Source organism: Pituophis catenifer, unplaced genomic scaffold (assembly GCF_029215685.1).
Source record: "Pituophis catenifer annectens isolate HBS135680 unplaced genomic scaffold, rPitCat1.0.hap2 SCAF_3, whole genome shotgun sequence".
NCBI lineage: Eukaryota > Metazoa > Chordata > Lepidosauria > Squamata > Colubridae > Pituophis > Pituophis catenifer.
The window spans coordinates 183,234,663-183,523,020 of NW_027256883.1; the positions used below are offsets into that span (position 1 = coordinate 183,234,663).

The window sequence follows — 288,358 nt, forward strand, 5'->3', positions numbered from 1 at the left end:
CTGAAAGCATGTTTAATTGCTGTTATGTTTTCCAAATTTTCCAAACCAAATTTGGAAGGATAGATTATGAAGTTTTATAAATCAGGAAGAAAAACTGAGAATATCCACTGAGAACAGAATTACCGAGAACAGTATCAGAAACCGTCAATATAATGTGAAAAAAGGCAGATTGAGATTTATGAAAGAGAGATGTATTTAATGTATTGTTTTAAGCCTGAAATATAGCCCTATCTAGAACATCCCCAGATTTATGTATGTAATTGGTTATAGACGTTTTGAGTAGACTCATGATTAAGAAATTATTTCATTATATTAAGAAATTATCTTTGGAACAATTTGAAATAACTAATGCTGACTCTAAAATAATACATATATAAATCAAGCCAAAGCAAAATGTACTTATATATATTTGAATAGACATTTTATTCATCCTTACACACAGAAAACTCAAGATTAATTTAATCTTCACATTATTGCTTCATCATGGATAGACTGTATATGATTTGTCAAGATATACTATTATGATGTGCCTTCAATACTAATAAGGTGCTTTATTGCACATTTTATTAGGCAGTGTTTCAGGAATGAATCTTTTAAGTGGGCACAAAGAGGAAAGAAAGCATGTAAATTACCTGATATAACTGATTTACTTAATTTAACAATCCAGGAGTATTTAAGAAATTGTAAAGAAATATTTTAATAGCCCATAATTAGGCAAGTTTGTTGATCCAGTAGCACAGTTGCGTGCGTTTACAAAAGAGCTATTGTGTATATGTTCAGTGAAAGAATCTTTGTTAATGGAAAAAATTGAGATTATTCTCAGCCATCCCTGCTAACATCTACCATCTCAGTTTACTTCATTTTTGAGTAAGTGGTCACAATTCAAAGCAAATCAGGATGGATGGGAGGGAGGGAGAGAGGGAGGGAGGAAGGAAGGACAACATTTGCAATGTGCAACTCCCATGTAATTTTTATTTCAATAAACTTGTTTCAATAATTTGAGCAGAGAATGGCTCTCAGTGCCAAGGGACTGTGGGTATGGGCATATTAGTGCCGCGGTACACCCTAAAATTAGTACTCTAATGTGGACATTTAATGTCCTGGAAATCATATGTATATCCTTGTCCTACGCTGTAAATGTAGGAAGGTACAGAATCCCTTTGATCAATGGGATTGGTATGAGATGTTATATGCTCCTAGCTGTGGGAACATCCTAGAGGTGTTGGAAATTTGGAGGTTTTCAAAATTACCAGGCAGCAATTCATTTCTCAAATTCATAACTTGTTCTGTGAATTTGGGCATTAAAGTCCCATCACTACTACATGGCACCAAACTCCAAAAGGCAAGGAAATTCTCACTGGTAATTCCAAAATTCCATGAGTAATATTTGAGATTAGCAGAAGAAAAACAGAAAATATTTTTTGGATTGTAGCTGCATATATGTACTAGATACAGTCCAGAGTATTCTGTAAAGTATATTAAACTGTTCAGAAAATAAAGTGACGAAACAATTAAGTATCTTTAGTACATGAAAAGGTAAAGCAATTGTAGCCTTCAACTATAAAAAAATAAAAGGCACAATAAAAGAGTAAGGTTTGTAAATGCATACATTGCAAAGAAGTCTTACAGAATTCATAATGTTCTGTAGATAGATAAATCATTCCACATACACAAATATACACATGCATCATTGTTGTCATCAGCTGAAAATGTTTTGGCAATCCTGCTCTCTTTTTTTTTCTAGTTTGGCTAAGATAGCTTTAAAAGCATATTCATGGCCATTTCTTGTAGAATGTGCTTATCATCTGGTTTTAACCATAAATGGAAGGGTTGTTTTTGCTTCAGAGAGGCATGCTTTCACAGAAGATGTGGTTGGAAAAGGATCGCATAATGAAATAAAGCCACAGGCATCTGCACAAGAGGAAAGTAAAAAAAAGTATACTGTGGTACAATTCCCTGCTCCCACCCCAGCCTGTGAGTGATGTGACACAAGTACAAAATGGCAAAGGTTGAATAATGATATCATAGCACACATTTCATATTGGCATATTGAGCTTAGGATCAGATGACTACATTTAAGCAGTGGTGGGTTGCCCCCGGTTCAGACCGGTTCTATAGAACCGGTAGTAAAACTGGCGGGAGGCTCCGCCCACTGACCCTGACATCATGAGAAGCGATCTGTGCATGTGCAGAAGCAAGGTGTGTGCGTGAGCAAAGTGAGCGATCCCGTTGCGAACCGGTAGTAAAGTAGAACCCACCCCTGCATTTAAGCCATTGTTATCTGCACGCTGTCTAATTTAGCAGCATCTAGATCACCAGGTCAGAATAAGATGTCATAATAGCTTCATCCCTGATCTGATCCAGAAAGCTCCTTCCCATAATTATTGAAATAGGTAATCCACTATGCTGAACAAAATGCTTAATACTATAAGAATACTTGGGGTTTCAGCATTATCTGGAATCAATTTGCATTTATAATACAGCAAAATCCAGACAGCCTCTGGATTGCTACCTGAGCCCCTCTTCTGTCTGTCCGGTGAATTTGCTTTTGCTAAATGAAAAAGAGGTGCGAGGAAACTTTTAAAAACCTTTATCCACCACAAAGTCAAAATCACTTAATACCATATCCTGTTTGTACCACAGTGTGGCGTCTGAAGTCCATCTTGAGGGAACCTTTATGGCTTTTGTTTGTTTAATAATTATTTCTCTTTCTTACTGAGTGTGTGCTTAATTTCCATATATCTTGATAGCTCAAACAAAAGCCAAAATGACATCCGACTAAATAAAGAATTGCTTTCAGCATCTAAAACTTGACATTGTAAAATGTAGAACTTAACTGGCAGTAGACTACTTATTTAGAATCTGACTGGAAAAAGTTAAAATGTTTAGAAGTTGAAATATTACTAATTTTATAACAATCTCTCTCTCTCTCTCTCTCTCTCTCTCTCTCTCTCTCTCTCTCTCTCTCTCTCTCTCTCTCTCTGTGTGTGTGTGTGTGTGTGTGTGTGTGTGTGTGTGTATTTCATTTAGAAAGATTTCTACAGGAAGAAACCAATGCATTTTTTAAAATCCAGTAGCATGAAAAATCACTACCTTTTTTCAATATAAAACAGGGAGCCTAATTAAAACTCTAAGCAGGATATCACCTTTGAAGCATGCATTCTCATTTCATTTTAAAAGCTTTTGTTGCTATTTGAGATCTTTCAGAAATCTCAGCCTGATCAAAACTATAGAGTTTCAATGAACTGTTGGCTTCATTTCATCAATAAACAGAAACCCTCTTAAACATACATTTGTTAATGACTTAATTTCCTGATTGCTAAATATTCATTACTGTTGTTAATTAGTAGAATTTCAGTAGAGGCTAGAGACCACTCAAAGAAATTTAAACTTTCTATAGTTTTAATTTGCAGATGAAGAAAGATGTTAGCAGATTGTGATTAAACTTTTTGTCCTAGTAATCTCACATTGTGAACTTCAGCACAGCAAAGTTTAAAAAGAAGGGCAACTCTGGAATACTCTGTTCACAATGTGTTCACTGTTTGTCCCTTTGTTCTCTTAATAAATATGTGAGCAATTTAATGATTATTGTTACTATGATATATTTATTTATTTTATTTATTTAATTTGTATACTGCCCTTCTCCAACAGGACTCAGGGCGATGAACAGCCATGGTAAAACATAACATATAAAATTTAAAAGCAGTTTAAAAACATTAAATAATTTTGGCTATCCATTTAAAACAACCCAGATTAAAATCAATTACAAATTACAAATTAAATTTAAATAATAAAAGTTAATATTTATCAGGCCTGTATAATATAGCTCAGCAACTTTACTGACAAGCTAAGATTGCATATCCTGTTAATCTGTAGTTTGTTTAATATGACTTGTAGACTAAGCCATATCTGGTTAACACATTTCACTAAGTCCAAACCATGGCTTCCAATCCACAATGAATAAATTCACATGAGGCAACCCAGTCCAAAAATGGCTCAATGCAATATGCTAATCCACTATGCACTAATCTGGATCCTTATTTTCTTTTAGGATAACAGAACTTCTTATGATGTTTTTTACTTTCTTAACTAAAGGCATTTCCGTCAGCTGATTTTTGTCGATTTCATTGTTTTAAAGATCATGAGACATTCACTTGTGATTAACTGAATTACCGGTAAGTCAGTTGTCTGGATTCATACAATTCATTGAACCCTAAAATAACCTCAAGGGCTAGATGGATTTGTATAAACATTAAGCCACAATCAGCCAAATTTTAATCTATCATACTTTGACTCATTTGATAATCAATAGTGCTACCAATTCTGGACTGCAAAAGTCCGGATGATCAGTAGATGAAAGAAAAGAGATAAAACAAATTCTAAATCTCTGCTGCCATTTAAAGATCATCTAGAAGTTTGTTGCCTAGATTTAGCAGTCCTAGAATAAATAATTAAATCAGGATATTAAAAAAAATATCCTTCATTTATGGTAACTGAAAATGTGATTATCCTTGGAACTGTGGAGTATGTCCTACTGAACAACTGATTATCAGAATTTATTACACATTTCTGAAAAATTTATGTTGCCACCTGCCTGATTCAGATTTAAGGAATAAATAACATCTCTTTTGATTACATAAATATTAGATTCCAGTAAAGCATATTTGACATTCTTTGTTGATTAGATATTTATCTTAGAGGTACTCCAGCTTTTTTCAAGAAATTCTTTTCAAATTGTGCTGGGTAGTCAGAATTCAGAAAACAGTCTTTGATATGCTTATTATTTATATAAAAAATTAGCAGCCTGAGATAAACATATAACCAGGTGCAGGTTGTTTTTTTTTTGAGCAACGCTAAATTCAACACAAGTCAAAATAGTGTTTACTGACATTCTTTCATGAAATGCAATTTACTATAGTCCTAGAAATTAAGTACTTCAAAAACTGTCCTTCTTTATAATATCCTGATTATAGGAACTGGGAAATTCCTTTTAAAAGCATTTCTCTCAATGTGGAATCTAACTAGAATCTTGAAATATCAGATTCTAGTTCCCCAAATTTCTTAGATGCTACACTGCCTAGGGATTTTGGAAATTGGGGTCCAAAAACCTGTGGCACCAGATTGTATTTTATTTTATACAATATTTTAAATATATATTTTAACTGTTTTCAGCATTCAGAGAATGGAAAGTCCTTGGACTATTGAATGAATGAATGAATGAATGAATGAATGAATGAATGAATGAATGATTTCAAAGTACTTCTTTTCTGCCATAGTAGCTCTAATTATTTCCATTGGCAGGACATCCTCCCTTACTGTTGTCAAGCCTTTCCTGCTGTGCCACATTTTCAGGTGTGCTAAAACAGGTCATCTGCCCAGGAGTGTTTGAGCAGTTCTTCAAGGCCCATTTGCTTCACTCAGTCCATGGGAGACACTTCAACATAATGCAGCCTATTCCTCTAGTCAAGAGTTGACTCGGGGCTTCCGGTTTGGTTTCCGCCGCCGCCGGACGGTCTTTCGGGACCGCCAGCCTCTCTGCCTGTAAAGAGCCGTCTCTACAGCTGAGAGACAGCTCGAAAAACTCCGTCTCCTTAGGAGACGTGAGTTAGAGCCGTCGAGGACAGGTAGAGCCCTCTGCGAACTCCCCAGAGTTTTTTTTTACTCTTGGGGAGGAAGCAGAATGTGGCTCCCTATACAGCTCGCTGTTGCTCCGGGCGTCGGGGGAACTCTGCTTCTTGCAGAGCCAGGCGATGGGACCAAGCCAATTAATGAAATCTAACAGATTGTCTGAACAAATAGGATGAAATCCGGACTTGGGACCCTAAATCGCAAGTATTTCTAACAATCCTATGAGTGATTTTAAAAGTAAAGAAAGAAAGCTTTTAAAATGGTGACTGGCTGAGGCTTGAGAAGAAGAAAGCTGAAAGCGAAAGTCCTTCCGTTTGAATAGCTTAATATGCTACAAAGTATCTGAAGCAATAGCGCTGGCTAGAATTGAAGAGAAAAATTTCTATTTTAAGTTTCTTCCTTCTTAGAGACTTGATATTGATATTGTTGGAGGAAAGTCCTTTAAAAAAAAAAGAGAGAGTTTGTCTGTGTGGCAGGATGGCGTTACAACAGATAAAGCCAGACAACCAAGCTGGGGGGGGGGGTTCCCCCATTTACAAATCATATGAGCAAGTTTTGAGCTTGCAGATTCAGAAGAATGGCTCTAAAGACCTAAAGGAATTTGTTTTGGAGGAGATGGCAAGACATGATGAGATTGTGAACCAGAATCTTGAAAAATTCAGCCAGGAAATTAAAGAGTTGGTACAACGAAAATATGATAATCTGAAACAACAGATTGTAACAGCTTTGAAAACTTTTTCACAAATAGTTATAAAGATGGATAAAGATACCAATTTATTAGAGTCTAAAATGAAGGAAGCTGATGATAAGACTTATAATTTGGACAATAAAATACAAAGAATTGAAAATGATTTGATAAATATTCAAGAAAATAGCCAGAAGTAAAGCCTAAAATAAAGAAAGCTGACCACAAGACTTACAATGCAGATAATATAAAACAAAGGATTGAAAGAGAAGTCACAATGATGCAATATAGGTCCATGGAATTTGCGGTCAGAATGAGGGAAATACAGGAAAATAACAGAGAGGACTTGAGAAAGATGTCTGCTGAAGTTCTGGCTGCGATCTTAAAGGTTAGTCCTGAAGAGGTATCCTGTAAGATTGATAAGGTCTACAGAATAAATTCTTGGGTTGCAAAGCAAAGGCAGTTGCCTAGAGATGTGGTGATTTACTTTACTGATAAAGGAATAAGAAATGATATTGTGCAAAAGTCTTTTAACTCCACTCTAGAAATGAATGGAAGGAAGATTTGGATATATAAAGAGCTGCCGTCCAAGATGTTAAAAGATAGAAAGGAATTTGGATTTTTGGTGACTGAGCTAAAAAAACAAAACATCCCATTTAGGTGGGATGCTCCAGTTGGTATAATATTGAGATACCAAGGAGAAAGATATCAATTAAATACTGTTGAAAAAGCGGAAGAATTCTACTACAAGGTTTTTAAAATGGATCCAACATCTCCACGTATGCCATCAGTGTTAGGAACACAGGAGGGGAATAAAGAAAAGCAAAATGAACAAGAGATTGAAACTTAGGCTAAGCAGATGGAGATGGAGGTTATGGAAAAACAACAAGTTACAGAGGCCTTTTTGGATGAGCCGCTTTTGGATTCTCCTTCAGAGGTTATAGCTGGATTACCTATAAATATATGTATGTATGGGGGAGGAAATAGGTAGATTATGAGTTGAGTAAATGTCAAATTAGGATTTATTATATAGTTTTATAGTTGAAGGTTGCTTTGAAATGTATAGTATAGGGGGGATATAATAACAATGTTAGAAAGAAAAGGTTAGCATGTGGGGGGTGGTGTAAAAGGATGGAAAAGTATTCTATAATTTGATATCAATCTGGATTTTATTTTTGGAGAAGCCATGGCGGGTGGGGAGGGTGAGGGGGGGTTAGGGAGGAGGAGGGGAAAAAAGGGGGAAAAATCTGTATTTGAAAAACTTTTTCAATAAAAAAAAAGAGTTGACTCACTATAAAAGAGTTTCTTGGATCAACTTACGTTGCAAGTTAAGTATTCCAAACTGAAATTGACCACTTATCCTCTGAGCGCTTACAAAAATGTTTTGACCAATGAATTCAAGGGATTTGAGGACACCTCATAGCTGCATGGTCAGTTCCCAGAGGGAGATGAAAAGAAGCTGGACATAGATAGAATTAAATACTGTTTTTCCTCTGCAAAAGATGAGATGAGTAACTATTGAAGTATAGACATCAACAACTTAAAGCTGTTAGTAGCTTTGTTATAAAAACAATGACAAAAATATCTTAAAGTCAATTATTTATCCAGATTATATTTTAGAATTAAGAGAACTGGGTTGAAATGTCTAGATTACCACCAAATGGCAGCAAAGAGTTAAACTGATTTGTCATATTGGAACAGCAATGTTCCAATATCTAAGGGGCTGCCACAAAGAAGAGGAAGTCAACTTTTTTTTCCAAAGCACCAAAAGGCAAGACAAGAAACGATGGATGGAAACTGATAAAGGAGAGAGCCAACCTAGAATTTAGGTGAAATTTCCTAACAGTGAGAACAATTAACCAGTAGAACAACTTGCCTTCAGAAGTTGTGGGTGTTCTAACACTGGAGGTTTTTAAGGAGATTGGAAAATCATTGTCTGAAATGGTATATAGAGTTTCCTGCTGAGTAGAGGGTTGGACTAGAAGACCTCCAAGGTCCCTTCCAATTCTGTTATTCTATCATTCTATCATCTGGATGTTTGCAGTCCAGATATGGCATCCATGCAATCTAGGCATGCAGAAATGAATAGGCCTAATTCCATAATTAATAATAATTCATCAAATTGATATGCTGCCTGATTCCCAGTGACTCCGGACAGCATATCAATTTAATAATGTTATTAATTTCTTTTATTTTTATTATTTATTATTAAATTTACTAGTCTACGTATGACCAAACAAAATGGGGTGTGTAACCTGAACCCTCAAAGCTGTTTGTTGCTGCCAGACCTACTTCCAAATTGTTGAAAATGGGAACGTAACATCCTAGCAACTCTGGTATAAGTTCTAAATAAGTTTAACTTTGTTAGGAAAAGGGTGGGATGGGGAATCATAAAACCTAGCATAAAACCTAGGTATTAACAGGGGTTTTGATAGGTCAAACTTTTTGTTTGATACAGCTTATTTTGTATCATATTCCTATGTCTTTGTTCAACCCCCAAAAGGATATAGGTACCCCCACAGTTCCCAAAAAGATATTTTCAATATCTGAATTTCACTTCTTCTAACTGTTCCAAGTAGGGTCCCAAATCAATAGTAGTAGTGTGAATTATAATAGTTAAAGCAAATATACACAGATTCTATACCACTGCTTAAGATGCCTACATGCCTTATTTGTCAGAGAACTAGCAAATGTACAACTGACACCTTAATGCCAATCTAACATGAATTGTTTACTTTTAGCTTGATGTACAGTATATGTATACCAGGGGTAGGTTCTACTTATCTTTACTACCGGTCAGTGGTGGGTAGCCCCCAGTTCAGACCGGTTCTCAAGAACCGGTAGTAAAACCGGTGGGAGGCGAGGTTCGCAGATCGCTGATGATGACATCTGGGGCGGTGGGCAGGGCCTCCCACCAGTTTTACTACCAGTTCTTGCAAACCGGTTCGAACTGGGGGCAACCCACCACTGGTGTATACCCATCAATTGTGATATACTGTATAAACGATGAGTTATATCTTAGCCTTAGCTATGGTTACTATGAGCTATTCAACAAATATGGTAAAACAAGCGATAGTACAGGGTGGAATAAACCTAGACCATAGATAGTTCTGAGTAGGAAAAATAAGGAGAGTCATGAGTCAATGCAACTAAAGATATCCCTTTTCCAGGAAAAATATCACCTATGTACCTTTCTTAATACTTTTCATGGGACAGATATACATACCAAGGGTGGGATGAAATCCCTTAAAATTTTTCAGGTTTACAGAAATAAATGGCTTTGCTGTTGTTGTTATTTTAACAGACTTCCTACACTGTATTGTGTTGGCTGATAGGTCAATCTGTACACTGCACTGAGGCTTCATCTATTTGTTTCAAATATTTACTGAGGAGCCTTTGTGATTATGGTGAAAAATAGCTTGTGATCATTCTTAGCAAAGGTGACTAATCGTTCTTTTAAAAACTAAAAAGGACACATTTGACTGCTGAATCTCCTCACTACCTAGAAACAGAAAAAAGACTGTATATTGACTGAAAATCATATCAATGTCTTACAATAGTGTCATAAAATTTTGAGTCCTGATGGATCTCCCCAGCATCTGTTTTTCCTTTTTGATATTTCCTGGGAGATCTGTTTCTCTCTGAAATATTATAACTGCAATCCTCACGGAGATGTTAAAGAGGATTCAGCTAAGTAGCAAGGAATACTCAGTTTGGGCTAGAAATCCAATTTAAAGATTTAACAGTGATCTTGTTTTTCTTATGAAAGCATTAAGAAACACAAATGTGTATTCACAGAGACATTGCTCTTAAGCAAACATTTGGAAGAGATATGGTTTTTTTACTGGAAAAACCACCCTTAACCAAGGCCTTAGGTTGCTCCTTCTTTGATGCCACAATCTTTTCTTGAAGAGATGTTTTTTTTTTTAAAGGAGGGCGATGTGAAAACAATTTGTATATATTTTCCAATAAAAACTATGTCACGTGTTCTAGATTGGGATCAACGTTTGAAAATGATCTGAAGCTCTAGAGGCTTAATTATAGAATCCCAATAATGCCAACAAATAGGTTGCATTTCCACAAACTGCTCCATATGCAGGACAAAGAAAATGGATATAAAACCAGCAGGATATAGGCAGTTCAATTTTTTATATCCATTACATTCATTTTTTCCCCATCACTCTCTGGGTTCCTGGTATTTTACAGCAACATTATAGAATGCAAAAAGCTGATATTTCTTTCTTTTTTTTTTTTTTTGGTGGATGAAAACAGTGTCTTGAATCCTGTCTTGAACAAATGGGCATTTGTAGTTTCCTGTTTGACCTAAGATTCAGGAAATAATTCTACTAATGCAGGATAAGAAAGAACTTTTTATTGTGTTCCTGCTCCCCTGCAGCTTTGGTGCAGATGCCCCCCCCCCCCCCACAACCTTTGGGAAGAGATTTCAGGGGAGCAAAGGTTTCCAGGGAGAAGATGATTAAAGTTGTTTTCCCCACACCCCATCCCCCTTCTTGCAGGAGCAAATTTAGAATCTCAGCTAGTATTTATCAGAATTATTTTTAAGGTGTTTTCCGCTCTCAACTCTGGCACAGCACAGAAAGCAGATGGCTCAAAAACAATGCCTGTTATTTGTAAGTCTGTTGATGATTTTGTGAAACAGAGCATGACTGTAGCCTTTCCCCAATCTAATACCTTCCTAATGTGCTGGAGATTAACTGCTAAAATATGTGTGGAGGTGGTGGGAGCTGAAGTCCAACATATCTCACTGGCTTTCATGGAAGGACTGGGTTCAAACAGCAGATTAATCTAAAATGTAACTAGCTAGTTCATGGCTCAGCATGTTATGGCATTGTTTAATTCAGTAAGCATTGGTTCAGTTAATCATGTATGTGGACTGAATTTAGTTTCATTGTGTTAGAGATAAGAAATTTCTGCCATATCTATACTGATACTGGAGCACTGTAAAGATCGAAATTGTGATATAAAATGAAGAAAACTGTTTAATAAAAACTTTTTTTAAAAAAAAAAACCAAGAAATTTCTGCCATATCTAATGTCCTCTTAATAACTTAAAATTACTCTTTCAAACGAACAGTTTTTTAAAGCCAGATAAATGAAGCAGGAGGTAGAAGGATTGCTGAAAATCAGTGTAGTGATTGCTAGTTAAAAATAATTTGCAAGTTAAAAGGAAATGTAATCAAAGATAATTCCCTAAGGGCTTATTGATGCATGCAGAATCTCCAAATAAAAGTACAGTATTTTTTTTTCTGAACCAATTTTAAGGAAGATCACCCACTGCAATTGAATTGATTCCCACAGTCAATTCAGTCTGCTGACTGAACTGGAAACATACAAAACACAAAGCTGTAAATTGGGATTTATAGATCATTATCGCTATATTTGGCTCAGCTAAAAAAAAAAATCAAGCAGTACTGAGCCTTAGTACAATGTGTGCATGCAATCAGTATATCAATAATTAGCACTATGTTCTACAACAATATTCCCCCTACCCTGAGATTAGATTGGCCACAACATCACTAGCTTTTCACAAGGCTTATAAACATGGTTTTGCATTGAACTGAGGGATCTGAATGTGTGGCAGAACCCGTGCAGTGGTTGTGTTAATTTGGTGATACTTTTGACTTTAGCAGCTGATTGTATTTGTCAGATGTAAATGCCTTATTCTATAATGTGTAAATAGTATATGAACGGGGTATCAGGGGTTAATTTATTCTTCACTTCTTAATGTATTCATAATTCACCACTCCCATAACTAGCTCCACCCATTGTATATATAAGGAGCTGTTTGCACCCTTTTTCCTTGCTTCTATCTGTGAATATTCAGTGAATATAGAATGCCTAATGTAAATAAAAGGAGATATATTTAAACCTTTAACTCTTACTAAATTTATTGAGTCTGATCCTGAAAATATTGCAACAAGCTGGTAGCAGAGGATGGTTAATTGACTCAATAAAAACTTAAAAATGTCTAAGAAAGATAGGCCCAACACCAGGGCATACAGCAAAGAAATGGAAACAGAACAAGAAATAATCAACGAATCCACAAACGCGATTTCGAGAGAATCCGAAGAATACACCACTGAAGACGAAGAAATAATAGATGAAAATGATGACCAGGAGGAAATCGAAATAGAGAATAACGAACTCAGGTCAGAGATATTAAAACTATTGAAGAGCCAGAAGAATGATGAAAGCCTCATCGCGAACCTCCAAGATATGCTGAAGAACAGCGGAGCAGCGAGAGAGAAGCACATCACTAATGAAAAATCAAAAGACCCAAAAATAGTGAGTGATATGACTGCAGAAAAAATTATTGTGAAGAAGAAAAACGGTGAGCCGCGCGAAATTTTGAATGGCAGCCATCTTGGTTTCAACAGACCTCCAGGGTGAGCGAAGCAGAGCCAATCAGAAAGCTCAATTCAAAATTTCTGGCGCGAAAAACATTATCAGACAACGAAAACGAAAAAGAAGATTCAAACACCTCAGAAGAATCAGAATCAGAAAGTGAAGGTGATTCAACAAACAATCAAATAAAATCAGCAATGAAAACGCTTTTTGCTGCATTTGGACCAAAACTAAAAATTACTAAAAAGCTAACGAAGAAGCGAGCGAGCAAGCCAATACCTCAAGACCTGCCCGCTCCCATCCTGACTACGAGAGTGCCGACGCCCGAACCCAGAGAGCCCTGCCGATACCGCCCCACGCCACAGACCGAAGCAAGCACCAACGCCCTCAAAAGAAGAGGAAGAACAGCCACCATCGTCAGGACTCCCAAAATCGAGCCAGAGACCGATTCGTCTGAGGAGGAGCAGAACGAGCGAGCCGCAACGAGGAGAACCTCTCACGACGACTCCATGGAAGAAATGAACAACGCGCATGCGCAAGACTACGCAGACGGTCCGGGAAGACATGAATTGACGAGGAGACCGTGCAGGCTCGTTGCGAGCATCCCCACGCCGTTTTGTAACTTTCTGCATTTACGAGACCACGGACTACCTCAGGTTGTAAGTAATGGACCTAATAATGTCGGAAATTTACCCAGTGACTTCCCAAAGCTAAGGATAGATGGCATTAATTTGCAAGAATGGTATCAGCAGCTCCAGGTTGTCTTTATGAAGGAAAACTTACTGTTTTTTATCACTAGTCCCCCAAAAAGACCTTGGACTCTAAAAATAGACTGTTTACACCATAGAGCATTTTTCTTATTAATATCTAGTGTGTCTCCTGCAATGTATCATAGCATTAAGCAAAATCTGACTATTTCAGAAATTATTCAATGCATGTTCAATTTGTTTCACAGTGACAGTGTAGCTACCACCACAAGGATGTCTAAAGATTTCTTTTCATCTAGGATAAAACCAGGGGTTTCCATAAGTGAGCATTTAATATCTTTAAACAAAATAAGAGCTGAGCTGCATTTAAGGGGGGAGGTGATTTCAGACCAAACAATGAAAAGTGTTATTATCAACTCACTTAATCCATCATGGGACAATTATATGTCACATTTAGACACAATCAATCTAGGATACTTATCCATAGAAAGTCTATCCAATAAATTAATAGCAGAAGACAATTCAAGAAGGAATCGTTCTAACAATCACATAGAACACAAACCATATAGGAAAGTAGCTTTCCAAGAAAAATATAATGAAACATTTAAATGTCACAACTGTGGATCCAGGGAACACAATAGAAGAGATTGCCCCAAAATTTCAAAAGAAAGACATAGGTCAGAATATAGAAACAAATACAATTATAGACAGTCTTCCATGGATAGACATAGATACAGAAGCCCACCAAATTACAAAGACAATAGAGGGGGCAGAGATAATTCAAAGGATAGAAAATCTGGTTCACTGAATGGATTAAATAAACAAGACAACACTAACACACAGCAGAATGAGAACAGTAATTGGCTTATTGATTCTGGAGCAACTAATCACACCACTAATAACAAAGATATAATGTCTTCATTTGTAGAAGATAAATTTGTAATAAAGGTAGCTAACCAAGAAAATATTCAAGTGTTAGGTAGAGGGAATGTAACCTTGCCTGGTCTAGGAAAAATAGAGGGGGTATTGCTAATACCTGAAATACCTCATAACATACTAAGTGCCATAAAACTAAGTAGAGATTCTGATATTAACATTGTTTTTTCTAAAGGAAAAGCGACTTTGGAGAAAAATAAAATAGATATAGGCACTGTAATGATTAAAGGAGGCCTACCTTATCTAATAACAAAGGAAAAATGGTTGCACAACATTGATTCAAATATGGAAGATTGTATTGAAGTAGATGATGGAAACATTAGCAACAGTGACAATGATGAATGTAAAATATCTCATGATCACAAAGATGTACACAATGAAAAAAAACCAAAAATAGGTAAGCCAATTCATGATGAGTGTGCTCACATCTTACATAGGAAGTTAGGACATGCCAGTTTTCCTGTAGTACAAAAAATGACTGAACACGCAGAAGGTGTCAAAATAAAAAATTGTGAAAACTATTTGGAATGCTCAGTATGTAAATCTACAAAACTAAAGACTAGCCCCAGGCCAAGAAAATCTACTAGATCAACCAACAAAATTTTTGATTTAGTACACATGGACTTAGTTGGTCCACTAACTCCATCAATCACTTATAGAAAACGTTACTTCTTGACGATAGTAGACGATTATAGCCGCTATGGATTTGTTTATACATTAAAACACAAAGATGAAACCTTTCAAAAATTTAAAGAATTTTATAAACGCATAGAAACACAACACAATATCAAAATAAAACAAATCATGACAGATAGGGGATGTGAATTCATGTCTAAAGAATTCTCCCAATGGTTAAAGGACAAAGGAATGTTACATTACACGTCTAGTCCATTTTCTGCGTTCCAGAACGGGATTGTAGAGAGGAAGAACTCAACATTACAAACCATGATTAAATGCACATTGGAAGATGCTGGCTTAAGCAAACAATTCTGGTCAGAAGCCTTACATTATTCCAATTACACACAGAATAGAACCTGGTCCAGCATCGTAAATAAGACACCATATGAAGTAATGTATAATAGGAAACCAAAATTGGCACACATGCACATATTTGGAGTCACTGCAGACGTACACATACCTAAGCAACTAAGAAGAAAGGGAGAAAACGTGTCCAGAAGACTCAGATTTATGGGATATGAGACAGGCACTAAAGGGTACAGATTCATTGATAGTAATAACAAATTTATAGTCTCCAGAACAGCTGTGTTCCATGAACAGGCCAACTGGTCTAAAATACATCTTAATGAAATATTTCCAAGTAACAACAAAGATACAAAATCTCAAGAGAAAGGGACTATAGAAAAGCAAAATATCAACAAATATAAAAACAAAACCAAAACATGGACAAATAGCCAACACAAAATAAAGACAGACACACTAACAAAAAAGGAAGCAAGATATTTGCATGATAACAATAGTAAACCTGAAAAAACAATTAGAAACACCAGAAATCAGATGCCAAATAAATACAAGGATTATATAATGCATATGGATGGTGAGTCAACGACACCTAATACATATGAGGAAGTGTTAAAACTCCCTTGTAAAGAAAAAGAAAAATGGGAATTAGCAATGAAAAAAGAGATGGAAAGCTTACAAGGATTAAATGTATTTACACCTGCAATTGCACCAAAGGATAAAACAATTATTGGTACCAGGTGGATATATAAAATTAAGAACTTAGAGGGAGGCAATACCCTATACAAAGCTAGACTAGTTGCACAAGGTTATGCACAGAAATATCCGGAGGACTATACTGACACGTATTCCCCCACAGTAAGAACCGAGAGTGTCAAAACAGCTCTAGTGGTAGCATCAGCACTTAATCTCGATGTATTCCAATATGACATACAGACTGCGTATCTACACGCAAAACTAGATAAGGAAATATATGTAAGAGCACCTCACAGTCAATACACAAACAAGAATGAGACTTGGTTGTTAAACAAGAGTTTATACGGGTTAAAACAATCTGGTAAACGATGGTATGATTGTTTAGTAAAAGTACTTAAAACCATGGACTTCAATGCCACCACTGCTGATAACTGTTTCTTCATCAAAAAGGGTGATGATTACATAGAATTTGTATTGATCTATGTGGATGACATTTTATACATAGGAAAACATAAAGAGAGAAGAGAAACTTTTGTAACTAAGCTAAATGAACATTTCTCATTGAAATCTTTAGGCAAAGTAAACAAATATCTTGGTGTTCAAATTAATAAGACTAAAAGAGGATTCAAACTTACTCAGAGAGATAAGATCATAGAGCTCTTAAACAAATGCAATCTAAGTAATGCCAAACCTTGTGATACTCCTATGCAGACTGACTTTCTAAGAAATACTGATGAATCATCCCCTGAATTCAAAGATAACACATTTTATAGATCAGTCATAGGTTCACTTCTTTATATATCTAATTGGACAAGACCAGATATCGCTTTACCCCTCAATTTATTATCCAGACATGTCAGCAAGCCAACAATGTACCACTGGGAAGCTGTTAAAAGAATATTAAGATATCTGAAAAGTACACTAGACTTTTGTTTAATGTTGGAACCTAACGATAATAAAGAACCAAAGCTTACATGTTACGCAGATGCGGACTGGGCTGGAGACACCTCATGTAGAAAAAGTACATCTGGTTATATATTCCTCTTAAATGACTGTCCAGTTTACTGGTACACTGGTAAACAAGAATTAGTGGCCACTTCAACAACAGAAGCAGAATATGTTTGTTTATCTAAAGCTGCAAATAACCTTGTATGGTTTAATGATTTGATTTCAGATGTTTGGAAAAAACCTGCTTTGCCTTTTGTTATGCATGAAGATAATAAAGCAGCTATTGAAATATCTAGATCTGACGCCATTGGACAAAGGTCCAGACACATAGATATAAAATTTAAACATGTGAGACAATTATCTCAGGATGGATTTATTAAAGCAGTGCATTGTGAAACTTCAGAACAATTAGCTGACATATTGACAAAACCTTTACCTGCTAAGCAGCATAAATACTTAACTTCTAAGTTGTATGTTTTGTACTGTCCTGAATCTGAATGTAATTGGTGTTGCATAACGAATCGGCATTTAGAGGGGGATTTGTCAGATGTAAATGCCTTATTCTATAATGTGTAAATAGTATATGAACGGGGTATCAGGGGTTAATTTATTCTTCACTTCTTCTTTTTTAATAAAAAAGTTTTTATTTTCTGATCAAACAAGTATACAATATAAACAATCATTCAAACTATCATCAGAAAAAAAGAAAAAAAAATCAATTTGGTAAACTCAATCTTCAACCCCTCCTCACCACCCCCCACCCCCGACTTCCCAGAACAAAAACAGGGCATAGATTTCACCAAACATTCGCTAAAATAAACTAGCTAACTGCAAGATTTAATAACTCCCAAGACCCCTTAACTCCCCTTTTACAATTTCATCAACCTCCCTTTATATAAACACAAAGTAACATGTAATCCAATAACTCTAAGAATTTTAAAACCATTAACAAATCTTAAACATTCAAACCTAAAAACATTTTTCCCCCTCCTACTTTTCTCAAAGTTCAGATATTTTGAAATCTCATAACAAAAAATAAACCTTAGATATTCACTAATTAAATTTCTACATTTTTATAATTAACCATTAGTACATTAACTAGAAAACCAAAAAAGATTAATCAACCATTAATACATCATATTTAAAAATCAATATTCAACTTTATACTTTTTCCCCCTCAGTAGTTATAACACCTAAAACATAATCAATTTAAACCATGAGTAGAACAACTGCAAAGCCAAAAAAAAAAATTAATCTTCCATTCTTGATTTCTTATTTTGAAATCTCATAACAAAAAATAAACCTTAGATATTCACTAATTAAATTTCTACATTTTTTAAGTTTCTAAATTTCCCCCCTTCATTATTCCTCCCTCCAACTTTTAAAATTTGAAAGATAATCAACAACATAATTAACCATTAATACATAAACTAAAAAACCAAAAAGGATTAATCAACCATTAGTACATCATATTTAAAAATCAATATTTAACTTTATACTTTTTCCCCCCTCAGTAGTTATAATACCTACAACATAATCATTTTTAACCATGAGTAGAACAACTACAAAGCCAAAAGAAAAGGTTAATCTTCCATTCTTGCTTTCTTTTTATATTTTTTCCAATCTTTCTGCATCCCTCCTACTTCTATTTTGAGGAGGTTTTTCATTTTAATTTGAGGTTGATATAACTGCAAAGATTGTCCCCTTTTTAAGAAAGTTTCCTCTGATTTAGAGCCCCCAAATCGCCTCTTCATGCTTATATAAATCAGTTCATTCCTTCGTCTGTAAAACCAAACTTTGTCAAGAGTTTGTGAAGAAAAGTTCAATTGTTTCTTTTCTATTAAATGTATAGATGCCACTGACAAGTCTCCTTCATCTTCTGAAACTTCGAAAGTCTGGTCATTTACTACTTTTTTCCAAACCAAGTCATAATTTTGAAAGATTCTATCAATTTTTCCGAAAAGAGCAGAGAGTAAGCTCGAAAATTCTTGAGAAAATTCTTCCACCCTCTCTGCTGCAATATCTCCTGAGTTGTCATCATGCTCCGTAGTTGTTTTGGTTTCCTCAGTCATTTCTGTTGTTATCCCTTTAAGAATTGCTATTTGGTTACTTATAGCTGCAGTATGATTATTCATGGCTTCTTTTATAAATTCTGTAAGTTCTGCATCAAAATCCTTACAACTCTGTAAATCAGACAACTGTTTCGTTTCTGACACCTCCAAATAGCATCCAGCACTTTCAAGATCTCCTTTCTTAGAAGCCATTTTATTTTAAAGAAATTTTCTTTCTTCCCACAACCATAAAATCATAAAGTCAGAGCCATCCTTTTGAGCAGCATTCAGCAATTTCTTTATAAACAATCTTTTCCCAAACAGCTCTTCAAAATCTATTCCTGCAACTTAAAGCCAGTCTCTGAGCACGAGTCTATTAGCAAAAACTTTTTCTAACTTTCCCTTTTAAAATCGCAACAAAGAAACGCCATCTTAACTTCCAGCTCAGAAAATCCAATTAGAAACATTGTATCCCCGGAGTTAAGTGTTATACTTGCAAAAAGCTTGTCCTCCTGCTTCTGTTCCGCCTGCTTTTTTGAAATCATTTAATCTTCTGTTTGACAGCAGAAATTGGACGCAACGCCTAGCTCTGTACAAAAAAACAGAGTCCCCCCGGATCCGGAGCTTCAGTGGGCTGAACGGGGAGCTCTCACCCTCCTAACCCCTGGAATTAATCCAGGGGTTTTCAGGGAGCTCTACCCTCACCCACCTGCTCTCCTCCCCTTCTTTTCCCGAAGGGGAGATTTTCAAGCCGTTTGACAGCTGATTAACGCTGTCAGAACGGCTCAACGGAATCACGGGGGCGGCGGTCTAAAAAGACCGTCAATGGCGCTGCGGAGCCAACCCGGAAGTCCCTATTCTTCACTTCTTAATGTATTCATAATTCACCACTCCCATAACTAGCTCCACCCATTGTATATATAAGGAGCTGTTTGCACCCTTTTTCCTTGCTTCTATCTGTGAATATTCAGTGAATATAGAATGCCTAATGTAAATAAAAGGAGATATATTTAAACCTTTAACTCTTACTAAATTTATTGAGTCTGATCCTGAAAATATTGCAACAGTATTTGTGTGGTTTTTATATATAGATCTATGTATTCATTTTTTGCTGGCCAGAATCATGGATTTGGGATGGGCAGTCACAATAAACAAACAAACCAGGGGTGAAATCCAGCAGGTTCTGACAGATTCTGGAGAACCGGTAGTGGAAATTTTGAGTAGTTCGGAGAACCGGTAAATACCACCTCTAGCTGGCCCCCGAGTGGGTTGGGAATGGAGATTTTGCAGTAACCTTCCCCTGGAATGGGGTGGGAATGGAGATTTTGCAGTATCCTTCCCCTGCCACGCCCACCAAGCCACGCCCACCAAGCCATACCATGCTCACTAAGCCACTCCCACAGAACAGTTAGTAAAAAAATTTGGATTTCACTACTGAAAGCAACCAACCAACCAACAAATAGGTTTTGAAAAAGAAAATGGTCCTTTTTCATATTGTTTAAATTCACACATGCTAAAAAAAATTTTCAAGATGCACCCACTCTCTTAATACATAGAAATTAGTTATTCTTAACTCTGACAGAGAAGTCACCCATGCATATAAATAGTGCTGAGGTTACAGTGACCATGTTAGCACAAAATGCTAAGCCCTAATGTTCTTTGTTTGCTTGTTTATTTGTGACTCGATAGAAACCTCAGTGAGAGTCAGAAATCAATAAGGCAATGGGCTAGAAAGTGTGAAACTGAGTTCTAGGCCTTAGGCCTTAGCATTAAACCAACTGAGAGGCTTTGGACCAGTCACTCTCTCTAGCCCTAAGATGGAGGCAATGGCAAGCCATTTCCAAACTCTTGCCAAGAAAACTGCATGGACTTGTCACACACACACACACACACACACACACACACACACACACACACACACACGCATGTGCGCACACACACATACACACTAACCCTAATAATGATGGTTATTAATTGTAATACATTGTTTGGCAGGAAAATGCTAGGAATAAAAAAAAATGCATACTATGCAATTCCGGCCAACTATATTTTAGACAATAAATGATGGTTATGCAAACAGTAGCATAATTTGTTGTGTGTACACAGCTAATGGTGGCTCATGTATTGCATTTAGCCATAAAGAATGGTCATAATGATTGAATTGGCTCAATATACTGAGGAACATTGTCATGGGTTCCAGAGTGTCCTCAGGTCCTTTCTTTGATGTTCATCGGATTCTCTGTCTTTGTATTTTTTTTTAAAGAGCATTGAAAAAAATAAAAAAGTAGATATTAAACTGACATACCATAGAGTGAAGAACCAGAATTTGGTATCAGATTTAGTTGCAATAATTTGCAGAGACAGCCTTTTGATAAATGGGCATTTTGTGACTAGAAACCATTTTATGGAAATATCAGCCCTCCATGATGTCCATTGTGTGAACATGCTTCTGCCTACCTCAAACTAAATCTAGCATGGTTTGCTAGCCATAATGTAGGATCTGAGTTCATTGAACATTTCTTTATGACTTAGTGCAATGTCTGACCTCAGTTAACACGGGAATACAACTCATTATAGGTTTTCCTATAACGTTAAGTCAAATAATATTTTAATGTGAATTATGAATCCAGCCTTAATATACCTAGACTTCTTTGAAAACCTGGGTCTTATGTTCTACCTGGGTCTTATGTAACTATATCTGGAAAAAGCGAATATTAGAGATGTGTACAGTCTACATCTATTCTTCAAGTCCTTTTAATACCTATATTTTGGTTTATCAGCATCAATACCCAAAGTAATTCAGGAAGCAAGTAAACCCACAGTTCAAAATATTGTGTTTTCTGCAATTATTTACCTTGGAAGGTTGGTAGAAACATAGATTTGCTTACCTACAATTATCTGGGCATGCAACCCCTTCATTAAGATATAATACGATTTATTTTATATATAACAGTAAGAACAGATGATAAAGGAAGCTTGAGACTCATTGGTGAGAAATTGCCTCCAGGTAAGAGCCACCAATCATGCAGTTATTGAGGATGGGGTATTCAAGAATAAATATCTTAAGAATGTGAAATCTGCTGAATCACAATGGCATCTCAGTCTTTTCTTTTCTATAGTATTCATAATACTTAATTTGCCATACTGTTACTTCACTACAGTAACAGTAACAGAGTTGGAAGGGACCTTGGAGGTCATCTAATCCAAGCCCCTGCTCACACAAGAGACCTTGTACTAGGGATTCGAACCACCGAACTACATTTTAATTCATCTATGAAAAGTGTGCATAGAAGGAATAACCAAGGGCTGAATCTGTATTCCAGAATTATATGAAATTGGGTATGTTGTGACTTTGTGCAAGAACAGCATCACCAAACTCTAAGAGAAAAGAAGGCAGGAGGGTTCTGATAAGAAAATTAATCTACATAATAAAGGATAAGGACAATGATGGATTGTGAAAGACAAGTGAGGAGGACTTTTGGGAGAATCTTCAAGTGAATTGGTACAAGGAAACTCCTCTACAAAGCAGAGCAAGCCATTTCAAATAAAGGTACATTTTTTTTTTCTTCTTCTAGTCAAGCTTGGCTTCTGGTGACTTCATCGATATCTCCATATAGTTGTCTTGACAACAATATGAAAATGGTTTACTGCTGTCTACTTCCAGTACTTTTTTTAATTTCTCAGTCTAGCTTTCAACTCCAATATTCTCTGGAAATCTCCCATTCAAATATTAATAAACTTAGCTTTCAAAACGAATCAAAGTCAGTTAGATACTGCCACCTAGATGGGCGACCATGAAGAATGGAGGTCAGTAGGACCTTTTTTTTTTTAAAGATAGAATTTAGTATATACTTTCTTAGCTTCTTGAATTTTGAAACTTCCTTATAACTTTCCTAGATGTTCATCTTTATTTTCATTATGGTGTTAGTTACAAAATTTGATTTGTATTAGGTAAACTCAGCTAACACTGTAATGGAAATTTGGTTTAGGCATCACACTAAGCCAAAACCAAATGAATCTCTTGGATGGTGCAGGAACCAAGCAAAAGATAATAAAATCTGATAGCTAGTTTTGTATGAACATTTGCCTTCCAAGAATACTGGACAACTATGGAGATACAGATTTCATCTCACTTATCAATGAGCATTGAACTTACATTGTTCAAAAATTATCTTAATATCCAGGATACGTTTTACTGATCAAAAGAGACAGGCAAGAGATTTTTTTGATTCACACAAGAGTAGAAATGCAAATCTTCTCCGTTCACAGATGCAAGTTCCTTCAGATGAGGAGGCTAATAAAGATGGTAAAATGATAATAAATGATAAGGTAAAAAGAAGCTGTGGCGTAGCTGGTTCAGGCAGCTGTCAATTCCTGGTAAATCTCTCTTTTTTTTAAAAAAAAGATACTTTTTTATTAAAAAAAATCTTTACAGAATAAAGACATTTAAAAGAAAAAGAAAGTTAAAAGTTGCCCCCAGACTTGCAACTCACTTTTAGTATCAGAGAAGCATATGGTTACAGGAATTAACGTAAACTGGGCAATCTATATTAGGCTGAAAGATTGGAGGATCTGAGGTAACGCACAGAGGGGCATTTAGGTGCAGAATACCTCTTGGGGAAAAAACCTGAAAGTGGCATTTGACCTGTAAACAGCATGCCAGGATAATATCTTCCAAAAAGTGAACACAACATAGCACAAAGCAACACTCATTATTTTATGTCCCCTTTCTTTTGCTAGGCATTGTTCCAGAAGTTTCTTGCTGTCTCTAGTGCCACATTGATAAAAGATGGGTAAAAATGTTGTAATTTCACAGTGAATTGGTAAAGAAGGGAATGGTTTCATATTCATTCATTGAAGCATTTGAAAAATGACAATTCAATGTGTTGATGCTGTGTTGTTATTTTTTTCTTGAGTTTTCAAGGTATTGGAACTATTTTTGGATTAGATCATTCTTCACTGATTCTCTCTTCATTTTGATTTTCTCTTTGCAAAGGTCCTTCCTTCTTCAGAGCCAAGGATGCCAGGACTCTGGTACCTGGTTTTGATCTCCTTTCTCTTTAAAAGCCGAGGCAGCAGAATGGATTCAATCAGCAAGGTAGAACAGGAAGTCAGTCTGCTTGGAAATACAGCCCATGTATTCGATGGTCAAGGGGAGAGGTCCATCAGAGCTGCCAAGAGTCAAGGTGGTTCAGCTTCAAGTAGAGCATTTTGTGCCTCTGTCACTATTGGCATCGGTGATACCACATTAAATGCCTGTAAGTAAATAGCACAACACATAGTACAATACTTCACACAGTACAGAGTAATTACTTGGAACAGTTCTATCAGAAAGACTCTTAGAGGGGTAGGAAATGGAAGAAAACCATTCTAGGAAATCATTTTCTCCCCATACATTTCTTTATAACAAAAGCTTCTTTTTTTAAAAAAAATCCTAAATGTAGTCTTTGTAGTCAGCATGTATAAAGCTCACACAAATTGTTTCAATGGAACAAACTAATGTTCACTTAGTCCTGCTTTCTGACAGCATTATATGGCCATAAAAAAGGCATGTGAGTGAAATACTTTTGTTTGTAGTTGTTTTCTTCTAGTGTTCCAGATAAACTTTTATTTTATAGATGAAAGTTGCAGTTAATAACCATTGATAGATTTTATTTAATCCTATTTCAGTTCACCTAAATCAATGTCTACCATCATTAAATTTTTCATTGCCAAATTCAATAAATGACTGGGATAAGCAGTTCTCTGTGATTACTGCTAATCCAGCTGATTATATAACTATAACTTCACAGGTTTAACTCTTTAGGACTAGCTGCACTAGATGAAATATAAGTCCAGATAACACAGCATTCTCTTTATATGCTGGTCACGATAATAACTAATATGGCAACACATTCTGGTTCCCAAACTAGAAGTAATATTTAATCATAATAGCCTATGTGTTTGTTTTAGTTGCTTGTTTTATTTTAAGACATTTCAAAAATCTTATTTTAAGAATCATTTGGAGCAAGGTCCCATTTGTTCATCTCCCATGCAGGACAACTGGACCAAATCAGGATGTGAACAAAATAAATTTCTTCACCCTAATGCTCACCTAATAGAAATAGTATTTTCTTTGAGTTTTTTTCTTCTTCTGCTACATAAATATCCCGGGAGGGGGGGGGAATGTCATCAACTCTAATTCCCTGTATTCTGTAAGATCTTCCTGCCTCAGAGCACTGTCTTTCAGAACCGATTAGGTTTGGGCAGAATGGAGATAGTGATTCTTTCAAGCCTTCCAGTTCTCATAGCTGTTCTTTTGCAATTCTGCTGCACATACCAACTGTTGTTTGGGTTGCTTGGACTTCAGAGTTAGGAGTCTGCTGGACTAGCACCAAACCCATATCCTAAAGGATTGCTGACAGAGAAAGTGGACAAATCTGGCACAAATGTTTTGCATGGGTATGGTCAAAGGGGATCCAATAATCAAGTGATATCAGGTGAACACTCAGTTTCTTATGGTCATTAATTTAGAATTGTTCCAAGAAAAACTAGTGTCAAATCAGCAACTTTTGCCAGCAGGGTATAGCTGCCATTCTAGACATCTGTCAAAACTCACTTCTTTCCCAACTCTACTTCCATTCCACATTGAAGACGCATTATTGATGGATGTTGTTTTCCTGTTGGCTAATGGTCTTTTGTAGAATAGGAGAGATAAAGCCAGGAGACACCACCCTCATGTTTGTTTACATGCCCTGTTCGCTATAAAAAGGACAAGACCTTTTACTGACATTGTGACTTTAGTGGGCCAGAGATTGCCAACAGAAAGAATACATATGTAATTTTCTGCCAACACGAAGACTGGTAGGTACTACTTCACCTCTGCTATGGAAAGAAAGTGCTTCTTCTCAATTCATATTAGTATAATTCTTTCTTCCCATGTGTTATCGTTTTAATAAAAAATGCAGAAGAGAATACCCTTTTTTAACATATTAATTATCTCCACTATCCTAGATTTTGGATCTAGGTTCTTTTGCCAAAAGACTGAGCAGGTATTTCTCCTCTATTCTGACAGCTTTTTGACAATAATGGTGCTGGGGAAAACATTAAGTACACAAGCTGCTCATCTCCTGCTTTATCCACACACACCCTATTTAGAAAGAGACTTTGTTTAAGAAAAGTAACAGATGCCTCAAATCACATTCAGCTGTTTCTTTGGAAGTGTGTCAGCTTATTAACTTTGATGAATCATAGCACTGAGTCTTTGAAAGAACCGATCTTGGGCATGTTGTCTGATTTCCTTATTTTTAATACATCACCCATTTTTAGATATCCAAGACTTACTGTCAGAGGTAATCAAGCAACTGTTGCCACTGGACTTAATGAAGTCTCTACCTAAGACAATCAAAGGCATAAACAAGCTTTTAAAAAGCAGAGAAGACCCACATATAATTGGACACTTGGAAAACAAGGTTGACAACAATGATATGCTCAAACTGACGCAAAGTATGACACGGTAAGTATATCCATCATGAGACTGCTCACATGTAAAGCTTGGAAGAGCATAGCATGATTTTAACTAATGCTAATGTCCATGGTTATTACCACACATGTTACTAAATTAGCTAGGTCTTCAACTGACCAAGTTAAGTATGTTGCATTTTTGCATGATCCTGGCCTTTCCAACTTTTTTTGTAATAGTGTTGCATTTCTGGAACAACTGTGCCCAACTTGTATTATTTAGTTCTACTACACTACAACATTCCTCATCCCATCATTAAGGTCAAAATTTTGTAAGTTTTGTATTAACATAAGAATGTTAATAACAAATGAAACCAACTGATATAACAATGGACAATAGTTTGCATTTCAGATTGTAAAGAATTAACCAATTCTTAAATTTACTTTTTTTTATAATAGGAAAACCCAGCGGAGATTTTTGTTAGAAAAAAATCTGCACATTTCCCTCTTTTCACTCTTTCTCTCGCCTTTTTCTCCCAGTTTGGCTATTGAAAAAATTATATTTCTTCCAACGTTGATGAGATTTTCACCTGATGATGTGGTCTATCTTTCTCTCCCAGTTGAAATTGGCATAGAAGGTAAAAGGTAATTAGCCAAGGATCGTGCATAGACAAAAAGAAAGGCACAGATTACCCTAGGCTACCATCAAGGACATTTTCCCATCCATTTTGAACAGTCTGTTTGGACAATATGGTTCTGTCAGCAGCAGAATTTAATCTCTTAGTAGGAGTACTTTGTGTCTCATCTCTATAGATGAGTGTTTCTCATTCTTGGCCAATTTAACAGAGGTGGACTTCAACTCTCAGAATTCACCAGCCAGTTTGCCAGATCTAGATGAAGCTTTCCTTTGGTTAAGCTCTTCCATCTGTAACTTAAATGTATTGACTCAATGAATTCAGTGCAACAAATTCCCAACAACTGATTTCTATCCACAGAGTAAATATCTGTTTTCTAATAAGAGCAAATGCACCTAAACAATTAAGAGATGTCCATGTTTCCAGGGGGACAATCAATCCAAGATAACTATGTTGATTTCCAATAAAACTATAATTTGATTAAATGTTCAATTGTCATAAATCTTCAACTTTTATCTAGGACAGGGGTCCCCAGCCTGTGGGCCGTGGGCTGCTACTTGGCCATGGCCTATTCATAATTGAGCCATGTGAATGGTGGGCTGGTATGACGCACGCATATGTGCATGCAGCCGTACTCGTATGGGCGGTGGCCGCCAGTGCTCACAGCCCCACAAATGAAGATGTGCACATGGACATGCATGTGCACCTGTCTCTCACACAAAATCATCCCCTCTGCCCCCCCATGCCAGGCTGCAAACCTGGAAAGGTTGGGGAATACTGAACTAGGAGTAAGGGCCACTGAAATCAATGGGTTTATCAATGGGACTTTATTTTTGGAAAATGAGCATAGTATTGTGGTCCAAATGTGCACAAATCTCATAAAACTAAAATTTAGTTCATCCCCATTTTTTTTTTTTTTGCCATTTATTGACTGTCCTACATTTTTTTTTCAAATGTCGTAACACAATATCCAGAAATAAATAGCCATAAACATACAGTACTTTTTGTTAACGTGTATTTTGAGACATATATTTTGATTAATATAATACTTTGAGACAAAGTACACCTTTAAATATGCATATAAATGACAAATATAGATGTGGAACAATAGAATTATAGATTGAAACATTTGACTTGGATCAGACATACACGGAGTTTTCCATGGTCTGGAAATTTGGCTGTGATGCAGACCTAATTATACTAAAATGACCCCACCCACCCCCATAATATTATTAACATCAGGAAAGAGATTGTGATGGCTTTTAGAATGACACAGGTGCATTCAGTGACAAGTTCATTTTCTGCCAAAATCCACAATTCCTGTAGCTGATATTTGTTTCCTTTCTTGGGGTTTAGCACTGGGAATGGTTTATTTGGAGCATCAGTGAAAGTCAAGGTAGATGTTATATCTAAGCTTCTATGGGATCCTTCCAAAGAACAAATATTCACCGCTGAAGTTTCCAAAATTTCCATGAATGAAATTCAAATCAAACCACAGAAAAGGTGAGTAATTATTATTATTCATAGGCTACTTGACAAAGATATATGTCCAAAAAATTCTGCTTCCAGATAAGGATATTAGCAATAGCAGTAGCACTGAGACTTATAGTGCTTTACACCACTCTCTGAGCAGTTTACAGTATCAGCATCTTTCCTCCAACAATCTGGGTCCTCATTTTACTGCCCATGGAAGAATGGAAGGCTAAGTCAACCTTGAGCCGGTCAGGATCAAACTCCAGATTGGAGGTAGAGTTAGCCTGAACTAACATTCTAACCACTGTGCCATCAGGGCTTAAAATTAATGAAGCTAATGATGGAAATATGGAGCTATATTAGTGGCCTAATCATGGCTCTTTTCTAAAGTTGTAAGGAGTGAGGACATATGTAAGCTCTACTGCTCTATTGCCAAAGTGACAAGAGGGAAAATATATGTTAAATCTATGACAGCCAGATAGTATTAATAAGCAGGTCAGACACTTCCCTAATTCACAAGAGTATGAAAGAGGAGGAAATTCAGCATAATTAGACTTGCAAGATTCTATAGTTACAGCCAATCTCATTAGTTTTAGCTTTGAGGTCCAAGTTATTTCTATCAGGATAGATTGTTTACAGTTAGGAGAACCTTTGATTAAACCTATGACACAGTCAAAGGGATAAAAGAGATGACAATGCATAGACCAGTGGTTTTCAGCCTGTGGCCTGCAGACTCCTGGGGGGGGGTGTCCAATGTCATCCCAAGTGGTCTGTGAAGGCTTATGATTTTATGTTATGATTTAATTCTTGAATTAAATCTTGGTGGTCCATGGTCATGGTCTGTGGCTGCAAAAGGTCCATGGGGTCCATGGTGAAGAAAATGTTGAGAACCATTTGCCTGGACAATTCTAGTTCTCATCCTAATCCTATTTAGTCAATGTAGGTTTAAGACCAAGATTACAATATAAAGTAGAGACTGAACATTTATTTTAACATTAAAGGTCTTACATGCATAATAACACAATCAAAATAACGGCAAAAATAATTTATCTTACTCAGTCTAGCTGATCCAGTTAAAAAGAACATGCAGTTTATGCTCGGGACAATTTTGATTGATGTGGTAAGTTGGCCAATGTACTGCCACGTAAAGTACACACAAATATTAACAATTTTGCTTTAATGAAAGTGATAAGTAGTACCTCAGTATAGGTTGAAAGCTAGGCAATATATATTGAATGCATAACATATCTTACTACCTTCAGTTTATACTAGCTTTCCCCATCTGGTGTGGTCATGAGGTGCTCTACCCCACCATGCTGGATAGCAGTATCAAGAGTAGTATTCCCAAAACATCTGGATGATACCCTACTAGAGAATGCCAATTTATATTAAACTAAAAGAGTAAGTTTCAATTGATAGATATATGTAGAGTACTTAAATGAGATTTAATCACTCCAAAATTGAAAAGCAATACAAGGGAGGAGATTAGTAATGACTTGCAATACTGTGTCATTTAGATACATGATGGGTTTTTCCCCCTTGCTTTTGATTTACAAGTGCAGAATAGTTACAGAGGTTTTCATATGATAAACACCTTTCCTTGATTTTCAAGTATATTTTGAATATAATTCAAATTTATTTTATTTTTATCCTGTCTTTCTCTTTAAGATCCATCAGTGCACTCAACTGGTGGCTGATCTTCTTAACGTCTCATTTACGAGTATGCTCAATTGTAAGTTGCAGATGATATATACTAAACATCAGTCTTTATCATGGTTCCGAGGAAGAAAAATATTCTGGAGAACAGCACCGAGGGGCTAATTGAAAAACATATCTGGGAAGGAAAATCAACTGATTATCCAAATACTCTACTCTCCAAGGAGGACAGCTGGTGTTCAGTTTCACAGAGTTTTATTAAAGATAACTCAAAACAGTATTTGTTCTGGAACATCCACTGCTTCTAGGAATTGCTTCTACACAAATCTTGGAGCAGCATAGTTTTCAATAACAAATAGCAATTAATTGCCTTATTGCATGAAAAAAAAATGGCCCATATTTCATTACCTACATGCAAATTGGATACTTATCTCACTTCACAGAGGGCAGTCATTTGTTTCAAGACATCCTGAATTTGAAGGGCTGGTCCAGTTTACTGTAAATCATACTTTAAAATAGAGTTACAAGAAAGTGGAGCAGAGCTGGTGAATTTGTTTGACATCAATTAGCCTCTAATCAGCAGATGGTATAGGTATAGGTATATAGCTGACTGCAATGTCCTACTCCAGGGTGGAATGCAGTGTATTAGCCCTTAGTAAAAGAGCTCTATATTTCTCTCTATAAAAATTAATGTGAGCAGTTTTTGCAGAAATTTGTCTCAATTATTGAAATTGGCACTTGGAAATGCATAAGTAGCCATTTCCCATGAATTGATAAGATTGTAGATCATGGTTTTTAGCCTTAGGAATTCTAAGATGTGTGAACTTTAATTGGCTGGGGAATTCTGGGAGCTGAAGTCCATACATCTTAGAGATGTCAAGGTTGAGAAGCACTATTATAGGCAGTCATACTTAAGTGAACGATTTCTTTTAATGTTTTTGCAGCTGCAGCTCCAGTTGGGGCATTTGAGGCCATCCAGTATGATCTAACAGGTTCCCCCACGGTAACTGCAAAACATTTCCTGGTCCCATATCAGGCAGGTATTACTTTTGACTTTTGGTTCAGAATCTGATAAGAACTGGCTGTGTTATGAAATTACTGTTAATCCTCAAGTCTTGAATTTCAATAAGCTTCTTTTCTGCCTTTATTATTAAGGAGGTCTGCTATTTAAAGATAAGTTTGATAACCTTTTAGATTCCATTTCTGCATATATATATCAAAAGGGCTGAATTTATGTTTAAAGTGCAGGCTGCAAAAAGACCAGAAAAAAGAAATTCAAAACATTCTACCTTAATAAACTAGGGTTGGAGATTGCTATAGGTGTCCTCAAGATTTTATACTTCCAATTCCTGCATTGAAACTATCAATTGATTCTTACTCTCTTGCATTACATGCATCCTTAATTCTTTTTTGTTTTCAATAAGGCCCTTTCTCCTTTATCGGTTTTTCAAAGACCCACCTTCTCAAAAGTGCTCCAACTCCTCTAAGGTGCATGTTTCAGAGTTTTGCTCCAATCCCATTTTGAATAGTGGGATCAAAACAAATAGTTTCCCATCAAAGATGGATCAACAGAAACCTGAAGGAGAGAGCTTGGCTTTCTTCCTATCCTTCAGATGTGTTTTATCTAAAAACAAAATAGTTTCAACACATGTAAGCCCACATATAGGTCTAAAATCATGCCCTACTGTCTACAAGCTTATTGATCTCAAAACGAATGAAAGACAAGGAGGTAGACTTAGCTTTTCAGTGTTAAAAGCCAAAAGATGGGGAAGAAAGGCTCAACTTTTATCAGAACCATCTACAGACTCAATTAAAATTATAGGGAGATGGTAGCACCACTGATCCTGCCTTTAAAGGTTAATGAATACTTCTGTATTTTCATGTAATTCTCATCAGGCAACATTCAAGGTTTCTCTACCAGGAAGACCACCCACAACCACACCATTCCTTGTGATGCCACATTCTGGAACTAACCTGCACATGGTCTTCAGCAAGGATTTTATCAGCTATGGGATTGCTGCTATGACAGGTGGAAGCAGTGCCACACTTAACAAAGAAGCAGGGGTGAGGTCATAATTGCAACTGCCATTGAGCTTCCATGTTAGAATAGAATAACAGAGTTGGAAGGGGCCTTGGAGGTCTTCTAGTCCAACCACTACTTAGGCAGCAAACCCTACACCACTTCAGACAAATGGTTATCCAGCATCTTCTTAAAAACTTCCAGTGTTGGAGTATTCATAACTTCTGGAGGCAAGTTGTTCCACTGATTAATTGTTCTAACTGTCAGGAAAGTTTATTTTATTTATTTATTTTATTTAATTAAATTTCTATACCGCCCTTCTCCAATAGGACTCAGGGCGGTGCACAGCCTAAGTAAAAACAAAGCATACAAAATTTAAAAACAGTATTAAAATAATTAAATATTTTGGCCATAATTAAAACAACCCAATTTAAAATCAATTTAAAATTTAGCTCAAGCCAGCCCAGCTAGTTGAAATAAATAAGTTTTCAGGGCCCGACGAAAAATCCGGAGGTCTGTTATTATCCGTAACTCTGGGGGAAGGTTGTTCCAGAGGGTGGGCGCTGTCACAGAGAAGGCTCTCCCCCTGGGGGTCGCCAGCCGACATTGTCTGGCGGACGGCACCCTGAGAAGGCCCACTCTGTGCGAGCGTACTGGCCGGTGGGAGGCTATTGGTGGCAGAAGGCGGTCTCGTAAATACCCTTAAGTTCTCCTTAATTCTAAGTTGCTTCTCTCCTTGATTAGTTTCCACCCATTGCTTCTTGTTCTGCCCTCAGGTGCTTTGGAAAATAGCTTGACTCCCTCTTCTTTGTGCAGCCCCTGAGATATTGGAACACTGCTATCATGTTTCCCCTAGTCCAGAGGTCAGAAACCTGTGGCTTTGGAGCCACATGTGGCTCTTTCACTGCTCTGCTGCGGCTCTCTGTCACTCAAAATGTCACAACCGCCAAGGTTGCAGACCCCTGCCCTAGCCCTTCTTTTCATTAAACATATCCAGTTCCTGCAACCATTCATATGTTTTAGACTCCAGTCCCCTAATCATTGTTATTCAAAGACACAAGACTAATGATTGAATAGATTATGCAATTCTGTGTTTCAGGACTAGTTAATGCACCAACTGTTATGTAGCAAAGAATTTCATATATTGTATTACTTGTGATTTTCTTAAGATTGTCTTTTTGGCCACTCTGGAAAATAGACCACATGGATTTTGGATTCTTACCTCACTTTTGGATCTATTGTTCCCATTTGTCTGGGTATTAAAATCAACAGCAGCTGAAAGAGAAACTGACTTTAGGCAAATCCATGAAAGCATTTCAGAAATTAAGCCAGTGACAGATGTTCAAATTTAATTTACTTATCAATACTTTTTGACAGGAGAAATGGCTCATGACAACTGCATTAGCAAATGCAATTCCTAAGGTCAGTGAATTTCCTTTTTGGGCCATTGTTTTATGCAGTCTAAATCAATTGCTTTATATTCACTATGTAATAGTGTATTTTTACATTTAGTAGTTAAATTCCAGTGAATTGGATGGGGCTTAAAGATCTTTCTAAGATTGGAAAGTTGAACTTCTTTGAGTCCAACATCTCAAAACTGAGTTTTGTTTGCTTATAAGAAAATAAAGCTATCATCATCCACTGGCTATTACTACATATTCATTTTAAATTATTACTTTTTATGTGCACTGACATATTTGAACTTGCATTAACATGTTGCATGTCTGCAAATTCACTTGTCAGATTTGAATTCTGTTGAATATGAATTATTCATAATCACAGTTCTTTTGTTAGTCCCAACAACGACTGAGCCTGCACTCAAAACCTCATGCTATAAGAATTTTGTTAGGTTTATTATATATTTTTGGAAAAATATAAACCTGATCCTGTTATTATAAGTAAAATGAAGCAATATAATCCAATAATTTGCTTAATTGTAGAGAGGTGAAATAAAGAAATTAATTCTCAAAGACAAATTCATACAGCCATTACAAAGCCTTCAAAACATTGGTAGAATGACATGGTGTACAATTATGATAACGCAAGCAATTCACCATTGCAAAATATGATTGGTTTACCATAGCCAAAATGACTGTAATTTGATTCTAAATCCATTGTAATTCTTTCTTAACTATGAACAAGTCTATATAAAAATCTTTTTATATAATCTCTCTAAAAATTACAGAATCTATAAAATACAAAGTAGTAGGTCAGAATTTGTTTATTTATTTACATCACACAAATGCTTATGTAATAAAAGACACTAGAAACACAAAATAAAACTTGTATCTCACTAGTTGCAAGAAATACAATAGATTTATTATCCTGGTGAAGTAGAAATCCTTTATATAAGCGAACTCATGTTTTGTTTCCAGATATCCAAGTGTTTTCCAGCTCCACAGCCTGTGGTAATACAGACAAGAGGCTCAACATTCCCGCTTGTTTCTATGGATAATCAGAACATTAAAGTGGAACAAGGTCTTTTCACTGAGGTGCTTGTACGTGGTCAGTCTGTTCTACACTTGGAAGTTGTAAGTACATAACTTGATTTCTACCAGTCACAATCTCTACCAATGGCCCAATTACTTGTGAAGCCCTCACCACATTCCTTTGATCCTAAGTTCATTACTGGCTCCACTGCAATTATTTAGTACCAAGGTTTACTATTTTCCTGGGGATTTTGACTTGAATGATCCTACTTCAAACAATATTAGCCACTAGACTGTTTATGTACCTATGTTAGTGTTGACTTTTGAATGAATTTAGTTCACCTTAATTAATTTTCCAACGTACATCTTTGATACATGGGTGTATATATACCAGGGGTGAAATGCTCCCGGTTCGGACCGGATCACCCGATCCGGTAGTGATGTCGGCGGGTGGTTCGGAGAACCGGTAGCAAAAATCCCTGCACGCCCTCTCCCCCCCAATGCCCAGCTGAGCCACGCAATCATCAGAGGCTGTCTTTTTTACTTTTAAAAGCATTTTTTTCTACAACTTCTTCAGCCGAAAAAATGCTTTTAAAAGTAAAAAAAAAAAAAGCCTCTGATGATCGCATGGCTCAGCTGGGATCGTCAGAGGCTTTTCAAAGCATTTTTTCCTGCAACCTCTTCAGCCGAAGAGGTTGTAGGAAAAAAAAATGCCTTTAAAAGCCTCTGGCGATCCCAGCTGACTTGCCTGATCGTCAGAGGCTTCTAAAAGCATTTTTTTCTTAAGGTTGTAGAAAAAATGCTTTTAAAAGTAAAAAAAAAAGTTGACAATGCCCACCCAGTCACATTACCTTCCCCACCAAGCCACGCCCACAGAACTGATAGTAACACATTTTAGATTTCACCCTGATATATACTCATAATATATTAATATGTATGAGTATATAATATATTTGGGGTTACAGCCAATAGATATCTGTCTACTGATCCAAAGCCTGACTACTGAAATTCTTGTATCTACTGATACAAGAATTTCAATAAGTGAAATAAGAGTGAGAAAATTAAACCGATAGTTAAACTATGATGCCATCAGATAGGGTAATGGTGAACACTTTTTTAAGGCACTCAATAATTATGGAAAACTAGATAAAACAAGGGATGTGGTGGTGTCTGAGTGGCTAAGACACTGAGTTTGTCGATCAAAAGGTTGGCAGTTCAGCGGTTCGAATCCCTAGTGCCGCATAATGGGGTGAACTCCCGTTACTTGTCCCAGCTTCTGCCAACCTAGCAGTTTGAAAGCATGTAAAAATTGCAAGTAGAAAAATAGGGACCACCTTTGGTGGGAAGGTAACAGTTTTCCGTGCACCTTTGGTGTTTAGTCATGCTGGCCACATGACCATGGAGACGTCTTCGGACAGCGCTGGCTCTTCGGCTTTGAAACAGAGATGAGCACCGCCCCCTAGAGTCAGGAATGACTAGCACATACATGCGAGGGGAACCTTTACCTTTACCTTTAGATAAAACTGGTTATCAATCTCGATATATGCTTACTACTTACACAGTCTTACATACCAATTCCTGGAAGTGGGAGAGGACCACAATGTCCCCTACTATCCATGGTAGCAGGGTGCTTCCCAAATGCAATTATTTGGCCACTGAGTGACACAGAATGGATCAGAGAGGCTCTTCACCAGTGGCTTCTATTCTTATGAAGAGAGTTTTTGGAAATTTTTATTCTTCCTTACAGGACCCTGTGCTATTTTTCCCTGTTAGTTTGAAAAACACTCCAAAGCTCTAGAATAGTTTTAGGGAAGCTGCAAGAGGATTTTCCTTATCCTGTTAATGAGAGCTTTTGTTGGATGCAAGAATTTTAAGGAATTTCTTATTGAGATGACTACCTATAACTCATTGGCTAGATTTTTTTGACGAGAAGAACTGGCTCTATGTGATATTGAGGCAGTTTGGTATAGTGGCTAAGGTGCTGGTCTAAAAACTAGGAGACTGTGAGTTCTAGTCCTACCTTAGGCAGGAAAGCTGGCTGGGTGACTTTTGGCCAGTCACTCTCTCAGCCCAACCCACTTTACAGGGTTATTGTGGGGAAAATAATCACCCAGTTGGGACAAAGGAGTATTATGTGCGTATGCTGTCTTGAGTTATTTACAAAAATAATAAAGCTGGGATAAAAAAACAAATAAATAAACAAACAAACAAACAAACAAATATTATTTGATTTCATGTGCCTAAACATTGATTTGGTCATCTTATAAACTGACTTTTTCACTGAAACATAGATTAATGGTGGCAGCAAATTGTAGATTTTCTTTCATGGTAATATCTTATTATAAGATGCACCACCAAATTAATGCTATCATTAAAAATACAGCATTTCAAACTGTGAAATGATTTCCCCTTTTTTCATTGTAGAGCATAACCTTCCAAGCAAAGCTTTCAGCTTCTAATGGCAAATTATTCATTATATTGTCACAAAACAGGTATGGATATTTCTTCTAGTTTTCCCTTCTTTTAATATCAAGGAAATATGCGTTGGAATAATAAGATATTATAAATCCCTGGCAATGGTAAATGTTAGAACTAGAAAATATAGTTTGCTTTTTAGAATCAATGGGAGTTAATTTAAGCATTCTTTAATCTTATTTGGGAATATAAGGGAGATTTCCTCTTTAACTCCTCTTCTTCCTTGTCCCAAAGGTGCTTTTCAAAACTACTTTCTTGGTTTTTTTCCTTGAAAATGCTTTGCTTCTCATCCAAGAAGGTTCTTATCCAAGAATTTTTTTCAGTTCTGACTGAATGATAGAGAATGGAAGAATTTGTGTATATTCCTTAACAGACATCTGGCAGTGGTGGTATTCAGCCGGTTCTATCCGATTCAGGCAAACCAGTAGTGGGGCGGCAGCCAGAGGCTCCACCCACTCACCCGGACATAATCACGTCCCATTTTTGACAATCTGCACATGTGGATTGGTTGGGCTAAAACTTGCCAGAACTTTTTTCCAAACCAGGGTTATAATAACTGTCAGAGGATCAATAGCGTTATTTACACCGAAATAATCCATGGCCTGCTGGGTCATCATTTCACAGACATTTTCTTACCCAATCAGAGAAACAGAAGGGCCACAGATGGGCAAAAAACAGTGGGAATGGGAGTGGCTTCTGACTTTCTGCTGGCTTCCCCATTGTGGAAAGCTGACATGAAGCTTCCTTCCTTCCTTCCTTCCTTCCTTCCTTCCTTCCTTCCTTCCTTCCTTCCTTCCTTCCTTCCTTCCCTCCCTCCCTCCCTCCCTCCCTCCCTCCCTCAAATTCTTGCTGACTTCCCCATTTACTTGGCTTGTGGGAAGCCTGGAGGGAGAAAGTCAGTGGGGAAACCAGCAGGATGCAGCAAGTTCAAGGCCAGATAAATGACTGCTGCTGAGTGGGGGAGGGAGTAAGAAGGTACACAGGGGTGCAGATAAAGAATATGTGGGGTGCATCAGAGATGCCATGCTGGTCGGGAATGGTACATAGAAGATGGTATGAATCGGGGAGGGTGCATGGGGTTGTGCAGGACATTCTGTGCAGTTCAGGGAATGAAGATAGGCCTTGTGGATTGGGAAAGGTCCATGCAAAAGGTGCCACGTGGGTCACAGAAGGTGTGTGGAGATGCACAAGTGGTGCTGCATGAGTCAGGGAAGATGTGCGGTGGGACAGCATAGGTTGGTGGACCACATGGGTAGGAGGTTAGCATGGATCAGGAATGATGCATGGGGGTTCCTTCCTCCCTTTTTTTCTCCATCCCTCCCTCCCCTTTTCAGCAGGCAGGTAAATGGCTGTGTTCTGACCTAGGCTTCCCAAGAGCATGAAGCAGACTCCTTGTCCTGACAAAAAACCCTTTTTATTAAGTTAATGTGAATTCCTCTCATTCACATACAGCAAAGTCTTTCAAGGGAGAATTTACAGTCACAAACTTTATCTGGCTTGGAGAACTGCCAGGCCGATATCTTCAAAACTTGGCAAGAAATCTCTGAGAGTCACGAACCAATTAAGTGAACTAATTGTCTCCTGCAAACTCCACTCCCCTTTTGTTCCTCTTTTATTCCTTCTGGGAGGGGCCATTCATTGTGCCCCTGTGGCCCAGGGGTGGGTTCTAATTTTTTTTACTACCGGTTCTTTGGGTGTGGCTTATTTTGTGGGCGTGGTTTGATGGTCATGTGACAATTCTTTAGGATTTAGCAGAGGTACTGGTCTATCAGGCTTTTAACTGCAGAGCTGTACCAGTCTACCCATTTGTTTTTGGAGGCACTAGTCTACCCATTTATTTTTGGAGGCACCAGTCTACTCATTTGTTTTTGGAGGCACCGGTCCACCACCACACTGCCTTTTAACACTGCTCAGCTGTAGGGCGGCCCTTTGAAGCCCCGCGGCAAGAGTTTAAACAGTTTTTTTCCTTCTAGCTGATCAGCTGGGGCTCAGAAGGCAGCAAATAGATTGGGGGTGGGGCCAAATAAAAGATAAGAATAACACGGTGGCGGGCAGCTCCCGAACAAAGAGAACCGGTTCAGTGAAGTCATATCATCACTGCTACCGGCTTGGCCAAACTGGGCCGAACTGGGAGAAACCCACCACTGCTGTGGCCTTACTCTCAAGTTGACCCTTGTTCTTTAGCTGTTCCCTTCTTCCGGCAACTCTGTGCATGCGCACATTGGGAATAGGCTCCAGCTGTCCGTCTGCCTCACTGATGTCTGACTCTGAAGGCAACTGATAACTGGCATATGGCCCTGGCCCCCTCTCTGCCTCCAACGCAGAGCCCTCATCAGAGCCTTCCCCAGACTCCAGGACTGACCCATGTTCCTCCTCAACCTCCTCACTGTCTGAATCTGCTGCCAGCTCCACTGGTGGGCCACAACAGGCTGCTGCTGGGTGAGGGAGAGAATAAAGGATGGAGAAACTGGCTAGAAAACTCATGGAATGTTGAAAATGATGGCTAAGTGACCATAGCAATAGCCTAGCTGTGCAGCAGCAGCAGCCAGTAGTTCTGAAGCAGCCACAACTCACCCAAATCTCATTCCCTCAGGAGTCATGGGTCCTGGATTTTGGATTCATTCTGTAAGTTAGCTCATTTGAGGTACCTTGGTTCAAAAAGTGTTTCCCTATGAAGCACCTTTTCACCAGTTAAAGGTCATAACAATGAGAGTTTTAATAGTACACAGATGTCAGGGGAGTTGTTGGAGTAGAGCTGCAAGAAGGCAGTAAATTAGTCAGAAGTAGGAAACTACATGGGTAAGCAGTTGTAGAAGTTAATAATGTAGGAAATAATAAAGGTCTAAAATAGGGTGACTGCTTAGAAGCTGAATTAATTCTTTATGTCTGATGGGAGTTGATCCAAACATAAGGGAACCAGATTGCTTTAATCTTTTTTTAGAACTTTAGACACAGACTAAAACATTTGTGAAAGATAAAGTTTTCAAATTTATATATTCATTTAATATATCAAATTTGCTATGGCTACCCACTCCATTAGACTCTGGGAGGTTTACAAAATCCAAATATTAAAAATATATTACATATATTACCTTCAATTTCTTCAGTAGTATCTCTTAACGGAAATAGCTGGGGAAAAGAATGGATTTGAGTCTGTATGAATGGATCACTTGATTAGTCACTGTGGACAGAATTCTCAGACTAGATAGGATTTTAATCTGATTATCACGGTTTTTCTTATGATCTTCCACACTGGAGCTGGAAAGGAAAGTTAGAGTATCATTTCCAATTAAGAAGATGGCACAAGGCCACAATATTGTCACACATAAGTAATGCAAATTTGGCTGGGTTGGAGTTCTTTTCATCTTCCTTCCCTATTTATTTTTTTAAACATGTAGGAGTATATATGTGATACAGTCTGGAAAGCAGGATAGAAAAAAACCCAATCTAGAATGGTCTGTAAACTTCTTTACTATCTAATCAATTGGTAGTCTATTTCCAGACTCAGTCATAATTATGTGTTTGGCCTTTACAGGCATAAAATGGTTTAGCTCCAGGCTAAGTAGCAACTTATCCAGTGTGTACCTACCTGGAGTTTAAGATCATTTAATGAGAGCATCTCCCAAAGAGGTTCAACCACACTAGCAGCATTTTGGTACCATGTGAAGACTTTTCTTTTTCCCCATGATTTCTAACTGGCTTTTAATTGTATTTCAATTGCATTTTAATTCATATTGTTTTAGTTTTGCAATGATGGCCTTGCATCTGCTTAGTTTTATATAATGATTACATTTTATGTCTATGTGTTCCTATTCAAATTGTATATTTTGGTGTATTATTGTAATTTCCCAGGTTGTGTCAGCTATTTGGCTGTTTAAAAACTTAAATTAATAAATAAAACTTAAATTAAAAAAAAAACTCTGGATAGGAAAAACACACTCTTTCTCTATATATTTAAGGAAGTAATAAAACATCTGGTTGTCCTCCAGATGTTGCTGAATTGACTGATAAGGCTGCTGGGAATTGTGTTTCAGAAATTCTGGAGAACAATGCCCCTATATTTAGCAGATGGACTCAAAATAAAAGACTTGTCAATTTCGTGTCTGAAATAGTCTGACAGTCTGGAAAATTGGTGCAGCTACCAAGCTACTTCTCTTTTCCACTTTCACTCAATTCATAGTATGCTTCCTCCCACTAATTAGATGCACCTGGTTTTTTTCTTTACAGTTTTGACATTCTTCAAGCATCTTCTTCTGTTGGCCCTACCAATGTAAGTTTCCTTGAGTTATGTCACAGGCAAATCAAATAGTTTTACATTAAACTTTATTCATGGTATAATGAACCCTGCATGGCATCCTAATACCATAGTAACACTTAGATCATGGAAATTGAGAATTTGATGAAAAAGCCCTGGGTACACTGACTGCAATTTTTATACTCAGTTACTAAAACTCTCCTCACTACCTTGGTTCCACTAAATTATTTTGGGGCTGCCAATACTATGTTGACAGAACATTGGGGTTCCAACACAATTGCAGGACATTAGGGTGTGGCAGATTGCCCTAGATGAAGAACTCTTCATCTCTATATTTACATGCCTTCTTATTCCCATGATTGTGTATGTATTTATTTCTATCTGGTTCAGAAACAGCATTATGGTTTTAATTCAAGAACTAAAACTGAATGCATTTAGACATTATATAAACAGTAATCAATGTGTGAATTGACTCCTGGTCATCACAGGTATATTGTTTTCTGAGCAGTAATATAGAAATGATTTGCCACCACCTTTTCCTATCTCAGTGTAGTCTACAACCCTGGGATTTCTTACTTGTTGGCCATCCAAGTATTTCTGATATCCTCCAAGGTTGCTTGGAAGATATTCAAGCTTACAGTAGCACACAAAAGAGGCTACCACCTACTGTAGATTCTTATATAGTTTCTCTTAAATATGGGATTCCTTTCTCTTTCTGATTCTAATTAGAAACTATCATACATTCCAGATGCAGAAGCTCTATGACTACATCAATGATGTTTACACAAACAGGTTTCTACCAGTTATGAATGGTAAGGACAGTCTACAGAAAAATAGGACTTCATTTGAGAAAGCTCTCATTAATGTTTATATTACAGAGAAATATGTTCAGAAAAAAGCCCCAACTGTTGCATATATGTTATTTCTTAGCCTGTTCCAGTTGCTTTATTCTGTCTCGGGTTATTAGGATGGTGATTAGGTTTTCTATAGGGCTGAACAGACTATCAAAGGAATCCTTTCTAGACATGCCCCTCTCCCTTAAAAAACACCAGTACTTCTTGTCAAAGGACCAATTTGGAGAAGTCATAATGTAGCCTTCAGTGCAGCTGATAAAAGGGCTTTTGCACCAGAGGTGGTATTCAGCAGGTTCTGACCAGTTCTGGAGAACCGGTAGTGGAGATTTGGAGTAGTTCAGAGAACCGGTAAATGCCACCTCTGACTGGCCCCACCCCCATTTATTCTCTGCCTCCCAAGTTCCAGCTGATCAGGAGGAAATGAGGATTTTGCAGTAACCTTCCCCTGGAGTGGGGTGGGAATGGAGATTTTATAGTATCCTTCCCCTGCACGCCCACCAAGCCATGCCCACCAAGCCATGCCATGCCATGCCATGCCATACCACGCCCACCAAGCCACACCCACAGAACCAGTAGTAAAAAAAAATTGAATCCCACCACTGTTTTGTACATATGGCTTTTTGCCATGGACCAGAGTAGCTCATCCATTCAGGTGTGATATAGTATTTAATTGTTGGAATAGAACAGGAAGCTCCAGGTGACATTAAAAGGAGCCCCCAACTGGGCATCCCCCCAGGTGATGTCACTGTTCAAACATTTCAACCCAGAAGCACTTCAGTGCTTCTAACATGACTGTAGTAGTACTGGTCAGAGAGGCAATATTGGGCAATTTATTTAATACACTGTAGAAAATGGACTAAAAAAAATCAATCTATTTATAGATTAGAAGAAAGATTTATCTACCACCTCATACACTTTTCCCATATGCCTCCTGACATGCTCTACAAGATTAATCATGACTACTCATTTTATACTGTATGACTTTCCAATATGAATAAATAAAAATAAAATCAGGAGATTTATATAAGTTTCAGTTTAAGAAAATAATATTTGTTGTTGTTAGTTGCAAAGTCATGTCCGACCCATCGCGACCCCATGGACAACATTCCTCCAGGCCTTCCTGTCCTCTACCATCCTCTGGAGTCCATTTAAGCTCACACCTACTGTTTCAGTGACTGAAGCATGAATTTTCTTCATCACTTCAGTGATGAAGAAAATAATATGTCTCATCCTAATTTGGTTTAACATCCCCAATCATCTGGAGGATTTCAATATAATTTTAGCATATTTCGAACTGGTTAGCAAAGTAATACCCAGTTAATTCTGAAAATTGGTTATTTTATCTTTTAGGAATGCTTCGCAGAGGGATTATATTGCCTTCTGTTCTAAACATCAAATGGACAAAACTCAATATTGCCCTTTCTGAGGTAAGCACAGACGTACACATCCATTCTCCATTGACACAGAAGTAGTCATCTTGGTGTTGCAGATATAACACATTTCTAAGAGGAGGAAGTTATTGTTCTTGACAGACATTATGTATGTCATACTTCCTCCTGTTAATCAAATTCCATGTATGCCATTAGGCTGAAACATGGTATGCCACAAAATTGCACATTTACTTATGACTTTTCTTTTGTAGGGTGGCCTGGTAATATCAATGTGATCAATCCAATGAAACTGCAATATCTACAGCATCCAGTAATCAGAAAACATTAAAAGAGATCAAAATTCATGTTGATAATAGTAACTCTTAACACATCGTCATTTTTCAGCTTCTAATCTTTAGAAAGTGAAGGCTCTTAATGCAGACTGTTGTAATTGCATATCCAGTATACCGTAATAGATTGTTCATGTGATTCCCAAATATGCAAAAATTGAGAACTTCACCTCTTGGTGGGAGAGTCGTCTTTAAAATATCTTGTTGCTTGTATGAAATGTAATTTTATCATTGAAGTTTTGTATGTAGCGAAACAAGCCAAGTAGGCAATGTACAAAAATTCATACCAAACTGAATACTGAAAATTACACAGTCAGGTTTAAATTAGTGGTCTGAATGTTGTTGGAGTATATCCATCTAGGGATGGCTATACTTTAACCATATTACCAGGTTTATGGCAACATGAAACTGGTAGGTTGAAAACATCCATGATTGTGTGATGCAATGTAAGTTCACCCAGTTTCGTTGTTCCTGTTTGAGTTGGAAACTTTCATATTCCCTTTTTCTATACATGCATCTGTATGAATACACTTGCATATGAAATACTGTTTTTATTCTGAATTATAGCAGTGATGATGATTGACAATGATCCAGTAGCCTCTAATTATAAATCTAAAAGCAAAGTCTGTTGTTATTATTACTAGATTTTAATATCTATCTATCTATCTATCTATCTATCTATCTATCTATCTATCTATCTAGCTAGCTAGCTAGCTAGCTAGCTATCATCTATCTGTCCCAAGGTGGCAAACCTATCTACTACTCCTACCCACAACAACAGTGAAGTGGATCAGGCTGAGAGAAACAATGACTGACCCCCAGCTGACCTTCTTGCCTAAAGGAGGCCTAGAATTCATAGCTTCCTGGTTTCATGGCTGGTATCTCAACCATTATACCAAACTGGCTCTCAAATCTCAATTCTGTTGCTACATATGCATAATCTCACCAACTCCCTCTGCGTTGGGAATTTGAACTCAAGATTCTGTTTCTCTAATGCTTCGATAGTGCCAGGGTTTAATGGCAGTGCATTACCCAGTTTCCAGAGTTGTTTGACTTCACCATAAATCAGTAACCCAGATTGATAAGCAGTGTGACATGTGTTGCTTATTAAACATGCCAAATATTTTCCCCATCATCTCTGAATTGACATTTTACCCTAATGCTATGCTGAGAGTAAGAAGGGAGTAGCTCCCTGTACTCTAAGGTGAAGGCTTGGTTTATTTATTATTCAAAGGACATAACAAGATTTGTAGAGTGAGAGATAAGTGTCAAGCTCACAACACAGAGAAGCAGTAAGACTTTCTTTACTTTGGTTTCCTCCCTCTCCCTGCTGTGAGCATCTGTGCACTAATTTTATTTGGCTGTAGAGTCAGAAACCAGAGATTTAAAGAAAGAGATATGTAGATTTATGCAAACATAATGCTAATAAAGACTCAAAGGAGCAGTTGCAAAGGAATTAGCTAAATCACCAGATAAGGAAGCAGTCCATCATATGAAATCCATGGTCTACTGAAATAATAATGCCGGGTACTGTTAATACTCTAGTTATACAAATGGTAAACCTATAGGAAGGATGTTTACCTATGGATAGCCCTAACTTATTAATTAGCTGAATTGCCTGGGTTTGCCCAAGATATTGAACTATAAAACAATGATGGGTTCATAGAACACAATAGGCTGAAATGTGGTTCCCTAGGTTGTAATTCAATGTATAATGGAAGCGGAGCTGCTATGCTCAAAGAAAGGGACCATTAAATGGGATGCTGAGTGAGTTTATCAATATATTTGTGTTGAGAAAGGATTAGTAGTTAGCACTCCTCTTTGTAAGTCAATTAACTCATGGTTATTTGATTCCAACAGAATAATTATTAATATTCTTTCTCTAAAAGATTGATGCATTATAAGGTGCAGTCGACATTCACAAGAAGCAATAGTGAGACTTTACTGCTCTATTCAGAATTATTACAGAAATTGGATGTCTGACCCAGAACCCTTCCCAGAATCCTTGACAATCAAACAGGAGGAGAGGGGCAGGGTCTAGAAGATTCTATGGGTGAGTGGGGAGTGGCTTTTCTTTGCAGTCATACTCACACGAACATTTCTCTGACATCATAGCTTTTGACACACTCTGGGAAATGGAAATCAGTGGAAGACCCAAGATCATTTCTAAAACAATGATTTAGTTACTGGATTCTTTTAGGTATGTGTTGAGCTAACTATGAATTGAGGTTCCTGAACTGTAGTGGGAATGCGAACATTACTGACTGAGTGTCAGTAATGATAAGCCTCCTGAGGGCTTTCAGTGTGATTGCAGGGACTGGAAAATCAGGATCCTCAACTATATAGAGAACAAAGTGGACAAAGTTCTTCATCTTGGTTTTTGTTATTCATATACATGGGTTATGAGCCACACAGAACTCTATTGGAATCTTCTGGAACGTACAGGATTACTTTGTGAGGGGACCCTGTCTCTTTTCCCCCTCCCCCCTCATGGTTACCAAATGACAAGGCATAATCTTGCTAAGCCCTTTCCATTTATTTTGGGACAGTATATTAGTGCATTTGTCTTTGAAATGGCTGTGTTTTGCTTTATGACAATACCTTATTTTATTAATCTTCACTCGTCTTTTTGAAAGATGAACTCCAAAGTTTCTTCCACCTGGAATTCTGAGTTTAAAAAAAATCAGAATCTAAGCTTTCATGTGTGTTGCTAGATTGCTGTCAGTTTATCAACATAAATTCATTTTCTTGCAGCAATTTTCAAATTCAATGTGGGTTGATTTTACTTGCAATAGAAAAATAAGTCCCTTTCCTCAGTTGGCACGTGAATTCTGGAAAGATATAGGGATGTGTTGATAACTGGACAACCTGCTTCTGACTTTGTGTATAGCACTTGAGAGCTTAAGGATGAAGCATTGTTTGGCTGCCTTATCTCATGAAGAATGACTGTGCAGCTGCATCCTAGTCTAACCAGGCAGATCCCAGAGGACAGATGATAGATGTTAATTTAATAGCCATTGATTTTTCTACCTGTCTTAGAACCAGGACACAGAACAGACAAGGCATCTCCTAAAAAGATAAAGCTTGGGTGATATTTAATTGCAAACATTAGTGCTACTAAGTTGTAGAACAACAGATTCACTATGGTTGAAAAGAAAAATCATTTGTCAATGAGAGAATGCTTCAAGGCCAAATAGAAGGGAATATTCTTTTCTATTTCCCTAGTAAATTTTGCATAATGTATTAATGGTATATTGTAATCTGCTTTGTAAAACAATCTTTTGTAAAAGTCTTCAATTCTCCTACCTAATCCCAGGATATTGAAGAACATTTTTTTGACTTACTTGTGGTGGAGATTTGTAATTTATTGTTATTGGAGCTGTTGGAGAGTGCTGCTATTGTTCCCTAAAGGGAGAAAATGTGTCACAATAATTTTTCTTGGATTTAATTAGTGCGTGGGAAATCCGATAGGTGAACACAGTTTGAAGGATGTTTGCCCACAGAAACATAAAGCTCTATTAACACAATAGACAGCATCTATTCAATTCATTATCTATTCAAACTATCTTAAATATTGAAAATTGGTTGGAATGAAAATGTTTAGTGCAGATCTTAAGAAATCAAATGTTTGCCCATCTCTCTTTTTGACCCCTATAGAGAAAAGCAATATGTTTTCAAGAGAAATAGTTTACAAAAATTAAAACAGAAGAACAACCCTCAAGCACATCAGCCTTTATTACAGAATAGGAAACAGTATTTTTTTGGGAAGAAATTTCATTAGACTTTCTCTAGCTGTTATTTTCACATGAAGAAATTTAGGAAGATTAATCAGAAGGAACAGATTACAATTTAGCCAGTCTATAAAAGGAATACAGAATTGTTTATTAAGAGACAAGGAAAGTGGAGGATACAACTGTATTTTGATTACCAATTACATATGCACAAAAATAAGGTTAAATAATCAGGACTTTATTATTTTTACAAAGCTGTTTTATGTCCTTGAATTGCAACTTATTTTGTTTGAAAATGAACAATTTTCCCATACTTACAGAAGAAACACTCATAAAATATAAAACCATTTACAAATGGCACAGCATCCAAGTACCATTTCTGAGAAGGCAATTTCTTCCTTTTTTTAAGATAGCATGCAAATTTCTTATTTTTAGCTCCATTTTATTTATAATAAATATATATAATAAACTATTTATAATAGTACAGGCGGTGCTCGATTGCACATTACAAAGATCAGGCAGTCTGAGATCATGAACGTATTCCACAAAATTAATCTCTTTCCCAACTTTACCTACAAATTAAAATTTAAAGAAGGTGCTGGATATTTTGTTGGAGGCTCATAACTTTCATCTCAAAAAGCTACAGTTCTTAGAAAAGGGAATAAATCGAAATAGTTTTAATCTGTGCAAGACTCCTTGCTTGTCAAATTCTTACCATCTGTTTATTCCTTCAAATTTATATTCCATGTTATATTTCTTTAAATTTCCAATTTCATATATCTCAGCTAATATTTGGTATACTTTTGCTGGCAAAAATATGTAACGTAATATTATTCTGCTTAACATGCTCAGTCAGACTGTAAAATGAAAGCATTCCTACATTCTGCCTACATTTGTGTTCATTATAATTGCTTTTGTTTTTATTTTATTTATTAAATTTATTCACCACCCATTTCCCCAATGAGACTCTGGGAGAGAGATCATAAAAAGATAAATAGAAAAGTATTCTAAGATTTTAATATTATGCCAATTAAAACTTTTAAAACTATGAAAAAAAAAAACACCCAGGAACCAAAAGGAGTTGCTTTTAAAGATAAAATGGAAAATGGAAAAGATTTCAACTAATAGGCTAGAATTCACATCTGGATTGCAAAACTTCCAGACTAACACTGCACCAAAGGATCTAACTTCAAACATCATTACTGAAACTTATTGTCTGTTTTGCTTCTGAATTCATACACATTTCTAAATTCAAATTCAAATTCTGAATTTTGAAACTTGTGTAAACCCAACTATAGCATCTAGAATTCAAATCTGGTAAGAGATCTGGAAAAATTCAAATTCCAGACAGGATTATTTAGGCTCTATATTAACTGATAGGTTCATTTCTAATGAAATTCAATGATGTGGGAAGCAGATCCTGCTATATCTTCTTCTGATGCCAAAAACACATAATGATGTATGCCCAGTAAAAGACTTCTTCCTTCAGCCTTTACAATTACCATGCCCAAATGTTCTAAGTTTGTTCACCAGCACTTGTGGCCAAAATTGTTGCATCACTATCATAATTTAGGGATAGTCTCTTCTTATAGTCAAAAGGGCAAGTAGGGCTATAATAAAGGTCTGAATAAAAAGAGCTATAATACAAGTCTGTATGTTAGAATGAAAGGAGGGTGTAAGTCATGTTCAAGAAAGATGACAAGGCCATCTTGTTTGCACGTCTGCAGAAGAAAGGAAGCATTCCACACTTATACAGAAAAAGAAAACAACATTGCAGAAGTTAGGATGAGAATGGGCACCTCTGGAAGGCAGGCTGTATTGGAAAGATGGTGCTTGATCCATCACATGCTGGTCGCATTGAGATAATATTATGGGGCGCTTTCAGTTATTATTCATAATCCACCAGGAAGCTAAGCAAAGAAATGAAAACATTTACAAACTTTAAAGAGGCAAACTAGATTAAACAAATGTTGTAAAAAATGATTCTTGACCTCATAATTTACAGATTTTAGACTTAACGTAAGCCTTATTCCACATAGGCATAATTATGTTTTACAATCTGGCTGTATTTTTATTTGGTTATTACATTTATTATTTTGCCCATCTCACCAAAGGTGTAAAATTGCACAATTGTGACCATAGCCTGACCAGTTGCTAATTCTTAAAATATGGGTATGAAACTGAGAACGGTCACAGTGTCGAAACTTGTGTTTTGCTCACCAGAAGAAACAGAAAATCAGATGTCTATTAAGCATTTCATGGAGAAAATCTATCTATGTGGTTGCTAAGAGTTGACATGGACTTGATGGCACATAATCAATCACTAAGCATTATCTTACCCGGGAACAGCATAGTGGTCAAAAGCTCTGGAGCATCCAAAAGATCAGTAATGGCATGCTGGAACTTCTTACTATTATCTGATTGTAGATGGCTAGAAACAAACAAACAAAAAAAGGAAAAAAGAAAGAAAAATTAGAACAGAGTGACTCAGGCACTCTCTTCAACTAAGGACAACAAGTAGCAGTTTTTATATATTTGAATGTCTGAACTTTGCTAAACCTAACAGGAATCTTTCACATGCACATCCCCTATTTTGCTCATAAAAATGCAAATCACTTTTGTGGAATTGTACTTTTAGCCTTGATATAAGTTGTTGATAATTTTTAGGACTCACCTTCTCCAAGATACTACATCTTGCCATAATTCATAGAGGATGAAGGAGGTATTACTCGCCAGTTTATGGGCAGACACACTGTAAGCAAAAAAAGGGAAGATATTAGGAAAAATATTATTACTATATATCATAAACCATGCTGTGTATATACATAGGATGCCAGTGTCTACAATCAGCTGGCTCTTTCATCATAACACCTCCTCCTAAATGATTCATGAATGAATTTCTTCTACCGCCCTCAAAGTTGTCCTCACTGCAGTTGCCTTTGGAACATTGAACTCCAAGTCTTCTGCTTGAAAACTCACACTGGAGCAGTTTCTCTTTTGCCATAACTGAACCAGAAAGAAATTGGCATGGGATGGCATGGCATGGAATCATGGGGGCATGAAACTGATACAGAGGTGTGTCTATGGAGATACTCAGTCATCCAGGTCATGATACAAAGGTGTGATAAGCAACAGAATCTGAAGTTTTAATCTGAAAGGCTGCCCTTCACTTGGTCTCTAAGAAAATGAATAGATATAATAATATTCTTCATTATGAGTAATCTATTATTCTGAAGCTTAACTTAGTATGACCCATTAAACAAATGGATCACAGAATTACTATATTTGTCCCAAGACTATTGCTAAAAATGCTACCCATCACATTGTCCCCATCGCCCCCCCGTCTCCTGATAATGTTTATCCATTTTTCTTATATTGTCCTAGAGATGGGCAGAGAGTGATTTGGAGAAATGCATACTTTGATGTCCCCAGGAGACTGGCAAATGTACCTAACATGGGAAAAGATTGAGGGGACAGAATATGATACTGCGCTGGTGTTTTGTGCAGTAGTTTAATGTTGAGTGCAGATGTAACTTCTACTGTAGAAGTTATACATTTTATTTATTTATTCAGTTTGAGTTCTGCTTCATTCCAGCTGTCTCTGGGTGGCTCACAGCATATACAAAATGAATCAAAAACAAGCACAGAAAACGCTCAAAATAATCATAAGATAGCAGCCCAACAACAAAGCAAACATCATGCATAATAAATTTTATTTTTATTCACCATTTCCATACTGAGTGAAATTCAACATTTAATTTAGTTTCTTCAGAATGCGTAGAGACTCTTGAGTTCCAGAATTTATTTTGTCCTACAGTTGCTAACTGTAGTCTGAACATTTGAATAAACTATAAAGATAGGGTAATATTCTAGTTTGAAATCAGATTATTTTTCTTCATATCAATGTGTGTGTGTGTGTTTTAAGGTAAAGGTAAAGGTTCCCCTCACACATATGTGCTAGTCGTTCCTGACTCTAGGGGGTGGTGCTCATCTCCGTTTCAAAGCCGAAGAGTAGCGCTGTCCGAAGACGTCTCCGTGGTCATGTGGCCAGCATGACTAAATGCCAAAGGCGCACGGAACGCTGTTACCTTCCCACCAAAGGTGGTCCCTATTTTTCTACTTGCATTTTTTACGTGCTTTCAAACAGCTAGGTTGGCAGAAGCTGGGACAAGTAACGGGAGCTCACCCTGTTATGCAGCACTAGGGATTTGAACTGCTGAACTGCCGACCTTTCGATCGACAAGCTCAGCGTCTTAGCCACTGAGCCTCCGTATCCCTTGTGTGTGTGTTTAAATGGTACTAAATGAAGCATTAATTAAGGTTGATTCTTTCTTGCTTTTTTTTTTTTTTTTTTTTTTTTTGGTAAGGTCACACTCTATTTGCAGCTACATTTCAGGCAGTTAGTAGCATGTTTCAATTACCAAGAATACTCCTGAGCAGCTCTTATAATGATGGGCACTGAGAAGGACAGGATGGGACTGAACTCAAAGCCACCCTTATGAACCATATATTTTCCGAGTTTTTATTTCAACTATATAGAAGAAGCAAGAGTCCATCTTTTAAAGAGTCTGCCTCTTGTATTTCAGTATCCATCTACTTTATGGAGCTGTTTGCTGGAAAGTGAACTTCATGATATCGGGGTTAGCATATAAAACAACAACATTATTTATAAACATAAATAATTTCCTTCAATTACTGAGAGAAAAGTAAGGTTCATAATGCTGAAGTAAGGGAGCTTTGCTATCTCATCCAAACAACCTATAAAAAAAATCAGTGTCTTGGCGACTTACTGTAGGCAACTGCTCTGTCCAGCTGTGGTTTCTGTGTAGGTTTGGAGAATTTGGCAAAATGCCACTAATCCACTTTCTGCCACTGAGATCTGTCTCTGTGCCACCAAGATGTGCTGCCAAAATGGGAAATGGGAATGAGCCAAAGGAGGGGAAAATTGCAATTTCTATTAATATGGATTTAGAAATGATATGCAAGTCAGAGATAACGTTAAAGGTACACCCACTAAAAGCATGTATTCTTGACCCATATCCAGCCTCACAATCATATTTTATTAGTAGCATCTCTGGCTGCCAATTGGCCAGCTATCCCACCCTCTCCTCAGAATTCCAATGGAAGACTCAAAAAAGTGGAATCACACTTAGAATTCTCCCCTTTGCCCAATCTACTGGACTACCTCAAAGGGGTGGGGGAATAGACTATATCCACACTGGATATATCAGAACTATTAATAGAATTGATCAGGAAAGTTGGTGGGGGAGAGAACTAAGGCAGCTAGAGCTTCTATTTCTGGAGAGAGGGAAGAAATGGCAGGAGTAGCACATAGGACAAGGTGGAAATTCTAGCCAATTGCCAGCCATATGTTCTGCACTTCCAAAGCCAATGCAGTGGAAAAGGCATTAGGGTCAGGAGTCAGGACTCGTGGACAAAATACTTAAGAGTTTTGAAAGTTGGGATAGAATGCATACACATTTCCCCATCTTTGTCAAACTGCTATAAAACAAGCTTCAGCTTTCAAAATTCTTGCACTTTGGTGAATTAATCTATAGTAGCCTTTCTTTTATTCTCAAAGGTTGCTGATTTTTTTTCCTTTATAGCCACCAATATATGAATTATTTTAATTACCTAACATCCATCCATCCATCCATCCATCCATCCATCCATCCATCCATCCATCTATCTATCTATCTATCTATCTATCTATCTATCTATCTATCTATCATCTAATCTATCTATCATCATTTCTACCATTATTTCTACTAATACAGATCTAATATATGAATTGGCTTGTTTCTAGTGCTGCCACCACAATACACAATCAAATAAACACAAAGCACAGTCCAGAAACTCACAGAATCTGTTCCTTTGCAGACCATATTATATTTCAGAGGTTCCAGCCTTGGATCCTAAGTGTACAGAAATGCAGAATTATTATGAAAGGAAATATGTTACAGAGTGATTGAGATATATAATTGATTTCACATAACTATCCTCTTCACTAGGAATTCACAATCATTTCATTATTCCTTCTTTCACACTGAATACACTGTACAGTTTATACATTACTACTGACAAAGAACTGCATAAATAATTCTCTACTCTGCAAGCAACATTTCTTCATCTGTGGACAATTCTGGCAATTGAAAAAAAAGCTATTTTGATACAACCTGATTTTAAAATTTCACTCCCAGTTCTCCTTAAAACATACAGTACTCCACCTGACAGATGGGCATTCTTTATGTACGGTATATCTCTTGCATATCTCAGAAATTATGTCTGAACATATTAGACATACACAGATGTTTGAAACTTCCCTGGTTAATTTTTGTTGCTTATGAGCCTATTTGAAAACTTAAGTTCATGAACATTTCTTTGTAATCTTTTTGCAGCATTGAAGGTAATTCTTAAAAGTTGATCGAAATAGGACATTAAATTCTAGTCAAGAATAGAATCTTAGCATGAGAACTAATAAAACTGTCAAGCATCTCTGAGGACTTTTTAAGTTTCACAATAGTGAGAAAATTTATAACATAAAACTAGGCAAGTGTCATTAGAGACAATCTTACTATATTTGATGCTCAAAGGCCCCTTTGGTATATCAAGAGAAAATCAGGACTCGGAAATATGAGAGATGTGCATGTTAACTATGTTATGAGTTATTGAGCTTGTTTAGATCCAGTTCCAAACACTTTAAACAATAATAAGTGTCATGGGAAAATGCTTCAAGATAAAGTTTCCATTTTATCAGTTTTATTTGCCGGCCCACCTTACATTCCAGTTTGCCGATGAGTTGTTGAAGCTGGGTAAATTCAGAGGGCCATTGGCTATCAGTTTCCACACAAACACCTGAATATTAATGCCAAGAGAAAGATGACTCAGCCAAAATCATAGACAAGTAGCTTTCCCAGCCAAGTGACATATAGAAAAAAACATTCTAGTAGGATTGAGTCAATTTTTGTACAGTATAGTGGTTAAGGCATCAGGCTAGGAACTAGAAGGCTTTGAGTTATAATTTTGATTTAGGAATGAAACCATATAGTTAATCTCAGCTGAGTACTTTCTCTCAGTCCTAGGAAGGAGGATATGGCAAACCATTTCCGAAAAATCTTGCCAAGAAAGCTGCAGGGACTCCAGTCAGTCTCCAAGAGTCAACATGATTGAATTAAAAGAAAAAGGACTGAGAGCTAAATATCAGACGTGACAAACTGTCATTCTTTTTGTCACAGACATATCTATATCTTACTCCTCTTCAACTCCCTGCCCACTCTATTCCACAAAGGAACATGATACTACATTTTCTTTGATACTTTCCTTAAAAAAAATATTAAATAATTTCCTGCTTTACATAACAGAAACCAAAACCTAGATTGGAAAGTGCTCAACCATTATAGGGATTATATTATCATTAGTGAGCATCCTTTCCCATGCCACTCTTGTGATGAAAATGGTAACATGGGAAAGCCTTGGCATGTTGCTTATTCACAAATCAGAAATGCTGCTCTTTCAACCTGTTCTCAAGAACCTAGTTACACCTAACTGTCTAGTTAGATGTGATGTGGAACAAATGATTAATCAGCTCTCCCTCAGTGTGTTCCTTGATAAAGGACATCTCATTTGTTTACTTAAAAAATCATCCCAAACATTTTTAGAAGTAAAAGTCTAAGGGGCCTTACATAACTACAGCTTTGCAGAAATTTAAGAAAACATTTCCTTCAATAAAGCCTTAGTAAAAGGGATCCCTCAAAGTGTTGAAGTGTGGCAGTCCTTCACTACATAGAGTAAAGTTGAATCAATTTTACAGTTTCAGTATCAGTGACTCAATGGAATGGGAAAACTTTCTGGAAGTGAATCACTTCCAATTTACATACCACAAAATGTAATAAAGTCCTTTATAACAAGATAACAATCAAATCAAGCCACTCGAGTCAACAGCTAAAAGCATTGTAGTTCAAACATTGGGCAGCTGAAAACCAGGAGGAAGAAATCAGCAGGAGTTAAGACTGATTTGAATGCATGCATGCATAAATAAAAGTGTATGGGAGAAGAAAGAAAACCAATAAGCACCTCAAAAATATCTAGGGGAACATTCCAGAGTTCAGGTCAACCACAGAGAAGGCCTGGCAACTATTAACCACAAGATGGCACTCAGGCAATCTTCAGACGTGCAGCAGGACCTTCCCTGATGAACTTGATCAAGTGGTGAGGATAATCTGTCAAGTAACCTGGTCCTAAGTTACTTAGAGTCTTCTATGTCATAAGCAAAACTCTTCAGCTGATGGCAGCCAATGCAACTGCTTCTTCAATGGTGCTACAGGGTTATGACCAGGTACCCCACTCTACTAGTTCCAGTTCTCAGATGAAGCACAAGGGCAGCTCCACCCTGAGCACAGTAGACCATTACAAGCTCCCTTTAGCCTTCAAATGATGGCTGTCCTGTGAAGCTTATCTGTAAACTAGCTATGATGATGATTGAATAATTTGTGTAAGACATTAGGTTACTGTTTTCTCTATTCAAACATTGTTGAGCCTTTTTTTTTTTTACAGTTAATGCTCTGTAGCAAAGCATGCTTATATTAATGCAAATCTGGGAATCAGAATGACGAAAGCTGCCAATACCTGTTGTCAGCATCCCAGAATAAGGATCTGTAGGGGAATAGCAGATGTTCTTCTGAATTCTTCGGCCACATCTTTTTGTAGAGTGTTGACCAATTAAAGCTTCTGATTTGTTCATTTTATTCCTAAGAAACATAACATCAAGACAATACATACGCTAAGAATAATCACTAGCTTGTCATCTCTGATTCTGCTTGCACGATTCCTCATTTTTCATGCTAATACAAATTGAGAAATAAAAGGCATGATCTAAATATACATGTGAGCTAAAATATGTGGGGCTTTCATTCATCTTCCTTTGTTTTTAACTGTTTAATTCTCCAGTAATGCAAAACATTACTGCAGAAATATTGCCAGCTGAGGTTTTACTTAAGGGAGATTGATCAGGGATACTAAGGTCCAATTCTAATGATATTCTACTTACCTGTTTCTCCCCAGCTACAATTAACAAGTTGTACAAATAACAAGGTAGGATTCCTACTGGTGATTTACAGCATCTTCTAGTACAGTGATGGTTAACCTTTTTGGTGCCAAGTGACCAAAACACGTGAATGCATGCATGTGTGTCTGGGCCCCCAGAATGCAATGCAAGCATGCCCCCCCATGCATGAGCCCTGTCTCCATGCATGTGCCCTACCCCCTGTGCCCCATTTTGGCTTCCAGATTGGTGAAGGAGGCTTTCTAGGCCCAAAACAGGGCACGGGGGGGGCGCCCACAAACTCCCAAAATGCAATGCGAGAGCCCCCCACGCATGCACCCCACCACCCGGGCATGTGTGAAAGAGACCCAAAGACCAGCTGGCCAGCGGGAGGCATGCGCCCATGCTCAGTGGAGCTGGGCTGGGGCGATGGCTGGCGTGCCAGGCAACATGGCTCTACGTGCCACTTTGGCCATGCGTGCCATAGGTTCGCCATCACGGTTCTAGTGTATTCCAACATTATTGAGTCAATACAACTATAATGAGGACAAGCTTTACATCTTCAACAGTGTACTTATCTGGAGAATGCTTATCTTGTGAATAGTAAAAAATCCCACACAAATAAGCAAACAAGGAGAGAAAAAAACCCACCCTAAAATTGTAGCTATGGTAGAACTAACCTTTGTAGATTAGATGAGGAGTCTTAGAAAATGATAGAAATGAGTTCAACCCCACTCTTAATTCTTTGGCTTCCCTTTTGCATTTGCTATACTGCCCAGATGGTTGTTTTACCTTTCTCGGCCACTCTGTTCTTCAATAGTATCTGTTGCACACTCTAGGGAGACTTGCAGAGACTGTATCTGGTTCATCGTCTCTCTCAGAAGGAAACGGGTCACAAACTGTTCCATCTTGGAGGAACTCTCATACGCCTGTAGGAGTTAAAGAGGCAGCTGAGTACTAATAGAATACTAATTTCTCCCAGGGCTGCCAGAGTAGGGAAAGAGAATATTTTTAGGTCATTTTATTCCACTCAACAAAGGACCAACAGTTACTCTAAAAGTACTACACTTTTTGTTAGCTTTGTTGCAAAAGACTCTACCTTTGACGTTTTTTGAAAGAAATTTACATGCAGATTTCGTGTGCTATAAACTGAGCTCATATTATAAAGTACCTAAATATCATTTGGCAATTTGTTATATTGACTTCTTCTGAAGTTTTCTACTGCAATGAGATAATGCGCACAAAGGTACTTAACACTGAGCTATGCTATAAGCAAAGAGCCATTACTTTCATGAAGATTGAAACAAAAGATCTTTTTAAACAACACAACCACAACCTAGGCAATAATATACAGGAATTGTGGAAAGCTTTTCTGCTGCCCCGCTTTTCTCCACTATGAATCAGCAACAGGGATGATCTATATAAAACAGTTACTTCAATTTTCATCCATCCAGATAAATTACTACCGTATCATGAGCCTAGACATAATAGACTGGCCTCATTGTATAACTATGGATTAATTTATCTAGCATTACTATTTCTGTCCTGAAATCATCTGTGCAATCTAGCTATATGTTTAATAAAATATAACAATATAAACCTTTTGTTAATGGAAGATGCAAATTAACATATTGCTAAGGTCTGCTTTAGAACAACTCATAATGTTAAGCAAAGTTTAAAATATGATTATATATCCATACTTGGCCCAAAATCTGGGGATACGTAGAGTACAAAGTACAAAGTCTCAGTTTTGATAAAATGAGAAGGTGCTTTATTAAAGATTGGTGTAATTGTAGTGAAAAGGCTCAGATTTTCACATACAGGTAAAAACCACCTTTGAAGTTTAGTAGTAGTAGTAGTAGTAGAAGAAGAAGAAGTAGTAGTATCACTACTACTATTTTGTAACATGTTATAAAAATATTTACATTGGCCTGCTTTCAATTTGCTTTCCCACTCCCCCCCACATTTGCAAAACAAGTAAAAGAAAATACACACAATTTAATACTAGTTGCCAATTACTAAAAACTAAATTATTTTTTGCCACTTTTGAAGGACATGCAAATTTGTTCAAAGTTCAATAAACCAAAAGTACCTCTCATTCTTAGAAGAAAAAAAATATCTAGAACATTTAGAATAGTGTTTCCTATCCCAGGAATCTTCAGATTTGTTGAAGTCTTATCTGTCTATTTATCTGATTGACTACACTCAGGTTAAAACTTTCCAAAACAGCAAAAATAGAATATAGCATATACAAGGTCAATCTCATTCAAAGCCAGTCAAAATCTTATTTGCAACTTCCATAATTCCCAGTCAGGTTGGAGAATCCTAATTATGGAAACTAAAACACCCAAAATAAACAGATGTCCTTTTAATATATTCTTGGAACTTTTTTTAAATTAAAATGAATAACATTAGTTGATTAATCTAGAGATTGTTTACATTTCTAATTTAGGAATCTAATTCATCAATAAATCTTTTGATGTTTTATCTTCCCTAATTCATGGATGTTATAATAGTAATAAATAGACAACAATATACCCAACTATATTTTTCCTACATGATTAAACTTTTATTTGCCATTTTCTATTCATGAAGATATAACATGAATCCTAATGTCTAATTAAATAGGAATAGCAATTGTTTTCAGTTATTAAATGGAATACATATTAATGTAATAGAAATTTGCCATATGCTCTGAATTTTAAAGAGTTATATTATGTAAGTCACAGAACATGGGAAAAACCATAAATCACAGGATGGGCTCTTAACAAATAAATGAATTCATCTAAACAAGACCACAATGCATTCATCTCCTAAACTGATATTAATAACTGTGTTCTGGAAAAAGATACTGAGATAATAATGAGATATTACAAGTCAGTTCAGAAAGAATGAGACTGTCATCCAGGAGACTTAGTTTTCAATTTTATCTCTGCCAAAGTATATATTTTTCTTTGGATTAATCATGAACTATGAGGCAGATTCTGCATTTGTAATTTGGTCAGCATCCATAAAGCTACTTAGTTTCTATAACAAAATTGCAAAATGGCTGTTGCTTGCACTTACGGTAAGTCAACCTATACAGTAATAACAGTAAGGATTGATAGTAATGAATAAAAAGAATAATAGAAAAAAAAGGAATAGTCCATTATGGCATCTTTACAGAGGATATTATTATTACTGTTGCTAATTTTCATCACTGAAATAAAAGGAGGGGGGAAAACGTCCAATCAATGAACATAGCATATTAAGGAAATTAATGTCCATGAATCATGTTTTCCATCCAAGAAGTGATGTTGACAGGCTCTGCTTTGCAGAAATAAAAGAGAAGGGGATTACTTTGAGTAAACCAATATGAAGAAGAAGAGAAATATAGATTGAATTATTATATCAGACACAGTAAGGAATCACTGCTGGTTCATGTTTGCAAAAAAAAATAATAATAAAGAATCAAGAGTTTACAAAACAGAAGCAACTGAAAACTGAATCAATGCCAGAAACTCAGACCAAAATGTACATATGGAAAAGTACCTAGAACCCTGCTAAATAGACTAATATCCAATGGTTAGTATTTAACTGGGTGAAAAATAGTATAATATAACCTAGGCTGGCAGAGGAGAGCATTTTGAGTCACAGTGTGAAGTGACTAATACTGTGATTGTGACGTGCAAACTGAGATGGGAAAGAGGGACTAAAGTTGCTGAATTTTGGGAGAAAATGTTCCTCCAACAGATAGAAGCAGCAACAGAGGAAGCATATTTCTTGAGTTTTCATCAAGACTTTTAACCACTATACTACACTGCTCAAATAAATAAAGAGAACACAAGCAGAAGACATCCGAGATCTGAATGAATGAAATAGCCTTATTAAATACTTTGTTCATTACATACAGTAGTTTTGTGTTCCCTTTAGTTGTTTGAGCAGTGTATAAACTGCTGTATGTAACGAACAAAGTATTTAATAAGGCTATTTCATTCATTCAGATCTCGGATGTCTTCTGCTTGTGTTCCCTTTATTTTTTTGAGCAGTATATTTCAGCTCTCAATGGCAGACTGAGACTAAAATATATTGATCATGCCATCAGCCTATGCAAATGTCTAGAGTAAAAGTAGTTGGCTATGTAAACTGGCTGCCCTCTAATTTCATGGCTGCCACTCAAGATTAATGATCAGGATCTTTAGAAAATACCACAGTTGAGGATGATAATGATAAAATAGAAATAACAGTTGGACCTAATAAAAACTAAGGAGGTTCCAAATGCTTCCACATAACTGTGAGTGAGGAAGAAAAAAAACTCCATGATTTTATTTGTGCAACATAGCAATTCTACCATTGACGTATTTCTTTTTGCCACAATAACCATTCTTAATTTTTTAAGATGCTATAAACCAAGAGCATTACTATATATTAACTTTAAGAATAAATAAGTGGCAAGACAGCAACAATGAATGTAATATAGACTGTGCACTGTAATTAGAATTAAACATTCCCTATAAATCAGCCACCTAGTCAAAGTTTTAGAATACTTGTTTGAAAATATTTAATTAATTATAAGCAAGCTCAAGACCTGAAACCAAATCTAAATCAAGTCAGTCAGTCAGTCAGTCAGTCAGTCAGTCAGTCAGTCAGTCTGTCTGTCTGTCTGTCTGTCTGTCTGTCTATCTATCTATCTATCTATCTATCTATCTATCTATCTATCTATCTATCTATCTATCTATTTATCATCTGTTTGTATTCCATCTTTATTACTTTTACAAATAACTCAAGGGATGAACAGATTCAACACACCTTCCTCCTTCCTGTTACATTGTGCTGACAGAGAGTGACTGGCCCAAGGTAACTCAGCTGGCTTTCATGGGTAATGAAGGACTTGAACTCATGGTCTCTTTTTTTATTCTGTGTACTGAAAACAAATGTTGATTGACAGGAAGTCCAAACATAAGAAGTAGCATACCTGCATGAAAGGTGTGTGTGTGTGTGTGTGTGTGTGTGTGTGTGTGTTTGTGTATAAATATGAATATGAATAAAGAAGATAAGGACCAGATGAATTATGAGATATCAAAAAGTATTCTGAGTTAAGGAATGGAGAAAATGTCAAAGTGCTCACAATGAATTTCAAGAAGAAAAAAGGGAGGCATTTCCACAAAGAAATTTTGCCCCATGTAATTTCTTTGAAGATCTTCATCAATCATTAGCATTTACATGTTAATTGTTCTGAACTCCTTTATATTCAGTGGAAAAAGAGAGCTAGAAGAGGAAGATGTCTCTTGATTTATTTAAAGGCAATGCACTGCCAAGCAGCAAACGGCTAGCTCCAGCAAACTTCAACTGTGACCACAGGAGCTTTCCGTCCTGCTATTTTTAGCCTTATAAATATGCTAATTGATCCTTTCTTCCACCTTCTCTCTGCTTTCAGAATTCTATTTGTTGGAAATGGGATAAACATACATTCCAGCAATGGATACATAACAATCCTAAAGCATTTATGAAATTGCTTCTTATTTTTCTCATTGCTGGTGGTAAAGAAATGGAGAAGGCCAGGGAAGTTAATGAAAAATAAAAAAACACAAAAATGGTATGTGAATACATATGACAGAATGTGATTGTCTGGAAATGTGGCATTTGACTTGGATATTTATTATGCTGGGGGTGGGTGCTGCTGTGGGCAGACATCATGGAGTACAGGCTGGCAAAATAAAACCAGTGGAAGCAGGAGCAATTTCCAACTTCCTTGTGGTTTTCCAATTGGCTTTGCTTTATTGAAAATCACAATCACGTGACCTCATCTCACTGTGATATAATTGCGAACCAGGCACCACATGCCAAGATCATAATCATGTGATGGCTGGAATTCCAAGCCTGATCATAAATTCCCTCCCCTATGAACAACTGGTCATAAATCCCCTATGAAAAACTGGTCATAACCCAAGGACAATCGGCACTATATATTTTGGTAGGCTGTGTATAGTATCCTAAATCAACTTTTTAAATTTTAACACACAGTTTTGTATGGTGAGTACCACTGAAAAATGAAAATTAAAGACAGATGTCTAAAAATTTCACTTTTAAATACTTGACAGGCCAAAAGCCCCATTTGGAGATGTCAAGGTGCCATGTTACAAAACTATATCACTAAAATGCAAGATATAAACACTTTGCACGTCTGTGCATGTATGTGTGTATTAGTCCCTAACACTCCTTAATAATGGCCAGGTTGACTGGAATGGCTAAGAACGGAAATGTTGCAATATCTTTAGGTTTATAGCTTATCCATTTCTAGTGTATGTGATTCATAACATTAAGCCCAGAACTGATACTCTCTCTTAGAAATGGACTTATTGGAAGAGACCTATAACTGTGCACTAAAAAGAACTCCAGTTTTCTGTTATTAGCTATAATTAGCTATTGATTAGTTATAATTAGACTACTAGATCAATTGTTTTATTTGTGAATGTATCTATTAAGGCATTAGATTTATTAACCACTACACAACCTATGACTATTGGGTAATGCTTTTAGAGCTATTTTCTTGCTAGATTCTTCAGTGCCTTCAAACAATGACAGAACTTCTAATTTACTGCATTTACTGGAAAAGTTAGGATACATTCAGAGATATATCTACCATGAATATAGCTTGTGTTGCACAGCATAGCACAGTCAAACATTAACACAGGAAAAGTTTTATGACATTTTGTATTATGTTATAAACTGGTTTATGATAACTTTTATGTCAAACAATGTTTTTTAATGTAAAAATTGCCAAAATTTCAATTCCAGGAGCTATGGGTTCCAGATTTTGGACTCATTCTGTAAGTTGGCCCATTTTAGGTACCTTGGTTCAATTTTGCTCTAAACTATCCAACTTTTTGCTGCTGTTCAACAAAAAGGAACTTTCCCCAGCCTCCAGATATGTTGGGACACTAATCAAGACCATCATGTTGAGAAGGCCATTTAGTATAGTTTAGCTATAGTTTAGCTGTGAGCCACAGTAGCACAGTGGTTAGAGTGCAGTACTGCAGGCTACTTCTGCTGACTGCTGGCTGCCTGCAATTTGGCAGTTCAAATTTCACCAGGCTCAAGGTTGACTCAGCCTTCCATCCTTCCGAGGTGAGTAAAATGAGGACCCAAGTTGTTGGGGGCAATATGCTGAGTCTGTAAACTGTTTAGAGAGGGCTGTAAAACATTGTAAGCTGTATATAAGTCTATTTGCTATTGCTATGATTACAGCCTTAAAGGGCTTGATAATATACACCTCAACCATTGTAAGATCATCTAGTGAAGTTGCATGACATCATAATTGTTCCTGGTGTTAGAGGATCTGGTTCAGATAGAGCTGGTAGCAACATTGCTGCAACTGCTTCCCAAGGAGGAAAGACCACTAATTTGGTGGTATGATGGGAAATAACACCTCCCACAGGAATGTTAAAAGAACTAAGCCTGAAAAGAACATAGACCAAGAAAAAAACAAAGAAAAAAGAGGGCTTCTTGTTATCCTTAAAAAAGACAAGGCCACTGTAAGTACTAGCTGACCTATTTATTTAGGGTTCTTTTGACTTGTTAATTCTAGTTTTCCATAGCTTCCTCACAAGTCAGCCTTTACCTGTATGCCCTACATTTCAACTCCCAGAATTCACCAACCAAGATGTCTGTACTGAGAATTCTGAAAGGTTAAGTCTTTATTTCTAGTCATGCACCTTGGGAAAGCATTGTAACATTGGCCTAATCAGAGCAGAGAATTATCACTGCTGTTGGAGGTGATGTGGGTGGGTACCGTGGCTGAGAACTTCTTAGTGATGACCAAATATCTCCATCAGACATATACTTAGTTGCATAGGAAAGTACATTTTTCCAAGCTATTTAGACTATGCCTACAAGATTTGGGCCTATGACCAACTGATCCAACAGAAATACAGAAAACTCTATGCTGCCATTTAGCCACTGTCCAGAATGTTGCAGCCCATGTTTTGTGACCCTAGTCTGGATTGATTTTTAATCTTTCTAATTGTTTGCACTTGGCTTGCAAGTTTTGTTGCCTTTTGCATTTCATGCCTCTTATCTATATTTAATTTTTTGAGACTAAGCTTTCCCTTGGAAGTTTCAGTGGAATAGAATATGCAAAATAAATAATTAAGATGTGTATTTGTGTTGTTCAGAAAATGAGATAAGCCCAGATCATGTTTTACTTAACAAAGCATCTATACTGTAACCTCTGCAAAAAAAATTATCTTTGTCTTGATCAAGGCACTTGTGATGTGGAAGCCATACAATTCACCTTTCCTAAGGCAAGGAGGCATAAGATTGAACAAAGAAGCAATATTGTTGCTTATGTTACCTTTACACCATGCCTGACATTTCCAATAATTGGAAGTAACAGAAGATTCTTCTCTGCTTTTATAAGCACATATGGAGAAGTCTCTTTGGGTTACTGGAACTGCTAGAGAAAGCCGCCAAGCGAAGCAGTGTGGCCACTTTGCTTTTAAACAAAGAAGCACATTGCTTTTGAAACATCTTCAAAATGGAGGGTTTAGCCTGAGCAATGCAGCATATTTTACAATGCAAGCCTTCCCCACGTGCAGCAAGTTTATTCCTTTAATGAAGGCCCAAAAAGAAACACTGTAGTAGCACAGAAGGGCCTTTCAACACTGAGCATTCTCTTTTGCCTCTTTTCCCTTCCAACAGGTAAAAAAAATGGCAGTTTCTAAATATCGTGTTTCCCTGAAAATAAGACCCTGTCTTATATTTTTTGAACCCTGAATAAGCGCTTGGACTTATTGCCATGCGCTCAAAACCCCGATTGGGCTTATAATCAGGCGATATCTTACTTTGGGGGAAAACAGGGTAGCAGTTGTTAATAATATATTTCAATGTTCAATATCACTTTAGTTGTAAGCATTACCTAACATTTCATACTCTGCCCCCAAAACATAAAACAAAACTTTTATAAATCAGAAGTAAAAAGAACAAACTTTGAAACAGCATCATTAGTACATCATGTAGCAAAGGAATAGCTATCAATTTGAATATTTAAAAATTATGAAACACAATCTAGACAAGATTAAGTAAGAACGAAAATACTGAAGATGAAAAAAATATTGATTATTGGAAGGCAAGACAGAATGAAGCAGCTGTATTTATTCAGAAGATATATAGAAAAATAGTATTTAGGAATGAATTTAAAAGGTGAATTGACCTAAAGAAGTAGGCAACAGTGTTTCTGGCTTGCCAAGACTAGAATTGCAGAAAATACAATGCTTAACCTACTTAAAACATTACAATTAACACGGCAGGACTTTCACATTTCTTGTTCACTGGCACACAGTCTGTTTGCATGAATAGTGAAGGGATCAAATGATCTTACAAAAATAGCTGCAAAGTTTCTGGCAGGAGCAAAGTAAAGTGTGTGAAAGACTACAATATTCTAAAATCAATGGCGGCTCAGCAAACAATATACAACATAAACTATATCTGTAACATGATATCGTTAAGATGTATATTTCATATATATCGACAAAACCAAAGATGCATGAAAGGCCACGTGGTATAGTAATCAAAAGAGGGTGAAACACTATTCAGTTGTTTGTTTTTTCTGCACAAAATTTAAATCATTTCTTAATTTGTCTGATTTTAATTGTTATTTCTGTTTCTATAAAGAAGCTGCCTTTTTCTGTTCACCAATAAGGTGGAGAAAGTTGAGCTCAAGTGCTCCACTCTTACATCAATCTTTCATACTTTGCCTGATTTTGTCAATTTCATACGCAAATGAATAATCTTAATAGAAAACTCTCCAATTTGATTCAATATACATATTTCTGTAGAAGTTTCCCAAATGATAGAATTGCTCAGAATACCCCAAAATCACAAACACGTTTCCTGACAGTCATAATAAAAGTAAGAAAGGAGACAAGTAGAGGTTGAATAGAAAATACTGTCTGGAGAACAGGCTAAAACATGAGTTCTGTTCTATAGGTGCAACTCTTTAATATTTATTTATTTATTTATTAGTTCGATTTATATGCTGCCTTTCTCCGGAGACTCAGGGCGGTTTACAATGCATTAAGCAATAGCCTTCATACTCTTGTATATACCTGCTTAGTAGGGCTTTCGGCCCCCTCTAAGCGGTGTTCTTTTTTTATACAAAGTCAGCTTATTGCCCCCACAATCCGGGTCCTCATTTTACCTACCTCGAAAGGATGGAAAGCTGAGTCAACCTTGAGCCTGGTGAGATTTGAATTTGCAGTAATTGCAGGCAGCTGGCAGCTAAGTACTACTTTAACAGCACTTAGTCCACTGTGCCACCCAAGGCTCATATAATATAATGTCCATCTAGACCTTTATCTATAGGAACAGTTAAATGACATCTTAATACGTCATACTCATTCTATGGAGACCTAAAAGAATAGGTTAGGGATAGATTATATATCTATCCATCCATCCCTCCATCTACCCATCCATTGGTTAGGTCAAGTGGTTAAGGCATCTGGCTAGAAAACAGGAGACTATGAGTTCAAGTTCTTCCTTAGCACGAAAGCCTGCTGGGTGGCTTTGGACCAGTCATTCTCTCTCAGCCCAACCCACTCCAAAAGGTTGTTGTTGGAAAAATATGAGGAGGAAGGTATTTTGATTATGTCTGCTGCCTTGAGTTATTTGTAAAAATAAGAAAGATGAGTAAAAATAAAATAAACTAAATAAAATAGAAATTTGCTAGGAATTGAAAACTTCATGGCATATAATCAGTCAAACTCATGCTATCAAATCACATCTTACCAATTGCTTAAACCTGTTTTCTTGTATTACATTCCTGTTTTCCTGCAATAGAGATCTAGAGGCTCTTTACCGAGACTCCCCATTCCAACAAAAAGTTTGTCCAGATTTGCATTACAGATTCTGTCATCCTACATCTGCACTGCTTTATTCTTCCTATGCATTATTTCACTCTTTCTTTATAAAGCTATTCTAAACATTTTCCATAAATTCCTCACCTCAACACTCCCTAAATTTCTCTGAATCACAGCAGGTGGTAGCATTTAGCTTATCTTAGTTAATTCCCAAAAAGTTAAATAGGGCTGGATCTGGATTACAGAGATTACATGGAAATCCTATGGCTACAAACTAATTGGGAAGTAAAAAATATCCAAGAAAAAGCAATGATAAATCATTTCCATAAATTTAACAAGAAAACCGTCTGGATGAAACACCAAGTCACCAAGATTAAAGCTCAATTTAAGGAATCCTTATCTTTTTACAGTATGTGTGACCAGTAACTGGAACTAAATTACTGGTCTAAAAAAATGCCAGATGAGATGTAAAAATGCCTACCAATTTCTAGGATCAGATTATAGTGCAAACTAGTAAAGAAGGAATTAAATATTATATGGAATTTCATACAGCAGAAACAATTTATTTCACCAAGTCATCTTCTGGAGATGAGCCATGTATATGCATAAATCCACATCTGTGATCCTGCCGATTACAGATTAATCTCATGCATGTGTAAATAAAGGTCTGTTGGTAAAACAACCAGAATTCAGACTGTAGATTATAATCTACCTTCTGCCTACCTCTGTCCTAAATCTTCTAGTTATTTCCGGCAGATGTTAATCAGAGCAATCAGATGTTAATCAGAGTATCCCCCCCCAAAAAAAAAATGTGAAAGTAGCATGTTAGAAAAAAACCAGGTTGGATCGGTGTGTGTGTGTCAAACTTGATTTCATTGAAGGCTGCATCAGGGTTGTGTTTGAGTGTTTGTGTTGGGTGGCTGGGTGGGCATGGCCAGCTCAATGTCACTTGTGTCCTGGGCACCTGTGGTACTCTGAGCGCTCTGCCAGTGAAAATGGACTCCCGAGCTCTGTTTTCAGCTGTGATGGCTTTCTACAACCCTCTGCCAGTGAAAACGGAGCTTGGGAGGGCCGCCCGCAGCTCTCCCAAACTCAGTTTTCACTTGCAGAGGGACTGCGGGCCAGTCTTTCGCTGTCTCCAGGGCAGCCCCACGGGCTAGATCTAAGCACCCTGCAGGCTGGATCCGGCCCACAGCCTTGAGTTTGACACCCCTGGGTTAGACTCTACCTAGTGCAAAAAAAGTGCCCAATCTTAGCTGTAGCGCAGGATCAGAGAGAGGCTCAATACATCTGGGAAAAGAAGGCCACCATTTATTAGGAAGATTCTGTTTTGCTTACAGGTCAAGGTAGTGCTGCTGCCTCCTCTTGGAAAACTGTCTCATGGTTCAAAAGTCCTCCCCCTGTTCTCCTTTCCCCTGGGAAACAGGGTAAATATTTACAGCCGACCAGAGCTGAGGGGCTGCCGTGGAGACAAAACCAGCCCCTCATTGCCATTTCCCTCAGCAGCACGACGAGGAGGAGGAGACTGTGAAATGCGGAAGATGCAGAGACTACTCACTTTGTTTTTCTTGCTTGAGGCGGAAAAATCAACCGCGGATGGAGATTCGGCGATTGCCAAGAATAAAATCAAACATTGGTACACCATACATCCAATAGGCATGAGGGGACAACCTGGCCTGTGAATGAACATCTGATGTTGCCAAATCAATGGCTGGAAATGAAAACCTCCAAAACATGGGAAGGCAATAAACCATCTTGAGCAGCCTTGTCGTATTTTGTATGGATTTAAAGGGGTACATAGGTAAAAAAAAATTATGCATAGATTTTTTCCCCCTCACATGCATAAATTCCTGTATTTTGTTGACAGTTAATAGTAAAGTGACATAACATTCATTGTGATCATTGTGATCAAGAAGGCATTTGATCGACTGAATTGGCAATTTTTGTTTAAAATAATTGAAAAAATGCACTTTGGGGAGCACTTTATACAATCAATTAGAGCAATATACCAAGAGCAAACAGCACAAATAATAGTTAACGGAGGTTTAACAGAGACTTTTAAAATTGAGAAAGGAACAAGGCAGGGTTGTCCTCTATCTCCACTGTTGTTTATATTGACTGTGGAAGTGTTGTTGAATAAGATACGTGATTCTAATAAATTGAAGGGAATTGTAATTAGGCAGCAACATTACAGATTAAGAGCGTTTGCAGATGACTTGGTTGTTACTTTATCTCAACCTATAGAGTCGGTTCCACATATATTGGATATAATAGCTCAATATGGAAAGGTATCAGGATTTAAAGTTAACCAACATAAGACAAAGATAATAACTAAAAATGTGTCTGTATCTCAAAGAGAAGACTTAGGAAGATTAACGGGGTTTGAAATAGTTAAAAAGGTTAAATATTTAGGAGTATATATTGCAGCCTCAAATACAAAATTATATAAGAATAACTATGAAGTTCTTTGGCAAAAAGTGCAGAAAGAAATGGAGAATTGGAAAAAGTTACAATTATGTCTACTAGGAAGAATAGCAGCAATTAAAATAAATGTGTTACCTAGGTTTTTATTTTTGTTCCAAATGATACCAGTGCTTAAGAAAGATGGGAACTTGAAAAAATGGCAGAAAGGGGTTAATACTTTTATTTGGGCTGGGAAAACATTCATTGTGGTCACTGATGCACTACAATATAACAAACAAAAACTGAAAGGGGAGAAAACTGAATCTCTTATTGCAACTACGTAGTCATATATTAGAGATATTAAAGATGCTAAAGGTTAAATTGATAGAGTACTGATTGAGGTTATGGTTCAAGGGCTTCAGTTCAGTTAACACTCTTAGAGGTAAACAGTAGGTGACAAAAGGTGGAAAATTCTTGAGAATTTTATTTCCTTTAGGTCCCTTCATATTGGATTTTATATTGTGTGGTCCTTGGTGCTCTCTGAGCTTGGTTGTTTTCTTGCAGGTATTTTATTATCAAACTAGGTAGCATCATCAGTGTTAGAAAGGAGAGGGATTTGCTCTCATATACTAGTGGCTTGTCCTGTTACTGTTGGTGGGAGTGGTCTTAATGGTTCTTTGTTAGTCTATTGTTTACTATTAGCTTGTTTGTCTGCATTGGTAGCTTTTTGGTTGAGGTATTTACTTCTTGATTGTTGCTCTAATGTTAATCGCAGTGTTTGGTCTTCTTGTTCCTTTTTTTTGGCTTTTTAATTTCCTCTTTTGAAATTACTAAGCTCAGAGAGCACTGAGGACCGTACAATTCAACCCTGAGCTACAAATATTCTCTTCTACCAGATTTTATATCATCTCATGGGACAATCAACTATTAGTGATTTCAAAGGCAGGGTGAGGAGGATCAACAAATAGAGGTTCACTGTCTTTGGAGATGTGGCTGCACAAACCATTGGATATTTCAAAATATGTAGGCATTATTTATGAAGTCTCTTTTTGATTTGTTAAGATAGCTATGCTTTTTTCCTGGCTCCTGTGTTTGGGAAAAATTCGGAAAGAAATGAGTGAATATACACAAACAAGCCTAAAGATAGCTGCAAGACTGCCTACTCCAACTAGTACTGTTCTGACCACTTACATCAGATATAGAGAAACTATTACTGATTTGGGGGGATTTGGGGGGTAGAGGGATTAAAGCAAGGAGGCTCTGCTTTTCCGTGGCAACACTGGGCAGTGGAACAGCTTCCCGTCTGAAATCAGAGTACCTTCCTACTTGTTGATATTTCAGAAACTTTTAAAGATGGAGTTGTTCCAGAGAGTTCCTCCTGATTTTATTACGCCATCTATTTTTGTTCACAGTTTTCTGCTTAGATGGCAGTGTTTTATTGTTTACACAATTGCATTATATATGTTTTATTTAGTTTTATACCTTAAACTGCTGAAAGCCTCTGGATTGAAGCAGGATAGAAATAGTTAGGACCTTCTGAGTCATTTACATGAGCCTACCAAAAGATGCAGATGCTTTAATAATACATGAGGACCTTCATGTGTACCAGAGTATGTTTTGAACCACTTCATCTGAAGGTACAGGCCTATTGTTGAGACACTATAGGACTTCCTGCAGATTCCATATAAGAATCCTGTATAGAGTATCATAGCTTCCTTGTGGCCCATTAATTTTCAACGAATTCCAGTGATCACAGCTTCCTAGTTCTAGCATACACTTAGATTAACTTTTTTATATCCCTGTGGGATTCTGGGAGTTGAAGTCCACCCATCTTCAAGCTTCCAAGGTTGAGAAACACTGATCTAGACTATTACATTAATTGAAACACAATCCACCTGATTAGAAATTGAATACAAGTAATAGAAGTAGTTCTCCACTTACAACAGTTCATTTAGTGACTGTTCAAAGTTACAATAGCACTGAAAAAAGTGACTCATGACCATTTTTCACACTTATGACCATTGCAGCATCCCCATGGTCACATGATTTATATTCGGATGCTTGACAATTGATTCATATTTATGACGGTTGCAATGTCCTGGGATTCTGGGATCATCTTTTGCAACCTTCTGAAAGCAAAGTCAATGGGGAATCCACATTCACTTAACAACCATGTTACTAATTTAACAACGGCAGTGGTTCACTTAAAAAAATGTGACAAAAGTTGTAAAATGGGGCAAAACTCACTTAACAAATTTCTCACTTAACAACATAATTTTTGGGCTCAATTGTGCTCGTAAGTCAAGGACTACTTGTACAAAATCTAATATTTCAATAAATTATCTAAACTACCTAACACACAAATTCACATTTCAACCCACTGTGACTGGAGGATTCTTACATTTTATTTCAGTTTTTGTCAAAACAAAAGGCAATTTGAAATTGATTTGTAAATTTATATATTGTGGATCAATGGTGGGTTCCTCCCGGTTCTACCTGGTTCCGCCGAGCTGGTAGCGGTGATGATATGACGTCACCGAACTGGTTCTGCACCCCCCGCACCCTCCGCGTTATTCTTACCTTTTATTTGGCCCCACCCCCAATCTATTGCTGCCTCCTGAGTCCCAGCTGATCTGCTAGAAGGAAAAAAGCTGTTTAAACTCTTGCTGCGGGGCTTCAAAGGGCCGCCCTACAGCTGATCAGTGTTAAAAGGCAGTGTGCTGGTAGACCAGTGCCTCCAAAAACAAATGAGTAGACCAGTGCCTGCAAAAATAAATGGGTAGACCGGTACAGCTCTGCAAGCAGTTAAAAGCCTGGTAGACCAGTACCTCTGCTAAATCCTAAAGAATTGTCACATGACCATCAAGCCATGACCATAAAATAAGCCACACTCACAGAACCGGTAGTAAAAAATTTTAGAACCCACCCCTCTTCTGGATGTTGTTGTTAGGGACGAAGAACAGCTGATGATTAAAAGGTTGTGCTTTACTTGACATTTTGGAATCTAAAGCATTTTATATTCAGCTGGATTAATCTATTTCAGGTATATTAAGTCTCAAGCACAATTCTTTTACAACAGTTCTTACATAAAGCTCTTAATTTTATACAGTAGGAGGTGAATCTGAAGATGCCAGTGTGTGTTTTATGATCTAGACCCTGAGCAGAGAATTGGATTAGAAGACCTCCAAGGTCCCTTCCGACTTAATTATATCATTACTACCACTGAGAGATTTTTTAAAAAAATAAGACCGTGGCCTAAACAATAGCCAATAGATTCCATCAATTGACGGGGGTCTTTTTTTTGGTTAAGGTTCAGCCAAGACATTTTGCTGTCTGAGGCACAGTAGAAAATGTTATCTTATTCTCCCCCAAGTTAAGATGGTCATTATCCTAAATTAGGCACACATGGGGACCCTACCTCAAAATATAACTTTTTATTTCTATCAGCAAAAACCCAGAGCCAAAAAAATATTGTAGATAACAATTTTTTGTCCTTCCATGATATTCAATATCTGCCTTCTAGGCAACTGCCTCACTCACTTACAGGTAATTGTAACATCAGGCCTGATCAATTCATGGCCTTCTCTATTCATTTTTAACTGTTTTTAAATCTAATGCCAATTTTACAAGCACCGCACATTTTTTCTAGAAATCTCCTCACATCTACAGTGAAAGGACAGACCAGAAATAATGATTGTGAGGAAACCATTCTGCAGAAATGATTTGGCAAAGAGAAGACAGGGGGGAAATTGTTTATACACGCATGTACTTATCTATGTGCATTTTTGTGCAAAAGAGGGAAAGATAGGCATGTATATGCTGAGGGAAAAAGACATCAGTATCTCTTCCAGAATATATATTTCAAAACTGCAATGCATATATGCGTAATATATATATATAAAGGATAATAGTATATTTGCCTGACTCAATGTACTGCTGAACCTATTTGTGCCTTCCTTTTTTCCCCATACATTTTATTAGCCAACCACAAACAAGGCTCCTCAGCCAAAAAAATATGCCTACCTATCAGAGGTAGTATTCAGTAGGTTCTGACCAGTTCTGGAGAACCGGTAGAGGAAATTTTGAGTAGTTCGGAGAACCGGCAAATACCATCTCTGACTGGCCCCAGAGTTGGGTGGGAATGGAGATTTTGCAATATCCTTCACCCAGAAGTGGGGAGGGAATGGAGATTTTACAGTATCCTTCCCCTGGAGTGGGGTGGGAATGGAGATTTTACAGTATCCTTCCCCTGGAATGGGGTGGGAATGGAGATTTTACAGTATCCTTCCCCTATCATGCCCACCAAGCCACACCCACCAAGCCATGCCACGCCCACCAAACCACGCCCACAGAACCAGTAGTAAAAAAATTTGAATCCCACCACTGCAGTATCTATGCCATAAAATTCTCAAGACTCATGGCTACAGCTGCAATGTACTTTGATCTCACCTGGGCCTTGGCAAGAACTGGTACATGGAGGCTGGGCCACTAAAATTTGTCACAAGCCTTTGATGATATTTTTGTGTGGATAAAATGAGCTAAAGAGTACTGTGGTCCAGAATATTTGTAAGTGTTTGAATAATTGTGCTTGTTAAAGATGTGCATCATCTTAGAACGAAGTATCAATTGAAGTCTTGCAGGGCTCCAATGTCAGCCTGTGCTAGTCAACAAGTTTATAAATTATAAAGATAGAATGGGATGGGATGGGATGGAATGGAATGGAATGGAATGGATACTTATTATATTTGCAGTTGATATTGGTGGTGCACCACCAAGAGCCTTGGTGGTGCAGCAGACTAAAGTGCTGTTAAGTAGCACTTAGCTGCCAGCTGCCTGCAATTACTGTGAGTTCAAATCTCACCAGGCTCAAGGTTGACTCAACCTTCCATCCTTCCGAGGTAGGTAAAATGAGGACCTGGATTGTGGGGGCAATAACTGACTTTGTATAAAAAAAAGAACACTGCTTAGGGTGGGCCGAAAGCCCTACTAAGCAGGTACCGTATTTTCCGGTGTATAAGACGATTTTTTAACACATGAAAATCTTCTCAAAAGTCGGGGGTCGTCTTATACGCCGGGTGTCATTCTCCTGTAACCAGGCAGACCAGCCCGAAAGGCTCTGATGAGCCTTAAATGGCTCTGGCGATCCAAGCTCTGACGATCTGCTAATCAGGCAATGCAGCTGGGATTGCCAGAACCATGGAGAAGGAAAAAACTTTTCTTCTTTCACATGGCTCTGGCGATCCAAGATCTGATGATCTGCTAATCAGGCAACTCAGCTGGGATCGCCAGAGCCATGGAGAAGAAAAAAAGTTTTCCCCCTCCAGCTTGCTTGCCTTGCTTCGCTTGCCTTGCTTTGCTTGCCTGAATCCATTCCATCAGCAAGCAACTCCCTGCCTGCAATCAAGCAGGTAGGGAGTTGTGGACTTCAACACCCAGAATTCCTCAGCCAGCAAAACAAAGCTGGCTGAGGAATTCTAGGAGTTGAAGTCTACAAGTCTTAAAGTTGCCAAGGTTGGAGACCCCTGTTCTATTGGGTAAGTTTTTTCCCCCTTTGGGATCTTTAAAAAAAATAGTAAAGTTTAGGAAGTTTTAAATTTAGCTTTCATATAAAAATAAAAATAAAATAAATTAAAATAATATTTGTGCAGCTTTCTGAGATTAGTGTGTTTCTGTAGTGTTTCACTCTAACTACACAAACACACAAAATCTCACAAAACTGTATGTGGAATTTTGTATGTGTAAAGTGTGAAAGTTGAGTTTTTGGGCTTTTTGTGACTGTGTGAAGTTCCTGCTTGTTGAAGGGGCCATTTTGGGTCTAGCACAGCTGCTTTTACATTGAGCCAGTTGTGTTGTGTTGTGTTGTGTGTGTGTAAAGTGTGAAAGTTGTTTTTTGGGCTTTTTGTGGCTGTGTGAGGTTCCTGCTTGTTTCAGGGGCCATTTTGGGTCTAGCACAGCTGCTTTTACATTGTGGGTGAGCCAGTTGATGTTTTTTAATTTTTATTTGGTGTGCATTGGAAGAGGGGTAGTCCTATACGGCGAGTATAGCCCAAACCCTATATTTTAACAGGAAAATTCGGGGGTCGTCTTATACGCCGGAAAATACGGTATATACAAAAGTATGAAGGCTATTGCTTAACGCATTGTAAGCCGCCCTGAGTCCCCGGAGAAGGGCGGCATTTAAATCGAAATAAAACAATAAATAAATAAATATTAAAGCAAGGTGATCAGCTAGCAATTTAGAGGGCAAAATCTTGATTTCAAATGATTCTGGCAGGCTTGAATGCTGGACCAAATCCACCAGGATGATGTTCAATGGTGACAATATAATCTCTTGACCTATAAGATTCCCTTCCAACTCATACATCTCCCTCCCTCCCTCTCTCCTGCCCTGCCTCCCCCTCTCTCTAACACAATTTTCAAGCTTTTTCTTCTGACTGAAGTTCACTGCATTATGGGCTGCTCCTATACAATTTATAAGTAGATGGAAATAAATAAGAAAGTAGTGGGGGCCAGTTTGTGCCAACTATGACACATGGAAGTAACCAGTTTTCATGTTATTATCTAGATCATACTGATAATATTGCCACTGTTTCAATTTACAATATGATTGAATATATTATACCTGGCTTTTTAAAAATAAAAAATCTGACTATTCATTATGAAATATTAAGATTGGAACTAAAAATTGGATTTATTTTATATCCAGGCTTTCCATTAAGAGCTCAACTTTGCATAGGTATCAGACTCCTGAATTTTTCCCACAAGAAGTCGTCTGTAGAATAAGTTGGACTGAGATAGAGAAACTGGCCAAGAATTCACTCACTGAATCCTTGACTGAAGATGAATTTGAATCTAGATCTCCCCTGTCCTAGTCTAGTTACTACATCACTTGGGTCTTGCTCTTGCTAGTTTTTGAATAGGAGTCTACCTGGAAATCCCAAGAAAAATGTTCTTTGTGGAGAAAAGATGGGGAGCAAACTAGTTGGATAAAAATAACAAACACTTTTGAGTCAGATATCAAACAGGACTAATACTTTTGAAATATGTATGAAGAGAGGGGATAGAAGGCATTATAGAATCTGATGACATCATAAAAGTGGATTCTTCTTGGGGGGAAAAAAATCAGTGGAATCTAAGAATTCCTAGCGAGCTTGAATATCTTCATCCATCAACTACTGATTCTCAGTTTGGCCAGCATATCTCCTAAGGTTCTTTTACCTAGAGCTTTCCAGAAGTGTTGTTAAAGATTAGTGAGCAGATTTCATGGGTCAGAACAGATTCCATCCCTTATCAATCACTACATTATAAATGCTGTGAAAATAGTTGGGGACTTGAATATTAAAAGATAATAATATTAACAATATTAAGAGAAAGAATGAGAGTAACGAGGTCGGCTGAGAGTGCAAATATATAAATCTATTCAAACAAGGATGCTCTAGAAAGATACAATAAAACTCTGTTCATGTATCAAAGGTATAATACAATACAACAGGTATAAACAAGTTTTGTGGAATCTCTGTAAGAAATTAAGGCTGAGAGTTCTGGAGGTCAGGTAGGATGAAAAATTGTTTCCAAAAATCCTAGTTGCCTGTTATATCTACTTGTATATTCCAGTGGTTAAATCTCTCCTAAACTTAGACCAGGGGTGGGTTCTACTTACCTTTACTACCGGTCCGCAACGGGGTCGCGCAGACACACTTGCTTTGCTCACATACTCTTCTGCACTAGCGCAGAAGCTTCTGCACATGTGCAGAAGCATTCTGATGATGTCAGGGTCGGTGGGCAGAGCCTCCCACCAGTTTTACTACTGGTTCTATAGAACTGGTGCGAACCGGGGGCAACCCACCACTGACTTAGATGCTACTCATCAGTCCTTCCCTGGCTTGAAGAAGGTATCAGTTCCAAACAATCTGGCCTCATAATCTAGATCTCCTGAACTGTTCAACTTGCCCCTCCTCCAGTAACCTCCATGTGGATTTAGCAACTGAGGTAAGATTTCTTTAAGCCCCATGCTAAAACCAGGACCTAAGAATAAGAGGCCTCATAGACTCCACTTTCTCAGATTCTGATTGTGACAGAACTGTACAAATAAGATGGCATGCTGTTACACTGCCATAGGGCACTTTAATTTTCCACAAATAATACAAGAGTTGCTTACCTCACAAAAATATCTGGATGGAAATTCAGGATGCAAGACATATAAGCAAGATGCAATCTGCATTTTTGCAAATCTCCTGGGCATCTGAGAAGTAGTAGGCAGGATTCTTGGCATAGGTTTCCCTACATATTCTCTGCAAACCATAATACTTTCTAAGAGTATTAAGGACTATGTCATGGAGTACAGTGATATTATATCATGAATATAAAATGAGAGCACATTTCTCTGGATTCCTTGCAGTGTTAGAAATGTTTCTGTGACATGTCCCTCACTCATATAGTATTAGGTGTTGTATCAGTAATTTATATAAAAAATGTATTACAGCTGTAATTTACTCCAAATGTAAATTCACTTGAGAACTTGAAATATGAACTATATTTTCAACCAGTAATTTGAATGAACATCCTATTTTGTCAAAAAACCTAATATAAAGGACCAAAAAACCCACATAATTTTGCTAAGAATTATCAATGTCTAAACTGTGATAGGAAGATTACACATTATGAACAATGCTGACAAATTTTATGTCAGTTAATGTTTCTTTGCTCTATAAAGAAACATATCACTTTACATTAAAAAAACTTTCTATGCTATTATATTTGGTCCTGGAATGACATGCTTTACTGTTCTTTTATTTATATCATTTCTACCTTACTTTCCAGCAAAAGTATTTCCAAAGCAGGTTCTTCTTTGTTTATCTAACCACACATAAAAACAGTCCCAATGAGGTGAGGGAGGGGGAGGCTAGAAACAAGTTCCCCCTTTTTCGTCAATGTTGAATGTTGAGTATTTCTTTTGTAGGATTGATCAGATATACTTAGTCTCTTTCTCAAATAGTGAATAAAAGCAGTTGCCAGACAATAAGTGCATTTTTATTTGAGACAATAAGTGCATTTTTAAAAGTTTGGCTTCTTTTCCCTTTCTTTTATTTCCCAGTTATTTTCTCATCTCGGAAATCAAAGAGGCATAGTGCAAGATTATGGAGAAAATTGCGCTTGTAGTAGACAATGGCAGCAGTTTCTGTCGATCAGGCTTTGCAGGCGAGGAAAAGCCAAGAATTGTGATGAAAACGGCATCTCTTCCTCCTATCTATCATCCTATCTGTTCTCTCAGTGGTGAAAAATTGCAGACTCAGCCACTAAAGCATGGCATTATAATAGATTGGCAAGCCATGGAGAACTTATGGAGCCATCTCTTTTACTGTGGGTTGCAAGTTTCCACTGAGGACCATCCCATATTGACAAGTGATTCCCCTTCCTGTCCGACCACAAACAGAGAGAAGATGGCAGAGGTATTTTTTGAAGGGTTTAGTGTCCCAGCTTTGTATGTGGCCAATACAGGGTTCCTATCACTCTGTTACTGTGGTAGAATTACTGGACTGGCTGTAGAAGCTGGGGCAGGGATTTCCCATGTTACTCCGATATACTCTGGACAAACATGCATGGAAGGTATCTATCGCTTGGATGTGGCTGGAAATGGTCTCTGCAAATACATGCATAACTTGCTGCTCAATAATTCTAATAATATATATCTTCTTAGCACCTTGAACAAAAAGATGGTTACACAATTTAAGAAAAACTACTGCTATGTGTCCATGGACTACAAAAGGGATCTGCAAGAGAAAACGTGCCATAAACCTGTGAGCATTGAGACCCCTGATGGGCACTTGTTAACTATAGACAAAGAACGCTTTTGCTGCCCAGAGCCATTGTTCAAACCCCATCTGCTCAGCCAAAGCTCTCCAGGGCTTCATCATTTGGTTTTCCAAAGTCTGCAGAAGATTCCAGATGAGTTCAAAGGAGAAATCATTAACAATGTCATGTTGTCAGGAGGTTCCTCATTGTTTCCTGGTTTTCCAGAGAGGATGTGCTTGGAATTGAATGCTTTATTCCATGGGAGAGAGTATTTTATTAAAATTCTGGCTTCCCCCAAAAGAAGTACAGCAGTATGGCTTGGGGGTTCCTTGGCAGCTTCACTCAGCTCTTTCCAAAGCTTGTGGATGAGAAAACAAGACTATCAAGAGCATGGAGCAGCATATGTGCACAAGAAATTTAAATAGGTTAAGATACGTTCAGTGATAGTCAGACTATCATCCCATTCATTAAAATGGAGCTATAGCAAGACATTAATGCGGAAGAGAAAAAGACCAGAGTTTGTTTTCTACTTGTGGTTGTTTTTTCTATTCAACCAACTTTCTTTCATATTTAGATTGTAATTCTAAATATGAAGTTGAGAAGAGAGAAATCTGTGGACAAAAATAACTTCTATCCTATTAATATTCAGAGAAGTACAATTTATTACAATATTACTGTATTAATATATTCTAAAGTCAAGGTAAAGGCGTACATTATATTTTTATAACTGTTTTCTGAAAGCTGAAAAAGATGTATCCTGCAAGAAATGAACTATGAACCCAAAAGCTACCTAAATACACTGATCTTTCGTAAAAGCAAGGAAGATCTATATTCCTTGCAAAAGAAAACTCTTAGCTAGCTCCATATTTGAATGGAAGTTCCTCAGATACAAAAGTGTAAATACAAAAACTTAAAGCACATTCTCATTATTTCAAAAAGAAAAAAATCAATACAATTTTGTGAAATCATACATTGATATAGAACTAATGTAAACTAATATAGGATATAGATTTAGCTTAGTTTAAATATTTCTTATTATATGGTAGTTTAAATTCCAGAACAGCAATATCGGCTACTGCAATCCAGATATGTTGGATTACAATTCTCACAATATCTAGCAATTCTTTAGGCCACTAAATAGCAGAGTTTGGGAAACACTGTTTTATCCTTTAGTCTTTCTGAATCATTCTGTTTGCAGTCTATTCAAAAGATTGTTTTCAGAACAACAGGATATTTTCATACATAATCAGGTCAAATAAATGATTATCCTACTCAAATAGGAAAGACTTTATTCAGACATGACTTTTGCATCATGCCTATTTTATAAAGGAATTTCATCAGAAGAAACATCAGGAATCTGTTATTCTTTCTTCTCCAATTTATTTTGAGCCTATGTGAAACAATATTATTGGAATTGTTTCATCTTCCTTTTGAGTTTATCTGTGATCCAGAGAAGAGGAGGAATGTTAAACAATCGAATAATCAGATCAGATAATCTTCCACCAAAGTTTGAATTTATATCACTGTCATTTTTGGAACAGAATACAATTGTTATTTAATTGGTCCTTTAAAGCAGGCCCAACACAGCTTTTTTTCAATTCCCAGAAGCTTCTCTAAGAAGACAGCTTCTGAATTCTTAAGATGCCTGGGAAAATAGAAACCTAGAAAATTCAGACTTTGGCCCCTTCTTTGGAAACACAAACTTCAGCTTGCTGTGTAAAACCTAGTGTGATCCATTACCAACAAATGCAATGTATGTAAATTATGAACATTTTTCCTACTCCATTTACCAAATAAAACTGCTGCTGGCAATGGATAAAAAGAGAAGTATTTCATATTCTACAGTTTTCTTTTTTCTCTCTCTCATTATGATTGATTTCTGTTTTTGTGGTCAAGACTGCATTTGGACTTTGAATCATGTGTCAGTATCTGCAGCAAAAATATGGTAAGGCCCAAGAAAAAAAGATGTGTAGGACCAAAACCTAAAACTGACTTAATTTAAATAGAATCAGTACAACTGAAAGCTGCCAATGTAATTGCTATTTATTTATGTAACAATTTCATTTTTTCATTACATTATAAATTATGACTAGGTAGAAACATTTAGAGGAATTATGGAATTTGTATCAACAGGTTTAGTAACCACATAGAGTTCTGAATTCATAGGTGGTACATTCCTTCTTCCAGGTCCATCTGAAAGATCAAATTTGTGGAAAGCTAACATTCTACAATAACTTTCCATTTGGAGTCCATAACTATACAGTATGTGTTATTGCTGTCTTATTGAGCCAGGTTATTTTTTTCATTGAATAGAAACTATCTGGAACCCACACACCTATCTTTTTCTATCATTAGGTAACTCTCTACAAGCATTCTGAAAGCCATTCTCTCTCTTCTGCTGTCCAATTCATGTTTCTGAAATAAGCCTATACTTTAATAGTTGTGTTTAGGATTACAAAAAGAAACCTGGGCCTTATGTGTATGAGAGCAATTTAAAATAGAAAAATGATCCATTTTATATACTTTTGGGACTTTGAATATTATAAATGACCCAAAGGCACTTAGCGAATTGCCTCTGTGAAGCCCTGTCCCAGGCTGGAACTGATTAAACTAATTTTCCCCTTAATTGATCTCTGAAATACACATTCCCATGAACGCAATAAAGGCTTGGAATATACCTTACTTTGATGTCCATTACGTTGCACCAAGTATATTCAAAAGAAGGTAAAGGAAGCTAATTAAAGCCATCCATAAGAATAATATTGGAAATGAACTCACACTTACCAGTTTGGTTTTATCCATAGCTGATAAGACAGCGATGTTGAGTTGTTCCAGTGCAGACAAAACATGTCTGTATTCTCCAAGATGTTCTGTGAAATAATCTGCAGCAGAAAAAAGGAAAATGCTTTGATTACAGTATTCTGCCACACAACCTCCCATTCCACTTGCAAGTCCTTCTCAAAATATTTTAAATACAACCTACAATTTTCTTACTCCATCCTCCCAGTTCAGCAAAATTTGGAGCTTTCAGGGAGCACCTTCAGGCAAGCAATCAGTGCAATGCTGAATTTAGCCAATAACTGAGCACTGAGAAATGACAGCCAAGGCTCCCTTGTGAGATTTTCCCAGAGTCCTGTGCATTAACAAACTATCCATCTCTTATCATGAAAAAATAAAGTAAAAAGTTTTCTCTTCAGCATAGCACAAATTTAGCACACTCTATGACAGTGATAGTTGAGGGACACAGTGGCTCAGTGGCTAAGACGCTGAGCTTGTCGATCAAAAGGTCGGCAGTTCAGCAGTTTGAATCCCTAGTGCTGCGTAACGGGGTGAGCTCCTGTTACTTGTCCCAGCTTCTGCCAACATAGCAGTTCGAAAGCAAATAAAAAATTCAAGTAGAAAAATAGGGACCACCTTTGGTGGGAAAGTAACAGCGTTCTGTGCGCCTTTGGCGTTTAGTCATGCCAGCCACATGACCACAGAGACATCTTCAAACAGTGCTGGCTCTTCGGCTTTGAAACGGAGATGAGCACCGCCCCCTAGAGTCAGGAACAACTAGCACATATGTGCAAGGGGAACCTTTACCTTTACCTATGATAGTGTTGGTCAACCTTTTCGGTACCAAGTGCTGAAATGGGAGCGCGTGCACAGGGGAGCACCTGAAACAGGAAGAGCAATTCCCTGGCTGAGCTGCTGGTTTCCGGCATGTGCATGCACTCTGGTCACCTGGTCTTCTGCTTCTGGCATGCATGTACGCATGAAGACCAGCTGTCCAGCATGCATGAACATGCCGGAAACCAGAAGCTCAGCTTCCCGGCGTGCACATGCGCGTCAGGGAACTGCTCTTCCGGTTTCCGACGCTCCCGTGCACACAAAGACCAGCTGGTCAGTGCACATGTGCGCACTGGAACCCAGAAGAGCAACGGGCGACGGCTGGCATGTCCAGAGAGATGGCTCTGTGTGCCACTTCCGGCACGCGTGACATAGGTTTGTCATCACAGCTCTATGAAATATGTTTGCCCAACAAATCCTGATAGTACTACAGATGCATTTAAAGGCTTCTTTTTTTAAGCTGTGCTGAGTGAAACACAGCTAGGAGGCAAACTATCTGTAGTTCATCCTGTGAGAAAGCAGAATCTGAATAACACTGGGTGAACCTGGTTAGAATGAAGGTTTCATCAGGGATTAAAGTACCGAGGGAAAAATATATCTGGTTTTCACAGTATGGTAAGGGGGGGAGTGTTTCAGATTTTGCAGTGCATTACCCCTGGTTGGCTGTCAACAGTTTACAACCGGCAGAGCCTGTTTAATAAAATGATCATGTAGAAAGGCTCCTTAATTCGAAAACAGCCTGCCATTTTATCCTCATGGCTTTAAAGCAATTTTAAATAGCAACGTAGCATCTATAGGTAGTCCTTGATTTATGCCCACAATCAAGCCCAACATTTCTATTGTTAAATAAGACATCTGTTAAGTGAGTTTTGCCCTATTTTACGGCCTTTCTTGCCACAGTTGTTAAGTGAATTACTGCAGTTGTCACTTAGTAACAAGCTTGTGAAGTGAATCTGTCTTCCTCATTGACTTTGCTTGTCAGAAGATCACATGATCCTGGCACACTGCAACCCTCCTAAATGTGAACCAGTTGCCAAGCATCTAAATTTTGGTCATGCTGAAACAGTAAGTAGGTGTGAAAAATGGTCATAACTCATTTTTTTTTCAGTATCATTGTAACTTCTTTTTTAAAAAAACAAGTTTTATTGGTTTTTTCACCTCTTCCACATTCACACACATCTTTTTTTTTTTGAACAAAGTTTTGACCGTTTTTTATCTTATACAATTAATCAAATTCAAATACTTTTTACTCAATTACATCTTTTTCCAAAATCGTCTTCCCCCCCTTTTCTTATTCTTTCTCCCCTTTTTTTCTTAAAAAAACCTATCTCAATATTTCTATACCTGCATACATAAACATCATCTTCATTTATCACTAAATTCTTACTTTACTATTTATTCACATTTATTCTCTTTTATTCTTAAACAATTCATTCTTTATCTTAATATATTTATATTTGTTGATTCAGAGTTGCCTTTCTTCCACTTCATCCTTTTTATTGTACAGCAATCTTTCTCCTCAAACCCATCCTTTCCCTCTTCTCTATCCCTTCCTACTTTCTTCCCCACCTTCTTATCATTGTAACTTCAAACGGTCACTAAATGAAGTGTTGTAAGTCAAGGACTACCTGTATTGCATTCCTGGGTATCTTATGGCCTACAGGCCACATTCTTCAGCTGTCCCACATGTTGTCTGTCCCACAATATTGGCATTGGTATTGGCAGGGGGTAGGATGTTGGAGGCAGGGCTATGGTAGCAGCCCTCCATAACAGTCCCAGTTTCTCATGTGGCCCCTTGGGAAAATCAATTGCCCACTCCTGCTCTATTATTCGATAATCTGTGTTTCGTGACCACAATCAATTTCTGTGGCATTAGAGAATAGTACAGGGCAGGATCATAAATATGGCACTTTTTGAATGTCTAGAATAGGGGTGTTAAACTCGCGTCGTCATGATGGCTCATGTGATATATCACAACTTTTTCCCCCTTCACTAAACTGGGCATGGGCGTGGCCACCGCGTGATGCATGTGGCCCATGGGCTGCGAGTTTGACACCCTTGATCTAAACCAGTGTTTCTCAACCTTGGTAGCTTGAAGATGGTGGACTTCAACTCCCAGAAACCCCCAGCCAGCGCTGCTGGCTGCAGGATTCTGGGAGTTGAAGTCCACCCATCTTCAAGCTTCCAAGGTTGGGAAACACTGGTCTAGAATAACTTTGGGAATTTTGGCAGAAATGATCCAAGTACATCTTTAGGGCACCATATTGGAGGAAAGAACAAGCTTTTGTCCAATTTGGTATTCTGGGAAGAAAAATAGATCACATCTAAGAAGGGGGCAAAAAACATCCCACCCCCAAATATATAAAGGGAAGTTAGAAGTATATATTCCACAGCAAGAGTAGTTATTGAGTACTTACCACACAACTTCTCCGTCTCTAAATTGCTGTAGAAACACACATAAAAAAGGAAAAATATTTGTATGAGATGATTAATAAGAGCTTGAAGCAGACAATTGCAGAAAGAAGCAAACTGGAAACTGACAATTAAAGTTGCTGACTTATCTTCGTTTCAAGGTTATAGAAACCAGCCTTATTTGAGGCCTTTCAAAATATGTCATATGGTAGGCTTAGGTATCATTCTGTTTAAATCTATAAGAATCTGCAATATATAATTTTAAACATTGGTCGTATGGAGGTTCTATTCAGACAATGTATCTTGCAATTACAATGCTGTACTACAAAATATGATAAGTCTGAATGGGGCATGGGGAAGCCCTGTTGTTATGTTATCTGATTCAACATTGTCTCTGCCAATCAGAGTTGTGGTCCAGAGTTCTGAGAGGAGAAGTGACAGGGGAACACATGGGCAGAGGTCCTGCTTCTAGAATGGAGAGGGGCAGTTTAAAAAAATGAGATGAGAAAGAGAAGGAGGGAGGGAGGGAGGGGGAGAGAGATGATAGATAGTAGAAGCGGAGCATCTGCAGGCATTGCTTGGCACACAGTCTTTAGGCCATTTTACTCTAATGTTAATGATTTTCCATCACCAGTGAGTGACCAGATCCTAATATTTCTGTGCAAATAAGATGGGATCAGTAGATAGAGGAGAGATAGGAAGGAAGCCGAACAAATGAGGCTGACTGTCATGTTGAAATTCCCTTTTCTAAAGACATAAGGCAGGTTTTTCTCCGCCTTCTCATGATAGGGAAACTTTGCCTGTAAAACACACGTGCTCTGTTGGGGAACTATTTACTCAAAAGAAAGTTCATTGAGTTCTCTGAGGTTGTTTTTTTTTGGCTAGGTAAGTAAATAGAGGATTCCATACGATACTCTTTTTTTCTTATTTTGCATACTGTTTCAGAGTTCTCTAAGTTTTCAGTGGCCACATTGTAAGTTTCCCACAGTGTCACATTTGGCTTTCTGTCCCAGTAATAACCCTGTGCCATCTGTTTCACAGAAAATAGATGTTTCTTTTGTTTTTAAAAAATGGTGAAAAAAGAATATGAGAGAGGAATTATATTTCAGTGCCTTTGGCAAAAACAACTAGAAATAATGGACAAACCAAGACGGCAACTACTTCTGGCTCAACCCGACACCCCAAAATACATACAAGACCAAGAAAAGAACCCAGATCAGCCCCCTACAACATTACTGGAACCTAACTTGAAATCTAATAAGGTACAAAAACAGATGAGAGTCGACTCTTACTTCCCTACCATAGAAGCAACTAAAATGTGAGCAAAGGATCCACAGTCCCAGGAACCCTTTCACCTCCAAAGACACTAATAATGCAGCACCCAGCACCCATATATTCAAATACATTTCTCCTCAACTCTGCCCAAATCATCCCCTGGAACAGGGAGATAACCTCCTGGAGCAAGCTCCTGGTGTCCACCCCCCCTAATAATTATATCACTAAAGCTTCCCAGGAGGATTGCCTTCTGCCTGCAGAAATGTTATTTTTTATATTATAATAATTAAATGAAATTGCAGCCAAGGTAGAGAGCCTCCAGCAAGCCTTGGATCTACAAATCCCCCACAGCAATCTGGGGATTAATATGACACGGGGATGTCATGATGAAGTCAGCCACGTCAGCACTCGACAAGCCATATCTCCAGATATCTGGAAACAGTTAATTTAATTAATAGCAATAGCACTTAGATTTATATAGCGCTTCATAGTGCTTTCCAGCCCTCTCTAAGCAGTTTACAGAGTCAGCATATGGCCCCCAACAATCTGGGTCCTCATTTTATCCACCTCGGAAGGATGGAAGGCTGAGTCAACCTTGAGCCTGGTGAGATTCGATTTGGTGAGATTAATCACCATTGTGTGCTCCAACCACAATTGTACCCTAATATACAGTCTATATGATATACACTGAAAATAGGTTAATTGCAGGCCATGGTACAACCTAATGCACAGTCACCTGAGAGTAAGTTCCCTTGAATACTGTAGTTACTACAAAGAAGGTTCAATTCAGTGGTGGGTTGCTCCTGGTTCACACCAGTTCGCAAGAACCGGTAGTAAAAATTTGTAGTAGTTCGGAGAACCGGTAATAACTTTGGCTGGCCACACCCCCAAACTGGTCCCCAGCCCGGTCGCTGCTCGCTTACCCGACCCACCTCATCAGAGGCTTTTTTTTTAACTTTTAAAAACATTTTTTCTACAACCTCTTCGGCTGAAAAAATGCTTTTAAAAGTTAAAAAAAAAGCCTCTGATGACCACGCGGCTCAGCTGGGAGCGTCAGAGGCTTCTAAAAGCATTTTTTTCTGCAACCTCTTTGGCCGAAGAGGTTGTAGGAAAAAAATGCCTTTAAAAGCCTCTGGCGATCCCAGCTGAGTTGCCTGATCATCAGAGGCTTCTAAAAGCATTTTTTTCTGCAACCTCTTAAGGTTGTAGAAAAAATGCTTTTAAAAGTAAAAAAAAAAAAGTTGGCCACGCCCACCCAGTCACATTACCTCCCCCACCAAGCCATGCCCACAAAATAAGCCACGCCCACAGAACCGGTAGTAAAAAAATTTTAGAACCCACCCCTGGTTCAATTCAGTTGTGCTGTTATGCTTAGTTTGATTGCATCAAAACATGGAAAGTCACTATGATTAAGGAAATTAGCTGCTTTAAAGCAGATAGTGGTAGACAGAGACTGAAGTGGATCTAGTAATTAATCAGTTTCCGGATGGTTTTTCATATGGTTTTTGAATACACTATTAGTTTTTTAACATTAGATGCTAGGCTTTCAGGATTTATGACACCATTTTAATAAAAGCAATTAAGGTATTTGATGGCTTCTTTACAGCTAAAGATCTGTATGTGTGTGAATGACCACACTGCATGAAAACATATTGCTTCCTGTCTCTGCAAGGAAGCCAACTGCATTTTTGTACTTACTGAGCCCTTTTTATCTTCTGAATTTGTAACAAACATTAACCAATTAATAATTAAAATGCTGAATAATTTATTGCTAAGACAAACCTCAAGAAAACACAAGCTGCTAAGATGCTGTAAAACAGAATGCTGACTGAGTAGATTGCAGAACAGAAATATTATGCTTTAATTGTTCTTTGAGTAATAAATTACAGCAGTACCTTGTTTGTACAAAGTGGTTTATGGTATATTAATTCTCCTCAACCAAATTTTCTATGGACAACTCTAGGAGCAAATACAAAAAAGAATGTAATGGCATTTTCAAGTTGTTTTGCCAACATCAAATTGTGCTTCTTTTATTGATGTTAATGGTTCTTCCATAATAAAAACCAGGTCGTTTGCAAAGGCTTATAGCTTGTATTGTTCCTTTCGAATTTTCATATCTTTTATCTCCTTTTCTTCTCTAATATTTCTATTTAAGACTTCCAATGTCAATATAAACAATAGTGGGGACAGTGGACATCCTTGTCTATTTTTCTATTTCAATAAATTCGGACAATTGTGCTTCTTTTAACCTCTTGAAGACATGGCAGTATACAGTGGGATAATGGTACTAATCATCATTGTGATGCTTATAATGATTTAGCATCCATACAAAATAGTACTGAAAATTCTTCAAGAAAATGTTATTCTTTGCTTTTTATTCTTGCATTTCCAATGAAAGGCTGTAAGACTGAATAACGTTGACTGGATAAGATCACTGTGAACTGGGGTAAGATGTGAATCATGGACCTTCTGATTTGTAGGATTAGCAGCAATATATTTACCCCCTGCCATCTGCCCCTATACCAGGTGTCTTCAACCTGCAGCTCTGGAGCCGCATGTGGCTCTTTCGTCCCCCTGTTGTGGCTCCCTGTCCGCTGAACCCACCACTGGCTGGCCCCGCCCCTCACCCTCCCCTCCCAGTTAGTCCTCGCTTGGCCTAAGAAGGTAAGGGCGATTACTAAGGCAGTGATGGCTAACCTTTTTACCATCACGTGCCAGGAAAGGCGTGGGTGGGGGAGGTTCGTGCACGCGTATGCCCACACCCATAATTCTATGCACCCCCTCTGCGCATGCACATGCAACCCCCCCCTCCTGGCACATGATGGCCTGGTAGACCCATTTTTCTTTCTTACCTGCCTCCAGATCCTCTCTTTGCATCTGGGAAAGGCGAAAACAGCCTATCCCACTCTCTCGGAGACCTGAAAGGGCCCATTTCCCAACTCCCGGTGGGACAGGAAGTGACGTTTTTTGCTGTCCCCAGCCTCCAGAGACTCCTAGAGAGGCTCCTAGAGAGGCTCTGGAGGCTGGGGACAGCAAAAAATGTCACTTCCGGTCCCACTGGGAGTTGGGAAATGGGCCGTTTCAGGCCTCCAGAGGGCCTCTGAGGGAGTGGGAAAGGCTGTTTTCACCCTCCACAGATGCATAGAGAGGATCTGGAGCCAGGTAACAAAGAAAAACAGGCCTTCCCCACACACTCCCCAGGCCCTCCGGAGGCAGGAAACAGCCTGTTTTCCTACTTCTGGTGGGCCCAGAATTCCCGAAAATCAGCTGGCTGGCATGCACAGGCACCCCAGAGCTGAGCTGGCATACCCACTGATATGGCTACGTGTGCCACTTGTGGCACACATGCCATAGGTTCGCCATCAGGGACCTAAAGTAACACCAGGAGGCACAAAACCTGGGTAAGCATGGCTGGAAGGGTTTCATGTGACTGAGTGGGAGTGAGTGATGTCGAGTTGGCCATGCCTACCCAGGCTTTGTGGGTCCCGGTGATTTCTTTTCTGTGGGAAACGGGTCCAAATGGCTCTTTGAGTGTTTAAGGTTGCAGACCCCTGCCCTATACCATCAGGGGCCCTGGAAGGATTCCAGAACTGAGACAAGAGGCAAGCAAAAGTAACACCCACATCAGTCCACAACAGTCCTGGCCCTTGTTTGTGTAGGTTTTTTTTCCCCCTGCTTTGTTTTTTTATAGGAAAGCTGGCAAGTCAGGCACAAGGGAATGGGCACAACTTCCCATGAAGTTAAATGGTCTTTTGAGCTGAGGTTTGCAGAAATACTTTTTAGTGTTTAAAGGTAATTTGGAACATTTTCCAAAGAAATTTAACAATCCTTTCATTACGTGTTCCAATAGATGTATTTATTTTTGTAGACTACAGAGAGATAATGAGAAAAAGAGAGCAGGATTAAGAAATTCAATTAGTTTATTCTGAGCATTTGTGCATTGAATTAGTAACACATGAATCTTTGTTGTATTGATTTCATTTATCTCTGAGGCTCTCACCTCTATGGAACTCTGCACCAGCGTGCCTACCGCCCTGTCCTAATATTCTTTTTAATTTTTAGCCTTACTCTTTTCATGTATTCAAATTATGTTTATACTTTTACCTGTTATCTTATATATGCTTGACAAATAAAATAAATAAATAAAATAAATGAAGAAGGTATAATTGTTTCTCCCTGCAGTTTACCTTCTCACTTAGCATAGGATAATGAGAACGTATACTGTAAATAATCTCAGAAAGTAGTTACCACGGTATAGAAGCATCTTATTCATGAATTAGAATGGTGTCTGTGGCTAGCTACAAAACATATATTTACCAACATATTGCCTGAAAGACAGAGATCTAATTACTGGTCAAGTGGAAACATTTCTAAAAGAAAATATTGTTTAAACGAATGCTTATAAAACACAAGTGAGCCCTAGAGATTCTAATAAAGAAAAATGATGCTAGAAGCTGATATTTTGCTCTGCAGGATGCCTTCTTCTTATATATTTATTTTTAATTAAAATCACTTAAAAATTAAGAGGCGAGAAAATATATATATATATTTTTATTGAAAAGTTTTACAGAAAAAAAAATTCCCCCCATATTCCCCCCACCCTTTCCCTCCCTTCATCCCACCCTCCCCCCCCCAGACTTCCCAGAGCAAAATTCAAGGTATTTCATTCAATAATCATAAAATAGATTAACCTACCTATTCTCAGACTACTAATTCCCCCCCGAAACCTTAACTCCACTATAGATAACATAATACTTCTAATATTTAACGTTCATTCATAAGCTATTTGATATTTTCTTGTCTGATACTTATTTTGAATATAATCAATCCATCTTCTCCATTCCGATACGTATCTTTCTTGTGTATAGTCCTTCAAATACGCTGAGATTTTCGCCATTTCTGCTAAATTCGTTACTTTCAGTATCCACTCTTCAATAGTAGGCAAAGAGTCCTTCTTCCAATTTTGCGCTACCAACAGCCTAGCTGCTGATATTAAGTTCAAAATCAATTTAGTCTCTAATACTGTACAATCCGTCATTATACCCAGTAGGAACAATTGAGGAGTAAATTTCAACCTTCTTTTCAAAATGTTCTGCATCACCCACCAAATTTTTATCCAAAATGCCATCATCCACTTTCTCTGTTTTGGTCATGACATCTCCCATTTTGCTTTCCAAATTTAAATTGGCTTCATTAATTTCTTCCACTTTCCCATCCAACTGGATAACAAGTTTTGACAATCCTGATACAGCATAAACAATATCATCTCTTATTTCATCGTGTTTTATTGCAACCACTTCTTTAATTGACTTTATATCCTCCTCAACTTTGTTTAATTTCCCTTCCACAAGTACTGTTAGGTTATTCATTGCTGTGGCTTGATTATTCATAGCTTCTTTCATTGCTGTTGCTTGACTGTTCATGGCTTCTTTCATAAATTCTTTAAAATCATTAAGAGCAGCCTCCTGACTCTGTGAATCAGCCGGAAGCTGTGCTTTCTGTGTCACCACTGACACAACTGGAGAACCTCCCCCTCCTTTAACAACTCCTGGTTTAACTTGTTTAGAAGCCATTTTTTTTTACCTTTTAAAAAGATCTTTTTTTTTTCAAAGCCACAAAATCCCTTGAACAACTTTAAAATGCTTGTAATTTATAGTCTCTAATTTATCAGGCAAAATAGTCTTTTCTCCACAAGCTCTCAATTCCCAGCAGCTTTAATCCACTCTCCCAGCGCAAAGTTCTCAATAAGCACTTTCATTTCTGACTTTCACTTCCAAAACCATAACAAAGACACCATCTTCAGCCTCCAGCTCAATGAAATTCAGTTTGAAACAAAGTAACTCCGGAGTTACGCTCTGTTACTTTTAAGGCTTGTTCTCCTGTTTCCGCTCTGCCTGTGCTTGTAATCAATCAGACTCACTTTTGACAGCAGGATTGGATCGCAGCTTCTCGCTCTGCTTACACAGAGTCATCCCGGCTTCAGAGCTTCCTGGGGGCTGACTAGAGAGCTCTCACCCTCCAAGCCTCTGGAAATATTCCAGAGGACTTTCGGGGAGTTCTACTCTCGCCCACCAGCTCTCCTCTCCTTCTTTTCCTGAAGGGGAGGTTTTTCAGCCACCAGACAGCCGATTTACGCTGTCAAACGGCTTTTACGAAGTCACAGGGCTGGCGGTCTAAGGAGACCGTCCACGAAGCCTGCGGTGCCAACCGGAAGTCCAAGAGGCGAGAAAATATTAATGATGACTCAGTGGGCTTTCAGGGAGAGCTTGGGATATTTCCTGAGGATCTAATGGGCAGTTCAGCTGAGGGGTTAGTCACTGCCTAGAATTGGTAGATTGGTAGAGCCTTGGTTCATATTGCCCTTGTATGTGTGTGGATTAGGGCATTGGCAGGTTGCTCCCGGTTCTGTCCAGTTCTACAGAACCAGTAGTAAAAGTGGTGGGACGATTTGCCCACCCGCCTGGATGTCATAATTGACGATCTGCGCATGCGCACATGTGCTCCTGTTGCGAACCGGTAGTAAAGGTAAGTAGAACCCACCCTGGATTAGGGGCACCATTTTATGATGCTTATCTTCCTTTCTATAGGGCTGGTTTTTAGTTGGTGTTGGTTGAGGGGTAGGTAGTTCCCTAGGCCCCTCCTCTGTGGGTGCTGCGTCATTCTACTCTGTCTCCCAAATTTTCAACTTCTACAATAAATCATTGGATGAAGTTATCTGCTGGTTTGATGATACTCAGTTATATATTTCTACAGTGGGCTGGCCAAGTTACACTAGTGCCTGGAGCCTGTGTGGCTTTGGACGGGAAGGAATCATCTCCAGCTCAATCCTAACAAAACTGAATGGCTCAAAAATGAACAAAAATGAACAACTTAATCTGGTACATCGGTTGCTCCCTCTCTTAGATGGAGGGGCCTTTCAGACAGAATGTTCATGTAACACCTCTACTTTGCAAGCTGTACTAGTTGCCAGTTTCTGAGTGTGATTCAAGGTTTAGATATTACTTATAAAGCCCTACATGACATATGGCTGGGTTATTTGAGGGATATCCTATTTCCTGTAGCATCTGAGTAATTTGATCCTGCAATGATTAATCTGCATACAGACAGGAGGTTGAACAACTAGCCTCGTGGTGCAACCAGAACAATCTGGAACTGAACACACTCAAAACTATAGAAATGGTGGTGGACTTTAAGAGAAACCCTCCCATACTATCACCTCTTGCCATACTAGACAACACAGTAATCAACATAGAGACCTTCAAATTTCTAGGTTCTACCATATCTCAAAACCTAAAATGGACACCTAATATCAAAAACGTCATCAAAAAAGCACAACAAAGAATGTTCTTTCTGCACCAACTCAGAAAGTTCAAACTGCCCAAGGAGCTGCTGATAGAGTTCTACAGAAGAATTACTGAGTCTGTCACCTGCACCTCTATAACTGTCTGGTTTGGTTCTGCAAGCCAACAAGACAGACACAGACTTCAGAGGATAATTAGAACTGCAGAAAAAACAATTGCTACCAACCTGCCTTCCATTGAGGACTGTATACTGCCAAAAAGAGGGCTGTAAAAATATTTACAGACCCCTCGCATCCTGGACATAAACTATTTCAACTCCTACCCTCAAACGACACTATAGAGCACTGCACACCAGAACAACTAGACACAAGAACAGTTTTTTCCCGAATGCCATCACTCTGCTAAACAAATAATTCCTCAACACTGTCAAACTAGTTACTAAGTCTGCATTACTATTAATCCTATCACCCATCTCCTCCCACTTATGACTGTATGACTGCAACCTTGTTGCTGGTATCCTTAAGATTTATATTGACTGTTTCCTAATATGATTTGATTGCTTATTGTTCCCTATGACTATCATTAAGTGTTGTATCTTATGATTCTTGATGAATGTATCTTTTCTTTTATGTACACTGAGAGCGTATGCACCAAGACAAATTCCTTGTGTGTGCAATCACATTTGGCCAATAAAGAATTCTATTCTATTCTATTCTAAACTTGGCACATTCTGTTATGTATTACAACCCTGGAAACATGCCATTCCTGTAGCAGTGCCTCCCCTCTCAAATAATGTTTCACCTGATGATTGGATGTTCCCCATCCTGCTGTTTGAAAGCCTGGCTCTTCACCCAGTCCTTTGGTAAGGAGAGTGAAATCCCTTTGCTTTCTTCTTGTCAGGTGTGTTGTTCTTATCATAAATTATTATTTAAATCTGGGTATTATTGTATTTTCATTGTTTCAGTTATGGGGGCAGCTCAAAACTATTGGAATTTCATCAGCTCAAAAATTAGATTTAATAACAACAATAACAATAATAACAATAGCAGCAGCAGCAGCAACAACAACAACAACAATAATAATAATGGATAGTGGATGTGGCAGTGCCTGGAGACAGCAGAATAGAAGAGAAAGAACTGGAGAAGCTAGCAAAATACAAAGACCTACAAATAGAAATAGAATGACTATGGCAAAGGCAAGCAAGGGCAGTACCAATAGTAATAGGCACCTTGGGTGGAATCCCAGAACAACTGGAACACCACTTGAAAGCCATAGGCATTGACAAATTTGCCATCAGACAATTGCAGAAGGCAGCTTTACTTGGAACAGCTTCCATCCTGCGACAATATCTGTAACACCGTCAAACATCCAGATTTGCCTATTCCAGATCCTTGGTACGGACTCGATAGGCAGACAAAAATGCCAAACCAGTCTGAACATCTGGCTGACTGTGTAGTGATTAACAACAACAACAACAACAACAACAACAACAACAACAACAACAACAACAGGAAATTATGCATACACACATTGGTGGCCTTGGTATCATGTTTTACTATTGAGTAGAACTAAAGAGCTCTTCGGCTCTAGTCTAATGCAATAACTGCTAAAGAATTCAGATTTTTAAGGTGCTCAAGGGCATGCTTTCTAGGACATGCTTTAACAACAAATAGAATCAGAAATATATTCTGGGGGCAGATTCAGAATATAAATTGGCATATTTTTCTACTTGATAAAATCTATTTACTTAGAATATTCAGTCAGCAATCATCACTGTGGGATTAAAGCAAAGATGGAAGGTGTGTGTCTCTGCGGGGGCGTGAATGGAAGGAAATATTATGAATAGGCAGTCTAAAATATTTATCTTCCCAGATGTCAGCCTTTTCCCCAAAGGATTGGAGACACACTGGAAAATATGAGACTCAGCCTTTCCATAATAATCTCAATGTCGCTATTTACTCTTTGCGTCCCATTGTTTAGCCAACGTTCTTGCTATGTCTCAAAACAAATCAGCAGTTGGCATTTCTTGAAAACCAATCTCCTAGCGAAAATGAAACCAGCATGCTATTTTTCTTATTTTTCATTCATATTACAAACCTCATACTAAATTAGAATGTATTCTATTTGGAGGCTCTGCTCTTATTTGTCAAATTTATATGGTCACCTATTTTACCAGATGTGACTTTGGCTGGTGTACAACAATCAAATAAAACAACAATATAACAGTCATAAAAACAATAAAATATGCATAATCGTTATTAAAACTTAAAATATTATTTAAAAAATTAGAATACTGTATGAAAACTACAAATTGAGAGAGTAAGCATAGCAATCACTATAGAGGAGCCATCTTCAAATATAATTGGTTCCCTGGGATTCCCAGGCCTGGTGACATAACCAGATCTTGAGGGACTTCCTGAATGTTAACAGAGATGGAACTAACTTTTGGAGGGAGAGGGTGACAAGTGCCATGAAAATCAGGAGATCCAGACAGTTCAAATAGGTATAAAGATTTATTATAAGCTTGAGTTCTCTACAAGAATTTGAACTCCTTGCAGTCAAGGAAAATCAGCAGAAGATAAGAGTAGAAGGAATTCAAGGTGGGCTGAACCTAGATCTTTGTGGGTGCAAAGGAACTCATGACTGATGATGTGTTTGACCCCTCCCTCAGACTCAGCCTGGCCATTTTTTACAGAGGGTCACAAACTGTCTCATCAGGTAGGTGTCATGGTGGAAAAGAATCACCTCTTGGGACCCATCATTCACATATGATATGTAGCATAGCATGCTTTCTTTGCCAGATCTTTTTGAGTTAAAATCATTTTCTTAATATGAGAAATGAGGCATAAGTTATATACCTACTCTATCTGTTAAATCTGGACACAAAAAGAGAGGCAGGACAATCGTAGTGAAGTTAAACAACCATTTATTTCAGGCAACAGGAACAACAACAAAAATAACTACGAACTGAGAACTGCCCGAGGCTGCAGCTCCTTTTACAAGGAGCTGTCCAGCCTGTCAGCCACTGACGCTTGTTCATTTTCCCGCTGGGGAAAATGAACCAATGAGTGAAGGCTGATATAAGACTCACTCCTACTTGCATATTCAACACTATCCTTTTGGGGGGTAAGCTATGTGACGTAGAATACAGAAAAGGGATGAGAAACAAATAAGCAAAGAAATGGAAGCAATGAAATGAGACAATCATCTCTAAAGTCTCACTTCTCTTGTTCAGGATTTCATCAATTCCATTCAGTCATGACTTTCTCAGTCTTACACTTCCTCTCAGCCTATTCATTCTCCCTTTTATATCCACAGCTTATAGTACGCTTGGTGTTGAACGCTTAGCTATGCTTTTCACTTATTCTGATGCATGCTTTACATCATCATGAGCCGAGGTGTCGCAGTAATTAGAGTGCAGCACTGCAGGCTACTTCAACTGACTGCTAGCTGCAGTTTGGCAGTTCAAATCTCACCGGCTCAAGGTTGACTCAGCCTTCCATCTTTCCGAGGTCGGTAAAACGAGGACTCAGGTTGATGGGGGCAATATGCTGATTCTATAAACCACAGAGAGGGCTGTAAAAGCACTATGAAATGGTATATAAGTCTAAGTGCTATTGCTATCATAAACAGCTATCACTTCTAGCAATTAACCTTCAAGACTATATTTATACAAAATATTCCATAATGCAAGCCTATTGGTTTCATAATATGCGTTATCCGTATCAAGTATTATACAGTAAACATGTACATGTTCAGTGTCTAGCAAAAGAGCAACAATTTGGTCTGTACATCCTTGCCCGGCATAAAGCTGGCACGCACTTCCCAAACTCTATTTCCACCAAACTCTATTTCCACCTCTTATACCTTTTCAGTTAGAATTCAGTTCCTAATCACTGGATAAAGCTGTCTTGAGTCTTTCAGTCATCTGGAGAATTAAGAGGCTCTTGAAAATAGATATATCAGCAGGAGCATAGATTTGAATGCTCAGGAATTGTATGCATATGCTCATATATTCATACACACAATATCCAATATTAATATCCAAGGTGAGACAGCAGCTCCCAATTCTAGACATGACTATCTAGTCAGGAAAGTGACACCTTTCATTCTGCTTTGTTCACCTCTCCATAGCCAACAACAGTAAACAGTCACTCAGTCACAGTAGCTTGTTTTTCTAGGGACATCAGCAGCCTGTCAGTACCAATCATTCATTGGGAACAATCTTATTATGCTAATATAATTGAATACGCTTTAACTCTCAGACTGGCTGCAACGACTCTAACCTGGAGTTGGCATATATCTTTATTTGTTTTTCAGATGACCACTACTTGTTGCCAGAGATGGAGGTTAATCAATGGAGAAATCAATTTTTTTTTACTACCGGGTCTCTGGGCATGGCTTGGGGGGCATGGTGTGGCTTGGTGGGGTGACAGGGAAGGATACTGCAAAATCTCCACTCCCATCCCACTCCAGGGGAAGGATATGGCAAAATCCCCATTCCCTCCCCACTCCTGGGAGAAGGATATTGCAAAATCTCCATTCCCCCCCCACTCCCCCCCCAGAGGTGGTATTTGCCGGTTCTCTGAACTGCTCAAAATTTCCGCTACCGGTTCTCCAGAACCTGTCAGAACCTGCTGGATTTCACCCCTGGGTTAACTTAATCACTTTTGTAGAAATTGCTTCAAGCCAAGATTAAGGAATCATTAAGGGGAAGCTATGCTACTGCTCCGTGGGATGTGATGTTTCAGAAGATATTGGAGTTGACACCATTGACAGAGAAATCCAGCTCTCAGTATGCATGGAACATATACTGTTTTGAAAAGCCCACATCCCTATGAGCTATTAAATAGATGCTGAATTTTTAGAGATGTCTATTTCCTTTTTCTATTCACCTGAAAAAGTACATTGCTCCTAGGTGCTGTTATGCCACCTAAATTTGGATCTGTATTATGACAGGCAGTGATATTTTTGCCCCATCATTCAGATTCTCTCAAGTTCCTCTGTCATTCCTTTTTATCTTTTGTTTTTTTTTACCTTTCTGAGGTCAGGATATCCTAGGGTGCTTCCAGATGGTTTTTTTTTTTAAGGGAGAGGGGCACAGATGTGTTATCTTTGACCTATAATAATAATGGGGTTTTTTTTAAAAAAAATATTTCTTCTTATCACATATACATTCAAAAGCCATCAGAAAGAGAAAGATGCAATAGCTGCAAAATTATTTCTGAGTGTAATCTTATAAATTGTCTTGCTATTAAACAGAAATGATGTCTTCGCACAATGCTGTATGTGTTATGGGAGGAGGGTGGCAGATGACACAAGCTAAGGTTCAGATACTTTTTTTTAAAAAGGTCCTGAAGTGTGTTAAGTTAAGCTTTTTTTGGAATTTGTTATAGAATTTATAGCTTTCCCAATTCAAAGTGGTAGGAAACTATGTTATCAAATTTTGGAAATCATGCAGATAAAATTTTGTGGTCCAATTGGTGGAGGTTCTGGGGTCACAAAAACGGAATGGGGAGCTGCATTTAACCAGAGGTTACAAGCTGCTTCTCCCTGGCTTGAAGATGTTGGCTTTTATGGTACGCAGCGTTCCTGTTCATATTTCATCATCCAAGATACTCCATTTCCTTTCTTTTCCTATCTAGTTTTTTTATTACAATTCCCATCAGTAGATTGGCATTAGAGGTAACTATGTAGCATTAAAACAGGGATTTTTATGAACCCCCTCTCTTTTTAGTACATCTTAAAGCATTCAGGTTCTTGCACACCTGTTGATATCTCCATCTTGAGCATGTATAATGCCATATAATCTTTCTTTATGCACAGAATAGAATATGCTATTCTTATAAGATATCAGGACTACATAATTTCACATCTCCTCATCTTATTCTATGTCAATTATTTCAATGTTAATTTCAATATTCAATAACCCTGTCAATTATTTCAATATTATTTTCATAAGCTGATTCAGGTAATTCTTCTGGTAATTTCTTTCACATTACTCAGATTCTTTAAATGCTCTTTCTCAATAGGAACCTCAATAAAATCTAGGTTTAAACAAAAAAACCCTACAGGAATCATAAAAGATGAAAACACTGAAAAGATGAAAAAGATGGTGATGTAGAGCTATCTAAAAACAATGTGATTTACATCTGACACCCAGGAAAGTAGCCGTTCTTTCTAATGACTTTCCTGCTAATTGTTGCATGATTGAAATAGAGAGTGAATATTTGCTAAGCTGACTTGCCAGGGCCTGCCTGTTTGTTATCAGAGTAGAGATGGTTTGAAATCCCTTGAGAGCCACCTCCCTTGTATTTCTGGCTAAGGATGATAGGACTTCTACAGCACAAGAGTGCTTGAATCCTTAATTCAGACTGAATTCAGACATGACATGCATGGTTCATTTCTGAAATAACAGAACAAAATTTTTCAAAGAGCAAACTTAGAGAGTTCTCAAACTTAGAGAGCTTTCATGTTACCAACATTCTAAAAGACTAAAATAGTGTCTGTAATTCACTAATTCAGCAGATTTTAAAGCATTGCAATATCTTTTGATTATTTATTTTCCACATTTCACACACTTTAGTATCTAAACATTGCTCCCCTAAACATGAATGGTCTATAAAACCACATATGATATAACCTCCTCCTAATGTTTCATTTTCTTTAAAAATAACAGCAAGGGAAGCAAACAATAATGCATCAAACATCACTATAAGTTGTTTGTAGGTCATCTGTTTAAATATACTGCAGATGGCCAATGCCATCTTAAAAGAGGCATTCCTTTAAGTGAGAAACCAAGAATGCATCTTTTCTCATACTCTTAGTCAAACAGCCACAAATATATTTAACTTTTTTGTTTTGGAAAACAAAACTGTTCCTTCACATATACAAATATCTGCCTGCAGTTGACACATGGATCAACCAATCATTGAAATTCCACTACGTTAGAACTATTCAATTAACCGATGAACATATATTTAATGGAAGAAAAGTGCTGCTATGCAGTGGTGGGTTGCCCTCTGTTCGAACCGGTTCACAAGAACTGGTAGTAAAACCAGTGGGAGGCTCTGCCCACTGACCCAGATGTCATCAGGAAGTTTCTGCGCCTGTGTGGTCCCGTTGCGAACCGGTAGTAAAGATAAATAGGACCCACCCCTGCTGGTATGTTTTCTAGAAATGACTCCTTGATAAGCTACCAGAACGGAACTGCTCTAATTCTCGTGATCATTGTGATCATCTGGATTTTTGCAGCCTGAATCTACTAGCCCTACCACTTAATAAAGAGAAAAGTTACTGGAACTTAGAGACAGAATTCCAGCCTTAATGTTACAATTTGAAATTAAGTTCCTAAACACAGGTGTGCTGCTGCCAGCCAGTATAGATAAGACTGTATTGGACTTTCAATGCCTACTAATCATAATGGCTTAATATGTCCTCTGAGATAAGAGTCATGTTGCTGGGAATATAAATATATAAAGGAGAATTCTAATGTTCTGGTTTTCTACAGATGAGCATCTGGCTAGCCATGCAGTTACAGGACTTTATTGGCCTGATTCAATATGGTTTTCCTTATTTGATATTGACATGGGATAGGCAATGTTTATTGATTCTTACTTCCCAGCTGAGTTTTAGTATGATTCAGTGAAAAAGGATAAATAAATTTTCTGGTGTGAATTGAATAAAGGCAACTCAAAAAAACAAACAAAAAACTTCTGTTCCCTGAGTCAAAAGCAGAATTTCCATTCCAGGCTTAAATTGCAAGTCTTTATGTTTATAGGCATTAGTTAAGGTCATATATGATTGTTCAGCAAAACAACTGCTCTCTTCAGAACTACTACCGGTAGCAATTTTTGCTCCCAAGGCAGTAACAACTAACCGACTGATTCCAAATAATGTTTGCAATGTATAGGCACCAAAATTAAACGAGTCAGTTCTGTGGATGGCCTTTCCACAACAACAGATACCCAAGACACAAAATTGCTTGTTATTATAGTATAGCAGCCACTAATGTTGATATCAAGGAGATGGCTGAATTCACACTGAATCTGAGAATTTACCAGTACCTGAAACCTATAGGGAGATATATATGGAGACAGCAGCATACCCTACTCCTCTAAAGGCCAGCTTTACATTAACTCTGCAGGATGTAATAATTGAAGTTTCACCCGACGACATTTTGGAGAAGCTATTTGATAAGTGATAAAATTAAAAAAAAACATTTTTTGAGTTGTGCACCTTAAAAATCCAATGAATAAATAAAATGTGAGAGGGGAAGGGGGGAAAAACTTCTTTAGATATTCGAAACAGTCTTTTGTATTTTAGTCAGGCTGTAATTTTTCAGATCTTTGAATTTGAGACCTCTCTGATTTTGGTAATTATACACATCTTTTTTTTTCTTTCTTTGCAGACAGAAGGCTTTGAAAGCTTTAAAAAAATCTACAATCGATCAGATCAGAGACAACAAAAGCGTGCAGTTGCAGCCTGAGAGTTTTTGTAAAAATAACAGAATAAAATGGAATAGAATATTTAAGGTTATTCTAAAGCAGTTTTTTTCAACCTTCTCTCAACTCACCCAATTCCCCAAAGGGTATGGCCAGCTGGGGAATTCTGGGAGTTGAAGTTCACATAAAAAGTGGCCAAGGTTGAGAAACATTGCCCTAAACCAACCTGTGCTCTCCAGCTTTGTTGGATTAAAGGCCCATCATTCCCAACAATTTTATAACAGGCCATGAGAAGGAGTGGGAGTGGGGCAAGCATCTCTCTCACCCATGCAAAAAAGATGAGAAGGCATGGTTTTTCACTTTGTTTCAGTACTAACAAATGGGAAGATTGCCATATCATCAACCTAATGTATAATCTGGCTGTGAACTGCTCCACTAGTATGAGATGCAAATTTGGTACAGCAACTGCTTTTGTTTTGAAATGAGGATGCTTGGTAATATATCCAATCATAAATGAACCAGACCAAAGAAACAGCAAGAAAAAAAAGGAAAAGAGAGAAGCATACAAGACAAGCAATGCCCTTGTTGAGACCTTGACTGTTTCTTTATTAATTATGTAGATATACATTTCATATTGAAAGTGTGTTTTTCCCTCCAAAATGTGGCTATTGTTTTGCTGCCTTGGGCATCCTACTTCCTTTTTCTTTCTTTATTGATGATAAAGAAAGAGGCAACTGGACTTTCTGGTTTTTTTCTTTTGAAGATCTTTTGCTTCTCATCCAAGAAGCTTCTTCAGCTCTGACAGGATAGTGGGGAATGGAAAGATTCCTTGCACAGCTGGTCATTTGCATCCTTTTAAAGGTTGCTGAAGCGCTCGGAGGTTTATCTGTGTGCTCAGAGTCACCTGAGTAGTGCTCTTGGTTCTTGGAGTCTCCAATTTTTCCTCTGGAAATCCATTCCTACTGGGAATTCTAATACCAAGTTAAAGCTAAACTATAATCTATCTATAGCAGTGTTGGTGAACCTTTTCAGCACCAAGTGCCAAAACGGGAGGGTGTGCGCACATGCAGGGGAACACCAGAAACCGAAAGAGCAGCTCCCTGGTGCACATGCATGCACCGGGAAGCTGAGCTTCCGGTTTCCAGCGTGCACATGCAAAGATCAGCTGGCCAGCGCGCATTGCATGCCAGAACCTAGAAGAGCAACAGGTGATGGTTGGCATGCCTGGAGAGATGGCTCAGCATGCCACATCCAGCACACATGCCATAGGTTCACCATCACAGATCTATAGAGTTTGGGGTGGGAAAACAGATTCTATTTCTTTCCCCCTTCCTGTCTATTAAGCATACTCGGTTATTTGCAGAGGATTATTTGCATACAGGTTACCCAGGTAAATAACTGCATTGTTAGTTGTTGCATATAATACTCAACCAACAGAAGCTCCTATTATTTTCCATTTGGCCTTGCAAACATAAGATGCTGCTTAATGCAGGCCTTTGATCTATGTGGCTGAGTATTGTTGACTTCATGCTGACTGACAAAAGCTTTCCTATTTCCTTTTCTGATATATGTCAAAAAGATCTTCTGAGTGTACATCAAATTTTAAAAGATAAAAATAGGAATACATTGCCAAAATAAAATTGAAATAAAAAAACAGGAAAATTGTCCAGAAAAGAATAAAGAGACTAGATAGAATGCATAGATGGAGAAACAACGCATAAGAAAACAATCACCATTAAGAAGGATCCAAACACAATTTTAAAAAAAACAACTGTAAGAATGGGTTAATTTGCCTTCAATCTCTTGATCTGCCAGAGAAATATGTTTAAATTTCTCAATTATTGTCTACAATAAAAGTAAATATATATTGCTGGAAAGACTAGTGGCTAGGCAACTGTGAATTAGATAGGTCTTAATTCAGGTCTTCCTTCTGCTGTGAACTCAGTAGCTGTTACAGGCAATCAATTTTATCTTAAAACCCTCATATGAGATATGGGACATACTGAGGTTGATTAAATCATTTGTTATGCTATAGCTGTGATAGGCAGAATTACATTGCTTGCATATCCCATAGATAATTTACATATTATTTTAATATGCCCTTGGACAAAAATAGCAAATCTGATTTTGATTCATGGAATTCAGGCATACTGCTGTGAAGTTAACATGCTATTTTACTTATGATCAGCCTGGACTATTCTTAAAACAACGTGAATTTCCAGGTCCACCTTCCTCAAAATCAGTAGTGCTTCTCTTTTCACATAAAACAGCCATATGAATTCTTTAGACAAAAATGTATTGCAGGTTTACTGAATTATTAAATTGTACCATTATAAATCTGATGGAAAGAGAAGGTCATTGAGCATAAAACTTGAGTCTAAACCAAAAGCGGTTTCTTCAGCATATTTTGATGAATATATACTGTATTTTGGAATTTAAAAAAGGCAAGATGAAATAAAACTATACCAACTAAAATACAATGAAAACATTGTGTGAAGCATGAGATGCAAAATCGTCCAGCTCATCATAAAATGCTTGTATTTCTGCTAACTACATACCATTGTTTGCTTAAGGATTTTTCTAGCAACTGAAAGCAAACCAGGGAAAAATACTATCCACCAAATTTACATCCTCTTTCCTTTTCGTAAATGGCAGCTGCTTTTTAGAATTTCAAATAGGTATCTTTGCAATCCTTCTGGGAATGCAAATGATTAAGCCAAGAACTTTTTGCATGAAAAATCTGTGATCTGCTATAAAGCTATGGCTGTTTCCAAGAAGGGGTTTGGTTAAGTACACATTTCATTTTTTTAAGCTTCTAGATTATCCATCCCACTACTTACCCAGAATGATGCCTGTCAATATCATTGAACAGTTTCCACAATTCCTCAGAGTTGAGGATGCCATCAGCACAACACTTCTTAAACTCTTCAAATGACAGCTTCCCGTCATCTACATTTAAATAAAGACATGGAATAATTATATTTTTCCGAAAAGAGAACAGGATGACCTCTCTACCTAGTATGCTATATATGATTTAATACAACATATTCTATGGCAGGAAAACATTATGAAACCCCAGATCAGGTAAGAATTAATAGGCCTCTATTTAGCAATATTCTGCCTCAGTGTGGAAGGGATTGCCACTCTCGAATTGGCTTTTTTAGTCATACTAGATGCTGTTTTAGGACCTCTTTCCAGAGCACGATACCATAGTCTCTTGAGACTGAAGGATGCCAATGATGATTTAGCAACAATGATTGGGGCAAAGTATCTTCCCTTCAGGGTGACTGAGAGGTCCCAAGTCAAACTGCAGATCACATCGTGACTGGCAATAAGCTGAGGACATATATCAGTTCAGTATCTGATTTCTTTTAATTTTTTTTTATTATTCAATTTGTATCCCACCCTTCTCCTAGTGGACTCAGGGTGGTGCACAGCCAGAACTAAAACACATACCAATACAAAATTTAAATTTTTTAAAAGAATTATATAACTTTGGCCCTTTTAATACAGGTAGTCCTCAATTTATGACCACAATTGAGCCCAAAATTTCTGTTGCTAAGTGAGACATTTGTTAAGTGAGTCTTGCCCCATTCTACAATCTTTCTTGTAACAGTTGTTAAGTAAATCACTCCAGTTATTAATTTAGTAACCCAATTGTTAAGTGAATCTAGTTTCTCCATTGACTTTGCTTGTCAAAAAGTCACAAAAGGAGATCAAATGACCCCAAGATACTGTGATGGTCATAAATATGAGCCAGTTGTTCAGCATCCAAATTTTGATCACATGACCATGTGGACACTGCAACAGTCGTAAGTGTGAAAAAAGTTCATAAATTACTTCAGTGATGTTGTAACTCTGAATGATCACTAAATGAAGTGCTCTAAATCAAGGACTACATGTATAAGTAATGCTGCACTTCAGCAATTAGATGGCATACCAAGACATTGGTATTTGAACATAGATCTTTTTAACATTTATATTTTTTTAGGTTCTACTGATCTAGTTGAAATGGTAATATATATTGCTAGCCCATGTATGATATGCTATACACTAAATAAATAATAAATAGCAGCAAAGATCCATTTGGAAATGTCAGTGATTTGGGATTATCCACAAGTCATAGCTTCTACATCATAATGTATGAGTGTGGAAATCATTCATACCAGGGCTGTCAATCTTACGCCCCGTGGGCCGGATGCATCATATGCTGGCCACACCCATACCCGGTTTAATGAAGGGGGAAAAAAGTCATGATATGTCATGTGACGCCGCCATGACACCACCAGTTTGACAACCCTGATTCATACCAACAGTGGCAGTAGCACATGTAGGTGATTCAGGGCCAAAAGGAAGAGCAAAATGTTTTATCAGTTAGATTACTATTCTGAAGCACTACTTTGGCAAGAGTCTAGAATTGGGAGAAAAAATCATTTGGTTTATGCTTTGGGACTACTCCATGAACCTGAGCATAGCTGTGGTTCTCTTTCAATGTTTACATTTCTGAAAATGTTGATGCATTGCTTACAACAAATGCAGATAAAATGTAAGTGTATGCTACTATCTGCTATAATCTACTATTATACAAAGATAAAGGTTTCCCTGTCCAGTTATATCTGACTCCAGGGTGCGGTGCTCATCTCCGTTTCTTGGCAGAGAGGGAGCCAGCGTTACCTGAAGAAATTTTCTGTGGTCATGTGGTCCACATGGCTATACATCAAAGGCACAAGGAATCCTGTTACCTTCCCACTGAAGTGGTACCTATTAATCTACTTGAGCCATGGTGGTGCAGTGGTCAGAGTGCAGTACTGCAGGCTACTTCTGCTGACTGCTGGCTGCCTGCAATCTTGGAGTTCAAATCTCACCAGGCTCAAGGTTGGCTCAGCCTTCCATCTTTCTGAGGTGGGTAAAATGAGGACTCAAATTGTTGGGGGCAATAGGCTGACTCTGTATACCGCTTAGAGAGGGCTATAAAGCACTGTAAAGTGGTATATAAGTCTAAGTGCTATTGATATTGCTACTTGCATTTTCATGCTTTCAAACTGCCAGGTGGGCAAATGCAAAAATAAAAAAAAATAATATAAAATCAGTGTAAACACTACTTTTTAAAAATACATCTTGGTAACATAGCTGATTACAGTACAGCCAGAGGTGTCTATAGAATTGGGCAAATGATATGTACATCATGATATCATCACACCAGTCATGTGACTTATGTATTTGCATCAGACATCATGTCACATGTACTAAGTGGTATTATTTGCATTATGATGTCATGATGTGTTGTCATTTTGAGGTCCTTGTAGCTTGTTACTGATTTCCTTGAGTTGGTCTGTTTTCTTCTTAAAATGGAACTTTCTGTTAATTAAACAAATTGGTGCAAACATAGGATTGTGAAGCTTAGGTTAAAATTCACTCCTGAACATGTTAAATAAGATTGGTTTCAGTTTTCCAATTAAAAATTGGAGCTGTCATGACAAGTGTTGCGTGGAACAAAATAGAAAAGCAAAATATATTTAAAATGAAGCAAACATGAGTTGTGAAATGGATTTCATCAAAACCAACTTTGCATAAAACAACATATAAATCATAAAGTTCTGAGCAATTTCTTGGGAGAGAGAGGGATGGAAATATAGGGAACCTAAAGGCTAGAGAAGTAACCTAATGCCAGCAGAGGATAAACGTAATGAGTGGACTGACTGAAGTGGAAAGAATGATTGACAGGCAAGACATCATATTCTTATGAATAAGGGATATGATATGACCAAGTGTCATTGTGATAAGCGGTGGAGAAATGCATGAAAAAACATCTAGGAATTAAAAGTCCACCACGGGTTACAAAGTAGGCTGCTAAGGCTATAGGTATGCTATATCATCCCATAGGCTGGAGTTTGTTTATCATTATAAATTTAGGCACTGGTGAAACTTAGTTATCATATATGACGAAGTTTCTAGCCTTTAACACTGGAGAGAAAACTTTGGAAGCTGTAAGGGTTAGTATAGGATATAATTCTGGGATCTGAAAAAAAGGAATATTCAGATCCCCATAAAACTGAGATAGTCCTATGACCATTTGTTTAATGACTGTTCAAAGTTACGACAACACTGGAAAAAAGGGACTTATGAGTGCTTCTCGCACTGACCCATATGGTCACATGTATCAAAATTCAGGTGCTTGGTATTTACAAGAGATGCAGCATCCCAAAGTCATGTGATCATCATTTGCGACCTTCCCAGAGGCCTTCCCACAAGTCAATGGGGAAAGCCTGATCTGCTTAATGACCACATGATTCACTTAACAACCATGGCAAAAAGTTCACAAAATTGGCCGTGACTCATTTAATGACTGCATTGCTTAGTGATCAAAGTTGCATTCCCAATTGTGATCGTAAATCAAGGACCATTACCCGTATTACATTTTCGGGATCATTTTCAGCCGGTTACTGTCTCTCGGCTTAATCTTGTGATGAGAAAAAATTGGGGTGTGTGGGAGAATTGTATCTGTCAGCTTGAGTTTCTTAGAAGAGAGTTAAAATAGAAATGTGGTTTTTTTCCCCTATTCTGTTTTTAAAAGGATATTTTAGAGAACCCAGGATTCTATTAGATGACTTGATTGCCCATCTCCAGTCTTTGAAATAGGAAAGGCTGCATCATGGAGTCCCTGGGGCTCTCTGAGCTTAGTTGTTTGCTTGCTGACATTTCATTACTTATCCTCACCAACACCCCCCTGCATCCCCACCGATACTGGCAGTGCAAGTTACCTATATAAATAGGGGGCAAACCCAGCACTCATAGCACTTGTTGGGTAATAAAACTTCTGCAAGCCAATAACCAAGCTCAGAGAGCACAAATACTTTTCCTGAGCTATGCATATTATCTTCTATTCAAAAAGCTGTATAAACAAGTGGCATTGCTTAAAAAACAGTCACACACACATTCACTTACCGTTCTTGTCAGCTCTTCGAAAAATCTGAAAAGAAAAACATGTTTTCAAAACAAGCTTTATGGGTAATCCTTCTTTCGTATATGCATGTCTATGAATCAAAACCCATCCATATTCAAGATAAAACCCATCCATATTCAAGATAAAATAGCATTTGCAGAGTAAACCAATTCCATCAATGTGAATAGTACATATAAAGCCAGGAGACTGTGTCCTTTTTAAAAAGACATCCCCCTGCTCTGTAGATTAAGAACAGTCTAATCCAAATCTAGTTTAGAAGTAAGATCTAGAAGTTGCCCATTAGTGCTTAGCCAACAGAACTGAAAACACGCATATCATCTCATCACAGTCTTTCCTGTTTCTTTGATTTTCTTTGATGAGTTTGGCACCTAAATATCTCCAGATTAAATTTCCCTAACAAGACCATTTAGAAGGCTTAATTTCAAGGAGTGGATAATTCTGAATTGGATATCTTCGTGAAAAGAAATGGAGCATTATTTGTTGGCTCACAACCCCAGATGTACATCAAAGATCTCATATTTTTATTACATTTCATTTAATATAATACGTAACAGTTTTACATTTGTACTCAAAATCTCAAAGTCATTAAAATGAAAGTGTACATGAAGAAATGCTGAACGTACAAAAAGTGCTTTTGTCATCTCTTATAATCCATGGATTACTGCAATTAATTTTACACAGCTCAGCCCTCGATACCATTTGTAATTTACAGTTGGTCCAAATTGCAACAATTTGATTAGTACCAGATTCAGTTTGGCTTGCCCCTGTGACACTAATACTTTATAAGTTTTTGTGGCTTAAGACCTGGGTATTTCCAAGACCAACTTCTCCAAGTAGAACTTGCCTGTCTAGTTAGAGCTAGCAAGAAAATGGATCCTGAACCCTTGGGAAACCTGCTACCAAGTAGCCCAAAGATGAACCTTTTCTGGGGCAGATCCCTCCTTCAGAATAGCATATACACAGAATTCAAGGCAGCCCATTCTTGCTTGTGTCTCACAGTGGTTAAGATCTTGTACTTCTGGAGGGCTTTTCCAGATGATGGAAATTTTTGAATCACTGCTGAAAAGTAGCACTAGATTATTGAATTTATGATAAGGAATATCTTTTGTCTTGGTCATGTTATGTTATGTTTTGGATTACTATTGTAGTTTAATCTAATTACAGGACTGTAATGTGGAGTATAAGGCACTCAGAATCAGTTTCAACTGGAATGGCAGATAAATCCTAGTAAATAAACAAACAAGTCATTGGAAGGCCTATCTGATCTCAATGGATATATCATTCTACAAAGTAGGAGCTACAACAGAGAATTCCAAATTATGTAGAACAGTTGAATATTCACTACATGAACCTGTGGTCCATATACTACATTAGATCAGGATTTCCTATACTGTACTGTTTGTTACACAATGATCTTTCTCATACCAAATTCAACGTGCTATTCACAAGTCCTGGAGCTGGCAAAACCTATTTTGGTATAAAATTTGCTACTCCCTTCTGGCAATCCCTATCGTGCTAAGCAGGGGTGGGTTCTACTTATCTTTACTACCGGTTCGCAACGGGGCCGCCATGCACGCTTGCTTTGCTTGTGCATGTGCAGAAGCATTTTGGTGACGTCGGGGTCGGTGGGCAGGGCCTCCTACTGGTTTTACTACCAGTTCTATTGAATCGGTGCAAACTGGGGGCAACCCATCACTGGTGCTAAGATATAATAACAATAACATGGTGCTATCTCTATTTATCCACATTAAGGTGGATTTCCCTGGCTTTGTTTCCCTTCTATCAGACTAAATATCAGCAGCTGATAGAATATATCACAAATCACTTTCCTTGACATGGATTGGAGAAGGACTGGGATGGAAGAGATTTTGTCGTATAGCTACACTATATAGCCACCTATGCAAACTCAGTCTGATTTTACACAAATATTTTACTGAGTTCAAATTCTAAATAACTTTAAACAAAGAAGATATGGTTTCAAATATACCATAATAAAAGTTGACCTACACTAACAGCTGTATTTTTCTACCAACTGGGGAAAAAAATCCTTGAATCTGGCAGTAGAAATGCAATTTCACTTCTACATAAATTCCTTGACCAGAAATAAATCAGGAAAACCTTCATATCCCATTTTAAAGATCAACAATTCTATGGTGGCATAGTTTTGCAGAGAGATCTGCAGAGGTGTGTCAAAAAACTTGCCAAGATGGCATCTCCAATTATACAGTTATGGCCACCCTCGTGACTTTTTATGATATCCCTTTGTGGAAATACCTACAGGTTTTTTTTCCCAGATGAAAAAAGAGGCAAGCTTCTAACACCCACATTTTCACAATAGAAAGTCAATGCCAAACACTGAATTTTCTCTGCAATTACCTGTTCTCTGTTACCAAGAACCAAATTCTTCTGAGTAAAGATACTACATATTTGAAATATATACAGTACTGGCAATGCAATTGTTACAGAGTTAATCTCACCAGTATGCAAAAGGATTAGGGTTATAATCTCTGGCACCATAGTGTTCATGAATGTGTGTTTCATTGCATGGAAGCTAGCAATACTTTTAATTCAGTACAGCACAGGATTGTCTTCGGGAAATTAAGGGAAGCTGAGTGCTGTTAACAGTTAAGCATGATATAAATACTTAAGTTACATTTATACATAGCCATCATGCATACACTTTTCTGCACAAACAGTGGCATGTACAATGAAGACAGGGAATAAGAAATAGCAAAACAAGAATATGAAATACATGATATAAGAAAAGGCAAGAAAATATTGGTAAATCAAGTTCCTACCAATCCCATTCACAATGCCTTTCCATGCTTTTCTATCCCTGCAAATCATCCTTGGAAATATCCATATATGCCATATATTTTGGAGTATAAAACCCACCAGAGTATAAGACGCACCTTAGTTTTTGGGGAGGGAAATAAGAAAAAAACTGATTGGCAGGTGGATCGGCCTTCAGGAATACCCAGAGGTGAATCAGCTGTTCCCAGAGGTGAATTTTAGCAACAGATTCCTTGGTTGTGAGCTCTGTGCCTTGCTTTTTTTTTTTTTTTTGCTTTTTTTTTCTGCCTCTGAAACTTCTGAAACTCTGTTTCAGAAAAAACTTTTTCCTGCCTCTGAAAGCCTCCAAAACAGCTTTAGAAAAAAAGCCTCTGAAGCTCTGTTTGGGGGCTTCTTTTCTGAAGCTTCATTTCTGATGCTTTTTTCAGCCTCTGAAACCTCAATTTGAGAAGCTAGGCGGGGCTACATTCAGAGTATAAGACACACCCAGATTTTCACCTTCTTTTTTGGGGGAAAAAGGTGCATCTTATACTCTGAAAAATACAGTACCACTTCTCACCTCTTTCTTTTGGAGAATAGTTTAGCTCTCTTGTATAACCTACTTCATCCACTTCAAAAATGCTTTATTTCTTTTTTTCATTTTTCATGCTTTACTTCTTTATTCCATATTTGCATTTTCTTTGTCTCTTTTAACAGTTCCTTGCTATCTTTGGTTACATTCCTTGCCGCAATCTTTTTATCTGTATAAGCATTACACAATGCCTTTTTCTCTTTTTCATTTCTGGAACAGTCGCTTTTTTACATACATTATCCAGAGCCTTTTTCATTTCAGTGTTCTACAAAAATCAGATTTCATACTTCCCATGAGTGCAACTTTGCACACTTCTGTGCATAATTCTTTCAATCTGGTGCAAGCAGTTTTCCTAACTTCTTTCCATACATCCACTTTCCACTCATTCTTTTGAGCAATTAATCTATTTTTATGCTGTTCCATATAAAACTCCTATTTTCTATTTCTGTGTGGTTATATTTTAATTTCTTTCCGTTTTTCCCCTTTTTTCTGCATCATTGCTGCCCAAATCCACCCTTTCTACTACCCAAACATGATTTGCCCCACATTCAAAGTTCTTACATTCTCAAGTTTTGCTTCCTTTAATGTTTGTACTTATGAATAAATTAATACTCCAATTATATATTTGAAACAAATAATCCTTTTTCTAAGCAAACAATTCACCAAACAATTACCATTCTCATTCACTGTTCAGCCTCCAAATGGCCAAATATTTTTTCATTATTCTCTCAACTTGACCCATACATACCAGGGGTGGGTTCTACTTATCTTTACTACCAGTTCGCATGGTGCCTGTGCTTCTGCGCATGCGCAGATCACTTCTGATGACGCCTGGGTCAGTGGGTGGAGCCTCCCACTGGTTTTGCTACCAGTTCTTGCGAACCGGTCCGAACTGGGAGCAACCCACCAATGATACATACCATATAACAGAATATTCTTTCTTCTTCTCTGGACCCCATAAATTCAGTAAATTGCATATTTTTTTTCTTCAAAACCCATATCTGGTTCTTCTATTATCACTATTCATCAGAATATATCACACAGGTATCAATAACCTATGAATCCTACTTTCATATACGCTCACAATAAATTAGAGGACATCAACCGAGATACCGCATATAGACAAGCATTCCACAGGAATACAATATTTACCATAGATCCGGCATGATCATTTTTAAAATGGAAATAATAGTGGGTCCTTGGTGCTCTCTGAGCTTGGTTGTTTTCATGCAATCATTTCATTACCCAAACTTGGTAACATTATCAGTGTCTTGGAAGAGAAGCAAAATGTTTTCTTCTTCTTCCTCAAAACAAAAGCAAAAACAAAAAACAAACACCAGTCCAGTTGTCTTTTGAAGAAAAAAACACCTTTGAGACAACTATGACCTGGATGATTGAGAATCTCCACAGACATTATCAGTGTTAGTAAGAAGTGGAGTTTATTCTCAGTTTATATTCTAGTGGCTTGCCCTATCAGTGCTGGTGGGAGTGGTCTTAGAGATACTTTGGTTGGACTGTTTATTGTTGGCTTTTTGGCCATTCCTTGATTGGGATATTGTTTACTTCTTGACAGTTGGTCTGACATTAATCTTGGAGTTAATCTATGCTTATCTGGGTGCTGATTGCTGGTGGGGAAGTGCTTTGGTCTTTTTGTTCCCTTTTTCAACCCTGAGCTACAAATAGACTCTTTTGCTGGAAGTAATGGCTACTACTGAATAATATATGAATATGGTAATCTTAACAGGTAGGGGAAAACAAATAATCCTTTCTTCTTCTGCTTATTGCTACAGACCCCAGGAGGGGAGAAAAAGTTAATTTTTCCATCCCTGCCTACCAAATAAGATTTTGTATGTTTTATTCAATATGCATACTTACTCCAACCAACCCTGGAGGGCTCACAAAAGTATATAATATAAACACAACATTAACCCAAACAGTGCACAAAACCCTACAATATAATCACATAATGGCAACCCAATAACAAAGCAAACATATAATGTAAAAATTCCCACAGAGGAATTATTGAGTCTGTCATCTGCACCACTATAACTGTCTGGTTTGGTTCTGCAACCCAACAAGACAGACACAGACTTCAGAGGATAATTAGAACTGCAGAAAAAACAATTGCTACCAACCTGCCTTCCATTGAGGACCTGTATACTGCACAAGTCAAAAAGAGGGCTGTGAAAATATTTACAGACCCCTCACATCCTGGACATAAACTTTTTCAACTCCTACCCTCAAAATGACGCTATAGAGCACTGCACACCAGAACAACTAGATACAAGAACAGTTTTTTTCCCGAACGCCATCACTCTGCTAAACAAATAATTCCTCAACACTGTCAAACTATTTACTAAGTCTGCACTACTATTAATCTTCTCATTGTTCCCATCACCCATCTCCTCCCACTTATGACTGTATGACTGTACCCTTGTTGCTGGTATCCTTATGATTTATATTGATATTGTTTCCTGATTGTTTATTTGTAACCTATGACTATCATTAAGTGTTGTACCTTATGATTCTTGATGAATGTATCTTTTCTTTTATGTATTCTGAGAGCATATGCACCAAGACAAGTTCCTTCTGTGTCCAATCACACTTGGCCAATAAAAATTCTATTCTATTCTATTCTATTCTATTCTATTCTATTCTATTCTATTCTATTCTATTCTATTCTATTCTATTCTATGCCATGAATTCAAGAATTACCCTGGATTCAATATCACCAGGTGACAACAAATTGAAGTTTCCAAGCACAGAAATCAGCTCATGCAAATTGTACTGTTTTTTTTTAATGTGCAAAAAAAAAAAAAAAAAGCCATAGATAATTTTAGGTTGGAATGGGAGGTCAAAGTGTTCCCAAAATTTTACCTCCCTTCATCCAATCCTATAACATAATGACTGTTTCTGATACAGAGGAACAATAGTTACACATGAAACTGCCTTGGCCTCCCTAAGGTTGATTTGTTCATTTATTTGTTTCAGATATATTGTCACAATGAATGCACTTGAAAAATGCTCATCATTGAATATCTTCTGTTTTGGCATCTCTGACTTATAGAGTTCATGGGCAATTACAAAATTTCCCACTGAAACAGAACACCTCTGTGTAATTGCTAGAGTTGCTGCAAGAAATTAATCTAGTTGTTTTACTAATACAAGGTTATGGGTAACTGTAGGAGCAGACTGTAAATCATGCAACAATATTTTATCATAGTATTAAAATGTAATTGTGCATTTTTGAAATGTCAATTAGAAAGAGTTCAGAAAGTTCTACATTTAATTAAAGAATCATCAATTGAGAGTTTTTTTAGGTTAAGTCAAAATCTCCCTCACCACAGAAAGGAGTTCCTAATATTCTTCCCCTAACACTGTTCCCTCCCCCCCCATAATACTTCCTTCTTGAGAAATATTGTGGTATGCCGTATTTCCTTGTTACCTGACCTCATAACATCACTGTCAGAATCGAACTCTCTCAGTCAACAGTGAGTTAGCCTGCAATACTGCATTCTAACCATTGTGCAATCACGGCTCCTATACAATGTGTATAATGTATAAAGATAGATAGATGAGAGACAGATAGGTAGAAAGGGAGCAGCTGCAGGTATTGCCGATATTGCTTGGCACACAGTCTTTAGGCCATCTTGCTCTAATATTAATGATTTCCCATCACCAGATCCTAGTATTTCTGTGTAAATAATATGTGATCAGTAGAGAGATATACCTATGTTGCTATTGGCAAAAATCTGGAGTTGGAATAAGTTCCTTGAAACATAGCAAAGGGATTTTAAAAAGGCAACACCTGAGGAATTTATTTTACTTTGTCCTTTCTTTTTTTCCCTCTTGCCTTCCTTCCATCCATTCATATGGCTGCCCATCTCTCAACAGCAACTCTGAGTGGCTTACAATATTTAGAAACAATACAAAACCTAATAAACACAGCAATATAAAGCAGCAGCTGTATTAGGAGAAGGAGCCCAGGGACTTACAGTTTAAGAAAATTGCTTCACTCCATCCAATAGAAAGACAGTGAGCTTAAACTTCTGAGTAAATTAAAAGAGCATAAAAACATCAGAAGAACATAACAGGGCTGTTAGATTAGATAACCATCTGATCTAGCCATTCTAAGCTGCAAAATTTAGGAAGCTCACAAACAGTATTTGAGGGCAATAAACATAGTCCACTGCTGCTTCCTAGCAAATGGCATTTGAGATAAGTTGCTTGTGATAGAATATAGCCATCAAGGGTAGATATATCATTTTCAATGAAACCGTTTACTCCTTTTTGAAACCCAATTAAATCAGAGGCCACAAGCAGCACATAAATTAGTGCTCTTGATACTGTGTGATATATAGTGCTTAAATTTTATTCTTTGAAATGTTTCATGGTTCTATTTCTATTTATGATGGAGTATTTCAGTAGTAGATTTCCTTTCCATTACAAAAAAATGAGTGTTTTTTCATGCCCATTCAGAATGGCTATGCCTTAGTTCCTCGGGTTTATCATTATGTTGTTACACAGCATGACTCTCGAGGGGATGAAATCTTTTTTTCATTGTTAATTAATCTTGATAAACACTATGTCCAAACAACAGCTCTATACACGTGCTAGTAAAAAATGGATGATGCAAGGAATCATCTTCTCTTCTTTTCTCATTCCTGGCAATCAACCCAACCTATAGCGATCTCCAACCTTGTGCTTCTTCTCCAGGTTCATTTCCATTCTGCACACCAGCACCTAGCAATGCATTTAACAGCCATTTTTATACTCGCTTTAAACAATGCAGTATTGAAAGGATGATAGCATTGCTCATAGGTACCCTGTTTATTTCTGTGAACAAAAGAATTATAGTGGATTTTTGTCTTTTCTCCTGTTAAGCTTGAGATAAATGGAAACAGCTCTTACATTAAAAAAAAATGAGACTGTGCAAAGCAGGGGTAAGAGAATAACATGGATACAGCACAGGTTCTTCTCATTGAGTTTGATCTTTTCAAAACATTCCTCCCTTTGGTGAAAAGCTATGTAAAGACTCAGCTGTGCTTTGCCGTTTCACATGTGCCTGGTGTGTGTGTGTGAGTGAGTGGGTAGATGATAAATGTGTCTACTAACAATTGCATAGCTTTTAAGGTTATTGTTTGCCTGGGAATTTCTAACTGAAATTCTAACCCTACCAACTGAAAATGTTAATGTCAACCAACATCTTCCCCAATGTTCATGTTCCTTACATTTTTATACTCTCTTACATACCCACATTCATTTAAATATATTTTATATTCTTCTAAAATTGCCTGTTGGGTAGCATCTTTTTCTGGTCTATTAACTATTTCCTGCTTAGCTTGTATTGATCTAAATGCAATTTATATAGCCAAATGTTTCTGTGTATTCATGTATATATAACTAATTCCATGAGAAGAACGATGTCTTCTATATTAGTCAATTGTAACAAATATAGAAAAACTAGCTGGTAAATAGTTAGATAAATTATGGACAATTTCACAGTACCTGTCTGTAAATAGCTGTTAGTGTTGTTTTGTATTTTGCTTCCCAAGAGAAATATTGGATTGATTATAAATGTATAGAATTATTAAAGCATCTCTGCAGTACAGAATATTTCTTCAGAGTAAGTCCCTGAAAACAGAAAAGATTCTCATGGCACCTTAAAACAAATAAATTTATTTTCCCATTAGCCTGTATGGATCCCTCTTATTTAAATAATCCACAAACCCTCATATGAAAATAAGTATGCTAGTGTCTAAAGTTCTGCAAGAATCTTATCAGGTATAATATGAAAACATGGCTTGATATCCTTTGAGAGTCTTTTTTTACAATCTTAGCAAATTAGGTTAATTTCAGACTCTGACATTAGTGGCCTTACAATAAGCTCTTCTTTCAATTCTAATATTGTTTCATTGCTTTCAAGTGGAACCTGCTCATATATGATACATTATGCTAAATGGGTATTCTGGAGTTCTATCCTAATGCTTGCAGTGAATGTGTCAGTTTTTACAATTGTTGGAAGCCAACTAAAACCACTGATGCATGGTTATCTTATACAGACCATATAGTATGGCTGTTTATTAGGAGATAAACCCCTACAGGCTACAGTGGGCCTTAATCCCGCTTTAGGATACACATTCAAAACTGCAGTCTTAGAAATCACCCAACACCCTTTTAATAAGCTCTTATATTATTGAGTACTCACTGATCATGTTTTCCCCTTGCTGACATATTTCTACAAGGTAGGAAGTTGAAGTGACCCAAAGTTCAAGGTAATGTAATTGAAGGGCTCTTTAGAAAGACATCTCCAAACCCAGAAATTCAGTGACTCAATACAATGAGACTTCTATGCTGCCAGCAAAAAATATATAATAGAGTCCCACATGATAGAAAACAGGAGACAAGGAAAGAACAATAATTATTCCTGACAAAAATGTTTCAGGTTCTTGCATTTTTGTTTTCTTGCGATGCACAATTACTGCTCATCTTTTTTTTCCTCTCCCCTGCAAGAACAGCTGTTGGTAGGTCTATAATAGCATCTCACAGTGTGCTGGCATTTTGAGTCCCCACTGTGGGGACAGGTAGGGTGTCAAGCTGCAGGGGGGATGTATTTGTCCCTCCTTTTCTAACAAAAACTTCAGTATTGTACATTGTCTCATCTAGCTGCAATGATTTAGAGCTAGACTGCTACACAAAAAGGATGCCTTGCAAATTGTCTGCACCAGACAATTTTCCTAACAAATGTTCATCTGTCCCGTACAGACACATTATTTTATAATATTTTATTAAACATGAATTGGTTTGACAATTGTTCTTTCTTCTGATCTACAGTCTTCAAAATAGTGAGGCTATAAATTATGTTCCATAATCATCATCTGAATATCTCATGTCAAGAGCCTAGGTGACTTTCTCTTCTACTTCTGAAAAATCATGGCCTATCTAACTACAGGGATTCTAATTCTTCCACAAAGAGGCTATACAGAGAATGATTCTGATATTCATTCATAGGTTGCAAAGAACAAAGGAAAAGGAAATGAGTAAGGGACTAAAAGCTAGTTTTCCTATCTAAGGAAAACTGGATTCATACATTTCACTAAGCATAATGTCATTTCTTCGGTTTCAGCCTAGTATGATATGTGAATCTGTTTTGTGGTTTGCAATGCATGATTTATGGCTTTACATCAATGGTGGGTTGCCCCCGGTTTGCACAGGTTCTATAGAACCGGTAGTAAAACCGGCGGGAACCTCCACCCACCGACCCGACGTCATCAGAACGCTTCGCCGCATGTGCGTGGCCCTATTGTGAACTAGTAGTGAAGGTAAGTAGAACCCACCCCTGCTTTACATGTATAAATCAAACCAACTTGGTTTGTTCAGATTAAGTTTAAAAGAAGGATGTGTACCTACATTGTGTTTGTTTCAGTTATATTTAACCTTAAATAATGTAAGTAGTCTTAAATCATCTATTCTACATGTTGTTTTTTTATCACATTAACTTATTTGGTAAAAACCTATGGAGAGCTTTGATGACCATAGCTAAGGCTAATGGGGATGGGAGGATGGGATAAAAGTATGCAGTCGTGGGGCCAGAAAAAAACAACAACTATGGCCTGGCACATAAACGGGCAGCCTTTTTGCTGCCAAGATTTCTTTCTGAATCAGAAATTTAGTTCTTCTGGATAAAGAAGGCAACTCTAGAATCAGAGGCATTTCAGGGAACCAGTGATATCTAGGGCACAGGTGGGTTTCAGCAGGTTCTGACCAGTTCTGGAGAACCAGTAGTGGAAATTTTGAGTAGTTCGGAGAACTGGTAAATACCACCTCTGACTGGCCCCGCCCCCATCTATTTTCTGCCTCCTGAGTCCCAGCTGATCGGGAGGAAATGGGAATTTTGCAGTAACCTTTCCCTAGAGTGGGGAGGGAATGGAGATTTTACAGTATCCTTCCCCTGTCACACCCATCAAGCCATGCCCACCAAACCATGCCACGCCCATCAAGCCTACAGAACCGGTAGTAAAAAAATTTGAATCCCACTACTGATCTAGGGCTAGGTGAAATATCCTGACTCTTTCATGGAAGGAGGCTGGTGTGGCAGTGGTGGGTTGCTACTGGTTCACACTGGATTGGGCGAACTGGTACGAAAGCGGCGGGAGGATCTGCCCATCCGCCGAGACACTTTTGCGCATGTGCAGATGTGCAAGCACACGCACGAGCAAATCGGTAGTGACGGGATTTGGAACCCGCCCCTGTAGTGTGGCATTCAAACATGTTGCGATAAGTGGCCCAACTGGTCCTAAACAAAAGGAAGATGGAGTTTTGTTATATTTTTGGAACTGTGATCAAGAGCCAGAATCTTAGGGGGTGGGGGAATTAGCATGTCAATGCTGCCATTTTATTGCTACTGTATAAGAGCTGGGGCTGAGTTCAGCAGAAGCGGAACATAAACTTTCTAGACCCCCCAAGAATCATCTTTAGAACCACAAATACTTAGTGGATGCACATTACTGCCTGCTGAGCTTCATTAGTCCACAAACAATGAGATGTGCGGGATTCTTTCTTTGTTACTTTCCTTCTGACTGATTTTCAGTAGATAACGGACTGAATGTCACAAGGCGGTAGAAAAATCAACAAGGAAGCTGTCATTGCACTTCTTAATAGAGGCATAAATTCTGACTAGAAAATTATAACTTGCCATTCTACTACCTCCCTTAGAACAAAGTCTGCTTAATAATAGTTATCTCAACTAGAATTGATGTGTAAGAATGGATCACTAAATTGGTCATTAAGTGACAGCTGAAATCCTCCCTTTAGGAATCAGTATATGTCCCCCAGCTAAACAATTGAGTATTTGCAGAGAGTGGCAATATCTGTTAAGAATCAAGTTTTTACAGAACATTTTTTAAATTATTCTGCATAAAGCTGCAAGTCTTTCTCATAAAAATTAAGTTACATTTTTGGGACTTTTTAATTTTCTATTCTAAATTTAAATATGAATGACATGGAGAAAAAGCAAAAATTAATTACCGATATTCACAATTATGTGAAAGTCTGCATAGTCATCTCCAAGATCAGCCTTTCCATGTTTAAAGAATTTGAAGAAAGAAGAAATTGGCATGGAAAGTTTTTGTTAAACACTAAAGCAGTATAAATAAAATCTGTATACGGAATGCAGCCAGAATAATCTCTTATTTCTTTGTTATACGTATCCTCCAACTTCTTGGATTTTGTGAGATAAACATAATTGACTGAGATAGGGATGAGAATGGAAGTGGAGAGAGGAAGGGGAGAGGAAGACAGAGAGGGAGAGAAAGAAAAAAAAGAGAGTGTGAGAGAGAAAGAGAAAGATCCCTTACACACACTACTAGCTAGCACGCACCAGCCATAATGCTTCTGGTAAAAATGGAAATTCTTTTCCATTTTCCCCAACTGTGTACAAGAGCTTTGCAATTTAATTTGTTCAGTGCAGCTAAAGTGCATTTATCTTTGGCCAAACAACTTTTTGAGTTTCTGTAGTGGCAGGGTTGAACCTGTAGTGTGAAAAATAAGAGTGGGGGGTCTCAAGCATCCTATCCCACAAGTCTAGGTCTTCCTTTTTCTTGCAGTGTTCTAATCTTTTAATTAGAGGATCAGAAACAATATCACGTTAGTGCCTTTTCTGACCCCAGTCTCCATTTGGATTTTAAAAGGTAAAAAAAAAAAATGATCTCCATAAGGGGAAGGGCAGGAGCATCTTTGGCCACATCATTAATACATACTTAATCAAGAAGATTCGGCTTGAGAAAGAAGTTTGTTGATTTCATGTCTAGGAAATAGCGACCAATCTTATTTTTGCTGGAGGAGGGGATGTCATAGCTTTATTAATAATGGAGTCCCACTGGTTGGGAAAGGAGGGTGCATAGAGGTGCTGCACAGGTTGGGAAGGATGCATTGGGGTACATGAGAGGTGCTTCACACAGGTAATGGAGAACATGCATTGATGCAGCAGGAATCAAGAATGGGATGCGCCTTGAGGCATGAGAGGTGCTGTAGAGTTAGGGAAGAAGGTGTTCAAAAGGTGCAGGACTGGTTGGGGAGGTCAGTTGCAAGTGCAGCGCAGATCAGGAATGCAGATCAGGAGTGCGTGAGTGGCTATGCAGCATGGTTCTGTAGGTGTGGTGTGGTTTGGTGGGCGTGGCTTGGCTTGGCTTGGTGGGCATGGTAGGGGAAGGAAACTACAAAATCTCCATTCCCACTCCACTCTAGGGAAAGGATACTGCAAAATCCCCATTTCCACCCCACTCTGGGGCCAGCCAGAGGTGGTATTTGCTGGTTCTCTGAACTGCTCAAAATTTCCGCTACCAGTTCTCCAGAACCTGTCAGAACCTGCTGGATCTCACCCCTGGAGCAGAGGGGCTGGGAAGTGTTGCACGAGTAAGAGAGAATTACCTGAGTAATTTGCAACCTTCTCTCCCAGCTTTCCCATTGCCAATGCTTCCTGCCAGCTTCCCACAAACCAAGGCTTGGCTTGTGGGAAGCTGGCAGAGAGCATCAGCAACCACAAATAAGTTTATATTTCTTGCCAGCTTCCCCATTGACTTATTTCTGCTTATTGAGTTATTAAGCTCTCAGGGACAATTGGAAATGACAATCACATGACCGTAGCTAGTCACAGCCATGTGATGGTGCTGATTCAGCTACAACTTCTTCAAATTTCATTCTTGCATTTGAGATACCTTGGTTCAAAATTTGTTACTCCCATAACACACCGTTTTGCTCAATTGAAGGTTATAAACAAGCAAACATATTGTTTTAGTAATATATGGCTACAGATTCCTCTTCTCACTGCAATACTGAAAACATCTCTTCCTTTATTAGCACATAATTGTAAATATGATGAGCTGAAGACAGTATATAAATGGACAGTAAATGGACAGCTTACATGTTGAAGGCTAAAATTTGTGTATGGGGTAAAATGGGGGAATGACACCCCCCCCCCATGCAGCATAGAATTCATTTGCCTACCAAAGATTCCACTTTAAAACTACAGAGAGAATTGGAAGGGTTTTTTGCCTGAAACATTGGAAAGTTCATATCAAAATGCAGTGGTGAAATCCAATTTTTTTTACTACTGGTTCTGTGGGCGTGGCTTGGTGGGCATGGCTTGGTGGGCATGGCAGGGAAAGGATACTGCAAAATATCCATTCCCACCCCACTCCAGGGGAAGAATACTGCAAAATCCCCATTTCCTCCCCACTCCGGGGCCAGCCAGAGTGGTATTTGCTGATTCTCTGAACTACTCAAAATTTTCACTACTGGTTCTCCAGAACCGGTCAGAACCTGCTGGATTTCACCCCTGTCAAAATGTATATATGTTGCTGGGCTAAATCAGGAGTAGCCCATCTTTTGGTGATTGCTTAACTTTTGGGGAAACAAGCAGTGGTGGGTTGTCCCCGGTTCGGTCCGGTTCGCAAGTAAAACCGGTGGGAGGCTCCGTCCACTGACCCAGACGTCATCATAGGTGATCTGCGCATGCGCAGAAGAGCGCGTGTGCATGGGCGCGATGCAAACCGGTAGTAAAGGTAAGTAGAACCCACCCCTGGGAACAAGGGTAATATGGAAGAAGCAATTATACCGAATGACTGAGCTTTTATCAAGAACATGAGAAGAGCCAGATTTTTATACTTTTTTCTGGGATTGGGGAAAACAGAAAGTGGCTTTCTTTCTTTGTAAATGTTAAGCCTACCAATTTTCCATACCCAAATGTTAAGAAACTGTTCTGTCAATTTTCAACGATTGTGCCACTGAATTTTAGCAGCAGAGGGTAGGGTGTCTAAAAGATAAAAGTTCATGAGTCAAGGATCTTATATTGACCACTCCTGGTTTAGATGGACCACTGTCCATGTTTCTAAGAGCAGGGAAATACAGTTTGTAGGAAATGAATCCAGTAATGATGACTCCAGCAATTAAATTCAATGTTTGTCAAATGGACTCAGTAGTGCTGGTCCCATTTTAATTTTCCCATAATGAGTTACATAAGAGCTTGAGACACTTCCTAATTCTTCCTAGAATTACTTCTGTTCATTAGTAGTAAGAGCCCATCAGTCTTAATAAAGAAGAAAAGAATTAGCTTAACCAGATGATAGGGTTTTGCCTCATCACATCAAAATGACCTCTCCTCCTAAAACAATTCAAGATAAAAAATTTATTCTTGCTTTGTTACATTATGAGGAAGAAAGCAATTATTTTCTTCAGCAGACCCTCATTGGTGGAAGCCTCTGCAAAATGGATGTTCTTAAAGTCAAAGGAACAGAATAAATATAAGAAGTTGCTTTGCAGTAAAATAGCTGGTCCAAACAATTTTGCTTGAGACTCTATAGCAACAGTTTTTCAAGTGTTCAGACAGGATTTCTTCTCAGCCATATTGAAAGTAGCAGGGATTAAATTTGCAACCTTCTGTGTGCTGAAGGCTCCACCACTGGGTTCCTGCTTTCTTTTTAAAAAACAGAATATTTGAGGAGAGAAGTAGCAAGGAGAAGGAGTACTGAACTGTTTTCCCTGGTGGATATTTTTCTACTCCAACATTTTCTTCAAACTGTTTTGACCCATCAGGATTTTACATTGTGAATCTGCTTCAAACATACATCTAGAACTTCAGGAAGCAATTGATATGAACAATTTGAAGGAACAACAGAAAAGCAGAAGCAAGACTTAAGCATTTCTTTTGCTGCTGCTTCTGCATTTAAAAAGCGCTTTTGTTGTCACTGCCTGAGCATGAATAGATGTTTTAGAAGATGATATTATTTTAATTTGTTGCTATATTTTAGAATGCCTGTGTTTTCCCAGGGCTAATCTTTTGCTCATGGGTTAAGGAGGACAGCTTGACATGCCTGCAAAAGTGATTCTCGTTTAGCCTTCTCTTGGCCTCCATCCATCCTTTCCTTCCCCATGGAGCCAACACATCTCTGTGATGATGAACAGGATTTTATTCAAGAACTTTCATCACCACTAGAGTAGCTCAAAAGGCAGAATTATTGTTTCAGATAATACTGGGTGAGTCAGCATCAACCTAGCATGACTCTTGGTTCCTAGCCTGAACTTGCCAGCAAGACAAACTCTATATACTGTGGCCTTATCACCACAGAGATGGGGGGACGGCCGGGGAACCTTAGGAGCATGAGGTACAAAGTGGCATAAACTTGAACCATTGAGGAAAAGAACAGTGTTTCCAGAGAACACTTTCTGAGGAACAGAAAGAAGTTCCTCAGAAACTTTTGAGTGATTTTGGATCAGTCACTTTCTCTCATCCCTAAAAAGAAGGCAATGGTAAACTATTTCTAAAATTGTTGCTGAGAAAACTGCAGGGAGTAGTTCAGGAAGCCACCAAGGGACAAGACTGATCCAAAATCATATCTGCCTACCTGCCTGCCTGCCCGCCTGATCTATCTATCTATCTATCTATCTATCTATCTATCTATCTATCTATCTATCTATCATCTACCTACCTATTTTCTATGTTGTCTGTCTGGTTGCCTGTCCATCCAGCTATCCAGTTATCCCTTCCTATCTCCTGAAAAGTATTATAGTATTTCAAAAGTTGTTAAGTTGAATAATGTGATTGGTTTCTGGTCAGATATATGTAAGATGATATTATAGCAGTCTAACACAATAACTAAACTTAAGGTTTTTTTTTTAAAAAAAAGATTCACTTGTAGTGATAGCTTATACAAAGGGCAGTGTTACTTTCACAGTATCATCATCAATTTAAAAAAAAAAGATTATCTCAACTAAATAGCTAAACCTGCTCATGAGGCATCACTGAGACTGATCCTGTTGTCAGTTTCATGGATATCCTCCACAGACTTTTTAATTCCTAACCAAAGTTCCGTAAGTACCAAGTCTCCTATGAGCAATTCTTATTTCTTAAATATTCATTTATATTCACAGAAATCAAGGCAAAGACAAATAAAAATAAATGAGAACGGTTGCTTGCAAAAAACATAAAGCTATCTAGAAATGTCCAAGATCAGTGTGCATGAAATAAACTGCCAACCTAATTTATTGGTCTCCAAGCAAGAAACAAATATAAATACCTCTTTTTTCCCCTAAGGTTTGGACATGTTAGATGAAAATTACATGAATATTATCAGACAGTTTCTCAGACTCAGGGATTTTTTTCTATACTCATTAATTTTCCTAAATCTGTCCATTTGGGACAGATGATTCTGGATAGGGAATGAAGGCATACACATTGGTCAAAGGGTTTGAAGCTCTATTTGGTTCACCTTCTCAGCCCCCAAGGTCCTGCCTTAGCTATAAAACCCATTTTACTTGATTGAAATTTTCAGAAATCCAAATTCTTGTATCAGATTCATAATGCCAATTTTACTGCTTCCCTAACTCAATCATAGAATAAGCACAAAACGGCCCTATACAATATATTTTCCAGTCATCCAGTCCAACCAAAATTCAACAGTGCAGCTCCATTCTCTATTGCTGAAAGAGATTTATTTCCATTTTTATTTTCAGTTATAAATCTCTGCCTGCAGTTCAAAACACTTCAGAAAAATCTAAAAGCCTTAAGAGAAAGTGGCAGTGTAATCATTCTAATGGAAATGCTCATATCTTTATAGTGCAAATTCAAGGTGTTCAGAGCTTCAAAGCAAAGTCCATGAACATCTAAGACTGACCTTACAATGTAACAATGATTAGAATATCAATTCTATGCAAAATCATATACCCAACATTGTTCCTCTTAAGTTCCTGCCCCAGATTTAAAGTGACAGCTTGAGAAATTTCAGCATTCTTACACAAAATTGTATGATCCTCAGGAGCAAGATCCCGAGATCTCATAGGATTGCTTGACATTATGTTTGAACCTCAACCATGAAAAAGAGGGTAAAGCATGAAATCAGAAATCTTACACTCCTACATGTTCCTCATTTCCTCACCAATTGAATGCTTTTAGTATTTATGTTCCATCTGCACCAGCAAAAAAAAAAGGTTAAAGCTCTACCATTTTTAAAAATCTGTTTAGCACTTGGATAGGAAAGCTCCTGGGAAAGCAAGAGTTCTAGATTAAACTGAGAAACCTCAACAACATCCCAGAAGGCAACCACACAGCACTTCTGAGTTGTTACTAGGATATTGAACTTAATTTGAAGCAGGCTTTGCTTTATGTATTTCGTTAATGACCCAGCTAATACCCAAATTGAGTAATGTTGGTAAGGCAAATATCATGGGAAAATAAGACATACAACCATCTTGGAAACTAATGACAAATTGCCCTGTGTTGTGAATCTATCAAATTCAAACAACAGGCCAATTCATTATGAAGTTAGATTGCTAAAATCTGGAATTAATTCATTTCATTCTTGGCACTTGATGTCTGGTGTGAATACTGACTTCTCATGTAATGTTGCAATTCTTATTTTAGACTTTTAATATTTTTAATTAAAACTACACTTTATATTATAGGATCGATAGAGACCATCTTAAGTGCCACAGATGTTATAAGATTCATTGGCACTATGATAATGATCCCCACTCTATAACTTGGACTTCTATAACTGTCTCCATATTCTGGTTTCAATAAAAAAAATAAGCTTCCTCTCTCTTCTCCCATCCCTAGTAGGTTTCCATTTCCTACAATGTCTATTTATACCATCTTTCAATTTTTGTGCCCTTTAACAGCAAAGCCTCTGAACTCTGCATAATTCAATTGCTAAATAGAACGTGTTCATTGTATAATGGCATACAGGTTTTTACCAAAACATCAACGTCAAACTACCAGATTAAATCAACTGTGTCTCATTGTTATGAAGAACAGGAAGTTCTGACTTCTGATTTTTTTTTCCTGATAGTACATTTTAAGAGCAGAAGATGAAACTGTAAAAACAAGTAACTCCTCTATAGAACAGTCTCTTGTAACATCTGATTTACCTGTCCCCAACCTACCCCCATTCATTACATAAAGAACAGGATGCATTTTATATTCTGGTAATAATAGGAATAGGAACATCAGACAGAACAGGTCTGCCAATTCCTTTATCCCCTGGCAACCCTACTACCTCCTCTAAAACTTCCTGCTGCTTAGCAATAACACCTGCTGCCTGCTATAAGCCTGTTTTCTTTTGCAATGTTCGTAGTTCTTTGCAAAGAAACAAAATACATCTAGAGATAACAAATATGTCCTTCTGGGCACAGTAAGCATCATGTTCACAGTTACGGGAAAGAGTAGAAGAAGTTGCCATAGAAGTAGCCAGGTCACATAGGTTCAAGGATCTGCAAAGGGAAAAAAAAGCGACACTGGCACATTTCACCACTTTATAGATGAAGAGGTCTGTCTATGTGCAAGTGTGCATGTGAGTTTCTTCTATACAAATCTTCTTGGCAGATCTTAAAAATAAACACTGTGCCAGCTCTATTGCTGGTCTGCCAAGTTATGAATGAAAAGAATTAATTTTTAGTTATTAACTTATTAATGAATAGAAGGACTAGGTGTGACATGATATCAGTGTTCCAATATCTCAGGGACTGCAACAAAGAAGCAGGAGACAAACTATTCTCCAAAACACATGAGGGCAGGACAAGAAGCAATGGGTGGAAACTAATCCAGAAGAGAAGCAACCTAGAACTACAGAGAAATTTCCTGACAGTTAAAACAATGAATCAGTGGGATGACTTTCCTCCAGAAGTTGTGGGTGCCCCAACACTGGAGATTTTTAAGAAGAGAGTGGGCAACCAATTGTCTGAAATGGTACAGGATTTCCTGCTTGAGTAGAGGGTTGAACTAGAATATCTCCAAGGTCCCTTCCATCTCTGTTATTCTGGTAGAGTATATGTTTTCAGTGTCAAATATTCTATATTTAATCTATGACATCTCCAGATACAGCTGGGAAAATGCAGCTGAAATCTTTGATAGTCACCAACAGTCACTTGATAAGGCCAGGATAGAGGGATCAGCATTGACTTGATATATGGAAGCTTGATATATGGAATATGTTCTAAAAAAATCTGAAAGGTATTAAAGTCTAGCATTTGTTTGAATTTGTATCTGTTAAGCAGTATTTCTGAGTGAGGCAGAGAAGAAAAGAGGGGTATTGATAAAACTACAGATTAATTTAGATGATATTTTAGGCAAGAAAGGCCAATCTGGAAGGGGCTTCTGAAGATCTGGTTCTTCTAAAAGTTTTGAATTTCCAACTTCCTTAAATTTTTACTCTTTTTTTTTTAAAAAAGATGTCCATATTGCATAACCACAACTAGATGCCTTGAATGCAGATACAGTTCAAAATCAAGTCACTTTCAATAATCTGGAATCTTCCAGTATCTAATGTAATGAGAATAGGTCTGCATCTGGAAGTTCTTGAAAATTTGAGATGATTTTATTTGAATATGGCAGCTCAATTTCTTACCAGGTCATAATGTCCTAATCACATTAAACACATGCAACAAGAGTTTAGTTATTTCTCAGCAAGGCTGGCTGAACCTTTGGTAGAGTGAGGTAACTGTCTCAGGTAATTGATCTGGATATTTTGAGAAGTCAAATGATTATTTATTTTTTGGAACTTCTGCTGTGAGATTTTTCTCTCAATGCGCTCAGTAATTTGGCTGACTTCGGCTACAGAGCACTCTGCCTTAGATTGGTAAGAAGTTCCTTCTGCTCTTCTACCTTAACTAAAAAAATGTTTTGCTCTGGCTCTGATTTCCAGGGCCCTTCTGGGGGAAAAAAAACCATGGTTCTTTGGACTTTTAAATAGCTTAGTGAAACAACAGTTGTGAGATTAATTCTTTTATGTGAATCTTTTCAGGGCTAACAGCATGTGTTTCCAACATTTTTGAGCTGGTGGGTACAGTTAAAATTTTAAGAATATGTTATAGGTCTGTGACGGCTAATCTATGGCACGGGTGCCAGAGGTGGAACACAGAGCAGAGGTGGGTTGCAGCAGATTCTGACCAGTTCTGGAGAACTAGTAGTGGAAATTTTGAGTAGTTCGGAGAACTGGTAGTAAAACTGGTCCCGCCCCCATCTATTCTCTACCTCCCGAGTCCCAGCTGATAGGGAGGAAACCTTCCCCTGGAGTGGGGAGGGAATGGAGATTTTACAGTATCCTTCCCCTGCCATGCCCACCAAACCATGCCCACCAAGCCATGCCACACATCAAGCCACGCCCACAGAACCGGTAGTAAAAAATTTTGAAATCCACCACTGACACAGAGCCCTCTCTGCTGACACGTGCATCATGGCCCCAGGTCAGATCTCCATGGTGTTTCTTTCATGAGCTTCTGTTTCTCTGGAAAACAACAAAACAGAAGCTCACGAAAGAAAAAAATCTTACCTCTTGCTGCGCCGCCAGTGTTGAGATACCCTTCCTCCTGCCGGCCAGTTGGTCTTCGGGTCTCTGCAGTGCATGCGTGCATATCCTTGCATGCACGCATATCCGTGCATGCTCATGCACATGTCCGTGCACGCATGCGCCCATGCATGTCCATGCATGAACACATTTACACACGCATGCACCTTTCAGTTTGGGCATGCATGTGCACGCAGTTTGGGCACTGGGTGTCTAAAATGTTCGCCATCACCGTTATAGGTTATGTTCAATTCCCCCACCATCCTTTTGGCTAGCGAGTTGTTTTCTTTCAAGGCAAGTTATCTTTATTTTTTCTTTCTTTTGTTTGTTTGCTTTGGGGAGGGAGGGCAGGTGGGCCCATTTTTAAATTTTCAATCGTTTTAAAACCATTATCTAAAAATGGTTAAGTGCTTCTTAAGAACATATCAGAATTCCTATTTCACAAGGTCTGTTTTCAGGAAAAGAATGAAAATGGTATATTAAGCTGGTATGCAGAAAATGTATGATTTATTTTTCTGTGCAAGTATTATTTTTAAGGTAAGTACCATGTATCTAAATAATACTATTTGAATCAATAATTGTCACAATAATTGTTTTTCTCCTCTACCCAAACTGTCTTTGCAGACTTTTGAAGCAATACAAAAAGCCCACTTTACTTATCACTTATGAGAATTGATATGAGCATTACAAATAGCTACATTTCTTTCAAATCAGACTCAGCTATATAACTATTATTTGTATTCTTCCATTTCAGTATACCATAAATGTGGTATCACATTAGCATACATAAAATAGATGCAAATTTGGTATCTATCATTACTATAGATTGAATCAAACGTAAATACCGTAATAGCAAAAATTGGAAAATTCTATTTTCATGTTAGTTTCCTGACCGTTCTACTAGAGTCTTCTGAAGGACTGATTTACTGCCCCACATTAAGAATTTCATGAATACAGTAGTAGGCAAAGGGCTTCATTCATTCCAGAACCTTAGTGGAGCTCTTTGGCTTTGATATTGGGCAGAGGTACTCTTGCAACTGAAATTTATTTTAACAGTTACATATTTTTTTGTTATAAAGTACTTCATATAGCAAAATCATACCATTAAGTATGAGATATGTGTGTCTGATGTGTGTATGTATGTATACACATGTACATAAACATGTACACATGCATGTATATTTGTATGTTTGCATGTGTGCAATAGGTTGGGTATGACCTTTCCTCATCTTCATTTAATCTAAAAAGCAGAGTTTACTTTTCTAGAATCTACCTGCTTAAGAAACAAATATAATTTGCATTATAGCGGGGATGTTAGCCAAAATTCAAGATGTTCAGCGCTAATTAGTAAGATTGTCATGTAGACTGATTAATTGCAACGAAGTAATGTGCTTCCTTTGTACAAGCTTCATTAACTAAGCCAGAGTCAAGCTGATGCACACTGGTGCAATTGGACAGCACTCGCATTCATCTTCCTGTCAACTCTTCCACCTTTTCCTCTCCTGCTTCACCTAGACTTGCCGTGCCAATGTCCCGTTGTATCATGTGCTGTGCAATATGGGCAAACAGGTCATTCCCTTAAAGTTGGCACTTACTCAATGATCACCTGCCCCCTTTTCTTTTATCCCTCCCCCCCATCTAGATTATTCTTAACAGATAAAAGTCAAGTTGAGCGCTGATAGCAAAGGCCATGGTAGAATCATGCTGGCCTGTCTTGGAAGAAAGTGCACAGAACCATTAAGTTTATAGCTCCTTTTTCCTACAAACCCCATAGGATTATTCCTTTGCCAGCTTCAACTCTACTACCTTTAGCATTTCCTCCTATTCACAGGTATATATATGTGAGCCGCGGTGGTGCAGTGGTTAGAGTGCAGTAATGCAGGCTACTTCTGCTGACTGCCATCTGCTTGCAATTTGGAAGTTCAAATCTCACCAGGCTCAAGGTTGACTCAGCCTTCCATCCTTCCGAGGTGGTTAAAATGAGGACCCAAATTGTTGGGAGCAATATGCTGACTCCGTAAACTGCTTAGAGAGGACTGTAAAGCGTTATATAAATCTAAGTGAGTGCTATTGCTATAGAGCTAGATATTACCTGTAACCTGAGAGCCATGCTCCTTATGAAAAAAAGAGCATTTAAAGGGAAGATGATATGGGCTACAACTTCACAATAATTTCTTTCCAAAATCTGCTCTCATGAGCTACTGTTGGCTTCACATTTGTGGTTTCCAATAAACATTTGAGTGTCTTTCTGTACGAGACAAGTTCCCAGATTACATTATATTCTTGATCAGGACTTTGTAGCTGTCCTTTTATATAAAACATTAAGAATGTGACTTGGAACACATTTTAAAAGAAAAAGAGATGCATGCATTAAAGCATATGGCCAATATGTTTATGTTAAACAAAATACGGTCCCAAACTTACTGTCACAGAGCACTCAATTGATGAAGGTTACATTCTATGTAACCTTCCATGTAAAACTATTGGACCTAAGTTTAAAAATAAGTCTGCCCTGCCCTCATTCTGAGTCTGTAAAAGGAAAGTAAAAAGGTACAGGTGACTATCTGTATTCTAAAAGACAAGAGCTGTACATTGTGCAAGGAGTATTATCCTCTAATCTTGATTTTGGATGATATTTTAAAATATTCTTTCAGCAATGGTTTATTTGGGTTGAATATGTGTCCATGACAGGGTCCTGAGCCTACCAGATCATCTTCCTCAGTATAAGTGAGCATGCATTAATTTGATCAAAAGTGAAATATTTAGTTAATGGGTCGGTCAAGTACCTCTAGCTAATACTGTTCTCCCCAACACTGACATGATTATTCTAGCGCATTATTTGGGTGGATTGAAGCCAGTCAATCTGTGCTGCAATTTGCTGTGAGTTCTATAACTGCAGTCACTCAAGTCCAGCAATTTGGACGATCATCCACTGATTCTCTTTGGGCAAATCCATCTTCTTAGACAAATAGAAATGGATGCCCCAGAGATCAAAGCTCTGTTTTCTATTTTCTTCCAGCTTCCCAGAGAAAGATGCCACAAAAACGCCCTTCTATGGAAGCCTTAATAGTTTCCCAGACTGCACAGAGCCATATAGTGCTCCAAGAAGCTGATTGAACAGGATCCTTCGGAAAACTAATCTTTTGAACCTTCTCTTCTATCTCTAGAGAAATGTGTGCCTCTGAAGCTTCCCTATGCATTCAGAGCAATTTCCTTGTCAAGTAGGAGTGCATGCATTTTATTTCTTTTTATCTGTTGTTGACTCTTTCTCTCCAATTGTTGTATACAGGAAATAAATCTTCAAGGTCTTCAAGAATCCCTTTAGAGCTCTTTCTCCACTTTAATTTAAAAACCTTTTGTGTTCCCACATCCACTTTGCACAAATCCATTCTTTATCTAGCAAATTCTTCTCATGATAGCTATGCAAAACAAATTTTAAAAACCCCCACTAAAAACACAAGAACCCTAGCCAGGGCTTAAATGTTTTCTTCTGTTTGTCTTTTGTACTTCTAATTTCTACAGTGTGATTTTACTTGTTATTCTAACATGTCTTCTTGATCTTTCCAATTTAAAAGAAAATAGAAATCGTTTCCTAAATAAATTACTTGAATATATTTGTTCAATATGCTAAAATCATAATTTTCTTATTTTGAATATAATAATTAAATAATTATATAATATATAATATAATAAATAATAATAAATAATTTTATTATTTTGAATATATCCAACACACCTCCCTCCCCATATTTTTCCCCACAACAACAACCCTGTAAGGTTCAGAGAGAGTGACTAGCCCAAGGTCACTCAGCTGGCTTTCATAGCTAAAGCAAAACCTGAATTCATTCACTCCTGCTTTCTAGCCTGGTGCCTTAACCACTAGACCAAAGTGGTTCTGTTTTATATTATAATCTTTTTAACTATTGATAAATGGCTAAAATAGATTAATAAAACCATATTAGGAGAGGCTGTCATCTTTGAAGAATATTCCCATCTACTTTGTAGCATCTAACTAATCTCAGTAAATGACCCTAAAATTAAGTGTGCTTGGACTTGTTTTGAACTTAGATAATCACTATAAGAAATTTCAGAGCTATAGATTAGAATTAAGAAGACATCCTGGAAGGAAGCACACTGTATCTGTCTTACTGCCAAGAAAACATCATGGAAATGGATATGAATTCGGCAGCATTTGAATTTTCCATGTGATAACATACAACATGATAACATGAAATAGTTTCTGGACCTTTCCAAAAACAAATTGTCCACAAAAAAAAGTTTTCCCATTCCAAGGAAAATTCACATATACAGCTAGTAAATTTCCCTTCTCCATAACTTCTACGTAGGAGAGTGCAAACATTTGGAAACACACCTCTTATAAGCCCTAAGATCATCATAAACTCTGCTATTCTATTAATTTTCATCCCGCTTACACTTTTGCCTCAACAAAGGATCTATGTATAACCCCATTATCATTAATTATCTTGTTATCTTACAAACATCACCATGGAGAGAATGGATTAATTAGTCCTAATCCAAGAGACAATATCCCTCTGGTAGCCATTACTATCTCTTCAGTTTTAGATAATAAAATAGCCTAACTCTCTGTTGATATACTGTATTGGACTGAAACTGCCAAAAGACCCAACCCAAAATAAATCTCATTATTGCTTAGTACAATGCATTCTCACAGTCACTATGACAAGAAAAGTTAAAAGGCTGGTTAACCTATTTTCTTGCCCATCTCTAGGCATCCTAATGTAAATCCTTCATTGGTCTAGCTACTCTGTTTCTGATTAAGTGAACTGCAGCTCATTAAAAAGAAAGAGAAAGAAAAAAAGAAAAAAGAAAGAAAAGAAAAAACTTTTTAAATAACATTTGTTGGTCTGAAATGGTACAATGAGACTCCTTCAGTTTTTTTAGCCACCATAGACTTACATGGCTCCCCTTCCATTATGTCAATGAAGATAATTCTTTCTCATAGATAATTTAAAGAGCTTTCTATAGAAATTGTCTTCCATTTTAAAAAAAATACTCAGTTATTTCCATTTGACTCAACAGCATACCTTTATTCATCATTGATGTTTCAGTGTGTTTTGTTAATTTTATTTATTAATGGTTTGTTATTGTTTTAATTTGTATATGAACTTTTTGTTAGTTTATTTATATTATGTTTTTGCAAGATCTTTCTATACCATAGAAAATATAACTTTGAGATATTGAAATTTTTGTATTTGAGCTAATACTTAAATTACTTTAATTTTTAGATGCCATATATTTTTAAATTCCTTTAAATCTTTTTAAATACCTTCTGTTCCTAAATGCTACATCAACTACTATATTAACTGCTACTAATAACCACTACTTTACTTCTGCTTCTAGCCAAGTAAGATAATTTAATGTATTTTACAGGAATATGTCTATGTATTCAGATAACTTACTTCTATTTACATTTGTATAGAATTATACGCTCATTTTCCAATCCTGACATTTCTAGAATATGAAACTGCTCAATAGGGACCATCTGCTATACATCTAAAAATGTTTAACTTAAATTTTGTTGCAATCGGATACTGCTTGGTGAAATAATAATTATTTATTAAGTAGCTTATTGTACTGTTGCCTCTTTTATCTGTGGATGCATATAGTTCCTAATAGTTTGTTATTATGCTTCCTTAAAATTATTTTCTTTTTAAAATTGAGCCATTTCTTAAGTTCTTTCCAATAGATATTGCCCAGTATTTATGGTCATAGGCAACTTTTAAATCACTTATATGAAAGAAGAAACTATTCTATGCACTTTCTCAAAGAGAAATCTGTGTTTAATTTTTTCCAAATATCAAAATCTGATAAACTTGCTTCAATGGGTAGCAACATTTTTGCAACTGATACCTCTTGATTATAAAGTTAAACCAGTTTCTAAAAGAGAGAGATTCTAAAATAAAACTGGCAATTCTTCACAGCATTGATGCAACTAGAGTAAAATGTCTGACTTTTACCGGCTTTGCTTTTATGTAGTTATAGACAAGGCTTTAAGCTATTACCTGTACCATGGAATCAAACACAAAAAACTGATTCCCGCTTGTACTCACAAGTAGGGAAGATACTGTACTAACAAAAGTTTGGAACTGTCAGAATCACTACATTCTTGTAATTCTTAAAAGTATAATGCTAGAACTTTTCCCTTGGAAAGCAATTCTGGTTGTATACAGGAAGCGTAACTCCAAGATAAATATGCACCAAATTTCAAGCCTACATTTATTTATATAAAAAAAAATGTCTTAAGTGTTTGAAACATAATAATTTAACAATGCAGTGATAAATTGAACAACTTAGCTGCAAATGTATTTGTCAAATGTTCACCATATTTTTTAAAAAAATATGAGCGCAGAAGAATTTTAAAGCTTACATCGTTTATCTTACTTTATTAGGAGCTTAAAATTAAACACCTAGCAAAAAGTATTTTTTTCACCCTAGGAAAAGCTCACAGGCGTCCAACTAATAATTATCACTAACTGATGAAAGAATGAGCTCTTATTTTAACATGTTAACTCCCATCTAAAATTACATTATGGCATATTAAACGAAGAGAAAATGGAGGGTGCCACCATGTTCTTCTCATCCAATTTGTGATACTTCCCCATTAAAGTTCTCTGGTGAAATTTTTACCAGCTTTGGCTAAACATCCACATTACAGAATTCTGATTCTGGATGGAATTGTAAATGAATTCATGCAAATTTTAATAAAAGTTGATCTTTTCAGAAATGTCTACTCGATCATGAATGTCAAGGATAAAACAGGCTAGGAGAAAAGTTTGGGGAAATACAGGCAGACTCTTCTATATCTGGGCTAGGAAAAGAAGCCATCCTTACACTATTATGGAGCAAATGTATCAACTGCATAAAAGCCTTTTACATCATTATTCATTTTATCATACATGACATCTACAGGTAGTCCTCAATTTACAACCACAATTGAGCCCAAGACAGTTGTTAAGTGGGTTTCGCCCCATTTTATGACCTTTCTTGTCACAGTTAAGTGAATTACTGCAGTTATTAAGTTAAATACATGCCAGTTGCCATGTGTCCAAATTTTGATCACATGACTAGTGATGCTGCAATGGTCGTAAGTATGAAAAATGGTCATAAGTAAAGGTGGTATTCAGCAGGTTCTGACCAGTTCTGGAGAACCAGTAGTGGAAATTTTGAGTAGTTCGGAGAACCGGTAAGTACCACCTCTGACTGCCCCCACCTCCATCTATTCTCTGCCTCCCGAGTTCCAGCTGATCAGGAAGAAATGGGGATTTTGCAGTAACCTCCCCCTGCCACGCCCACCAAGCCATGCCCACCAAGCCACGCCCACAGAACCAGTAGTAAAAAAATTTGAATCCCACCACTGGTGTAAGTCACTTTCTTCAGTGCCATTTTAACTTTGAATGGTCACTAAATGAATGGTTGTAAATTGAGGATTACCTGTATTATTTCTGTATGTATCTTACAGTTTTGTAACCTGCAGATTCTGGGCAACACACAAGCATAGAAACATCATCGATGATGATGATGATGATGATGATGATGATGATGATGATGATATAAAGAGTACATAACTAAAACACATTACATTATTTTCCCAAATAGTATTTCAGACTTGAAAGCATCGTACAGAACAACAATTGCTATTACTTCGTGATTTGTAGTTGTTCAGTTTTTACGTTTATCGTAATGAACATTTTTATTCTTTCCAAACTATTGGAATTAAATTGTGTAAAAGAGGTTGTCCATCTGTCTGCCGTCACAGGAGTTAAGCCAGCAAAAGAAAGACAGTCTCTGAAAATGGCAAGGGAAGGGGGATGGGAATCTGGTTGGCAGCTGTGAGAAAAACATTCTTCTGCATTCTTTGGGAGTGGGGCTGCATCTTAAGATTGCTGCTGCTATTTCTCCTCTTCCTCTTAGTCACATGATCTAGATTGGGGTGTCCAACCTTGGCCACTTTAAGACTTGTGGACTTCAACTCCCAGATATCCCCACTCAGCCTCTGTAAATGCCATCATCTTCATGCTAAATTTGTCATCTTGTGGACCTCAATTCCCAAAATTCCCTAGCCACCCTTGTCATGCCATGCCATGCTGGCTGAGGAATTCTGGGAATTGAAGTCCACAGATCTTAAAGTGGCCGAGATTAGACAGCCTTGATCTAGAGTAAAGTGTAGACAACCTGCTCTGTCCTTCCCAGTGCACACCTACCCACAGCGTGCACAGATACAGTATATGAATAGAGTAAAAACATAAACTCTCATATATTCTAACACTTTGTATGATCACTGCAGGTAAAGATGTTGGAAAGAATTCAGAAGCCATACTTTGCAGGCTTTCCCTAGCTCAGTATTATAAACCTAGATTAGCATTTGTAACCAAAAAGTGATTTACAAATATTAGGCATACAGCATCTTGGTTATTTATCACATAAAGCACTTTGAACATTTGGAAAGCTTTACAAAGTCTTTATTGCCTTTTCTGTGCCAGCAGTTCTAGGGATGAAAGAGCTCACAGAAATGATCATAAAATGGGCAGAAAAAAAAACTGGGCAACATCTGAGATGGAACCTCAAGGCAACACAGATTTGTGTGCCAGAAACTTCCAGAACGAAAGGAATTTTAATGTATTAATTATCTGCAGTGGTTGAGGTAATTCTAGTCTTGAAAATTAAACCTTATAGGCCCTTCTCTCCCTTAAATGGTCTAAAATTTGGAATGTGAAAAGCCATTCTTTCACTGACAATGAAATGTGTTTTATTCTTAAATGAAGACAGGAAACTTTGTGAAGTGGCACCTTGCACCTTTGTCGTAAGCTCCCTGCCTTGCTCACTTCTGATACAGTCTGAATCCTACTAGTCTCTTTCTTCATCCTTCATTCATATAACATATGATTTAGTCCTTGGGTACATTCAGTGACTCCCCAATACACAAACACAATTTGCTACTGATAATTGTATAATTTTATAGTAATTAGTGCTTCCTCTTCTTGTTTATCTCCTGAAAAAAAAGTTCTCATTTAGCTGATTAAAAACTACTAGGTTAAAAAAAAATACATCTCAATCTATTGCAGTTTATATCAGGTGTTAACAAGTGCATGTTTTTATTATATCCAGACAAATATTAACATTCTTCAAAATGCTTCAAAATTCTTTGCTGCAACATGGCTATGCCTACAAGGAGTCATGCCATGATTTCTTTGGATCTACATCGCCTATAATGCTGATACCTGGTGGAAAGCTAATATCCTTGATAGATTTTGGACTTCAACTTACCATCTCCAGCCAACAGATGTTGGGAGTTCTCTAAAACATCTGGATTTTCTAACTTTTGTATAAGCAGATATAATGCTTTATTAATTTACATATTTTGGTTGCTGTAATTGCAATCCCACTTGTCAAAAATGAAACCTGAATACTTCATGACTTTCTATCAACGTCTATCCATTTTCTCTTATTAATCACATTTATTAATACTGGGCTACAGCATAAAAGAAAATGCATAAATTTGATTTTATTTAGCATTTCTATTTTAAAACTAGGGTCAGAAAGAAATATAAATTAGTTTCAGGACAATGAGGGGCAAAAATGAATGGATCTGAAATATTTCAGGACAGACCTAAAAGACACAGTGCACTCACAGTCCCATTTTAGGAAGGAAAGCCCTCCTATCAACCACCAGTTACTCAAAATCATATACTATATTTATAGGGAAGATGGGAACTAAGTTCTTTTACCTCCCTTTTTTAACATTCAATTTCTGACTTTCCTGGCTTGTAATCTCTGCGCTGTGTATACAGATACACATTCTATACACAAGTATAGAATGGAGAGTTTCTAAACAGAAATGTAAGAGTTTTGTTTGCTTTCTTTCTTGATGCTTAATAAGTTCTTTAAAAAAAATTGGAGTTTTATGCTACAACATTTCAGAAAACTCGAATGGGAACTACTGGGGAGAAGAACGTCAGGTCAAATATACATATATACAGATATTGTTGACAGCCCAAGCTAAAACCACTCTATGAACAAAATATAGAAAGCATGCACTATGCAACTACTTACATCGTGAAAAATTGCTAATCCCTTGTCATAGTGCTGCGGGGTCTCTGTAGCTTTCATGTGGTAAGCATGTTTGGCAGAGAGCAAACACATTGTCAGCATCTCTGTACATGCCATCATCTTCGTGCTACAGATTTGTCAACTCTTTCACACCGACACTGATCTTTCTGATCTCTCTCCTCCTCCAGAAAGTTGCCTGGCCCCACTGGTTGCCCTGGATTCAGTGATGGTTAGCCGCTGAAGCTGCTGTGCAAGAGCTGGAAACAGCAACTAACTGAACACTGAAGAGATGCTCTTGCCAGCCTCCAGGCAACTTTCAGCGTATGCTTAAAACTCCTCCCCTAGATTGTGCTGATTGGTCAGGATTTCTGACGGGCAAGTTTCCTCTTAGAATCTCATCATCACTCTGGAGCAGCAGACTCGGCAAGAGATTCCTCCTTAGAGAGAGGAGGATTTAGTGTAAGGATTTACAGGCTGAGCTTCTGTTTGCTGCAATGGACCTATGCCCATATACACCAATCAGCTGGAAAAGTATTGAAGAGGAAAAGATTAGGAGAAGAACAATTTATGCAGCAGATATAAATACACCAGATAAAAGAGGAAAGACTGAATAAGCTGAGCATGAAAGAAAATTAAGGGTGCTGCACCAAGAGATTCATAGACACAAAAGGATGACGAAGGCAAGAAGTGGGAAGGGAGAAATAACAGATGTGCAACCAACTTGTGTTGATGATGCTAATTACTATGTCCTGAACAGATACTTCCTAATATGTCTGATAAGGCTATTTGTGCAAAGATCAATTTATGCAGCTGGATAATGTGTCCTATTGGCCAAAGTGTGGCAAACTTGAGACAGGGAATGCCACATGGGGCATATCTAGGACTAATGCAGGTAACCTAAATATATCTTTTCTATCCAACAAAGCATTATGTGAACTCTTCGACTGACTAAACCCATGAAGAGCAATGGGGTATGCATGTGTTCAATATTGATATCCATCTGATGTTTTTCTTTTCTTCTATCTCATAAGTTAAATTTTGTTAGTTTATTATAGTTTTATTTCTTTTTTATTGTTTCCTGTCGTTGTTTTTACCCTGAATAAAAAGAACCACGTTATGAATAGTAATGTGTATACACACATACACACATCCTATTTTAATCATAAAAATAGTAAGAAAGGGATTTCCTACTCACGGAATAACCCACAAATGGTTAAACTATCTTGGAACATTCCCAAGATCAGTACTATAGATAAAATAAAAACAGTCCTTCAAGTCTGCTTAGAAGTATGAAATCCTTTTATTTTGCATTATACAGTATAGTCCTTCTGGGATAAACTGTACCTAACGGAAAGAAAGGAAGACAAAATGCTTTACTAGATGGACATATTTTTTTTTTTACTGTATAGCAGAGACTCTGCATCAACACTTCACACTTTTCACAGTTCTTCCAGTACATTTTGTCACTACAGCAAGTCTATGGACTGGGTTCAGACATTCATGGGGATGGTTTCCCTAATGCCATGATGGTGAACCTATGGCACATGTGCCAGAGGTGGCACACAGAGCCCTCTCTGTAGGCATGCACGCCATCGCAGCTACTCTTCTGGTTTCTGGTGTGCACATGTGTGCCAGCCAGCTGATCTTCGCGCATGCTGGAGCCCCAGAAACCAGAAGACCAGGTGATTGGTGGGCACATGCACATGGCCAGCTGGTTTTCGGATTTCTGGGGCTCCGGCATGCACGAAGACCAGTTGGCCGGGTCACATGTGCATGCCAGAAACCAGAAGACAAGCTCTTTGAGCTTTTTGGGTTCTGGCGCATGCACGTTCTGGTTTGGGCACTCACTGCCGAAAAGGTTCGCCATCACTGCCCTAATGTGTACCTGCTTTATCTCACACCCAGAATAAATGCCTTGTTTTTAACATGTTTTTATGACCATAGTCCCAACTCTACCCAGTCACTTACTCAGTCCTGTCAATCTTTGAAGGGTTAGTAAATATCACTTAGCACAGAATTTGTCAAACTTCACTTTCTATTGCAGAGATAAGGCCATTTAATCAATAATGCCAGAAGAAAAACAGCCTAAAAAATTATATCCTGTGGAAGATGCAAAAACCTTAGGGACTATGAGCATCTGTGTTTGCCAGGAAGTTGCCCTTATAAGCAAACATTTGCTTTTGGGTGAGCTTTGAAGTTCATTCTTGGAGACAATTCCTTCTGAAATTCAGTCCAAGTTCTTTTGGTCATCTAAGAGTATGAGATAAGTGTGCTGTTTTTATATTCTTTCATTGCTGAGACTGCCAATAATATATCAAACCAACATGGCATGTCTGAGTGAGCGGGAGTTTTGTTCTTTCTCCAGATTCGTAGCTGAGAATAAATATTTTTATTACATAAAATCGGGATAGCAGTCAGTAACGATCAAGAATGCAGATGTGATTCCAGTGAACTGTAAATGGAATTCCAGAGTTGAACCAAGTTCCTAGTGAGATGGCGTGCTGCCCAATGAAAAGTGTAGGCTTAATAACCATGCATAAGGACTACTTTATTTTGATTCCTTTATGGAAACAAGGGTTGGACTCAATTATATGACCTCTTCCAACTGCATGATTCTGTGATGCTACAGTTACCTTTAAGAAATTCCTATCTTAAGTCAAGATGGCAAACGCATATAATACTCCTTTCTCATCCTCTTTTTCCGCACAACAGCCGGTGCAGTGCTTGGGATAAGAGAGACTGACTGGCCCAAAGTCACCCAGCCAGCTTTTATGCCTAAGGTGGGAATAGATTCACGGTCACCTGGTTCTAGGCTAGCACCAGTGGTGGGTTGCTCCTGGTTCGGTCCGGTTCTATAGAACTGGTAGTAAAACCGGCAGGAGGTTCCACCCACCCACCACGACGTCATCATGGGTGATCTGCACATGCACTCCCACTGGGAACTGGTAGTAAAGGTAAGTGGAACCCACCCCTAGCTAGCACCTTTACCACTACAACAAACTTGGACTCAAATTACACTCATTTCTCTCTCAGCCTTTTTACAATGCATCAATTAGTCAAATTCTGGCAGGTTCCTTATGATGTAAATCAAAGTGAGATGGTGATTTAAACTACTTTAAATACATTTCTGACTGAACAGCTAATGCCCTGACATCAGAGAGCATGATTATTTAACCAGTAATGTAGAGAAAACAAAAATATTTCACCACCAGGGGGCCTGCTGTTACTTACAAATTCCAATAAAACTGGAATATTCAATATTTTGTATTTCTGGAAGCATCTAACCCAGTGTCTCTCAACCTTGGTAGCTTGAAGATGGGTGGCTGGGGGATTCTGGGAGTTGAAGTCCACCCATCTTCAAGCTTCCAAGGTTGAGAAACACTGATCTAAGCAGATTTATGTGTATCAATCAGATCCTTCCCCAAACTCGATATTCTGGAAATAGTCAAAGCTGCCTAAAAGGAACAACCACTGGGAGTTAGGTCATTGTCAGTATAAAATTATATTGACAACTGTCAATATAAAATGACCTCGCAAGTCTGAAAGTGCAGTTCTTCCTCTCCACCCACCCACCCTTCCACTGGCCTTGACAGCCTGGAATATTAGAGGGGGTCCCTTCTGAGTCTCTTACCATGTCCACTATGCAATTGCAGGCTGTACTGGCTCCTATCTGGCCATTCTCTTGCCATCATTTCTGGGCCCAGTCTCCCAAGGTCTTTCCATCATTCCATCACACCTCCAGATGTTTAAAATTTCTGAATTGCTTGTGGCTCAGTGGCTAAGATGCTGAGCTTGTCGATTGAAAGGTTGGCAGTTCGGTAGTTCGAATCGCTACTGCCGCATAACGGGGTAAGCTCCCGTTACTTGTCCCAGCTTCTGCCAACCTAGCAGTTTGAAAGGACATAAAAAATGCAAGTAGAAAAATAGGGACCACCTTTTATGGGAAGGTAACAGCGTTGTTGGCCACATGACCATGGAAACGTCTTCGGACAGTTCTAGCTCTTTGGCTTTGAAACGGAGATGAGCACCATCCCCTAGAGTCAAGAACAACTAGCACATATGTGCGAGGGAAATCTTTACCTTTACCTTTACCTTTACCTTTACCTTTAGGGAAGGCTGTAATAAAGTATTACTACTCAGGGATGAATTATATCTCCAAAATGTCTTTGTTAATTTTATGCCACTTTATGTGCTAGCAAAGGAGGGCCATAATATGTAGGGATAGCCAAATTCAAGTCCATCCTCAGTTACAGAAGCTCTCTAGGTGACTTAGGGTCTGTCACTTTCAGTCCAATGTACCAAATATTTCTTATGTGGGGAAAAAGGTAGAAGGAATACTAGGAATGCTGCTTGCAATTCCTAGAAGAAAGGCAGGATACACCCAAGTAAATCTTTTTGTCATTAGGGTTTCATAGGACACCAAAGCAACTTGGCAGCCTCGATGCTCTCCATGATGTTTGCCTTATCTCATATCTAGGCCATGATTGAAACACTGTCATCTTGCTCTTTTCTGCATTGCAAAGCTCAAAAGAGGGTGAAGAAAATCAGGACAATTCAGCTCCTATTGCAAAAGAAAGAGCAAGTTCTGCTAAGGATCAAGAGTAAAGAAAAATTCCGGAACCTAAGTAGACATTATGTGTTAAGTTGCTACAGAGCTCCTGGGAACAGCTGAAATAGATCTTGACCAGGTGGCAGCTTACTTTAGGACAGTAAAGTATTTTCTGGTGTTTCTTTAATAATAAGGAACAGATTATGGATTGCAGTTGATTAAAAAAAATGGCTGCTAGGAATGAAATTCGGGGCAAAGCAGTTACTATGATGCTTCACCATCTTTAATAGCAGACTTGTGTTCATTATGAAACTTGGATGTGCAAAACACATTCTCATTTTCTTACCTGCACAAAATGGGGAGAGGGCTTTGCGTAGTTGTGGCTGTCACCTTGAGGTTTTTGATTTCTTGAAAACATGGCTTGGCTTTACCTTTTTTAAAAAAACATTTTTTAATTTAAGTTATTAAGTATTATAAAATGCAAAATACAAAAGTAAATAAAAGAGCAGTGAGGGGGGAGGGGGGAGGGAAAAGAGAAGTGAGGAAAGATAGGGAAAAGAAAAGAAAAAGAAGCATTGACGTCCGACTCTCTCTGTTGCATTAGCATCTAAGGCATTAGCATCAAATTTCAGCTTTTTGTTTTTCATAGTAATATGAATAAGTCATTTCTATAAAGATCTATCAGTCTAATCTGTAAAACCCAAAGTCAAAATTACATTCTTTTCCACATCAAGCACAAAATTCAGAAGCGGTTTCCATGTTTTATCTTTACCTTAAGTGATATGTGAGTGGCTCCTGAATCAGGGGTAAAATTCGACCAGATCAGACTGGCTTGGGCGAACCGGTAGGGACGATTTGAACCAGTTCGTCAAACCAGTAAAAATCACCCCGGTTGGCCCCACCCACACCTGCCCGCTCACCCGCTCGCCTGGTCACCACTCACCTCTTCCAACCACTCACTTGGCCCTTCTGGCCACTCAATATTCCACAGAATTCAACATTAAATACAGCAGAGAGAATCCGAACTTTTCTCCCTCCATTCACAGCAGAGCTGCTGCAGTCTGTCCCTTTAAGGTAGTCCCCAGGAGGGAAGGAGCTGGGGGGGGACCATAAAGGGAGCAGCAGCTCCGCTGTGCATGGAGGGAGAAAAGTTCGGATTCTCTCTGCCATAGAATTCAACATTAAATGCAGCAGAGAGAATCCGAACCTTTCTCCCTCCATTCACAGCGGAGCTGCTGCAGCCTGTCCCTTTAAGGTACTTTGACCCCCGGGAGGGAGGGGGCCAGGGAGGACCATAAAGGGAGCAGCAGCTTCACTGTGAATGGAGGGAGAAAAGTTCAGATTCTCTGCCACAGCATTCACTATGAGCCCTTCTTGTGCTCATACAAACATTTTTTCCTACCGGGTTCTGTGGGCATGGCTTGGTGGGGGGGGGGGGGTTCATATGACTGAGTGGGTGTGGGCATGAGTGACATCAAGTGGGTCATGCCCACTCAGTCACAGGACACCCTCCACCAAGCCACGCCCACAGAACCCGGTAGGAAAAAATTTGAATGTCACCACTGTCCTGAATGTACAACTGACAGATCTCAACCCAACTCCTCTGATTTACTCTGAATGTCCTGGAAACAATTCACTAGAAAAGCTGTGCTTCCTTATGTAAAACAGCGCTAAAAATATTTGGAGCACAAGAAATGGCAGCATCCTCTTCATCAGTTGCAGTCTTGCCAGGAGAGCTGAGCTGACCCATTTTTCCTCCCCACAGTCACTTATCCAGGAAAACAACTGGCCCTAAGGAGCTATGCTGATTGCCATAACTTTTTAATAAAACACCAACTGGTAACCATTAGTGATTACTTCCAGAAGAATCAAAGCATATTGCTGACAAGAACTCTCTTTGGGAGAGTGATCAGAGTCCACCACATCCAGTTTATTTAGGTGAAGTCTGCTGGGCAGCTCCAGGAGCAGATTGCTCAATGCTCGCTGAGAATATCTAATTGACTTTCCATTTTGCTGCAGTGCATTATCTTGGCACAACTTTTTAGAAAGGTATCTTTGAATTACTAGAAACTTCTTTGGTTGGTTCTCTTTGTATCATTCCCAGGGAACTCCCAGAGCCGTGGTGGCGCAGTGGTTAGAATGCAGTACTGCAGGCTACTTCTGCTGATTGCCGGCTGCCAGCAGTTCAGCAGTTCGAGTCTCCCTGGCTCAAGGTTGACTCAACCTTCCATCATTCAAAGGTCGGTAAAATGAGGACCCAGATTGTTGGGAGCAATAGGCTGACACTGTAAACCACTTAGAGAGGACTGTAAAGCACTGTGAATCAGTATATAAGTCTAAGTGCTATTGCTATTGCTACAGCAGCCCATCATGCAAACAGTGTAATAACAAGAGCAGTTGCATCTTTTGATTCACTTTCACTGCCCCTTCTGAGAATTGCACACACAGAAAACAATCTTCCAGACAAACTGCCTGATCATGTTAGTACCTATGTCGACCCAGCTAAAGGCTATCTATTCAGATAACTGGAGAAATCAGATGCTCTGCACTAAGCTACTTTTTAATTAACCCATCTGAACTTTATCCTAAGTAGGGTCAAATAATAGGAAATACCTACTTTACACAATATTTTCAGTAATGTACCAGGTTCTTATCACTTTTTGCAAGCCTCTACTTATCTAAGTTCTTTACTGATGTGAGGAATATATAGTAGAATAACAACCTGGCACTCACAAAAATGTGGAAGATTTTCAGTGAAGACTATATGAGCTCAAATCCACACATACTGTATGCCTTGGCCACAGAGTCCTGGGGGGCTTTAGTTACTAACCTTGCAAAAATATTTCTTTATAGCATTATTTTCATAAAGTACATATTGCCCATGAATTGTTATATTCCATGGGTCTATGTACCAAACAATAACAAAATGTGATCATCTAAAACAATCATCCCCCACAGTTAAAAACTTGCTTCATGCAAATGAGAAGTTTGTAGGCGCTGTTACATGCACAAACCAGAGTGAGAAAATGTATAAATAAATGGCTCCTGGTTAATATTCATAATCATCCTAACAATATCCATCAGATAAATAGTACTTTGCAAGATCATTTTTAAAACTGTCATCCAAAAGAGGTTAGGATCATATCGAAGTTACAAGGAACAAGTTCTAGTCATCCCAGTTCTTCAATTGTTGTAGCCTAAATAAGTCAATAAGGGAAACTTATTATGAAATGAGACTTTGTGGAGATAGGTGATGGTGCATAAATGAAACCTTTTCACTTAAAGGTCTCTTCAGAATCTCCAAAAGTGATATCATTGACCATAGATGCCAGTTTTTTTACCACAGCACAATTTTGCAGTTACAAAAATATTAATATATTTGATTTGTGATCCAGAAGAATCTGCAAGGAAGAGCCAATATACAGAGAAGAGGAAAAATGCTTCATTGGTTTTTGCCCCTTATATATCTCTTAAAAATAACTGTGACACAGGGAGGTATCACAAGGTTGGAGAAAGAGGATTAATTCCCTTATTTACTAATTTTCTTTGGTGACCTCCAACCAGGGGTGGGTTCTCCTTACCTTAACTACCGGTTTGCAATGGGATCGCATGCGTAGATCGCTGATGATGACATCCAGGGCAATGGGGGGGGCCTCACGCTAGTTTTACTACCGGTTCTTGTGAACCGGTCCAAACCGGGAGCAACCCACCACTGCCTCCACCCAAGTTCTATATTCCCCATAGGTGATGACAAGTTGGATAGTTTCAATGGGTCCAGCAAGAAGGCCTCTTGGACCCCTGCTCACATGTGTAGTGAAGTGTGGCAGTTTGGTTGTTGTGACAGCAAAGTTCTGAGGACAAGAACTCTGCATTCTGAAGATTTTATGCGAACAGAAGGTAAAGCGAAATGGCAGCTAAAAGTGGCAGAATAAAAAAAAAAGTGATGAAAGAACAAGAGAACAGAAACTCTATTTTAAGGAAGGTGGTGCGTGTACTTTAACCCATCATAGAGTACTGTGCTGTGTCACATTGCTCTATTATTCAGTGAAATCCAATCACCACTTTGATTGCTATGACTAACAGCATTTGCTGTGGCATTAGGCAAAGCATATCTCAATGGAAGGTATCTTGGGGCTTTTGAATCTGATGCATTGGCAGTGCAAACTCATATGTGAGAGGTAATAGGGCCAGTGGTGGGTTGCCCCTGGTTCAGACCGGTTCGCAAGAACTGGTAATAAAACCGGCAGGAGGCCGGTGACATGGACACTGACCTGGAGGTCATCATAGGTGATCTGAGCATGCACAGAAGCTTTTGCGCATGCACAGAAGAACGCACACGGGCGCGATGTGAACCGGTAGTAAAGGTAAGTAGAACCCACCCCTGATTAGGGCTGCACGTTCTGAAACTGCATAAATTCTAATTTTTGTGGAAAAATTTCCCAGAATTTTCTTTCCCTGAAAGGAAAAAAAAAATGAAAAATGCTTCTTGTCAAGAAAAAGAACATTATCTTAGATTTGTTTCATTTCCAGTTATCTTTATAACATGCAGCTGTTCACAAAAATGTAATCAGCCTGGCATATTTATGGCTTTTGTAAAGATCTGATGCTGCTTTAACACCCAGGAGTGGACAATAAAATCTATTTCTAACCTCAGAGCTGACAGGTAGATTTGGGGAAGAGCAAGATCACAAAAATGGAAGGAGGATTAAAAGAGAAATTGTCACAAATATAGTTTTTCAGAAGCTGGGAGAGAAACTGGGGATTCATCCTCCCCAGATCACATGCTGTGACTCTCCTCCCACTCCCACAACCAAACACCCAATCATATTTGTAGGAGAAAATCTTTATAAAAAGCTTCCATTATGTCAATAAAAGCTTTTTAACAACTTTTATTATTGCATTCTGGAGGAGGGTTTAGTTGACATGAGAAAGTATTCAGAGAAAAGAAAGAACTAAAGAGATTAAAGGCAGAAGGAGAAACAAAAGAAGCAATGGAGAAAGCCTTACTGAACTATGGTTTTATGAGATAGGAATGTGTGGACAAATTTTCTTTTGCTCTTATCCTGGGTGTGGAAACCCTAAATACCTTTGTATACTGTACAGAAAGTGGTTTGTCCAACAAAGAGGGGTCTAAGTGTTGCATATAAAACATATTACATAAAATAAATAATACAAATGCTAGATATTTCTCTCTCCTAATGAAAACAAGAATCTGTAGTACGTTTGCTGGGATTTCCCAGTATAGGGAAATGAGGAATTGCATGTGTGAAATAGTACTTCTAAAGAGACATGTCTACAGAAGAACTGCAAGCTTCTGTTCAGCTTCTTCCACTTGACTAAGTATATCCTATCTATCATCTATCTATCTATCTATCTATCTATCTATCTATCTATCTATCTATCTATTTTTCCAACTTACATGCTAACAACTCAAATTCATGAGCCTGAGTGGCTAAGAGTTAGTATCATATATAAACAAAACTGTGAAATGTAGCAATTTCAGGGAGAAGAAAGGAGGAATTATTTGAGTGGCATTTCACAAAGTTTTAAACTTGTATAAGAAAGGAAGGGGAGAATTTTTATAGTCATGTCCCCCTTAAATGAGATGTTTTTTTCTGAGAAAATTAATGCAGAAAAAAGCAATGAAACACTCCATCCCTAATCTATGCCTAACTTTGAAGATTCAGGAGCTGGGTCAACTGAGATTGTTTTCACTCCTTATGTCCAGATATTGTAGGGCTTCTGAGGGGCTTAGAAAGCAGAGTTGATTAACAGTTTTACAATATTTCTTGAGGAGCTGAAGCCACAGGGAAAAGATTTTCCCATGAGCAGTGGTGGGTTTCAATTTTTTTTACTACCGGTTCTGTGGGTGTAGCTTGGTGGGCGTGGCTTGGTGGGCGTGGCAGAGAAAGGTTACTGCAAAATCTCCATTCCCTCCTGATCAGCTGGGACTCGGGAGGCAGAGAATAGATGGGGGCGGGGCCAGTCAGAGGTGGTATTTACCGTTTCTCCGAACTACTCAAAATTTCCGCTACCAGTTCTCCAGAACTGGTCAGAACCTGCTGAAACCCACCTCTGCCTCTCTCCCCCCTCCCACCCCTCCAAGAGATACAATGCCATCATGACTTGCCTCCATTTACCACATCACACCAAAGGGTATCTTTGTCACTCCCCTTAGACAATGGCTGGGCAGATTTTATTTATTTATTTATTTTGCCTCAGAAGGAAACAATGATTTGGGGAAAAAAATAGTCTGGCTGCCAGGTTTTCAAGCTTCCATTAGGCAGCTGGAAGAACAATACCTGGCAAGATAGGATGGGAGGTGGGGACTTCTCAATGAAGGCTGTTGGTTCCAACACAGTGAAGCTGCTGCAAAGATAAGAAAGGTAAGACTGGGGCTTATATGGAAGTATCCAAAGAAAGAATGAGTGGTTTGCGTATTTTTCTAAACAATGGTTTGCTTAAGCACAATTGTTGGGTTGGTTTTGCCTAATTTGCTAAACTGCAAAGCACACCAATGAAACAAAAGAGGCAAAAGATGCTTCTTTTTGTTTGTTATCCTAACAAGCCAGTGTAACACAGTGGTTAACTTTCTGGATAGAATCTGAAAGACTTCCTTGCCCCTTGTCCCAAGTGATGTTTGAAACACTGACTACCATGGCTCCAAACTTCTTTAGCGTGAGGATAAAACAAGGAGCTACTCCAAGGATTCCATCTTGAATTTCCAAAAGAAAGGCAGATTATAACAGGATATGACAACCAGTTTAGTGTAATGTTAAGGTGTTGGCTTAGAAACCAGGAGATTGTAAATTCTAGTCCGCATGAAAGATGGTTGGGTGACTGGGCCAATCACTCTCTCTCAGCCCAACCTGCTTAGTTGTTGCGGGGAAAACAGGAGTAGGAGGGAGCATTAAGTATGTTCACTGCCTTGAGTTACCTCTAAAGTAATAAAGGGAGGTATAAAGCAGGGGTGCTATTCAGCAGGTTCTGACAGGTTCTGGAATTTTGAGTAGTTCGGAGAACCAGCAAATATCACCTCTGGCTGGCCTCAGAGTGGGGAGGGAATGGAGATTTTGCAGTATCCTTCCCCTGCCACGCCCACCAAGCCACACCACGTCCACCAAGCCACGCCCACAGAACCATTAGTAAAAAAGTTTGAATTTCACCACTGGTTTAAAGTCTAATAAATAAAATAAAAATACTAAATATAAATAAAGCACTGAATCCTCAGGTCATATATTATCATGCTGTAACACGAGAATTGGATTCCAGATTTTATCCTGTTGCAGTTGTTTCCCAATTGTATCCAAGAAGGTCTGCCCAGGATGAAGCCTGGGCAAGAAGGTCTGCCCAGGAAGAGCCTGTAGTACAGTGGACTAAAGCACACTGTTATTAACATCTGCTGCTTGCAATTACTGCAAGTTCAAATCCCACCAGGCTCAAGGTTGACTCAGCCTTCCATCCTTTCAAAGGTAGGTGAAATGAGGACCCAGATTGTGGGGGCAATAAGCTGACTTTGTATAAAATATACAACAGTATGAAGGCTATTGCTTAATGCATTGTAAGCCGCCCTGAGTCTCCGGAGAAGGGCGGCATATAAATTAAAGCAAAAAAAAAAAAAAACCAACAGATTAAAGAGATTAATAGGACAGGATGTAACCTATTTAAATGCTGAGCATCGAGTGGTGATTAGGCAATGGGACTGCTGCTATCTATGATTTGCATTCAGGCATTTTTGCACAGTTCATGATAAATAATTTTCCCTCCAAACCGAAGGAGATGAATGCCATTGCATTAATTTAAATATCCTTGGTTGTTTTGAAAATATCAGCAAGGAATGGAAGTAAGCAGATTTCAATCATTTTCTTAGCCTCTGACAATACTGGATCCATTCATTAGGTTCTTTGATTACATTGTTCATCTATCTGAGAGCTTTAAGAAAAAGCCCAAATATCAAATTATTTAAAAATCACATTTTAGCTGCCCCAAATAGATAATTATATACATATTGTGATGCTGAGCGCTACATTGCAAAAATCATAAAAAGGCAGAGAATCTGGAGAATGAAAATCATTTTGGTTTGCTGTTCCAGATGGCTGATTTACATTCTAAAAGCATCCCTAGCAGGAAAATCTCTAGAAGTGAAAAGTACATTTTTTCTGCCCTGACCTTTTCAGTGACTCGGTGACCTGAGGTCTCAGAACCACCTGGGCATTTAGAGACAGAAGAACCACATCCTCCCATCTTTTTGACACTTGCACTCCCCTCCTCTCATTCCCCTTTCTAAAAATATTCCACCAACCCCCAGCCCATGAGACCAGTGTTGCTGGAATGGTGCAGAGATGCAAGACCTTGGCTGCATTCCTTGGGAAAAGACATTGTTGAGACAGATTTTATTCTAAGCAGATCTTCCTGAAAAGTTTGAAAATATGGATGAAGCTTACATAGAATCAACAGCAGCCTTTTCATAAAAAAAAACTTGAGATTGAAGGATTTCAGATAGTAGAAACAACACAGCTAGTTCAGGAATACACAATTTGGAGGAAGAAAGAATGAAGAAACTCCAAGGCTCGTATGCATTTAAGCCAGTGATGGTGAACCTTTTAGACACCCAAACTGCGTGCGTGCATGCCCAAATTGAAAGTTATGTGTTGCGTGCAAATGCATGCAGGCACAGACATGTATGTGTGCATGCATGGACATATGCACGTGCGCAGCAGAGACCCGAGGACCAGCTGGCCAGTGGGAGGAGGGCAGGGGTGAAATGCTCCCAGTTCAGACCAGATTGTGAGATCCAGTAGCGATTGTGGCAGGTGGTTCAGAGTACCAGTAGCGATGGTGGCGCGAGGCTCCGCCCACCCACTCGGGTGTCATTACTTCCTGCTTTTAAAAGGTAAAAAAAAAGGCTCTGACAATCGCGAGGCACAGCTGTGATCATCAGAGCCTTTTTTTTTTACCTTTTAAAAGCATTTTTTACAACCTATTCACCTGAATAGGTTGTAAAAAAAAGTTTTTGAAGGAAAAAAAAAAGGCTCTGACAATTGTGAGCCACAGCTGTGATCATCAGAGCCTTTTTTTTACCTTTTAAAAGCATTTTTTTACAACCTATTCGCCTGAATAGGTTGTAAAAAAATGCTTTTAAAAGGTAAAAAAAAAAAGTTGGCCATGCCCATCCAGTCACATCCCCCCCACCAAGCCACGCCCACAAAACCAGAAGGAACAAATTTTACATTTCACCATTGGAGGAGGAGCATCCCAACACCAGCAGAGCAGCAAAAGGTAAGATCTTTTTCTTTCGTGAGCTTCTGTTTCATCGTTTTCAGGGAAACAGAAGCTCAAGAAAGAAACGCCCAGAGATCCGACCTGGGGCGACGGCACACGTGCCAGCAGAGTAGGCTCTGCGTGCTACCTCTGGCATGCATACCATAGGTTCGTCATCACAGATCTAAGCTGCTTTGCTATGAACAAGCCAGACACAAAGGGGAACTCCACTTATTAAAAGATTTAAAGAGTGGTCCACAGAATTTGATCTTCATCTATTGCTGAAGGATACAAGCCCAATTATTTCAGCACAAGTTGGGAGATTTTCCTGTGAAGCTATACAAAAGCATAAGGCTTTATGGATAAGAAAAAAACCATCAGACTAACCAAGACTTTCTATGTTTAATCCCCTTTAATATTGCATGCCATAAAATTATTTACTTTCTGCACTTAATTTTAACTTGTTCTTACGTACACCCAATTAAGGATCATAAAGTAGCAAATAAAACAGATACATTTTACAGAGAATAGTTTTATAGGCTTATTTAACTGTATCAGCTCAACAGATTTACAGGTTATATGCCTATAATTTTTTATGCTGTTTTAAATTTACCTCCTTTTCATGTTTGTGTATATAGTTATTTTGCTGCATTTTCTCTCTTTCTCTCTTTTGTTTGCCCAGATGACCAACTGTAATGAAATTTGTTCTGATCTGAAATTCCAAGGAGACACTAGAACGTGCATTTTGTAGTAAATTCATCAGCATTAAAAATTTAGCAATTTTCAAATGAAGAACTTTTGGACTGAGAAGATGGATACCTAATGGATGGATTAATGAAGGGAAGGAGGCAAATACACCAATTTGAGTGGGTTGTTCAAGGGCAAGCTTGTTACAGGGTGACTCACATTAAAGAGAGGGATGTCTTTTATTATAACAGAATTACATCTGGAAGGGGCCTTAGAGGTCTTCTAGTCTAACCCCTTGCTTCAGTAGGAAATGCTATACCATTTCAAAGAAATGCTTTTCCCATTTCTTCTTAAAAATCTGCAGTATTGGAGCACCCACAACTTCTGGAGGCAAGTCGTTCCACTGATTAATTGTTCTCACTGTCAGGAAATTCTTCCTTGGTTTTCTATCCATGGCTTCTTGTTCTGCTTTCTTCTGCTTTGGAGAATAGGTTGAGTGCCTCTTCTTTGTGGCAGCCCCTTTAAATATTCTACAATATTCTATTCTTTGTAACTAAGAAGAACTGTTCTGACAGTGAGAACAATTAACCAGTGGAGTGGCTTGCCTCCAGAAGTTGTGGGTGCTTCATCACTGCAGGTTTTTAAGAAGCGATTGGACAGCCATTTGCCTCCTATAGGAATATACAGTAGGTATAGGATCTTCTGCTTGAGCAGGAGGCTGGACTAGAAGACCTCCAAGGTCCCTTCCAACTCTGTTATTTTGTTAAACGGATATTGAATGGAGAGGCATGAAAATTTCAAAGAACTTGGGAATCTCTGAGCTAGTGTTTTTCTTGGCATCCAGACTCTGATCTATCTTGCTCACCTGGACCTCAAATTGTCCTTCGATGCCCTGTGTGTTTGCTCCTCTGATTGTGCAGGTGCTATTTTTGATGTTCACTCTGGACCTTAATTATTCTCATTGCTTTTCTTCTGTTCTGAGTTGGCCTTATTTTCTTGATCCATGGGGATCAAGTATGAGAATGTTGTTTCAGGCTTAATGTATCAAATGTAGCCTAAATTACAAGAATTAAAAAGATTGTGCAGCATGACACTGCCTTCAGTTTTTGACTGTTCTTCAAGTATATCAGGACAAGGGACTGTCCTTACAACAACCCTGTCGGCAGATATTGGTAGAAAGGAAGATCAATTATTTCCATGGCTGATAATGGATTTCAACTTCTGTACACCTAGTTAATTTTAGCAAATTCTCCATTGTTTGACTCCTGTCTGTTTTTACAGTGGTGCAGAGCCATGTGGTGTAGAGCAGGTGAATCCAAATGAACTTCGTTACTCTAATGAAGTTCATGTGAACTAAACTATGTAGCCTAAGGAAGAGGCATATTCTCTCTTCAAAGCAGAGATTGGACCATAACTGTGGGCAGATGAGCTAGCTCAGTATTGCACATAGGTAAGACTTGATGGCCTCCAAATATCTCACAGAAGGTCAACATCCTATTTGCATTTAGTCAGGAATAAGCCCTGAATATTAGAATAGGAGCTACTTTCTTTCTCAGTAGTCATTCTCATGTTTATGCATATTTGCAGGGGAATTTGAAGAATTAATTGTATACATATTTCACTGAATGTTTTATCTTTGCATTAAACTTTGATCTAAAATAAATTGTGATTAATTCTCTCATGAAGGCTTGAAGGGAAGCCCCAAATGATTTGTGAAAGAATGAATTATCCTGCTCTGAAAAAAGGGACGAGTCTTACACCTTTTTTTCAGGGCAGGATAATCTATTCTTTCATGAATAATTTGAAGGCTTCTCTTCCAGCCATTGTGAACTCATGAAGTGTAGTTTTAAGAACACTGAATGAGTGACAATTGACAGGGGTTGAGCAATGGTCTATAGTATCTTTAGTAAAAAAACATTGTGGCTAAAATAGTTTGTTGAATAAAGTATGCTTTATAACTTGGTAGAACACAGACTGTCCAAAAGATATACAATACACAATACATTTGGAACTGAAATAAGACACCTTCTGTCTGAATTCTCCTTTGGTCAAAGTACAGCAAGCATATAAGGATGCAACATCTCATTGTATGAAAGCTAATACCTGTGATAAATTAGTCATTAATGGAACATATGCCTTGCCATATGTTCCCATAGCAGGCCGTTTTCACATCATAGATATAGTGGAAGAGAACTGCCAGACAGAGCTTGCAAGATATCCAGATGACCACTGGATGGAAACAAAAAAATAAATAAATAAGAAAATGACAGGTCTTTGTTGTCATCTGGAGGGTGTTCAGATATTCATAGCCTTTTTCTAATAGCCTTCTTCAGAATAAAGTTTACCACCTATAAAACCAATTAGAGACATACTGTAACAAATATTAATTCATATACTTATCAAATAATAGGTATTTTATCTTTCTTCTATTTTGGAATTCTAATCTGGGCATTTTATTTATTTATTTATTTTAGTTTGTCAAGCATGTATGAGAAAACAAGTATAAATATGAACATAACATATAAATATATATCGTATTTCCCTGAAATTAAGATCCTGTTTTATATTTTTTTGAACCCTAAAATAAGCACTTGGCTTTATTTTCGGGGATGTCTTATTATTTTGGGGCGCATGGAGCAAGATAGGGCTCCTCTTGCCAACTTACCTGATTTCCAGCTCTGTCTCCCTAACCGTAACCAGCGGAAATGGCGGGGACCAGCTGTGCATGTGGTTAAATATTTTCAGGGAGGGCTTATTTTCAGGGGGTGGGCTTATTTTCAGGGGGGGGTATTTTAGTGCATGCGCTCAAAAGCTCAATTAGGCTTATTATCAGGGGATGTCTTATTTTAGGAGAAACAGGGTAAGTATAAACAGGTATAAGTATAAATATATGAAATGAGTACAAATAAATGGGGGCAGTAGGACAGGGACGGTAGGCACGCTGGTGCGCTTATGCACGCCCCTTACAGACCTCTTAGGAATGGGGTGAGGTCCACGGTAGACAGTTTAAGGTTAAAGTTTTGGGGGTTTGAGGATGTAACAACAGAGTCAGGTAGTGCATTCCAGGTATTGATCACTCTGTTGCTGAAGTCGTATTTTCTGCAATCAAGTTTGGAGCAGTTTACTTTAAGTTTTGTATCTATTTTTTGCCCTGTATATTATTGCAGTTGAAGCTGAAATAGTCGTTGACAGGTAGGACGTTGTTGCAGACAATTTTGTGTACTAAGGTTAGGTCAGATCTTAGGCGGCACAGTTCTAGGTTGTCCAGGTCCAAAATTTCAAGCCTGATGGCATAAGGTATTATACTGCGAGCAGAGGAGTGGAGCACTCTTCTCGTGAAATACCTCTGGATTCTTCGACTGGACCCAAGCCTATTTACTTGAATAAACTTTTGTGAGTCTTTTGGAATATAATGTGATTTGGTTTGACAATCAGTTCACTAGGCCAAAACAAAAACAACAACAAAAACCCAACCCAACTGTAAACAGCACTTCCTCTATGATTTGATTATGGATGAGTGGGCCATAAAACACTTGGACATGCTGGGGCAGATTTTCCCCTTTCTGAAATGAGTTCATTTGGCTTTTATGAGTCTTTGGTTCTCTTTAGGGCTTCTGTCCCAGACTCAACCAGATGACAGACTCTCCTTGCAAAATTGTCTCTGTTTAGGATGACCCAGTCCCTTCTGCAAATGGAGGGGTCTGGAGAGATTGGGGCAGGGGGGCTTTTCTTGGACCCCTATGAGGAATATTCTTGACACCTGCCAAATAAAAACATCTTCACTCAGAGGTGGACCTGACTGAGCAGATCCTATGGAAATGACAGGGCTCTGGGAAGAGATTGAATGAGTTATAGATACCGGTAGTTCTCAGGTTATGACAATAACTGGGACTGGAATTTCCATCACTAAGCATATATCAGGAAAGGAAGAATATGGGTTACTTTATTAAGTGGAGATTCTTTATTTTTAACTGTTCATGTGCAGTGTGAATTAATATATATTGGTATATGTAGCAACATATTCAAGCTTTATAACCTTGAGTTTATGATCTAGAATTATGTATGAATTAGATCACTATAGCATACTTAATAAACCATGCTTACTGCAGTGTATGAACCCAACCACTTTGTGAGTGTGCCAGGACAAATCATAAATGTCTTTCATTCTAAATTATGCATTTAGTAAAATAAGCTCATTCCTATGCAAAGTTAAATATTTCCAGAACCTTTGGAACTATCTACATGCTTACAAAAGAGAACTCTTTCCGTCTCACTCCCAATTCTGCATATCAGACAGAGCAGTGAAGCAAAGAATGTACATCACAAAGTACTCGTGGTTTATTCATCATCTCATCTGTCTCTTAGTATTCATTATTTATGGTTGCATTTCATAGTGCATCTTTTGAACATACCACAGGATCTGTCTTTAAAAATCATTGCACAAAACATAGGAAACTACTAACTCACAGGCCTTGGTTTTCTGAGGAAGAGGAAAGGAAATGTAAACTTAGAGTTAATCTTAGAGGATATTGCCACTATAAGAATTAATTGATGCAGGCAAAAAGGTAAACAACTGTTTTCCTTCTAATTATGTGACAAAAGGAGTGTCTTGGTCCGAAATTTCATGGAACGGTTTATTTCAATAAACTGGAATATAAATATGGCCTTCATCAATTCAACCCCATCTGCAATTTAGTAATTTATAGTTGTAAGTGTCATAAAATAATAATTACAAAATTATATTAAACAATTTTAATGCAAGAGAAGGAAGTCTTGAGAAGTACATGAGAAGTACAGAATTTAGGTAATTTGAATGAATTAATGGCAAAATATATTTCATTGCTCTGCCCATATTCTGTTATTTGTACTTGCCAATCAAAGACTAATGTGGCTTTTAGCTCAAAAAAAATTATGTACTTCAAAATAAGATGTGTTAGTTCCAAAAGTTATGAAAACTGCTAAATAAAGCTACCAAGTTATTTCTCACCTTTTTCTCTGTGGATTTCATCATCACCACCCAAGGAAAAATTCCTTGATTTTTTTTTTTCTCTTGACCCACACTTCCTTTCTATATTTGTTTCACAATTTGTTATTCAATCTCTCTACATAACCTAACTATCACAAACTCTTCTTTCATACTGATTGCTCACTTTCTGATTGCTCATTTTTGTATTCAGTCCACATCCATTCAGCATCTATTCATTCTTAAATTTACCTCTTTTTGTTTTACCACATATACTTTTAAGTATCCAATCTTACTCTATTCAACTTTCTTTGATGTTTCGTCTGACCTACCCAACTCTCTTTCCATGTAACAATATGGACAGAAATATGCCTTTACACAGTTATTTTTACTTCTTTCAAAACCACTTTTCCTCACAACGTATCATGTCCTACTTTCTACCTTTCTACCAGCATTTGCATATCTTAAAATTTCTCCATTCCTTCTGACATTTTTAGTAAACAGACGATCAATTTATGTTCCATGAATGTATGCCAGGAGATAGCAAGAAAACTGATTTGCCAAATAATACAATAACAATAATGAGCAATCGCATTGATGGCTACGGAATTAAAGAAAGCTGTATTCATCTCTGCATCTCCACACTAAGCAATATTACACTAATTGGTTTTTCTTTATTTTGACGTTTCCAAGAAATGGGGAGGAATTAATTGAGAAGGCCATAATTTAATAACTGGATATGCTACTAAACGGTTGCATAGCTGTAAAGTGTAGGCACGGAAGAACTATAACTTGGTGGTAAAATGTATGTTTTGCAGCTGTTTCAATCTCTAGCATGTCTAGATCAAAGAATTCAGGGCAACATTACGATCAACTAAAATTACACAGAGGATCTTGTGAATCTTTTGAGTTCTCTAGAAGAGGGGTTCCTAACCTCCAGGTCGGGCTGTGGCCTGTTCGGAAGTGGGCTGCTCAAGCAGTGGATGAGCCAATGTGCATATGTGAAACTCCCCTCGCGCAAGTGGTGGCCGGTTGCGTGAGCGCACAACACTTCCCTCCTGCAAGTAGTGGTCACTTGCAAGAGTATATGATGCTCCCCTCATGTGAGCTGCAGCTGCTTGCCTCATGCACAACGCTCCCATTGTGTCAGCTGTGGTCACGCAGGTCCACAGGTTACACAAATCGAGCTGTGCGTCCTTGCATGCACCCACCTACCATTCACAGGGAACTATCCCCTCTCCCTTCCCTGCCAGGCCACCAAGCCAGAAAGTTTGGGGACTGTTGCTCTAGAATACATCATTATCAGGTAAGATTTTCCAAACAGCAGGAAATGGGAAAGAAAACAATACAAAAATGAATTTGATGTTGTAGCTACCTGCTCTCTAATTTAGATTCATTCTAAAGGTGTTCACAAACTGAATGGATTTGTTGCCATTAGATGCAACTGTTGCCAGATTTCATTTATTGTGGGGCCAATCAAATGATTCCCCCTAGCTCTGAAGACATAAAACCTAGCAGCCTCCAATCTTTTTCTTACCAGTAGCTAAGCTCACCAGCTTTTGACTTGGCAGAGGCAGAAAGAAGGAAATGTTAAAGTCTTACAATCACAATGCTAAAGAATAATTCTGGTATGCATGCTCTTCTCTTGGCAGAGATTTAACAACAAGAAACTTTATTAGTTTGTTGTCTGGCACTATCAAAAAGCTATAAAACCAACAGAGAGAAAAGAGTAGAAAATATTTGTAATAAACCATCACTCCAATAGCAATAGAACTTAGACTTATATACCGCTTCACAGTGCTTTACAGCACTCTCTAAGCAGTTTACAGTCAGCATATTGCCCCCAACAATCTGGGTCCTCAATTTACGAATCTCGGAAGGATGGAAAGCTGAGTCAACTCTGAGCCTGGTGAGATTCAAACTGCCAAATTGCAGGCAGCCGGCAGTCAGCAGAAGTAGCCTGTAGTACTGCATTCTAATCAGTGCACCATCATGGCTCTTTCAATAGTTAATCCTATTCTGTTCTAGTTCGCCTGTCCTCTTTAAAATGGCATTTGATATAAACATGGAAGGCTTATTTATTTACATTATTTGTTATTTGCTGGTGATAAGCAGGGGGCATGATGGCTCAGTGGTTAAAGATGTTGAGCTTGTCAGCTGGGAAGCTGACGGACTGTGTTCAAGACCCAAGCACTGAGCGATGAGGTGAGAGCTCCTGTCACTCACCCCAGCTCCTGCCCACCTAGCATTTCAAAAGCATGCAAATGCAAGTATATAGATAGGTACCACTTCAGTGGGAAGATAACTGCATTCCATGCACCTCGGTGTATAATCATGTTGGTCACATGACCAGGGAAATGTCTTTGGACAACACTGGAACCCTTGGCTAAGAAATGGAGATCAGCACTGACCCCTAGACTTGGACTGGACAGAGGAAACCGTTACTTTACTTTTAGTGATAGGCAGGGTCATTTCCTGCAGAGATTCAATAGAGATAATTATGTTGTGATTCCAATGGTGGTAGGCACTGAGCCCTCAAATCCCCAGTCCATGTTAGATTCACAGAAAATTCTCACTTCCTATAGGCAAACTCCCATCCTTAATTGTTGATGCATTTTCTAGTGCACATGAAAAGTACTAGATCAGTATTTTTTTCAAACTTGGCAACTTTAAAATGTATGAGCTTCAACTCCCAGAATTCCCCAGTCAGCATAAAGTCCACAAATCTTAAAGTTGCCAAGTTTGGAAAAACAATTCACTAGTTTATATTGCTTTTATGTGCGTAGATCAAAGAATCAGTTGGCTGGAGAGAGGAAAGATTTCTAAGTCAGATGCCAGAACTACTACAGTAAAACAATAAAACAGAGCTAAACGGATAACCCGACTTACATTTCAAAATTAACACAGGAAACTTGCATTAGGGGATTTTGTTAAAAGAAGCAAAACATTAAACTAGAGCTTTGAATCCACTTTGCAAATATTGGGATCAGGGTTAGGGAATACTTTGTTCTCTTTCTTCAAAAACTTTTCTTTGCTTCCTTCTTCTGCCACCTGCTGGAATTACACCTATCCTGCATTTCTTTTCTTTGAATAAATAAACCCTTTTCTTTGAATAAATAAATTGAGCAGAAAAAAAAATCTATTGCTGAAAAAAAACACACACAGACACTTAGTCAACATTTGGTGTATGTTTTCCCCCTTCTCCTCTTTTTCTGATACATGCATTATAATATTCAAACATAAAAAGAACACAAGTTGTAACCTTTAGTTCCATGACAAATGAATTGCTTGTTGCATTTTTCCTCAAACGATCCCCCTAGAACAGGAATGACTTGTGAACTTCAACTCCCAGAATTCCTAAGACAGTCATGTTCACAAGTCATAAAGGGGCCATTGTTCTCCACCTCTGCTCTAGAAGACAGTGCTCTCTCGTTTTAACCATTAGGCTACTAGAGGAGAGAGACTAATTAGGCAATACAGTATATGAAAGCCTCCATTGCTATAATATGGCGTTAAATAACCATTTACTTCAGCTCTGCCACTCTCACCAGAATAAAACTGTTGTGCAAATTACTGAATGTGTCTGCTTTCTTATAATACAAAACTAGGCAACCTAATGAGGTCTCTTCATTTTTTTGACCCATCCTCCCTGCGGAAACCCACATCTCCCATAATACTTAAAGGTTGACCATAATGTTTGGGTTTTAGGGAACTCAACTCAACTCAAGGATACCAGATCACCAGATAATGCCACAATAGACATTATCACCTTCATTGACTCTTAGAGTTGATGGTTAGCAGAATGACTTTTTTTTCTTGTAAAAAGAGCCTGACCAGTCTTTGGTTATATATTTTAGGAATGGGGGGGGGGGATTCTGTATTCTCTGGCACATTTTAAATACACTCATAATATACTTGTAATCATTTTATTATATAGCATACCGTATCTTAGTATTACTTTAATGCTTTTTAACGATCTGTACTTATATGTATCCGTTTTTTTCCTACTTTGCATTGTGAAGTCTCCCAAAATCATAGCCCATGAAGGACTGCCTATAAATGTTCTACACAAAATTAATACCAAAATTCTAAGAAGACTCAACTTTTTCTTGTTCTTAGTATGGATTAACCAGATTGTACGTGTTGTTAATATAAGATTGGTTTAGGAGACAACTGCTAATTCCTTGGCTACTATCTAGATCAGGGGTCTCCAACCTTGACAACTTTAAGACTTGTGGACTTCAACTCCCAGAATTCCTCAGCCAGCAAAGCTAGCTGAGGAACTCTGAGAGTTGAAGTCCACAAGTCTTAAAGTTGCCAAGGTTGGAGACCCTTGATCTAGATGATCTTCAGAACCAGACTGGAAGCAAGATCTGTTAAGATTTCAGTTTGCACTATTTGCTCACTGCATAGAGACACTTTTTTCTCATAGAGACACAGACCTTCCTCTAATGAGCTTTTCTCTTTACAGCCAGGTTGCATCCTGAAAGGCAACTGAACTTTTTTTTTTTTTAATTTGATTTATATGCCGCCCTTCTCCGGAGACTCAGGGTGGCTTACAATGTGTTAAGCAATAGCTTTCATACTTTTGTATATTTATACAAAGTCAGCTTATTGCCCCCACAAACTGGGTCCTCAATTTACCTACCTTAGAAAGGATGGAAGGCTGAGTCAACCTTGAGCCTGGGGAGATTCGAACTAGCAGTAATTGCAGGCAGCTGAATGATAATTCATTCAAAACTTTGAACTCTCCATCCAGGAAGCGAAGAAAGGAGGTATAATTAAAATAATCAATTAATTACATTTCTTTTTGGTTAACAGGCACTTTAACAGTGACAAAATACTGAGGGTGCAATTCCTTCTCTTCTCAACAGAAAGGTGATCAGAAAAATGTCTTGACCTGTTTGGGAAAACTAGTAAGACCAAGTCTCCTTAGTCAAGCTCAGCTGCTCATCATTCAGAGGCATATTCATTTCTCGCTTTCTTCAGAGATGTTTGTTTGACTTGCTGGGTCTAGCCTGCTGCTCTGTTATTTCCTGATGATGTTCAATTCAAATACTGAACAGGTCCAAACTTACATTGCACAACAGTTTTCAAAGTCAGTCAGTCAGCTAGTGTTTTCAGAGAGGCTCCAGTTTATAAATTCCGCGTAGCCTATGTATACTGATGCCTTTACCATTGGTCTATTGCAAAAGGGTATAATAATTACTATATATTTTATCTGAAAAATAGTTCCTGCAATAATATCCCAACACATTAATTCATTCCCACTTTCTGCTTGCTTCTGCAATACTCCCTGCAAGCAAGTGTCCCACTAACTCCAGTGGGTCTACTTCAAATTGTTGCGATTGTTTTAATATGCAGCCAACTTCTGCCATTTTCTGCTCAGTTGCTAAAACAGAGGACTCTCACCTTCCCCATAACAGCTTTTAACTATTTGAGAATCACTTCTATGGCAAGGGGGTGGGGGGAAATGAGTTAAATATAAAGTCTGACAAAAGGCAAAAGTGGAGAACTGGGGTTATTAAGTTTGAAATTTAATTTTGCAGCTTGTTTGGTCTGTATGAGTGAGTGTTGCTAAGAAATAGAAGGTTTTTGGAGTTAGAAGATAACAACCTGAGGTTTGGAGGGCATAGATATTTGTGGTATAATAAAATTAAAGTGGATTTTAAAAATCGTTTTATTAGATGTGCCATATTGAGAATATGGATTAGTTATAACTCAGCCTGTGGAACTTTTGATTCAGTCATCTCGTATGCCAATCACCCCTTCCAGCTTTGTGACATTTGTTAAGTTTGATTAAAATTTCCTTATACACCCTTATCCAATTTATTAAAATGTAAACACATTGGAAATTCCCTTTAAGCTATTATTAATTAGAACTATTAAATGTGGTTGCTTAAGCAGCTGCTGGACCACTAAATTATAATTTTTAGCCCTCAGTGAACTATCTCAGGGGACGACCATAGGCCGTTTCAGACAATCCCTTCCGTCTACAAGTGGGTCCTCCTGCAAAGGGTCCCCATGGTAAGATTGTGTTGCAGGATTATTTATAATTCTGATTAATCTCAATCATTGAGGAAAGTCCTTGGTGGATAGTTGCTCAGATAATTAGCATCTAAATAATCCAGTCTTCCATTATCTATATTAGAGTATACGAATTCAAAAATATTTTGCTTAGTACCCCCATTCTCCCCTCCCCCCCCAAGATATCCAGAACCTTTTATCAGTTGCCTTGGCTTTGTATCTTTGAGAAGAAATCTTTGCCCTTTTTCAACAAGACAGTCAAGAGTAGAAAGGGTAGGTATTGGGATTGGGGTGCAGTAACACCTATTACAATGTGTTTCTATGAAGCTTTGGTATTTTCTCCCCAATCCTTGCAGAACATGTTTATTGTAGAAAATAGTTCTTCTGAGTTGAGGGCTACTGCTTAATTTCTCCAGGCCTCCTACTGGATTGTATAAATCATTTTGGTGACACTACAAGAGCAAGACCAACATTTGTTGAATCAGGCTTTCCTATTTTGGAAGGTTTAATGTTGAAATTACCAGGATTTTGCATCCTGAAGACATGGTGCAGGGAAGGGGCTAAGATAGTAGATCCGTAACCTGCTTACCTTCCTAACAAAAATTGCATTGCCCCCAAATCACTAAATTTTGTCAATGTGATTTGAGTGCTTTGGAAGTTATGTATAACCTCTAGAATGCCCAATCAGATTTCATTGGTTTTGTCTCCACATCACATGAATATCCTTGTTTTGAAAGGACCACACAAATTGGTGAATAAATTCAATAAATAGATCTTGTAATTTCACCTCTTACACCAGATTCTAGAGAACTACGCTTTATGTGGGCTTTGTAGAAACTGATCCGAGAAACAATGATGGATTATGTAGTTTTGATATCTTGCAGCACAACACTTGCTATAGCCTTGATCTGCCTTAGGTAACTGATGCTGTTATTACTACTTTGATGTGTAAATTCCCCAACTGCTAGGCAACCAATAGTCAAATAGTTATCTACAAAGAAGTGAATACAGAAGCTTTGTCTCAGGACATGCTTAAAATAAGTGCCTACCAGTCCAAAGTGCTTACCATTATTTAAATATGCAATATTCAAAAGACAGTAAATCAAGAGGAAATTATTAGAAATGTTTATTAAAACTAAAGGCACAAATCATGAACAAGGCTTGTTATTAAAAATAGGCACAGACAAAAACGTGCACTTCCCTCAATGTTCAGGCACCTGGAAAATGCTGCAGGTTTTGCAACACATTTGGTCACTCAGTTGCCAAAGGATCTTGGGTGTCTGTCCTGGAAACTTACCAAAGAAGTTGCAATCCTTAAGAACTATAACAATATCTCAGCAACCTTTAGTCACCTCAACAAGATTCCCCAACTTTTACAGATAATGCTTTGAATCCACATCACTTACACCGGACACTCTTAGTTATCTTGCTGGGGTACAGGTACAGCACCTTCTCCTCTGCTGTGCTTTCAATTTTAATAAATGGACTTCTCATGCTCCTCACTAAAAGAAGTCTGCTGAAAGGAGTATCATGTGCACTCTAGGCTTATTTCTTTGATCCAATAGATTTTAAGGCTTTGTAGAACTATTTGCATTATGAGCTATAATAAGTGCTTCCCATTCGGATTAAGGTACCAGAGCTCTCTGGCTCCAATCCTCCCTGGTTCTTAGGTCGATAGCAGCAACATTATCTGGGGTGCATATGGTTCAGGATCAAGATAACTTGTTAGAAGAAAGGGGGCAAGGTGGATGGGTTTTCTTATAATAGGCTTCCGGTGCAACAGGCATTCTTGTTCATACATGTACCTGATTCTCCAAAAATCATTTTAATCACAACAGCAGCAAATGATCTCAGATCTTTATTCTTAAGTGCTTGAAAATTCTTGCTAAACATCTGGAGGTCACCATTCCAATCCGTTACAGAATATTCAATTTTGCTGTGCAAGGCCAACTTGCATAAATCATGCTCTTCTCATAGGTTGCCTGCAACATACTTCTCCATTCCATCCTTAACTCAAGTTGTGTCTTTTTTTTTTTTTTTTTTTTAATAAATCTAGATTGCTTTTCTTAGACTGAAGCTTTTGACCATTGGCCATTTTCTCAGCTATCAGTGGTGCTCATCAGTTTATTTAGGATCTTCCAATCCACTGCTTTAAATAGAGGGGCTGGAGTTCCTCAAATAGCATGAAGGTCGTCCTTCTTTCAAACAACATCCTGATATCTGAGCCAAGAGGGTTACCCACACTGAGGTAAGGTAAGAAGGCAGATGTGAGATGTGAAGAACGTGACTTGAAAAATTATGGAATAGCTTTCTGTTGCAGGTGATGCTAAAACTGAAGGATGAAAACATTAAACAGCATTTTAATGTAGAAGTGAAAATTGAGATTATCAGGGAAGATAGTGGCCATCATATCTGTTGAACTTGAGAGGTCCATAGGAAGTTGTTATGGAATCGTGCATAATTTTGCCCCCAATCCCAAGCAGGCAGCAGAACAGGGTTCAAATCCTGACTTGTTATTATGGAAATACTGTTCAGCTTATTGAACCATACAGTGTACTGCATTTTGCTGAAACCTCTTCAGGGACTTTTGCAGGACAACGTTGTAGTAACAATTATGGGGTGTTTGTCATTCTACCTCAGATAATTATGCTGTACTCCTTACATTCTAGGTAACTATCAAAAAGGAAATACATTCAAGAATGATCTAAAATATAAATAATACAGCATAGTTAATTGCTTTGATATATCAAAAAACTGGGCCCTGGCATTATAGCATTATTTTTTCCCAACCAGTAAGAATGGAACATCAATTCAGGAAAGTATTGGAATACTCCAGTAGACAAATATCAACACGATCTTTAGAGAATCTGTTCCCTTGTTTTCTGGCTAGACTTTTTTCTTCTGAAGGGGGGAGGGGCTAATAACCTGCACTAGGTAAGCTAAAGAGAAAAAATATCTGGCATATTACAGTGACTTTTGTATGAGTGGCATCAGAAAGAGGTTGGCCAAAGCAGCACTTGTCTTCCCTTGTAAAAGCAAGATGTGCTCAGAATGGATATATCAAAAGATATAAATCTAACAATGAGTCCTTTGGAACAGATTGTCACTGTTTGCTGCAGAGGGAGATATCCACATTACAAAAAGATAAACATGTCAGAACAGTAAGATGACCTATGTACAGAAATGCCATCCAGATTTGTAACCCTGGTGCTCTGTAGATAAATTGAATTAAAACTGCCATCAGCCCCAGCCAACTTGGCTAACATTTAATATTACATCCAGATAAGACTTACTTAGAGAGATCAGTAATGAATCTGAATATGATCAAATTGTTCTCCTGTTTGTATCTGAAACAAGAAATAAAGTGTACCTTGGTTACAGAGAACATGTTGTGCCAGCTATTATTCTGAAGTAGTGCAGTCTAAGAGGACACAGCATTAAGTTTCTTGAGAACAGTCTAGTTGCAAATGTCCAAGTTGGAAAATGCAATGTTTGGAGAGAGTTAGCTGTTTCTCCTTATGCAGAGCCTAGCAACACAGGGATAATTTTTAACTTGATTCAGTTTTAGGAACCGGCAACCTGAGAAAGAGTTGAAAGGTGAGGAGAGAGGACGGGAATCACGGTGTGTATATGTTTATACAGCCACCTGCTGCCTGATGAATTTTGATTTGAGGAAGCATATTTATATGTGTTACCTGAAGAAGACCCACTTAAGAGATGCTTTTGTTCAGGCTTTGTCAAAAAAAAAAAAACCCTTCTCCAATTAAATTTGAATTATTTGGGACTAGGTGTCACAACGCTTTACATTAGTAGTTCTCTTATTTGTTAAGAACACTAATGCACAACCTCCATCCAAAGCCACACACCAAGTCATGGTTACCTTTCCATAAAGCAAAATACGCTCCTAACATGTAGAAGCACACTTTGGTGAGTTCCAGTAAATAATACTTAAAAGGACTAAGAAGGCACCTCAGGGACAGCACCAATTACTGCTTTGCGATGCACTAGGAACAACTCCTAGTCAAGCTGATGGCATCTTATCTGCTGCTAAAGCCCCATTTCTTCAACTAAAGCTACTTCTCAAAATGGATAAACCTGGAATAAAACTATTCCTTCCACAAACTCTTATCCTAGCACAGTGTGTGTGTCCTTCCCCCACCCTCCCTTTCAACATACCAACATATTTCTCTACAGCAGTGTTTCTCAACCTCAGCAACTTTAAGATGCGTGGACTTCAATTCCCAGCACTGAATGGCTGAGGAATTCTGGGAGTTGAAGTCTACACACCTTAAAATTACTGAAGTGGAGAAATACTACTCTACAAGATGAACCTGCTGTCCATCCTCTATGAATAAATAGCATTTCAGTTCACTTGTCTTGACCAGTCATACTCTCTCAACATATTGATGAGACATTGAATCTCTTCGCTATTCAAGGCTCTCTGACTACAACCTACTTGTTCCCAGGTTCTCTGCTGCCACTTGCTAGGTCAGCAATTCTAATTAGATCCCTAAAGGGTCTCTTTCCACATACCTGGACATGTTGAGTTCATGTACCCATATTCCTCTGACACTATCCTTTATCTTCCAGGAACACTGGATGGAGCCACATAAATAATAAATAAATAATATGAATCCATGATTTCTGGACGCACTTTATGCTTAGCATGGGGATTGGGATAATAAGGAGAAAGAGTCAGTGTTTTTCCCTTCACTTTACAGGAAAGGGGCAAACAAAGGCATTGGTTGGTTGTTGTCTCACAATACTGTGTAGGGCTAACCTCCCTTACTATCATGGAGAATAGCCAGCAACCTTCCCTTTCCTCCTGCCAAAGCAAAACGTTCCAGTAACTTCATTTCCTACTACAAGCAGTGTCCCCTCTGCCTTGTGGGCTGTCTGCTCTAAACCTAAAGACAGCTGAGCAGACTGAGCACTTCACTATTACAAAAAAAATCACCATAATAAAAACCCATCACATCCCCAGATAGATATAGATGTATTCTACCAGGGAATGGACTTTCCACAAAATAATATCCATAGTGGGACGTGAGGAACACCCAAAATAAATAAATAATCTGTACAGGACCCTCCTTAAAGCTTTATGGTGAGGCTTATGAGGAAAAAGAAAAAATATGTTTGCATCGGCATCCAGAAACAATTCACCCCACCATTCTTAGCGCCTCATATTTGAAAGCCAGTTTCTCCTTTTCAACCAGAACATTTTTTTAAAAAAGAGCAAAAAATAAAAAATGCCCACCCACTTTTCTAACGTATCCAATTACCCATTACCTTTCACTAGTTTAAGCAGCATGTTTAACAAAAGGCTCCCATTGTATCGCCCACCCTATCCATCCAGTTGGTTTTCTTTCTTCTACTTGACCATTGTTTAACTACTGAGTTGCAAATCACTGGTTTATCATTTGCCAGCATTTCCGAATTTCCCAGATCTAGGTAAAGGTAAAAATGCCAGCCAACCAGGTAGAGATGGACTGCAAGAGGACAGATCAATGACTGCTCTGAGAAGTACCATTCTGGTCACCTTCTCCCACCGCTGCCTGGCAGAAAGGTGTCCCTCACAATAATGTGCTCAGTGCTTCTGCCACAAAACCCAAACAGTTTGCTGAGAAAGGAATGGAGGGGCCCCCTCTTCTATGGATAGCTTCTGACCATCGTGTTTTTTCTAAGCCAAGATTGAGAAATTGCTCACAACATAGAAAATTAAGCACCTGATAAAAAGGGGGCCTGCCCACAGCCAAGTATTATCTAAAGTGAAATTCAGGGAAAGGAGTGGTTCAACAAGAATAACTAGGCTGCTGCAACAGCATCTCTAAAGCTATCCCTATAGATTCCAAACATGGCACCAGAGAATCAAGGTGACCCTACTCACCTATTCCTAAATACTATTACTATTCTGGGCCTGGGCACAGCAGGCTTGAGGTGATGCCTGCTGTCTCTCAATCAGGTCACAAAAACAAGCTTGCAACATTCACAGCAGCAATTAGCTTCACAGCCATCTCCCTCAATTATAGGGAGATGGCCAGCAAAAGGCAGCCCTTCCAGGAGCTGAGTGCTCTCACTGTCACTGATGCCAGACCACATTCTGCCATTTTCCTTTCCTGGCATCTGATTTACAGCACACTGGCCCTGAAGATGACAACTAGCCCTGGAATTATATTCAGATGTCAGCTGCAAAAAGATTCCCCCATGATGGGGTAGAGTTGACCAGGTGGCGCTCCCCTTTCCCCAACCCGAGGATATTCAGAAATCCAAGGAGGTGAAATCTCCAAAGTCACAGTCAAAGAGCTCACTGATGCCTTCACCCTCCTCGAGTCCAAAATGATAGTCCTGAGTCTGGGGTGGTGAAAGTGCAATGAATTCAGAGGGCAGAAAACTTGAGAAGTCATCCTTGCCCTGCAAAAGCAAGGCATCCACGGAAGCCAGTGGTGAGAGGTTTACATCATCCCCGGGACACTTCAGAGGCAGCGTAGTCTCTCCAGATAACAAAGGTTCTGCCAAGAGATAAAGGAGAGACTAAGTAACCAGCATAATAGATATACCCGTGCCTTTAATCCCAAGTGAGTATCCCAAATAAAGCCTTGTCTGTACACAAAAACAAAGTTGCTTAATCTTCCAATTACGGTGTATATATAATATACAATGTTTCTTCCGAAATTGAATAAACAGTTTTCATGGCTCAGCTGTAACTACAAAAATATCTGACTTGGTCTCTTCTCACAAATTAGGAATAAATTACATATAATTTGAAACAAAATGTAAAAAAACCCTTTTCTTAGAAAAACTCGTAAGAGAGAGAAATTCACTTGGTACAGAAATGTACCAAGAAATGCATTGCCTTTCTTTCTCATTTGTAGTTTTTCCCCATCAAGCCTTTCTACATAAAGCCTTTGTAGAAGTATGTTAGCAAAACACAGCTTTGTCACCTTTCTCAGTGCTTCTCTACCCCACTAGATTGGTATTTGTTGTTGTTGTTAGTTGCGAAGTTGTGTCTGACCCATCGCGATTCCATGGACAACGTTCCTCCAGGCCTTCCTGTCCTCTACCATCTTCTGGAGTCCATTTAAGCTCACACCTACTGCTTCAGTGACTCCATCCAGCCACCTCATTCTCTGTCATCCCGTTCTTCTTTTGCCCTCAATCTTTCCCAGCATTAGGCTCTTCTCCAGTGAGTCCTTCCTTCTCATTAGGTGGCCAAAATATTTGAGTTTCATCTTCAGGATCTGGCCTTCTAAAGAGCAGTCAGGATTGATCTCCTCTAGGACTGACCAGTTTGATCGCCTTGCAATCCAAGGGACTCGCAGGAGTCTTCTCCAGCACCATAATTCAAAGGCCTCAATTCTTTGGCATTTAGCTTTTCTTATAGTCCAACTTTCACAGCCATACATTGCAACTGGGAAAACCATACTTGACTATACGCACTTTTGTTGGCAGGGTGATGTCTCTGCTTTTTAGTATGCTGTCTAGATTTGCCATAGCTTTCCTCCCCAGGAGCAAGCATCTTTTAATTTCTTGGCTGCAGTCCCCATTTGTGGTGATCTTGGAGCCCAGGAAAATAAAATCTGTCACTACCTCCATTTCTTCCCCATCTATTTGCCAGGAATTGATAGGGCCAGATGCCATGATCTTTGTTCTCTTAATGTTGAGTTTCAAACCAACTTTTGCACTCTCCTTCTTTACCCGCATCAAGAGGCTCTTTAGTTCCTCTTCGCTTTCTGCCATTAAAGTGGTATCATCTGCATATCTGAGGTTGTTGATATTTCTCCCGGCAATCTTAATTCCAACTTTTGATTCATTTAGCCCTGCCTTTCTCATGATGTGCTCTTAGCGTTTCCTATCTGATTTCTCCTATATCATCTCCCCTAATGCCATCTGTTTCTATGCCTCCTCTCTTTATTCCACATCTTTGTCAAAAAGATTCAAAATAATCATCTCCACGGAAGTGCAGAACCAACAATGCAAGACCAACAACAACTCGCATACATATTGCAAAAGGATGTATTTGCTTTAGAGCCAGGGTATTTGAAAATCTGGCTTGCTCTTGGCTCATAATTTAAGATCAGACGTGGAAGCCTTTCTGTATCTAATATATTTTCTATATTGCAAATGCTATGAAATAAAAACACAGAATAGAAAGTCCTCCCTTATGGCATTTTGATACCGGAATTCCTTTCTCTTAAGATAAAAACGGGCATGATTCTTCAAACTAGGGCCATAATTTACATTTACAACTGTTACTGAGCGAAATTATTTGTTTTGGAAGTTGGACAGATTTGAAGGCTGAATTTGTTTTGCCTAACAGAGGCTTAGCACAGTCATTTCCAACTCAATTTTGGCAGTATTATCTCAGCCTGAACAAAACTATGCCAGCAAATTTGAAGAATGAGAGAGTAACAACAGATTGAAAGGGATCAGTCTAAATATCAATAACAACAAAAGTGAGACTTAGAGTTCACAAACTACTGGACAATATCCCTAATTTCATATCCTAGCAAATAATGCTGAAGATCATCCAATTGCATATTAGAACAAGACATGAAAAGGGAGATACCAGCCATTTAAATTGGTTTTAGGAAAAAAATAGAGAATAAGAGATATTATTTCGGATGCATGCTGGGTAACTGAGAAAGCTAAAGAGCAACTAGAAAAAGTCAATATGTGTTTCACTGATTACAGAAAAGCCTTTGATGGTGTCCACCATGGCAATCTGTGGAATATTTTGAGGAAAATGGAAGTCCCAATACATCTCAGTATCCTTTGAGAAACTTACAGTCAGGACAGAAAGCCCCAGCCTGGATGCAATACAGTGAAACTAACTGCAGGAAATCCTTGACTTACAACAGTTCATTTAGTGACTGTTCGAAGTTACAGCGGCACTGAAAAAAGGGACTTATGACCATTTTTAACATTTATAATAATTGTAACATGCCTGCAGTCACATGATCAGTATTCAGACACTTGGCAACTGACTCATATTTATGACAATTGCAGTGTCCCAGGGTCATGTGGTCACCATTTGTGAACTTCTGACAAGCAAAGTCAATGGGGAAGCCAGATTCACTTAACAACTGTATTACTAACTTAACAACTGAAGTGATTCACTCAACAACTGTGGCAAGAAAGGTCACAAAATGGGGCAAAACTCACTTAACCAAGTTTCACTTGGGCTCAATTGGGGTCGTAAGTCGAGGACTACCTGTACTATCTTCTTATTTATTCAACCCACATTCTGAATATATATACTGAGAGAGGCTGGATTGGAAAAATATGAGCATGGTTTTAACACTGGAGGAAGAAACATCAATCACCTACACTATGCTACTCTGACAGCTAAAATGCAAATGATCTGGAAGCCCTAGTAATGAAAGTTAAAGAGTTCAATGGAAAAAACAGGGCTATGATCAAATGTAAAGAAGACAAAACTAACAACAGGTACAGCAATCGGCCTTAAAATTGACAATGATGATATTGAAGTGGTGGGTTTTTATTTATTTATTTATTGCTTTTTAAGCGATGGGTCAGACACAACTTTGCGACTAATAACAACAAATCAACAATAAAAGAACCAGAAATCAAGATTTTTTCCCCCTTGATAGGGTGGTAACAAAGGCTTCAGAAAAACTATTCAGATATCATGATGCATTATATCTACAAAATCAAAACAGTGTAGATAAAACAATTATGAATATGCTTTTGTGTTCTTCCCAGTTTTATGTACACTCTCTACTGAAAGGCCACACTTTTGGAAATACATAGCTACAATAGTCAAAACACAAGGTTGACACAGAATTATCTGACTGAAAAGACTTGCTGGCCTCAGTTACTCTTGGATGCTAATTCTTAAGGCAACAATTGACATACCTTGGTCTCCACTCAACAATGGCAAACTTGTATCCTGAGAAGGGTGTAGAAGCACAGAGGGTGTTGTTTGTGAAGGTTCTGAAGAAGGTTCCTCAGGAGCCACTTTCAACGGACTCTTGGTGGGACTACAGACACCAGAGCTCTCCTCTGGGCACAGGAACACATCAACAGGGCCCTGAGTACTTTTCACAGCAATCTGGAAAGCCTAACAGAGATGGAAAAAAGAACATTTGAGGAGACATAGAAGACTGCATAAACATTTGTTGTGGAGGGTGGTAGTGGTAAGCCTCTCTAGTTCTTTTCTATGAACAATATTTTGGGAACATCAGTTTTATAAAATCTTCAAAATTTTATCTCTTTGTGACCAGATGACAAAAGAAAATCGAAAAATCTAACTCTTTTGGCTTATTTCACTGCCTGGGATAACTATTGCTCATAACAATAGACAGTTCCTAAATTCTGCAAGGAAATTTTTGAGAAGCCCAGTACATCTCAGTATCTGAGTGAAAAACATTATATTTTGTAATGATCTCCGCTCATAGTTTTAATGCTTTGTAGAAAAATTGTATTAAATCAAAAATAATAAAATGAGAAAGGAAAAATTCCACTTGAAGCATTCTATTTTGTTATACCTTGGTTTAACATTGCTATTCAGGAGTTAACAAGACACTGCATCTACCTAGACATTAACTGCTTAGGTAACAAAGGGCTGCAAAAGCCTTTATTCTGTGCATCATTCTTGGCCCTAAATAGACAGTAACTTATTCTATTAGACTAACCCAAGATGTATAACCTCTATTTCACATGCCCCAAACTTTCCTCACTATGTCAACAAATCTCTCTCCTTTGCTCACCAGTTATATTTGATAGATTAGGCACAAAACATTGGTTCAGGTGGCTTATCCTACAAAAGGACATTTTCTTACAGGGCAGCACAGTAAGTGGATAGGATTTCATTCTTATCCACCATTTAACTAATCTAGGATATAACACTTTGTGCCAGTTTATTATTGTAAAATATTACACAGTGTATGAAGTCCAATGACATACAGCTAAACTGTGTTCAAAGAGACTAAGCTCAATATGTCAAACAGTCATTTGGTTGAGCTAGGCAGCTATAGAAATTGGATGGATGGATGGATGAATGAATAGATCAGCAATCACATATACAGAATCTTGCATTTAAAAACCAAGCTTCCTTGGATCTATCATACTGGTGGCAAGATTTCTCAGTCATGATACTGTTTCAACACAGTCATGATACTGTGTGCAAGTCCGTACACTTAAACGGACTTGCATAAACCTTTCCTACCTAATGAGGAATGGAAAGGATAAACATAGTAAATTGGATTTGGATTCTGAAACTTAAGTGTGTAAGTATTCCATGACAGGCCCCAAATGGCCTCTGTAATTTTTGGAAGCAGGAAGGTTACCTCTGCAGGATCAGAGACTTGCATCTGTGTCTCAGGGGGGGCTTTGATGACCATCACCAGCTGCTCTGAGGGGTCTGCAATGTTGCGTAGATCTTGACAAGTCACATAAGCTGAAGTATGATCAGTCAAGTTTTGTCAGAAATATCACAATATATGTTTCAAGATACAAAACTAGAATAGCAATATACAACTGTGAGGCTCAAATCACTACTTATTGGGAAAGAGGCATACAAGAAGTCCTTGATTTATGAACGGTCATTTAACAACCATTCAGAGTTACAATAGCTTTAGACTAGCTACTTCCTTAATTTCAGGATGCAATTAATCTGGCCATGAAGATTTAATCTCATTCAAAATAACCATGTCTGTATGCCTGTTTCTATTTCTTTCTTTTTAATATTTCAATGCCAGTCTATTTCAAATTTTAATTATTTCCCTCTACAATTTCTGTGTAATAAATAATCTGTTCTGGACACACACTTTTAGCTGGAAAACAGTTAACAGTTGTTAACTGTTACTCTCAGTTTTCTGACTTGCAATTTCTGAGATCTGTGAAATTCTCCACAAGTTTGTAGTGTCAGAAAATTGATTTCAATTATTCAAAATTATGAGCACACTCATTAGTTTAATCCTGTGGTAGTGAGGCGTTGAAGAGATTAATCTAACTAATTTCATTCAGTACACTTAAGACCTTACTACATATATCTTACCTGTGATATGCAACCTGCAAACCTATTTTATTGGAACGTTATTGCAAAGGGAAAAAATGGGGGTGGGGGAGAAGAAAGGATAGCTGCAGTTTTCTCTCACATGCATATGTTAAAGACTGTTCATTTACCAGAAAGGGTGGATTGCAGATATCATTATCAGGAACAGGTTCAACTACAGAACTGCCAGGCAAAAATCAACAAGGAACATCTGACAGATGCACCACCACCCTTCTTTTGCTTCCTTTCTGAGATATATACACACATGTACACCTCCACACCTCACTGACAATTCAGAGCCTTAGCCAACAGCCAGGTAGGGATTTTCCATTAACTCACAGGGTGTGGAAGTACAAATTAAAGTACCAACACCCAATCTAGGAATGTCGGGAGTGCAGCTGCCTCTTTGGAATATGGTACTTTACTGCTACTGGTTACTGCAGAAGATTTGCTCCTATGAACCTGTTTTGGGCTTTATGATTGGATAAAGCCATCCAATCCCCATTCATCTTGAAGAGAAGGATATTGCTTGTTTTCAGGTTCCTCCGTAAGGATCTTGAATTGAGTAGTACACATCTGGATGAGGCTGTCCAGATGCTGTTCTGCTGCTTGAAGATCCTGTAGTTCCTTCATTAACGCTTGACTCTTATTGGTGCCTGCCACAGAAGTCCGGTTCCCCCTAGAAAAAAGAATAAGGCAAGATGAAATACTCTGTGACTAATAACTTGGCAAGTCTTAGCATTAAGGTAGATGAGAAGTAAACTGCATTGTGTGCGCTTTCACATTGTCAGAATAACACAGCAAAAGACAGATGAATGCTCAATTAAGTAAATTAGTTAATTTTTAAAGGGAAAGTTCAACAAATTACCTAGAGAAAATATTCTTGCCACTTACTATACTAATCCTATGGCTGCTATAGGATTCCATATTGTCCTCTTTAATCTTTAATATCTATATAAAGCCATTGGGGAGAAATCATTCTGAGATTTAGCCAAGGTATCATCAATAGGCATAAGAGCCTATGAAGGATATGTTCTAGGAGAGTAGGTGGCTAGATGGGAACCAATAAACTGTGACTGAATCCTAACAAGACTGAAATGTTGTTGAGAGGGAGTTCCAGCCTATGAATTAGGAAGACAGGTGATTCTAGATAATTCTGAGCTCCTTCAAAGCAGCAGATGGATTAAGGAATAACTCCAAGCGATGCATTTTGTAACTGAAGACCCACGTGTCACAGTAACTAAAAGTCTTTAATTTTTTTCTGGACCAAGTAATCGTTGTCTTAATAATCCCATGTTTGAACAAAGATAATACAGTTTTTATGGGGTTGTCTTTGAAAACCGTTCAGAGACTTTAGCAAGTGAAGAATTCAACCTCTTGGTTACCGTTAGGGTAACTGATTGTCATACGAAGTCATTAAGAGATAATATAGCTTATCTGTTTGTTTCCAAGCCTATATCAGTGTTGATTTATGAGAATGTTCCTCAAATATATCTGATTGACCTTTGCGGTGGATCTGCTTAGGGATCTTTCGGTGAGAAATGCCTGGAAAGTAGTGACCCAAGCCACAATCTTCTTCCCATTGACCATGCCTAATAAATCCTGAGAGATTTTAAGGTATTTGAGGCTTGGCTTTTATATTCTTAGTTTCTGTCTGTAAAATGTTCTGGAACTGGTAGTGTATAATATCACCAGGAAGCTTCAGGAATTTGCCTAAAGTCATTCCTTTCCCATCTTAATTATTCCATTCTCTTCTCATCGACATTTAGTGGTCACCAAGCATGCTCACTTCTCATTTATTTATTAGAATTATATTCTGTCTTTCTTTCAAGATCTCATTATGATATGAATTACACTCCACTTCTATTACCAACTTTTTTTCGTAACAACAAAGCTGTAAGATATATTGGGATAAGAGGTAATGTCTGACCAAAATAATTCAGTGAGCTTCCATGGCTTATAAGAGTACTCTTTAGTTGTAATCCAATATTTTAACCATCACTTCATATTGTCAGTGACCAGTTTTCTTGTACATCTGCAAACTTAAAAATGCCCTGAGTCTCTTATCTACAAGCCATAGTACCAATAGTATAAACACTGTGGAATCAATAATATTGTCATTTTGCAATAATGTTGGATTACTGTCATAACAGAGTAGCCACCAACCCATAATGCTTCAGTTTTCATATTTAACAGTATTTATTTCTATCTGATAATAAGCAGCAAAATACACTAAATTCTCAGAACATAACTTAATAATAATAACATAATAAAGCAACAATTATATGTTCATGGAGAAACTGATAGGTTAAAATTATTTGATTAAATTGATTTAATTTTCATATACAATTATTATCTTATCTTTAACTAAATTGAGCACAGATTAATGAACTTTTATTCATGATATTCTCACTAGTCTAATGTTATTAATGTGATTTTCCTTGCAATAAATTTCTTCCCTGCAGTATTGCTTTAAAATAAAGACGAATGACAAATATTTTTTTAAATATACTTCCACAAATGCACAGAGGTATCTAAGAGGTTGTAACAGAGTAATCTTACAGACATATACCATTTGTAGTTTTGTTTTAGGATAATTCAGATTATCATGTTCTAGTTCTCTTGATTGAAAGCACATATAAATTGAAAGCACATATAGACATACAAAGAATCTTCATTGGCATCTTTCAGTCTCAAGAGGCTATGGTATCGTGCTCTGGAAAGAGGTCCTAAAACAGCATCTAGTGTGACTAAAAAGGTCAATACAAAGAATCTATTACTACTTATAAATAAACATACCAATAACATAAATGGAAACTGTGGCAACTTAATATGTAACTATTATACAAAAAGTGCTCTACTTATGGGTTACAATATAACGGAGCCAAACAAACATCATCAGAACATCAAGCTGGGAGATTGACAGGTGACATTCTACTTACAGCCATTGGATATGGTTCTTGGATTTCTTAGTGATGAGCTGGATGCCCTCCAGGACATTTGTTATGTCATAAATACGCCTCTTCTGCACCTTTAGTACTTCAGCAGCCCAGTTGAGATCCACAACACCATCAGGAGACTGACTCAATAGCTCTAAGAAGCGCTTGGTGGTCAAGTTGAGAGAAGTTTCATAACGGGATTTCTCTCCAGGAGACTTTAAACCTGGGGATAAATCAGGGCTTAATTCCAACTAGCAAAGTAGCTGCAATTCTTCTTAAGTAAATCTCAAACTTAAACCATCAATTTGCTCAGCTTGCACTATTCATTTGACAAGAAAGAAAGCAATATTGTTGGAGATAGGCATCTGGCTCAGAGTTTCTATCATTCTCTGAGTCTCATCTAGCCTGAAAACTGCAATGACTACTCTAGAAACAGAAAGAAAGGAAGAACCACCACTCACCTTTCCCACCACTGACCAAGTATGTTGCCAAGATAACATTGTGGGGATATGAAAAATGGATTGTACTACCAAAGGAATTGAATCTGGTTAGACATTTTGGATGGATTGTATATTGTAAACTGCCCAAAGTTTCCTTGAAGTGCGAGATGGGCAGCAAATAAATTGAATGAATGAATGAATGAATGAATGGCAATTGTGGATAAGATAGCACCATTTGCCAAACCCAACTGTGAACTCAGATGAGACTTTCAACTTCGGCAATGAGTTAAAACAAATGCCTGTGTTTCAAGGAAATTAACCTTTTAAAAAACGAAATCTCTGGATTTTAGGGTGCTAAATTCTGAAACCCCCAAGCAACTTTACACCATCCATATATATATATATATATATATATATATATATATATATATATATATATATATATATATATATATATATATATATATATTTATTTATTTATTTATTTATTTATTTATTTATTATTTATTTATTTATTAGTTCGGTTTATATGCCGCCCTTCTCTGGAGACTCAGGGCGGCTTACAATGCATTAAGCAATAGCCTTCATACTTTTATATATATCTGCTTAGTAGGGCTTTTGGACCCCCTAAGCAGTGTTCTATTTTATACAAAGTCAGCTTATTGCCCCCACAAACCGGGTCCTCATTTTACCTACCTCGAAAGGATGGAAGGCTGAGTCAATCTTGAGCCTGGTGAGATTTGAACTTGCAGTAATTGCAGGCAGCTGGCAGCTAAGTGCTACTTTAACTGCACTTAGTCCACTGCACCACCAGGCTCTTTTAATTTATTATTTATTTATTTATTATTTGAATTTCTATACCGCCCTACTCCCGAAGGACTCAGGGCGGTGTACAGCCATGAAATAAAACGTATAGATATACAAAATTTAAAATCGAATAAAATGAATTAAATAAATTTGGCTGAATTAATACCCATAATTTAAAATACCCATAATTTTAAAATACATTAAAAATTTAAAATTTACACTTAAAAGGGAGAAGATTTAGGCGAGGCCAGCTTGATGAAATAAAAGCGTCTTCAACTCGCTGCGGAAGGTGTGCAGATCCGGAATCCTCCGTATCTCTGGGGGGAGCTCATTCCAGATCGTCGGTGCCCCCACAGAGAAGGCTCTCCCCCTAGGGGCCAACAGCCGACATTGTTTGGCCGAGGGCACCTGGAGGAGCCCCTCTCTGTGGGAGCGTACTGGTCGGTGGGAGGCTGTTGGTGGTAGTAGGCGGTCCCGTAAGTAACCAGGTCCTAAGCCATGTCATTTATGTTAATGTATGTCATTTCAGAAACAAAATCGATCTATCTATCTTTTTGCGCATGTCCAAGATGGCGGCGCCCGCTGAGATCGCGATCTGAGGACGGGGCGCCGACCTATCTTTTGGGTCCTTTGGGGGTCGTTTTGGAGATCTGAGACCCCAGGACCGGTTAGGGGAGCTCCCTGGCAGCACGGAGAGGGTTTTTTCCCTCTCCGTGACTGAGCAGCGAGGGAGAGTGATGTCAGGAACGGCGGGTAGCTCAGCTGGGCGGCGGCGGCGTTTTCCGCAGCCGGAGGCCACCTGGATGTTTGAACGGCGAGGGGGGTTGCCCGAAGAGCGTTACGACGTGTCGGGCACCCCTGAAGATCTTTGAGACGCCGCCAGGCTTGTTTGGTGCCGGCGACGATGTTGTGGAGGGCGCTGGCAAACCCCCCCCTTGGAGTGGGGGGGGGAGAAAACGGAAACGAAACATCAAGGGCGCTGGCAAACCCCCCCCCCGGAGTTGGAGCGCGGGGGAGAAAACGAAATATCTAGGGCGCTGGCAAACCCCCCCCAGAGTTGGAGACGGGGGTGGCAATGGAACAACAGGAGGATGCTGGCGACCCTCCCCCCCCTTTGGAACTGGAGTTGGAGCGAGGAGGGGCAACGTAACGAAACAAAACATCAAGAGTGGGAGACTTGCAACCAGGGCTGGGGCTAGGACCTGGTGTGAGATCTTTTCCCAGGCCTAGGAGGCCTCAAACTGTGATTGCGCGAGGGCTGGGGTCTTGAGACAACTGCCCCACTTTTTGCCCCATTTCTCTCTCCTCTCCTCCAGCGTCCCCTTTAACGACCGGGCCCAATTACACCAGCTGTTAGCCCATAGGACTCACCTGGCTATGTTCATACCATCTAAACCCCCCTGACTATGAGAGGGCTATTCCATTTGAAATGGAAGGACGGTACATTGCTGCATCCCGTCGGCTGAGGGGGCTGGACATCAGTTGACCACAGTGAGAGAATGGCCTGGATGTCGGGGCCCCTGGGGGCTGAACCGGGATGATTTTACATATATGTACTCTGTCAGCAGAGGGGACTTGACCACCGGACCAACCGCCGTGAGAGGGCGGTTTTTGGACCTGACCCCCGGACGCTGTCTGTTTCATTGGTCCATTGCTGCCATCTCACCACAAGAGGGGGCCGACCAGCTGACCTAACCACCGTGAGAGGGTGGTAGGATCTATTGCCCCCCTTGGATTGTGGTCGTCTTGGTTCTGGATTTTGTCCCCTGTTGTGAGGGGACAGTGGACTTGGTCCTGTAAATATGTTCCTAGATCCCCCATTTCTTCGTCTTCTCCCCCGGTCCTTTTATAGACCCTTAGGATATGGTCGTGCTACCCGTTTGGCTAAAATGTACTCAGCGGCGGAACTTCTTGGTCTGCGAGACTCCCCCCTCTCGCAGCCTTGGCCCTCCACTCTATCGAGGGCCTACCTCGATGACGGGCTTTGGAACCCCGAGAGGTGGCATGCCACAAAGAGGGGGCTGCGGGATTTTTTAAAACTGTCTTTGTCCAAACTTTTAAGGGGTTTGGGGAGGGGGGTTGGACAGGGACTAGGGTTGTGGGTTTGGGGGATAACCCACTTAGGGGAGGGTCGGACCGGGCCAGGATGTGCGGCGGAGGGTGGGGGGATCCGGGGGTAACAGGGGGGGTCAAGCTTGTCCAGACTGTGTTTCCATCATTGGTACTGTGAGTGGGAGGGGTAGATATGGCGGGAGTAGGGGGCCATATCATGTTAAGGGAGCACGCACCCGCTGTCTTCAAGCGGTAGGGCGCTCCGGCCCCCATAGCTCCAATCGTTCTCCAGGTTGCACAGACCCTCAGGGCCCGGGCCTTCGACTGATGTTGTGCAACGCCAGGTCTGTAGTAAATAAAGCCCCCCTCATTTGTGATCTTATTCAGGAGGGGGGAGCGGACCTGGCGGGTATTACGGAGACCTGGTTGGACCCGGAGGGAGGGGTCCCTCTGGTAGAAATGTGCCCACCAGGCTTCCACGCATTCCATCAGCTGAGGCCTCAGGGGAGGGGCGGGGGAGTAGCGGTTATTATTAGTGAAGGCTTAGGCCGAGGGAGACCACTGTTCCTCAGACAGCTGGTTGTGAGTCGCTCCTTATGAAGTGGGGTCATGGGGTTCAGATGGGCTTGTTGATCACGTACCTGGCTCCCTGCCACGTGGCTGCAGCCCTGCCCGAGCTACTCAATGTTATTGCCGCGGTGGCGGTTGATACCCCCAGACTTATGGTCATGGGGGATTTCAACCTGCCGTCCGCGGGTGAGGCATCTGAGGTGGCTCGGGAGTTCATGGCTTCCATGACGGCCATGGACCTGACCCAGCTAATTCATGGCCCTACGCACAGGGGAGGAAACACACTGGACCTGGTTTTTGTCTCTGGACAGTGGTTGAGTGATCTTGAGATAGGGGACATAGTCATTGAGCCCTTATCATGGTCGGATCACTCTCTCCTTCGCCTTGACCTTCGAACCGCGGTACCCCGCCGCAGGGAGGTGGAACCGGTAAGATGGTACCGCCCCAGGCGCCTGATGGAACCTGATAGGTTCCAAAGGGAGCTTGGGCCAATCCCCGAGGATCTTGCACATGCCTCGACTGGGGACCTAGTGGCCGCTTGGGATAGAGCGGCTGCTGGAGCTCTGGATCGAGTCGTTCCTTTGCGGCCTCTGACCCGGCGCCGTTCTCACCTGGCTCCTTGGTTTACTGAGGAACTGAGGGAGATGAAGCGCCGGAAAAGACGCCTAGAGAGTAGTTGGAGGGCTAGTCTTTCTGAATCGGACCGGACACTGGTAAGATCTCATATTAAGAATTACCTAGTGGCGATAAAAGCAGCAAAATGTACTCATTGTGCTGCTCTTATTGCGTCATCAGATAATCGCCCGGCCGCCCTGTTTAGGGTGACCCACTCCCTGCTCCACCAGGAAGCGCGGGAGGACCCCTTGGAGGGAAGAGCCGAGGACTTTGTTCAATATCTGCATGACAAAATCACTCAGATTCGGGAAGGTCTGGACTCCGACTGGGTAGGTCCAGCGAGGGTGACGGGGGCAGGTCTGGAGAATGTTATCTGGGACGAGTTTGATCCTGTGACCCCCAGATGACATGGACAGGATTCTGGGTAGACTGAATGCGACCACATGTTTGTTGGACCCGTGTCCCTCCTGGTTAGTACTGGCTTCCCGGGAGGTGACGCGAGGCTGGCTCCAGGGGATTATAAATGTTTCATTGGGTGAGGGTGCCTTCCCCGCCGCCTTGAAGGAGGCGGTGGTGAGGCCTCTCCTCAAGAAGCCTTCCCTGGACCCGGCAGTATTGGCTAATTATCGTCCAGTCTCCAACCTTCGCTTCGTTGCGAAGGTTGTTGAGAGTGTGGTTGCACGACAGCTTCCCCAGTACCTGGATGAAACGTCGTAACTAGATCCGTTCCAGTCGGGTTTCAGGCCTGGGTACAGCACGGAAACGGCATGGTCGCGTTGGTTGATGATCTCTGGAGGGCTCGGGACAGGGGTTGCTCCTCTGTCTTGGTCCTGTTAGATCTCTCAGCGGCTTTTGATACCATCGACCATGGTATCATGCTGCACCGGTTGGAAGAGTTGGGGGTGGGAGGCACCGTATTACGGTGGTTCTCCTCCTTTCTCTCCGATCAGTCGCAGTCTGTGTTGACAGGGGGGCAGAGGTCAACCCCGAGGCCCCTCATATGTGGGGTGCCGCAGGGATCGGTCCTCTCGCCCCTTTTGTTCAACATTTATGTAAAGCCGCTGGGCGAGATTATCCGTGGTTTCGGGGTGAAGTACCATCTGTACGCTGACGACACCCAGCTGTACATCTCCACCCCGGACCACCCCAACGATGCCCTTGAAGTGATGTCCCGGTGCCTGGAGGCCGTACGGATCTGGATGGGGAGGAACAGGCTCAGGCTCAACCCATCCAAGACTGAGTGGCTGTGGTTTCCGACGTCCCGATATAGTCAGCTGGTGCCATCGCTGACTATTGGGGATGAATCATTGGCCCCCACGGAAAGGGCTCGCAACTTGGGCGTCCTCCTGGATTCACGGCTGTCTCTAGAAGAGCACTTGACGGCCGTGACCGGGAGGATTTTTCATCAGGTTCGCCTGATCTGCCCTTTCTAGATCGGGACTCCCTACACAGTCACTCATGCCCTTGTCACCTCTCGTCTGGACTATTGTAACGCTCTCTACATGGGGCTCCTCTTGAGGTGCACTCGGAGGCTCCAACTGGCGCAGAGTGCGGCCGCGCGGGTGGTTATGGGAGCAACGTGGAGCTCCCATGTAACACCTCTCCTACGCGAGCTGCACTGGCTCCCAGTGGTCTTCCAAGTGCGCTTCAAGGTTCTGGTTACCACCTTTAAAGCACTCCATGGCTTAGGACCTGGTTATCTACGGGACCGCCTGCTACCACCAATAGCCTCCCACCGGCCAATACGCTCCCATAGAGAGGGGCTCCTCCGGGTGCCGTCGATCAAACAATGTCGACTGGCGGCCCCTAGGGGGAGAGCCTTCTCTGTGGGGGCACCTACGATCTGGAACGAGCTCCCCCGGAGATACGGAGGATCCCGGATCTGCGCACCTTCTGTCGCACGCTTAAAATGTTTTTATTTCATCAAGCTAGCCTGGCCTAAATCTTCTCCCTTTTAAAATTTTAAAATTTAAATTTTAAACACTAATTTTAATTTGTTTAATTATGGGATATTTTTAAAATTTGGCCAAATTGTTTAATCTGTTTTAATCTATTTTAAATTTTGTATCTCTATGTTTTATCTTTTGGCTGTTCACCGCCCTGAGTCCTTCGGGAGAAGGGCGGTATATAAATTTAATAAAATAAATAAAATAAAAGCCATTTCCCTCATGAATTCAAAAGCAAAGAGAGCCTGAAAAAGCATCAATATTCCAGTGGTCCCAGTACTAGCAGTCATTTCTAAGATTTTTTGGATCAATTTCAGTCTATTTCAATAATTGTAGAGAATCTGGCATTATTCAGCCACTAAGACAAGGATTCTTGAAGTAGCTGCAAAAATTAAAGTACCAGAGTTCCCATCTATATACTAGTACCTTTTATAGGATTTTTTGCTTTTCCTCGAGACACCTGAACGTTCCCTGCAATGTATTGATGGTCAGTCTCCAAATTCAATTTCCGCTTTACCTGGAAAATAAGTGAGATTCGTAAATAACCATTCGTAAATAAGCTCTAGTGAAACAAGAAGCAATCATGCAAAACTAGGAGCATATCTACACATCTTACTTTTATTGAGTAAGGGCTGCCTTTAAATGTAAAGTCATTCAGAGTTGCCTGAACCGTGAGATGGGTGGCAAATAAATAAATACAATTATGATAGATAGATAGATAGATAGATAGATAGATAGATAGAGATAAAAAGAAAGAAAGAAAGAAAGAAAGAAAGAAAGAAAGAAAGAAAAAAAGAAAGAAGGAAAGAAAGATGGCATGATGAGAGCTACACTGCAAAAATATAGGTTTGAAGAAAATTAATTATTACATTTGATTACTTGAATTAACTTACATTTTTAACATATTTAAAATACTGTATTTTTCAGTGTATAGATGCACTCCCCCCCAAAAAAAGTTGCTAGAAATGTCTGTGCATCTTATACAGTGAATGTTGTCAAAGCCCCGCCCACCCACCGGCCCCCAACCCTTCGGCCTCTGCCTCCAGCAATTTACCTCTTTGCAGCAAACAGCCTGGTCAGCTTCAGCACAGCCTAATTTAGCACAAGCAGCTGATTGGCGGTTGGATCGGCCTCCCGGAATACCGCCTATCAGCTGTTCCAGGCTGCAGGGATTGCCACTGCCCGTTGCCGCCCATTGCTGCTGCCGCCTATTGCAGCCTCTGTGCACCCCATTTTTTGCTTCTGCGCACCCCATTTTTTGCCAGTTCCAGATGGTGGGGATAGGCGATGGCAGCGATTCCTGCCTCCTGGAACGGGCCAAAATGGAGTGCGCGCAGGCTGAAAATGGGGTGTGTGGAGGTGGCAATAGCAATGGCAGCGATGGTGGCAATGGCAGCGACAGGCAGTGGTGATCCCCTCAGCCTGGAACAGCTGATAGGCTGTATTCCGGGAGACCGATCCAACCGCCAATCATCTGCTTGTGCTAAATCAGGCTGTGCTGAAGCTGACCAGGCTGTTTGTTGCAAGGAGGTAAACTGCTGGAAGGCAAAGGCAGATTTTTTCCCCTTGCTTTCCTCCCCAAAAGCTAGGTGCGTTTTATACTCTGGAGTGTCTTATAGACCGAAAAATACGGTATGTTAATTTCCTTAATTTTAAAACACATTAAGGGCAAAAATTAGCAGCAGCTTTGGTTTTCCAGTTTCCACCTACAGGCAGCTCATCTTGCTTCTGTTCAATCAGTTTCAGATTGAACCTGATGATAAAACTCTGACCAGAATCCCTCCTCTGTTGCACTAGTGGTTGGATTATAAACTTAGATGACTATCATAAAGATTGTCTATGAAGTTTAACTGATATTATCCAGTCACTTTAATAGTCTCTCTACAAGAGAGTGGGGGCCATTCCGAGGGTGTATCTAGCACATTTGACACCCAGAGCAACTATTTCCACTCATCAAATAGTACCATGAGGTTCTGGAACTTCTGCTGATTCCATCTCTGTCATTGCTGCCACATCACTGACTGCCAACCACCTGACCAGCACAATGGCAGCAGTGACCAATTCTAGCTTCTGACCTTCTGGATAATCTATTTTACATCCTCTCATTGTCTCTATCTGGGGCAAACCATTCCCACCATTTCGTTTTAGTATGCCCTAGGATCATTCTCATCTAAGGAAAAGGATGTTCCATAGGAAGCAAGCTGCCACCAAGAACATCTACCATCAAACCACCTCCTATAGCATGTGCTAATTGGGGAAGTACACATGTTAGACAGTCCCTAGCCATCCAGGTCAGATAAACAGAATTTATAGAGAAAAGCCAATGTCTTATTGTCTTAGGTAAGCAGGGTGGAAAGCATATGTGCTTTAAAGCAGGGATCCCCAATCCTGAGGCTGCGGGCCATTGAAAATTGGGCCACACAAGCAGCAGGCAAGCGGAGGAAACTCCATTTGCACAAGCGGGGGGCACGTGTGCTCATGCGCAAAATCTTCATTTGCACAAATAGAGCCTTTGCACACTTGCACAGAACCATTCCCTCTCCCCCTCACTGCCACTGCCCACCGGTCCAGAAAGATTGGGGACCACTGCTTTAAAGTCAGTAATTAACATTTCGAATTTTACTTGGAAACAGATTGGCAATGAGTGCTGCAGGACTGAACTGGAAGCAAGAGGGCCATTGCATGCTGGCCAATTGAAGTTTTTAGATGATCTTAAAATTCAGCCCTACTGTATGTAGATCAAATTAATTGTAGAGTAAATCTAATTTGCAAATGATATGGGCGTCACTGTCCTTAGAATATTCAGTCTAAGTGAGGAGACCCATTAATATACAATGGAGAAAAGTTCTTTAACTCTGGAAGAATTCCAGGATATTTTGCAAAAATGTAGTTCTTTTACAATTGTCCATTTCTATAAAAATGGGTTCAAAAGAGAAACAATTCAGAATCAGCCTGCTTTGGATATGGATTTAAAATTGACAGCATACAAGAATGACATTGACAAGGATGTTATATGAAGGATTAAAAATGAAAGTCGTGATATTTTAGTAGCAAAAGGCACACACAAATAATACATTGGCAGAGAGACTTCAATGTGTGAATTTCAATTCAGAAGAGTGACTTGGATACTTTTTATTTTGAACTTACAAAAGAGATGTGCTATACCTATGAAGGAGTTCCTGAGAAAAGATAAAGAGAGAATGAAAAGAAACCTTTTTCTGGGACACTACTTAAAAGGAATAAACATAAAGGCTTTTAAAAATAACAAGATTTAAAAAGTTGGCTCATTCAACTAAGGTTAAAATTATATTATTATTTTTACTAGCAGCTTTTAGTGGGATAAGAACTGAATGAGGAAGCTTGAAAGATGTGATAAAAATAAGATAAAGATATGGGGAAAAAATTTCTTATATTGTTAGAGAAAGTTATCAGCTATGGTATTAAAATTGAAAGAAAATGTTTAAAGGGACACTTGCAAAGGAGTTTCTAGAAGGAGATGAAGAGAAGAAATTTAATTTGTGGGACAATATTTAATGGGATTACATTTCAGTATGTTGATGTTTCTGGTAGTTCTTAATGAAATCTTTTCTGATTAACTTTGAATGATGAAGCTTTAAAGATTTTATAGCTCCAAAACATGAGGAGAAGATATTTGTATTTCTAGTAAAAAGAGTAAGTTATTGTACAAAGTAAATGAAAGGAATATGAAAATTTACTTGTCTAAGGTTAATATATATTAAATTTGCCAATATATACGTTATATATAAATTTATATATAAGAGATTCTAGGTTGAAATGAGATGGATGTGATAGGTTACTGAAATTGTTTGTACTTACGTTGATGAAGTGAAACGTCTTATTTTATTTTATTTATTGTAATTTGTCAAACATAAACAAAAACAGGAGTAATATAAAAATACAATGACAGGGACGATAGGCATGTTAGTGCACTTATGCACGCCCCCTCTACGGACCTCTTAAGTATGAAGTGAGGTCCACAGAAGTCAATTTGCGACTAAAACTATGAAAATTTGTAGCTGAGACAACTGAATCAGGTAGAGCATTCCAGTTTTTGACAACTCTATTACAAAAATCGTATTTTTTACAGTCAAGTTTAGAACGATTTACATTGAGTTTAAAGTGGTTGTTCGCGTGTGTATTATTGTGATTAAAACAGAAAAAGTCATTTACAGGTAAAACATTACTACGTACAATTTTGTATGCAATACCTGAGTCTGACCACAAGCAACGCAGTTCCAACTTATCCAAACCAAGAATTTCAACCCTAGTAGCATAGGGAATTTTATTATGTACAGAAGAGTGCAAAACCTTTCTCGTAAAGTACTTTTGAACCCGCTCAATTGTACTAATATCAGATATATGGTAGGGATTCCAAAGAGTTGAATAGTACTCTAAGATTGGTGTAGCGTATTTTTTTAAGCTCTAGTTAGCAATACAATGTTTCCAGAAAAGCAACGCTGTTACAATGAAGTGAAAAGTCTTTTATGTATTTTATATAAAAATATCTTTTTTCTCTCTGCACTTTTTTATGCATTTTTTTTTACTTTGTATTAATTTTTTATCTTTGTACTTTTAAACTTCAATAGCAATTATTACTAAAGCTTAGGGTGCAACTGGCATACCAGCTGAAGCTGGACAAAGGCTCTCCTGGTTGGAGCTTCTATCTGTTACTTGACCAAGAGCCAGGATTCCACGACGCTCCCAGATTGTGAACCTGCCCTTTCTGGGGAAGCACAACAAGAGATGAATATCCTTTGTAAGATACAGTTCTGGACTTGTTTCAATGCATTACATCAATTAATGGAAGTTTGCTGAATGAAAATAATAGCTTAGGATATAATCACCTTATTCTTTCCTGTTAATTTTTCAGACATTTAATTTCCATAATTATAATATTGTTGCAAGATACTTTGTTTTCTCATGACAATTACAAGAAATTACTAGCTAACATAATTAGAAATTAATGGCCTTTGGTAGGTATGTACCAAAATTGGGGGGGGGGGGGGAAACCTTGATCCAGGTAATAGAAGCAAATAGAGGCTAGGACAATTCAGGAAAGTAGCAAATTGTTGATAAACTGGTACATTGGAAATGAAATGGAGTTTGATGTCTTTAGACACAAATTATATGTCTACTTCCAAACTATCTCATTTTTTCTTGCTTATATAATTTCCCACAAAATTGAAATAGGCTTTTTCTGAATCATTCAACTATGTAAATACATTATAAGCCAGTATCTGCAATAACCACAACACATGGCCAACAAAGCCATCACCAGCTGGAGATACTGTTTTTTAAAGACATCTTTGCTTCTATAGGAAAGCAAATCTCTTTCACACATACTCACTGTATAGAACAGGTAGGTATATTTGACAAGCCCGGCCAGATAATAAGATTTTTAAAATACAGCATGATCATCACAGTTAGTACAGGTAGTGTGTGATATGGAAATTTTGTATTTCTATTTCTGTTACATTTTGTTGTACTATGTATTAATCTTGCTTCTATAACTTTAAGAAGAAACTTCTCTTTTCATTTTTCTCTTGCTTTACTCATAACCACCCATGCTTTTAGAAAAGGACAACCTAATTCCTTTTTGTGCTTTTACCACTTAAGACACACCGAAATCAGCTCTCTCAGATGGAGCTCAGCTAAGGTTGACCTCCATTTGATCTAAGAATGCATTGTTTGAAATTCTTCCTATTCACAGTTCTCAAAGCTTGCCTATGAACTTAACAGTGAGTAAGCACTGGGAATATGCATTATTCTTTTTTACTGCTGACTTAGTCTCTTGACCAATGACACCCATCAAAATGTTCAATCTAAGAACACTGCTATTGTTTCTATACTTTCTTCTCTTTTGTTTGCATTGTCCTGCTCTCTTAAAGACATTATCTGGGCACAAGAAATGTATTTAAAGCTTATATCAAGATGAAGTGAGATGGTGAAGATAAAGCAAAGAGAAAAGTACCTACTCCCAATTCCAGAATTTTAAAGTAGTGTCATTGCCTTTTGCCCTGTCTTCACCATATTGTTAACTTTGCAAACAGTCCCAACCATCATTTCCCCCCCCCCTTATTTTTAAACATCATATTCTTAAAACAGATGAATGTGAGATCTTTAAAATCAACAAGTTGGAAATTGAAGTAGTTCAAGAATTTATATTCCTTGGATCAAAAATTGTTCAAGATGGCAGTCTTACACCTGAAATCAAACGCAGGATAACCTTAGGCCACACAGCAATGGTTATTAACATGAAACACAGATCTGGAAAAACAGAGATAGTAATATAGAGTAAGTACAAAAAGCAGGGCAGTTAGAGCAATAGTCTTCTCTATCATAATGTATGGGTGTGAGAGTTAGACACTAAGAATGGCTGATCAAAGAATTGATGCCTCTGAACTGTGATGCTGGCATAAATTATTGCGTTTACCATGGACAACCAGAACTACCAACAGAGAAGTGCTGAATGGCATAAAATCAGACACCTCACTAGAAGCCAAAATCACAAGACTACATCTGATTTACTTTGGCCATGTCACACATGCAACTTCATTGGAGAAATCAATGATGCTAGGAATGGTTAGTGGATCAAGAAGGGGCAAGCAAAGAACTCGCTGGCTTGATACCATCAAAGCTGATACAAAGATGGACATCCAACAACTGAAAGAAGCTGTGCTTGGCAGGTAGCATGGAGAGCCTACAAAGTTGCCAAGAGTCAGACATAACTGAATGGTTAATACTGAGCATTCTTAAAATAATTGCTAAGAGAGAAAGATGTAATTGTTTCCCTGAACTGGCATTGGTATTGGAATTCTCATTGGTATTGCTGGGATTGAACCCAGTTTCTATATTTTAAGATTGCAAAATTGGTTTCATTTTACAATATTGAGTATTACAGAAGTATCTTAATTAAAGAGGTAAGTAATGAAACTAAATCTCATCCTTCTCATCTGTGAGGAGAGCCTTCAGCCCTTTGAATATCTATACTGAGTGTCGGCAACCCGCGGTTCCGGAGCTGCATGCGGCTCTTTGGGCCCTCTGCTGCGGCTCCCTGTCCCATCACTGGCTAGTCCCGCCCCTTGCCCTCCCCTCCCAGTCACTCCTCACTTGGCCTGAGAATGTAAGGGCGATGGCGGGGGATGGAGAATAAGTTTTTAAACAACCAGTCCTTTGCTCTAATGACGTAGAGTGTGGGTAGGCGTGGCTAGGGGGTGTCATGTGACTGAGTGGGAGTGAGTGATGTTAAGTTGGCCACGCCTACCCAGGTTTTTTGGTTCCTGGTGTTTTCTTTTCTATGGGAAATCAGTCCAAATGACTCTTTGAGTGTTTAAGGTTGCAGACCCCTGATCTATGCCTACTTGCTTTGTGTATAACATATCTGGAATCCTAACAATTCAGGCAGCTAAAATAAGAGACAATAACTGATAAACTGGACAAATTGGTTTGGTTTAACATTAATAAAATGTATTCTTATACATCTGACTGGTAGATGTTTTTCACAATATATTAGAATTATTTCAGAGGATCTCAAAGCATTACAAAAATACTTCAGGGAGTAATTATACACATGTCTGAATGAAACTTTAGAAAACAGGCAGTTCCCACAATAAAAGGAATCATGAACCCAGCATAAATTAAAAACACTTCACATCATCATAAAACCAGAATTTCTAGAGGCCCTGGGTGAAAAGCTGCAGTAATTAAACCAGTTTGGATCTGCAGAATAGATATGGATACTGGAAAACTGATGCCAAGAATGCCTTCTGAATGGGAGTGAGGTTTGAAACTAGTGAATATGGTTAATGAACTATATAATGAATAAGACAATAATTTTTAATTTAGTCATGAGAAGTATTACTGTTTAATATGAACAATCTGTCTATGAGCTTGTCTTCTCCTGTCACATTTATGCCATAAAATGTTGCAACCAGCTTCTCCCTTCCTAGCTTGCAGGAGGCATGGCATTTCTACCAGCACAAAACAGTAGTACATCTGTGTGAAAAATACAAGCACTGCATCATCACTGCAAAGAAATGAGAAAAAGACATTAATATCTTCATTTTAAAGGAATGAACAGTAGCCAAAAATGCACCGGCTAGGAGAATAACCTCATGTCCTATTGCACTGTGGCCAGTCTTGCTAAAGAGGATATTTTTCACCCAATGAACATCATTCAATAAATCAGGAGACATGTATCTTTAATCCCAGGTGAGCCTTCAATGTAGAACTATGACTCTATTTATCCCTACATAAGGAAAGAGTTGTTGAATGGTGTTTGATTGGGTGCTTCCAGGAGCATATCCCCGTTCTATCAAATGAAGTACAAAAGTGTACTGATGCTGTTTTTATACATTAAAAACGGTGTCCAAACCCCCCAAAATTATGTTAATGAATGATTACACATTACTAAATTGATTGAAAACATCAAGGGTAATCTGAATAATAAAGATCCAGGTAGAATCTGGATTTGAGAGGGTTCAGTATATATTTGGCTATGCTGTTACATAACCTGGCATCTCCAGTTTTTGAGCCATGCTGAGCACATGGGGGGAAAAGGTAGCAGAAAACTATGTCGAACAATCAGTAAAGCCAGTAGAGTTCAGTAAAGCTGAACTCTACTGCAGGTCCATTATAAAGGAGAAACATCAGTGAAATTTTACATATACCTCTTAATGTAAAGAAAGCATTTAATAATGTAAAGAACAGGAACATGCTTTATCTAAAAAGCTAATACTAACATGCCAAAACTTTAAACTGAATACTTTAGAATAAGAAATATTTTTCCAGATTTAATCCAAAAATACTCTTGTTTTTTTAAGAAAACTTCCTTCCTTATTCTCCATATAACTTCTTGTCAACCGCAGAGTCATGTAAATAATGTTCTAGGACACTGGCATCCTCCATTCCTTATAGGTCAAGCCCTCAAGCCCACTACTCAATGGCTTACATGATGGATAAATCAGATATTTTAAATCCTTTTCTGAATAACCGGCACCCCATGAGACAACAGAGTGAAAGTTCATTACAGATTCTTGACCCAAACAGTAGACCCCCACAGTTAAAACAAAGAATCAACTGTAAAGCTTCCATGTACTGTAGGCTCCTTGACAGAAAGGGCCTCTGTGGGAGGAGGATGTCAAGCCAGCAAAAAAGCATTGTGGGCATCACCTCCCTTGTTCCGCCTGCTGAGAAAGAGCAACAATGTCTGCTACTCTGGTCCATCAAACTCTTGCGCAAGGAAACTCCAAGAGCTCGAGTTCACCAGCAGTGGACCACTAAGGAAGAGAATCCTAAGCAATACAGCAAATGGTAGTTTTAACAGAATAACGACTGCAAGTTTGCTAAATAAAATAGCTTGATGCTAAATAAAATAGCTTGATTGAGAAAGCAGGGAAAGGAACTACAGGAGAGCTTCCATTTTCTTCTATGGAAAGATAATGCCATTTTGGTCCATACCTGGACCAAAGTTCAACAGGAACAGTATTTCTTAATACAGAGACATGGAAACAGAAGCAATATTACTAAATATTACTAAATATAATATATTAATATATATTTATATTACTAAAATCGAATGACTACAATGTGGCATTTGGAAGCTGTAACATTCTTTTATGAAAAGGCAGAAAAAAACCATTTATATAGTTAATGGAGGAAAGTTAAATTACACTTTTTGTAGGAAGCGAACTGATCTGTTGAAATGATTTTGTTTTGTATAAAATAACTTAAGAAAACTCATTTGAAATCTTTTCAGTCATTCTCCATTTCTCTACCAATCCATGGAAGAGAGAGATAGCATTCTGCCAGTTTTACCCTGAACACCTATTTATAAATTCAAGATATACAGCCCATATTTCTAGTTAACAGAAGCTCAAAGCAGCTGACAAAATAAAACAAAAAATTACAAAATTAAAAGTTTAGAACTAGTCCTAAAAATAAAATTGAAAGGCTGGTAAAAACTTACAGATAGGGACAGTAGGTGGTCATATATAATTCTGAAGGGTTTGCATCCACATTCAGAATATAGTTGTATATGTGAAAGATGCATACATATGTACACTTATTATCACTCTGCTACAGTATGTTATCAGAAGCCCTAATCTCATACCTGACATTACATATTCAGTGCCATGTTTGCACATGCACACTGCTGACTCCATTGCAAACATAATAATAAACACGTGGGTGCTAAAGATAGAATAAATGCACACAGTCCCTTTCTCCATCACCATAATATGTGGAAGAATATGACTGAAATAGTTTGCCAGATAACATTTTTAAAACAAGTGCAGGCAACTTCAATGCCAAGCACATTATTTTTTCACATCATTCCTTCATTTCAATTACAAACAAGAACTCTCACTCCTCACCAGCATCTTTGGCTAGGCTTACAATAAAATTCTCATCATTTCAACAAAGGGGTCACAGATACACCACCAGTAGCATAGGTGGTTAAAAGCATGAAGGAACAAAGAAATTGCCTTATACTGTCTCTTTCAGGAAGATTCCAAGCAGTAGATGTTTTTTCCACTTTCCTTTCCTAAACTTTGACCCCTTCTGCACACAAACAAGGCACTCTACCATTGGGCCACAGCCGAAACATGTTGCAGACATGAAGAGTGTGCTTAGCTTTAAACAGAGCTAGTACTGGTCCAGTAAAACAGAAATGTTTAGTCTAACTTCTCAGAAGTTGTACCCAAAGGATCCACACATTTAAATTAGACGGTCTGTGGTAGAGAAATCTAAAATCCAGATGGCACTTACTTCCATGTTATGATTAGTATTATAAAAACCTTCTCCCTCCAGCACCCTTGAAAGACCTGGTTATTTCTTTATATACACATTATGTGCACAATAGTATGCACAAATATTTTTAAATCTTATGTTTTTCAGGTTTGTTTTTTTTCTTCCAAAGTATTTTAAAGAAAAAAATGTACAGCACCATTAGCCATCGATAAAGGTACTAGACAAAAGTTAATGTTGACATTATTTCTATACCTATATGCTTGTATAAAGATGTGTATATAGCTTTGTATGTGAATAACACTGGAACATCCTTAGGTTTTTTTCCAGTTTAAACACTTTAATTCCAGGACAGAATAGCAATGAGACTTGCATTGCTGAAGCCACTTATTTCCTCTGCATGCCATGGCAAGCTCATTGCTTTTGGAATTCCCTTCTCTTTTGTATAACATCAAGCAGTATGCTGCTCTTCAGAAAGCAACATATAGCACAACCAAAGCGAAACATTTGCTTTTGTTACTGCAAGAACAAATTGCACAGAACACAGCCCTTAACATCCTGTAACAGGAAGTGAAGCTGCCTCATTAACAACATTTGCAGGCTATTGCTCTATAAAGAAAGAGGCCAACTATAATTCAGTTAACTTGCAAACAATTATAAATAAGAAAATTAACTATCAGACTAAAAACATATTAACTATGTAGGTTAGAGAGGAATATCTTGCGGAATTAAGTTCTACAATTTCACTTTTTGAGGCCTAGGCCTTTTAGTTAATCATTTCTTTGCATGTTTTCATGAGCATTCTGCCCTTCCTGCAAGTTTGCTGCATATGCCACGTTTAAGCAGCAGTATTTCAGTCACAAGTTTGAAAACTCTCCTATAATTATAGCCATCCAGAAAGTCTTTTGACAAAGGCATGTGTGTTTTAAAAACAATTATATCAGCTCACAGATACAACTGCCAGCATATCCTGCTATTCTCTAACTTTAAAACTCATGAAAGAGGTCTAACCTAATACAATGGCCCTTCTTCCCTCATTGCTCAGATTCACACAGAAGGAACAAGCTGAATCTTATACATGGCAACAGACAAGAGGGATTTACGACCACTGGATTCTCAACATAGGATTTAAAAATAACCATAATCCTCATTTGATCACGATCGAACGTCCATTACGTCTAGTCCAACGCAGTTTTTAATGTCCCGATAGAATAATTTATATATTTCTACACCCAGCACCACCAAGGCCCTCCTGCAGCTTTGCTCGAGAAATGCTCCAGAATCACGTCCCACCCAGCGCTAAACAAATGGCCTGCACATTATTTGGCTAGCACGAAAAGAAACAACCCCCCCCCCCCACCTCTCTATACCATTCAGAGCACACATTCACGAACACGCCAATGCATTCATGCTACACGCGTGACACACTTTGCACACTGAGCAGCACGTTTCGCCGCTGGCCAAACGCCTGGTTTCCTGGAAGGCAGCGACAGGAAAAAGCGGTGGCATTACCGGTGGCCGTTCCAGAGCAGGCCTCTGCGTTACGGTCTCCAATCTGGCGGGCTGTGGAGTGGCAAAGAGCAGCAGCTCGGTGTCGTTGTCTCCTTCGGAAGCGGGGAGCTGGTCTGGAGTGGAAATGATCACGATCTGCTGTTCCATCACATGGATGGCCTCCGCTCCCCTCAGCAAGGCTTCCAGGTCTGCCACATTCTGAGTTACTTCCAGCCCCTCCAGAGACATGGCACAAAGCGCGGGGACTCACATGCCCGAGAACTTGGGAGGAAGGCAGGGTGGGGGTGGGGTGGGGTGGGGGGGTGGGAGCCCGGGTTGCCCCCCTCCTCTCCGCACACCGCAGGAAATCAGAACCGTCCCCCCGTCTTGAGTCCCCCCACCCCGGAATCAAAGTCGCCTCAGCGGACTAATTCCATCGTCCCGGCCGCTGCGGTGGAGGGAGACACCGGATGGCAGAGGCTGGTAGGATGGAACACGCCCCATCCTCTTTTAAGAGCAGAGGCCCGGGAAATGGTGTCCGGAGGAGTCGCATCCAGCCAAGGCCCGAAGTTGAAAGGCGAGAGCGAGGAGGGAGAGCACCAGGGCGGCTGTGCAGGAGGACATCGGCGAGTCCTGTCCGGGCGCCGCTCGGGAGGGAAGGGGAAGGGGAAGGAAGGGTGGGGTGGGGGGGTTACAGACAGCAGCACATCGCGGGGGACTCTTCCATCCACGCTCTCCGGGGCCAGTGCCGACTTCCCAGCTGCCCAGCCTTGTTCCCACTCGGGTCTCTCCGAGATTCTCCCCTCCTCGGCCAAAAATCAACGGAAGCTTTCTTTTTTTTCCCGCCCGTCTTTTCCAACCAGCGAGCTCAGCCGATCCGCTCGCGCTCAACTCAGGCACTGTTATTGTTCCCAGCTGGTCCCGGCCTCGCACACGTTTGCGCGCCAAATCCTTTTTGCCGCGAAAGCAGCACGAGCAGGCTACCGTCGCTCCCATTGGCTGAGTCGGCCACATCAACATTCGGCTTCAGGGGAGAGTCGCCCCCTTATTGGTCGCCGCTCCGAGATTGATACCTTACGCCGCCCTGTCGTTGGGTTACGAGCGGGCGGCCGCCGGAGCGCGGCGGTGACGGCTCAAAACGTTCTGACAGCCTTCCAATGACGGCGGCCCGGGTTGCGGAAGAGGGGGAAGGAGGCTGACCAATCGGAGGGAAGACGCGGAGGGCATGTGAGGAAGGAGGCGTTATTGTGGCGTGGGAGATCTCGCAAGGACGCCTGGTTGCCCAGCGAAAGTGGCGGGTTATTTATTAGCTACTTGATCGTCCTACTGCCTGCAACGTAGCTCGAACCTAGGGTGCGTTTAAACAAAAGTAACCCTCCAATCCGGGTTTAGTAAGTAATAGTAAGATGTACTGTTAAGCAGAAACATTGTAGTTTAAATCCTTGCCATGCCGTGTGAATCAGAATCAGGATAAATTGAAACGGCGTCCATGCCATTTTATACATTTGGGGGGTTTTTTTAAGGCGGGATCGTGAATTTGGGCTTATAACACTTCTGCATTCTGGTTCCACTCAGCTCAGTTCTGTTCCTCCTCTCCCATTCATTTTGTGTAGCCCAGATAGGTGGCAGCATCTAGCCAACAGAGGAAGCTTTAAAAAAAAGTAAGGAATAGCAGAATAACAAAGTTGGAAGGGACCCTGGAGGTCTAGTCCAATCCTCTGCTCAAGCAGGAGACCCTTCCAGACAAGTGGCTGTCCAGTCTCTTTAAAAGCCTCCAGTGGTGGAGCAACTACAACTTTTGAAATTCGGACCAGCTTATTGTACTGTCCACAAAGGATATACCCAAGATCTATAGACTAGAGTGGGAAATAAATAATAAAAATGAAGCTATTCTTTATTGCTGTCAGGAAAACCGTACAAACATCCTGTAATAAACTTTTAATCAGCATGCTAAATGTGAGCATGCATACAAGCGTCTTTTACATCCAAACATGCTTATTGCCAGGGACAGTAAGTTGGTGATTAGTTTTATTTGGAAAGGGGATTTTTATTTCCTGTTAAAGCTAAATCTGTTGCTACTTCATTGAAATATATTTATTTTTATTTATTTTATTTTTAATTTGATTTATATGCCGCCCTTCTCCGGAGACTCAGGGCAGCTTACAATGTGCTCAGCAATAGCCTTCATCCTTTTGTATATTTATACAAAGTCAGCTTATTGCCCCCACAACTGGGTCCTCAATTTACCTACCTTAGAAAGGATGGAAGGCTGAGTCAACCTTGAGCCTTGGCGAGATTCAAACCTGCAGTAATTGCAGGCAGCTGGTCTTAATAACCAGCTTAATAACAGGGTGCCTTAGACCACTGTACTACCAAGGCTCTTATGCCTTGTACAGTATAAGAAATGCAGGTTGCCCATTACAGATCAGCCTTTCCGCAGTAAATTTGGATGCAATATTTTCCAATAGATTTACACATTCAAGAGATTATTGCAAACTACAGTGTATGTAAAATATCAAGTAATGTATATGAGTAGTAGTGTATAGGCAGCAATCTGTTACTGGCCAGACCATTCAATCATAATTTACACTTTACATTGATAAACAACAGGGTTCAGACATTTTCACTAACCGTATATTGAGAGGACAGATTGAGGACCTTTAGACTATTTACTAATCAAATACCTGCTCTATCAGAGAAATATCCTCTCTCAAATTCAGACACATATGACACACGTGTTGGAATTATATATTATTGTTTTCGTTCTCACTGCATTGCAATATTACTCAGTTGCGGTAATTCAATAATGTTTGCTATTGGTGCATCGAATTACCATTAATATCCTTTTTACATCTCATTCCTATGATCAAAACTGTACTGAACGCTCAGTAAGTTGATGGCAAAATAGATTCTCATGGTTTTATTTCAAGAAAGTAATCCTGACCATATTTTCTGAGTGTATTTTTGAAGCCAAATGTTTATTTCCTGATAGGAGTGTGTTGTTATTTTTTCTGTCTCTTAAACTTTAGTTTTTTTGTTGTTATATGCATTAGAAACTTAGTTTTTATTAACAGCCACTGTATCCAGTGGAGTTTCATCTCAAATTTCTTAAGCTAAAATTTCAAAGACAGAAAAAGAAAAGATAACAGCATATTACTATCAGGAAATAAACATTTGGCTTCAAAAATACACCCAGAAAAATATGGTCAAGATTATGAAGTTACTTTATGTGTCTTCTAATGTGTGTTAGGTTGATAACCTATATTATAAAACAATTTTTAAAAATCCAAGATTCTAAATGGTGAAGTGGCATTCTGATAGTGCCCTGAAGCAATTTCCTCTTGAGATAGTTTAGTAGATATATTTTGCTGTTATGCAGGAAATCTATTTGTCATATGTGACATTGGGAAATACCTCCTCCAGGTTACATTGGCTAATGCCTCTGAAGAGGAAAATAAGGTCATTGCACCTGCACTGTACTACATTTTGTTCCATGTTTTTTTCTTTTAGTAGTATACTAATCTGATTAATAAAATGCAAGTAAATCAGGGTTAATACCCTGCTTTGCTAAAGGAAATTTGCATGGTTCACTTGTATTTGTTGCTGTATGAGATGCTTTCAAGACACTGCATGAAATACACTATAAACCATGCCTAAAATGATGTGCATTTTGAACATAGTGAATGAGAGCAAAAAGATGTATGAATTATTTGTGTATTTAATAATTATGTGATGGATTTAAATATCAACTTTCCTAGGAATTTTATTTATTTTATTTTTATTTTATTTCAAATTTATATACCGCACCTTCTCCCAAGGGACTCAGGGCGGTGTACAGCCAGATAAAAACATATAATACAAACATTAAGAACAATTAAAAGAATATATATTAATTTGGCCCCAGTTTAAAATGACAAACCAATTAAAAATTTAAAAATATGTTAAGCCAGCCCGGCTTGATGAAAAAAGAAAGTTTTAAGGGCACGGCGGAAGGCACCAAGGTCTTGGATTCTCCTTATCTCAGGGGGCAGCTGGTTCCATAGGGTAGGTGCCCCCACACAGAGAAGGCCCTCCCCCTGCGGGTCACCAGCCTACATTGTTTGGCTGATGGCACCCCGAGGAGGCCCTCTGTGGGAGCGCACGGGTCGATGGGAGGTTGTCGGTAGCAGCAGGTGGTCTCGAAGATAACTAGGTCCTATGCCATGGAGCGCTTTAAAGGTGGTAACCAACACCTTGAAGCGCACCCGGAAGACCACTGGGAGCCAGTGCAGCTCGCGCAGGAGCAGTATTATGTAGGAGTGCCATGCAGTTCCCATAATTACGCGCGCAGCCGCATTCTGGACCAGTTGGAGCCTCCGGGTGCTCTTCAAAGGGAGCCCCATGTAGAGAGCGTTGCAGTAGTCCAGGCGAGAGTGACGAAGGCATGAGTGACTGTGCACATGGAATCCCGATCAAGAAAGGGTCACAACTGGCAAATCAGGTGAACCTGACAAAAAGTCCCTCTGGCTACAGCCGTCAGATGTTCCTCCAAGGACAGCTGCGTATCCAGGAGGACTCCCAGATTGCGCGCCCTCTCTGAGGGGGCCAAAGACTTGCCCCCAATAGTCAGCGATGGAGTCAGTTGACTATATCGGGATGCCGGGAACCACAGCCACTCAGTCTTGGAAGGGTTGAAGCCAGTACTAACCAGGAGGGACACGGATCCAGTAAACATGTGGCCGCACTAAGTCTCCCCAAAATGCTGTCCACATCATCAGGGGTCACAGAGTCAAACTCTTCCCAGATAATGTTCTCAAGACTATTCCTCGCCACCCTGCCCGAATCTACCCAGTCAGAGTCCAAATCCCCCCGGATCTGAGCGATTTTGTCATACAGATATTGTCTGAAATCCTCAGCCCTGCCTTCCAGGGGGTCCTCCCGCGCTCCCGGTTGAAGCAGGGAGCAGGTCACCCTGAACAGGGCGGCTGGACGATTGATGACGCAATAAGAGCGGAAAAGTAATTAAACTTTGCCGCTTTTATCGCCACTAAGTAGGTCTTAATATGCGACCTTACTAGTGTTCGGTCAGATTCAGCGAGACTGGCCCTCCAACCGCTCTCCAGGCGTCTTTTCCAGCGCTTCATCTCCCTCAGCTCCTCGGTAAACCAAGGAGCCACGAGGGATCGGCACCGGGTCAGAGGCTGCAGAGGCATGACTCGATCCAAGGCCCCACCAGCTGCCTGATCCCAGGCAGCCACCAGGTCCTCGGCCGAGTCATGTGCCAGATCCTCAGGAGGTGGCCCAAGCTCCATCTGGAATCTCTCAGGATCCATCAGGCGCCTGGGGCGGACCCATCTTATTGGCTCCGCCTCCCTGCGGCGGGGTGTAGCGGTTTGAAGGTCCAGGCGAAGAAGTGAGTGATCTGACCATGACAAGGGTTCCATGTCTATATCCCCTATAACAAGACTACTCAACCACTGGCCAGAGACAAAAATCACGTCCAGAGTGTGACCCCCCCTGTGGGTGGGGCCATGAACTAGCTGGGTCAGGTCCATGGCCGTCATGGAAGCCATGAACTCCCGAGCCATCTCGGACGATTCACCAATGGACAGCAAGTTGAAATCACCCATGACCATAAGCCTGGGTGTATCAACTGCCACCATGGCTATCACGTCGAGTAGCTCGGGCAGGGCCGTTGCCACGCGGCAGGGAGCCAGGTACGCAAGCAAACAAGCCCATCTGAACCCCATGACCCCATCTCACAAAGAGGGATTCACATCCGGCAATCTGTGGCACAGTGGTCTCCCTCGGACCAAGACCTTCGTTAATAATAACCGCCACCCCCCCCGCCCCTCCCCTGGGCCCTCGGCTGATGGAATGATCTGAAGCCTGGTGGGCACATCTCAACCAGGGGGACCCCTCCAGGCCCAACCAGGTCTCTGTAATACCCGCCAAGTCCGCTCCCCCCTCCTGTATAAGATCGTGGATGAGGGGGGCCTTATTTACCACGGACCTGGCGTTGCACAGCATCAGCTGAAGGCCCAGATCCTGAGTATCCGAGCCACCTAGTATCCGAGAGGAGCCTTGGAGACCGGGGCGGCAATAGCTCTCAAACAGTGAGTGCGCTCCCCCGACACGTGATATGGTCTCCTGCTCCCACCATATCTGCCCCTCCCATCCACTGTGCTAATGGTCCATCCCTCATTGGTATAGCCCTCCATCCCCTCCCCTCCAGCACCCTCCAAACCGTTGCCCCATGCTGGGCTCGGCTCCGACCTTAGTGGATTTCCCTCCCCCCATCCCCTTTGGTCGTTCTCTCAGTTCCCCTTAAAAGATTGTTAACCCCCCCCCCCATGAACCCTTTAAAATCTTATTTAAAAACTTCCCCAAAAAACCCCACAAGCCCTTCCTCGCACCATGCCATCTCTCAGGATTCCAAAATCCGTCATCAAGATAGGCCCTCGATAAAGTGGAGGGCCAAACCTGTGAGAGGGGGAAATCTCACAGGGCAAGGAGTTCAGACACTGAATACATCAAATAGTTAGGGGTGAGAAAAGTCCATGGTCGGGAGACCACCATGATGTTATAGTACAGGGGAAAAAGTTCCAGTCCATGGCACAGGCAACCGGGCTCCATTGCCCTCTCACAGCAATGGAGAGGGAGATATATGCCATCCAACCCCCGGAAGTTTCTTGGCCAACCGTCCTCTCACAAAGGCTGACCAATAAAACTTTGATGGACAAGGGGACTGAAGGCAGCCATACACCGACTCCCACCGGCCTCGAGTCCATAGATCCAGTTCCCCATATGGGTTAGGAGAAGTCAGAAAGCCCAATCCTCCAGCTCATGAGCAGGATTTAGTTCAAAATTTAGTTCAGGAGAAATCTTGCAAAGGCAGGAGATTCAGAGATGGCTTGATGGAAATGGGGGAAAGTAGGAACAGCTCAGCAGGCCAGGATAGGTTGGGTAGTTATAACCATAATAAAGCCAACAAGGTCTCAACTCGGTAGAAAAAGGAGGGAGGGGAGGGGGGAAGTATAGGCAGCAAGTGCCAATAGCCATTTTCCAGCCCCCTCAATCTCTCACAGCTTCCAATTGATGAAACATAGCACTTCCCAGTTTTGCCCCCTCCAGCTCACCATGGAGGTCTCCGGGTCTGCATGGGGGTGGCCCTGCCCCCAAGGGCCAAACACCCTCCAGCCACCAGGGAAATCCAATTTTACGGCTGCTGCCAAGAGTCCCACGCCATCTCAGTTGGTCTGCAGGCCTTTAGGAAGCCGCCCTGGCACCAGCCGCCATCCTCGCCAACCGCCGTTGCAGACACCATCGCCACCGCCGACACCGTCGCCATTGGCCCTCCCGCAGCCGCCCCTAGCCTCCACAGATCTTTCTCGAGGCATCCAGGGGCATGGGAAGACTCCGTAGGGGGCCTCAGCGTCGCCATCGTCAAATGTCGCTGCCACTGCCCCGCCACCCGCCAGGTAGCCGCTGGGACAGCCACAGCCGCCCCACAAGGCTGCGCCCATCATCTCAGTGCTGTCTCCCGCTGTTTTCCCTGAACGCCATCCTTCTCAGTGCTGGGATGACCCGGAGAGCTAGCGGAGCTCTCAGAATGCTCTATAGACCCTCCTTTACCCGGGCGGGGGGTCGTAGATGATCAAACTGACTCCCCCGAAGCCCCCTTAAACCAGGACATCGCCCCCAAGGAACGGAGCTCTAGCGTCGAACCACCATCTTGGACATGCGCAGAAGAAGGAATGAATGAAGTCAGATCAAATGTTAATGCTTTATCTGTTGGATTTCTTATTTGTTTCAGATACAAACAACTTGCTGAAAAGTTAGAATTCAAGTAACTACTAACAATTCCCTTTATTAGTATTACTCAAAGAATCAACTGAAAAAACAATATTTCAGCCACTTTTTTCTAAGACTTTAGTCTTTAGAAGATAAATCGCATTATATAATACTTTAAATTGTCCATTAACTTCGAAAGCATTTGTAAGTATTTGTTTTATGTTCATACTTGAAATGTAGATATTTATTCATCAAATTATTCCTAATCATGTTTTAATATTGCAGTGGGGTTAATGTGCTGCTTTTTTTTATTTTTAAAAAAGTTTCCTATGATTCAATTTTATAAATATTCCCTGACAATATAATGTGGCAAAGTTCTGTTGTTTGAAAAAGTCTAATAGCTGAACTGACAGCTTTAAAAACAACATAAGCAGGTTTTACTCTGATTAGATTTAACAAACTAGTATTTCTGGTTTACTTGTATGTGTGTCATATAAAAATTGAAAGTCTAAACCTGTATTGGTATTCTATACAAAGAAGTCCATTTAGAACTTGTCATTTTCTGGTATAGATAAAAATAAAGATGAAATTATGTTATATTGCAATTCAGAATTGGAGAACACTGATCCCTCCAAACTGGAGCTGGGGATGTAAAAATCCAGATGAGTAGTAGAAGGCATCTAAGAGATACAGAAAACTTACACTTATGTTAATATCTTGTGATTGCGTAGCATCTCAGACCTGAGCCTAGCTGCTCAGACCTGGTAACCCAACTGCTTCAGCATTTAAAACAAACCAGGATATAGACTCAGTGAAGGAAACACTGACAGCTTTAAAACCATGCAGCACTTAATGGGTAATATATTTCCTATTCAGAATGTGCCATGAATATCTCGCTTGCTTTCTGTAACCTAAAAGAAGCCTCAACAAAAGGACATCACTGCATGGATAACATCAATATTAAATAGACAATATACTTTGCAAAGAAAGATGAAGAAGTTCTGTTCATTCAAAAATGAAATCCTGGAGCTGACTGTGGCTTAACTGGTGAATCTTTCTTGCAAAATCACAAACTAATGCAAGCAGAAATCAAAGGAAACTTTGTCCTTTAGATGGGCACAATAAATGATAAAACAAGCAAAGATCTACTGGGGAAAGGAGATGGAAAGGGATGATGATGCATGAAAGATAATGTCTGTTGGTGTAGCAAACAAAGGAGTGGCTAAGGGTTCAACAAACATCGATTTATATATTTCAGTATCAAAAAAGGTAACGCTAAAGAATGCTCAGGCTATTATCCTTATCTAACAGGCAGGTGAAATAATGCTAAAGATTTTGCAATGCAGATTTCAACAGTATATGGGGGTACAAACTGAATTTGGAATAAATGGGTCAAGTGAACTGTACTATTAACATACAAAAGACAATGAAAAAGGCAAGGAAGTTCAAAAGGATGTCTATTTTTGCTTTATTGATTATACTGAGGCTTTTGCATATGAAAAGGGATGGGTTTTTATTTTCTCACACCTAAATCCTAAGAGGTGAATAAGGAAAAGAATAGGGAGAGACACCGGTGAAGGGAAAGAGAAATAAAGAGTGAATATTTCAGATGTTTGGGTTTATTTCATTGCTTGCTTGCTTGTTTATTTATTTATTTCCTTTATTTTTATAAAAAGCTCAAGGTAGCAAACATACATAGTACTCCTTCCTCCTCCTTCCATTTTTCCAATAACAACCCTGTGAGGTGGGTTGGGCTGAGCGAGAGACCAAAGTCACCCCAGCCGGCTTTCATGTATAAAACCCAACTAGAACTCACCATCTCCTGGTTTATAGCCTGGCGCCTAAACTACTAGACCAAACTGGCTCTCAAATGTTACGAGCTTGACATCACCAGCCAGGAATTATGGAAGTTGAAGTCCACATGTATCTGGGTAGGATTGATGACCTCATGGAGTCATCATGCAATCAGTGATGGGGAGAAAATCATGCAGGGGTTGGACTTGACGTCTTAACTCTTATTATCCACAAATTGTGGGTGGTCTTCAAAGATATGGGTATATAAAGCCACCTCATCTGTCTATTTCTTTGATGATAAAAAAGCAACAGTTAAGCTAGAAGATGAACTAAATAGTTCAAAATTGGGAAAGGAATATGCAAAGATTATATACTTTCACCTTACTTATTTAATTTATGCCTAGACTATATCAAAAGAAATGGTGGATTAGAAATTGGAAGTAAAATTGCAGGAAGAATTACCACTGACCCTAGATATGCTGATGAAAGCAAGGAAGACATAAGGCACGGGTGTCAAACTCAAGACCCAGGGACCGGAACTGGCCCGCGGGGTGCTTAGATCTGGCCCACTGGCCTGCCCTAGAAACAGTGAAGGGCCGGCCTGCAGTGCCTCTGCCAGTGAAAATGGAGCTTGCAAGGGCCGCTGGAGGCCTGCCCAAGTTCTGTTTTCACTGACAGAGGGCTGCAGGAGGCCATTGCAGCTTAAAACTGAGCTCAGGAGCCCGTTTTCTCTGACGACTGCTCGGGCCACCACAGGTGCCCCCGACACAAGTGATGTTGAGCTGACCACGCCCCTCCCCGAGGTCAAACACAACCTTGATGCGTCCCTCAATGAAATCGAGTTTGACACCCCTGACATAAGGAATCCCTTCAAGATATAAATTGAAGAATGCAGGAGCTGGTTTGCTGTTCATTGCTAAAAAATAAACAGGCAGTATAATGCAATTAGGTAGAGATGAATTTGAAGTAATTATTTTCTTTGGCTCAAAAATTCACAGGGATGGTGAATTGGGAGAAAGATAATGATAAATCTAAATAAAATATTAAGATACAGAAATATCACTCTTCCAATTGTGAAAGCTATAGTTTTCCCAGCTATAACATATGAAAGCTGGATCATTAGAAATTCTGAATGAAAAACATTGATACTTTTGAATTCTGTTGCTAGAAAAAATGTTGTCAGGGTCTTTATTTATTTTATTTATTTAGTTTGTCAAACATGTACGAGAAAACAGGTATAAGTATAAACATGGAAATAAACACAGGAAATGAGTACAAATAAATGGGGACAGTAGGACAGGGACAGTAGGCATGCTGGTGCGCTTATGCATGCCCCCTACAGACCTCTTAGGAATGGGGTGAAGTCCTCGGTTTGAGGATGCAACAACAGAGTCAGGTAATGCATTCCAGGCATTGACCACTCTGTTGCTGAAGTCGTATTTCCTGCAATCGAGTTTGGAACGGTTTACCTTGAATTTGTATCTATTGTTTGCCCGTGTATTATTATGGTTGAAGCTGAAGTAGTCATTGACAGGTAGGACATTGTAGTAGACAATTTTGTGTACTATGCAATTTTGTGTACAGTCTTAGACTGTAAAAAAAATAAATAGATGAACTGGACTGCTGACTATAAGCACTAATAATTAAGGTAAAATTTATTTTCAAAAATCATTAAAGAAGATGTTTGTAAGGCAGTTGAAAGATAAATTAGCAGAGAATGAGATGACTAAACTTAAGCTGTAACAACTCAGATATTGGCAGACAATCCTTGCAAAATGATTTCCGCCAGTTCATGGGAACAGTGCAACTGAACAACAACCTAAGCCTATTTCTCCTTTTTCTTGGAGCCTCCTCTCATCACTATTGCTGAAAATTTGTGACAATATTTCCTACTCTTTTGGGGAAAGAAAAAATATAAAGTCATGTATGCCCTAAAATAAAATTAATTGTAGTTTAAAATAAAATAAAAATCACAAACTTTCTTCAAAAATCTAGGAAAAATGCAATATCTCAATTCTCCTTTTAAATTGGCATGCCCCTGGTCACTTTGTATCATTATCCCATACAGGGCCTTTGACCCACACTCATAGCCATAGGCAAATTCATTCCTTGGATACCAAACAGTTTCCCACAGCTATCCTAAGCATTCGAGGCCCTTTGTTATAGAAAGAGGCTCAAGCAAAAGTATGATGAACATTTTCAAACTAGTTGAACAACTATTATAAGGATATGCCAAATAATAAATAACTTGTTAAATAGTCTTTTGTTCTGCAATAAATAGGCTTTAAAATGTTGTGATCAAGTAATGGAAGGATAACAATGATCCTTGAAGTAATATTAAGAGAGATACTTTGGTTTGGTCATTGAAATCAAAATCCTAGTCCTACTTTAAGACAATCATGGACTTTTATTGAAAGACCTCTGTTAGTTGCTCGTGTTCCAGACTTAGGTGCCAATTAAAACTGTTAATACCCTAAAAGGCATAGCCCACAATTATTTAAGGGATAGCTTTACTCCTATGAGAGCCAGTTTGGAGTAGTGTTTAGGGCACCAGTTTAGAAACCCGGAGACCATGAGTTTTAGTCCCAACCTTAGGCACAAAAGCAGTTGGGAAATCTTGGGACAATCATTGTCACTTCAATCTTAGGAAGCAGGCATTTCAGTTCTAGGAACCAACCACTTCCAAAATCTTGCTAAGAAAACTGCAGGCAGTTGCCAAGAATCAAAACTGATTAAAAGGCATTAAAACAAAATTCTACTATCAGAAAAACCTATCTGGTTATTAAGGTCAGCAGGCAACACCCTTTTCATGATGCTCTCACTGTCTGGGGCCCTTTTGTTGGATACAAGGCAAGTCTTTTCCAGTGTTGCTCCCAAACTCTGAAATGTTCTCTCTTTGAAGTTGCTCCAACCCTCCACCCAAAATGATCCTGAAAAATTACTTTTCAGCCAAGACGTTTCTGTTCGATCTGGTTTAAGAATGACTCTAACTCTTTTGTAAGATTTTTAATTGTTACTTTAAAAAAAGACAGGATATAATTTGTCAAAATAAATGTAATTTAACTCTTTCTGTCTCTGGCCTTGGAAAAGGAACCCGTAATTACATTTTATGACAAATGTTTCATTCCCTTCAGCCCTCGGCTTACTGTAGCTCTTGACTTTTCATCATTGGATAAAAGGGCTGGTTTTAAAAGGATGTTAAAAATGTAAGTAGAAGAGTAGGACTTTCTAGGACTTTCCTCTGTCTTTGTTAGCAAATTTCTCTAAAGGATGGATGACTTTGGGACCATTCCATGGTGTCTATAAAAATGGGATAGCTACTCTATATGTGGACTTTATGAATAAACAATATCCTCTTTAGCAAGAAGCAAATGATATAAAATAGTTACCATGTTTCCCTGAAACTTAGACATGTCCGGATAATAAGCCCAATTGGGCTTTCGAGCGCATGTGCTAAAATAAGCCCCCCCAAAAATAAGCCCCCCAAAATACTTAGACGCATATGCAGGGGGGAAGGGAGGGGGAACATCAGAGCCTCTGCTGCCTGCGATCAGCAGGCTAGATTCGGTGAGCCAGATGCACTGCTGCCACTCGGGACAAGAAGAGAGAGAGGAGACGCTGCAAGAGCACCCATTTCTTATGTTCTTATTTTCCTGGGTGGCGGCAGTGCGTTCAGCTCCCCAAATCTGGTTTCCCGATCTCAGCTGGCAAGGGGGAGTGGCAGGTGGGGAGGGGCGGGGCGGCCGAGAAGCAAGAATTCTGCTGCTCGCCCAAACCCCAGATCTACTGTTTGCCCTGCAAGAGGAAGGCGATTGAGCCAGTCCATGGCTTTTGCAATCCAAGCCAGCGCTGCTTCTTCTGCTCTCCTTTCCTCCCCCCCCCCGAGTGGGGTAACTTGAGAACTTGAATTCTCTTAAACTCTTCCCGGGCATCCTTTTGTTCTCTGCTTCGGCTCCAGGAGCTGCAACCCACATCCCACCCCATCCCTGGCTGGGGGGGACCTCGGGAGAACTTTGGCAAGGCTAGCCAGGCGACCCTCAGGGTGAAGACCCCCACCCCAGCCCCCTTGGCTGCTTTGAGAGCGGCTGTGCAAGCCCAATCCAGCGCAATCCAGCCAGCCACCTTGGTTGGCAGCTGGGGAAGTGGGGCGGGGGGAGAGAAGGTCCAAGAAGACCCCCGGGCTGCCCCGCTGTGCTTCTCCTGCCCCCTTGCCCTCCTTTCACACACAAAGCCAATCGTGCGGAGCTTTCTGGTATACAGGCTTGCCAGAAATTCCGCCTTCCTGCTCCGGAGCCTTTCTTGTCCAGGATGCCGTGGAGCCCGGTGGAGCTGGCTGGAGAGGTGCTAGCCAATGTCAACCGTGGCTGAGCCTGAGAAGACACATGTTGTTGGCCTTTGTGCCCTGTGCCAAGTGAGCCTCGCTCACTTCCCTTTTGACCTCTGCACCAGGCATCGCCTTGGCTTGGGAGTCGGACTCGGGATCCTCCTCTGGGGTATCGTTCCACCCAACCAAGCCCTGACAACTTTACGGGAGCGGTGGGTGGTGGAAGAAAAGAAAAGTTTCCAGGCATTGGGCAGCTGCCACGATTGCTAGAGGCAGTGGCCTGAGCAGTACCAGCAGAGCAGCTGGTCGGCACTCTGGCACCAGTCCCCCTGCAGGGGGCTGAGGTTTTGAGGTCCTGCACCTCAAAAATAATAAAACCCCCGATAATAAGGCCAAGGCCATATTTCGGGTGGGGGGTTTCAAAAGGAAATAAGACCCTGTCTTATTTTTGGGGAGACACGGGTAGTTGAAGATAGGAAAGGTACTTGCCTATATATCAGTGGTGGGTTCCTCCCGGTTAGAGTCGGTTCAGCCGAACCAGTAGCGGTGACGATAAGACGTCACTGAACCAGTTCTCTTTGTTCGGGAGCTGGGCCCTCCCACCCCGCCTGCATTATTCTTACCTTTTATTTGGCCCCGCCACCAATCTATTCGCTGTCTCCTGAGTCCCAGCTGATCGGCTAGAAGGAAAAAAACTGTTTAAACTCTTGCCGCAGGGCTTCAAAGGGCTGCCCTACAGCTGATCAGTGTTAAAAGGCAGTATAGTGGTAGACCGGTGCCTCCAAAAACAAATGGGTAGATTGGGACGCTCGAAAAACAAATGGGTAGACCAGGACACTCCAAAAACAAATGGGTAGACCAGTACAGCTCTGCAAGCAGTTAAAAGCCTGGTAGACCAGTATCTCTGCTAAATCCTAAAGAATTGTCACATGGCCATCAAACCATTCCCACAAAATAAGCCACACCCACAGAACCAGTAGTAAAAAAAATTTAGAGCCCACCCCTGCTATATATGCTTTACCAGATAACCCAACAAGTTGTATCCACCCATCATTACTGCTCAGCCTCAGTGTTGGATGAGTCATCTCTGTGATAGCTTTCAAACTGAATTTTTTTCCTTTTTTGAAAATACGAAATACTCCAATGTGGGGGAGAGCTCCCATGGTTAGAATGGGGAATAGTTGAGCCTCCCCCTCAATCTATTTGTGTTCCCATTTCAGCTCTGTATAATATGTGGGTGGTAAACAATGATGGGAACAATAGGGACAACTACAAGCAGTGTGGTTCACGTCTTGAATCTCTAGACTCACTTCAAGTAGTTGGAAGAAGGAGCTCACTATAAATTATTCCCTCTGGCTTCTAATGTAGCCTGGAGCCATGGTTGAGATAGGAAACACTAGAGTGCAAATGTAAAAGTCACATTAGGTGCAACCATGTTATGGCTCAGTGTAGCCTGAAGCCTGCTCTTAGTTTAATATTGAGGGATTATTTACTATTTTGACATTTACTTTATTTTTCAATCACCCGATTTTCCTTTAATATGAGAGATAGTTTGGTTCTCATATTGTTTAAGGCATCAGACTTGAAACCATGAGCCTGAGTTGTTCTAATCACACCTCAGGCATGAAGCCAGCTGGATGATCTTGTGTAGTCATTCTGTCTCATCTCTAGGAAGCAGGCACTGGCCAACCACTTCCAAAATTTTGTCAGGAAAACTGCAAGGATTTGTCCAGGCAATCATCAGGAGCCAAGCCTGATTTGAAGGCAAACGAACAAATAAATGGCTTTTTTTTCATGCTGAGCTGCATCCTTGTAGCATGATACCATAGCCTTTAAAAAGCCATCTGCCTTTTTAAACTTTTTACTGTTTAATTTTGTTTTAATTCTGCTTTAACTCTTTCTTGATTCTGTATTTTGACTCTTGTCTTTTTTAAAGGATTGTATAGTTTTATTTGGAAACTGCCCAGTGTCACAGATGAAATGGGCAGTACAGAAATTAGGAAGGTAGGTAGGTAGACAGACAGACAGACAGACAGACAGACAGACAGACAGACAGAAAGATGCCTCCTACTCCCACCTTGATTAAACCATTCACACACAAAGTATAGTTCAATTAGAATAGAATATAATTTTTATTGGCCAACTGTGATTGGACACACAAAGAATTTGTCTTGGTGCATATGCTCTCAGTGTACATAAAAGAAAAGATACGTTCATTAAGAATCATAAGGTACAACACAAACCAATTAAAAATCATGCTATTAGGCAGTTGCCTTCATACTAGTTACATTTTAAAAGCAGTTTTCATAACTCTGGGCCAAGTGATCATGTGACTACAGAATTCTTTGTTTAAATAACAAAGAAAGCTTGGCTGGTTTTATGTTTATAGCAAAGGATATTTTGAGATCAGCATTCAGTTTCATGTTAGCAGACGGTCACATCGGCAACGTATACAAATGCTGTCTCAGAGGCTAACCATTGCTGGTACAGTTTTGCAAAATGAAGAGCAGTTTGACCAGATGGATGCAGTCTATACCTTGAGGTTTTTTTTTCCCCCTCCCCATCTGTGAGAAATTACAGCAGAGTTTTGTGATAGTTCTTCATTTCCTCATCTCTGCAAGTCTCTTATTATGCAGTTTTTAGACACAGCTGCTGCACCAGCTGTTCCTCCTACTGTTACAAAAGATGTCATTTTTGTGGGTGGGGGGGAAGGCAGCCCCCATGGCAAGTTGCTCAGAAGCCCCCAGTGGAATTAAAAAGTTTTAATTGTGAATTCACGGTGTACATTTATTCAGGGTTAATGAGTCTGCTTAACTGTGTCCAGAATAAGCAGACAAGCAGGCCAGTGCTATTCCCTCCAGGACAGCAGGGGTTGAATCTTTTCTTCAGCATCATTCTGTCGATTTCAAAGGTGATCGTAAAAGATAACCCTGAGCTGTACATGGAAGCAGAATGGGATCTTTTAAATTCCACTAAGTCATTCCAAAGCTTCATAAATGGTATTGAATCAAAAGAAAGGCAAATAGTGTGCTCCCAATGAATATATTTCTTTTCAGAAATCAATAAAAGGAAAATGGCAGGAGGGAGAATATGTACAGTAGTTTGGGGTTTAACAAGACTAGCTATCAATCCCATAATATTTTCAATTAGTGTATGGGATGGAAGCAGTGGTGAAATCCAAATTTTTTTACTACTGGTTCTGTGGGTGTGGCTTAGTAGGTGTGGTAGAGGAAGGATACTGCAAAATCTCCATTCCCTCCCCACTCCAGAGAAAGGATACTGCAAAATCCCCATTCCCTCCCCACTCCTGGGAGAAGGATATTGCAAAAACTCCATTTGCATCCGGTGGTATTTGCTGGTTCTCCAAACAATTAAAATTTCCGCTACTGGTTCTCCAGAACCTGTCAGAACCTGCTGGATTTCACCCCTGGATGGAAGGCAGGCAGGACATAGAAGTGTATCAACTTGCTTCTAATATCTTTTATGCTCCTATGAAGGAAGATTAAAAAGAGTTGAGTGGAAAATTTTACATATATTTCTTCTTTGTTTGCCAGTACACAAACCAATTTCTTTCCTTCCTTATTACCTTCTATGTTTATTCACCATCTTATGTCACTGTGTGAATTAGATGTTTTCATCTGGCCAATTTTTGCTATATGGTAGTGCAGTATAGATATCAAAACTTATTTTTACATCACATTCACTTTCCTGTTCAAAATTTGACCTAATTGTATAGATGGGATACATTTAAAAATTGGCATTAGTTGTTATGATCTGTGTTTTACTAGATTCTGCACCATAATATAGAGAATACCAGTCTATGTTTTGAAAGCATTATTTGAGTTTCCTTCGTTTATAGAAAACTAAGAATTTTATGATCATGTAGTAGATTGCATACATGAGCAAGATTTAGAATCCACAAACAACATACTAATAAAGCCATAAAATGACTTTGATGACACGGGGCCAAAAGCAACAATTTAAAAGCCTGAAGTTGTTTTTCATTTATTGTAGTTCCTAAATCCTGTTTTTCCCCAAGCTCTTTGTCAATTCATTGCTCTTGAAATAACTAAAAAAAGAGTCAATGCCTTTCATCTCAAATGTACAGAATTTTAATTGTAATATTTATTTTGAAGCTTTGTATATTTAAAGAATATAAAAAGAATGTGTACATTATGTGCATAATACAAGAATATTTTATAAAGGAGAGCAATTTTAATTCACAAATAGCCTTGGGGAGTTACAGTGTTAAGCAAGCAGTGGCAGAACCGTTTAAAGTTTTTCTTCTGGTAGCTATTCTACTTAGCATCACACAAATTACCCCTTTTCTTCCACATGAACAACAAAATATTTCTTGCCATGGGGATAAAGTCAGAGAAATTATTTTAAATAGGCATACGTAACTGTTCACATTGGTATCATCACACAATAATATCTTCCTTGAATGAACAAACAAAACAAGGAACATATTTCAGACAACTCTATGTAATTGCTCAATTCGGCCTTTACATTTAAGAAATTCTATAGAGATCAAGGGCTGTTCCTTTAATGGAAAATGCATGTAATCCACACAGCTCTAATATGTAAAGCACACTGTCTATGTTTTGCTTCACATTTTCTACATAGCGTTGAAACATGAGAGAGGAGGCCTTCATGATTTTCCTTAAACATTTTGCAAGATTTAAATTTTTAAAAATATTTTATTTATAAAGCCCTTAAAGGACTTATCTGAAGACAACATAGCTGAAGAATAGCAAGCAGTAACCCCCGCACTGGTTCACTTACTGTGTGAAGATCTATCAAGCTGTCTCCTCTCCAGTCTCTCAGCCGCACGCGCCCCTCTGCAGCTCCATTTTGGGCTACAAAATGCTTCAGAGGGGCGCCCCTTCACAGCTCCATTTTGGGCTGCAAAGTGCTAAACAAGGCCTGTGCACACCAAAACGGAGTGCAGAGGGACGCCCCCGCCCCTCCGAAGCTCCATTTTGGACTGCAAAGGCTTTTTGCAAAGATGGCAAAAGGATTTGCAAACAGAGAGAAAACTTCGATGTTTCAGGCCTTCCCTCCATTTGCAAAGCCTTTTGCTCCAGATCTTGTCCTGGCCTCTGTTTGCAGAGAACAGAGGCCTAAAGTACCGTGAGATCACAAGAGATCAGTACAGGGGTGGGTTCTAAATTTTTTTACTACCGATTTTGTGGGCATGGCTTGATGGTCATGTGACAATTCTTTAGGATTTAGCAGAGGTACTGGTCTACCAGGCTTTTAATTGCTTGCAGAGCTGTACCGATCTACCCATTTATTTTTTGCAGGCACTGGTCTACCCATTTATTTTCTTTTAACACTGATCAGCTGTATGGCGGCCCTTTGAAGCCCGGCAGCAAGAGTTTAAACAGTTTTTTTCCCTCTAGCCATCAGCTGGGACTCAGGAGGCAGCAATAGATTGGGGGTGCGGCCAAATAAAAGATAAGAATAACGCGGGGTGGCGCGGGGGGTGGCAGAACCGGTTCGGTGACATCATATTGTCACCGCTACCGGCTCAGGAAAACCGGGCCGAACCGGGAGGAACCCACCACTGTAGTGATCAGTAGTGTGAGATCTTGCGCTACTGATATGGTGTGATCTTGTGGTACTTTAGGCCTCCATTCTCTGCATGCTCACCAAAGGTCTGAAGCACCAAAACAGGCCAAGAAAGCAAAGGATCTCTAGATCTTCGCAAGGTGAGTATCCACAGGCCTAGTTCCTATGGGAGGTGTGGGAGGGATTGGCAGGGCGAATGTTGCGAAACCTCTGTAGTTGTTCATCAGGGTGAACAACTGCATGGTGCTGCAACATTTATAATTTTGGGACTTTTTCGTAAACTCTAGGGGATGCTTATCGCATAATTTTGAACGTTCGCTAAGGGAACGCTTGTAACCCAGGAATTACCTGTACTAGCATTTGTATTTGTCCTCTTTTGTGCTATAAGATAAGCTATTATTTCATATGACTTATCTTTTCCCTCCTGTTAGGAATGTATAGGTGATTAAAAATAAGTTTAATACAATATTGTATTTTTTTAAAAAAGATGGCTCCTAAGGAAATGTGCCATTGCATTGAGGGTAGGGGGTTTTGAGGATTTTATTTGGAGTAAGAAAGAGATAGATTAGAAAGGGATTTTTTTATTATTACTATTTTTTTTTTGATAATGGGGAGAGTAAAATGCATAGGGAGATTTAAGCCAGGAGTATTGGAAAGCTTAATGAAGAAGGGAGAAGGAAACAGGGAAGGTAGAAAAGAACATCATAATTGGAATAGCTGGCCTTGCAACAAATGGAAATGGCATGGAGCCAGTGAATGATGAAGAATGGCTGTTGAAAGTGAGACTCCAGTATGCTGTACTTGGAAGCAATGGAGATGGCTGTGCGGCTATCATTAAAGAACTGCTCAGAAGAAAATTGGCTAAACAGAGAGACAAACTGATCCAGACAATAGTGAGCTAGTGGTTTGGCAGCTTCTGTGAACTATTTGCTTTGTTATCAGGATGCACTTGGAAGCTTCAATAGCTATGAAGCTATGAAGATCTCCACATTTTGTATTCTGGGAGGATTATTGAACAGGTGTAGTGTTGGGTCTGCCACCTAGAGAAACTACCATTCCCCCAACTTCTATATTGGAGAAAGCCTGTTGGGTGTTACAAAGTTCAAGACGGAGGTACATGAGAGCAATATTTACTGTAGGTGTGATTATAAGGTGTAAACAGCAGGAGAGAACTATCAGATGGCTGCTTTAGAATATGGAAGTGGAGTGTTGCTTTGGAATTATTCCAAATGGAATAATGTGGAGCAGTGTGGGAGCTTCAAGAGGCCCACATTGTATAGTGGTGTACTTCGTGAAGACCAAGGTTGTGAATGACAAGGTCCTCTATGGCTTAGGCTGTAAACTAGATTCATATCAAGCAAATAGACTATGGCTGGCTTTGAAGGAGAGTTGGTGCCAATCTGCATTAACAAACGTTACCATGTTTTCTTTGTATTTTTATATTTCATATTTTCATTCTGGATGTTATTGTGGTAGGAGATAAAGCATATAAAATTATATATTAAAGCAAATTTAATTGACGGCTTCAGTCATTTTGAATAGAAATAGATAACATGGTTAGTGTGTGTAGCTGTATTGCAAGCAGAGTTGTAGGCAGGACAGCTGCTTCTAATGTGGACATTCAACTGCTCTTTATACCATTTTAATGAAGGCAGCAGATGCTAAATTACAACTGATATTCACATTACAAAATTACACAATAAGGATCTTGTTCAAGTGTCTTTAATTTAAAAAGTTTAAGGTACCGTGGAAATTTTATATGGCATCCCAAAAACTTCATTTTAAAAAAGGAATCTAATCTTTTTGAAATATCCTTTTCTGCTCAACTTTTTTTAGTTTTCCACATTTGTAAATTCCTTTATATTTAATGTGGGGCAGAGTTATTGTTTTCATGTTTCTTACATTAATCTGTAAACTGCAGGTTATTCAAACTATAAAAGGACAATTAAAATATAAAAATAAAGATGAATTGCACAGAATGCAACTTAAAGCAAATTATTTATATTTAATACACACCACTCTGATATCAAACAAAGGTACCTATTTAACTTATTGTTCTATTACACGGATTAAACCTACATTAAATCTTTCTTCTTAAGCTGAACCAGTCATTAGCCTGTTTATATATTGCATTAGACCAGTATTTCTTAAAGCAACCATTTGAAGTTACAACAGCTTATGACCAGTCTTCACACTTATGATCATTGCAGCATCTCCACAGTCACGTGATCAAAATCCGGGTGCTTGGCAACTGGCATGTATTTGTAACAGTTGCATTGTCTTGGGGTCCCATGATCACCATTTACGACCTTCCCAGTTGGCTTCTGATAAATAAAGTCAATGGGGGAAGCTGGATTTGCTTAACAGCAGTGTGATTCACTTAACAACTGCAATGATTCATGTAATTGTGGCAAAAAAGATTATATAAGTGGGTGTCACTCACTTAACTGTCTTGCTTGCTTGCTTTATTTACTTATTTATGAAACTTCTGTGTTGCCCATCTTGCTTAGAGGCAACTCTAAGTGGCTCACAATCAACATGCTTAGTAATGAAAATTCTCTTCCCAATTATGGTCTTAAGTCAAGGACTATCTGTATAGAATTTCTAAGCCAGCCATAAGTTAAAATCAACAAATCTTAAAGTTGCCAAGTATTAGACCATGCACCATGTTTATAAACCACAGTGGTCATGTTCACCCATTGCACTAAACCAAAATCAAACAAACCAGATTTTATGTAACTTGATGTATGATATAACATAAAATGTTTTTTAAATATGCATTTCAATAAAACTAAGATTTCTCCCCTCCCCAAAAAAAGAATTTCAGTTAATTATCAAAATGAGCTTAACTTCATGAACTCAGCAAGCCTAATGAATGATGTTACATTCCTATATTGGTATGTAGTGCCCATGGCATTTATTCTTTCAGGATGAATCATTTAGATGACCTGTACAGCTTTAAAAATGTTTGGTTTGAGAGAAAGAGAGTTCAGTCAAGACTCATAATCAGTATCTTTTAACAGCCAAGATTATTTTTTAAAATGCATTTGCTGCACAAAATATGATCAGTCTTGTTTCATTGCAAGAGAGGAAGAGAATAGGTAACACCCTGGATATCCCACACACTTCAAGAAGATAATCTGTTCTGTGAAATATTTAAGGATAGGTAATTACAGGTAGTCCTTGACTTACAACAGTTCACTTAGTGATCATTTGAGGTTGCAACAACACTGAAAAAAGTGACTTATGACCATTTTTCGCACTTATGACCATTGCAGCATCCCCATGATCACGATTCACAATCAGATATCTGACAACTGACTCACATTTATGATGGTTGTAGTGTCCCGGTGTCATGTGATCCCCTTTTGCAACCGTCTGACAAGTAAAGTCAATGGGGAAACCAGATTCACTTAACAACCATGTTACTAATTTAAGAACTGCAGTGTTTCACTTAACAAATGTGGCAAGAAAAGTTGTAAAATGGGGCAAAACTCACCTAACAAATTTCTCAGCAACTTAACTTCTGGGCTCAATTGTGGTTATAAGTTGAGGACTACTTGTACTGTATAGCCATTTAATATTTCTTACATACAAAAATATGATTAGCTTACAACAGCCTGAAAAAGCCTATATTGGAAAGTATATTTTAAAAATAACTTTATATCTACCCATATGAAAACAGGGAACAAAAAATAGAATAGAGACTTTTCCAGTGAATGGGGGAAATTATTATCATAAAAAACACATGGCTATTTTCCAAAATGTCTGAATTCAGGAATACACGTAAAATGGCCATTTGCTATTGCCAATATGAAGTGTTAAAAAAATCTAAGGAGAAACTTCCATGACACCCACAGAAAAGTTCCTCTATTAACAAAAAAGTACTTATACATTCTTTGTACTGTTAAATGATTTGTTCCATTAGTTAATACTATTTGAGACTCTGCACCTACAATATCAATTAAGATCCACAAACATGTCAGAACCTTCACATCAGGGAGCTTATGTTAAGTAGAGTTTATAGATAGTTAAGTGTAAACATTGATAGGGGAAAACCTTATTATGGAGTATCTTTGAATTATGTAGGACATTGTACTTTTCCTATTCAAATTAGGATAATGACTTATTCTAATCTTCCTCATTTTCTATTTTATTTTTTTAAAAGCTACCTTTACAGCATTTCTAGATCTATTTATTCAGTTTAAATAGTATAATTAATTCACTCAATTTATATAGTATCAATATAGCAGATACTTTTTTATATTATTTTATTATTTTTTTGGAAACATTTTTCATGGCATATTAAGTAAGGATGGATATTTTCTCAGATCAGGAATCCAGATCTCCTGTTAAAATGTTCTCAATGTAAAACCTTTGCTGAACTGCTTTTAACACAATTCACATATGCATCTGTTTTGATCTTCAGGGCTGAGATAGTTGGTACTTGGTTAATTTTGATGGGACAGGCGGCCTGGGAGCTGGGTTTCCAAACGGTTGCCTTATTCTTTTTGTGTTTCTTTCTTATTAGCATGAAAACCAAACAGAATACTTAGCTTGCTAAACAATACAATTTGAAAGAGTGAGGAATGGAACTTATGTATCCAAGAGTCTTTGGACCGACCCATTACTTCTAGTTCACTTCCCTAGCACACACCAGCATTGTTCAGTCACATTAGTGGCAGAAGGGATTCGACCTCATCTGTAAGCTATAGGAACAGTAGTGGAGTGATCACATATGATTTGCTTTACAGTTCTGTGCTTTGTGTGAGTTCAGACAGGGTCTTAAACAATATGTTTTTTTAAGAAAAGAAAGTTCAGTATTACTCTTTGATGACTGCAGCCCAAAAGAAACACAGAAAAAGCTAAAATCTATTTGAAGTACTGGTTAAAAATATACTGATCCTTCAACTTTTAGAAGAATCCAGAAGAAATACTGCCCATTGTTTAGGGAGAAGGCAGCAGAAGGTATCACTGCATGAAAGCAATGATGTGAGAAGAGAACCAATAAAAGCTTAGGGCAGACATTGCCCAAAATATCAGTAATATCCTGAAGCAGATTGGTATTTATTCCTTTGAACATAAAACATGATGTGATAGTGATTTTGGCTTTCAAACATTCGTATGAGATGAATTCAGAAAGAACGCAATAGATTTCCACAGATTATCTGATGAGAACAGACACTTAATGGTGCAAGATAACAAATAGATCAAACAAGCAAAGTAAAGACATGCGATAAAAGCCACAGCAATATTGTGGTCCTATAAATTAAATACAAAGCTTCCAAGCAAGTTTTCAATGATAAATAAAAACTCAGTACAACAGCATAACCAATAATTTTAATGCCTTATAATCACTCTTGTTTTGGCTTTTTAACCAAGGTTAAAGCATCCTGTTTCAACTAAGACTCCAGCACATACAAAAGTACATTTGTTTTTCTTCAATTAAAAAAAGCTGCTTCAATTTGTGTAATGATGTTTAAAAACAGATTTTTCACTATACTGATTGTATTAAAAGTGATTACTCTAAAATGAGATTAGGATAGCAGACATTTTAATTTATAAACCTAACTTTTTAGCAGCAGCAGCAGTGTGTGCGTATGTGCAGTGCATGAGGCCACCTAGCACTATTCATGACACAGAGCAGGTGTGCCAGACTCATGACGGCACGTCATGTGATATATCGCAACTTTTTCCCCCTTCGCTAAACCCGGGTTGGCATGGCCAATGTGTGATACATCTGGCCCATGGGCCACGAGTTTGACAACCCTGACACAAAGAGATGAAATTATGAAAATAAATTAACATTTTAGGAAGATCTATGCTTGCTATGCAAATACATTTTGCAAGATCTTCCATTTCATCTATAAGTCCATTTTTTTGTTCTTTTACAATAAGAAATCCACATTGCTTTTCTGTGCATCTGTACAAGACTGGAAAAGACCCAGAAAGACTAGCTTTAGTCAGTTCACATGATTGATTATAAATATTTGGAACATCATTCCTCCAGAGATAAGATTGGCCTCTACCCTGATGCTTTTCCATAAGGTCTTGAAGACATGGTTTTGTCAGAGGGCTTAGGGACCCCGTTCTGAACCAGTCAAATGGCTTGTCTGATTTTGTTGTTACTGCACTAGGGTGGTTTTCTTTAAATAAAAAAATGTGGATTTTTAAAGTTATACACTGCCTGGAGTCACTGTGTGCAGGTCAGGTGATAATATAAATTTGTTTAATAATAAATTTCAAAAAATGCAATACACAGTTATCTGTATTCATTAATAAAAGAACAGGATAAAATCTAATACTCGATTTGGCACTTTTGGTGGATTGCTAAACAGAATTCTACCTGTTGACTATATGATCAGAGTATGACAACTGCAATAATAGTTCTAGCTATGCATGATTGCATCATTTTCCATCTGGTAGAGCTTCAATCAAGAAAAAGTTTTTTAGTATTCACACTCTTCCCCCTCCCCCACCGCACACACATCATAACACAGAATTTCACAACAAGAATAACCTATTTGACACCCTTCCTATGTTCACCATACTATCTACTCTCTTCTTTTATTTTAGAAACCCAAGAAATAAAACCTAATTTTTCTCTATTTGTTAACGTTACTAAATCTTAAGCATTTTGTAAGATGGTGTACTTTAAAAAACCCCAATTTTTGTGTCATATTTATGCAACTGAATTTAAAAAGTCCATATTTTTTTAAAAAAAGCATCTTTAAAATTTGTTTGATATGTTATCTACCCCTATAATCTAGAAAAGAGGTATGGATAAACAAAACAAGCAATAACACTTCCAAGTACCATAACTATAGACCAAGATCATTATCAAATGATATCCATCATGCAGAAAATTCGTTTGCTGAAGAAATTTGTTTGTTGCTGAAGAAATTGTAGATGACATTGTGCACCTAGTTGCAAAAGTTACTTGCGTCATCTGATCCTTCACTTTTAACATTTAATTCATGTTTCTTGATTTTAAAACAATTAAGAGATATTTTCCTCAGCTGATAGCATAGCAGGGGAAACTGTATATCTTGAAGAAAAAAGGAAGAAAACATTTTGCTTGTAAAATACTGTTTCAAGCTCTAATCAACAGAAATCAGCAATCTATACCAAACATTGTGGACAGACTTCAAGTAGACATTCATATCCAATGTTAATATAAAGAAATGTTCAGTATTGCAAAGGATGTTCAGATATACATCTTTTTAACTGCCATTGGAATGTGCTATTATCCAAATAACAGGATTATTTGGTAGTAGATCTTTTATTATGAACAAGGAAGTCAGAAACATCATGCCAAACATTACTGTCGTCATATAGGTAGGTCATAGATGATTGTAGTGATGGTTGTAGAGTGTGCCGGTGATACTCAAAGAGCCAAAGAACAATCCCCCAAACCATAGCAGCAAAAAGTGGGAAGGGATCTTGTTTGGGCTGTGGGATATAACCCTTCTCTACTGCCAATCGAGACAAGCCAAACAGGATACGAGATAATAAATACATATTTACCTGTTCAGGAAAAAATACTGAATTAAAATTAGGCAATTAGCACAACAGGAAAATGAGATTACTTGAAACAACTTTCAATTTAGGAGATCAACAAATTCTTTCATACCAAAACCAGTCTTTAATTTTAACCAGCCTGCTTGCATTTTAATAAAGTTCAGCAAATATACCTCTATTCCCAATTCTAATGCTAGAAATATCAGCTGTAAATCAATCCTTTCCCAGTTGCATGGAAACAATGGTTTGTTTCTGGTTATCATCTGGTTTCAAAAGAAATGCAACTGTGCAAAGTACATTTCCTAAAAAGCATCCAAATTATACCTGGATTTTTTACAATAAAAAATCAACATGGATAGGCATTCTTCTGCCACAATTATCTACCACTGTGAAGTATCAATTGTATTTTTTTTCATCCCGGAAGAAATAATGCTTCTCTCAATGGGTTTACCATTTGAATAACAATACTTATATATTGTTAAAATGTTCATTGTGTGTGGTTAGCAAATAGATAGCAGGTATTTTTTATAGCAGGGCCTGCCCTCTGGAATAAGATTGTCCCCAAGACCCAAAGGGACCCCAGTCTATTATTGTTTATATGAGCTGTGAAGACTTGGTTCTTCACCCAAGCTTTTGGTACAGGAAAGTGAGACCCCTCACTTCATTCCACTTGCCGCCTTTTATCTTTTATTAATGTTCTTGTAATGTGATTGTTGTGATCCATCCAGAGTAGTTGAGAATTGGGCAGCATATGAGCTAAACAAATTATTATGATTACTAATCCCTTTCTTACAATTTGCTAGAGTGAAAGAAAGAGGCAAAAGAATTGTATTCAGATAAATTCACTACCCCATCTGCGGCAGATATGCAAAAATTAATAATGGAAGAATGTGATGGTACAATTTACTAAATTTCCCTAATTTCCCTTTCATTCTTCATTAGATCAGTAGAACCATAAATCTAACACAAAACAACACAGTTGCTTACCTGGCTGTTAATATTATTATTTTCCCCAAACACTAACCAGCCCCCAATGAAGGCTGCGAGGAAAGGCTGAAATGGAACCTTCTTTCCTTGCATTCGTGACTGCATGGCCATCAAACCCTTATAAGTGAATACAAAATAGGCCAGGTTTTTGGAATGAGTATAGGTAGCTTGAAGAATTGCTTTCAATTTTTCCTTTAGGCTGAAGGAAGAAACAAGGAACAATTATTACACATAATATCATTTCCCTGAAAATATTATAAATCAATTATAATATTTATTGGTCATTGATTCTGATGTACATTAAAAAGTAACAATGATCTTCATTTCACTTTCAGAAAATATTAGAAAACTAAAGCCACATAAGTCAATCTGTTTCTAATAAAAGAGCATGAATATGTTTTCTAGTCAATATAGAGATGTACTCAAATGTTCATAACTTTTACAGTTTGCGGCACTTTTGAAAACATTTATAGTTGTATAAACTATAACATTGGAATTAACATTGAATTAACATGCAAAGAGTGGCAGTTAAGTTAAATCTGACATGACTAAGACTGTTAAAAGTATTAAAAATTCAAAGAAGGAAATTCTACTGATATCTACTACCTCAATTCTATTATATTTAGTCAGGAGAACATTTATAAATCCATGAATCTTCAACTACAGAGTCACATTAACAATGGATAAGATTGCAATGATATTTCTACATAAGGGCTGATATGATTGCATCATAAACTGCATTGGACATAGTGAAACTTGCTTGAGAATATATATGCAAAATTGTATTGTTAGATTGCCATCATAACCCCCCCCCTTGATTTCCTATAAAATGTTGTTTCTATGCATAAATATCCATAAAACAGTATTAAATATATTTATAGTCTGATTTAAGTAAAAAAAGGATGACAATCTCTTCTTTTTCTGTCCTAATATATTTAATTCAGTGAAAAACATCCAAACAGAAACATTAAGAATGCAGAGAAGAAATCACAATGCGTACTAAGACTACAGATAGCCCTGGACTTACAACCACAACTGAGATCAGAATTTCCATTGCTAAACAGGGTTTTTGTTGGGTCATGCCCAATTTTATGCCCTTATTTGCCACAGATGTTAAGCAAATCACTGCACTTGTTAAGTAACTCAAAGGGTTGTTAAGTAAGACTTTCCTTGTTGGAAGCTGGCTTCTGCTTCCAGAAGACTGCAAATGACAATCAAGTAACCCCGGGACACTGCTACTATCATAAATGCATATTGGTTGCCAAACACCCAAATTTTGATCATGTGAGTGTGGGGATGGTTGAAAGTGGCTGTGATGATTGTAAGTGTGAGTATCAGTTGTAAGTCACATTTTTCAGTAATGTCGCTAAACTAATGGTTGTAAGTGGAGGACTACCTATATTTAAGAAAAACAAGGTAGGCTTCTTCAACTTCTATGACATTAATCTGTAAGTGACAGATGCTGTGAGAAATGTACCTTCCACTTTTGAAGAGAAATGTCATTACCAAAGCATGGGGGGCACGGACTTTGGCTCCATAACTGCCAAAAATAAAGAAAATGCATAAAATTGTCAGTAAAATAAAGTTTAATGTGTGTTTGAATGCAATTATTGCAAGTAAGCAATACCCCAATCAAGAAACTGCCAAAAAGCCCTCAGTAAACAGCCCAACCAAAGAATCTCTAAGACTTCCCCCACCCACACAGGCAGGCAAGACACCATAATATAAACTGTCAGAAAACAGCACTCTTTACCTGCACTGATTAAGTTACCTAGTTAAGGTAATGAAATGCCTACAAGAAAAGCAAGCTCAGAGAGCACCAAGGCCCCATTAATTATTGATTTATGTAACTTGGGGATAGAGTTCTTGGATGACAAGAACATCTTGTCAGCCAAGATGACAAGGCATCGTGCACAACTCCTTTGCCTTATGTATTGGATATAAATTGCACAAACAGGTTGAGTTTGCTCTACACTGAAAGACTTAACATGCTTGCCTAATATGGCACATAAATCTGAATACTCACATTTAGTGTACCACTAAAACAATGTTCTGAAACCTCTTCCTCACTTTTAACTTCTTAGAATACTCGTTATTATCATGGGGGAAATGATAACTAATGCTTTGAAAATATAGAAACAGCCAAAAACAGGAAGATAATCTTGTTCATAAGAGAACCACAGAGTTTGTTTTGAAGTATAGCCCACTAGAAAAGAAACTTTACTCTTAACACCAGAGATGATTTTAAAATATCTAGCCACAATGTTGCAGAAGCTGAGATAGGTAACTACTAAACAATGTATAGAATAACAATTGCTTTATTAGAATGATAGTTGAATGAATGGATTTTGGAGATATCTACAAGAAGAAAACAAAAAAGGATTTATTGATAAGCATTTAGTATGAATGATTAAAAATGAAATCTAGGTGAATCCAGACCTTAGAAGGCATCACCTAAGCTCACTGCTGTTCTGTAAATTTATATATACATCAATGTTTTACCACAACACAGTATATATTGAACCAATACTGCCCTCTAAAAAGAAATGAAAACTCAAATCTAATAGCAGACATATCATTTGGTCAGTAATACTTCTTTGAAGTCAACCATAAGAATTTTGAAATGAAATGCAGATAAAGCATAAGAAGCAAACGTGCTGATATATACATAGCCAGGACCACTTTAAATTATTTAAATTACCCCAAGCTGTCAGTCTGATCGGTCACTCAATTTAGCTTGTGTCTATAATTTGAAACCTTATTTATAGAAGATCGGGAGAATCTGTCATTAGATTAAAATCTTATACCTGCCCACCCAAAACGTCACTTACACCTATAAACAAAACATATCAGTAAAAAGGGTCGAGTTATTATTTTCTCACTACGAGGCAATCTATTGCAGCATCCCAGAAAGCGGGGGGGCTATGAAGAAGAGCGAAAGCAAAGAGCCCAGCCAAGAGCAGTCAACTGCAAATCTGCTTCCTCCCGCTCAATTCTTAGGGAAATCAGCGTAAATACTCGTCCCTGATCGCCAAGATCGCCCCTTCGGCGATCGTTTCGGAACAGGAATGCGAAAGAAAGACGGTCCCCAGCTCAAACTTACACCGCTCCGTTGCGGAAGCCCTTGAGCACCGCCAGCGTGGCCTGATATCTCCGCTGCTGCAAGAGAGAATTGACGGTGTAGAGCAAAGTCTTGAGAATCGTCTGATCGCCCATCGCCTCAGCCTTGACACTTGTGATCTAGCAGCCGGTCAACCCGGGGAAACAACTCGACTGAAACACAAAAGGCATAGAAGTAGAGCTTCAGGAAATAATGTCCAAGCGGAAAACCAACCCCTGAATTTTAGTTCCGCTTTTATAAACTCGCGAGAAGATTTAAGTTATAGACAAAGAAAAATGTACCGTCCTCTAATTACAACTTCTCCTTTGCCGGCCATTCAAGCGGCAATTCAACAATTTCTCTCTAGTCTGCATTTTTAAAAGAAGAGGTGAAGTCGGTCGTTTAAGAACTAGACCAAACAGTATTAATAAAGCACAGCATTTTCAGAAGGCATGTCATCACACTTGTCATTCTGAATATTGTGGGAAATTAATCTATTTTGCAGAAATGTAACATCACTTTGTCTTAAATCCCCAATTTTACAATATGGACTAATAATTATGGTCTATATTGTCAATGGATTGGATATGATTGGAATGGAAGATTACCAAATCCCAAGGATTAAATTAGATTGGAAATTTAAAACAGAGAGAGAAATACATAGACACCAAGAAGATAGTGTAACCTTATTGCTGGTATCCTTACAATTTATATTGACTGTTTCCTAATATGATTTCATTGCTTTTTTGTTCCCTATGACTATCATTAAGTGTTGTACCTTATGATTCTTGATGAATGTATCTTTTCTTTTATGTACACTGAGAGCGTATGCACCAAGATAAATTCCTTGTGTGTCCAATCACACTTGGCCAATTAAGAATTCTATTCTGTTCTGTTCTATTCTATTCTACTGACAAACCATTTTAAAACAGTGTCAAGAAAACTATATGGGACCGTTTTATGACTTTTAATAAAAAAAATGTTTGTTGAAAAATGTTCTACCAGACTCCTGACTTTCCCCCCATGAAGTTAACCAGAGGTTAACCAGAGACTTCCTTTTTTATGTTTTCATATTTTCATTTGTAGGAAGAAATATCCTTCTGGGTTCAACTCCAAGTGGGGAAAAAGATACTGGAAACATGGAGACTGCTTGGAAAGATGGTTTAATGGTGGACAGGATCACATGGTTTGAGTTCCTGAACAGAAAAGGCGGAGATGCTGCGAGTCCCGGGGTTTTATGCCCTCTCTGGCTTTGAACTTCCTGGGGCCCAGAGAGAGTATCCTGATTGGTTGTCAGACTCCCAGGGGGTGGGGGGGGTCTTAGCTAGCCTTGCTGGCTGATGTAATCTTCCCAGGTGCCATGTGGTGAGTTTCTGTTGCTAAATGGGTCCTATTGTGTTAGTTTCTGTTGCTAGATGGGTCCTATTGTGTTGCAGATGATGGTCCATTGACAAAGACGGGAGGGAATTGAGTTTCTGCCTCTGGCCCATTGACAAAGAGTGGGGGCAGGAAGATGGGAGCTACTTCGTCTTTAAAACATGCTTCTCCATTTCTCATCCAGAGAAACATAATATTTTGCCTTTTTAATATTTCCCAAAATATTTCATTCCTCTAGGAAAGGGGTGGGTGCTAACTTCTTACACATTTGTGGCAGAGTTTTGTTTTCAAAAGCTTGAAAGTGTTATAACATGAATGAAAAGCAACACAAATTCCTCTTTGCTTATAATTTACTTTATAGGTGAAGCCAGATTACATGACACTGAATTCATTTCTTCTCATTATTTATGAGTATGTTTCATTTTCACCCTTTAAACAAGATTGTGTTAAGAGTAAACAGGTAGTTTATATGAAAATAGGGTATCATTTTACTGCTTTTCTTGTCAACCAAGTACTTGATATCTGTGGTGAACAAGTGGAATTCTTTGATGTTGGTTTGAGAAAGATTTCCAAGTAAAATATGTTTTGACAGAGGATAGAGTGAGCCCCTAAATCCCTCCCAGGCTTGGAGTGCCCCTCCAGTGGATTAACCACAATTAGTTTATAAATTTCTCAATCTGATAAAAAGAGTTTTTAGCACAATTAGTCAAAAGGCATTATAGAGAAAGGCTGGAAGAAAAAATGGAATATAGATTGGACAAAATGCAGATCCTACACTAATTCACTGAATTTCGTAGGATCTCTTGGTCATAAAGCTGAATTATTTTATGGATTTAAGTCAAGAGAGATGGTCATGTCACCTGCCCTCTCTGATAGATCACAAAGATGTTAACAGTTCCTGCTGGCTCAATATGTCTTTATTAATAAGTCATGCTTATCAAAATGTAGACTTTGCTTTGATAGGGTGCATTTCCATTTTCTGGGAGGGATTTAAACTTTCTGATTCTTAACAGTGTTATTCACTAAGATAATTTTCCCATTACTCTTTAACACTTGGATTTCTTTTCAGGGCTGGCTCCCTTCCCATGGAGGCCATTGTTGAGGCTACACATAGTGGAATATGAATATTGTCTTATAGCAGTTCTGAAATAACATGAGCTCCATAGCTGAAAGCTAGGCTGGTGAGCATCATTTAGAGTTGCATGTTCTGGGTGTTTCAGAAAATTACTCCCATAATGAAAGTCTCATCAGTTTTGGTTGTGGCTGAATATCTGGCAGAAAGTGGCAACTTACTGTGATTCTATTATCTTATACCTGCCTTTGGTGGCTGAGTCTGAACATTGCATTGGCAACCTTCAGTTTCAAAAGACTATGGTATCGTGCTCTGGAAAGACGTCCTAAAATAGAATCTAGTGTGACTAAAAAGGCTAATTTGAGAGTGGCAATCCCTTCCACACTGAGGGCAGAGACATTCTGTCCTCTGCCCAGCCCCCAGATTTTGCTGATTCCGGGACTGCTTCTTTGCCTCAGCCTGCTGAACAAGTGTCTCTTCGAACTGGAGAAGGCCATGCTGCATCTTTAGCCTCCAAGCTGAACGATCAGAGGTCAAGGTTTCTCAGTTGTTAATGTCCATTCCCAGGGCCTTTAGGCCCTCTTGCAGATATCCTTATATCGCAGCTGTGGTCTCCCTCTGAGGCGCTTTCCCTGCACTAATTCTCCATACAGGAGATCTTTCGGAATCCGACCATCAGCCATTCTCACGACATGCCCAAGCCAGCGTAGACATCGCTGTTTCAATAGTGTATACATGCTAGAAATTCCAGCACGTTCCAAGACTGCAATATTTGTCCTGCCAGGTGATGCCAAGAATACGTTGGAGACAGCACATATGAAAAGTGTTCAACTTTCTCTCCTGCCATGTGTAAAGGGTCCAAGACTCACTGCAGTACAAGAGTGTGCTCAGGACGCAGGCTTTATAGATCTGGACCTTTGTATGTTCTGTCAGTTTCTTATTAAGCCATACTCTCTTTGAAAATCTGGAAAATGTGGTGGCCCCTTTACCAATACATTTATTCAGCTCAGTATCTAAAGAGAGTGTCAGAGATAGTTGAGCCGAAGTACACAAAGTCATGGACGACCTCCAGTTCTTGTGCAGTTGTCTGAACATAATGTCTGAACATTAAACAAAATACATAAGTACCCTATATTACATTCTGCTGCAATAACCTTTAGGCTGCACATAGATCCTATTGAATGCACGTCCAAATCCTTAGTTGAATAATACCTTTATTGGGACCAAAAAAAAAGATACAAAATATCATAGGAACTTTCAGGTTCTCCAATGAACGAGTCATGCAAGATGATGCAAAAAAGGAGGAATGGATGAAGAGGCATGGAAGCCCCCCAAATCTGGTCAAATCGTCCAGCCTTGGGATCTCCTGTTCAAATTCAATCTGAAATGGAGGTGGCAATATCACCAATATGTTGGTGGCAATACCACGGATACAACTCTTGCCAACGGGGACAAAGAACAAGGTTGGCCCTAAGCTAAGATGGCAAATAGCACAATTTTTCCTTTGCTCTCCTTTTTGCTCTAGATACAAAGTTTCCTGAAGAAACTCTGACATTTCTTCTACATAAATTAAAAGAAAAAGTCCCCCTCCCTGAACAAGCCGAGGGACACACCGGGACAGCCCAGCAGTGCCCCCCCTCGCTAACACTACGGCCAGGAGGCCCCGCCCCTTCCAGCTAGGCTATTCCCTGAGCCAGCCTCCCCTCCCCTCCCCACCTCATCGCCTCGCGCTCCCCCTAGCGGCGGAGCGACCCTGCTCGTCTTCCCATAATGCCCGTTTAGGTTGTTCTGCTGTGGCTGCCTCGGCTTCAAGATGGCGCAGGCGATATTCGAGGCGCTGGAAGGTATATCTCGGGGAGCCGGGCGGGTTGAGGCCTCGCGTCTGGGAAAGTCCATTAAAAAAAAAAAAGCGCGGCTATTCCACGCTGGGCGCCTCCCTCCCGCCGTTGTGGATGGGACGGGGGCTGAGAAGGCGCCGGTGCCGCCCTAAGCCATCTCTGGCGCTGAGGGAGGGTTCCTGGAACAGCCAGTGTACAGTGTCTGCCTTGGAGGAGTAACCGCACCATCCGGCGGTCTGCGTGCGCGGATAAATTTGTTTCGCCAGATAAATCCCGGAGGAGCCAAATCTTGGCAAGGGACGGGAAAGCAAGCAGGCGGCTCGGGTCCTCCTGGAAATTGTTCCCAAAGCAAGAAGGGACGGTGGCTTGCTACCTCATTGCCGCCGCCTCTTTTGCAAGTTCCGTTCAAAGGGCATTTGTTGCTTTAATTTCCTTTCTGTAAGAACTCCTTTTTACCTCTAAAGGTGCCTTTTCTGGGTTCTCGAATAATGCAGCTTGTGTAACATCGCCACCATTCCCTGGAAAAAATTGCGTCGTAGTGATGAGTGTGACATTAAAGTCTGGGCACGTACATTTGTGAAAACCGCTGCCGCTAAAGGTTATTTTTTTTTTTTTTACAAATGCTAATGCAGTTGCTACCTGCAGCGGCAGTTCAAAATTGAGAATGTTCCCTGGTTGCAAATTACGTTCCCTCCCCCTAACTGTCTCAAACTCCAAAATACTGTATGCTTCTGTAAAAACTGAATGTTTTAAGAAGAAGGATCCCTGATGAGTTGGTTCAGCAATCTATTTCATGGATTTTGGCCAACTGGATTTTTCTCCACAATATTATATAATTTAAAAGAACATCCATTGGTTGTTACTTGATTTACACATCTCAGGACCGACTAATGTGGCTAGTTTAGGTTCATTTTCCACTGTTGTATGAATGCAACCACTGAAGTTTCGGCTATAGTGAACTTGGTCATGATGGCATCTGCATATTAGCCTAATTTATGAAATTATGTCTTCTGAAAGTGCTCTAAAACAGCAGTTGTATCAAGTTTATCTAGAAAAAAACCCCAAGGCACTTTGTATGTTGTATTGAACAGTAATTTCCTTTAATTATTGTTTATTTATTAGGCCCTATTACCCAGGCCATTAAAACATAAGCCAGATAAATATTTAGCCTAGTCTGACAAGTAAATTCAACTATTGACATGTGTTTTTGTAATTGATGTGGCGTGTGATATCACAGCAGTGAAACAGTTTTAGTTGGCTGTCATATCACAAGTCTTTCAGAAAAGTGTGCTAAAACGAATATCCTTTCAGTTCTGTTTAAAAAGAAACAATTACTGGATCCCATACTCCAATCTATAAAAACTCCTTGTCACTCCTTGAAAGCTGATTGTTCTATGTTCTGTATAGCTAAATCTGACAAAACCATTGATTAAATTAATACTAAAGAATAAATCACTATCCAAACAACAATTAGGTCTGTACAGAGCATTCTTGTTTTGGAACAGTTTGATTTTGAGGCCTGTCTCAACTTGAACAAACATGATGAATTACCTCAATATTGACAATTTAAGAACTGAATGTGCTGCTTTATTGGATATCTTGACTCTACTGAGTGCATCTTTGAGACTTAGCATAGCTCTAGTAATAAAATTGGACACAAGATATCCTCAAGCTATTTCAAAATCTATCTTATGATCTTAAAATTATCTTCCTTTTAAAAGAAGTTTCTGAGGTAGTTAAATTCTCAGGATACAAAGGCTCATTTTGATTTTCTCCCCTCTGAGTTTTTTTGTTGTTTGAGCTATCAGAGGTTACTGCTTCTACCAGGTTCTATCAACTATCTTTTAAAAGAAATATCAGTGGTAATTTCCTTTTGATCAAATTGACAGCAGGTTAAGTAGAAAAATGACAGAACTTTTCTACATGGCACTAAAATATAGCACACATGTATGATGTTTGCCGAAAGCTCTTTATCTGGTACAATGAAAAATAACTGAGGTTTCCGGAATCTTCACCTTTTGTTAGGGGTCACAGATAACTGACAATGGTATGTTTGATATAGTATATTCTAGGATTTAGGAAAACTTATTAAAACACATGTACTTCAAGTGATTTGTAAAGTATAATGACAAATTTTGTTATCATCTGAACATTTGCATATACATCACATAAGACTTATGTATGAATTTACAGCTTCTTTCAAACTATAGTTAACCCAAATACAATTTCATTTTGGAAAAACATTTAGTGTATTTAAAACACATACATAATATTTCTACCAATATTATAATCAAGATATTTTTATTGGAAATGATGAGAAAGAGCTTACATGATAAGAGGGATACTTTATTTTGCTTTATTTATAGATAATTACTATGATTATGGATGGAGGAGAAGGAGGAAAAAGAATGAAGGAGTTGAATTTGGGATTATTATTGCTAGTCTCCTATATGATCTTGAAGCATAATCTTATTAAGATATTGGCTAATTTGCAGTTTCAAACTATATTACAGTGGTGACTTAAATGCATGTAAGTTTTCAATTGACCCAGACAAAAGCTAAAAAAAAAATAATGATTCTTAGCTGATTTATTTTATCAGTGAATTTGATCTTAATATAAAAAATAAAAATCCCTTCTTATCCCATACTGGACAAGAAGAAATTCTGTCAAGCTCCACATTCTGTTTTTAATTAAAGCTGCCAGTAGTGTCCATGGCAAACCATAGTGTTGGAATAAATTGTGGTTTTAGTGTAGCAGCACATGTTGTCATTTGTCCCATCTACGGATACGATCATTGCCTGTTTGTTTATAAGCAGACAGTGAAACAATAGCCATCTCTACCTCATTTGTAAAAAGAAGTATGTGTTGAAGCATGACTTTCTAGTTCAACCTTTCCTAATCTTCTAGTGTCATCTTGATATATTGGAACTTATTTTATCCTCAGCAATATAATCAAGATTGACTAGGGATAATCAGGGAGGATATACAGAATTGGAGAAGACTGGTTTAATTCATTTTAAGAGCCTTAAGTATTTTTATACCTTGGAATTCCACTCACTGACTACGTATTACGTTTTCATGTTACATTACGTAATATTGTTTGTTTAGCGTTGGTTCAGTATAATACATAAATCCAACCACCGTCATTTGCTTCATAAATAATGTCTTAGTGTAATATGTGAAACTGTCCATTGTATGAAGAAAGACCTGGATGTAAGATTCTATCATTTAAATATTGCAGAAGGGAAGAAACTTTACTTTGTAAGTAGACTTTCCTATTTTTTTTAAAAAAAGATTTTATGTTTAAGATGCACAAACCATTTTTTTTTTAATTTGATTTATATGCCGCCCTTCTCCGAAGACTCAGGGCGGCTTACAATGTGCTCAGCAATAGCCTTCATCCTTTTGTATATATTTATACAAAGTCAGCTTATTGCCCCCACAACTGGGTCCTCAATTTACCTACCTTAGAAAGGATGGAAGGCTGAGTCAACCTTGAGCCTTGGCGAGATTCGAACCCTGCAGTAATTGCAGGCAGCTGGTCTTAATAACCAGCTTAATAACAGGGTGCCTTAAACCCCTGTACTACCAAGGCTCTTAATAATTTGAGGTTATAATCCTATAGATATTTACTTGGAGGAAATGGTTGGCAATTTAATTTGTGCCTTTGTGTTGGTGTTTGTCCTTTTCTAGCTTCCTAATCTTTTTGACAAAGAGGCTAGAAGGATCATAGCAGCTGCTCCACAAATTACAGAATGGTGTTTCACTCTTCATAGCAAGGACAGACAGAAAGTAATTTATATTTATTTAAATTAGTACTTTCTCTTTCTGTAAGTAGATCCATATGTGGAGAATGTTGGAAAATGATCTGCTGAAAGGATTCCAATACCCTTGATTAAATATCGTATCAAAACCAAATGCCTAAGGAAACTTATCCTCTGTGTAATAATTTAGGAATGCCCCCATTGTGGTCAACTATCTTTAACATGATGGTGCTGTAGGCATCGGAAAATATGCTGTGTAATGATACTGAGTCATACATGGAATGTTCCTAAATGCTATGGTGAGAAGGAGTATCTGCCATAAGGATGTTATTTTCAACAGCAGTCCTATGGATAGTATAAGATTTACTCTGTTCTTTTGTATTATACCTTCGTCCAGGGACAAATGCTTAATGTAATCAATCTGTGGAATTAATACCTAGCAATCTTTGAGCTAATAAAAGAATATGAAGTTCATTTTTAATTTATTCATTTTATAGAATAGAATAGAATTCTTTATTGGCCAAGTGAGATTGGACACACAAGGAGTTTGTCTTTGGTGCATATGCTCTCAGTGTACATAAAAAGATAAGATACATTCGTCAAGAATCGAAAGGTACAACATTTAATGATAGTTATAGGTACAAATAAGCAATCAGGAAACAATATCAATATAAATCGTAAGGATGCAAGCAACAAAGTTACAGTCATGCAGTCATAAGTGGGAGGATATGAGTGATAGGAACGGGGAGAAGACAAATAGTAATAGTAATGCAGCCTTAGTGAATATTTTGACAGTTTGAGGGAATTATTTGTTTAGCAGAGTGATGGCGGGAAAAAAACTGTTCTTGTGTCTAGTTGTCTTGGTGTGCAGTGCTTTATAGTGTCGTTTTGAGGGTAGGAGTTGAAACAATTTATGTCCAGGATGTGAGGGTATAGTATAGTATCTGAACAAAACATTTGCATGTAGGTAACTAGGTTTCTTACATTGGAATACTGTGAAATCTACTGTAAGCAGTTTCGTCTTCCCTATGACTGTTATCCTCCATAGTAATCTGTCAGGCTGGCATTTTTAGAAAGAGATGGTAGATGTAGGAGGGAGGACCATCTTATTGCAATAATCCTTTGTTTGATTATGAATATCAAGCTATTTTAATGCAGAGTTATATTCATATTTTTGTTATTGTTGTACTCATTACCCTTTGAAGAGATACTATTATTTGGATTAATTTCTACATCAGCTGGTATTCCATTATTTTTGGAGCTTCCTGCTGAAGGTAATATTGTCTTTTCACCTAGAAAAATCATGGCATAGGATACTAATAAATGGATTCTTCTAACAGCTACTGCTTCTTCAACCATAAACAAAATGCAAGCTCCTCTTAACTCCTCTTTGTTTTTCTCCCAAATGGATTTTCTCTAGTAATAAATATTATGAAAGTTGTATTGGAGAAACTTGTGTTGATTTCCAGTCAAAGAGCCAAAATATTTGCAAAAATGGTTTCGTAATATTTGTACCAGGAAAATTAAAGTTCAGATTTTAAATAACTTTCAAATTAAAGTTATTTGGAGAAAGTGAAGGTTGCCTTCACATTTATTAGGAACCTATTGCTTTGTAATTAAATGCGTACAGGAACAGGAAATAAAGATTAGTCTAGCGGTTAAATTCAGATAATGGGATCCTGATATTGAAATTAATCACATCATAGAATACCATGCCTTGCAGTCCTTTAAAAAAAACCCCCACCCAATTTATATAACCTGGTTCCCTAACAATAATCTTCCCATGCTTATTGATGGACTCTCCTTGAGAATGTTTTACTCTGGTGGATATATTAAACCATTGATATAATAGAGGCTTGATATTTGAAAATTGTAAATATATGTGGTTGTTATAATAGTATTCATTTAGTAAGCACTTTTAACATATTGTATAGTTCAAAAGAAAAAACAATTATGCAATTTAATAAATTTAATAAAACTAATTCGTAGGTTAACATGCAACCAATAAAAATATTTGCAATCACAGCAAATCAAATACAACCACCATGTATATTTAAAGAAAAGTTCTTCAATATTAAACAGCATACATATATCCATAATTAATGTTAAACAATATAGGATAAAATGAGAATAGGGTAAAATGCAATGACTTATGACCACAATTGAAATCAGAATTTCAGTCACAAGAACAACAAATGCAGTTGTTACGTGAGTCATCAAATGACCAGGACAAATTTTATGACCTTTTTTCCCATGATTGTTAAACAAATCACATGATCCTTAAGCACATCTAATTTCCCAAATTGACTTTGCTTGTCAAAACCCAGCTGGGAAGATTGCAAATCATGATCACATGACTGCAAAATCCTGCAATCATTGTAAATGTGAGCTAGTTGCCAAGTACCTGAATTGCGATCACCTGATTGTGGGAATGGTTGTAACTTTGAAGACAGGTCATAAGTCACTTTTTCTGAGATGGTTGTAACTTTGAATAATGGTTGAACAAATGGTTGTAAGTCAAGGATTTTCTGTAATTGGGACTTAAACTAAGCCACTAATTTTAAAAATCTTTTTTAAAAAGCCCAGAATCTGGGGATTGCCAGAAAAAGAAAGAAGAACCTACCTAATGGAAGGAAAGAAGTGGCAGTTTTGAGGGAGAAAAAAAGTGTCAAGTAATGGTGTTTGTGTGACCATAGTTCTAAACATAACCAATAGTTTGAACTGTGATCGGATTTAACTAAGTACAGTATTTGAATAAATAAAGATCCCTACATTGTAAGAAACCTAGAAATTAATGTGCTGAAATAGGTTTTATTGCAGTCAATTTTTTCATATTTTTGTCCCTGGAAATAATATAGATTTTCTGACTGCCATTTCTATTCCCTCCAGGAATGGATAATCAGACTGTGCTAGCCGTTCAGTCCTTGTTAGATGGCCAAGGAAGTGTTACAGATCCATCATCACAGACAGTCAACACATCTTCATCCATCCAGTCCATGGGTGAGTCTTTCATTGGGACTTCTTTCTTGTTTCTCCTTGTGATGTGCAGTAACATAGTAATCGGTTCCTATGTGTGTCTGTGAGTGTATGCATGCACTAATGCTTTGTTATTTTTCCCCATGTATTCAAAGAATTATGATCCTGAAACAATATTAATGAAACCGTTTTATATTCTCTAACAGTAGGGCAGTTAATTGCTATGTATTATCACCTTGCTGCCATTAAAATAAATTCATTTAGCATAAACTTCATTTGGTTTCATTCTCCCTATAACTTTATTTTTTTAAGAGACACATATGCTGATTCAGGATAGTGTTTTCCCACTATCTTCTATGTAGCACATCCAATTCAAATTTATTTCTGCAATTTATATGATACTCAATTCCAAAAAGGCTCTGAGTAGTTTACTGTATTGTAATATGCTATCATGAATATATTAAAAGACCTGTGACAATTAAAAAGTTTATTGCATAGTGTTTGACAATAAAATAGGTTCCAGAGCATGTCAGATTTGGAGGATTACCACTGAGAAGGCCCACATCTGAGAAATTACCTGCCATATTCAGGCATTCTGTATGGCTAAAATCATACCAGCTGGAATTTTGTTCAAACACCATGGTGTTATACAATGCAGGACCTTAGAGGTTAATATTTATCTCTTCAACTGCAATCAGAAAAAAATTGATAATAGGTAAAGATGGCATAAAGCTGGCATAATATGGTTATAACATCCAATTCCAGTCAGTACTCTTATACCGCCAAATTTGGTGATAACTGAAGTTTCTGGATGGTTTTCAGAGGCAATCCAATATATAATGGATTATGGCAATCTAGATGAGAGATTAACCAAGCATGGTTTATTGATATGAAACTAGTAGCATCATAGTTGCTGTTGCAATTTTGGCCAATGAAAGGCATTATATGTGCCTGAGCCTACAGTGATAGAGATGAATCTAAAAGTATGTCCAGTCTACAAATTTGACCATTTAGAGGAGTGTAACCTTTTCTGAAACAGGTTGATTTTTATGACCCACCTACTGTCTCCAGCCTTTTCATGCTATGGTCGAATCACCATGGTAGTTAAGTGAGACATCACATGATTGCCATTTGCAACTTTCCCTGCTGACTTCTCCGGATGCTACAACTGACACTAATATATGTTTGTTGTCAAGTGTCCGAATTGCAGTCATGTGACTATGGGGACACTGCAGCGGTTGTAAGTGCAAGGAATGGATTGTAAACCACTTTTTTTCAGCACCGTCATAACTTTGAACAGTTGCTAAATGAATAGTCATATGTTGGGGACTTCAGATGGGGCCTGCTGTGAGAAAGCTAAGCATTCTCCTAACTGCAACTTGACAATTTTAGTTAATCATTTCTTATCACTTTGTTCTGCTGAAATTTTGTGTCTTCTTGAGATGAAGTCTTTCAGGTTAAATAACTTTTTTTTTCTTTCCCTGATTTCAGATGACGAAGATGTATTTCTCTGTGGGAAATGTAAGAAGCAATTCAACTCATTGCCAGCATTCATGACTCATAAGCGGGAACAGTGTCAAGGCAATGCCCCCTCACTGGCTACAGTCTCCCTTGCTACTAACAGTGTGTATACTCCGTCCATTACCTCAGTGCAGCAGGCTCAGACCACCAATCGTCAGGTAGCGATGCTGAATGTTGGAGCTTTTTGTGGTTGGGTCACCAGTTGTACCTAAGCATACCTGTGTACTAAACATGCCAGTTAGTGGTTGTCATCCATTACCTTAGAGCAGCAGTTCTCAATCTTTCTGGCTTGGCAGATGGGAGGGGGAGGGGAGAAAGGGGACGCTGCCCACCACTTGTGCATCTGGGTTCCAAACAGGCTGCGGCCTAGTAATGGGCTGCAGCTTAATGCAGTTTTACCTCCTGTTTAATGACTAATTGCCAGCTGAACAATGTTTTATCCTTTGTACCATGCTATATAATTTAATTGAAGAGGTTTATTCACAAAATTTTGACTTCTACTACATCATTTCTTATAGTGAGTAGTTGAACTGAACGAGTTGTTTTACTTTGTTTCTATGTGTTACTGAAGAATTTTCTGAAAAGTTTCTTGCCTAATATCCAGTGTAAGATTTTGTTTTATCTATTTTGTTCAACAGATCTCTACATATATTACTGTTCCACCCTCTCCTTTGATCCAAACATTAGTCCAAGGGAACATCTTAGTGAGTGATGAGGTTTTGATGTCAGCCATGTCTGCTTTCACAACCTTGGACCAGCCAATGTCCTCAGTGCAACCCACTGTGCAGGTAAATATTCTTTTTCCTGCCATTTAAAACATACACAAGCACTGACAAATGGAATGTGCTATAAAAACAAAAATTAATGCATGTATGTTGGAAAAGAATGTTTAATGTCTGATGACCACATAGTGTCTGCATAATGTTGTGTCGTAGGGCTGGGCAGCAATCTGAAGGACAAAATGCAATTTGAAGCACATGGTTGGCACACACATAAAATAGATTGGAAATACTTTAAACCATCCATCCATCCATTCATCATTCATAGAATTGTATTAATGTTGCTACCTAAGAAATCTACATATATATGTGTATGAACCAGGGGTTGACCTTGACTTGAGGCATTTTTTATCTTTTGTAGTCCATAGTTCAGTTTCTTTGATGTAATAATATTGTTATGTTGAAAATGTAAGCTGATACGTTTATTCCTTAGAAAAGATCCCTTCATTATTAAATAAATGTAAATTATGATTTGCATATTCGTGAACTATATCATGACAGATTTATTTTGCTAGTATGCAGAAAAACATGGATATTGATATTGATCTTGGTTAAAGAAGGAAGGTTAAAATCTTACAAATATTGTTCCTATTTATGGACCAAAGAGCGGGGGTGGGGGGGGAGAAGGGAAGGTAAGGAAAGAAGGAAAACTAATTTCTCATTCTTTGTTTTTAGAGCAGCTTGAATATGCATCCTGGAGCAGGATATCTGTCTCAGCCTCCTCCACCCCCTCCACCTCCTCAGCCACCCCCTCCACCCCCTCGAGCCCTTGGTGTGCCAGGCCCGGCCAATGCAGGTAGCAGTGGAGTGGCGGAAGTCTACAGTACATCTACCTCCATGCCTGGGAATGGGACGGTAGAAATACAGAATCTGGGGATGCAGCCGTATCCACCTTTGGAGGTAAAAATGGCTCCCAGTGATTATTAGTGATTATATTCTCGCTTATGATTATTACATGGTTTCATTGGCCTTTGTAAAATGACCCTGGCTCTGATTTTACTCAGCCACAAAATGTCATTTTCAGAGAGTGGCATAACTAAATACACAAAGTTATATTATAATAGATGATAATTTCCTTCCTAAGGAAAATAGTTGTGAAATAGTTCCCAGTCTCAAAAAGAAGGAAATTAATTATGTTTTATACCCGTGATGGCGAACCTATGGCACGCGTGCCACAGGTGGCATGTGGAGCCATATTGCTGGGCACGCAAGCTCAGCTCCGCCAGCTGATTTTCAGACCTTCTGGGCTCACTGGAAGTCGGGAAACAGGCCATTTCCAGCCTCCAGAGGGCCTCCGGGGGGTTGGGAAGGCCGTTTTCGCCCTCCCCAGGCTCCTAGAAAGTCTCTGGAGCCTGGGGAGGGCGAAAAAACGGGCCTACCGGACCATCACATGCCTAAAGCAGGGGGGGGTCATACGCGCATTTGCGGGGGGCAGGGCGCATAGAATTATGGGTGTGGGCACGCGCGAGGGCAACCCCCCGCTTTTGGCACGCAATGGCCAAAAGGTTAGCCATCACTGTTCTATACAGATTGTCTAAACTGAGGTATAAGTATTACTTAAATATAGTCTGCTGGGTCGCACATGATGAGAAAGAGGAATATCATATATTGACCTACAGGTATAGTAGAAATTTGTCCATGGACATTTGAATTATTGTTGAATAGAAAAGTAAGATAAATAATACTTAACAAATAAATTTAACAATGTGTCCTGAAATGCTAAAGCTAAGTCAGGTGTTAAAGAATCTGACTTTCAAGACAGAGGTGACAGATTTACTATTTAAACTCAGTATTGAGATTGAATAAGAAATTTCAGAAGGCTGTTATTCAGAAATTGTATTTAAATGGTCATTAGATTGTAGATTAGAATTAGATTATTAGGAAATCTAGATTGTGCATGATTAGAAAAAAAACAATACATTATAGAAGAAATGAAAGTAATGTAACCACATTTGGCATGATTGGTTTAGGTTATCTGAAACCTAACTGCAGTTAAATTGAATAAGCAACTGGTACTGACTTATGTTAACTGCTGTAACTATATTTCAGGTTAACTATATTTAACTTTTGTCAATGTTTATTCAATACAGCAAATTATAGTTAAAAACAGGATTAGCACCAGATTCTCCATATGGCCATACTAGAAGATGATGCAAATGTGTAAGCAATGCAGGAGTTTGTAGTTTTAATCTGTAAGCAACAGAACCTATGCTTCCCATTTCCAAACTTTGAGCTGACAATAGAAATCAAGCTAGCCTATTTCTCTTCTGTGTGATGGTTGGAAAGTCAAGGTTGTCAAAAATGATGGAATTTTGAATTATTTATATTTTTGTGTCAGATGTGTTATCACTGATTTCTGTTTTAGGTGCCCAGCCAATGTGTGGAAAACCCAGTGTATCCTTCTCCTCCAGTATATAGTCCAAGCAAACAAAGCTTTAAGTCTAAAAATGCTAATACCGCTGCTTCCTTGAATAATACATGTGGAGGAAATCTGACCAATTTTGATTCTGCTTCCAAGAACCGTCGTTCCAAACCAGACAATAATTTGCTTGAAGGTATGTCTTCTTGCTACTCATTCTTGCTGTAAACTAATTACATTTAAGTAAGACAGAATGTGGAGTCCATGACACTGGAAGACTTGGGTGTAAAGGAAAATCTATACCCTTCCATATAGTCCTGGACTGTGATTCTTGTACCCCAAAGCCAACATGGCCAATAATAATCGAGGATGATAGACATGAAATCTGTAAACCTCTGGAAGGGCAGATAACCCAAATACTGGTTATTAGAATCCTGAGAATTCATTATTCTCATTATAAAGAAGGAACTAACAGCCATATGGTTGAATGGGCTCATTTTGTTTTTACATTCAGGTTATTTTTAGGATTGGGTTTTTGTTTTTCTTTTTGATTTAACAAATCAGGTTGAATATATGTTGCTATATATTTACAAAGTAGAAATCTGTGTCCTGTACCTAGGAAATCACAGTTAAACCTCATGAAATTTATATGTTTTTCATTGTCATTTTGTATAGCACATTATTGGAATATTGGTTCAGCATTAACAACCAATTTTCAGGAAACCAAATGTGTTGATTGTAATCCACTAATATGGATCACTACAACATTATAACCCATGAAAGCCGAGTTATTGTTCTGATGTTGTAGGAAATGTTGCAGTGCCATTCCTTCTCATGACATCAGAAAATATGAAAAATTCAGTGTAGGAAGGAGAAGCCAATGCTGCAGCTCTTTCCCTTGCCAAGATTAATGCAATCTGAATTAATGTGATGTAAGCACGAGATGTAAAGCAGAAAGTCCCATGATAACAGAAAATGCAAATAGTGGTTTTACATTCCTCCCACATAAAGTCATTTCATTGGATTTTCCATTACTTTCATTCTATTCTTCCCAATATACTCAAAATCCCAGCTGCGCTTCCATTCCTCAAAACTTCATTCTAGTTTGGTGGGCAGTGGACAAGCAAGAATCCATATAGCAGGATGGCCTTTTCGACATAAATTCATGCTTGTTTTTTTGTTGTTTGCATTTCAGGAAAGCCCAAGTCACCAAAACTGAAATGTACATACTGTGATAAAGCCTTCACCAAGAATTTTGATCTGCAGCAACATATCAGGAGGTAGTGTTGAGCTTCCAAAATCGGACAGAAGCAGTGTCTATTTGGACAGGCCAAGGACTTGATTGGATATTCTGAGCAACAATTGGAGCCATTCTTACTTGCTGGCAAGAGCTATGGAAAATAAAGCCATCTCTCTGCTTGGTCAGTGTGATCCCCCAAATGTTGAACACTGGTCTCTGTATGGTGTATGTGTGAAACTTAATCTTGGTCCTGATTGTTGAACCACCAGGTCTTCCAGAGCCTCAAGTGATAACAAAAGTGTGCACGTATTATTAAAACAGAATTTGTTTTATTATTATTGGATAAATCATTATGGCCTGATTGACCCATAACACTAAACTACAATAGGAGAGAGAGAAATACAGAGTTGTACCATTTTAGGCTACAGATAAGCGTTTGTATGATTTCATGTTTCCCCAGGCAGATTCTTGTCACATGGAAAAATACATCTCAAAACAATGTCTTTTATCTGTTCTTCCTGAAGGGGCACAGTTTTTATGTGTAAGAAAAGTTGCTTGTGAAGGAGCTTTCCAATCATGTAAATTCCTATCTACATGCAATTTGGAATGCAACTTAATTGTAGTTATGAGCCGGCTGGAAAAAGTGTGCAGTATTAAAAGGATAAAGGAAGTTAAAGTAAGTGAAATACATAAATGGTGAATTAACTTGCTCACTTAGAAGATTGTGTATCCTCCTTGAATGCTGAGAGAGGAAACATCCTAAAAAAAGGCAAAGCCACAACAGGGAAAATTGTAGTTGAGTGCACTAGTAATATGTTTCCCCCTCTATTGAGATATTATGATTCCTGTTCTCTGATGTAGTGTCTATTTTTCCTTCAGTCATACCGGAGAGAAGCCATTCCAGTGCATTGTGTGTGGTCGAGCTTTTGCGCAAAAATCCAATGTGAAGAAGCACATGCAGACACATAAGGTGTGGCCACCAGGAATTGGGTGTACCATCTCTCGGAGCTCTGTCACTGTGCAAGTCATGCAACTCAACCCCAACCAGCAGGAGGATGAGGAAAATGCAGGTGCATTATTAACTGCTTGGCCAATCACATGGACCTGCTTCATCAAACTTCTGAATAATAGTGCTTCTACTATTCTGTTTTATAGATTTATAGATGGCAGGGTTAGACAAATAATTATGGTGTACTGGTGGTTTAAGTATGTATTAGCACATGAATCTATAAATCAGATACACAGCTGTTATGATCTTGCTCAGTCATAGTCCTTCGTTTAATATTGTTTCATACTCTTGTAATTCTTAATCCTTTTTCAAACTTTTTCTTCGCTTGTGGAACCTGTAATACTGATTTTTCCCCTTCTATGGACTAAACTTAAAATTAGATGTATACTGAAAATCTATCATCTATACTCAGGAAGAGAATATTTAAATAAACCTTTAGATATAATTGCTTTGCATTAGACAGGCCTTCTCCAATCGAAGATGATGTTGGCTAATAATTATGAGAATTGGCGTCTACAGAGCAATAGATTGAAAAGCCCACATGAGATGTATTCCTGAAACAGAAGCTGTGCATCTAGTGTTTGGGTGTGTGGTATCACTAACTTCCTAAACATATCTGCTGTTGGCTCTGGATGATCATAAAAAATTATGGTCAATGATCCATGCATATCAAGCCTTTTGCATATTGTGTGAATGTAACTGCTTGGGCTAAGATTGTTTATTGGGTTCTACATACCAACTGGTTGATAGGCAATGAGAAGATTGGTAGGGGTCAATTGGGCTCATCGAGGCAAAAGTTGGAATGTACATAACAAAACAAAACAAGCTTGACAGTGCAGAATGAATCTTATGTGGTAGAGAATATTTGTTCTACTTTAGTCTCCTCTGCCTACATAACAAATCTACTATTTCACCAAGACTAAGCTGTTCATTGCTTGAGAATATGAGAGGAGCACTTTAAAATCCTATCATTCGGTTCCTAATTTATTCCCACAGCGATGAAATAGATATCAGTGGGCCACCTGAAAAGAGTTCACAAGTATGGTAAAGTCCTTAGCTAGTCCTTTAGCAGCTGCCATTGTCAAGCATATCCTTCCAATACTGGAGATAATATGTAACATTGGTGGCAGGAGTTCTTCTGACTTTGAAGTGAAATTGAGCATAGTCTTTATCCTCGGTCATAATAAAGAATGAAAAACAAAGACACACAAAGAAGGAAATCTAATTTCCACAGTTTTGCATCTTGGAAAAATGATGAATATTAATTCTGTTTTGCGGATCTTGTTTGTAATCTTTTCGGAAGGCTTATTTCCCTTGAAATGCTTGAAACTAAAACTAGTATTTCTGTGTTCTGTGTTTTTTTTTTTTTTTCCCTTTAGGCTTAAGCCAGGCTCCAAGAAGCAGCCCTCCACAGCCTCAAGCCCTGCCTCCTGGGGAAGAACATGACGCGGCAAAGTTGGAAGCCAAGCAAGTGGTCTTGATAGACAGTTCTTATCAGTGCCAGTTCTGTCCCAGCAAATTCAATACATATTTCCAGCTGAAATCACACATGACTCAGCATAAACATGAACAGGTAGATAGTTTATCATGAGATGGCTTCATTCTGTCATCCCTAGCTTTTTACCACTTTTCCATGAGCTGCAAACCAATGCATGCGTACTTCCAAATTTGCACAATCTATATAAGTTACAAAACTCACATGCGAAATGTTGGCTCTTTTGCCAACTATTTTATCTTTAGCCTGTACAGTTTAAAACATAAAATTATGCTCTATGACAGAGTAATGTTCTGTTTAATTTAATTGGCTACTCACCGATTGACAAAGGCTCTTTGATGGTAGGTATGGAAATTGTAATTTATACATATACAAACTGTATTCTTGACATATTGTTCTTTGGATCCAGCATAGGAATTTCCTCCTATGCATATTTTAATTTAGCGTGAGAAATGTGTGTTGAATAGATAACAAAATGTATTCTAGATAACAACACAAGCAATTCCATGGAATCTAAATCACAGATGTCTGATAGTTGAAATACATTTTGCAGTTACACTACTTTCATATTTTTTTTCACTGTGTAAAAACCATACAATTCCATTTTTGTGTGCATGAATTATTATTCTGGGCATATTCAGTAACTCATTGTTCAGAGCCTATGCTTTGATTGCAGGACATTCCTGTTTTCATTCCTGTAATTTCTAAGAAGATAGAGAACAAAAATTCTTCTCAAAATTCTAGAGAGCCATTGCTAGTGTAGAAACTATTCTAAGCTAGATGGTATCAGCCCGTATCAGGCACCGTCCTAGGTTCGTTATTGGCAGGAGGCAAATCTAGAGGCAAATCTCATGCACTGACATAATATGTAACCTCCGCAGGGAAATAGCTTTGTATTTTTCTCCATAAGGCAGAATTGAATGGTTCATTGCTGACTTTCAAGAGAGGCTGACTGGAAGAAGAGAAGTTAAGAGTAATTCATTGTCTAGGGACATAATACATAGCTTTCCCTGTGAGTGGGTACATCAATCTCCTTCAATTACATTTATACATTTAATGCTGAGAGTACAGTACAGTTTGTTTGCTTTTGGTGGCACAGCATAATGCTGATTTAAATTCTCTTTTCTTACCATTACTGTGCAGGTGTACAAATGCGTTGTGAAAAGTTGTGCCCAGACATTTCAAAAGCTGGACTCTTTCTTAGAGCATATCAAGAACCACCAGGAAGAGCTGAGCTATCGCTGCCACCTCTGCAGCAAGGATTATCCTTCTCTGTATGAATTGGGTGTCCATCAGTATTCCCACAACTTGCTCCCTCAACACAGCCCCAAGAAGGACATGGCAGTTTACAAGTAGGGTAGCACTGCAAATAGTAATATTTCTAATCTGTTTGGCAGAAAAAAAAAATGAATGAAAAGAATGAAAAATGATGTAATTCAAACTTGATGTTATTAATATATCAGACAATCATTTAAACTGCATCTGGGAGAGCAGTCAGTGCTGTGGATTTGCTGTTGAATGATTTGGTATTTTCCTTAAAAAAAAAGTAACAAAATCAAACCTCACTGTGAGAGCATAATAACCTGCTAGAGTTAAGAAAATATATTTCATAGATACTGATGTAGAGATTTTTTTTTCCTATTTATGTCATACCAGAGATATAAGATGAATAAGTTTTTAATCCATTCCATAAACTTTCATTCTTTTGCTGGTAAATCTGGCAATTTTTAACCCAGACTTTAGGCAATTACTTATTTATTTTAAGCCTTTCTTTCTTTCAAGGGTCTCTGTTTTCCTCTTTGACAATGCTTTTTGCAAATGCATATGGATAAGGAAACTATAGCTAGCCTGCAGACTTCAGCCATACTAATGCACTCTTTCTTTCTTTAGGTGTGTCAAATGTGTAAATAAATATTCCACACCAGAAGCCCTGGAGCATCACTTACAGACAGCAACACACAACTTCCCCTGTCCTCATTGTCAGAAGGTAGGCAGATATCTTAACAGTAAATTGACTTTCTGGAGAAATAAGCGATTCTATGATTTAATCACCCTAGTATAGCAAAGTGTTGTCCCTTTTGTTCTTTCATGTTTGTTTCATAGTTTGTTTCTCAGGCTTTAGAATGAGAAAAGGGAGTCTTGCCCAAGGTTGCTTATGTAGTCACACTTTTGTATAGTAGATGCACACTTATATCCAGTTGCATTGTGCTATCTGTACTGCAGAAGATGATACTGGAGTGCCAGCACCTGAGTTCTCACAATTATCTTCTTCCATGCACAATATACTTTCTGTCCTGTGGCTCATTCCCTGACGCAGGAATTATTCCTTGTAGGATTTTTTTTAAAAAAGCTCACTTGATTTATGTTAGTGAAGTCTTTGTCTCATCTACTTTAGAATTTTACTGTATAGATTTGTTACACATACCCATTTCCTTAGGGAAAGAGTAGGTAATCTGTAGACCCTGGACAAAAAAGAGCCCTTGAGGGCCTCAGAGTGTCCATCTAACCCAGAGGTCTTCAAACTTGGCAGCTTTAAGACTGGTGGACTTTAACCCCCAGAATTCTGAGAGTTGAAATCTACAAATCTTAAAGCTGCCAAGTTTGAAGACCTCTGATCTAATCATAACTGATGAAAAGTGATTAAGGCATTCTGCTGTCAATTAGTGTATATTCCTTGAGCCAAATAATAAATGAAAACTGTAAAATAAGCCCCCTAAAATAAAGCTTTCCATGTTGAAAAGTGAAGACAGTCGTGAAACTTTCTAAAATTCGACCGTGTCCACATTTGAGATATGACCTTCCCATTCACTTTTCAGGGTCAGTTTCTCAAAAAATATTAAGAGCAAACTGTAGCCACAAAATAGTGCCCCCTCCTGGTCTGACTGATATTACTACCCTTTTAAATGCCCTTGATCTTAACCAGCGTTTTAATGACATTGCCTTCTTTTTACAGGTATTTCCCTGTGAGAGGTACTTGCGAAGGCATCTCCCTACACATGGAGGAGGAGGCAAATTTAAGTGCCAGATCTGCAAAAAGTTCTTCCGCAGAGAACACTACCTCAAATTACATGCACACATTCATTCGGGTAAGAAATGGCAGAAATTGGTTTCCAATCTGTTGAACCTGTTCATGTTCTAAGATCCTCCTGTCATCAACTTCAGTGGCGGCTGATACCTTAACATGTGTTGGGTTTTGCCTTCTTATTTTAAAAATTGTGTTCACTTAACAATTTCTGTCTGATAGATCACTACTTTGATTGGAACCATTTGAAAATATATATATATATATATGCACACACACACACACACACACACACACACACACTGACAGCAATACATTATCAGAAACAAGAAAGGTCTTAGGGAACTAATGCCAATTCTGTTTAATCATGTTTCTGTTACCCAGGAATAGAAAATGACTTATTAGAATGCTTTTTAACCAAACCCATGTATATCTTTGTTGCTAATTCATACCTCTTTCCTGTCCAGGTGAAAAACCTTTTAAGTGTTCAGTGTGTGACTCAGCCTTTAACAGGAAAGATAAACTCAAACGGCATATGCTGATCCATGAGCCTTTCAAGAAATACAAATGTCCATTCTTGTAAGTATCAGAGGGCCCAGAGCAACACTATCTTAAGAGTCTATGAAGATTCTCAATCATTCAGGTCATGGTACCAAAGGTATTTATTCAAGAGGCAACTGGACTTTCTGGTTTTTCTTGGAAGATGTTTCGCTTCTCAGCTAAAGAAGCTTCTTGGATGAGAAGCGAAATTTCATAGTTTCATAGACAACAGAAGATTGCTTAGGTATTGGAAAATAAGATGATGCAAATAATTAGCAGCTTTTTGAACGAATGCATATAAAGGAGATGGAATTGTCTTATTTTTTATTGACTCTGAGGTTGGCTAAATCAGAAGTTCCCAAACTTTCTCAGTTCATAGCAGCCCCAGGGGTTTCCAATTTGTGGGCTGTGACATTCTCACTAACAGATCCATTTATTAAATAGTGAAGTATCCCATGATACATCTGTGCATAGTTTGGGTACAGCAGGGTTAAGTGTTTTGTACCAAGGTTACTTATTTAAAAAGCTCTGGTCACACATTGAGTTATTACACTGAAAACCAGTTTTGAAATGAAAGGAAGACAAAGCTGAGAAAACCTCGCTTGGAAGTATCATATTTTTTGTTCCATAAGATGCACCGGACCATAAGACTCACATAGGTTTAGAGGAGGAAAACAAGCAAAAAAATTTGGAGCAGCAGTGTAGTGAGGGCAGGAGGCGCAGCCTGAGTGGACCAGAGATAGGTGTCCTCTCATGTGCCAGCTCTGCCCATTGACTCTTGCACTGCAGAAAAGAGACAGAAGAGGCAGGCAATGACAAAGACGGAAGTGGCAGGGTTTAGCACTGTAAAAGAACCTTGCTGCGGCGGCCTGGCTGCTATTCACCAAAGGACCGCAAAAGACTTTTGGGGTAAAAAGTGTGTCTTCTGGAGAAAAAAAGTATAGTAGATTGTTCACTGTGATAGTCTTTTATTCTTTCTGCCTCTTTAATTAAAGATCAATATGCAGTTCTTTTTTGTTGTTTTGCTGTTTTTTTCATAGGGTAATTTTCAAAAACATTGTGAAGGAGAAACAACAAAATTTTTTCTATCACTGTGTAGGGACTTCATTCTTGCAGCAGAAGAGAATATAAGTAACTCAGGGTAGAACTGTAGGGTTGTTGTGCTCTCTTTCTGTACCAGATTGGGTAACATTGTCATCGGGAGGGAAAGTAGCAAGCTACTATATAAAGCCCTTGTTTAACAATCATTCGCAGTTATGATGGTGATGAAAAAATAACTTTACAACCAGTCCTCACAATTATGACCTTTGGAGGTCTGTAAAGCAAAATAAAGCTGAAGTAAGATCATAAGCAGAATCATGATTTCAATTAGCAATCATTGAATGACTGAGTTGCCAGTCACAATTGTGGTTGCTAAACAAGGACTATCTGTATATATAAAACAACCAGCAAATCTCACGATGATGTTACATAGCATGAAAATAAAATGTATGCAAGGAAACAACCAAGCTCAGAAAGCACCAAGGACTCAATACTTCTTGCTATAGCAAAGAGTTTGATAATTTATTTTATTTAATTAATTAATTAATTAATTTTTAATACGCCCTTCTCCCAAAGGACTCAGGGCGGTGCACAGCCAAAATAAAAAACGAACACATATAAAATTTAAAACAGTTTAAAAGGAATTAAATAATTTGGCCCATTTCAATTAAGACAAAGACAACCCATATAACTTAAAATTGATCTTGGTATTAAGGCCAGCCCAGCTTGTTGAAACAACAGCGTCTTGAGGGCACGACGAAAGGTGCGTACGTCAGGGATCATCTGTTAATCCTGGGGCAATTCGTTCCAGAGGGCAGGTGCCCCCACAGAGAAGGATCTCCCCCTGGGAGTCACCAGTCGACATAGTTTGACTGACGGCATCCCGAGGAGTCCCTCTCTGTGGGAACGTACTGGCCGGTGGGAGGCTATCGGTAGCAGAAGGCGATCTCGTAACTACCCAGGTTCTAAGCCATGGAGCGCTCTGAAGATAGTAACCAACACCTTGAATTGCACCCGGAAGACCACCGGGAGCCAGTGCAGCTCGCACAGGAGAGGTGTTATATGGGAGCGCCATGTCACTCCCATAATCACCCGCGCGGCCGCATTCTGGACCAGTTGGAGTCTCCGGGTGCTCTTCAAGGGGAGCCCCATGTAGAGAGCATTACAGTAGTCCAGGCGGGAAGTGACGAGGGCGTGAGTGATCATGCGTAGGAAGTCCCGATCCAAAAAGGGCTGCAACTGGCGGATCAGACAAACCTGATAAAAAGCCCCCCTGGCCACGGCCGTCACATGCTCTTCTAAAGACAGCTGTGCATCCAGGAGGACTCCCAAGTTGCAAACTCTCTCTGTGGGGGCCAGAGTTACACCCCCAATAGTCAACGATGGCACCAGCTGGCTATACCAGGACGCCGGGAGCCACAGCCACTCAGTCTTGGAGAGGTTGAGTCTGAGCCTGTTTCTCCCCATCCAGATCCGCACGGACTCCAGGCATTGGGCCATCACGTCAAGGGCATCATTGGGGTGGTCCGGGGTGGAGATATACAGCTGAGTATCATCAGCGTACTGATGGAACTTCACCCCAAAACCACGGATGATCTCACCCAGCGGCTTCACATAAATGTTGAACAGGAGGGGCGAGAGGACCGACCCGTGGCACCCCACACATGAGGCGCCTCGGGGTCGATCTCTGCCCCCCTGCCAACACGAACTGCGACCGGTCCGAGAGAAAGGATTTAAACTTGTAACTTGCTTCTGTAAGATGACTATCATTGTATTAGTGAGACAGAATTATCTGTGCAAAGAAGGATGGTCATACAGATATTTTAATAAATAAATTATGTTAGAAATTCATCTCTGCATTGCTTATTTTTATCTTGTTATTCAGAAATCACACAGGCTGCAGTAAAGAGTTCAATAGACCAGACAAGCTGAAAGCTCATATTTTATCCCATTCAGGTATGTGGAATTATTGCTTTGATTTGGATCAGTACTGGAAATAATTATAATTAATGTATTGAATGTTAATAAAGCATTTAGATTTTGTTTCTTAACTTCAGTGAAGAGTAGAAGCAATGCAACTCCACCCTAACAATTTATTGAGCTTTGAATCAAAATATCTAATTTTAGCTACCATTGAGATTGAATTAACCATTCCACATTGAATTGTTATGCCGGGGACTTCCGGTTTGCTGCTTGTCGCTGCCAGACGTTCCTTTGGGATCGTCAGCTTCCACTGCCTGTCAGAGCCGCCTTCACAACGGAATGGCGGCTCGAAAAAACTCCGTTTCCATGAGGAAACGGAGATAGAGCCGGCAGGGGTGGGTAGAACTCTCTGCGGAGTCCCAAAAGTTTTTCCTTTACTTTTGGGACGGAGCGGATGAGATGCCCCGTATCCCCAGCCGCTGCTCCGGGCTTTGGGAGACCTCTGCTAATGCAGAGCCAGGCGTCAAAAGCAAGCCTGCAAATTTAACAGACTACTCAAAGAAAATGTGAGCTGGACCTGTAATACTGAACCGCAAGTATTTTACTGATTTTTTAAAAAATTACTTAAGAGAGAGGAGGAAAAGAAAGAGGAAAAAAAGCCTTTTAAAATGGCGTCGGCTGGAGGAGAGGCTGAAAGGGAAAGTCCTTCCGTTTTCTATTACTACAATGTAGCGGAATAAATACCACTGGCTACATTTGTAGACAAAACTTCGCTCCTGTGTCTTTTTCTCCTTTTTTTCCCTTGGAGACTTGATATTGTTGTTGATTGGAAAGAAGTCTTTTTTTTTTTTCTTGCTTTTTTTTTAACAAAGCCTGCCTGGGCGGAAACATGGCACTGAGACTCACAAAGTCAGATAAACAAGAAGGGGGGGGATTCCCCCACCAACAATTTAAAGGAACAAGTCTTAACTCTTCAGTCTCAGAAACCTGATTTTAATATAATAGAATTTTTCTTAGAGGAGATTGAAAGAAGGGAGGAGATTGTGAATCAGCAACTTGAAAAATTTAAGCAGGAAATTAAAGAATTGGTGAAATCTAAGTTTGATTTTTTGGAGAAAAAATTCTCAAAAGTGGCTAATGGTTTTTCAGAATTTATGATACAGTTGGACACAAATACTAATTTACTAGAGTCTAAAATGGAAGAAATTCAAGATAAATTGGACAATAGAACTCAAAAAATTGAAAATGATTTGACAAACACTCAGGATAATAGCTTAGAAGAAAAACCTAAAATGGATGCTGATCAAAAGTCTGGTAATGCAGAAAATCTGCAACAGAAGATTGAAAAAGAGATTTTAATGGTACAATATAATTTCACAGAATATGCGATAAGATTAAGAGGTTTGCAGGAAAATAATAGAGATGATTTAAGGAAAATATCTTCTGAAATTCTAGCTGGGATTCTAAAGGTTCAACCTGAGGAAGTGTTTGGTAGGATTGACAGAGTTTATCGAATAAACTCCTGGATTGCCAAGCAAAGGCAATTGCCTAGAGATGTGGTGATTTATTTTACAGAGAAAGAAATTAGGAATAATATCGTGCAAAATTCCTTCAATTCTAATTTGCAATTGTATGGAAGAAAGATTTGGATTTACAAGGAACTCCCACCTAAGATATTGATGGAAAGGAAGAAATTTGGTTTTCTGGTGAATGAGTTAAAAAAGAGAAATATTCCATTTAGGTGGGACGCCCCAGTTGGTATTATATTCAGATATCAAGGAGAAAGATATCAGCTAAATACTGTTGAAAGAGCGGAAGAATTTTATCAAAATAGGTTGAAAATGAACTTAACATCTTCAGGTATAATACAGGATAAGCAGAAGGAGCTGGAAATAAAGGTAAAATATCGAATTACAGAGACTGTACCAGATGAATTGCCTTTGGATTTATTGGATACCCCAGCTGGACTATCTACAAATTTGAGAGAAGTGGCATCTAATCTTAATGTGATGACTTATCAAGGCAAGGATAAGCATGGAAACCAACTAGGGGATATACAAGGGATAAAAAAGAAACATGAGATACAAAAACAAAACCAACAAGACCAATCTACAAAGCAGAATGAAAACCGACCAGATGATACACAATTTGTAGAAAGGAAACCAGGATGGAAACCAAACCCACAAAAAGAAAAGAAAAAAAGAAAAAGGTTGCATAAAAATAGAAATTTCTAAATCAAGCAACAGTGAAGCCAGTGACTTTGAAATATGAATGATTATGTGTAAACATAGAAGAGGCGATGTATTGGTTAATATCATCCTGAGGATTGTGGCAGATCTCTGCATGGCCGTAATCTGGGGACGTGAAAAGAGCCTTAAACTGATGGATTTGAATTATCCACTTTGGAATTTCTTTTTGTGTTGATAAACATATTATAATTATCTTGAATCACAAGGCAAGAGAATTATGCTGGGGCATGCAGAAGATCGGGTTGTTACCCACTACGATGATGGGAATTAATAATCCTGATGAAACCCACAATTATTACTATATGGAATATAATTATAATGTCACTCGGGTGGTTGTTTTTACCTTTATACATATAAGAAGATATTTACTACTGATGGGGGCAGATATGATTGAAGATCCTGAATAAACTGTTGCACCAGCAAGCTATGTTACCCGATTATGGATGTTGGTTCTACCAATCCAGTGGAAAGACCTCAAAGAAGATATTATATGGATTATAAGTTTAAAGTCATTGTCTTTTCTTTTTTTTTATTTAGATATAATGGAAAATATAGACATATATTTTTAAGTAGTGTGGGCAGTGAATCAAAGATATTAAGAAATGTTCTGTATGGTAATTTTGCATGATAGTGGGTGAATAAGCTAGTTAGTAGATTGATTAGTCTAAGAAAAGGGATTTTTAAGTGATATATTTAGGGGAGTGGAGGAAATGGATAGAGTGGAATAAATGTTAAACTAGATTTTATGGGGAAGGCCGCTTTGAAATGTTATAGTAATATATATAGAAGATTAAATGTTAAAGTAGGACTTATCGTATAGTTTTAAAGTGGAGAAGTTATTCTATAATGTTATAGTATAATGTCTTTTTTTTTCTTTCTTTTCTCTTTTCTGAAATGTAGGGATAAAGGGGGATGTTATAATATTAATAATATTTTTAGTAAGTAAAGGTCAATATTTAGAGGAGGGAGTAAGTAATCTGTTATGAATTAGGTTTTTTTTTTGTTATGAAGAAGTCACGGGGGGGATGGGTGGGGAGGGGGGGTTAGGGAGGGGGAGGGAGAGGGGGAAAAAAAAGGGGGAAAAATTTGTATTTGAAAACTTTTTCAATAAAAATTGTTATGCCGGAATCTATTCCCAAAAGCCAACAATATGGTAGCAAAACCCTCAGTAAATATCTATTCAGTGTAGCTGAGTTTTCATGGCTTCTTATACAAAATATGGTTTATATCACTAGTATAATTATATAGAATTGATGTAGAGTCACTAAGAAAGTGTTCCATAAAGTTTTAGCTTCAAATCTCACTTCATCCACAAAACTATTAATTAGGTTTAGATGAGGCCTACATAAACTTTTTATATCTAAGCTGTTTATTGCATTCTCTCTTTTTAGGTATGAAGATCCACAAGTGCCAGTATTGTAACAAAGCCTTCAGCCGGCGAGCTCATATGATGGAACATCAGCGTTCTCACACTGGCAACTATAAGTACCGTTGCCCTACGTGTAGCAAAGGCTTTACTCGCCAGAAGTACATGAAGGACCACAAATGTAGGATGAACTCATCAAAGGATAAAGAATTACCAGTCAGAAAATCCCAGAAGAAGTGGGGGGCACGTGGGCGGAAAATGGGACTTCCTCTTTCAGCTCAGTTGGCTTTCACGGAACTCAAAGACACTACAGGTGGAGAGAGCCTTCAAAAAAGTGGTCCCAATAAAGAACAATTTTCTGAACCTGACACTGTTCTCTCCATTGTAGTTGGCAGATCAACAGCAAATTCAGACACTGGCAACTCTGGCCAGCATTCTGGCATCTCACCCAACCTTGCTCTGACAGAATTGCAACCTGGCTCTGAGAGTCCATGTGCCATGCTGGCAGTCCCTGTTTACATCCACACTACTGACTAATTGACAAATGCTATGCTGCGTCCATTTAGTAGGAGGGAAAAGTTCCTGTGTTTACTGATACAAAAGAACTGCTGCAGAGAGTGAGAAATGAATGGTGGTGTATGTGTATAAATGTGTGGCTTCACCAATGCAGAGAACAGCATTCTTTTAAAGAAACATGTTACAAAGTGAAGTCATTCCTCTCCTTATCTGGATGAATTCATTTGAAGAAGCTGTTAAAAACAGATGATAGTTTTATATTCTTTTTATTTAAAGATATCCGGTGCTTAAATATTCTTTCAAGTTCTTGAACTCCGAATCTAGATCACCGCAACATTTTTTCACATTTCTTGATTTAATTTTATTGTTTCATTATGGAGCACTTACAGCAAACGGTAATGACACCAAAATGACAAAATGTGCAAGAAAATGTTATTGTGCAAATATTACGTACTTGCATCCTGATCTCTGACACTATGCAAGTTGTGAAATTTCCATAATGATGCCATCACCCATGTTATTTGCTCCCCTGTGCATTCCTAGGACCACATTTATGGTTCTATCCTAAACCCTACGTTGCACTTTCAAGATGAAGGTTTATTCATAACATGATCCTTTGAAAAGTTCACTGACTTATTCATAAAAGTATTTTTTTTACCATTTCCTTTTCTCAGGGTATATATATAAATGGGGAAATTTATAAACACAGTAGACAAAGCTGGAGCCTCCCCCCAAAAAAAACTTTCTCAGATTTGCTGATAATAAACAGCAGCTTTGGAAGGAAATACATCTGAACATATGATTTTGAAACGGGAGAATATCACAGGAATCTGGATTTCAAAGAAAAATGTGACTCAAGAGTTGAGGGGTGCTAAATTTGCACCTGCTAAGAAAGAACTGGGAAAGGGGACAAAAGGGAGGAAAGACCAGCATGTACTGTAATGGTGCTCATTCTCTTTTCCATCCGTTTGTAACACCACAGTTATTCATTACATTAAAGAAGAGAGCTTTCTAAGGCGGTTTTTCTCAACCTCATGCTGACGGGAATTCTGGGAGTTGACATCCACACGTTGCTGAGGTTGAGAAACGGAACTCTAAGGTACTTCAACAGTAGGCTCAGTGACAATGCGCTTGTGGAGCATTGTAGCTTGATCTTGTAGCTTATTTGATAGCGGGAAACTGGTGAAGGGGGACCATCTTCTTGGACCTGAGCAAGTAGTTGCTTCGGGTTTATTAAAGACCAGATTGAAATAAGTATGGATGATATTAATTTAATCAATGAATTATATTAGTACCAATGAATTACTTGTGCTGATGTTATGTTATTTTTTTCCCAAGATGTCCTGCTATCCGATTGCAATTGTTCTTGAGTGTATGGTCCACAAGCTTCTGGAAAACATGCATTCTGTGACACTACAGATTGTTAAATCTTTGAGTTAGAATTTTTGGCCTTTCGTGTACTTCTTTTTATCTGAAATTCTAGAGTTCCTGTTATATCCATAGGAAATGAAAGAACTTGATTTGACTTCAAGAGAGGTAACTCAAAACCATGGGCATGTATGAAGGCTTATTTAAGCAGCTGCAGCTTTTTCAATCTGCATAAAGGCATTAGTGTGACTCCTAGCTGTTTCTATGTATGTGTACATATATTCCACATGTGTGGGGACAGTTGGGAGCAGTTTTCAGAGAAACCTATGTTGTGGAAAACACACATTCACTTTAATTATTCAAAAATAGGTGCTTTATGCACACTTGTGTGCATTCTGAAAAACAGTTTTGCACAGTTTTTAACTAAAGTACTAAACTGGTTTGTCTAAGTAATGTGTCAGACTATAAGTAGTCCTTGATTAGTGACTGCCTGAGTCAATGACTGTTCACAGTTACAATAGTACTGAAAAGGTAACTTTGGGACCATTGCCCATATTTACAAACTTTAGTCAGTCAGTCAGTCAATCAGTCAGTCAGTATTTGCCATTATAGTTGGTTTGCATTGTCCTGTATAAAATTATAAGTACAATTGCAGTCACTTGATTTTTCACTTAGTGACAACTTTACATAATGACCAAGTTGGTGGTCCCAACTAGCTAGGTAACACAACACACTAAGCAAAAACAAAAAAATCTATGATATGGTACACAATTTAGTGTGATGTGTGGGTCCAGCTTACATCAATATACTCATATGTAAGCCCCTCTAATTTAGTAGAATACTATAGTTCCATTTAAAGATACATAGAATTGCAACCTCTTGAGTTTCATGCATATGCAGACCTAACACCCATACTTGTTTCACATTGTTTACAACTCACATTTCAAGAGTGTACCATATCCGTCTGTTGAAAGTGAATCCTTATTTTCAATTATCATTGCTCATTAGAATACCAAGAACATAAGGGGCTGGCATCTTCATTAGGCATCTCCATTGATCTGGCTTCCATATGCCCATTGCTGTTTGCACAAGGACTGTGAAGAAAATACAGAGACGTGATATAAGTTGCCTATGTGGTCTCAAAAGTTTTAGCTGCAGTAATTTGCCTCTAGATTTCTCAAAAAACCAAGGTTGTACTTCCAGCACAGGTGATAAGCCTATGTCAACGTTTTTCTCAGTAAAATTCATTATGTCACAGAATAAAATTATCTCTATTTCAGCATTACAGATTTTCAGATATTGCATAATTCTTGTCAGTTGTATAGTTCCTTGGGCTTCCTTTAAGGAAAACATTTTTCTAAGGTTTCCCCCCTCCCCGATACAGTTGAGTAACATTTGCTGAGGGGGCGGGATTACTAAATATATTTTTCTCAATTACCTTGTTACCAAAAATAACATTATAATTTTGTTGTTACTACGTCCTGTTGCCTGCAGTTGCCTTTTGATGAAGTGATGTGTATAAATCAAGGCTAGTCTGCCTGGCCATGGAGTGTTCTTTTTTTACATTAGGTTTTTTTGAAATGGCATTTTCAATCCTTAGTCATGGTAGGATAGCTGCTCATCACCATAATTAAATATTAAGAGTAAATCTCCCGTTATTGGTGCCTGCAACACCTGACCAAAAAATATACAGAGATACAATCTCTTGGAATTAAAACTGTGTAAACTAGCAATGATCAGTATGTCCTGAGGCAATTTTGTGTTGGCAGAAGCATTACACCTGTTTCTCTGAAATTGGTTGCAAATCCATTCCTTAAGTCTTCCTGTCCTTTGAAAGCGCTATTAGAATATTCTTGGTTTTCTCCATATTGTAGACAATTGCCTTCCATTATGTGCTGTATTAATCCCCTGCCCCCAAGTCTTAGCTACTTCTTGTTATTAGAAAGATGCTCCAATCCTCCTCACTGTTTTAATATTCATAGTTGGCAATAGTGTTATTAGGACTGACCAAAATGATCCAAAGGAGTATGTATCCTTTTGAATTCTCCAGATTCAGTATTACAAAAATGAGATTGGGAAGAACAAGCGATCCAAAATCAAGTGAAACATTTAAGCCATCAGCACAAGATCTACAGGTTAATGTCAACCCAAAATGGTGGTTGAAGACCAAACACATTCAACCTAAATTATTATTGGTATCAGATTATGCCCAATCTGAATCTGTTATTAATGAATTAATTCATTCTTTGCACCACTCTTCACCCAAAAAGTAACTATAGCCCAACGTACCAAAAACATAATAGTAACAGACAGACTAGAAATAAAAATTAAAATAAGCAAGAAAATGGTAAGAGAACACCTGTCTGATCTTGATGAATATAATTCACTGGGACCTGACGGATTACATCCCAGAATTCTGAAGGAGCTGGCAGATGTTATCTCAGACTTTATCATATCTTTCAAAAATCCTAGAGTACCGGGGAAGTACCTGAGGATTGGAAAAGGGCTGATATGGTTCCTATCTTCAAAAAAGGAGAGAGAAAAGAACAGACCCAGGAAACTACAGATCAATCAACCTAGCATCAATACATGAAAAGATACTGTAAAAGTTAATAAAAAAACAGATCTATGAACATCTTGAAATAAATATAGTTATAATTAGAAACCAGCACAGGTTTGTTAAAAACAGATCATGCCAAACCAATCTTATTTCATTCTTTGACAAAGTGACTAAATTAGTAGATCGGTGAAATGCTGTGGACACAGTATACTTAGACTTTAGTAAGGCATTCAACAAAGTACACCACAATCTACTTCTTGGTAAGTGAGAAAAATGTGGCATAGACAGTATCACCACCAGATGGATTTGTAACTGGCTGATGAACCACACTCAATAAGTAGTCCTTATTAGCAATGGGGTACCACAAGGTTCTGTCTTAGGCCCAGTGTTCTCAATATCTTCATAAATGACTTTGAGGGAATAGAAGGGGAACTCTTCAAATTTGCATATGACACTAAACTGGCAGGAATAGCCAGTTTAGTGTCAGAAGCCAAGCTCAGAATAGCCAGAAGGCAAGCTCAGAATCCAGAAAGATTTTGACAGACTTGAACAATGGGCCCTATCCAACAAAATGAAATTTAATGTGGAGAAAAGCAAGGTTCACACTTTAGGTAGGAAAAACCAAAGGTACAAGTAAAGATCAGGCAAAATCTGACTCAAAAACAGTAATTTGGAGTCCTAGTGGCCAATCACTTAAACAGGAGCTGACAGTGCGGCAGCAGCCAAAAAAGCTAATATATTCTTGGTGATATAAACATAGAATCAAAATCACCTGAATTATTAGTACCACTTTATAAAACCTTACTAAAACCACACCTGGAATACTGCATCCAGTTTTAGTCACCACATTACAAAAAAGATGTTGAAATTTTGGAAAAAGTGCAGAAAAGAGCAACTAAAATGATTAAAGGCCTGGAGACTAAAACATATAAAGAACGGTTTCGGGATTGGGTATGACTAATCTAGTCTATTTCGACAGGCCAGGCTGGTTTAGAAAATGAATTTTAAATTGGGTGTTTGTAATTTTTAATGTAAGGGCCAAATTTTTAATATATTTTAAATTGTTTTTAAATTGTGTGGGTATATGTTGTTTTAATATGGCTGTACACGGCCCTGAGTCCTTCGGGAGAAGGGCGGTATAAAAATTTAATAAATAAAATAAATAAATAAATAAATAGAGAAAAGAAGGAATAAGGGCGACATGATAGCACTTCCAATATTTGAGGGACTGCCACAAAGAAGAGTGGGTCAACTTATTTTCAAAAGCACCAGACGGCAGGACAGGAAACAATGGATGGAAACTACTCTCCTTCGGGAGTAGGGCGGTATACAAATTCAATAAAAATAAATAAAAAATAAAATAAATAATTTAGGAGAGAAGCAACCTGGAATAGAGGAGAAACTTTCTAACAGTGAGGACAATTAACCAATGGAACTGATTGCCATAAGACGTTGTGGGTGCTTCATCACTGGAAGTTTTTTAGAAGAGACTGGACAACCACTTGTCTGAAATGGTGTAGAGTCTCCTGCTTGAGCAGGGCATTGGACTAGAAGACCTCCAAGGTCACTTCCAGTTTTATTCTGAATTGAAAAAAACCAATCTTTTATAAAATGTTTTTAAAATTCATTATTGTTTAAAACATTTTAAAATACAATGAGTATTTCAGTACTTGATCCTTTGTATCATTCCCCTTAACCAACCTGAGAAGAAAAGAACCAATTCCACTTTGCATCAAGTTTTTCCTTCTCCTCACACTGAAAAGAACAGGCTCCTGAGCCATTTCAAGCTTGCTCTGTATGAGGTGAATCTGTTGTTTGGCCTTGTGGAAACAATTTAGGCTGGCGTTTTCTATGTGTTTTAGACTTTAACACTAACCAGCCTACTAGTGATTGTGAGAGTTGATTAAAACATCTGGAAAACAGTGGGTTACATATTGCCAACTTAGTCTACGGATATGACACCTCTCTGCCTATTGGATTTGTAGGAAAGCAGCTTTGTCAGTTGGACACTAGAAAGTCAGCAGAGAACATCTGGGGTCATTGTTCTCTTTCACAACTACTGTCTGCAAGTCTTGCAGTTATTAGGGATGATGTTACAATAACTATTTTTCAGTGATAGTTTTGATATCAAATTCAAAATTACAGACAATTGAATGTCTGTAATAGTGATAAATTTCTCATGATTTGATTGATATTCACCTACTCATGGCCTAAAGTCAGCACAAAGGCAGCTATAGAGACCACAGCCAAAATAACTTAAAATCAGCAGGCTATTTTGCAAACATTGATAAATAAAGCATACAAAGTAACTAGCAATTTGTTGACGAGTGGTTAGAAGGAATAGTTGAAAACCTAGCTAATTTTCCACTGGTGTATGGTTTGACAGAACAAAAAACATACATACATGAAAAATATACATAATATTCATCAGATCTTCCTGATAAGATTTACACAGCATAGATATCAATGGATAAAGTGTGTACCACACTAGTCAGCCGATTATCATTTTTCATTTCTATTGGACTATACAGTAATATAGTACAGTAAACTCAATGAAGATAATCTTGATCTCTGAAGCAGAGTTGATGGCAGAACATCAGAGCATACCAACAAACTAGCCCCTTGTTGATTGAAGGCTAAAAGATTTTTAAAAATCCATATTCTCATAAGTCATGTGATAGTCGAATGAAAAGGGCAAGAAACCATGTTTGGAAACCCTTGCGTTAAAACCAATGAAACAGTCTAGAAAAGATGCAGAGCAAGCAAGGGCACCAAGACATAAGCATCAAGACTAGAGCATCAGTTTTTTCTTTCTTTTTAAAATAGTATTCAAGCCTCAGGGGATAAAAAAAGTCAGTCTTTTGAACAAACACCGTTTTTTTTAAAAAAAACCCTCTTTGAAGCACGTTGTGATATCTGGCTGCTGCGTGTATTGAGTTTCAAAATGTATACATAAAAAATGAGGCTACTAATCAACGATTTTTATGGATGAAACTATTACGACGACTCAGGAACTGATGAAACTGTACCTCTAAGCCAGTGTTTCTCAACCTTGGTAGCTTGAAGATGGGTGGACTTCAACTCCCAGAATCCCCCAGCCAGCGCTGGGGGATTCTGGGAGTTGAAGTCCACCCATCTTCAAGCTACTAAGGTTGAGAAACACTGCTCTAAGCGCTGCTGGCTGGGAGATTCTGGGAGTTGAAGTCCACCCATCTTCAAGTTACCAAGGTTGAGAAACACTGCTCTAAGCCAGGGGTGGGCAAATATGGCCCCTTTATGACCTGTGGATTTCCACTCCCAGAATTCCTGAGCCAGCTTGGCTGTCTCAGGAATTCTGGGAGTTGAAGTTCACAGGTTATAAAAGGGCCACATTTGCCCACCCCTGCTGTAAGCACATTTTATGCAAAAAGCGTCCTTTTTTCCGAGCAACACCCATCTTCAAGCTTCCAAGGTTGAGAAACACTGCTCGAAGCCAGGGGTGGGCAAATATGGCCCCTTTATGACCTGTGGACTTCAACTCCCAGAATTCCTGAGCCAGCTTGGCTTTCTCAGGAATTCTGGGAGCTGAAGTCCACAGGTTGTAAAAGGGCCACAGTTGCCCACCCCTGCTTCTAAGCACATTTTATACAATAGCGTCCTTTTTTTCGAGCAACACTACAACTCCCGGCAGCCTTTGCTGATTATTTACACCCACTGAGCCGAGTGAGGGGTGGGGGGGGGAAAGACGGAGGTGGGCGGGGTTACCGCTGTTGCCATAGCTCTACGAGTGACGTATGGGATCGTGGGCGGTTTTACTCCGGACCGTGAGTCAGTCGTGGGGGTGGGGGTGGGGTGGGGGCGCTCGGGGCTGATGCGCTGCCGAGGACTGGTGGCGTAAGAGAGGGGTCACTGTCGGGCCTTGGGCCTGTGCGGCCAACTAACCCGGTTGACGGTTTGAGGGGACCGCAGGGATCCCCATTCGCCGCCACGTCCACTTCTGCACCTCCTCAGAGCAACCGGCATCATCCTCGGGGGAGCCTCCTCCCTCCCCTCCCCTCTTTTCCTTACTTCCTCCGGGCTGGGGTTGTCGGTCGGTGCCTCTCCTCGCGCGAGGTCCAGCCATGTCGGGGCTGCTGGGGAAGTTGTTCGGGATCGGCCCGGGGGAGAAAGGCGGCGGGAAGGGCCCTTCTCCCCAAGAGGCCATCCAGAGGCTTAAAGAGACCGAGGACATGCTGAGTAAAAAACAGGAGTTCCTGGAAGAGAAGATCGAACAGGAGCTGTTGGCGGCCCGCAAACACGGCACCAAGAATAAGCGCGGTGAGTCCGGCTGATCGGAGCCCGTGGAGGAATCCCATCTCGCGTTTGTGGGTGGACTCGGATGAGGTGAATTTGAACGCCCTCCTTGGATGGTCGAGCGAGCGGGGAGGGTGGTAAAAGGTGGGTCGTATTCTGTGTGTTTGCTCGGGAGTAAATCTGTGCATCTTATAAGGTAGGTGAGTAAATCTGTGCTTCTATAGGTAGGTGAGTAAACCTATGCATCTTATAGGTAGGTGAGTAAACGTGCTTCTATAGGTAGGTGAGTAAATCTGCTTCTATAGGTAGGTGAGTAAACCTGTGCTTTTACAGGTAGGTGAGTAAACCTGTGCTTCTATAGGTAGGTGAGTAAACCTGTGCTGCTATAGGTAGGTGAGTTAATCTGTGCTTCTATAGGTAGGTGAGTAAACATTCTTCTATAGGTAGGTGAGTAAACCTATGCTTCTATAGGTAGGTGAGTAAACCTGTGCTTCTATAGGTAGGTGAGTAAACCTGTGCTTCTATAGGTAGGTGAGTAAACCTGTGCTGCTATAGGTAGGTGAGTAAATCTGTGCTTCTATAGGTAGGTGAGTAAACCTATGCATCTTATAGGTAGGTGAGTAAACCTGTGCTTCTATAGGTAGGTGAGTAAACCTGTGCTTCTATAGGTAGGTGAGTAAACCTGTGATTCTATAGGTAGGTGAGTAAATATGTTCTTTTACAGGTAGGTGAGTAAACATGTGCTTCTATAGGTAGGTTCAGAATTGTGGACGTTGTGGCCAGCTGCCCCTTTGGTCTCACAAGTTATGTGATGGAATGGGTGTGATCAAGAATGATTGCAGAAGCAAAATGTACCAACATCAGCACAGAAGAGCAGAATTTTTAAGAGAAGTTTCTACCGTTTCTGAAATCCGTGATTGAGGGAGCAACCTTTGATTGTAAGGTGTAAGTCTCTTAATGAAAAGCACCCTATTTGGAATGGTTCCTTTATTAACATATCAATAGTATCATGAGTTGGATGTTCAAATAATTTTGAAGGGGCTTCCCTCCCACTCCGGTAGCATCCATGGCACAACAGGTGTCTGGGGAATATTGTGTGGAGTTGTAATACACACACACACACACTTTGGATTTTTAGAATCTTTTAGATGTACAGTACAGTATGTAATCAACCATTTTATAATGCTTTTAATTGATTTGTCTCTCAGCATTGGTGGCATCCCATTTTTGACCATATTAATTCCGAAGTATTAAGCCGGTTGAGTTAAGGCATCAGGCTAGGACCTGGAAGACTGGGAGTTGTAGTTTTGCTTTAGGCATGAAGCCAGCTGGGTGACTTTGGGTCAGTCACTCTCTCTCAACCCAACCCACCTCACAAGGTTGTTGGTGTGGGAAAATAGGAGGAGGAAGGAGTGTTAGATATGTTCATCACTTTCAGTTATTTATAAAAAATAAATAGGTGGGTAAAACGAGAACCCAGATTGTTGGGGGCAATATGCTATTTAGTATACTGTCTTTGGTGTAAGTCGCCCAGAGTCCTTGGAGAGTGGGCGGCATAGAAATATGATTGATTGATAAATAAAAAATAAATAAATAAATGCATGATAAAAAATAAATAATAGGTGCACATGCAAATTGAAATTACTAATTTGTCTATTCCAATTCTTTCCAATAATATATCTCTCCCTACTTTTCCTCCCAAATTAAATTCTGCTATGGTATGGGGATCAGGTATTGAAATAGCCTGAGTGGGCAACTAAGGCAGCGGTCCCCAACTTGTCTGGCTTTGTGAGCTGGCAGCGGTGGGGTGGGGGGAGGAGATGGTACCGCAGGAGCAACGGGTGAGCATGTTTGTGAGTGCAGTTCTATTTGTGCAAGCGATGGCTTGTGCAGCCCAGGGTTTGGGCATCCCTGTACTAAGGGAATACTTTGGATTCATGTGAAATTATACAATATTTTGTATGTCTCTGCTCAACTTGGGTTGCCTCCTTATTCCTATTTGAGGCCTACATGTATTCTGTGGCTTAGTAAGAATGACCTGCAATTTAATTTCACATTGATAAGTTAAAGTTGAATCCTGTCATAAGTAAAGGTAAAAGTTTCCTCTATCCAGTCATGTATGACTCTGGGGGGCGGTGCTCATCTCTATTTCTTAGCTGAGGGAGCCAGCATTGTCAAAGACATTTGATCATGTGGCCAGCATGACTCTATGCTGAGAACACTGTTACCTTCTCACCAAATAAGTGATACTTATTTATCTATTTGCATTTGCATGCTTTCAAACTGTTTAGGTTGGCAGGAGCTGGGGCAGGTAACAGGGATTCATCCAATTACATGGCGCTCGGGTCTTGAACCCAGAAAGGGAAGTCGTGTTGTAGAGGGTTCAGACTTATAAACTCCACAAGGTAGGACTAATAGGATGAAACCTCAAGGATGTGGACATTAGGAAGAATATTTTGATGGTAAGAATTCCAGTCAATAGACTAAGTCACTACATGGACTTCTTCCCTTTCACTGGAGATTTTCAAATAGAGGTTTGATAGTCATTTACAAAATTGATATAGTGCATCTTGCAGTGTAGAGTAGGGTGGATATGATAATGATAATGTCCCTTCCACTCTATGATTCTATGAAAGTATACATCTAGGGAATAAATTAGATATCTGGATTTTTTGCTGGTTCTGGTTCCATGCCTAACATTGTTGTTTTAATGTTTTTCTGAGAATCTATTTCACTTTAGGGGTTGTTTATATGCAAGCAATGGCTGTCACTCAATGCCTGAGAAAGTGCAGTATCATTTGGATTGTAGCATGGGTTATATATTAATAATGTGCTTGAATGGCTTTAACTGTGAATTGTGACAACTAATGACCTGTTCTAGGTTTTTTTGCTCTCTTTTAATTTGTCTTTCCTGGGAATTGATGTGACTTTATTGATTGCTTACTGATTTGATTGTGTAATTCAGTCTCCCAAAAGCCTGGCTTAATTTCATCAGTTGAGCATCTCAGAGCAAATGCATAGATTCTACTGATAAATAATACTTGTTAGTTTTCTCAATGGAAGCTGGAAGCATGTGGCTGTGCATTATGATCTGTGGGTTTCTTGTATAATATGGTGTTTATTGTCTATTGTGTAATTTTTTGTAATGTTAAGAAAGTGAACTTGTTCTATAAATAGGTCAGAACTAAGGTTGATGGTGTAGTGTAAGTTAAGATTTTGATGGAATTTAATGAGAGATTCAAGTAAATGACAGCCTCCTCCCAGCTATCCTTAGGTCCCATAGTTAGAATTCTAATTCCTATTTTCTTCTGGTATCATTGTCTCTTCTCATGAAGTTCTTTTCATCTTTGTCCAAGTCCATTTGTACTTTCCATAAACACCAGTAACTCTATGAATCTGATCTGGTGGGTTTTTATCCTCGAGTTAGATTTAGAGTTAATAAATACAATTTATTTGCCTAGGAAAGAGTATCTGTTGGTAATAATAATGTTAATTTTGAAGTTTGGAGCAAAATAAAGAGAAGTAATTGTGAGCACACATTTCAAGTGGTTTTATATTCTGGGTAGCATTCTAGTAGAAACAGTTGTAGAGGCACATTATATATCAATCATGCTTTGTGTTATTTTTATCCAGCTGCACTCCAAGCTCTAAAACGAAAGAAGAGATATGAAAAGCAACTTGCTCAAATAGATGGCACACTTTCCACGATTGAGTTCCAGAGGGAAGCCTTGGAAAATGCTAATACCAACACTGAAGTGCTCAAGAATATGGGCTTTGCTGCAAAAGCAATGAAAGCTGCTCATGATAACATGTAAGATATCCTTCTCATTGGTTTTCTGGAAGGATGATTACAAAGCAATGATTAGGATCTGCAGTGTTTTGTGTTTAATTGGTGCATTTTTGACCATTGTCAAAAAAAATCAGCTTTTTAAAAATTTCAAAATTGATCCAGAAAGAACAGATCACAAGTCTTAGAATTCAGATCTCCCCCAAGCGTCTGAGTACTATAAAGCATGGTGAAATTATTAACATGCAGCATTATTGAATAAGGCAAAGAAATACCAATTTTGCTTAATAATTACCAATTCCTTTATTTTGGAAAAATTGGAACACTAATTATAGCTCATTTCTGTGATTATTCATAAATGGATTCTACTTTGTATACTGAAATAATTTTTCATGTAGCATAAAAAGCATTTTGCTACTTTGATCTCAGTTTAAATTCTAACTGGAATAAATCCTTATTGTGTTGCAAATAATTATAGTAACTCATCTTCATAAATTGTTAAGTCTAATATTAAAAGAATTTAAATTAAATTAAAAGAATTTAAATTAAATCAGTGTTGAAATGAGTTCCATATAGGTTTCCAGAAATGCCTAGTAGTTTTAATTGATCTCCAAGATATTACCTGAATGGATGAAACTTACCAAATTTGTCTCTTACAGGGATATTGACAAAGTAGATGAACTCATGCAAGATATTGCAGAACAGCAAGAGTTAGCTGATGAAATTTCAACCGCTATCTCCAAACCTGTAGGAATTGGTGAAGAATTTGATGACGTAAGAATAAATAACTAAAAATAATTTCATTCTGTGTCAGACATGCAGTGGTTAGGAAGCTCAGTGATTTAAAATGCTGTAATAGAGGGCTAATTACTCATGAGTAATGCATTATGATGGTTTAGAAAACATTGGACATGATGATGTGGTCAACTGTTAAGAACCACGACTGTTAAACCATCCTCACTCTTCTTAACCTTTCAGTAGTCTTCAATACCATCCAACATGGCATGGTTTTGGGTTGGCTACAGGGTCTAGGGCTGGTTTTGTGCTGATTTGTCTCCTTTCTCCATGGCCAGTGTCGCTTGGAGTTAATAGGGCGTGGGAAGTCTCTCTCGACAGTTATCTTGTTGTATGCCACAGGACTTGGTACTTTCTCCATTTCTTTTTAACAACTTGATGAAGCCTCTGGGTAAAATAATCTGTCACCATGGGTTGAGATATCAGCAGTACGCTGACAATACCCAACTTTATATTTCCACACTTGGTGACGCATGTGATGCTGTTGCTGCCCTCTCGGGCTTCCTGGAGGCTCTGGGGGCCTGGATGGGGGAGACTTTGACTGAACCCTGGCAAGACTGGCAAGACTGAATGGCTTTGGGTGCACCCCACTCTGGATGGGGTGGCACTGCCCTAAATGGGTCTGATCTGCAACTTGAAGGTTGTCCTGGACTCACAACTCCTCCTCGAAGAGCAGGTGGCAGTCGCAGCTAGGAGAGCCTTTGCACAACTTCAGGTTGTGCACCAGTTGCAGCCTTTGCTGGATCAGGAGTCCCTGCACTCAATCATTTAGGACCTAATCATCTCACAATGTACAACTATTTTAATGCACTGTATATGGGACTATTCTTGAAGAGCATTTGGAAGCTACAGCTAACGTAGAGTGCAGCAGCACAAATAGTTCTTGGGGCCCAAACAATAACCCATGTAACACCAGAGCTTCACAAACTGCATTCCGAGTGCAATTCAAAGTGTTGATAATCATCTTTAAAGCTCTTTATAGCATGGATCCAGGGTACTTGAGGGACTGTCTCATTCCACTGGGATCGGCCCTCCCCACCCATGCCAGCAGAGGAAGCATGCTGTTGGTCCTGTCAGTTCGAGGATTCTGGCTGGTGGGATCCAGAAGAAGGTCATTCTCCGCCATTATGCCTGCTCTCTGGAACATCTTGCTTCCTGGAGTAAGGTTGGCTCCAACCCTTCTGACCTTCTGTAAGAGCCTAAAGGCCTGGCTCTTCCAGTTATCTTGGGGCTCCAATGTGGGAGCATAATAGTGGAAGTGGCTGATCTCATCTCCTCCCCCATTCTGCTCCTGGTCTCCTCACCTTTAATTGAACTGTAGTGTTTGGCTTGAATTAACTTTATGTTTTTAGTATATATAATTTTTATCTTTTATGATTGTAAGCTGTCCAGAGTTGCCCTGTGGTAAGATGGATGGCCAATAAATGTTATAAATAAATAACTGAAAATAAATTGTTATTTTATATTGGGAGTTGCCCTGAATTACTGTCAGAGTGGATTTGATTTAAATAGAGTTGATTTAAATCACAATTTAAATCATGATTTAAATCACTAGTAAAAAGGCTTGATTTAAATCAACTCGATTTAAATCATAATTTTTAAAGAGCAACTGTCATCTCTGCTACTCCTTTGACCCACTGTTGACTCACCGATAGTCCCAATGTTGCAGAATATACAGCCTCATGCTACATAACTAAGCTCCATTCCATGCTGAATAAACTAAATTATTTATGTATCTTAAATAGAAAACTATCTTACGATAGATTTTTACCCCCAAAGTTTTTTATTAAAATAAATTCGATAAAAATCAAAAAAATCCGATTTAAATAAAAAAAATCCGATTTAAATCAAAAATTCAAAAATAAAAAAAATCATTGATTTTTATCCACCCTGATTACTGTGGAGCTGGATGGTGCTCAAATCAAATAAGTGGAACAACTAGCCTGCAGAAGTTGTGAATGCTCCAACACTGGAAATTTTTAAGATGTTGAATAACCATTTGTCTGAAGTGGTGTAGGGTTTCCTGCCTGGGCAGGGGGTTGGACTAGAAGACCTCCAAGGTCCCTTCCAACTCTGTTATTCTATTCTAAATGGTGAGACTCTGAGAAAATCCAGTTACACCCAGTGGTTCATAAAAATATATTAAAACTATTTTTCTCATAATACAATATTAGTAAATGTGATTACAGATACTAATACAAGCAATGAAAATTTTTCTCACTTGTTCCATTACAGGATGAGCTGATGGCTGAATTAGAAGAATTAGAGCAGGAAGAATTGGATAAAAATCTGTTGGAAATCAGTGGTCCAGAGAATGTTCCACTACCCAATGTGCCCTCTATAGCTTTACCTTCAAAGCCTGGTAAATGTTGGAAAGTGATGTTTTATGACGAATGCAGTTGCTTTACAAACATAGTCATATATGCTCCATTTGCATAATTAATTTTTTTAAAATATCTTGCCGCACCTACATCTAAAATGTGTTTGTTTTATAGGAATATCTGACCTCTTTTCCAATAACAGTTTTATAGAACTATAAAAATACATATTAATGACACTAAGATGGCAGGAATAGCCAACACCCCAGAAGACAATCTCAGGATCCAAAAAGATATTGACGGACTTGAACAATGGGCCCTATCCAACAAAATGAAATTTAATGTGGAGAAAAGCAAGTTTTTATACCTGGGCAGGAAAAACCAAAGATACAAGCATAGATTAGGCGAAACCTGGCTCAAAAACAGTAACTGTGAGAGGGATCTTGAAGTCCTAGTGGACTATCACTTAAACATGAGCCAGCAGTGTGTGTGGCAGGAGCCAAAAAAGCTAATACAATCCTTGGTTGTATAAAAACAGATATAGAATCTAAATCACATGAAGTATTAGTACTGCTTTATAAAGTCTTAGTAAGGCCACACCTGGAATACTACATCCAGTTTTAGTCACCACATTACAAAAAAGATGTTGAGACTTTGGAAAAAGTGCAAAGAAGAGCAACTAAGATGATTAAAGGCTTGGAGACTAAAGAATATGAAGAACGGCTGCAGGGTTTGGGTTTGGCTAGTCTAGAGAAAGGAAAGAGTAGGGGGGACATGATAGCAGTATTCCAGTATTTGAGGTAGCTGCCACAAAGAACTGGGGATCAACTTATTTTCCAAAGCACCAGAGGGCAGGACAAGAAACAATGGATAGAAATTAGTCAAGGAGAGAAGCAACCTGGAATTAAGGAGAAAGGGTACTTCATCACTGGAGGTTTTTAAGAAGAGGCTTGTTAGTAATTTGTCTAAAATAGTATAGGATCTTCTGCTTGAGCATGGGGTTGGTCTAGAAGATCTCCAAGGTCCCTTGCAGCTCTATTCTGATTGATCTAATGTTATAAACTACATGGTGGAAATTTGAGATTAGGACAATATTACAAATTGTGACTGTACATGACAAAAAGGTTGATACGTCATTAAATGGTTCTTGGAAATATAAACTCATTGTAGACTGCATAACATAAAACATTTGTTATAGTACAGGTAGCGAGACCTTACGTTTTTTTCTCTGACAATTTTTTTCTCTGACGTGTGTAATTTCATATTATATTTCTGCTTGATTTAACAACAAGTTATGCATAAATTTCTAGTTTCTTTTTTTTTTTTTTTTTATTGCAAAAGTTTTACAATTACATTTTCACCCCTTTTTTCACCCCCCCACCACCCTCCCCAAACTTCCCATCCTCCCTAACCCTCCCTAACCCTCCCCCCCCAGACTTCCCTATTACATACTCATAACTAATAACACTAATAAATAAACCTGAACCCATCCCTCCCCCTATATAATTTTTCCTCTTTGTCTCTTTACATTAAAATATTTCTAATACATTATTTTCAAATAAAAGCTATTTGATACTTTCTAGTTTGGTATTTGTTCTGAACATATTCTATCCACCTTTTCCATTCCCATTCATAAGTCTCTTGTGAACAATCTTTTAAATACGCTGAAATCTTCGCCATCTCTGCAAAACTGGCCATCTTCAAAGTCCATTCCTCGATAGTAGGCAAAGCTTCATTCTTCCAGTATTTACCTATCAACAATCTTGCTGCTGTTATCATATACAATATTAGTTTTATTTCACCCCGTGTAAAACCCTTAACTATACCCAATAAAAACAATTGTGGAGAAAATTGAATTTTTTTCTTCAAAACATTCTGCATGACCCACCAAATTTTTATCCAAAAAGCCTTAACTTTCCTACAGGTCCACCATACATGATAATACGTAGCATCCAAACATTCGCATCTCCAACATTTTGGCTGAACATTAGGGTACATACATGACAACTTTTTAGGATCTAAATGCCATCTATAAAACATTTTATAAAAATTTTCTCTCAGGTTTTGCGACTGTGTAAATTTAACATTCTGAACCCAAATTTTTTCCCAAGTTTCCAGCATCACTGGTTCTTCAAAATTCTGTGCCCACTTAATCATACAATCTTTAACTAATTCCGTTTCTGAATCTCTTTCTAACAAAACATTATAAAGCCTTTTAATATGCATTGGACCTTTCTCTCTTATATGTCTAACCAATTCTTCCTCATGCAACATAATACCAGTTTTTTGGTCCTCTTTCCATCTCATTTGTAATTGATTATATTGTAACCAGGTTAAATTAATCCCTTCGTCCAACAGTGTCTGCAATGTCTTCAGCTGCCATCTGCCCGCATCTGTAAAAAGAACCTCTTTATATAAAAACCCCCCGAGTGACATTATATTTGTATTCCACAAGGTATGACCAAGATCCAGCCATAGCGGTATTTTATAATCCCATTTGAGTCGGTGCTTCTTCCAAACTTTCATCAGGGAGTCTCTAAGTATATGACTTTTAAATACTTTATCCACTTTATTTTCATAGAATAAGTAAGCATGCCATCCAAATTCAAGATCAAAACTTTCTGCATTCAATATTCCAGCCTTTTTATTTCCAAACCAGTCACTTGTTAAAGTTAAAGCTGCTGCATCATAATATAACTGTAGGTTTGGGAGTTTAAGGCCTCCTCTTTCTGGAACATCTTGCATAATTTTCAATTTCACTCTCGGCTTTTTCTCGTTCCAGACAAACTTATTCACACCAGACTGCCAGACTTTCAGTTGTTTATCACTTTTAAGCACCGGAATCATTTGGAACAAAAACAGAAATCTTGGCAAAATATTCATCTTAACTGCTGCTATTCTTCCAAGTAAAGACAGTTGCAGCTTTTTCCAAGTCTCCATGTCTTTCTGAACCTCTCGCCACAACACCTCATAATTATTTTGAAACAATTTCATATTTGATTCTGCAACCTGAATTCCAAGATATTTTACCTTAGGTACAATTTCAAAACCTGCCCTCCTTTCAAGCTCGTGTTTACGATCTTGTGTCATATTCTTAACTATCATTTTAGTCTTTTTTGAGTTCAGTTTAAAACCTGAAACTCTACCATAGTCTTGTATAATGTCGTTCATCAGGATTATTGATTCCATTGGTTGTGATAGGGTAACAACCAGATCATCTGCAAATGCCTTTATTCTATAATCCTCTTGCCTTATCACTATACCTTTCAAAATTTTTGAGTCCCGTATTGTATTTAGCAAGACTTCCAATGTTAATATAAATAAAAGTGGGGACAACGGACATCCCTGTCTTGTTCCTTTTTCAATTTTAAACTCTGTCGTCAAACTTCCATTAATAATAATCTGTGCTTTTTGCTCTTGATAAATTGCTGAAATCGACTGTATAAATTGGTCCCCAAAGCCCATCTTTTTTAAAGTCTTTAGTAGAAAGTTCCAATCCACTCTATCAAAGGCTTTCTCCGCATCCAAAAAAACCAGCACTGCAGAAATCTGTTTATTCTTATCAAGATATTCCAATAAGTCTATTACTTGCCTTACATTATCCTTCATATATCTGCCCTCAATAAATCCCGCTTGGTCCTCATGAATTACTTTTTGGATTACTGGCATCAACCTGTTGGCTAATACCTTCGCATAAATTTTATAGTCTGTGTTCAAAAGAGATATTGGTCTGTAGTTCTCTGGTTTTTTAGGACCAACTTGTTCCTTTGGTATCAGAGATATATAAGCAGTTGTCCAAGATGGGGGTATTTTACCCCCTTGTTGAATATTGCAAAATAAATCTCTAAGTTGTTCCACCATTTCAGCTTGTAAAGTTTTGTAATACACTGCAGTCAAACCATCCGTGCCAGGAGCTTTGGCTGTTTTTAGCTGCTTAATTGCTGCTATTATCTCCTCCTCTGTTATAGGATAATTCATTCTTTCCTTTTGTTGATCAGTAATTTTTGTAACTCTCTTATCCTTTAAATATTTTTCTATAAGTCCATTCTGCACCTCTTCTTTGGCATATAATTTAGTATAATAATCCACAAAAGCTTCTTTAATTAATTTTTGTTGAAAAATTTCTTTCCCTCCAATATTAATACTATCAATAGTCCGTATACTTTGTTTTTTCCTCAGTGTGTAAGCCAACCATCTGCCCGGTTTATTGGCATTGCAAAATGTATTATGCTTCGCGTATTGTAAACTTGTTGCAACTTGTTCCGCCATAAGCATTTGAAATTGGTCTTTCAAAAGTTTTATAGCACTTCGTATTCTTTCATCTGTTGGGTTTTTAATAAGTAATTGTTCCTTATTCTTTATTTCCATTTCCAACTCAGATCTTTTCTTTTGTCGGAACAGTCTATGTTTAGAATTCATGTAGATAAGTACCCCTCTCATATAAGCTTTACTAGCGTCCCAAACAATTTCAATTGGGGTACCTTTATTCAAATTTATCTCAAAAAATTCTTTCAAATGCTTTTTAAGTTCTATTGTATTTTTTTCATATCTAAACAAATTCTCATTTAATCTCCAAGAACGTCTCTCAACCTTATCCATCTCAATTTCTATCCATACAGGGCTATGGTCAGTCAAAGTTCTTGGAAAAATCTTTGTTCTTTTTGTCTTAATAAGTAGATCATTTGACAACAGGATAAAATCAATCCTAGAAAAGGATCTATGTCTATCGGAAAAGAAAGTGTAATCCAATTCATTTGGATTATGTATTCTCCAAACATCTTTTAGTTCCATATCTTCTTTCAAATCAAAAAAAGTCTGCGGTAGTCTAATTCTAGACTTTGCCAAGCTCTTTTTGTCTAATTTAGAATCAATTACTCCATTCCAATCTCCCATAAATAAAATAGATCTATAGTCCCATTGCACTATTTTAGTATGTAACATCTTGTAAAAACAATCCTGTTGTTGGTTGGGAGCATAAATTCCAATCAAAAGAATTTGACCATTTGCTGTAAGCAATTCAATTGCTACAAACCTACCATCTTGATCTACTTCTATAACTTTTGCTGTTAACTTTTTATTTACATAAATAACCACACCATTCTTTTTCTGCGAAGTTGAAGATATATAATGTACTCCTAATTTTGAATTTATCAGATATTTCTGATCTTGAGTTGTAATATGCGTTTCTTGTAAACATATTATATCATTATTAAATTGTTTCAAATATGTAAATAGTTTCTTCCTTTTCTGTGCTGAATTCAACCCATTAACATTCCAAGATAAACACTTAAGGGTCATCGGCCTGTTTCTGGAGCGCAGAGCAAAATATTTGAAGGTCATCCAAGAGCTTCGATCTTGCTCCTCCCATAGCTCCACTCTCTTGTGGGGTACTCTTTGCTGCCTTCTTGTCTTGTCTTTCCTGTTGTTGTTGTTGCTTTTGTTTAAGTAATTTGGATTGAGCTCTAGTTATACGTTGATCTTTAACTTCAGTCAACTGAATCAAATCCAAAATTGGAGAAGAATCCAGCAAGGGCTCACTCAGAAAACCTCCTTCTGCACCTTGCACATTTTCTAATTCCTGCTTAGGCTGTTCTTCCAATTGCCTCTCTTGACTCTCCTTAATCTCCAAAACTGTAGATGTACGTGGAGATGGTGTTCTTTCCTTAAGAATAGTACTATAAAAATGTTGTGCCTTCTCCACAGTATTCAATCGATATCCTTCTCCCTTATATCTAAAAATTATCCCAGCTGGCGCATCCCACCGGAAGGGTATCTGTAAGTCTTTCAATTCCTTAACAAGAAAACCAAATTCTTTTCTAGCTTTCAGCATTTTAGGAGGTAATTCTTTAAAAATTACAAGTCGTGAGCCCCCCACTTGTACAGAGGTGTGAAAAGATTTTTGGAGGATTTCATTTCTAATTTCTCTCTCAGTAAAATATATGACCACATCTCTAGGCAGTTGTCTTTGTCTGGCCACCCAAGAGTTCACTCTGTAAATTTTATCTATTTTGTGAAATACCAGATCAGGGTTAACTTGTAAGATCTTAGCCAGGGCTTCAGAGCAAACTTGTCTCAAGTCCTGTCTCTCCTCCTCTCGAATTCCCCGAAGCCGTATGGCAAATTCCATCGCCCGGAATTGTATCATGACAATCTCATCTTCAATTCTCTGCATTTTATTATCAGCTTCTTCAATTTTATAGTCATTATCTTTCATCCTAACATTAACTTCTAATTTGAGTTCTTCAACTTTAAAATCAACTTTCCCAATAAAATTTGCCAGGCCAGACGCCACTTCTGATATTTTTTTGGTCACCATATTTTGATTCTGCTTCACCATATCTTTAACTTCATTAATTTCCTGCAGAAATTCCTCATGTGATTTTTGAAGTTTATGATCTATTTCCTGTTGAGATTCTTGAAATTTTTCATCCAAAGTTTTAGAAATAAAGTCTTTTAAATCTCCCACATCAAGTTCTTTTTTCTGAGTTTGTAACTGTTGAGCAGGGGGAAGTTGCGTTTGATGTTTATGTGTGGGGGATCCCCCCCCTGATGCCTTCCCTTCCTGCTTCTTTGAAGCCATTGTGCCACGTAAGCTAATTTTTCTAAAGAGGGAAGTTCTTTTTCCTTTCCCTCTTCCACAAAAGCTTCTAAAAAAGTCCCCCAGATTTAATCAAGTGAAGCTGAAGTAAAACAAAGTCAAATTTTAGAAAAAGAAATTTTTTCTTTAGATAGAGCAACTTTGTAGCAGCTTTATAACTTTGTAACAAAGCAGGAAGGCTTCACAAATCCACTTTCATTAGCTCGTTAACTCAAATGCTGGGCGCCATTTTTTTTCAAATCACTTTCACTCACTCACTTTCTCTTTTAAATTAGAAAGTCAACAAAGCACTGATACTTGCAGTTTTCAAGTTTCTGGATTCAAGTTGATATTTCCGTTGTTTGTTAAAATTAGTTCCTTTCGCTTTAAAAGTTTGCTGCTGCCGGCTTGTTCTGCTAATTAGCAGAAACGTCCCACGCCGCCCGGAGTTTCAGCAGGTTGGAAGGGAGCCACGCCTGTTTCCTCCCCAGAAACAGTTCCCTGGGGGGTTACAGGGGCTCAACCTGTACCCTGCTATCTCTTCTCCTTCAATCTTCAAGATTTTGGAGTTTTCGAGCCGCTCCTCGATCGCGGGGCGGCTCTACAGGCGGCGGGGCTGGCGGTCTTTAAAGAAACACCGCCGTCGCCGAGGCTCGCAAACCGGAAGTCCATAAATTTCTAGTTTCATTCATTCAGCATAGCAGTAATGATTTTTCTAACTTAGAGGGTTTTTTATACCTTGCACTATGTGGTAATTAAATCAGTATTGAAAGGAAAATGTTTAATTCTGTACTATTGTGCTTTGCTTCTAGCTAAGAAAAAAGAAGAGGAAGAGGATGATGACATGAAAGAGCTTGAAGCCTGGGCTGAAAACATGTAACTGTACTAGCAATGAGCTGGATAAATAATTGGGACTGATCACCTGTTGCTGAAGGTGCACATATACTTGGGAGACTTCATTAAGCGCAAAGTCTTTTATTTCTTTAAGCCCCAAACTAGGAATTACATTCTACAGAGCATGGTTTGAACAAAGTTAGCAAAAGTTTCCAAGGAGGGCATCTGTATTATGGAATGTTGAATTCCTTTAAATAATAAATGTTATTGGCCAAACACTCCAATATTCAGCTTCTGGACTTAGCTAATGCCATTGCTGGATCCTCATCTTTCAGAATTCTGACTATGTTGAGACTTGGGATGTGAAAGTGATAACTTAAGTTGGATGAAATATTTAGAAGTCTTGTAAAGCATTACAAAATGAAAACTCATAAGCCATTATTGGCTTACTGTGTTTAGATGTACAATTGCATTAGGCTTTTAGTACTTTAAAGTATGTATTTATATTGGCAACATTGAAATGCCTCTCATCATGACACTGAACTTGGTCACTTTCCCCATTTTAATTGGTGAAGTGGGTTTGGAATGGTAAATTATTTTGTTATGGAAATAAATTCACACTACTGTTCTAGCTGTACATTTTTCTATATAGCACTTGGATGTTTGCTATTTGTGACAACCGATAGCCCATGCAGAAACAAACATACATTTATTTTAAATATGAATGCACTGTATTAAACTGATTTTCATACTGTCTGAATGATGTGTTTATTTGTGTATATATTACAAAAACTTGGAAAACGTTGGATTTTCTTCCGTTTTATTTCTTAGTTTTTCCTTATCATTCTCAAAATATCTGCTTTTGAGATAGAAATATCGTACAGCTATTCCAAGTATCTTCCCACAAGCTTTTCTTTTCTTCGTTTTTTTATTTTTCAGAGAGAATAATCTAGAAACAAATATACTTCAGAATTAAGTAGTATTGCTGGAAAAGTTTTGAAATTCACCTATTCTGGATGGTTTACTGTGTCTGATTATCTACCTTTTGAACTTTTTTTCCATGTGAGGTTTCATAACAAGGTCTAAGAGAAACTTGGTGTCAGATCAAAAAACAATTCCTTCATAATAATATAATGAAAAATTATTTTTCAGTTTGTATATGCATATATTTTACATTTATGTCATTTTTTTATATGAAACTCAGTGGATGTTCACACACATTTCATAAATGCATTTAGTCTTTACCAAAGTGCTACCAAATCCCAAAGCATTACGCTTTATCCTAATGCTGGCAAATCGTGCCAGTTTCTTTGTTCTCGAGTACACCAGAACCTTAATTGGAAAAATTTAGCAAGCTATAATTGAAGTGATAATATTCTGATAGGTAGAAATAAAGGCAACGTTCCTTTGTTTTTATTGGAAGCAGCATACAGTTTTTAAAAACCCTAAAACAGATAATTTCATTCTTGGTATCGCTTAAGGAAGTATCTGCATACCATCCATCTCACAATTGCATTTGAGTATGGTTCTCCATATTCATTTCAATAGTATTTTAAAACAAGTCTTTAGTGTTCTCAGGATTGTGAGCCCATTTTCTCAAGAAAGAAGATTATGTACTATTATATTGAAGTTCTGCTTTCCTCCATATACTTGCATTGCACTATGAAGGCAAAACAAGTTACTATGATACTCTTGGGTTTCAAAGTAACTGAAATTTTGTATAGTTGTCATTATGTATAGAGTCATAATGGCCTTGAGGGTGGCTGTAATACAGTGCCAAGTTACCCATTCTCAACCACTGATTCTTTGGTTCATTTTCTCTAATGCAGTTACCGTAATTCACTTTGTCATTTAAGATTTATCACCTTATTGCCGACCCTGAATGAACAGTCCTACAGAGCTTGTGTGAGATCTTTTTATGAACTCCAGATCTATAAGAATTCTAATTGATAAAATGGTTTATATGTCTGGCTTCTATGGAATAAAGCAGAGAATGACACACAGATCTAGCTTTTACAACTCTTCCCACAACCATGTTTTTTCCTTCTGATAAAGATTCAGCTGGATTTTTTTTAATTAGAAAAGTAATTAGAAAATTTACAAAAACTAAGATTTAAACAAATGTAAGGGCTGTGTCACAGGCTCATTTTTGTTCGGTAAACGGGGTGGATTGGATTTTACTAACAAGATACTTTATTGCTGAGCAGTTACAAAAGTACTGTAAGATTTGGTTCTCAACGAAAATAAAGCCTTTATTAAGTCTATCATACTCTTGTGCCTATCTTATTCTTGCTTCCTACACCTCAGGCCTTTTTCTACTATTCTGAAAATATTAGGTGCTTACAGCAAGTACATTTTCTGTAGCTTCATATACTATGTCTCTTACGTTTACCAGCTTTCAGTTTGGAAGCATAAGCTGACTGTAAAGCAAGCTGTTGTACAATCTCTGAAAAATTGGTGACTGTCCCTTTATGTTGCTAAGTCAGCTTCACCCACTGTTAGCATTTGGACTCTCTTTTCTCCACAGCCTCTTCCATTAATCAGAGTTCTGGATCTGATGTAAACGTGCAGATACTTGTAGATGTGTGGTTATGCTGCTTAGCTGCTAAAGGATTCACTTAATGGCAAATTCATTTCCGCTGGACTTGTTTTTCTATTCTTTCTGTTACTGTTGCTTTTCCTTTAACCAGGCTGTCAGTAGCTGCCTCTTCTTCCTCTTTGTTGCCCTCAATTTGCCAATTGCGCCTTGCTGTTCCTGTATATTTCGCTGTGACTTGATTCTTTTACTTCTTTCTTCCTCCCAAACCCAGGCTTGCAGCTTTGAAATATGCACCTAAAAAGCAGAACTAGTAATATTTTCTGCAGCCTCCTGCTTTTATTGTCATTCCTTTTAACATGAACTGTCCAGCTAGGAGATGGAAAAAGGAGAGAGAGAGAGAGAGAGATTGATGGAGGTTCTAGGAAAGCCATGTAGCTTAATGAAGGAGAAAGGAGGAGGAAAGAACTTGCTCTGGTTCCCCTCTCCCACTTCTGCCCCCACCTCCAAAACAACAACAGAAAAAAGACAAAGTGCTGTTCTTTTACAACTGTACTCCTTTAAAAAACATGGGAAGGAAGAATTCACATCTTCCGGATTTTTGTATGTGGCCTGTCTTCCACAATCTTAACTAGCCATGCATATATTTTCACATTAAATGCAGGTTATGTTCTATTCTAGCTGAGGAAAATAATATTTTATCTTTTAAAACTGCTATTCAATAGATAGAGGTACGTGTGTGTGTGTGTGTGTGTGTGTGTGTGTGTGTGTGTGTATAGGTATACACATATATATCAACAGATCTGTACAAAGTAGAGCTACCTTTTAAATCAATCTATTAATCTATTAGTATGGTTTGGCCAATATTTACAGGGCTCTTGCACTTTGGAGCTACACATGATTTCACTACTGTTGACAGTTTTGCAATTAGTTTTATAATACAAGCCATCTCCCATCTTTCTAATTGCCACAATAAATAAATATTGACATTCACCATGAACTTTCCTGTTTCTTTGATAGACTCCTAATTTGTCAATCTGCTTAGTTTCTTACAAATTGTACAGTAGATTGTACATTCCTCCCTCCCCCCGTGTTTAGCTACTATCAACCCAAAGTGATGTTTTGCTACTATCAATCAAAAGTGATTACCAAACATTTTTCATGAGTGTTAACAAAACAATTGGATAATACAGTGTGTAATTTCATGACTTTAATATGTGTAGATAAGAAAATTAAATCATAAATTTCACCATTCTCAAGTATACTATTTATCTGAGAGATTTCTATAAATTATATGAAGAGAAGAAAAGATCAAGTTATTGATTCTTTATATCTTAATACTTCCAAATTGAACAATCCTATTATCTTTAAAGTCCAGATAACACTCTAGATTTTGCTTACTACTTAGAAATGCTTGAGCTGACTTTATATCCTTAAGCATTTTATTTTGTGCCTTTCAGTTTGAGCAGTAT

General features: G+C 38.6%; 6 protein-coding genes across 8 annotated transcripts; 3 read left to right on the forward strand and 3 right to left on the reverse strand.

The window, feature by feature from the left end:
- The first annotated feature begins 26,355 nt into the window (after nucleotides 1–26,355).
- LOC139314345 (BPI fold-containing family B member 4-like) lies at nucleotides 26,356–43,897 on the forward strand. Its single transcript, XM_070939941.1, has 14 exons — nucleotides 26,356–26,489; nucleotides 26,975–27,079; nucleotides 28,426–28,572; nucleotides 29,602–29,662; nucleotides 30,211–30,274; nucleotides 31,143–31,234; nucleotides 32,095–32,262; nucleotides 33,596–33,640; nucleotides 34,594–34,749; nucleotides 37,072–37,139; nucleotides 41,350–41,392; nucleotides 42,126–42,189; nucleotides 43,582–43,658; nucleotides 43,874–43,897. The coding sequence occupies exons 1-14, from the start codon at nucleotides 26,356–26,358 to the stop codon at nucleotides 43,895–43,897; spliced, it is 1,248 nt and encodes a 415-aa protein (XP_070796042.1).
- Nucleotides 43,898–49,563: 5,666 nt separating this feature from the next.
- On the reverse strand, nucleotides 49,564–141,668 carry NECAB3 (N-terminal EF-hand calcium binding protein 3). The gene is made up of 13 exons (XM_070939942.1): nucleotides 141,552–141,668; nucleotides 109,742–109,766; nucleotides 105,637–105,745; nucleotides 85,782–85,807; nucleotides 82,537–82,634; nucleotides 57,515–57,651; nucleotides 56,308–56,429; nucleotides 54,458–54,537; nucleotides 53,544–53,597; nucleotides 52,473–52,585; nucleotides 50,357–50,434; nucleotides 50,022–50,113; nucleotides 49,564–49,592 (listed from the first exon to the last, which is right to left on the reverse strand). Exons 1-13 carry the CDS (start codon nucleotides 141,666–141,668, stop codon nucleotides 49,564–49,566), a joined length of 1,080 nt encoding a protein of 359 aa, XP_070796043.1.
- Nucleotides 141,669–168,144: 26,476 nt separating this feature from the next.
- E2F1 (E2F transcription factor 1) lies at nucleotides 168,145–200,927 on the reverse strand. Of its 2 annotated transcripts, XR_011600277.1 has the most exons (8): nucleotides 200,700–200,927; nucleotides 188,847–188,937; nucleotides 181,994–182,213; nucleotides 179,578–179,730; nucleotides 178,345–178,459; nucleotides 176,912–177,116; nucleotides 171,569–173,544; nucleotides 168,145–170,382 (listed from the first exon to the last, which is right to left on the reverse strand). XR_011600277.1 is itself a non-coding variant. In XM_070941666.1 (7 exons), the coding sequence occupies exons 1-7, from the start codon at nucleotides 200,925–200,927 to the stop codon at nucleotides 173,294–173,296; spliced, it is 1,263 nt and encodes a 420-aa protein (XP_070797767.1). In that variant the 3' UTR covers nucleotides 171,389–173,293. The 2 variants fall into 2 exon arrangements, 1 of the variants encoding a protein (XP_070797767.1); XM_070941666.1 differs by lacking the exon at nucleotides 168,145–170,382 and having other exon boundaries at nucleotides 171,389–173,544.
- A 24,315-nt stretch (nucleotides 200,928–225,242) lies between these two features.
- On the reverse strand, nucleotides 225,243–231,944 carry PXMP4 (peroxisomal membrane protein 4). 2 transcript variants are annotated; one of them, XM_070939943.1, is made up of 4 exons: nucleotides 231,755–231,944; nucleotides 230,129–230,191; nucleotides 228,652–228,850; nucleotides 225,243–227,670 (listed from the first exon to the last, which is right to left on the reverse strand). In XM_070939943.1, exons 1-4 carry the CDS (start codon nucleotides 231,865–231,867, stop codon nucleotides 227,407–227,409), a joined length of 639 nt encoding a protein of 212 aa, XP_070796044.1. In that variant the 5' UTR covers nucleotides 231,868–231,944; the 3' UTR covers nucleotides 225,243–227,406. The 2 variants fall into 2 exon arrangements, with proteins under 2 accessions (XP_070796044.1, XP_070796045.1); XM_070939944.1 differs by lacking the exon at nucleotides 230,129–230,191.
- Nucleotides 231,945–242,702: 10,758 nt separating this feature from the next.
- Nucleotides 242,703–263,132, forward strand: ZNF341 (zinc finger protein 341). Its single transcript, XM_070939945.1, has 14 exons — nucleotides 242,703–242,803; nucleotides 244,271–244,458; nucleotides 244,939–245,088; nucleotides 245,755–245,979; nucleotides 247,445–247,634; nucleotides 248,634–248,718; nucleotides 249,558–249,748; nucleotides 251,067–251,260; nucleotides 252,326–252,534; nucleotides 253,073–253,169; nucleotides 254,136–254,268; nucleotides 254,672–254,783; nucleotides 257,671–257,741; nucleotides 261,349–263,132. The coding sequence occupies exons 1-14, from the start codon at nucleotides 242,800–242,802 to the stop codon at nucleotides 261,858–261,860; spliced, it is 2,361 nt and encodes a 786-aa protein (XP_070796046.1). The 5' UTR covers nucleotides 242,703–242,799; the 3' UTR covers nucleotides 261,861–263,132.
- Nucleotides 263,133–269,632: 6,500 nt separating this feature from the next.
- Nucleotides 269,633–285,106, forward strand: CHMP4B (charged multivesicular body protein 4B). Its single transcript, XM_070941667.1, has 5 exons — nucleotides 269,633–270,063; nucleotides 273,673–273,850; nucleotides 274,486–274,600; nucleotides 276,857–276,983; nucleotides 284,329–285,106. The coding sequence occupies exons 1-5, from the start codon at nucleotides 269,868–269,870 to the stop codon at nucleotides 284,394–284,396; spliced, it is 684 nt and encodes a 227-aa protein (XP_070797768.1). The 5' UTR covers nucleotides 269,633–269,867; the 3' UTR covers nucleotides 284,397–285,106.
- The last annotated feature ends 3,252 nt before the right edge of the window (nucleotides 285,107–288,358 follow it).

Excerpts from the sequence above, each read along its gene's own strand:
- NECAB3 (XM_070939942.1), bottom strand. The coding sequence starts at position 141,668 with ATGATGGCATGTACAGAGATGCTGACAATGTGTTTGCTCTCTGCCAAA. Across the intron at positions 109,767-141,551 it reads GATTAGCAATTTTTCACGAT|ATTTTTCGAAGAGCTGACAA; the intron begins GTAAGTAGTTGC and ends TTTTCTTTTCAG. Across the intron at positions 52,586-53,543 it reads TCTGCAAAGGAACAGATTCT|CACATCTTGGTGGCACAGAG; the intron begins GTGAGTTTCTGG and ends CCATTTTGGCAG.
- E2F1 (XM_070941666.1), bottom strand. The coding sequence starts at position 200,927 with ATGTCTCTGGAGGGGCTGGAAGTAACTCAGAATGTGGCAGACCTGGAA. Across the intron at positions 188,938-200,699 it reads CTGCTCTGGAACGGCCACCG|GTAAAGCGGAAATTGAATTT; the intron begins GTAATGCCACCG and ends CTTATTTTCCAG. Across the intron at positions 182,214-188,846 it reads AGCAAAAAATCCTATAAAAG|GTTTAAAGTCTCCTGGAGAG; the intron begins GTACTAGTATAT and ends ATTTATCCCCAG.
- CHMP4B (XM_070941667.1), top strand. The coding sequence starts at position 269,868 with ATGTCGGGGCTGCTGGGGAAGTTGTTCGGGATCGGCCCGGGGGAGAAA. Across the intron at positions 270,064-273,672 it reads CGGCACCAAGAATAAGCGCG|CTGCACTCCAAGCTCTAAAA; the intron begins GTGAGTCCGGCT and ends ATTTTTATCCAG. Across the intron at positions 274,601-276,856 it reads TTGGTGAAGAATTTGATGAC|GATGAGCTGATGGCTGAATT; the intron begins GTAAGAATAAAT and ends GTTCCATTACAG.
- ZNF341 (XM_070939945.1), top strand. Across the intron at positions 244,459-244,938 it reads CTCAGACCACCAATCGTCAG|ATCTCTACATATATTACTGT; the intron begins GTAGCGATGCTG and ends TTTGTTCAACAG. Across the intron at positions 248,719-249,557 it reads CTGCAGCAACATATCAGGAG|TCATACCGGAGAGAAGCCAT; the intron begins GTAGTGTTGAGC and ends TTTTTCCTTCAG.
- PXMP4 (XM_070939943.1), bottom strand. The coding sequence starts at position 231,867 with ATGGGCGATCAGACGATTCTCAAGACTTTGCTCTACACCGTCAATTCT. Across the intron at positions 230,192-231,754 it reads GGCTTCCGCAACGGAGCGGT|TTATGGAGCCAAAGTCCGTG; the intron begins GTAAGTTTGAGC and ends TATTTTTGGCAG. Across the intron at positions 227,671-228,651 it reads ATAATAATATTAACAGCCAG|GTAAATATGTATTTATTATC; the intron begins GTAAGCAACTGT and ends TTTCCTGAACAG.
- LOC139314345 (XM_070939941.1), top strand. The coding sequence starts at position 26,356 with ATGAAGTCTCTACCTAAGACAATCAAAGGCATAAACAAGCTTTTAAAA. Across the intron at positions 34,750-37,071 it reads CTGTTCTACACTTGGAAGTT|AGCATAACCTTCCAAGCAAA; the intron begins GTAAGTACATAA and ends TTTTCATTGTAG. Across the intron at positions 37,140-41,349 it reads ATTATATTGTCACAAAACAG|TTTTGACATTCTTCAAGCAT; the intron begins GTATGGATATTT and ends TTTTCTTTACAG.